The sequence below is a fragment of the Balaenoptera musculus genome, chromosome 2 (genome assembly GCF_009873245.2).
Source record: "Balaenoptera musculus isolate JJ_BM4_2016_0621 chromosome 2, mBalMus1.pri.v3, whole genome shotgun sequence".
Lineage (NCBI taxonomy): Eukaryota > Metazoa > Chordata > Mammalia > Artiodactyla > Balaenopteridae > Balaenoptera > Balaenoptera musculus.
In genome coordinates, this window is record NC_045786.1 from 91,573,805 (window position 1) to 91,860,330 (window position 286,526).

Genomic DNA, 286,526 nt, shown 5'->3' on the forward strand with positions numbered 1-286,526 from the left:
GCTCGCCAGCTCCTTAGTTGTGGCGTGCAAACTCTTAGTTGCGGCATGCACGTGGGATCTATTTCCCTGACCAGGGATCGAACCTGGGCCCCCTGCACTGGGAGCGTGGAGCCTTAACCAATGTGCCACCAGGGAAGTCCCGATAGCTTTTTTTTTTTTTTTAATATTTATTTAGGGCTTCCCTGGTGGTGCAGTGGTTGAGAATCCGCCTGCCAATGCAGGGGACACGGGTTAGATCCCTGGTCGGGGAAGATCCCACATGCCGCAGAGCAACTAAGCCTGTGTGCCACAACTACTGAGCCTGCATGCCGCAACTACTGAAGCCCGCGTGCCTAGAGCCCATGCTCCGCAACAAGAGAAGCCACCACAATGAGAAGCCCACGCACCACAACAGAGTAGCCCCCGCTCACCGCAACTAGAGAAAGCCCACGTGCAGCAATGAAGACCCAACTCAGCCAAAAATAAATAAATAAAATAAATTAATTTAAAAATATATATATTTATTTGGCTGCAGTAGGGTCTTCGTTGCAGTGCGTGGGTTCTTCGTTGTGGTGCACAGGCTTCTAGTTGTGGCTCACGGACTCTCTAGTTGTGGCGAGTGGGTTCTAGAGTGCACAGGCTTAGTTGACCTACAGCATGTGGGATCTTAGTTCCCCGACCAGGTATTGAACCCGCAGTGTCCCCTGCATTGGAAGGTGGATTCTTAACCACTGGACCACTAGGGAAGTCCCTAAAGTATAGTTGATAGTTGATATACAAAGTTGTGTTAATTTCTGCTGTACAGCAAAGTGACTCAGTTATACACATATATATATATTTTTTATATTCTTTTCCATTATGGTTTATCCCAGGATATTGAATATAGTTCCCTGTGCTATACAGTGGGATCTTGTTGTTTATCCATTCTATGTGTAATAGTTTGCATCTACTAACCCCAAACTCCCAGTCCATCCCTCTCCCACCCCCGCTTCCCCTTGGCAACCACAAGTCTGTTATATCTGTAAGTCTGTTTCTGATAAACTTATTTCTTGAATAATAATGATAGTAGTTTTTAAAGTTTTCTAAATAATTATATATCATTTTCTCAACTATGTTAAATATATATGCATAGCCTGGTGGTGCATGGTTAAGAATCCACCTGCCAATGCAGGGGACATGGGTTTGAGCCCTGGTCCGGGAAGATCCCACATGCCACGGAGCAACTAAGCCAGTGAGCCACAACTACTGAAGCCCGCATGCTGCAACTACTGAAGCCCGTGCTCCTAAAGCCTGTGCTCCGCAACAAGAGAAGCCACCGCAATGAGAAGCCTGTGCACCACAATGAATGCCCCTGCTCGCCGCAACTAGAGAAAGCCCCCGTGCAGCAACAAAGACCCAAAGCAGCCAAAAATAAATAAATTTTCAAAAAAAAAAGAGAATAGAAAGAAACTTGCCAGAATGCTAGCAGTGGTGGTTTTGTGTGGCAGGATTATGGGAATTTTTAAATGTTTTAGAAAATTTAGAAATGTTTCTAAAATGAACATGCTTTTCTTTTATTATAAAAATTTTTAAGGACTTACCTGGTGGTCCAGTGGTTAAGACTTCTGCTGCAGGGGGCACAGGTTTGATACCTGGTGGGGGAACTAAGATCTCACATGCTGCGTGACGTGGCTGAAAAATTAAAAAACAAAAATAAAAACAAAAATCCTGTCTAGTTCTGATGGGGTCTGCCTGCTGCTTTATTTATTTATTTATTTATTTATGGCTGTGTTGGGTCTTCGTTTCTGTGCGAGGGCTTTCTCTAGTTACGGCAAGTGGGGGCCACTCTTCATCGCGGTGCGCGGGCCTCTTATTATCGCGGCCTCTCTTGTTGCGGAGCACAAGCTCCAGACGCGCAGGCTCAGCAATTGTGGCTCACGGGCCTAGTCGCTCCGCGGCATGTGGGATCTTCCCAGACCAGGGCTCGAACCCGTGTCCCCTGCATTGGCAGGCAGACTCTCAACCACTGCGCCACCAGGGAAGCCACCTGCTGCTTATTTTATCCCACCACTGGACCCAGGCCAGGCCAGGAGAGCAGGGCAGACACCTTGCCTCTGCCCAGGCCTGCACCCTCTTTATTTCCCCACCCTGATATGACCCTGTGGTCCTGGTGGTTTTCCTCACATCTTATCTTGAAACTTGAGTTCCCTTATCTTGGGCAAACTTACTGATGAATAGTGACACTCGAAGATCAATGCTGAGATGGAAAAATGTAAATAAGGAGGCTTACACTATAAATAATGGGCATAACTCATTTGTGTACCATCAAGCTTCACTGGGGCCATGTTGTGTGCTCATGCAGAATCTCACCAACCCCCAGTTTACAGATGAGGAAATATGCTCAGAGAGGCCCCATGCATGAATCTGTCTGTGTTCCTGTGTAGGCATTCATGAAGTTTGCATATTCCAATCCATCGCCAAGTTCTGTTAAATATTACCCCCTAAATAGCTCTCCAATCTGTCCACTTCTCACTATCACCAACGCTACCTCCCCCAGTCAAGCCCTACAGCAATGGCCTCCCAACCGACCTCCAGGACTTCTGTGCCCTCTGATCCTCTCTGTAGTCAATAGCCAAGGCGATATTTTGGAAATTTAAATCTGAACTCGTCAGTCTACCCAACCACCCTTGCTTAAGATTTTGCAGTTACTCCCAACGCTCTTAGGATAGAGACAAAACTCCTTAACATGGTTGACAGGGCCCTATGTAGATACCTCCACCCTGTCTGCCTCATGGCTCGCTTTTGCCTCCCTCATCTCTTTGTTCCACCTCCATTGACCTTCTCTAGTCCCTTGTACTCACCCTCTTTCTCCTGTCACAGGGCCTTTGCATATGCTGTGCCTTCTGCCAATTCCACTCCTGCTGGCCCCTGTACCTAGTTAACTCCTACTCATCCTTCAGAACTCAGTCCAAATGTTACTGCTTGCTAGGTCACACCCACACTGGACATTCTATATCTCCTCTTACCTTTTCTTCAGATCATTAAATACAGTTGCAGTTTTACATTTATTTGATTAGTTGGTTAATGTTTGTTTATTTTTACACTAGACTGTAAGTTCCATGAAAACAGAGACTGTGTCTTTTTTGGATCACCAATCACTAGTACTGAGTATAATATTTGGCCTACGAGAAGAGCTCATAAAATCTTTGTTAAATGAATGAGTTAATGAATGAACAAAACCCATAGACTCTTCTGATCTGGTTCCTTTTCCTGAAAGGGCTCCCAAACGCTTCAGAAGACAGAAATGGAAGAGGGAGGGAACAACCATAATAATGCCTATCACAGAATATAACAGGTCATCAAGGTAAGAGCTGAGTCTACAGGCTGTATTTTAGAGGCCTCCCTACCCCCTTCTTATTGCCACCTTCTTCCAAAGAGGACCAGGAAGGAAGCCACTGCAGAGAAATTCCAGGGCCAGCCTTTGACGGACAGAGCCTCACGAGGAAGGCAGGGAGGATGAGAAGGCAAAGAAAGGAAGGGAAGGGATGTCTATTGAGAAGGGACTCTGTTTTGGATATCAGGCTGAATGTTTACATACATCATCTCATTTAATCCTCTCCAAAACCCCATTTTGCAGATGAGAAAACAGACTCAGGTTGTGAAATTTGAGGGTTATTAAACCAATACAGGGCAAAGCTGGGTTTGAACTCGGATCTGTCAGCCTTCCTCTGAAGCCTGGGCTTTTCCAGGCTACCATCCTGGCCTCCAGCCCTCAAACATCTCCCTCACCCTGTTAACTTAGGACCTAAAATTTCATCATTAAAGACTCATCCATTGGCCTGTGTCTAAAACTCTTTTAGGAGTCAGTGTATGAAGTTGATACTTTGGAAACAGAAACTCAGCATCATAAAGGCAACCACTACAAGACCTAAAAAGAAATACATAAAAGAAAAACAAAGAAATACATAAACAAAAATTAGAATATGCCAAGGAAAGGGGATGAGGGAGCATGAGTGAGGGAGTTAAATCTCTCATCGTTCATACTGAGGAGAGAAGAGATCCTGTCTAAAATGGACAAATTTATGATATTACACAAAGGGATAATAATGGTGATCTCAGGAGAACTAAAAGCAGAAGCTGTTGGTTGGGTTCCCTCTAGGGAGTGGAACTGGGGAGAAGAGAGACACTTTCATTTTTTATTTGTCCTTCTGAGCTGTTCATTAAAAAAAAAAAATTATAGTAGTATTCTGTTGTGTAACTTTTCTAAAAAGTTTTGAAATTTTTGTTACAAAAGACTAAACAAACAAACAAAAACACCCTTCCTTTATTTATTTATTTTGTAATTTATTTATTTTTGGCTGTGTTGGGTCTGCGTTGCTGTGCGCAGGCTTTCTCTAGTTGCGGTGAGCAGGGGCTACTCTTCGTTGCAGTGTGTGGACTTGTTGCAGTGGCTTCTCTTGTTGCGGAGCACGAACTCTAGGCAAGCGAGCTTCAGTAGTTGTGACACGCGGGCTTAGTTGCTCCGCGGCATGTGGGATCTTCCCGGACCAGGGCTCAAACCCGTCTCCCCTGCCTTGGCAGGCGGATTCTTAACCACTGCGCCACCAGGGAAGTCCAAAAACACCCTTCCTTTAGAACGCAAGTATGCCTAGAAGTAATAGTCCTTGACAGCTGGGTAAATGTTAGGTCTGCAGGGTTCCTCTGTGTCAGGAAGGACGTGAGTCAGGGGAGGGTCATGGGATGATAAACATGGCTTCCTAAGCAGTTGCCTCTGGGAAGTGGGCTTGGGAGAAAAGCTCGCCTTTGCAAACATACAGGGCCAGGGTAGTGCCTCTTCCCTCACATCCCTAAAGGCAGCTCACACTCAGACACAGAGGATACTGACCCCATTAGGGCCAGAGATAACCACCCCTCTAATTATCCCTGAGGCGACTCTGCCATCAGCAGCACCACTCTCTGAGCAGGAGCCCTTGCCAGCCAGGGACCCTACTCCTGCAGGATCCGTGTGACCGCAGCTTCTGGGGGCCCAGGTGGATCTAGGCCAGGAAAGTGAGATGCTGAGGGCTCTCAGGTGAGTATGACTCGGGCCAGAGCCCCGCATCCCTCAGGACCCTCTTCTGAGGGCCTCAGAAGGGCCTCTTCCTCCTCTGGAGGCATGGCATCCTCTTGACCTTTGCTTGGTATATCACTCGGTCCCAGCAGCTGCAGAAAGGGTGGCCGGGGCACAGCTCAGGAGTGCCACTCACTAGCAGCCAGGAGCCAAAAGACTGGCATTCCCAGCACTAGCCAAAGGCCTGTTGATCTTTGACCCCCACCACTCCAGGAGCTTTGGCCCTCCCTCCTGCCCGCCTTCCTTTCTTCCCTGCTGGCCTCGCCCTCTGTTCTGTCTCCTCATTCCCTGGCTCTCTTGCTCTGACTGGCAGTTTTTCCCAGCTCCTTGATCAAACCAATCCTTCCATGCTGTCTTCAAGCCCTGCTTCCTGCACATCTCCCAACCCGGACAAGCAGAATCCAAGTAAGAAGGTCCAGTGGGCTTCTGGGAGGAGGAGGACGTCATCCACAGACTCAAAGTCCCAGTCCGACCCCTCCAAAGCGTCCAGGTCCCGGAAACTCAGCCGGCTGACGGTGAAGTATGACCGGGGGCAGCTCCAGAGCTGGCTGGAGATGGAGCAGTGGGTGGACGCCCAGGTTCAGGATCTCTTCCAGGTGGGTAAGACACCGCGGGCCTGGGGACCGGGAGAGAGCCTGCTCTGAGGCCTCAGGAGGAGCTGGAGGGCAGATGAGGCATGCTCCCATGGAGACGTTTTTCCCCACAGGTGAAGCATGGGTTTGCAGTCCTGAAATCTGCCTCCCTCTGGTCTGGGCTCTGCCTCGCACTCTCTACATAATCTGGGGCAGGTCTTTTAACATCCCTGAGACTTAGTTTCCTAATCTATAAAATGGGGCTATCAATGCCTGTCGTATCCCTTTTGTAGGACTTTTTGAGGCTCAGATGAGATAGTAGAGGAGTTATTTTTCTTTATTTTATGTCTTTATTTACTTTCAACCTCAACACACATACACGTCTAGAGCGACATTGTTCATTCCTGTAGCTGTCAGCCATGTGTAGCTATTTAACTTTAAACTGATGAAAATTAAATTAAAAGGTCAGTTCTTCAGTCACACTAGCCACATTTCAAGTGCCCCATACATCCAGGTGGCTAGTGGCTACCAAGTTGCCAGCACAGATACAGAACATTTCCATCATCTCAGAACAGATAGTGCTGGACTAGAATGTCAAAGTGACCAATAGCGAACGCTAATACCAGCACCTGACCTAGCCTTGGCCCTGGCTCTGACTGGCTCCCCTCAACCCCACCCTGGGAGAGTAGCCCTTTTTTTTTTTTACCTAGATACCTCCTAATCGGGATCCTAGCGTAGTAACAAATGCTGCTCCAACAACAAGAATAACATTTGGAGCACTTAACTCTGTGCTAGGCACAGTGCCCAGCACCTGACTTGTGTTATTTCATTCAGCCCTCCCCACAAGTCCATTAGGTAGGTACGGTTTACCGTGGAGGAAATGGAGGCTTAGAAATGTTGAGTAACTAGCCCAAGGTCACACCACTAGGGAGCCCAGGGACCAGGAGCTGCAGCTGGGGCTCTGCCTGTAGCACCTGAGCGTTTATTCAAGCTGCTAGTGGTTCTCCACACCTGAAGTACTTCAGTAATAATCCGATGCCCCAGCTGCATTTCAACTGAATTTCAATCTACTAGGGTGGGGCCCAGGCACTGGTCTTTTTCATAAGCTCCACTGCTGATCGTAGCGTGTGGCTGGCGAGAGCCATGCACCAAGCCAGAGACCAGAGTCCTCCTTGTCCACATGCCATGGTCCTTGTTTCTCTCCTTCCTTACTCAGGTCCTGTCTTTTCTTCTGGGGGCAGCAAGGGCTTGTGATTCTTCCAGGTAAGGTCTGTGTCAGTGGTCCTGTGGTTGGAGGCGGGGAAGAGTGATGCAGGTGGCCCAGGCTGTCTTGTGAGTCTCATTGTGTCATGTGTTGGTTTGGTCCAGGTGTTGACGGTGTCCCTGGCAGCATCCTGAGCCACTCGCAGAGGGGAGAGAGATGCCCTAGAACTGGGAGCAGGACAGGCAAACTTTCTCGGCCTATGTGTACTCTCACCTTGCAGGACATCTCCACTGCCCTTCATTCCTGCCAGAACCCTCCCTCTCTGGATCAGTTTCAATTTCAGACTGTTGTGCCCTTGTATAAAAAGTCTCATATCTCAGACACCTCAGGGCAAAGATCAAGGCAGGGGAAAAGCTGTAAAATAATGAGCTCATAACACTGGAAAACAGGACATTTGGGAGGACCGCTCCCAGGCAATGATTGTAATAAAATACCTGGTCTACAGTTGTCATGGCAATTGTCCAAAGGTGCCAGGTGGCAGTTCCTCTTCTAATCCCTGCCCTTTTCAGCAGGAAGCAGGCAAGTGGCTGGGGAAGCCCCAGGTGGCTGGTCATCTTGGGCAGAGGTTGAGGTAACCCAGTCTCCAGGCTTACCCTGCCTCAGTTCTTCCTTCTTAGAGCCCCTCTCCACCCACTGGGACTCCCCACCACATGCCCACCTTGGGTAGCACCACTGGGAATGGTTCCAGGAGTGGGTTGTGTCACTATTTGTTTAGTTTAGTGGGACCCAACCTTCCTTTGTTGGAGCACCCACCTCTTCTCACTGGGTGTGCAGCCTACTTTAGGGTCTTGTGAAAAGCCAAGTCTGGGTTCAACAAAACAAACTGACTTGGGGGCCTGGAGCTCCTGTTGTCCAGAAATGGAGTGTGGGTTTGGCTTCTAAGCAGGGACTTAAACACTCATGAGTTTCTCCTATTTTAAGGAGACTCTTGTTTAACAATATGCCCCCTTTTTGTTACCATCCCTATTTCCTGTCTCCTTTACAAGGCTCCTTAAAGGATTTGTACCAACTCAGAGGCTTTACCTACTTTTTCCTTTCCTATCACTATTCAAACCACTGGATTCTGACTTCTGTTCCCACCACTCTATTGAGACCTCTTGGCAAAGTCACCAATCACCACCTTGGGGCTAAATCTAGTGTACACATCAGCAGGGGACACTGTTGACCACCCCAGAGTTTTGAAACATTCCTTTCCTATAGCTTACATGATACCATGCATTTTGATGCAGCCCTTTTGATGTGATGACATTTTAAGAAACAATCTATTAAACTTACAACTTTAAAAATGTATTGTCAGGAATTCCCTGGCGGTCCAGTGGTTAGGACTCGGAGCTTTCACTGCCATGGGCCCAGGGTCGATCCCTGGTCAGGGAACTAAGATCCTGCAAGCAGTGAGACCAAAGGGAAAAAAAAGTGTATATATATATATATATATATATATATATATATATATACTTATATATGTATGGTCAATGAAATGTGAAACAAACATTTGTTAGCTAATCTCTGAACTTTACTCGATTGCTGGTTTCTATGGCAGAGAGATCAGGAGTAAGGGGACAGAGTATGGAGTGGAGCTGAGAAAGGGGTCAAATCAGGCAGCATCTGTCAGGAAACCACCACATGTAATACAGAGTCACAAGATGACCATACTTGTTCACCTCGGTCAGAGTTGTTTGATATATCTGCTCATTTTCTGAGGATTCAAAAAATACTTGGGGGAAAGAATATTTTGGATTATGATTTGAGCACATATTCTCAATACCAGACTGCAGTGACAATCTGACGCTCAGTGATATACATACCCTATGTTCAGTGTACGTATAGTTAATGTCATAAATGATATAAAATGGTTTTGGGAGCAGGACTAATCCTTTTTTAGAGGTGGAGCGCTAATCATTAGAATGTATTTTTATTATTTGGCCCCAGGATCCACCTTCTGGGATTCCAATTACACATATGTTAGACCACTTGATATGGTCTTACAGGTCACCAAAGTTCTATGCTGTTCTTTTCTTTTCTACTAGTTTTTTTCTCTCCATGCTTCATTTTGGCTAGTTTCTTTTGCTATTTCTTCAAGTTTAAATGGTATTTTTTTTCTGTAGTGTCAAATATGCTGTTAATTCCATTCAGTAGAATTTTTCTTTAAAATATTTTATTTTTTCATCTCTAGATGCTTCACTTGGTTCTTTCTCATGTCTTCCATTTCTCTCATTACTATGTTCATGTTTTCCTCATTTGCTAATTCCATCATCTCTGTCATATCTGATCTGCTTCTATTAATTGATTTTTTCTCCTGCTTATAGGTCACATGTCCTGCTTCTTGGCATGATTAGTGATTTTTTTTATAGATTTATTTTTATTTAATTAATTAATTTATTTATTTTTGGCTGCATTGGGTCTTCCATTGTTGTGTGTGGGCTTTCTCTAGTTGCAGCGAGTGGGGCCTACTCTTCGTTGTAGTGCGAGGGCTTCTCATTGTGGTGGCTTCTCTTGTTGCGGAGCACAGGCTCTAGGTGCGCAGGCTTCAGTAGTTGTGGCACACAGGCTTCAGTAGTTGTGGCTCACGGGCTCTAGAGCACAGGCTCAGTAGTTGTGACGCACGGGCTTAGTTGCTCCATGGCATGTGGAATCTTCCCGGACCAGGGATCAAACCCGTGTCCCCTGCATTGGCAGGTGGATTCTTAACCACTGCGCCACCAGAGAAGCCCTGTGACTAGTGATTTTTGATTGGATGCTGGACATTGTGAATTTTACGTTGTTGGATTTTTTTTCTTCCTTTAGAGTGTTGGACTTTGTTCTAGGATGCAGTTTAGCTACTTGTGGTTCAGTTTGATCCTTCTGAAGCTTGTTAAGTTCTGTTGGGGTGAGTATAGAGTAGGCTTTAATCTAGGAAATAATTTACCCCCCAAGTAAACAGGGCCCTCCTGAGGTCTCTCCTGAATTCCTGTATGATTGGTGATGACTGTCCACTCTGAGTGGAAATTGATTTGTTTCAGTCCTCTGTGGGGTCTGGGAAGTGTTCATCTCTGTGCCCACAGTGCCTCATAGTACCTGGCTTTGTGAAATTTTACCCTGTGAATGTGTATCTTGTGTTCAGCAAAGACTCAGGAGAACCCTTATGCAGATTTCTGGAGATCTCTTTCTTCATCACTCCCTCCTCTGCAGAACTCTGGCAACTTCCAGCCACCTCAGCCCCGAATTCTGGTATCTGTCATATCAATTTAGTATGACCACTGTGCTCTGCTTGGGATCTCCCTCTCTGCTCTGTGGTCTGGAAATTGCCTCCAGGAAGAAATCCAGGACAATTATAGAATTTACCTCTTTCATTTCCTTTCTTTCCCAGGTAGTGCTGAGCTATGTGTGTGTAAAGTCTGAAAACACTTTTCATATATTTTTGTCCAGTTCTCTAGGTACTTATGTTGAGAGAATAAATCCAGTCCTTGTTACTCCATCATCAGAAGTATAAACATCTTGTTAACTCCTATTCAGCCTTCAGGTCTCAGATTAGAGGTCACCTCTTCCTGGAAGCCTTCCTAAACCCCAGGCTTGGTTAGGTTCCCCTTCCATGTGCTCCCATAGTGTCTCATCAGAGGGCTTATTGCCCTGTATTATAACTGCCATTTGACTTGTCTGTATCCCTCAGGAGACTATAAGCTTTTCAAGGGCAAGATCATGTCTGTCTGTCTTTGCTGTTATGGCCCCATCACAATGCTTGGTGCATAGCATGCTCTCAATAAATATGCATTTAATGAATGAATGCTAAATCAGATGAGCTAGAAACCAAGGAAGCAAAGGGGAAAGTCTAGAGTTTAGGGTGAAAGAACTAACTTAGAACCCTAGCACTGTTTATTTTTAAAATGGTATAGAAAGACCAAAACTGTTAACAGTGGTTACCCATTGGCAGTGGAAGGAATGAGAGGGTGAGGCATCTTTTCTCTTTCTTTCCTTTCTTTTTTTTTTTTTAAATATTTTTAAATTAATTAATTAATTAATTTATGGCTGCGTTGGGTCTTTGTTGCTGTGTGCAGACTTTCACTGTGGCGGCTTCTTTCTTCGCAGAGCACGGGCTCCAGGTGCGCAGGCCTCAGTAGTTGTGGCTCGCGGGCTCTAGAGCGCAGGCTCAGTAGTTGTGGCGCATGGGCTTAGCCACTCCACGGAATGTGGGATCTTCCCCAACCAGGGCTTGAACCTGTGTCCTCTGCATTGGCAGGCGGATTCTTAACCACTGCGCCACCAGGGAAGCCCTTTCTTTCTTTTCTAAATCAACTTTACTGAAGTCTAATGGCAGACAACAAAATTTGCCTGTTTTTGAAGTGTACATTTGAATGCACTTCGCCATATATAACCCCTACCCCATCAAGATATGGAACATTTCCACCATCCAAAAAGTTCTTCAAATAGCACTTACTTGTTTTTGTTTTTTTTTTAAACAGAGAGGGAATTTTTTTTAAAACAAGTTTATTTTATTATTTGTTATTTTTTTTATAAATTTATTTATTTATTTATTTTATTTATTTATTATTTTTAGCTGTGTTGGGTCTTCGTTTCTGTGCGAGGGCTTTCTCTAGTTGCGGCAAGCGGGGACCACTCCTCATCGCTGTGCGCGGGCCTCTCACCATTGCGGCCTCTCTTGTTGCGGAGCACAGGCTCCAGACGCGCAGGCTCAGTAATTGTGGCCCACGGGCCCAGTCGCTCCACGGCACGTGGGATCTTCCCAGACCAGGGCTCGAACCCATGTCCCCTGCATTGGCAGGCAGATTCTCAACCACTGCGCCACCAGGGAAGCCCCTATTATTTGTTATTTTTTATTATTTATTTATTTGGCCATACCGTGTGGCATGTGGGATGTTAGTTTACCCACCATGGATCAAACCCGTGCGCCCTGCAATGGAAGCATGGTGTCTTAACCACTGGACTGCCAGGGAAGTCCCAGCACTTACTTTTTTAAAAAAATTAATTAATTATTTTGGCTGCGTTGGGTCTTCGTTGCTGCACATGGGCTTTCTCTAGTTGTGGTGAACGGGGGCTACTCTTTGTTGCAGTGCACGGGCTTCTCACTGTGGTGGCTTATCTTGTTGCGGAGCACAGGCTCTAGGCACGCAGGCTTCAGTAGTTGTGATGCACGGGCTCAGTAGTTGTGGATCATGGGCTCTAGAGCACAGGCTTAGTAGTTGTGGCTCACGGGCTTAGTTGCTCCGTGGCATGTGGGATCTTCCCAGACCAGGGCTTGAACCCGTGTCCCCTGCATTGGCAGGCGGATTCTTAACCACTGCGCCACCAGGGAAGTCCCCAGCACTTACTTTTTTTTTTTTTTAAAGATTTATTGATTGATTGATTGATTGCTATGTTGGGTCTTCGTTTCTGTGCTAGGGCTTTCTCTAGTTGCGGCAAGCGGGGGCCACTCTTCATCGCGGTGCGCGGGCCTCTCACTATCGTGGCCTCTCTTGTTGTGGAGCACAGGCTCCAGATGTGCAGGCTCAGTAGTTGTGGCTCACAGGCCTAGTTGCTCTGCGGCATGTGGGATCCTCCCAGACCAGGGCTCGAACCCGTGTTCCCCGCATTAGCAGGCAGATTCTCAACCACTGCGCCACCAGGGAAGTCCCCAGCACTTACTTTTAAACACATTATACAACTAAATTACTTAGTGCATCTGTTTTTATTATGTCTCCTCAACTGCCCCTAACATGTAGGGTCTTTGAGGGCAGGATCTTTGTTTTGCTGACTGAAGTTCCCAAGTTCATAGTGCCAGGTTAACAGTAGCCACTGGACACATATTTGTTGAATAAATAGATTCCAAAGGATTAGATAATCAGAAAAGGTGAAATTATCAAATCTCTAAAAAAATGTAAAGGTGAATATCAAATATTTATCCAAGTTAGTATGGGAAGAACTTGATAAGCATTTGAAAAAAAAAAAGGAAGCAAAAGTCAAACTGGAAAAGACCGTTACATTCAACTATATAATACACCTATTTCCCCAGTAACTCCCCGAAACGATATTTCCATGACACATGAAATGTTAGAGCTAATCTGAATTAAAAACAAAACAAAACAAAACAAAAACTTCTTAAATCAGTTAAAAAACCTCAACAACCCAATAGAAAAATGGAGAAGGCAGCAGTTCTTGAAGTGTGTTCTGGTGATCCCGGGCGTTCCCAAGACCCTTTCAGGGGGTCCATGATTATTTTCATAAATAATGCAAGATGTTTTTTGCCTTTTAAACTATATTGATATTTGCACTGATGATGGAAAAGCAATGGTGGACCTTCCCATGAGTCAAGAAAATTGCACCAACCTGTACTAGAAGTCATGTTCTTCCCCACCAGGCCACTTTCACTTAAGAAAGTCCCTGATGAAGCAGTACAGAATTATTAAGTTTATTAAATCTTTGTCCTTGAGTTTACATCTTAAATTTTTAAAAAGCATTTTTATTAAAGTGTAATTGACATTTTTTTCAGGTATACAACATAATAATTTGATATTTGTGTATATTGCAAAATGATCACCATAATAAGCCTAGTTAACATTTGTCATCATACACAGTTCCAAAAATATTTTGTTTTCTTGTGAAGAGGACTTTTAGGATTTACTCTTTTAGCAACTTTCAAATATGTAGTACAATATTATTAATTCTAGTCACCATGCTGTACATTAGATCCCCAGGACTTATTTATTTTATATCTGGACGTTTGTACCTTTTGATCGGCTTTACCCATTTTGCCTACCCCCACCCCCGCCTCTGGCAACCACCAATCTGTCCTCTGTATCTATGAGTTCATTTTTTGTTTTGTTTTTTTAATTCCACATATAAGTGAGATCATACAGTATTTGTTTTTCTTTGATTTATTTCACTCAATGAAACGCCCTCAAGGTCCATCCATGTTGCTGCACAGGGCAGGATTTCTTTTTCTTTTTTTTTTTTATTGATGGCTGAATAGTATTCCAGTATATATATATACACCACATATTCTTTATCCAGTCACCCATCCATGGACACTTGGGTGGTTTCCATATCTTGGCTATTGCAAATAATGCTGCAGTGAAAATGGGGGTGTATATCTCTCTCTCTCTTTTTTTAAATTAATTAATTAATTTTTGGCTGCGTTGGGTCTTCGTTGCTGCACTCGGGCTTTCTCTTGTTGTGGCGAGAGGGGGCTACTCTTTGTTGTGGTGCACAGGCTTCTCATTGCGGTGACTTCTCTTGTTACAGAGCACAGGCTCTAGGCGCGTGGGCTTCAGTAGTTGCAGCACACGGGCTCAGTAGTTGTGGCTCGCATGCTTCAGAGCGCAGGCTCAGTAGCTGTGGCGCGCAGGCTCGGTAGCTGTGGCACACAGGTTTAGTTGCTGCATGGCATGTGGGATCTTCCCGGACCAGGGCTCAAACCCATGTCCCCTGCATTGGCAGGTGGATTCTTAACCACTGTGCTACCAGGGAAGTCTGGGGGTGTATATATCTTTTTGAATTAGTGTTTTCATTTTCTTTGGATAAATATCGAGAAGTGGAATTGCTGGGTTATATGGTAGTTCTATTTTTAATTTTTTAATTATTATTTTTTAATTAATTAATTAATTTTTGGCTGCATTGGGTCTTTGCTGCTGCGTGCGGGCTTTCTCTAGTTGCAGCGAGTGGGGACTACTCTTCGTTGCGGTGCACAGGCTTCTCATTGCGGTGGCTTCTCTTGTTGTGGAGCATGGGCTCTACATGTGTGGGCTTCAGTAGTTGTGGCGCGTGGGCTTAGTTGCTCCGCAGCATGTGGGATCTTCCCGGACCAGGGCTCAAACCCGTGTCCCCTGCGTTGGCAGGCGGATTCTTAACCACTGCGCCACCAGGGATGATCCTTATTTTGGAACATTTTATAATCTATAACAGAAACCCTGTACCCGCTAGTGGTCACACCCCATTCCCTACCACCACCACTCTCAGCATTAGGCAACCACTAATCCACTTTGTGTCTCTATAGATTTACCTATTCTGGACATTTCATACAAATTGAATCATATAATATGAAGCCTTTTGTAACTGGCTTCTTTCACTAACATGTTTTCAAGGTTAATCCATGTTGTGGCATGAATCACTACTTTGTTCCTTCTTATTGCTGAAAAATATTGTATGGCTACATCATATTTTATTTATCCATTCACCAGTTGATGGACATTTGAATATGAATAATGCTGCTGTGAACATTCATATGGACATATGTGGATGTATGTTTTCACTTCTCTTGGGAATAGACCTATGAGTGGAATTGTTGGGTCAGATGATAACTCTATATTTAACATTTTAAGGAACTGCCAAATTATTTTCCAAAGCATCTGCACCATTTTGCATCCCTACTAACAATGTTTATAACTATTGAAATTAAACAGATACTCTTTTTAAAGAACCCTAGACTGTTTCAGGTAGAACATAGTAGTTATTCAGTAACTGTTGAATAAAAGGATGAATGGGGTGGTTTGAGTAAGGTGAGGAGAGGAAATGAACATGGGAAATAGAGTGGGAGACCGGTGAACCTCTGACAGTTAACTGTCACCCCAGCACCAGCTAGCCAGGCTCCTCTGAGCCCCGTGTGATTCCTAAACAGGATCAACCAACTCCTTCTGAGCCTGAGATCGACCTGGAGGCTCTCATGGAACTATCCACAGAGGAGCAGAAGACTCAGTTGGAGGTAGAATGGGGGGCCAGGCCCCAGGCCCAGGGGTTGGGGGATGGAAGCTGGGCTTGGACCAAGGGGAGCCCAAGAACCCAGGTTCTGCCTCCCCATCTGTGTGGGGAGAACCAATTCAGAGGGGAGAATTCCTGGGAGACTGACTGGGGAATCGTGACAAAGTGCTGTGGCTTGGGGACCCACTCTCTGCTTTCTTCCACCAGGCTATTCTCCAAAACTGCCCCCGCCCCACAGAGGTAAGGGATGCTCTGTTAGTCTGGGGGTAAGAGGAGGCCCAGTGGGACGGCAGCTAGTGAAGAGGAAAGCTTGGTCCTGGGTCCTTCTCCCCTTCCCTGACTCTGATGCGATGGGGTCAGGTGGAGACTAGGGAGAGCAGTGTGGTGGGTGGGTGTGACCCCATGCCTTGATCTCACCCCTGTTTCTTTCTCAGCCTTTTATCTCTGAGCTGCTCAGTCAACTCAAGAAACTTCGGAGACTCAGTCGGCCTCAGAAACAAGCCTTGTGAGGCTACCTTCACCAGCTTCAGCACTGCCAGGTCTGCCCTGAACCCCTGGATCCTGGGCTGAGAGGGAAACAGCTCCTTGGGACACAGACAAGGAACGTGGAGAGTGAGGAGGGACATCTGGACACCCCTGTCTATGTGCAGTCACAGCTAATTCCTGTCAGCTGGGCTTTCTGGGAGCCAGTCATGGCTATGGCCCAGTGTTTTCCTTGGCAGCTGAGTAAATAAAACCTTCAGGAGCCCCAGGTGAATGGAGTGTGGAGCATATCTGTGCTGAGGGATGGAGGAGGGAGGGACTGAAGTGTTATACCATAAGGCCAGCATCCTGAGTCACTAGGCTGTATCCACATACCTCACCCATCTGTCCATCCATCCATCCATCCACCCAGGGCTTGAGAATTCAAAGATAAAGGTCACAGTTCTGCGTCAGAGAAATCACCATCAAGCAAGGCCCGGAGGCCAAGCAGAAGGCACCTGGCTAAGAGACACCGCATCCTGACATCACCAATAGGAACCCAAGTGGCAAAGACCCATAGGAGAGGTAACAGGAAAAAAACTAGCTGGGTTTGGGGGCCTCAGGGAAAGCTACACCCTCTTCCCTCACTAAATGATTCAGGAGACCTCAGGCTGAGGACTCTTTCTTGAACCAGCTCCAAGCCAGAGGCAGAAAGAGAAAAAGCAGGGGCTAAGCAGAGGGGTGTAAAGGGTATAGGCTCAAAGGCCAGGAATCAGGTCAGAAGGAAGTTGGTGGGAACAGACACTGGGTCTGAATGGCACGTGGGTTGGGACAGGAGCCCTGGAGGTGGCATCCTTTGGGAGTAAGGCAGGAAGCAGGGTATGCATTCACTGCTTGTGCATGCAGTGTTTGAGTACGGTGGGGCCTGGGGGCTAAGCTGGGCTGCCCAGAGCAGGATGCAGTTCAGTTCAGTTCAGTAGTATGAATATTCATGCCTACTGCATATGAGGCCACCAGGATGGGTGGGACTGTTCCTGCCTGCAGAAGCTTGCAGGATGGCTCAAGCTTTTTCCTCACTCTACAGGACTGGACTTACAGCCTACTCTGCTCTTGCCACCTCTCCAAGGCCCAGGCTCAGGGCCCACAGGGTTCTATAGATAAAAGATGCTGGGTCCAATGAATCAACATACTTTATTAAATGCTCTAAGTGCCAGTGGAGGGCCCTGGACCCTTGAGCAAGTTTCAAGGCTCCTCCTTGGATTCAGGCTGGTCTTTCCCCATCATGCCTCTCACTCCTAGTCCAGACTTCAATGCTGGAGGCTCCAGACTTCTGCCTTCCCTCTGGCTCCTCCAGTCATCGTCTCCAATGGAGAAATCCTTCCTCCTTCCAGGGACGGAGGCTCAGGAAAGGGCGCATTCATAAGCAGTCTAGCCTGACATGTTCTCCCATCAGATGCCCTGGAGGGCGCTCCAGCTTGTGTGATTGCCTGTAGGATGGCCTTCCCGGGAGGACCAGGGTTCCCTCAGTGCTCTCGGCTTTTATGCTGGGGGTGGTAGGCAGATGTCTGGTGCTCTTTAAGTTCAAAGGCATCATGGCCTTCCCTGTGGAGCATCGATAGAGGTCAGGGATCACAGGCGGCCCCGCAACTCTCCCACCCCCAAAGAACATTCCACCTGCACCCACCGGAAGCAGCGGACACAGTAGAGGTCTCCGTCACAGCTAGCACAGCGCAGGGTGGCATCCTCATTGCAGATGCAGCACCAGGGGAGCTCCTCTTCCTCAGCCTCAGGCCCGGCAGCCATGGCCTGGACCTTTGGAGACCAGGGAGGAATGGGGGACATAAGGTACCCGATGGGGTCTGGGAGGGCGGCTGGACGAACAGTCGGCCAGGCAAGGAGGGAGGCTGTGGTGGTGGCCCGGGGTCTGTGTCTGGGGTTTTCCTCACCTCAGGCTCTGCCCTGCAGGATTGGGCTTGGGGTTGGAGAGTTGGCTCTGCAGGGATGTTAAAGCCACTTGCCTCATCCAGGGCAGCTTCTTCAGTGAGCTGTGGACAGGGCGAAGAGGTACAGCTCCCCGCTCCAGGCAGCCCCGCCAACACACAGTATTTCTGTGCTCTGTGGCCTTAGCTCTCAACCCATCTTCCTTTATGCTGTCTGTGGCTGCCGACACCCCATCTCAAGGGCCCAGGGGCAGGTCTGTGTCACGGGGCAGGGCGGCCCAGCTGGCACAGGAGCTGCACAGTGACTAGCCATCGAGCCCCAGCGCGGAGGCAGAGTGAACGGGGTCAGGTGGGCGGTGGGGCAGTGGGGCAGGGACAGGACAAGGGGTGGTCGGGTGGGTAAGGCGGGGCCGACCTGCTGAAGGACTCTCTGGATGGCTGTCTCCTCATCCTCTTCGTCATCACTGTCTGGAAGGCGGTAGTCCTGGAGGGTCACTTGAAGAGGGAGAGACGGGAGCAGGGGAAGAGGAGTGAGGTTGAGAGCTCACCTGAGTGGCTGTACTTCTGCCCCCAGGAGAGGTTTGGTTTCCAGTGGCACGTGTTCCAGAACTGAGCAGCCTCTGCAGCCACTCTGATCAGACCCTGCCCCACCATGCCGGGCTGGAGGGCACGAACAGAAAGCTCCGTACCTGAAGGGACCCAGGGTTCCCCTGCCCCCTGATGGCTGCCACTTGTTCCTCATCCAGTGCTTTGCCCCAGCACCTTCCTCGTGGTTCTGGGTGGAGCTCGATAGACCCCTGGGCACAGGGACCCCCAGCCCCTGACTCAGCCTGGCAGGGAGTACAGCCACTGTGCAGTCTGGCCTGAGGGTGAGAGTGGGGAGGACGGCCCAGTGGACATGAATGAGTGGCTGCCCCCCAGCCTCTACCTCTATCGGGATCCCGTCCCTGCAGCACGGCCAGGCGCTTGGCGAGGGCCAGGATCCGCTCCTGCCTTGTGTTCTCCTCCTGAAGCGCGACTGCTGCCTCAGCCAGCAGCCTCCTCTTCTCCTCCTCCAGGGACCAGGTGGCCTGTCCCTTGCAGCTGGTGCTCTGGGGCCCTGGGCCCCCCTGGTTGAGGTCGTTCTGGATAGAGGTGGCTGGAAAGAGTGATGCATTCAGGGGGGCAGACATTTCAGGATCTCTCATCAGAAACCACTGAGCCCGTTTCTCAAGGTTTTAAAAAAACCCACAGATTATCAGCTTTTTGTTCAACAATAGCTCCTGTGGTTTATATTACAAATAAAATTAGTATTTCCTCCATCATCCCAAATGTAAAAAACTAGTAATCTTAGACATTTCTTTTTCAATTATATCCATCCCCACCCACCTGATATTTTAACATGCTGCCCTTAGGGTGGGTGCCCCATGGTATGAGAATCACTGCCCAAAAGGAGCAGGATATGGGGAGGTCAAGGTCCAGCCAGGCTCTCTGCCTTACAGGCTGGAATCAGCATTTCCAGGGAGCAGCGCAGAGAGGACATGAGGGAAGCTGAGGTCTTGAACGTCACTAGGCAGGAAGAATTTTACCAGAGTGGGTGTGGCTCTGACATGGTCCCCTTTAGCTCAGAGTTTCAGAGTAAGATGTTTGAAGTCAGATAGCTTTGGGTTCAAGTCCCAGCTTTACTAATTAATAGCTGTGTGACCTTGGTCAAGTTCCTTAAGCTCACCAGGTCTCAGTTTCCTCATTTATCAAATACGGATAATAACAGTTATTATAGGATTACTGAGGATATTCAGTGAGATTGTATCTCTAAAGCAGGGTTTCTTAATCTTGGTTCTATTGACATTTTGGACAGGATACAGGCATACCTTGTTTTATTGAGCTTCAGTTTATTGCGCTTCGCAGATACTGCCTTTTTTTTTACAAACTGAAGGTTTGTGGCAACCCTATGTTGTCAGATGATGGTTAGCAATTTTTAGCAATAAAATATTTTTAAATTAAGGTATGTACATTGTTTTTCTAAACATGCTATTGTACACTTAATAGACTACAGTATCGTGTACATAATTTTTACATGCACCAGGAAACCAAAAAATTTGTGACTCACTTTATTGCAGTGGTATTCAACTGAACCCACAATATCTCTGAGGCATGCCTGTAATTCTTTGTTGTGGGGTTGTCCCGTGTATGTACAATGTTTAGTAGCATCCTTAGCCTCTGCTCACTAGATGCCAGTGGTACCCTCTGACTTGTGACACCCAAAAAGTCTGCAGACATTGCCAAATGGGCCCTGGAGGGAAAATCATCCATGGTTGAGAACCACTGCTTTGAAGCTTTTGAACAGCAGTGTCCAAAAGAATTTTTTAAGATGATGGGATCATTCCATATCATGGTCTGTATTTGTGCTGTCCAAGATTGTAGCCATGAGCCACTTGTGGCTACTGAGCACTTGAAATGTGGCTGGTACCACTGAGGAACTGAATCTTACATTTTATTTAATTTCAACTAAATGTAAATAGCCTCTTCCTCCTCCTTATCATCATCATCATCATTGTAGAGAACATTCACTAAGCATTTACTATGAGCCAGGCAGGGTCCTAAGCACTACTGGATTAGCTCATTTCCTCCTCATGACTTCCCTGTGAGGTCGGTTTTACCACACATTCCTCCATTTTACAGATGAGGAAAGTGAGACTTAGGTCAAGTAATGTGCCGAGGGTCACACAGCTAGTAAGTGGTAGAAAAGGGAATCACTGTCTGAGCCTAAAGCCCACACGCTTATCCACTAGGCTTACACTGGCTCCCACTGGAGTAAACACTCAATAAATGGTAGCCTTTGTAATGTTGACTATTCTCTGATTGATATTCACCTCCCAGAGCGTGGGCAGCAGAGCCTCTCCCACCTGGGGAAAGAGTCGGGGGGGCAGGTCCCTGGGGGAGCCAGGTGGAGAAGATACCTGGGCCTCCTCGTTCCCAGCTCTCATCAATAGCCACCTCCGCTGCTAGCTCTGTCAGCAGATCCTGTGCCTGCTGGGCCTGGGTCCTGGTGTCTGGTGGCTGATGTGCCTGCTCAGAGGAGGGAACCTCAGTGGGGAGCAGCGTAGGCAGGAAGCCGCACCATAAGGCTCAGAACAGTTTAGGTCAGGGGTGGATGCTGAGGAGTTCCCAAAGCTCAGGGAAAGGGGACAATTCCAGAGCCCACGTAATCAAGTAGGTCTGGCAGTCCCCAGCGGGACTAAGGGGCCACTCTTTCCTGCCCCATCCAATCCTGCTGCCTGTCTCTGGTTCCTTGGTCTGGCAGCAGGCCTCAGGAGCAGGAGGTACTCCTGCAAAGTATCTAAGCATATACGTATCTGGGCTTCTGCTGGGTCCTCGTCCCAGGACCTCCATCCCTCCGAAGCCACAGCACTCACCAGCTGGGGGGTCTGAGAAGGTGGAACTCTGCCCTGCAGTGCAGCAAGCCGTGCCTCCATCTCCTGGGTGGAAGGGATGGAACCCTGGGGTGCATCCCTCAGTGCAAGAAGCCTGGCTTCTATCTCCGCCTGCGAGGGCACTGACTCTGCAATTGGCATAGAGAAGCCTTGTAAGATCCAGAGGAATCCTAGTCCCATGAGCCCTGAATAGCGTCTTTTCCACCCTGTCTGCCCCCACTCACTGGGCTTGTTCTCCTGGCGGAGCCGTGCTAGGCGCTCAGCAATGACTTGGTCTTGCTGGGTCAGTCCATGGCTCTGGGGAGTGTTGGGCTTCTGCTTGGCTTCCAAGGCTGCCACACGCCTGGCAGGATATGAGACAGAGGCTCTTAAAGAATGCAGAAGGGAGGGGTGAAGGCACTCACTGTTTCCCATTCAAATCATTTCTAGGCAGCTAGGGAGGCCTCCAACAGACAATCTTCTGTGGCGCTTGCTCATGTCACCCTGCAGCCCAACCCAGCTGACCGACGGGAGAGTCCAGATGAGAGGGCGAGGTCTACCAAGAATCTTTTCTGGGGAAAGGACTGGTGAGCTGCTTTCTGAGCCCAAGAGGGCAGTCAGGAACCTGAGAGGTAGATATTTTCCTGATCCTGTGCTCATCTGATCTGTAGGCTGGGAAGAGACTCCTACCCTATGGCTCCCTTGTCCTTTCCCCATCCCCATTTGTCTCTGTCCCTTCAGCACTTACTTCTTATAGTTCTGAGGTGGTGACCACTTGGAGGCAATGGCAGGAGAAGATCCTCTATAGAGAAGAAATCTGGTGTCAGAAGTCACCTGCCATCTGCCTATCAGTGTCCCCCACCCCAAACACTTCCTGGGCTGACCTCTAGACATACAGCACAAGGCTGTGAGGCCTGGCCATCTGCCTGCTGCCATGCTTGGCTGAACCCTTGACCATATTGGCTTCTCACCTGGTCAGAACCTCATGGCACTGCTTGCAGACTTTCTGTTGGGTGTTTCCAGCCCGGGGAACCGCTGCACTGAAGCTAAGGCAGCCGGAACAGAAGGCCCGGCCACAGTTCTTACAGCCGTACTACAAGAAACATGAAGCAAGGGGTCTACCTCTCACCTGCCCCTGCAGGCTCCTCCCTGGGACTCTCTGAACACACACAGAGAGCAGACACTGGAGTTGTGACCAGCTGCTGGGAGGAGGATGAGGAGTGGGGCCCCTAAGGACTGGGGAGAGACAGGGGTGGAGGGTAAAGCGATTCCTCAGTCTCCAGTCTTCTATTCAAATCTCGTAAAGCTTCATGCAAAATTCCCATGCTTTCTACTCTGTCTTCAATTCCCTGACACTGGAGTGTGAAAGACAAATAGGCAAAGCCCCATGCTTCAGGTCACTGACTCTTCAAAAAGGAGAAACAGTGCAGAGCCCATGCCTTCTCTGCTCTAGCAGAGATGAAAGGAGGCTTGACTCAGGATGGGATGGTAACAGTAGCCTCCATTTATTAAGCATTTACTGTGTGCCAGGCACTAAACTCAGTACTTAACTTTCATCACCTGATTTAATCCTCGCAATTTATACACACTATCTTACTTAATCCTGATGACCACCATTATTATTCCTATTTTAAACGGGGTCAGAGAGGTTACATGACTTGCCCAAACCAAGGTCACCCCATGAATGACAGCAGAGCTCAAATTTGGATCCTGAGCACTTTGACTCCAAAACCCAGGTTTCTGAGTGCTACATGGATCTGCTTCCCTACCTGCTATTCATTCATCCTATCTAGTTCCTATCTCCTGGTCACAACTGAGGCTGAGGAAGCCTGCAGTTTACCAGGGAAACTTGGCAGGTCTGGCCTGAGGACAAGTGAGACTTTGCCATGGTGCCCTGGGGCAGGAGAAAGGGCGGTAATCTAACTCAAGAAACCGGGGAAGGGCATGCTGCTTGCCGGTGACGGTTTCAGAGCAGAGAGAGTAAAGGGCATGGTGTGATGTAGAGTAGGCTGTGGAGGAGCAGGGCGGAGGGAAGGAAACAGCCGGATCCTACACTTGACAGACAGAAAAGCCTAGCTTTCCAAAAATGACAGGAGCCCAATTTACAGTTTATGGGGAACTCTCACCTCCAGCACCTCACTGGACCCTCACACCAACCCCGAAAGCGAGGGAGTGTTAGCCCCACTTTATAGAAACGGAAACTGAGGCTCAGTGACTTCATCAAAACCACACAGCTGGAGAGGGCCCGTAAAAACAAGCCTGCGGACTGCAAATCCTGTGCATTTCCCTCTACTCCGCGTCCTCCCTAGCCCTCTAGCCCTCGGGGAGAGAACACTCGCCTCCTTCTTGAAGAGGGTGAACTTGACAGCGCAGCCGTAGCACCTACTCTCCATCCTGGTTGCCGGCGCGGCGCGGCAAGGTCGGCGGAGCTGAGCTCTTGCGGCTCATATCCAGGACCCCTTGCACCTTCACCCAGCCCCTCCGTTACTCTCCACGCCCACTCGCGCGGGCCAGCCAAGGCCTCCGACAGGAGAATCACTACAGTCACCCCAGCCCGAGAGCATCAGCGGCGGACGCGAGGGCTGCTGGGAGTCGTAGTTCATTCACTAGTGCCCGCTTCCCTCAGAGGCAGTCAAGCCTAGTTCAGATCACGACATTTCCCAGGGGGCTAAGCGCCTTCATCAGGCTTGGGGTCGATAGTCCCCGGGAATCCCCACACGCTTAGGCTCTTGGGAGTTGTAGTACTAATCCACTCAGGGTTGGAACCATGGCGGTGGCCAAGGAGCTCTTACAGATGGACCTGTACGCGTTATTAGGTATCGAGGAGGAGGCGACGGACAAAGAGGTGAGAACTGGGGCAAGGAGGGCCGATCCCGAGCGACCTGGCGGGCTTTCCCGTCTTGGCGCGCCCGAGGCTGGCACCACCAGCTTTCCACGTTCGGCCGGGCCCTGAGTGGGGAACGAGGGGCGGCCCGACGGCCTCAGGTGGGTTCCCAGACCTTTCCTGAATGGTCTGAGGGCCTTACGAGGAAGAAGGGGCACGAGACGAAGGCTTCTAGCGCGGGGAACTGTACTGTGCTCTCCTCGTGGCCCTTGTCTAGAAGAGGCCGCGGTTGAGCCTGTGAGACAACCCTAGCCTACTTCCTGCGCGTGCGCAGTGTCAGCCTCCGATTCCGCTTCTGTCTAAACTGTGGCTGGGGGAGCTTCATTGTCTCTCTCTTGCTGGCTGATTTAACTCTGCTTAGGGCGGAAGAAAGGCCAGGTCTCAAGGCTCCTCCATTCCTTTTTCATACCCTCCGTGGCAGTGTGACCTATGACTCTGCCATCTCTATTTTCTTTTTACATCCCAGCCCTTTGACTCTTTTCAAGTAGCAGATGCTCAGGTGTTGCCCTCTCACCATGTGCTAGTGGGCCAAAAGCAGGAGGATCAGAAGGATAAGGCAGATGACCTAGAGTTTCACAGGAAGGCGTTGATAAATGTGGCAGGGAGTGGGACACTGACCAAGCTGTAATTAAGATTTCTGTTACTTTCCCCTGGATTATGGTGGTAGCTGTAGCAGTGTAGGAAGGGGAGGCAGATAAGTCACCAGATGGAAATTAATGCCTGCAGATGCCCCTGTACCTCCAGGCTGCTCTGCTCATCGGCGGAGCTTGTGAGAAGAGGAAGCTCTGGGGCAGAAAAGCAGGGAGACCCATAGGGCCCTTGAGGAGAGATACTGTCAGCCTGTACAGAACTGTTCCCTGCAGCTGCAGCTGAAATCAGAAGTGGGCCATGGGGATGTATACACAGCACCAAAAGCATCTGTTACACCTATCTCATAAGTCTTAAATTTTCACTATTAATAATGCCTAATACCTATATAATACTTACTATGTGCTGGACACTATTCTAAGTGTTCTACATTTGTAAATTGTTTAATTAGTACTTCGTTAATAGTGAGAAATTACTTTGGACACGTCACACCAGATCTAGCCAGTGTGTTGGAACCTCGAAGTTGAGAACTCCTGAGGAAGGCAATTACGAGCCACTGATGTATATATTAATCAGAGGAGTGACATAATCAGATTTTAAAGAAAATATTCAACATCAGTGTGCAGAAAGGACACAAGTAGGGGGTGGGTAGAGGACCTGCCACTAGGGGGTCAAGTGGGGCTGTTGTCTAGGCAAGAGGCCAAGGTCTAAGCAGTGCAGTGAGGTTGGGATTCAGTTTTCACTCAGGTGAGATAAGGGATAGGTGAGAAGACTTTTTTTTTTAAGAATTTTAAAAATATTTATTTATTTAATTTATTTTTTTTGGCTGTGTTGGGTCTGAGTTGTGGCATGCGGGGTCTTTGTTGAGGCAAGTGGGATCTTTCGTTGAGGCGTGCGGGCTTTCTCTCTAGTTGTGGTGTGTGGGTTTTCTCTCTAGTTGTGGCGCGTGGGCTTTCTCTCTAGTTTTGGTGTGCAGGTTTTCTCTCTCTAGTTGTGGTGCGCGGGGTCCAGAGCGCATGGGCTCTGTAGCTGCAACTCGTTGAGGTGCGCGAGCTCAGTAGTCGTGATGCATGGGCTTTGCTGCCCTGTGGCATATGGGATCTTAGTTCCCTGACCGGGGATCGAACCCGCGTCCCCTGCATTGGAAGGCGGATTTTTTACCACTGGACCACCAGGGAAGTCCCCTGGAGTCATTCTTGATACCTCCCTATCCTCTCACTCTTGCATCTAGTCCATCACCGGGTCCTAATGAATTCACTTCTCAAATAATCTCCAAACCTGTTCATTAATCTCCGTCTCCACCACCACCGCTACAGCCCAAACGCCCATCAACTTCCATCTGAATGATTAGAGTGGCCTGCCAACTCATTTCCCTGCTTCCAGTCTATTCTATTCCGCTCTGTTGCACTCCTCCAATCTGTTCTACTCACGGAAAATGGAATAATCTTGGTGCTCCTTTAAAACCCAATTGCACTTTTAATAAAACATGCAACAGAATTTCTTACCCCTTCTTACATGCTTTTCCCTCTGCCGAGAACGCTCTTCCTCCCCTTCTGTTAACCTGGGTTACTTTTACTTGGCCTTCAGAACTCAGCTTAAATGACATTTCCTCAGAGAGGCCTTGCCTATTGTTCTTTCAAAGCAGCCACTTCTCCTTTCCAGCACTTATATCAGTTTGCAAGTATATATTCATTTGTGTGATTATTTATCTCATGCCTTACTCCCCTCTGTACTCTTAGCTCTGAGGAGCAGGTCTGGTCCATTCACTTCTGTACCAGCCCCTTCCTGGTGACTGGCACAGAGTAGGCTCTCAATAAATATTTGTTGAATGAAGGAAGTAGCAGCTAAGAGCCCACTGGAACAACTTGGCTTGAGAATCAGGAGATCTGGGGCCTCATTCAGAGCCTGACTTTCCTCAAATGTAAAATGAGGGAGTTGGGCAAACTATGACTTCAGGGGTCAAATGGCCCATGACCTGGTTTTTTAATGAGCCATGAGCTGAGAATGGTTTTTCATGTTAAAACGATTGTAAAAAAAACAACCACAACTCAACAACAAAAAACCGAATAACTCAAAAAAAACCCAAAGAAACCGAATAACTCAATTAAAAAATAGGCAAAGGACTTGAATAGACATTTCTCCAAAGAAGATACATAAATGACCAATAAATACATGAAAAGACACTCAATACCACTGGTCATTAGATAAACGCAAATCAAAACCACAGTGAGATACCACTTCATACCCATTAGGATAGCTATTAAAGAAAAACAAAAACAGAAAGTTACTAGCGTTGGTGAGGATGTGGAGAAATTAGAACCCTTGTACATTGCTTGTAGTGCAGCTGCTGTGGAAAACAGTATGACAATTCCTCAAAAAATTAAACATAGAATTACCATATGATCCAGCAATTTCACTTCTGGGTATATACCCAGAAGAAATGAAAGTAGGGACTCAAACAGATACTTGTTTTTTTTATTTACTTTTGGCTGTGTTGGGTCTTCGTTGCTGCACGCAGGTTTTCTCTAGTTGTGGAGAGCGGGGGCTACTGTTCGCTGCGGTGTGTGGGCTTCTCACCATGGTGGCTTCTCCTGTTGCGGAGCACGGGCTCTAGGCACGCAGGCTCAGTAGTTGTGGTTCGCGGGCTCTAGAGCGTAGGCTCAGTAGTTGTGGCACACGGGCTTAGTTGCTCTGCGGCATATGGGATCTTCCCCGACCAGGGATCAAACCTGTGTCCCCTGCATTGGCAGGTGGATTCTTAACCACTGCACCACCAGGGAAGTCCCTCAAACAGATATTTGTACACCCATGTTCATAGTGGCATAATTCACAATAGCCAAAAGGTGGGAGCAGCCAAAGTGGCCATCAACAAATGAATGGTTAAACAAAATGTGGTATATACATACAATGGAATATTATTCATCCTTGAAAAGGAAGGACATTCTGACACACGCTACAATATGGATGAAACTTGAGGGTATGATGTTGAGTGAAATAAGCTAGTCACAAATGGACAAATATTATATGGTTCCTCTTGTACAAGATTCCTAAGAGTAGTCAGATTCACAGAGACAAAGTAGAATGGTAGTTTCCGGGGACAGGAGAGTGAGTGTGGAATGAGGCGTTAGTGTTTAAATGGTACAGAGTTTCAGCTTTACAAGATGAAAAAAGTTCTGGAGACATGGCGGTAATGGTTGCACAATATGAATGTACTTAATGTCATAGAACTATACACTTAAAAACGGTTAAAATGGTAACTTTTATGTTAATATATATTTTATTTTATATATGTTTTACAATAAAAACAACCAACCAAAACAGAATAAAAACAAAGAAGAACATATGTCATGGGAATTTAGAGAGTCAGCAAGTCCCAAAGGTAGACGTTTTTGTTCCCCATCCAGCCCTAAGGGAGACAGGTGGGGCAAGGTATCATTTTCTTGTAGGAAAGCTTTGAGTTGAGGACCCAGGTTTGGTGTGGAAGTGTTCCTGGGGAGAGGATAACGCCCCAGGAATCCAGTCTCCTCCTAGAATCTCAGGCAGTAAGCCCCAGATTCTTATGTGCTAATGCACATGTGCCTGTGTGCGTGTATGTGCGCACACACACAGGACAGGGCCGGGCCCTAGAGCCTGCCAAGATGAAGAGTAGGTCATGGATTAATGCCACTTGCAAACCTTGAAGAGATTCTGAATTAATCTCAGGGATTATTTAGGTGACTGCAATGGCCTTCTAATCCTTTCCCTAGTTCTGTTCTTGCCCCCTTGAGCCTCTTCGCACAGCAGCCAGAGTGAGCCTTTAGATGGTAAATCAGATGGTGTTACCTCTGCTCCCAGCTCCCCAGGGGCTTCTCATCAGTCTTAGAATGAAGGCTGAAGGCCCTCCCTGGCCCTTGGGGCCCTCAATGCCTCTCTTGCATGTTCCCTATCACTCTTCCCTTGCTCACCGGGCTCCAGCCACATCAGTCCTATAATTTTTTTTTTTAATTGTGGTGAAATATACGTAACATAAAATTTTCCATTTAAACCTTTTTTTTTAGTGTACAATTCAGTGGCATTAAGTACATTTACATTGATATGCAGCCATCATCACTATCCATCTCCAGAACTTTTCCATCATCCCAAACTGAAGTTCCATACCTTTAAACGTTAACTCCCTATTCTCTTCTCCCCTCAGCCCCTGGTAACTACTATTTTACTTTCTTTCTCTATGAACTTGACTATTTTATGTACCTCATATAAATGACCATGCAAATATATAATATTTGTTTTTTTATATCTGGCTTATTTCACTTAATGTAATGTTTTCAGGTTTCATCCATTTTGTTGAATGGATCAGAATTTCCTTCCTTTTTAAGGCTGAATAATATTCCACCATATGTATGTACACATTCTGTTTATCCACTCATCTTTTGATGGACATTTGGGTTGTTTCCACCTTTTAGTTGCTATGAATGGTATTATTAGGAACATGAGTGTATGAATATCTGTTCGAGTCCTGCTTTCAGTTCTTTTGGGTATATATCCCACAGTGTAATTGCTGGATCATATGTAATTCTACGTTTAATGTTTTGAGGAACTGCCATACTGCCTTCCACAGCAGCTGTACCATGGCACATTTCTACAAGAAATGCTCAGTCGTTCTAATTTCTCCACATTCTTCCCACCACTTGTTATTTTCGGTGTTTTGGATAATACATCCTAATGGATATGAAAGAGGCCTCCAGTGATATTTTTTCAAACTCACCTAACACATTCCTGCTTCAGGGCCTTTACATTTGCTAGTGCTTCTGTTTAGAACGTCTCTTTCCTGGTAGTTGTATATCTCACTCCCACACCTTATTCAGATTTCCATTCACATATCACCCCCTACCCTCTCAAAGGCTTTCAGAAGTCGTACATCTAATTACTACACATTGTATTACATGCCCATTTGCTTACCATTGGTCTCCCCCATTAGAATGTAAAAGATCCAGGAAGGAAGAGACTTACTCTTTTTTGTTTACTGCTATGTCTCTAGCACCTAGAACAGTGCCTGGCCCTTGATAGGTGTTCAATCAATCCTTGTTGAATGATTGAATATGTATTATTACTTTCTTATGCAGTAATACTTTGCAGCAAAGTGAAATTGCTAGACCAATCAAATATATTTACCAAAAGTAAATGTATTTAAAAGCTTTTTCAAAATTGTCTTTCAGAAAAGTGGTGCCATCTTATACTCCCACTGGGTAGGCAGGAGATCGCCCCATCTCTCAGCTGGCAGCTCCCATCCTGGCTCTCGAAAACAGCATGCTGTGTGCCCAGTGCCTTGCACACACACACACACAGAGCAGGTCCCCCACACTTCATTAAATCAAACTTTACAGTGTTCTCCCTGCCTCTTTTGGTTTTCTTTCCCTTTCTTCATCTGTGTTTTTGAGGAGGGTAGAAACATTTCCCACAAACACCATTCGATTCCACAAACTTTTAAGTGCCTACCTACTGTGTGCCTGTCTCAGAGCCTGCTGCTAGGGATACAGATGTGAAGAGAGCAGTTCCTGGAGGGTCACCCCATCGTGTCTGTTTCCAGCCTTTCTGTCTCTTGCTTTTGTGGTCCATCATTTTGAAATGCAGAGGTCAAAGTTGATAATTCTAGAAGGTGATGCTTTCTAATCAGATGGTGATTTCCTAGAGAGTGTAACTCATATGCAGAAAATGATAGCTTTTATAACTAATCTTAACAAGTAAGGCCAAGAGTTGTTGTTTGTTACATCTACCGTGTGTTGAGAATGGATGGAAATGATAATACAGAGCCTTGAGCAATGTTGGGAATTCTAAATGTGCCTTTATAATCATCTTTGTACTTATCACCAGTGACAGTTAAGAAAGTGGATTTTAGGGGCAGACTGCCTGGATATTGGCTCCATGACTTACCTAGTTTGTGACCCTGAGCAAATATTTAACCTCTGTGTGCCTTGGCTTCCATGTCTGCGAAATGGGAATGGTGGCAGTCCCTCTTCTCTGGCGTTGTTATGAGGCTCAATCCAGGCAAAGCACTTGGCAAGGCACTTGGCACAGACTCACTGCAAGTTCCCTCATGCTGTTATCATTGTTGCTCCACCTTCCTTACACTGTAAGTGCTAATGTCCAATGCACATCTCCCAAACTCATGTCTAAGTTTGCCCTCCACTTCTCACACCTTCTCACTCATTCCAGTCCTGATGGACCAGTGCTGATTCACCTCACACTACACCAGTGATTCTCGACCAAGGCAGTGGTTAGGGTAGAAAGGAGGTGGGGCATCAGGTAGAGCAAAATTGAGGATCAGCAGAGTTCACTATTCAGTTCAAATCTACAAATGAATGGAGTATGTCACCATGGACAAGGGACTGTGTAGGCGTGGTGGGACTTCAGAGCTGAAGAAGACATCACTTCTGCTTTCTGACAGCTCACACAATATAGTAAACAATGAATTTTGAGGTAGAGTGAAAGAGGTGGAATAAAAGTATATAAGGAAAATGCTGTTGGAATAAAGAGGAAGACAAGATTCATATGATTGGCAGGATCATGGAAGACTTCCCCTGAGGAGGTGTTTTTGTGCAAGACCTTGAGAGGAGAAAAGAATATATCACAGCAGGGTTAAAAGGGATCATCATGATCATTTACTCTCTTCATTTTATAGACAGGAGGATGGAGGTCCAAAGAGGCTATGGAACTTGCTGAGATCACCCAGTGAGTGAGTGTTGGGTCAGACTGGAGCCCCAGTTTAATATTCCTTCCACTGCTCTGCAGTTGACACGTGAATTTCTCTCCTGTCTATAGCAGCCTTGCCTTTCATTTGAAGTCCTTTGAAGGGTACATAACTCACTGTATCTTGGCAGGTGTTATTTGGCGAAGCTTGAAAATGCATTTTGATCAACTGTTTGAAGACTAAAGTTTTAAATGTATTTACCAGGAAAACTACCATGGAAACTTAATATTGACCTTTTCAGTTTATATTTTATTATTGCTTTAAGGAAAAGGCTGTTTTACCTGTTTGCTAGCTAATACCTTTATTTATTTATTTATTTATTTTTTAAAGGGAACTTTATTTTTATTTATTTATTTTATTTATTTTTGGCTGCGTTGGGTCTCTGTTGCTGTGCGGGCTTTCTTTAGTTGCGGCGAGCAGGGGCTACTCTTTGTTGCGGTGCGTGGGCTTCTCACTGAGGTGGCTTCTCTTGTGGCGGAGCATGGGCTCTACGCATGTGGGCTTCAGTAGTTGTGGCTCGCGGGCTCTAGAGCGTAAGCTCGGTAGTTGTGGTGCACGGGCTTAATTGCTGCGCGGCCTGTGGGATCTTCCCGGATCAGGGCTCGAACCCGTGTCCCCTGCATTGGCAGGAGGATTCTTAACCACTGTGCCACCAGGGAAACCCTAATACCTTTATTTAAATCACTTATTTCTGTTATACCCTAAAATGTGATACATTGACATTGTTTCTTACAGATTTAAAAGGAATAAGTTTGTTTTTTTTTTTTTTTTGGAATAAGTTTTTGAGGACAGAGAAGGACTTGAAGGAATGGCATGAAGGGGTAGAAGTCAAAGTGCCTGGCATGACAAGGAATGGGACATTGCCTAAGGTCTGTTGAGGGTGTGGCAGGAGTTGAATCTGAAAAATGTGGTGTCTCTGGGCCTCTAGGCCCTAGGGTGGTTGGACTTGATTCTGTGGGCATCTGGGGGCCATTTCTGGATTTGAGGTGAGCCTGACTCAGTCCACTGTCTCCAATGGGAGCCCTTCTCAAAGCCTCTTACCTCCAGACCAGGCACTGAGGCCTCAGGGTTGGGCAGTGAGCCTGGTTTCACTTGACAGCTGTCGTTCATTCACCAAGGGCCTGACCAGCACTGGGTGGGACCAGGAGCCAGGCCTCCAAGTCCTCTCTGTATCTCTCTGATGGTTAACTCATTCCTGGGTTTGTCTGTCTGGCTGAAACTCTGAATTTTTGAAGTTACTTGGCTGCCTGTTAAGTCAAAAGGAATGATTCATTTGTGTTTGTAAGCTGTAAGCTATTCATTAGCATTCAAGATAATACCTCACATTTACATGACACCAAAGTGCTTTCACATAAATTATCTCATTCGATGTGATCTTCAAAACAAGCCTGTGAGGACTTCCCTGGTGGCACAGTGGTTAAGAATCCGCCTACCAATGCAGGGCACATGGGTTCGAGCCCTGGTCCGGGAAGATCCCACATGCCACGGAGCACCTAAGCCTGTGCACCACAACTACTGAGCCTGTGCTCTAGAGCCTGCGAGCCACAACTACTGAGCCCACGTGCTGCAACTACTGAAGCCCACGCGCCTAGAGCCTGTGCTCCGCAACAAGAGAAGCCACCACAATGAGAAGCCCGCGCACCGCAACAAAGAGTAGCCCCAGCTCACCACAGCTAGAGAAAGCCCACGTGCAGCAACAAAAGACCCATCCCAGCCAAATATAAATAAATAAAAAAAAAATTTTTTTTTAAAAAAGAATACATAAGAATCTATAACTTAAAAAAAAAAACAAAAAAACAAGAGTGTGGGGCTTCCCTGGTGGCACAGTGGTTAAGAATCCGCCTGCCAATGCAGGGGACACGGGCACGGGTTCCAGCCCTGGTCCAGGAAGATCCCACATGCTGTGGAGCAGCTAAGCCCGTGCGCCACAACTACTGAGCCTGCGCTCTAGAGCCTGTGAGCCACAACTGCTGACCCCGTGTGCCAAAACTACTGAAGCCCATGCTCCTAGAGCCCGTGCTCCGCAACAAGAGAAGCCACCCCAATGAGAAGCCCGCGCACCGCAACAAAGAGTAGCCCCCGCTCGCCGCAACTAGAGAAAGCCTGCGTGCAGCAACGAAGACCCAACGCAGCCAAAAATAAATAAATAAATTTTTAAAAAAACAAGTGTGAGGTACACAAGGACTATTAGCTCCAATTTATAGATGAGAAGACTGACACTGACAGAGTTTGATTTGCCCAGCATAAGGTGGCTAGTAAATGCAGAGCGCCTGCCCAAACCTGCATTTTCTACTCCTATTTCAGAGCTGTTTTCCATGACCCACACCTCAGGAGCAATTAGGGTAACAAGAGATGGGTCTGCGGGCCCCAGAAAGCCGTGTGTTCCCATCTGTGACACAGATAGAGATTTGACTCTGTGAGTAAAGCTGCACGACCTGGGTGAGCTCGAAGGGTATTAAGCCGACCCGGACAACTTGAGGAAGTATGTTAAAATTTGTGTTAAAACTACCACAGTGGAGTTTTCATTTCAGCTAAGGTAGAATTCAAAATATTCTCCATTTGCATAGCTGCTTTCCCTATTTTTGCTGTTCCTGAATACTGTTAGTTGATTATTATTATTTTTCTTTAAATTGACTCACTTCTTTTTACTAATATAATTTGTTTATAAAGGAAACCAGTGTGTTAAGGGGAAAAAAGAATGAGATGTAGGGAGTACCAGGGCCCAGAGAGAAAGAGTTCTGCACCTGGGCAGAGGAGAGTGGCTTTGGGGGTAGGGACCCAGGTCTCCAGGGGTTAAGAGTGACAGCAGGCTGTGGGGAGAGGTGAGGGGCCGCCAGACCCAGGGTATCTGACAGATCTGAGGGGTGGGAATCTCCAACCTGATAGAAGAATGCAGGTGAGGATTTTGGAGTCTGAGCATGATGTAAGCCTGCTTAGGGTAAGGGTGGGAGGGAGAGGTGGGGCCTGAGAGAAGTGGGCATGGGAGGAGGAGGAGGAGGAGGAGGAGGGCTGTAGACTGTGCTCCCGGTGGATAGCTGGTTTGGGGAAGTGGGCTGAGAAGGAGGGCAGGGAAGGGGTTGAGGCCCAGGAAGGGATACTGGGGGTGCTAAAGGGGGACCCAGAGGTGAGAGCCCGAGGGGTGCGAGGACCAGAAGAGTGACCTCAGGGATGGGCTGGGGATCCAGATCCTTTAGAGTGCATAGGGGCAACATATGGGGAGAAGCAGCCCAGGCCCTGTACATGGTCTCAGTTGGTTCAGGCTGCACAGGTCACTGTCCTGAGTCTGGACTGTGGGCCGTGGTTAGCAGACTACAAGAGATGTTGGTGTGAGGTCTGGGTGTCCCCAGCATCTCGTTACCACCAGCAGGCCCACGTTTTGGGAATGTTGATCTAAGGGTGCTGGTCTGAGGGGTGGCTGGTACCCTGCTTGCTCAGAGCCTTTGGAGCAGTCCGGTTTCCGCAGGAATTTGGGAATTTCTATGTAGTGCTGTTGCAGTGTGGACCACAGGCTGTAAGGAATGAAAGTTGCCAATCTTTTAGGCAGAGGGGACTTCCAGGTAAGTGCCTAGAGCTCTGTGGTTTACTTCCTGCCTATGACATCAGGCAGTCACATAACCTCTGGTGTTGTGGCTAGTACAGGGTTGGGGAACTGTCTGCCTCCCCCAGGTTTAGGGAGGAATTACTGCCCAGGCCTAGATTACTGACTGTTCCCATTCCTGGAACTGGGCCTGTAATGGCTTCGTAGCTGATTCACTGGCATGGTTTGTTCATTCAGTACCTGTTGTCGCATAGAGTGACCTCCCTGTGTGTCCTGTGTATCTGAGTCTGACCTACGAGTCTGGCTTTTGAGAACTGGGCTTAATTACTTGTACTGCTTACCTGGCTCCAAGTTTTATTATAAGAAAAGATAGCAGCCTTTTAAAAAATAATGATCTCTTCTTTGTAGGGCACCTTTCTTTTAAGTTTAATGATGACTATTTTATATTTATTGGACCCCTTAGTGCTTGGCTTTTTTGTGTCAGTCAGGAGTTCATTCCTTATAAGAGGTGAAACTGGAGGCAGGTGGATTGTCAGAGGCCCTGCTGTGTGCCTGGCGCCAAGCCCAGTGGAGATGGCGGGAGACCCAGCTCCGGGGTCCTTTCCTTGCTCTGGGCTCAGGTTGGTGTGAGTGGCCAAACCAGTTATGGAGCCCCGGGAAGGGCTGGGTGGGTGGCTGCTAATTCATGACTCATTATTCCCCTCTGTGATGTGGCCTCTGGGGGGATAACATTTAGTTCCCACTATGGTTCTCTTATCAGTCTGCTACAGTGATTTCTTTCCTTTTCCAGGCTTAGTTTCTCAAAAGGAAGTGTTAGCAGGTAGAAGGGGAAATTATGAAATAGTGTGGGAAGGTCTCCTAGGGTTGGGACAGCACCCCCTTCCTTCTGCTCTTCAGTAGGCCTGAAGTAATTGACATAGTTGAGGCTTCCTAATTGTGTTTGGTTGAGAACAAATGGACGTTTGCCCCTTTCATTCAATAGATATTTACTGTGTGCCTACTGAGTACCAGGTGCTGTCCAGTGCACAGTTCTGGCCCCTGGGGATAGGCAAAACTCCCTGCCCTCTAAAGCACATTCCCTTTATTCACAAGAACCCCCATAATTTCCTGTACCTGTATGCTCTCATTTGAGGCACAATCATAACCAGTTTATCTGTTTTTCCAGACCATACCAGAAAAGAAACAGCAGATTATAAGCACTTCCAGAGACATGCTGGTATCTGGCACAGTGTAGTAGAGGCTGACTGGGGAGGAGATAGAGAAACTATAAAAAGAGTAGAATTTAAGATCATTACCACCTAAGGAAGCATAGGGAAAGCCTGACTCTGCCCTCAGTAACATCTGAACATGTTGTACTGTTCAGTAGTTTCTGTTCTGAATGATGATCCTGAGATATGGAAGACAGATTAAATTCAAGTAGTGTCCTACGATGGGGAAAGGGAGTAATATTTTAGAAAGACATCAGGAGGAAGACCACACTTCTGCAAATTGGAGTTTAAAGTCCTCGTGGAGCTTATGTTCATCTGAGATCTCTGTCATTCTGGGGCTGAGCCTTGGAGACAGCCTGGTCCTCTGAAAAACCATGGCCTGGGCAGGAGGCATTGGGTGAGAAGCCCCTCAACTGTCACCTAGCTCTTTTCTGTGAAGTCTCAGGAAATGCAAATGAATGTTTCCAAGTGCTAGGGAAACCTGGGGATTTAGGAGAAACCTATAGGTAAAGAAGGAAAACTGCAAGTGTTAAGACAATTCAGTAGCTTTTGGCACCTTCCAGTGGCTGCTTCAACCTTGCCTAGGTGTCCCAGCACTTGCAGACTCGGTTTCATAGAGGAGCTGCCAACCCCAATGCCTGGGATTAGATGGTCCTGTCTTTCTCTCACATCATTACATGTAGGGTCCTTCTATTTCTTTGTTCTTCTGAAAGTTCCTCTTCCTTCCCAACTTATCATAGTTAAGAAAAATATTGTTGCATCTTTTTGCCCTGAATCCAGCCTCTTGAGCTGCTAATAAGGTAGAATATTTCGTAATAAACAATATTGACACGGAAGCTTTTCAGAGGCCTGCTGTAGGAGAGTTGTGTTTACATGATGAGAAATTCTTCAGGCACCAGTCACTCCAGGAGGGCTGGGCAAAGCTGGGCGTCCTATTTGTAACACAAAACACCAAACTCCAGGCCAACCGGTTCAAAGTCAGAACTGGCCTTCGAGGCTAAAACCCAGCAGTGGGCCTTGCCCAGGGCAGGCTTAGCAGCTAACCATAGTAATAACTAGTTAATCAGGACAGACACACTTGGCCAGCATTCTTAGGCCAGCTGGGTTTTGGTTCATGGCCACTCTGGAAGATCTCAGGCTACCTACCTGTACCCCCTACACTTTGAATGAGAGTAGTTCAGAGCCCCTGGGGGCTAACCAAGGATAGAATTTTAGAACTTCCCCCAGCAGACCTGAAACCAGCCTTGTACACCTCAAGAATTCATACTGGACTCACCTGGGCCCATTGTGGACCCATGTCCATCCCTGGAGTTCCTGTCAGGGTGGCATTGTCCTGGGCTGGTGTCACAATTTACCTCCCTCCCAGGAGTGGATAAATAAGAGGTTTGGACCTTATATTGAGTGCCTGGTTTTTGTTAGGTACTTCACATGGGTTATTTTCTTTAATCCTCACAGCAGCCCTATGCGTAGGGGATACTTCCCACACTTTGTAGTTGAAGAACCTAAGGCTGAGTGAGATCCAGTAATTTGCCCAAGGTCACGCTAGTAGTATGCGGAAGATTCAAAATTTGAAAACACATGTTAGATTCCAGAGCCTTCTTTCTTTCAGTGAACCATGCTACTTCCTAGCTTAGAATAGTTGAAAGAAGCTCAGCATCCCTGGTTTTTTGCTTTTTGTTTTTAATTTTTAAAAATAAATTTATTTATTATTTATTTTTTGGCTGTGTTGGGTCTTTGTTGCTGCACACGGGCTTTCTCTAGTTGCGGCGAGCGGGGGCTACTCTTCGTTACGGTGTGCGAGCTCCTCATTGCTGTGGCTTCTCTTGTTGCGGAGCATGGGCTCTAGGCGCTGGGGCTTCAGTAGTTGTGGCACGTGGGCTTCAGTAGTTGTGGCTCATGGGCCCTAGAGCACAGGCTCAGTAGTTGTGGCGCACGAGCTTAATTGCTGCACGGCATGTGGCATCTTCCCAGACCAGGGCTCGAACCCATGTCCCCTGCATTGGCATGCGGATTCTTAACCACTGTGCCACCAGGGAAGTCCCCTGTTTTTCTAGATATAATTGACATATAACATATTAGTTTCAGGTATACAACATAATGATTTGATATGTTTGATGTATATATTGTGAAATGATCACCACAATAAGTCTAAGTAAATTACACCCATCACTGTACATAGTTAAAATTTGTTTTTTCTTGTGATAAGAACTTTTAAGATCTACTCTCTTAGTAACTTTCAAATAAACAGTACAGTATTAACTGTAGTTGCCATGCTGTACATTACGTCCCCATGGCTTATTTATTTTATAACTGGGAGTTTGTACATTTTGACATTTTGCTCCCCCCACCCTCCGCAAGCTACCTGCCTCTAGCAACCACCAATCTGTTTTCTGTATCTATGAATTGTTTCTTGTTTGTTTGTTTTTTAGAGTCCACATGTAAATGAGATCATATGATATCTGTCTTTCTCTGTCTGACTCATTTCACTCAGCATAATGCCCTCAATGTCCATCCATATTGTCACTAATGGAAAGATTTCCTTTTTTATGGCTGAATGAGTATATCTATCTATCTGTGTGTATACGTGTGTGTGTATGTATATGTATAATCTCACATCTTCTTTATCCATTCATCCATCAGTAGACACTTAGGTTGTTTCCATGTCTTAGCTACTGTAAATAATGCTGCATTGAACATGGGGGTGCATTATATTTTCAAGTTAGTATTTTCATTTCTTTTGGATAAATACCCAGAAGTGGAATTGCTGGATCATTTGGTAGTTCTATTTTTTATTTTTAAATATTTATTTATTTATTTAGGCCATGCCGTGCAGCTTGTGGGATCTTAGTTCCGTGACCAGGGATCCATCCAGGCCGTTGGCAGTGAAGGTGCAGAGTTCTAACCACGGACTGTCAGGGAATTCCCAGTAGTTCTATTTTTAATTTTTTGAGGAACCTCTATACAGTTTTTCATAGTGGCTGCACTGATAATGTACGTGAGTTCCCTGTTCTCCACATCCTCACCAACACTTATTCTTGTCTTTTTGATAATAGCTATTCTAACAGGTGTAAGGTAGTACCTTGTGGTTTTGATTTGCATTTGCCTGATGGATAGTGATGTTGAGCACCTTTTCATGTACCTGTTGGCCATCTGTATATCTTCTTTGGAAAAATGTCTATTCAGATCCTCTGCCCATTTATTAATCAGATTGGGTTTTTTGTTGTTTGTTTGTTTGTAGGTTGTTTTTTGTTTTGGGTTTTTTTGTTTGTTTGTTTGCTATTGAATTGTATGAGTTCTTTATATATTTTGGATGTTAACCCCTTATCAGATATATGATTTGAAAATATTTTCTCCCATTCCGTAGTTTGCCTTTTCATTTTGTTGATGGTTTCCTTTGCTGTGCAGAAGCTTTTTAGTTTGATGTTGTCCCACTTGTTTATTTTTTGCTTTTGTTGCTTTTGCTTTTGCTCTCAAATCCAAAAAAAAATCATTGCCAGGACCAACGTTAAGGAGCTTACTCCCTATGTTTCCTTTTTGGAATTTTATAATTTCAGGTCTTACATTCAAGTCTTTAATCCATTTTGAGTCAATTTTTGTGTATGGTGTAAGATAGCGATCCAGTTTCATTCTTTTGCATGTGGCAAAATGCAAAATGGGGAATGCAGTTTCCCCAACACCATTTTTTATTTTTTTAAATTTTATTGGGGAAAATTTTTTTATTGGAGTATAGCTGATTTACAATGTTGTGTTAGTTTCAGGTGTACAGCAAAGTGATTCAGTTATACATATACATATATTCATTCTTTTTCAGATTCTTTACCCATATAGGTTATTACAGAATATTGAGTAGAGTTCCCTGTGCTATACAGTAGGTCCTTGTTGGTTATCTATTTTATATACAGCAGTGTGTGTATGTTAATCCCAAGCTCCTAATTTATCCCTCCCCTCCCCGCAACACCATTTATTGAAGAGACTGTTCTTTTCCCATTGCATATTCTTGGCTTCTTTGTCCTTTCCCCATTACATAGTCTTGGCTCCTTTGTTGTAAATTAATTGACCGTATATGTGTGGGTTTATTTCTGGGCTATTCTGTTCCATTGATCAAGGTGTCTGTTTCTATGCCAATACCATACAGTTTTGATTACTGTAACTTTGTAAATAGTTTGAAATCAGGACATGTGATGCCTCTAGCTTTGTTCTTCTTTCTCAAGATTGCTTTGCCTCTTTGGGGTCTTTTGTGGGTCCATACAAATTTTAGGATTTTTTTTTTCCTGTGAAAATGCCATTGGAATTTTGATAGGGATTGCATTGAATCCATAGATTGCTTTGGGTAGTAAAGACATTTAAACAATATTAATTCTTCCACACCATGAGCATGGAATATCTTTCCTCTTATTTGGTCTTCTTCAACTTCTTTAATCATTGTCTTTTTGTTTTCAGTGTACAGATCTTTCACCTCCTTGGCTAAATTTATTTTTAGGTATTTTATTCTTTTTGATGAAATTGTAAATGGGATTGTTTTCTTAATTTCTCTTTCTGATCATCCATTGTTAGTGCCTATAAATGCAAGAGACTTGTGTGTGTTGATTTTGTATCCTGCCACTTTACTGAATTCTTTTGTTCTAACAGGTTTTTTGGTGGACCCTTTAGGGTTTTCTATATATATAATATGTCATCTGCAAATAGTGACAGTTTTACTTCTTCCTTTTTGATTTGGATGCTTTTTATTTCTTTTCCTTGCCTAATTGCTCTGGCTAAGACTTCCAATACTATGGTGAATAAAAGAGGGTAGAGTAGGCATCCTTGTCTTGTTTCTGATTCTTAGAGGAAAAGCTTTCAGCTTTTCACCATGGAGTATGATATTAGCTGTGGACTTGTCATATATGGCCTTTATTAAGTTGAAGTATATTCCCTCTATACCCACTTTGTTGAGAGTTTTTATTGTAAATGGATGTTGAATTTTGTTAAATGCCTTTTCTGCATCTCTTGAGATGATCATAAGATGTTTATCTTTCATTTTGTTAATATAGTGTATCACATTAATTGATTTGTGGATGTTGAACTATCCTTGCATCCCTAGAATAAATCCCACTTGATCATTGTGTATGATCCTTTAATGTACATATTATTGTTTAATTCTGTTTGCTAATATTTTGTTGTCAATTTTTGCATCAGTGTTCATCAGGGGTGTTGGCCTATAATTTTCTTTTCTTGTGGCATCCTTGTCTGGTTTTGGTATCAGGGCAATAATGCTGGCCTTGCAAAGGTAGTTTGGAAATGTGTCCTCCTCTTCTATTCTTTGCAAGAGTGAGAAGGATTAGTATTAATTCTTCTTTATTTTTTTTTTAAACTTTTTAAAATTTATTTAAACAAAATTTTTTTAATTTTAATTTTTTAATTTTTGGCTGTGTTCGGTCTTCGTTGCTGTGCGTGGGCTTTCTTTAGTTTTGGTGAGTGGGGGCTACTCTTCGTTGCAGTGTGCAGGCTTCTCATTGAGGTGGCTTCTCTTGTGGAACACGGGCTCTAGGCACACAGGCTTCAGTAGTTGTGGCATACGGGCTCAGTAGTTGTGGCTCACGGGCTCTAGAGTGCAGGCTCAGTAGTTGTGGCGCACGGGCTTAGCTGCTCTGCGGCATGTGGTATCTTCCTGGACCAGAGATTGAACCCATGTCCCTTGCATTGGCAGGTGGATTCTTAACCACTGCGCCACCAGGGAAGTCCCTAATTCTTCTTTAAATGTTTGGTAGAATTCACCAGTGAAGCTGTCTGGTCCTGAACTTTTGTTTATTGGGAGATTTTTATTTACTGATTCAATCTCCTTACTGGCAATTGGTCTGTTCAGATTTTATGTTTCTTCATTATTCAGTCTTGGTAGGGTGTATGTTTCTGTGAATTTATCCATTTCTTCTAGATTGTCCAATTTTTTGGCATATAATTGTTCAGAGTAGTCTCATGATCCTTTGTACTTCTGTGATGTCAATTATAATGGCTCATCTTTCATTTCTGATTTTATTTATTTGAGTCCCCTCTTTTTTCTTGGGGAGTCTAGCTAAAAATTCGTCTGTCTTGTTATCTTTTCAAAAAAAACAGATCTTGCTTTCATTGATATTTCTTTGAACCATTGGTTGTTTGGTAGCATGTTGTTTAATCTCCACATATTTGAATTTTCCAGTTCCCTTCTTGTAATTATTTCTAGTTTCATGCCATTTTGGTCAGAAAAGATGCTTCATATGATTTCAGTCTTCTTAAATTTATTGACTTGTTTTGTGGCCTAATATATGATCTGTCCTGCAGAATGTTCCATGTGTGCTTGAGAAGAATGTGTATTCTGTTGCTTTTTTTTTTCTTTTAATTTATTTATTTAATTTATTTATTTTTGGCTGCATTGGGTCTTTGTTGCTGCGTGCGGGCTTTCTCTAGTTGCGGCGAGTGGGGGCTACTCTTCGTTGTGGTGCGTGGGCTTCTCATTGCAGTGCCTTCTCTTGTTGCAGAGCACGGGCTCTAGGCACATGGGCTTCAGTAGTTGTAGCATGTGGGCTCAGTAGTTTTGGCTCACAGGCTCTAGAGCTCAGGCTCAGTAGTTGTGGTGCATGGGCTTAGTTGCTCCGCGGCATGTGGGATCTTCCCGGACCAGGGCTCGAACCTGTGTCCCCTGCATTGGCAGGTGGATTCTTAACCACTACGCCACCAGGGAAGCCCCTATTCTGTTGCTTTTGGGTGGAGTGTTATATATATGTCTGTTAAGTCCATCTGAACTAATGTGTCATTTAAGGCCGATGTTTCCTTATTGATATGCTGTCTGGATGATCTATCCATTGATAAAAGAGGGGTATTAAAATCCTCTGCTATCATTGTAGTGCTGTCTATGTCTCCCTTTAGGTCTGTTAATATAAGCTTTATATATTTCGGTGCTACTGTGTTGCGTGCATAAATATTTACAGATGTTATATTCTCTTGATGGGTTGACTCTTTTATCATTATGTAATGACCTTCTTTGTCTCTTATTACAGCCTTTGTCTTAAAGCCTATTTTGTCTGATATAAGTATAGCTGCCCCAGCTTTTTTTGGTTTTCATTTGCTTGAAATATCTTTTTCCATCCCTTCACTTTCAGTCTGTGTGTGTCCTTACATCTGAAGTGAGTCTCTTGTAGGCAGCATATAGATGGGTCTTGGGGTTTGTTTGTTTGTTTTTGGCTGCATCGGGTCTTAGTTGTGGCACACAGGATCTTCACTGAGGCATGTGGGATCTTTCGTTGCAGCGTGCAGCCTTTTTGTTGTGGTGCGTGGGCTTCTCTGTAGTTGTGGTGTGTGGATTTTCTCTTCTCTAGTTGTGGCATGCAGGCTCCAGGGCATGTGGGCTCTGTAGTTGTGGCACGCGGGTTCCAGAGAGCGTGGACTCTGTAGCTTGTGGCACGCAGGCTCTAGTTGAGGCGCGTAAGCTCAGTAGTTGTGGTACTCGGGCTTAGTTGTCCTGCAGCATGTGAGATCTTAGTTCCCTGACCAGGGATTGAACCTGCGTCCCCTGCATTGTAAGGCAGATTCTTTACCACTGGACCACCAGGGAAGTCCCAGCCACTCTGTCTTTTGATTGGAGAATTTAATTTTTTTTTTTTAACAATCTTTTTCTTGATGTGAAAAGTAATACAAGCTCATTGTGAAAAGTAAATGTCAACTATAACCCTCTCTTTCAGGGATATTTTTATATTTTCATTTGGCGAGGGTGAACTCCCTTCTTGGCCTTCTCTGACACCACCCTGGCAAAGGTTTGGGGTGCTTTGTTACAGCTGGTAAGGGTGGAAGTCTAGACTCCCTATTTGGCCTTTGATGGCATGGGTGGGGTGGTAGCCACAGTTTTTTCTATGGTGTATGGTTAGAGTAGAGCAGGTATTGTATGAAATAATGATTGCATGGTTTTTCATTGAATGAATTTTCAGTATCATAATGAACGCCTCATTATGTCACAATTTCCTCCTTTGTAAAATGAGGATGATAATTTCTACCTCATAAGGATGTGTTAAGAGTTAAGTAAGTTACTATAAGTAAAGCACTTCAGACAGCTTGCTATGTGGTAAGTGCTAGCTACCATTTTTGTCGTTTTGGAATGTAGATGATTTCTGACTTTCTCTTTTATAAATAGTGCTATAAATGAACAGCAATGTTTATAAATACTGTATAAATTTCTAAGTATTTCTTTAGAATAGGCTCTTAGAAGAGGCCTTGCGGGATCAAAGGGTCTGCACTTTTCAAAGCTTCCTGATATATAGTGCCCGATTGCTTTCCAGAATCATTGTGTTGGGAATTCCCTGGTAGTCCAATGCTAGGGCTCCATGTTTCCACTGCAGGGGGCACGGGTTCAATCCCTGGTCAGGGAACTAAGATCCTGCAAGCCATGCATTACAGCCAAAAAAAAAAAAAAAAAAACCAGGCTCATGGTGTCAATTTACATATTCACCATAAAGCCACCAACATTAAATACCATCCTTGTTTTCCTTGTTGTCAACTGAGAGGTGAAAAGGGCCTAATTTTTGTGTGTGAGGCTGAAAATTTTTCATGTTTTTTTTAACCATGATTTTATTTTATTTTATTTTTTAAATTTATTTACTTATTATTTATTTATTTATTTAGGCTGCATTGGGTCTTTGTTGCTGCGCACAGGCTTTTTCTAGTTGTGGCGAGCAGGGGCTACTCTTCATTGTGGTGCATGGGCTTCTCATTGAGGTGGCTTCTCTTGTTGCGGAGCACAGACTCTAGGCGTGTGGGCTTCAGTAGTTGTGGCACGCGGGCTCAGTAGTTGTGGCGCATAGGCTTAGTTGCTCTGCAGCATGTGGAATCTTCCTGGACCTGGGATCGAACTTGTGTCCCCTGCATTGGCAGGCAGATTCTTAACCACTGCGCCACCAGGGAAGTCCCTCATGTTTTTCTTTTTAATTAATTTTTATTGGAGTATAGTTGCTTTACAATGTTGTGTTAGTTTCTTGCTGTACAGCAAAGTGAATCAGTCATACATATACATATATCCACTCTTTTATAGATTTCCTTCCCATTTAGGTCACCACAGAGCATTGAGTAGAGTTCCTTGTGCTGTACAATAGGTTCTCGTTAGTTATCTGTTTTATACATAGTAGTGTATATATGTCAGTCTCAATCTCCCAATTCATCCCACCCTTCCTTTCCCCACTTGGTAACATTAAATTTATTCCCTACATCTGTGACTCTATTTCTGCTTTGCAAATAAATTCATCTCTACCATTTTTCTAGATTCCACATACAAGTGATATTAGTTTTTCTCTTTCCGACTTACTTCACTCTATATGACAATCTCTAGGTCCATCCACATCTCTGCAAGTGACACTATTTCATTCCTTTTATGGCTGAGTAATATTCCATTGTATATATGTACCACATCTTCTTTAGCCGTTCCTCTGTCGATGCACATTTAGGTTGCTTCTGTGTCCTGGCTATTGTAAATAGTGCTGCAATGAACATCGGGGTGCATGCATCCTTTCGAATTATGGTTTTCTCTGGATATATGCCTAGGAGTGGGATTGCTGGGTCATATGGTAGCTCTATTTTTAGTTTTTTAAGGAACCTCCGTATTGTTCTCCATAGTGGTTGTACCAATTTACATTCCCACAACGGTGTAGGAGGGTTCCCTTTTCTCCACACTCTCTCCAGCATTTATTGTTTGTAGATTTTTTTATGATGGCCATTTTGACCTATGTGAGGTGATACCTCATTGTAGTTTTGATTTGCATTTCTCTAGTAACTAGTGATGTTGAGCATTTTTTCATGTGTTTGTTGGCTATCTGTATGTCTTCTTTGGAGAAATGTCTATTTAGGTCTTCCGCCTGTTTTTTGATTGGGTCATTTGTTTTTTTGATATTGAGCTGCATGAGCTGTTTGTATATTTTGGAAATTAATCCCTTGTCAGTTGCTTTGTTTGCAAATATTTTCTCCCATTCTGAGGGTTTTCTATTCATTTTGTTTATTGTTTCCTTTGCTGTGCACATTTTTCATGTTATTAACCATTTATATTCTATGAATTGTTTCTTCATGTTCTCTTTGTTTTCTTGTAGTTTGTCTTTTTCTTGCTTGTCTTTTTCTGCATGATTTCTATGCATAGTGAAGACTGTGTTGTGTGTCATATTTCATGCAGATACTTCTCTCTGTTATCATTACCTTCATCTTTTAATTTTGTCTATGATTTTTTTCTTTTGTCTATGATTTTTTACTTAGAGAAATTAAAATTTTTTCATTTGTAAATCCATTCATTTTGTGTAAGTATGCATGTGTGTGTGCATGCATGTGTGATTCCTTCCCTTGTTTTAATGCTTAGGAATTTCTTCCCCATCCTAAAAGCAGATTAAAAGTCCCATCATGGGGCTTCCCGGGTGGCGCAGTGGTTGAGAATCTGCCTGCCAATGCAGGGGACACGGGTTCGAGCCCTGGTCTGGGAGGATCCCACGTGCCACGGAGCAACTAGGCCTGTGAGCCACAACTACTGAGCCTGCGCGTCTGGAACCTGTGCTCCGCAACAAGAGAGGCCGCGATAGTGAGAGGCCCGCGCACCGCGATGAAGAGTGGCCCCTGCTTGCCACAACTACAGAAAGCCCTCGCACAGAAACGAAGACCCAACACAGCCAAAAATAAATAAATAAATAAATAAATAAAATAAAATAAGGTACCGCTTACTTTTTTTTTTAATTTAATTTTATTTATTATTTATTTATCTATTCATGGCTGTGTTGGGTCTTCATTTCTGTGTGAGGGCTTTCTCTAGTGGCGGCAAGCGGGGGCCACTTCATTGTGGTGCGTGGGCCTCTCACTATCGCGGCCTCTCTTGTTACGGAGCACAGGTTCCAGACGCGCAGGCTCAGCAATTGTGGCTCACGGGCCCAGCTGCTCCGCGGCATGTGGGATCTTCCCAGACCAGGGCTCGAACCCGTGTCCCCCGCATCGGCAGGCAGATTCTCAACCACTGCGCCACCCGGGAAGCCCGGTACCGCTTACTTTAAAAAAAAAAAAAAAAGGTCCCATCATTTTCTTTTTTTACCATCATTTTCTTTCTTTAGGTTCTTTTAGTTTCTTTTTTTGTATTTAGTTTTTTTATCTATCTGGAATTATTTTGGTATATGGTTTGAGATGAAGAGCTAAAAACTTTTTTTTTTCACTCAGTGTATTGGATTTTAGTAATACTTTTTACTATACATTGAATTTTTATATTTATTACTATTTGTTTCTTGGCCATGCTTATATGTTCCATTAATCTTGCCTTTGTGCTTTATGATAAACTTTGATTAGCTCACAGAGAACTTTGAGGTTCAAGTTCTTTGGGCTTGGAGACCCCAAATGCCTCCTCAGTCATTCATCCTGGTTCATTACTTTTGAACTCAGAAGGCTCTCCACATCTGGCCCTGCTCATATGCACTGTGGGGCTTTCTCTTCTAATTGTTCTACTCTTTGTTTTATGAATCACACATACCTTATGAATCACGTTAACTTTCTTGTACTTTCAGTATCATACCTGAGTTAACTTTAATCTTTTTCTCCTCTTCTCGGCCCAGTTTGCATTTCTTTGCCTACATGTATGCTCTCATTCCCTAGCATTTCTTCACCCCAAGTTTGTGCGTTAAAACTTGTTTGTATGAATTTATTCTTTTCCTGGTTTTCTTCTATTACTTTTCTTTGGTTGAATTTTTTTTTTTAATTAACCAAAATATTCTTTGACAAAAACATTATTTTTATTCCCATGTTTTATTGCAACCATGTCTCTCCTTTTTCATGTCTTTTTCTGTTCTCAGTACTTATTCCTCAGTAAAGGAAAACATTTCTTCTCTAAGCTTGTCCGGGGCTTGAAGAGAAGTTGGGCTCTTCCACATCCTCTGTCTTGAATGCCTTTTCTGGCTCTGCTTGGAGAACTGTTACTCACCTTTCAGATCCAGCTCAGATATTGCCTCCTCTCTGAGGCCCTCAGGGCTAAAATTAGCCACTCTTTTCTCTTTGTTTCCATTCTTAGGGCCCTCTCTTACAGGCATCTTACAACCTCAGTGTAATTCATTGTTTTCATAGCCATCTTCCTTGCTAAGCAGTGTCCTTTCTCTTCAGTCTCAGGGAAATTCCTGACTTTCCTCTGTATCCCCAGCTCCAGCTCAGCCCCTCCATATCCTAGCTGCTCCATGAGTGGACCTGGGAGGTGGGGTAGATTCGGTGCTGTACTGAAGGGCTCTCGGAGAGCTCCCCTCCTACCCTTAGACATTCCTCTCTAAAAATGAATACCAGCCTGACCTTGACCTTCTGGCCTCACCTCTCCCCCTACTCATGAGACTGGTAAATTTTTCCAATAGGATCTTGAAACACAGAATGTTCAACCTCTTTCACCTTTAAAGGGTGATTTGGAAATGGAGGCCCAGTAAGCCCTTGAGGGAATAGGGGTCCAGGATACATCAAGTTGATTGGGGCAGTTGTGTTTGGTTGTAGATGTTGGGAGTGTGGGAGGCTGGAGGGGTGGGGGTAAGATGGGGGTCCACCCATACAGGGAGTGAGGTGACCTAGGTCCAGTTGTACTATTGCTTCAAATAAAGTCTGATGAGACTGTTAAAGACATATGTCAAAGGAACACATTCTGGAAAGAGAATTGATAAGGAAGCAAATTAATATATGTAGATTATTTCCCATTATTATATACTTAGTTTTTTTGCTTGAACAGTTTTGTTTTCCTGTTTAAGTGAAAAAAACCCCACCAACCTTCTGATATAGAACATCTAAAATGAATTATAAAACACAAAACAATATTTAATATCATTCGTTTAGGATAAAAATCTGTATTCTTTAAAAAAAGAAGAGAAAATGAAGAATGTACTACTACCCAGCACCCCCATGCTTCTTTTATTTTTCTTTCGTACTATTCCTTCTTAGCTCCTCTCTCCCTTTTACTGTCCCTCTTAGATTTACAAAAAAGAACATGTAACTCTTTAAAAAGAGCCCCATGATATAAAAGAAACCATCTTCCACAAAATCCTCCAATATCAGTAGTGCATGGCTGCTAATCCTGGTCCTGAGGAAGCTCATTCCGAGGGCAGTGTTACAAATTGAGGCAATAGACACCCTCTTCTCCCTTCCTCTTCCTCTCAACCAGTTCAGAGAAAGGGCCTGGGATCAGAGAGAGAGAGGTGGGGGTGGAGAGGCAGAAACAAGACCCCAAAGACCCCAAAACAAGACCCCAAATCATTTGTTGGAATGATCAAGGGGGAAGGTTTAGAAGGACACCCACCATCCAGTTAACACAGGAACCTTGGAGAGAGGGCTGGGGAAATGGGGAAAGAATATTAGCTTTTTAGCTCTCTCTTTATATATTTTTTGTATTGTTTTACTTTTTGAAAAAACAAATAAAGGACCCTTAAATGTAAAGAATATATAATAAAGGCTTGGTTTAAAATAAAAAGAAATAAGGCCCTGGGCATAATGGAGAAAGGAAAAGAAAGAGTAAAAGGGAGAAAAGATGAATGATAAGGTGCCTAAAGAGTAAAGATGAATATTCCAAGTGTGAGACTATATATAAAACTATCACCTCCCCTTCCCTTATTATTATTTCTTAATAGTGAAAAAAGCTAGATTTTGTTATTGTTGTCATTTCTTTTTAATGGTGAAGACCTAAGTTGGGGTGGGAGGTGAACGTAGGTGGGCAGTTGGGAAGGTTGGGGAGCAGGGAAGCACATCTACACCCTCTCTGCTCAAAGCCTGTCCTGGGAGTGGTTCCTGCTTCCTCAGGCTCAGCCAGGAGAGCTAGATGGGCTTGGTTGCCCTGGCAGGTGGAGGTGTGGTTCTAGCCGTGGCCCAGCAGGTGGCAGCACACCCCAGAGGTCCTGGGCTAGGTGGCTCCTGGCCCTCCTTAGCTCTGGAGGTGGGAGTGGAGTTAGGCACCTGCCCGCAGGCCCTCCCCTGGGGGTGCTGGCTGCTTGCCTCCGAAGCCCCTTATTTAGCACACTTTGGATAGAAGTGTTTATTGGTTCCCTCTGGGAAGCCTGGGGAGCCAGTCTTCTTAGCTACTGGTAGAGGTTCTGGTCTAGAGGCTCCTCCTCCCAGGAGGTTTGAGCAGTAGGTAAGGTGTGCAGGCAGAACTGAGAGCAAGGCCTCAGGAAGCAGAGGGTAGCTTCTGGGATTTTGTGCTCTGCCTTCCCTTATGTGTGGGGAATATATAAAAGAGAATCTTGGTGGCTATGTTTGCTTATTTTTACTAATATAAGAAATAAAACATGTTCTTTTTAATACAGAGAGGTGCAAAGATAAAATCTAAAAAAGGACCATAGCCTCGCCACCACGATAACCCGTTATCAATAAAAAAGATAATAAAGTAAGACTTATTTAAGGTTTGAAAATTTGAACTACAGAAAAGTATAAAATGAGAAGTAAATGTTTCCTTCCCCTCCACTTTCAGCTTCTTTCCAAAGGAAACCACAAGTTTCATATGATTGCTTTGAGGAAAGAGAAGAAGAGAAAACAAGGGCTGTGCACATGCCCGAGTGTCTCTAACTATTTACATTTCTTTTACTTTCTTGTTTATTTTCAACCCCAGAATGATCATTGTATATACTAAGCCTTGTTTTTTTCATGCACCATACCTTGAAGATATTTCTTTCTTTTTTTTAAGTTGAGGTATAATTGGCACATTTTGTACAACATGATTTGCTATTCGTTACCATACATTGTTATGATTTTTTTTTCTTGTGATGAGGACTTGAAGATCTTTCTAGACAACACATACAGACTTCTGTCTATGGTAATTTTTTTAATGGGTCTCTCCGTTGTTGGAGATTTTGGTTGGCTCCACTTTGGGGTAATATAAACTATGTTTTAGTGGACATCCTTGCATATTTATTTTGGCATGCTTCTACAAGTCCAAATTCCAGAGTAAGTCAAAGGGAAAGTACATTTTAAATTTTGATGGCTAAATTTCCCTCCAGAAAGGTTGCCCTGGTTTACATTACATTACACCATGAGTGTGTGAGAGTGCCTGTTTCCGGGTGGCTATAGGGACATCTGCCCCCTGCCAGGAGCCCTCTGACATCCACAGTGGTAAGACTGGGTGCTCAGCAGGAAGCAGGCCCAGCCCCTCTACTGCAGGGCAGTGGTCAGCTCCCTCCACGGCCTTTGCCTCCACTGCAGGTCTCCTCTGTGGTTGTGAGGTGACTGTTTCAGTGTGGCAGCCTTTCTTTTAGCGATGGAGAGCACTCCCTGGATTTCCCTTATCACTTTAACAATGTTTTGTTTTCTGTCCTGTGGTGAGAGAGTAAATAACCAAATCTTGACTCTTCCAGATGAAGAAGGCATATAGGCAGAAGGCCCTCTCCTGCCACCCAGACAAAAATCCGGATAATCCCAGAGCAGGTGAGCCTCTCCTAGGCATGGGGAGAAGGAGGCCAACCCACCTGGGTGTGGTGTGAGTGCTGTGGGAGGCCAACGCGCACAGCCTGGCTTTGGGCGCTGGGCCCCAAGGCTGCACTTCGCATGTTAGGAGCATCTGGTCAATTGCTGATGCGCTCACCCTTCCTTGCTAGTCCATCATCTGCTGATGTCTGCTTTTCTAGCAGCCTGTGGCTTCTTTGAGGTGCTCTTTTGAGGGAGCACACCATCATCAAGTCTAACTTTACTTTTCTCCTCTCTCTTTTTTGATCCCTATGTTTAGCTGAACTCTTCCATCAGCTTTCTCAGGCCTTGGAGGTACTGACCGATGCTGCCGCCAGGGTAAGCTCATCCTTCTCTATCTAAATTGTACTCCACATTTATAGACCACTGTGTGCTTCATCCTCTATACTTGGCCATGCGTCACAGTCCTTGCTGTCCTAGCCTGAAGACCCTGTCACCAGACTGCCTCCTGATGGCTCTAGGGCTAGCGGCAGGGCTGGGGAGGTGGCTGGGCTCTGTGTGTGTTCCCTGGCTGACTGCTCCTCCGTGTTCCTTTCTTCTGCCAGGCTGCATATGACAAGGTCAGGAAAGCCAGGAAGCAGGCAGCAGAGAGGACCCAGAAACTTGATGAGAGAAGGAAGAAAGTGAAGCTTGGTAGGTGACATCGTGGTGCTGGTAGCCTGCAGTTTCCCTGGACCGCTTTCCTGCAGCTCCCCCACCTTTCCTCCTGCAGCTTCAGTTCCAGCAACTCAGAGCTTTGCGGCCCCAGCTCAGGGCAGAACCCCGGCTCAGGGCAGAACCCCGTTCTCAGGAGTGGCTCCTAAAGGACAGTCTTAGGAATAATAACAGTGACTAGGTGTGCTATTAGCTAAGCACTGTGACAGATGTTTTACTGCCTCCTTTAATTATTACAACTATCCAAGGAGCTGGGTGTAATGAAACCCACTTTTTATAGACAAAAGAGGCTAAGGCACCAAAAGGATAAGAACTTGCTGGAGCCAGGATTTGAACCCACACAGCATGAGTACAATCAGCGTCCTTGTTGGCCATGCCATCCTGGATCTTCTTCATTCGTCCCTGTGAAATCCTCTCAGAAGGATCCAAAGAGATCCAGGCATTCGTCTGTTAAAAAACAGCTTTATTGACATATATTTCGTATATCATATCATCCACCCATTTCAAGTGAACAGTTCAGTGATTTTTAGTAAATTTACCAAATGGTGCAACTATGACTCTAAATCAATTTTAGAACATTTTCATCACCCCCATAAGATTGGTCCAAGCATTCTTTACTCGATTTTCCTCCCCTTCCTCTTGCCTGCTTCACATCCATATATTTATTATGTACACATACCATCCCAGTACATCCATCAAAAACAAACAAACCTGAAGAGTTTAGGTAAGTAAAGTGAACAGAAAACAAAGCGGCGAGTCCCAGACCTGAAAGAAGCATTTGTCACAGCAGCTGGCCTGGGACAGGGCCACAATCAGGTTTCTCTTGGAAGGTGGGAAGGCTCCAGGCCCTGGGGTGATGTCCTTGCATGGAGGCTGCCATTCCTGTAGGAGCCGTTGTAGCTGGGTCCACAGTGAGGCTTGGTAAATGTGAGTTGAGGGGGGAGGTAGAAGATTCCGTCGGGAGACTTCCCTGGTGGCGCAGTGGTTAAGAATCCGTCTGCCAATGCAGGGGACATGGGTTCAATCCCTAGTCCAGGAAGATCCTACATGCTGCGGAGCAACAAAGCCCGTGCGTCACAACTACTGAGCCTGTGCTCTAGAGCCCACGTGCTGCAACTACTGAAGCCCACATGCCTAGAGCCCGTGCTCCGCAACAAGAGAAGCCACGGCAATGAGAAGCCCGCGCACTGCAACGAAGAGTAACCCCCGCTCGCCACAACTAGAGAAAGCCTGCGCGCAGCAACGAAGACCCAACGCAGCCAAAAAAAAAAAAAAAAAAAAGAAGATTCTGTGGGAACTTGAGCTCAGTGGTGGGAAAAGCATCAAAGCCATGGCAAGGTCGCAGGTCAGGCTGTGGTGCCAAACCACAGGAACAGAGGCCAGGAGCTCCACCCACTGGCAGCCCTGACCCGTGGCCCTGGGCTGCTGACATAAGCACCCACCCACACCTTGTTCACTGTTTGGAGAACCAGCTTGGTCAGCGTGAGCTGCTTTAACTTTTCCAGACCCCGGCCACTCAGCTGGATCCTATTCTCTTCCTTGTTAGGACTTTTCTCGATGGAAATTAATTTGGGAGCACATGGGCATTGAGGGAGGGGCCAGAGTTACTGTATAGGTTCATGCTGTGTGAGACTTTGGGGAAGCAGCCAGAGCCTGGTAGGCTGGGGCCATGTAGAAACTGCTTAGACCAGACATTGGGTCATTCAACCCTTGTTCGTAGACCTGGAGGCCCGGGAGCGGCAGGCCCAGGCCCACGGCAGCGACGAGGAGGAGGAGGAGGAGAGCCGGAGCACCGGGACACTAGAGCAAGAGGTGAGCGTCCAGGCACTGCGGCCATCTGCAGGGGGAGGAGGCTGGTGGAGCAAAGGGGTTGCCGTGACTGGAGAGGACATGCCATTTCCACTTTCTTCTGTGGGATCTGGGTAATCTGTCCCACCTGCAGGTTGCTGAGCCTAGCTTGCAGGTGGAATGTCCCAGGGACCTTTGCAAGGTGAGCCAACCTGGAATTGGATCTGCACAGAACTGTCACCCTCCCCAACTCCCACTCTGCAGATCAGACGCCTGCGAGAAGAGGGTTCCCGGCAGCTGGAGGAGCAGCAGAGGGTGATCCAGGAGCAGATACGCCAGGAACGGGAACAGAGGTTGAGAGGTGAGAGTCCGTCCCCCAAACCTGCCTCCCCCTCTGAGGCAGCTCTTGATGCCCAGAGTAGCCACACTGGCTGCTCAGGGAAGTTGTTCTGGAACCTTCCACCTGCTGGAACCCCCTGGGCACCCCACTTGGACACATGCCACCTGTCTCTTCTTACCAGTTCTCTGAGGCCTATTGGCTTTTCACTCTACCTGAGATCTCCTGGCCCTATTTATCCTAGTCCCAAGCAGAGCTGGCTCTGTTTTGGAGCAGATCACCAGGGCGGGGTGGGGAAGGCTCTGGGGTACTCTGTTTCAGTAGAATTGTGTGGTCTGTACCTCTACCTTCTGCCCCCCCGTAGGTGTTCATAGCCCTTCGTTGGCAGAGTGCTGACCATGGCCTTCAGCAGGCAGCTGGGCAGCTGTCCCAAGGTGACAGCTCCTCAGGGTTGGGGTGGGATTGCCTCTACTTGCCCTACCAGGCTCCACAGCAGGGCGGGGCAAATACTGCCCTTGGTCAGGAGTGATCTTTTCTAGGTCCTTTGGCCTGGCCTGTGTCTCCATTGGAGAGAGAACCTCTGACTCCATCATATTCTACCTTGCTAATTTTCCTAAATTTTCTAGGAATGGCAGAAAATCCTGAAAGCAAAGGAACCCCCAAGCTAAAGGTGAGCCCTGCGGATCTACAGGCCACCTCACACCATCTCCTCTCAGCAGAACAGATGATTCCATGGGCACAGGTGCTTCTGGCGGGGATGCTGGATCTCTGGGAGCCACACCACTACCCACATCCCATCCTTCCATCTTCCCACTGCCTGGGCATCAGGATGGCCTCTCAGAGCTGGCCGTGAAAGGCTGCTCTTAGCCCTGAAGGCTGCAGGGCAGCCCTCCCTGAGGCCCTCGAAGGAGAGCATCTTATAGGGCTGGAAGCGTAGCTGTGGGTGAGCAGGCCACCTGCCTGTCTGTTTTCAAGGGGAATGCATTTTGGGGGGTGCTCCCTAGATTACCAGTGCTTTGAAGGGGGGGGGTGTCTGCTCAGACTGTAAAGCTCAGGTGCAGGGTCTGGTTCTGCTGAGAAGTCAGTGTTTAATGGTGACGCCCACTGCTGTCTTTTCAGCTCAAGTGGAAGAGCAAGAAGGAGGCCAAGTCACAAGGCGGCTATTCCAGAGATGTCCTCCTGCGGCTTTTTCAAAAGGTCTGCCCTGCTGACTTCCCCCTAACCCATCATCTCAGGCCCCACCTCAGCCCAAACCCCAGGAGCTCCAGGCCTAACCTTCCTTCCCATCTCTACCTGCCTTTTTTTCTGTGTCATAGACCTTCTCCCCAGGCCACGGCCCCCCAGTCACTCATGTTGCCGTGTGCCCCCTCCCTTGCTGTCCTCAGAAGCAAAGGGCTTGGCTGCGTGTGTGGGGCGAGAGCAGGCTGTTGTCTGGCACCAAAGCCACATCCTCTTCACCTCTTTCAGTTGCTGAGGCAGCTGTGCGTCTCTGCTGGTCTAAATTCCCACGTCTGCCGAGCTCTCCTTTGCTGTCCTCTGCATTCCCGAGGGGCGAGGGAACCTTTCTTTCCCATCTCTGATCCCCCCTTTCTGGGAACCTAGCAATGAGAGGTTATACCCCAGCTAAAAATGGCCTGGTGGCCTCTGGGTGGCCCAGGCTTGTCTCTGGTGTGAGCTGGGCCATCCTGAAGGCTGAGCCATGCTTACCGGGACCCGCTTATCCTCACAGTACGGAGAGGTGCTCAACCTGGTACTGTCCAGTAAGAAGGCAGGCACCGCCGTGGTGGAGTTTGCAACCATCAAGGCTGCGGTGAGTGCTCTGTGGGGCTTTGGGGGCCGCCGACAGCCCTGCCATTCCAGGGGAGGAATCCAGTTCTGTGGGCCCTCTGAGCTTAGGTGTCCACACTCCCGGGGGATCTCTGGGCCAGCTCAGAGCCAGGATTCCCCAGAGCCCCTCCAGCTCCCAGGAGTAGAGGCACAGCAAGTGAAGGGATGGACAGGAGAATATTCCGGGGACGGCTTCACTTCCTGCTGCCTGGCTCCGCACCCTCCACCTTCCCCTGGAAGCCAGCACGCCTCCAGGTTGGAGCCCTGGCACTGCCTTCTCCCCTTGCCCCACTCCCCAGTCAGAAAGCTCACGTGGCACACAGGGAAGGTCAGAGCTTCAGCATACCATTGTGTGAAGTTTGCTGTGCTTTGCTTGGAGGATGAGAGCGCTGGTTCTCGTTCTTTCTGTGGGGGTAGAGAGAGCCTCTCTGCAGCCGACTGGAGTGATGGGACCAGGACCGGATGCTGTATTTGACAGGAGCTGGCTGTCCAGAATGAAGTGGGCCTAGTCGATAACCCCCTGAAGATTTCCTGGTTGGAGGGACGGCCCCAGAGCACAATGGGCCCTAACCACCCAGGACTGTCCCAGGTAAGGAGCCAGGCCTCACGCAGCCGGGCATGCTCAGGCTTCGGGGCGCCTCTTCCTGTTTGGGCTCTTCTCAGGGCCCTTTCCTCGCAAATCCCAGTCATCAGGAATATGGAGAGATTGGCAGGTCTGCCAATCCAAGCAGGAGGACTGGGATTCCTTGCTGATCCCCCTTCCTCTCTGAGTGCCAGTGGGGCCCACCCTATACAGACCTCTTAGACCTTACTTATCATATTCTGGTCCCCTTTGGGTTCTCTCATCATCACCCAAAGGCGTTGTCCTGGCCTGCGGGTCGCTTGGTTGCAGTGTGAAGCATTTGGCGCTGAGATGACCTGGTGCTTCAGGGAAGGGGCCGGTGACGAGGGTGGCTGCTTCCTTCCCCAGCTTCCTTCCAGGTGCGTCCACGGCTGTCCCAGAGGGGGACCTACTGTCAAGAGGCAATATCTCCTCTTTAGAAATAACACTGGCTACCCTGCCGACACTGAGGTGCTGCCTGGTGCCCGATTTGTGGTAAAGCAGGCACTTGAGCTGACACAAGCCCAACACCGGCTCTTAGTCCTCGCGGCTCCATGAAGGCTTATGTTCCGCTCCCCGCCCCACACGTATACACACACACAGCCCTGGTCACACTTGTCCCCACTTCGGTGGGACAAGAGCTCTCTCTCCCTTCTCTGAAGTGCCCAGGGGTCTGTGTGAGAGCCTCAGGCTGATGTGTTCCAGCCCCTCGGTGGGGAAGAATGCCCCTCCGTGGGTCAGCAAGGGCTCCGCTCCCATTGCCTCAGGCACCCCGCCACCACGCCCCTCACCTGGCCGTGAGGATGGGGAGCTCTCTGGAGTGTGTCCCAGACCCTGGGCAGGGGAGGCAAAGGACCTGGTCTGAGCCTGACTTGGGACCCTTCTTTAGAGACCGTTTCCCCACGGTTAAGGCCCAGCATTTCACAGCCCCAGATGACACTCCATAGGCTGTGTTACAAAGAGCTCTCTTTATCACCATCCCACGGGGGCTTTCAGTTCAGCACAGCCACACAAGAGGAGGGAAGGGGGAGGCCACAGGTTTGGGTTGTGGAGGCGCTGTGTGTCCAGGCTTCCCTTCCCCCTCTGCCACACCTGGAAAGGCCTGGGGTGTCAGAACCACATGCGGCCAACTGGGCTCTGGCTCCAAGTCTTCTGGCCAGGCCTCAGGGTGGGGCCGTAGCCCCGTCGTCAGAGGTTTTGAGCAAAGCAGAGTTCCTCAGTCCTGGTGAGGATTCTGGAGACCAGCTTGCCTCTTCATTGTAACAGCTCTGAGCTTCATGTCTGTCCCTGATCCAGTCCTCCCGCCCATATTCTCATGGGCGCAGGAAGGAGGGAAACCTGCCACTGTTTTTTGTTGCATTTCCCAAGGGCTCCCGTCACTAGTAATTCTGGGAATTCCGCACAGCCCCCTTTCGCAAGCTGTCTGTGCCTGGCATTCCCTAGAGCCTCCTTCCTTGGGCACCAGGGAGTGCTTGTGCTACGGGCAGCTGTACTGGCACTTTGAGTCTCTCATGCCCCCTTTTCTGCTAGTGATTTGTTTGATTTGTTTTCCAGAGTTACACTGTGTATCTCTACCTGCCTCATTCTTCCTACTCTGTCAGCCCCTCCCTTCCCTTGCAGGCCCCATATGCTTCCTCCTTCCCCCCACCAGGCCCCAGGCCATGGTCTAGGCCTGTGCTGCCCAGTAGAACTTTCTCCAGTGATGTTAATGTTCACTCTGCGCTGTCCAGTGTGGTAGCCGTTAGTCGTATGTGGCTGTTGAGCACCTGAAACCTGGCTAGTGTGACTGAGGGCTGAATTTTTAATTGTATTTAATTTCAATTAAACAGCCACGTGCAGCTAGTGGCTACCATACTGTACAAGGTCACGCCTGTTTCATCCCTCTCCCCTTAGGTCTCCCACTTTCCTCTCCAGCCTGGATTGGACCACTTTTGCCCAGACCTGTCCTGTAACCTCGTTCTGTTGACAGTGGCTTCAGAGGGAGCTGGCCCAGGGCACCCATCTGTCATGCCCAGTCTGCGCGTCCTCCACTCCCGGACTCACCCCTTATGCCGCCCTCCCTCTCTGCTGGCCTCTGCCTGGTCCCTGTGGTTGCAGGCGTGGCCTCCCTTTCCCAACCTAGCTAGCTGCCTTCAGGGCTCCTGCCAGCAGGTGCCCCCCTCACATTTCCATCTTGCCTCTGTACCTCTGTCCCTCCACTCTGGGGTGACTCAGAGAACTGTTCAGGACCCAGAGGGAAGGCAGGGACCTGGATTCCTATCCCTACCTTAATCCACGACTGTCCCCTCTTTCTCTGGGTCCCCAGGCTTCTGGCTCTTTCACCCACCTCTGCCCACCCTCCCCCCATTCAGAAGCTGGGCTCACTGGGAAATTGCTCCCTCAGCATCTGTAGAACTTCCTCAAGAAGTGAAACCCCCAGGTCCACTTTGAAGGAGAAGAAGGGATCACTGAGGTCCGGAGCAGGTGTCCTCTGGAAGGGGGGCATATCCAAAGGGTCCTCATCGGAGTATTGGTGGAGGGCGTCCGCCAGGGAGAGCGCGGAGGGCAGGGTGGCAGAGTAGGTTGCGGCGTAGGTGGATGGGGGCTCCAGGATGTTGGGGCAGCTGGAGCTTTCTCGGTAGAGGCGCGGGGGTTTGGGCGGGGCCAGCAGGGTGGCCCGGGGCTGCTCGTCCCCCCACAGTGGCAGGCGCCGGCCATCTGGCCTCCCTCGCAGCTCCCGGACGACCTCTCGGTTGCTGTACTCCTCGTGGTCCCCTCCAGCCGTGCTGGCCTGGCTGAGCACGCTGCCCTGTCGCCGGAGTCTCCGCGGCCGCCGCATGCTCAGCCCCTTGAAGAAGGAGGTGCTGCAGAAGGAGCCTTTCTGCCAGGTCTCCATGGGGCCCCGGGGAGCCAGCAGACAAGCCTGGTACCTCAGAAGCCCGGTTCAAGGGCAGCTGGGGGCCATCTGGTCCCGCTGGAGCAGTGAACGGCGAGAATCAGGGAGGCAGCCTTCGCTGGCAGAAGCAGAGGCCTCCGGGTTTCTGCTCAGCAGGGACCTTCGGCCGCGTGTCCAGGAGAGCCGAAAAAGCTGAGAGTTCCTGGCGACGGGAGTCTCCCAGAGGGACAGGAGTGGCCTGGTTACTTGATAGGGCAGTGGAAAAACCCCAGGAGGAAGAAACAGCACTCCACTCCGTGGAGCCGGAGCGAGGGCAGCTGTGGCGCGATCTGAGGTGGCTCCTCTTGCCCAGTGCCGGGCTCCTCGCCCTCTCCCTGGCCCTGCGGGGGGCCGGCCTCTCCGCCGCTGGCTCCCAGACTGATTAGTGGCTTGGCTGTTTGTGCCAGTGTGTGGCGGAGGAGATGTGTTGTTGTCTTCGGCTGACTCAGTCAGGTGGAAGGCTGGTCTCATGCTCTGAGGTAATTGCAGCATCCGCAGGCAGGGATTGGGGCAGCGGCAACGCCCCAGGGCACCGGGGAGCGTAACATTCCTCTGGGGACCATCTGGGGCAGCCCTGCTTTGTGTGTCACCACGCTGCCGCCTCTTCCTCCACAGCCCAACGCCCTGCGTCCTCGCGGGCAGCCCCCGTGGGTGTGGGGTGAGGAGCTCCGGGAGGTGGGAGCTAATTGAAAGGCAGGCGTGTGGAACAACTGCTGGGGAAGGAAGAGGCCTGTTGCTGGTGTGGGTGACTCAGCCCTGGGGCCCCGTGACAGGCCCTCATTAGCAGAGCCTGCAGGGATGGGGGGAAGGAAGGAGGCAGAGGGTGTGTTAACGCGGAGCAGCCCTGTGCCTATAAAGGGCTGGCTCCTCCCAGGGCCAGGCTCGGGGCATGCCGAGGGTGACTTCAGGTTTTCTCAGCAGAGCAGCATTACCTTGCGGAGGGGACAATTGCCCTCCCCTTGGCCTGACAGCAAGCCTGGCTGTTCCATTTCCTCAGCCTTTCCTCGATTTTCCCAGATAGCCTCAGGGCAGGAAAGGACATCTGAGAGCCAGGGTCCTGCGTTCCTGTGGGGCTGCCTGGGCCTCACTTGGGGTCCCGCCTCTGGGGAAGGCGCTGGGCCAAGCCTAGGAGGTGAGCCTGGCTGGGAGGGCAATTCTCCTAGGAGCTGCGGAGGCCTAGGAGAGAGGAGGAGGCGTGGGGCTGTCGGGAAGGGCAGGGGGATCTGGGCTGAGTAACACTTCCTGGTTCTGTACACCCCTGACTCCAAACCAGTTGGCCAGGGCCTGGCATCTTAACCCCAGCCACTCCCTTCTAATCCCCCGGGTCACTGACCACCGTACTTTTTTCCTGGCCTGTTCCACGAAGGTGCATCAGCTTGGGGTACTGCGAAACAGGCCTCAGCAGCTCTCTACTGTGCAGCCCCCCTGGCCTGGCTCCCTTCTGTGCCAACTCTGGTGGGCTTCATACTTCTTCACGCAGCTTCAGCTGCACGGAGGGAGGAAGTGATTTAAGTGCCACTGCAGACCTTATCAGGGCATGGCGTTGGTGGCTCAGGGCTCTCCTGTAGAGCTGCCTCTCCACCCCACAGCCTTGGCCCACTGAGGTGGTCGTTTATTATTCTTTTGATTATGAAAATATTGCACTGTTCAATCCCCCACACTGTGCGGGCAAGATCATAAAAGAAAAAGCCACGGGCCCTGACCTCCAGGAGCCCTGGTGTGTATTTTTAGGAGGCAAGCTGGCCTCATGCTTGTTTCTCTCTCCTTCTAGGGTGGGGCTGAGTGAGGCTGTGTCTAGGGTAGGGCTCCCTGTGCATCCTCAGCAGGAGCCAGACCACAGGGAGGGTGGGCAGCTGGGAGGGGTCAGTGCTCTCACCTCCACCTGGCAGAGTGGAGTGTATTTCTGCGCCTCTGACAACCCCCCTTCACTGGTAACTTGTGAGAAGCAGAAGCCATGGGGTGGAGGAAATGAAGGGAGATGAAGGCCTGGCTAGAGCATGAGGAAGTGATTCACCTGAGCTGACTGTAGATGTAAAGGGCCTGGGAAAGGGGAGGCGCGGTGGGGTGATAGCTGCTTGAGATGGGCTGAAGGGGAGCCAGCTGAGAAGCTGGCCTGGGGCCAAAGGCCTGCTTGCTCTAAAGGAACATGGGTGAGTTGGGATTGCAGGATGTTCCAGGGTCCTTCCCTTCCTGGGCATCCTCCCTCCTTGACTCTTGGCGGCGGCTCTGCCTAGGCCCTGTCCTCCGAGTCTGGAATCCGCGGGGCTCTGCCCCGCCACCCTGACGCCCCCGTGTCCTCCCTCTGCACCCCCAGGGTTCGGTGCGGTCTGAGAGGGACTATGAGAGCCTCGTCATGATGCGCATGCGCCAGGCAGCTGAGAGGCAGCAGCTGATCGCCCAGATGCAGCAGGAGGACCAGGCTGGGCAGCCCACGTAGCCTCCTGCCTCCAGCCCTCCCATCCCACAGCCCTTTTCTTAAACATCACCAATAAACTTTTTTTTTTTTTTTTTAAAGAGTCTACCTCTATTGCATACATAGGTGTAGGGTGTGGGCCTGCCCAAGCGTGGCCCTGGTTTCTGGGTTCTGCCTCGGAGGGCTCCACCCAGGCCTGGCTCTCCCTCCCAGGCAGTGGGCAGACCCCAGGGAGGCGCTCCGCACGGTGAGAGTCAGTGGCCAGCGGAGCAGAGGAGCGACCACTCATCACAGCCCTTTACTGGCGTGGACTAGCTACGCAGGACCCACGCGCGCAGTCCTGGAGCCACGCTCCGCGGGGGCACCCAGCTCCCTGCCAGGGGCAGCCTGGCTCTTGCCAGCTCCTCAGCCTGCCACAGAACACGGCCTCCTCCAGGGCCCGCGCCAGGCCTGAAGCCGGAGGGGCAGCTGGGGGCACCAGGGCCGGGGGCCCTGCCCCCCCACTGGCTGAGGCAGGTTTCAGAGAAGGCCATTCATTGCCCAGTGGTGCTGGGCCGAGGAAAATGACGACTTGGGAAGAACGGGCAGGGCGGTGAGTGAGGCAGGGTCCTGGGGTCGGGGCCCATGGCAACCACTCCAGAGAAGGGGTGACTGCGGCTCCTCAGCGTGGGAGGGTCACTCCTTGTGCAGGCACCACACCAATGTCTGGCCCACCCCTGTCATGCTCAGCACACGGAAGCCCCTGCGCTCCAGCTTGTCAAGGACTATTCGAGGAGGGTCATTGACGTAGTACTCACAGCTGCGAAGAGAAGGAGGGTGGCGTGAGGGGGTACAACGGCACAGCCCCGCGTACCAAGCTAGTATCTGCTGCAGACTAGGCCTGGTCAGGAGTACTAACAGGGACTGACGTTTGCTGGGTGCCTTCTGGGTGCCAGGCTGAGTACACATTCTCTGCCCCTCATCTACTAAGCTCTTTGCATCATCTCATTTGTTCCAACAACCTAAGGAAGGTACTGTTATTGTTCCCATTTTATAAGTGAGAAAAGAGAGGAGTAAAGCAGCTTTCCCGATGTCATCCAGAGAGTAGAACCGGCATGAGTCTGACAACAGCTCCATGTGCCCTGGGCCACTGCCCGTTCAGCAGGAGCGGCCTGCTCTCCCTGGGACCCTCCCCCAGGCCTCTGCCCTCTTGCTGCCTGGCTGTCCTGCAGTCGTGGAGCAATAAGTTTGGCCCCCAGGAGCTCCTGGCTCTGAGTGCCACTCCCTAGGATGGAGAATGCTTGGTTTCCCTTCTTTCAGGGTTAATTGATTCTGAAGGGCCATCAGGTAGATAAAGGGCTGAGGCCCCAGGCTGGGCATCTCAGAGACAAAAGCCTTATGGCAAAGGGATGGGGTTGGCTTCTGCCCTCCAACCCTGACCAGGGGGCTACGGCCAGCTCGCCTCCTCTTTCCCTTCTTTTAACTGGGGTGCACTCTGGTGACCCTTCTCAGGAGTTTGAGCCTGTGTAGCCAGAGTTCTCCCTGCCTATGGCAGGAAGGGGTGAGGGGCAGAAAAGGAATCATCAATCACTGTTTAGACTTGGGGCTGGTGTGAAGGATGCCAAGGGAAGTGGCTAAGTCCCCGGGCAGCAGCTGAACTGGAAGCAGGACCCAGGCTCCCTTCTCCCTGTTTCTAGGGCTGAGCTTTGTTCCTTAGCCATCTCTTCAAGACAGAAGCCTTTCTCTGTGCTTGTCTTTGCCTTGATGGGATCCAGTTTAGAGATGAGAGGGCAGGGCAAGGAGCAGTCCACTTGCAGAGTCCTATACTCAGGGAACCGGACTCTGTCCTGGGACTTTGTCCAGGGGCTCCCTTGTGAAGGGAGGGCCAGTGGGAAAGCTCTCAGAGAAAGCCTACAGAGGACAGATCCCCAGGATGCAGGCAGAGGGGTCCTGAGGCTAGGCAGTGGCATTGTCCTGTTGTGTAAAAGGAACAGAGACAGGTCTAGGGGCTGGCAAGGAGAAGATCCTTAGGAATGCTACTACTTACAAGTTGTTTCCCAGGACGCTTCTTTTTGAGGCCCCCAGATGCCGCATCAGTTCTGGGTCGGAGTGCTCATCGCCCACCATGGTGGGGCCCACCTCCTGCAAGGTAAGTCACAGCGGCTGCTTGGCTGGCTGCCAGGTAGAGGTGAGCGGTCTCGCCTCTCCTTCCTCCCCCGCCTGCCGGCTCTGAGCCCGCTTCAGTTAAAGACTGGAGGGAGAGGAAAGGAATCTTGGGGGCTAAACACAAGCTGGGAAGGGGTGGAGTCCATCAGTGATCAGGCTGAGCCATGCGGGGCCTCCCTGCACCCTCTAGGCCGGGCTGGGCAATGCCCAACTACTGGCACCTTCACGCCAGGCACCACCGCCTATATCTGTGTATCAGAATCACCTGGAGAACAGAGAAATGAGAACATATGTCCACACAAAAACTTGCACACGAATGTTAACAGTAGCATTATTCATAATAACCAGAAAGTGGAAACAACCTAAATGTTTGTCAACTGATCAGTGGATAAATAAAATGTGCTATAGCCATTCAGTGGAATTTTATTTGACAATAAAAAGGAACGAGTATTGATGTGTGCTACAGTATGGATGGACCTTGAAAACATCATGTAAGTGAAAGAGGCCAAAGACCACATATTACAACGAAAAGTAGACAGGTGGTTACCTGGGGCTGAGGGGCCCGGAGGAAATGAGGAGTGACTGCTAAGGACAGGGTATGGGTACAGGGTTTCTTTTTAAGGTGATAGAAATGTTCTAAAATTGCCTATGGTGATGGATGCACAACTCTGAGCAAGCTAAAAAAAAAAAAAAAACCCCATCACCATTGAATTGTACACTTTGGTGAATTCTGTGGTGATATGTATTATAATATATCAATGAAACTGTTATTTTTTTAAATTGCTTTAGGAGCACTGAATTCCCAAGCCCCAGGCTTCCAGAGTGCTTACGGAGGTCTGGGAAGGGGTCCAGGAGTCTACATTTTAACAACTGCACAGCTGACTGGTTCCTAAACCACTGCCCTGTGGCACTGCCGAGACCTCTCCCGCCCAGTGGTGATCCCATCTGTTATTTCCTGCATCCCAAGGGAGCTGTGTACCCTCTGATGGATCACCCAAGCACTGGGGAGCCAAATGGGGACTCATGGAGCAACCAGCACCTTCTTTTTGCAGAGGAAACTGCGCCCAGGGGAAGGGGCGTGGTTTCTGACTGTTGAATGGTGTTCTCCCATCTCTAACCCCATGGGCAGTCTCGGGTTCTTTCTTCTCTTCCTTTTCTAAGGTCTCAGGAGAGCTCTTCCTGGAAGTGCGTAAGGGTGCAGCTAGTGGGCCACTCGGCACAGGGGTCTTGGCGTCTTAGCACATCCTTTTCTTTAACAAACCTCTCTCCCTCAGGTTAGTCCACTCCCACTCCCCACTCCCTGGCGGAGTGGCTCTGTGTGGGGCAGTGGGTGCTGCACATGTGAGACCAGGACTTCCTGGGTCCCTCCCGAAGGCTCCGACCTCCCGCAGGCAGGTAGGACCGGAGCCACAGGCGCCCGGAGCTCGCTGGGTGGTGGGGACGCACTAACCTGGTCCCCTTCGCGGCGCTGCAGTCGCCGGGCCGCCAGAGCTCTCTGAGTCCCTGGATCCAGGCTGAGTCCAAGACCCAGCCTCCCTCCCGGCCGCCCAGGGGGGCGTGTTCCGGGCGGCTTCCGGGTCCGGCCACCCGCGGGCGTCGCCCGGGAGGGAGGCGCCGAGATGCGGTCTGCAGCGCCCCCCCACCCCTGACCCGGGCCGAACGCCAACTCCCAGGGATGGCCAGCGGGTACTCACCATGCGGATCTGGGTGCTGATGAGCAGGTAGGGCATGGTGCGCGCGTCCCGGTCAGGCTCTCTCCCTAGACTCTGGGCCCGGCGCAGACGCCAGCCCCTCGGGCTCCGGGACTGCGACCGGCCGCCTGGAGTCCAGTTACTCCTGCTCTGGCCTCGGGCTGCGCCAATCCAGCAGCTCCTGGCCCGTTACCGCCCCGGCCGGCCAATCAGGAGCTGGCGCCCGTGACACGCCCCGGAGCTCGGCGATTCGAGACCCGCCCCCAGCGCTAGGGCAGCGCCCTGGGACCCTTGGTGCCCGCCGCTGCTTCCGCGGGTCGTCCCGCGGCGAGGCGGGATCTGTGTTGGGCGCGGGGGGGGAGGGGGGGCGAGGTGTCGCTCCCCCAGCCCCGGACCGGAGACCCGGGTGGCCCGCCGGGCTCTGCAGGCTGCGGTGGGCCGTGGCGCCCTGCGCTCGTGTTGACTTTGCGCCCTGTTACTGCAACACCTTCAATAACAGGTTACAAAGTCCTCCTGGTCCCCGCCCCCTCCCCTGTGAAGCAGAGCAGGGTGCAGACGGCTACCCCACTGAGGCCTCCCAAGCTCCTGCCCACCGCACCCGGGGACGCCTCTAAAATGTTTAGCGGATCCCCACTTCCCGGCCCCAAGACACTTTCTCCAGAGATTCCTTCAGCGCGCGGGAGACAGGCAGGAGACCCCTCGGGTGCACTGCGCTTTCCCGCCTTCCCGACTGCAATTCCTAGTACAGCGGCGGAACCGTGCATTTCTGTGGCCTTGTAGGTAAATCTGTAAAGGAACTGAGCGCTTGGCTGAGTGCCGGGCCTGGAGAGACTTAAACCAACGGAATCTGGCTGTCGGTTCAGAAAGCTTCCGGCGAAGCTGGAGAGACTCAGCGCACGTGTAAGAGCTCACACGTCAACACCTGGGGGCAAAAGAAACTTGCCCTCACCAGCCACCAAAGAGAGTGCAGCGAGTTCACCTCCACGCGTCCACGCCCTCATCTGAATGTATCAAAATCTGACAACTCAACATTCTTTTTCTGCCTTGTTGTGATTGGTTCTTTAAAAAGAAAGCAAGACAGTGGGATGAATTGGGAGACTGGGATTGACATACATACATTAATATGTATAAAATAGATAACTAACAAGAACCTGCTGTATAGCACAGGGAACTCCACTTCAATGTACAGTAGAAACTAACACAACATTGTAAAACAGCTATACCCCAATAAAAAAATAAAAAAATAAAATACTTGGAGCAAAAAAAAAAAAAAAAAAAGAAAAAGAAAAAGAAAGCAAAACAAAGCCAGCTTGTAACCTTCCCTCCCAGGCTCTTGAAAAATCTTCACTTCACTGAAGGGCACGTTTGACCCATGTGGAGAAAGGTATAAGGGAAATAGGAAGTTGTAATCCTAAAGGATCCTTACTGTTCTAATTTATTTTTCTGTACTCTCTATCCCTATCCTCAACCTCCAGGACTAACAGTTTAGCTAGAGAGATAAGACATGTTCAAGATTAACAAAGGATTTGTTAAACTGACAAACGATTAATGCCCAGGACATACAAAGAACTCTTACAAATTAGGGAGAAAAAGATAAATCAATAGAAGAAACATGGGCAAATGACTCAAATAGGCACTTTTCTAAAGAGAGAGTGGAAATGGCCAATAAACTTATAATATGATGTTCAATATCATTAGAAATCCCAGAAATGCATATTAAACCAGTGAGCTACTGCTTTACAGATTTGCAAAAAATAAAAATGTGTAAGCATCATGTATTAGTGAAGATGTCTAACAATTGAAACATTACTGTTGGGACTGCAAATTGTTATGACTGATACAATCAACTTGGAAAACAAGGAAAACAATTCGGCATCATCTAGTAAAGCTTAAGACATGCATCACTGTGACCCACCAAACCTCTCCTAGATAAACCTAGGAGAACTCACCGACTGCATCAGGATACACATACAAGAATATTAAAAAAAAAAAAAAAAATTCATAATAGCACTGTTTGTAACTAGCAAAAAACTGGAAACAGTCTTTATGGCCATCAAAAGTGGAGTTTTTGGTTGATTCATACAATGGAAACTATAGCAACGAAAATGCTGAATGAAAAAGCAAATCTTGGAAAAATACAGAATAATTCTATTGACCTAAAGCTCACAAACATGCAAAATTAAACAATATATGGTTCGGAGATAAAGACATGCGTGGGCAGATTAAAAAGAAAAGGAAATGATAAATGTAATATTAAGGGTAGTGGTTACCTCTGAGAAAAGGAAAAGGGATGGAGTGGAGACAGACATGCCGGGTTTTGTTTTTTTTTTTTGATTGGAGTATAATTGCTTTACAATGTTGTGTTAGTTTCTGCTGCACAGTGAAGTGAATCAGCCATATGCATATACACATCCCCTCCCTCTTGGACCTCCCTCCCCCCGCATCCCACCCAACTAGGCCATCACAGAGCACCGAGCTGAGCTGCCTGTGCTATACAGCAGGTTCCCACTAGCTAGCTATTTTACACATGGTAGTGTATTTATGTCAAACCTAATCTTCCAGTTCATCCCACCCTCCCCTTCCCCACCTCCCGTGTCGACACGTCCGTTCTCTACGTCTGCCTTTCTATTCCTGCTCTATAAATAGGTTCATCTGTACCATTTTTCTAGATTCCACATATATGCGTTAATATGTGATATTTGTTTTTCTCTTTCTGACTTACTTCACTCTGTATGACAGACTCTAGGTCCATCCACATCTCTACAAATGACTCAATTTCATTTCTTTCTATGGCTGAGTAACATTCCGTTATATATATGTACCACATCTTCTTTATCCATTCATCTGTCGATGGACACTTACGTTGCTTCCATGTCCTGGCTATTGTAAATAGAGCTCCAATGAACATTGGGGTGCATGTGTCTTTTTGAATTATGGTTTTCTCAGGGTATATGCCCAGTAGTGGGATTGCTGGGTCATATGGTAGTTCTATTTTTAGTTTTTTAAGGAACCTCCATACTGTTCTCCACAGTGGCTGTAACAACTTACATTCCTACCAACAGTGTAAGAGGGTTCCCTTTTCTCCACACCCTCTCCAGCATTTATTGTTTGTAGGTTTCTTTTTTTCATAAATGAGTGTTTTTATTCAAACAATATGATTGCTCATACAGAAAACTCAAGATAAACTCAATGTACAAGAACACAGGTACAAAAATTACAGAATTATTTATAATAGCAAAAAAATTTAGAAACAACTTATATAATACTCAAAAGGTATTTGCTAACTACAATCATAATAAACTCACTCATTAGACAATTATACATTATTGAAAATTAAATATGGATGCTTTTCCTAATCTTGAGCAAAAAATAAATAAGTTGCTGAAGGATCCAGATAGTGTGCTCTCCCATGTATATAAAATGGAAAAATATGAAAATTGACATATTTTTTGTTGATATGTACATGTGTAATAAACTTACGAAGTCATGAATGGGGACATAAAAAACTAAATTCAGAGCAGTGGTTACATCTAGGAGGGGGTATAGAGAGTAAGGATGGTGAGATCATGGAAGGTTACCCAGGGACCTTAAATAGTACTGGTACTGTTTTATTTCATAATCTGGGTAGTGGGTACACAGGTTTTTATCATATTTTTATGGACACCATTTTATGTTTGAAATAGTTCATAAGAGAGCCTTCCCTACAATTCCGGCCTTTTTGGTGAGATTTACAAGGGCTGCAAATATTCTCACGCTCTGGGTGTCTTCTTAGTTGATCTTACCCACATCTCTTCCCCAAATCTCTTTGGCAAGTGTCCTCAAATCTTGTTCATCTCAAGTCTCTGATCATTTGAGCAGAAGAGACATTAGGTACGGTCTGTGATTTGGTGTCAGTTAATACAATGGACCATGCCTCCTTCCTTTCTCACGCCACCCCATCATTCCAGGACCCTTGTATTCTGGTAAGGGAGAAACAAAATATAAATTTGTTTTGGATTCAGAGCTTAAACATTATTCTGTAGGACAGCACTCCAAACTCTAAAAGTCATTTCCCTGCTGTTTCCTAAATTGGTCCTCATTGTCCAGTTTATCATTCATTTTATAAGAGCAGCTGCTTTCTGTGTTGTAGGCCAGTGAATTCCATAGGCAACCGTCCATGTTTCACTTTTTTAGGAAGAGATTTAGCCATGTTTTGGAGTGCATCATTTTTTTAAAAATAAATTTATTATTTATGGCGGTGTCTGGGTCTTCGTTTCTGTGCGAGGCTTTCTCCAGTTGCGGCGAGCGGGGGCCACTCTTCATCGCGGTGCGCGGGCCTCTCACTATCGCGGCCTCTCTTGTTGCGGAGCACAAGCTCCAGACGCGCAGGCTCAGTAGTTGTGGCTCACGGGTCCAGTTGCTCCGCGGCATGTGGGATCTTCCCAGACCAGGGCTCGAACCCATGTCCCCTGCATTGGCAGGCAGATTCTCAACCACTGCACCACCAGGGAAGCCCTGGAGTGCATCATTGGGCATTAAAGTAATTTGTAAATTTGCAGACAGGCAGGGCTATCATATGCAAATTCAGAATAAAGTTCATGCCTGTGTAGGTATCGCAGCCTCACAATGATGGAAGGAAGCCACAAATAGTCATCTTTCTCCACATAGCTGGCTGGTTTGCAGTACCAGGGAAGATACACAGTATTGGGCTCTGCTGTTGGCAGTTTGGGCCCTCAGGAGTTGTATTAACCAGATCATGTTGGCTGGGGGAAGTCCATGTGATTCAGCCCATGAATGACCTTCGTCTTAGACATTAGATTCTCTTTGTTCATGAACCCATTGCACAAGCAGCAGATGGTTAGGGATGTTCTCAACATCTGTAGAATGGGCCATTCTGTCCATTTGATTATTAAGATTCCTCTGCTCTGAATAACCTTTGGTGAGACTTTGCATGGGATAGATTTCATCTTCCACCCCTGTGCCCATTCTGAGAGGTCTATTTGCATAGCTCTTCTGCAGAAATCCTTGTCATCAATCATCTAATCTTATTCTTTTGAAATTCCTGAGCATCAAGCAATGCTCATGAATCTTGTTTGTAGATTTTTTGATGATGGCCATTCGGACTGGTGTGAGGTGATACCTCACTGTAGTTTTGATTTGTCTTTCTCTAATAATTAGTGTTGTTGAGCATCTTTTCATGTGCCTCTCGGCCATCTGTATATCTTCTTTGCTGAACTGTCTATTGAGGTCTTCTGCCCATTTTTGGATTGGGTTGTTCGTTTTTTTGATACTAAGCTGCATGAGCTGTTTATATATTTTGGAAATTAATCCTTTCTCTTGCTTCATTTGCAAATATTTTCTCCCGTTCTGTGGGTTGTCTTTTTGTCTTGTTTATGCTTTCCTTTGCTGTGCAAAAGCCTTTAAGTTTCATTAGGTCCCATTTGTTTATTTTTGTTTTTATTTTCTTTACTCTAGGAGGTGGGTCATAAAAGATTTTGCTGTGATTTACGTCAAAGAGTGTTTTTCCTGTGTTTTCCTCTAAGAGTTTTATGGTGTCTGGTCTTACATTTGGTCTTTTTTAAAATTTTATTTATTTATTTATTTTTGGCTGCGTTGGATCTTTGTTGCTGCATGCGGGCTTTCTCTAGTTGCAGCGAGTAGGGGCTACTCTTTGTTGCGGTGCACGGGCTTCTCACTGCAGTGGCTTCTCTTGCTGCGGAGCACGGGCTCTAGGCGCGTGGGCTTCAGTAGTTGTGGCTCGGCAGCTCCAGAGTGCAGGCTCAGCGGTTGTGGTGCATGGGCCCAGTTGCTCTGCAACATGTGGGATCTTCCTGGACCAGGGATTGAACCTGTGTCCCCTGCATTGGCAGGCGGATTCTCAACCACTGCACCACCAGGGAAGTCCCTACATTTACGTCTTTAATCCATTTTGAGTTTATTTTTGTGTATGGTGTTAGGTAGTGTTCTAATTTCATTATTTTACATGTAGTTGCCCAGTTTTCCCAGCACCATTTATTGAAGAGACTGTCTTGTCTCCATTGTATATTCTTGCCTCCTTTGTCATAGATTAGGTGACCATAGGTACGTGGGTTTATCTCTGGGCTTTCTATCCTGTACCATTGATTTATATTTCTGTTTTTGTGCCAGTACCATATTGTCTTGATTACTGTAGCTTTGTAGTATAGTCTGAAGTCAGGGAGCCTGATTCCTCCAGCTCCGTTTTTCTTTCTCAAGATTGCTTTGGCTATTCAGGGTCTTTTGTGTTTCCATAAAAATTGTATAATTTTTTGTTCTAATTCTGTGAAAAATGCCATTGGTAATTTGATAGGGATTGCATTGAACTTGTAGATTGCTTTGGGTAGTATAGTCATTTCACAATATTGGTTCTTCCAATCCAGGAGCATGGTATCTCTCCATCTGTTTGTGTCATCTTTGATTTCTTTCATCAGTGTTTTATAGTTTTCTGAGTACAGGTCTTTTGCCTCCTTAGGTAGGTTTATTCCTAGGTATTTCATTCTTTTTGTTGTGATGGTAAATGGGATTGTTTCCTTAATTTCTCTTTCTGATCTTTGGTTGTTAATGTATAGGAATGCAAGAGATTTCTGTGCATTAATTTTGTATCCTGCAACCTTACCCAATTCATTGATTAGTCCTAGTAGTTTTCTGGTGGCATCTTTAGGATTTTCTATGTATGGTATCATGTCATCTGCAAACAGTGAGTTTTACATTTTCTATCCCAATATGTATTCCTTTTATTTCTTTTTCTTCTCTGATTGCCATGGCTAGGACTTCCAATACTATGTTGAATAATAGTGGCAAGAGTGGACATTCTTGTCTCGTTCCTGATCTTAAAGGAAATGCTTTCAGTTTTTCACCATTGAGAATGATGTTTGCTGTGGGTTTGTTGTATGTGGCCTTTATTATGTTGAGGTAGGTTCCCTCTATGCCCACTTTCTGGAGAGTTTTTATTATAAATTGGTGTTGAATTTTGTCAAAAGCTTTTTCTGCATCTATTGAGATGATCATATGGTTTTTATTCTTTTTAAAATTATTTATTTATTTATTTTTGGCTGCATTGAGTTATTGTTGCTGCACGTGGGCTTTCTCTAGTTGTGGCGAGCAGGGGCTCCTCTTCGTTGTGGTGCGTGGGCTTCTCTCACTGAGGTGGTTTCTCTTGTTGTGGAGCACGGGCTCTAGGCGTGTGGGCCTCAGTAGTTGTGGTGCGCGGTCTCAGAAGTTGCAACTCGCGGGCTCTAGAGCATAGGCTCAGTAGTTGTAGCACACGGGCTTAGTTGCTCCGCAGCAACTAATGTGGGATCTTCCCAGACCAGGGCTTGAACCCGTGTCCCCTGCATTGGCAGGCGGACTCCAAACCACTGCGCCACCAGGGAAGCCCCTGGTTTTTATTCTTTAATTTGTGAATATGGTAAACAGACCAATCACATGTAATGAAATTGAAACTGTAATTAAAAATCTTCCAACAAACAAAAGTCCAGGACCAGATGGCTTCACAGGCAAATTCTATCGAAATTTAGAGAAGAGTTAACAGCTATCCTTCTCAAACTCTTCCAAAAAATTGCAGAGGGAGGAACACTCCCAAACTCGTTCTGCAAGGCCACCATCACCCTGATACCAAAACCAGACAAAGCTACCACAAAAAAAGAAAATTACAGACCAATATCACTGATGAACATAGTCACAAAAATCCTCAACAAAATACTAGCAAACAGAATCCAACAACACATTAAAAAGAGGCCATGATCAAGTGGGATTTATCCCAGGGATGCAAGGATTCTTCAGTATACGCAAAACAACGAACGCAGGGTTCTTAAAAGACAAAAATGATGTTCTCTTTCTTATGCTAGGACGTGGGTACAAAGGGTTATAAATGTACTCAATTTTTATACATGTATTATAAGTGTTATTTTGTAGCCATTAAATATTTTATAAGAACAATTTTTTTTTTAAGTGTCAAGCGTATTAGAGGTTAGACACAAGAGGTAAGGCCACCATCCCAAGGCATATGTCGCCTCTCTTGAAAGAACTAGGTACATAAGGCTCTCGTATTCTGGGCAGAGAGCAGGACAGGGGTTTGGGGTCTGCTCTACTCTCTTCTCTCAGGCTGGGCGGTTGAGGGGTGGGGAGGAGACAGGAGGGCAGTGCCTATCTCAGACTGCCAGGGATTTATTACATTTGCAAAAGTGGTCTGCAGATGCAGCATAAGATAGAGCACTCCATCCAGAATCACCCAGCCCACGGCTGATTCCCCTGGCAGACGCATGCACACCAGATAACATCTCTAATATCCAGGAGGAAATGAATTCCCCTACTTGGTTTTCCCATCTGGCCTCGCCCCTTGCCACAATCAGTTTATCTGGCAGATCTCCCTTCCCTGTAAAAAGAGGAGAAATTGTTCTTCTACAACTCAGCTTTCATTATGAAAATGAAACTGTGCCCACAGTGTTAACAGAGGTTTGTGACTAGCAGAAATTCTTCAGCCTGTTTTACAGAACAACAGGTAAGGAACAGCTTGTTAAAAACCCCTCTGCTTGTAAACTACCTTCACTGATTAAGCTAGCTTTAATTTGTTTTTTTCCTCTCTTTAATTTCATACCCTCCAGGCATCGCATAGCCTGGGTAATATATCACAAGACTCCTTAACCACCCCTACAGATAACACTTCTGAAGTATGGGTCGCTATAGTAACAGGGGCTTAAGTTGTTTTTTCAGAACCTTGAATCAGCTCTTGTTCAGTTCAAGCTGGCTAAGACTGGTTGGGACCACTGACCCTAAAGCTGGGCCCTCACCGGTGTCCAAAGAACAACCTTTTGACATAAGAGGGCCAAAAGTCCACTCTCAGATCACACTAAGCCCCTCCATTTTTGAACATGCATCCCATGAAGAAGCATATAATCCAGATACGCCTGTGCAAAACACTATTTACCTCACCTTTCCCTACCTCTAATCACCTTTTCCCATGCCTAAGTCTACATTACTTCTTTTTTTTTTTTTTTTTAAATTATTTATTTATTTATTCATTTATTTATTTTTGGCTGTGTTGGGTCTTCGTTTCTGTGCGAGGGCTTTCTCTAGTTGTGGCGAGCGGGGGCCACTCTTCATCACGGTGCGCGGGCCTCATTATCGCGGCCTCTCCTGTTGCGGAGCACAGGCTCCAGACGCGCAGGCTCAGCAGTTGTGGCTCACGGGCCCAGTTGCTCCGCGGCATGTGGGATCCTCCCAGACCAGGGCTCGAACCCGTGTCCCCTGCACTGGCAGGCGGATTCTCAACCACTGTGCCACCAGGGAAGCCCTACATTACTTCTTTATCCCATAAATAGCTCAAGCCTTCAGAGAGGCGGATCTGAGATTTGTTCTCCCACCTCCTGGCTTGGCTGCCTTGTGAATAAATTGTTTTTCTGCCGCAAACCTCTGTGTCTCAGCATTTGGCTTGCCACACATTGCGCAAACAAACCTGGTTTGGTAACAAAAGCATTGTCAGTGTGGCAGGGGCTGGATATTGGTCATTCCTTATTTTCTTCTTTTCTCCATTCAACTTTTATGGATGGCTTTTGCATTAGAGCTCTGCTAGGCATAGGGGATGAATCAGGCATGAACTCTATCCTGGAAGAGTGAGCAGCCCAGTGGGGTAGACAGACTAGAAAGCAAATAATCATGGAACCAAGTGTAATAGAGGTAAACAAGCCTCAAGAGCAAAGAAAGATAAAAAGATTAATTCCACTAAGATGGTGGTCTGGGAAAGTTTCCCAGAGGAAACGGGTTTTTATTCCCTCTAAAGTAAAGTTAATATTTTTTCTTATTAGAAAAGAAATATATGGTTATTTCAGAAAAATGAGGAAAAATATGGAAAAGATATTAAAAACATTCCTTTCTCACCACCAGGACAACATAGTTAATCTCTTAGTGTATCACAAGAGGTACTAATCAAACCGAGTCCTTAAAAATGAGTAGGAAATTAAAAAAAAAAAAAATGAGTAGGAGGTATTGGTGAAGTTCTGTTCCTTAGGCGGTGGGATGGGTACCTCATTGCTTTTCACTGATTCATTGCAATGTACCTATACATCAAATGTACTTTTTTATTATTAATTAATTAATTAAATTTTGGCTGTGTTGGGTCTTCATTGCTCCGTGTGAGCTTTCTCTAGTTGCAGCGAGTGAGGGCTACTCTTCGTTGCAGTGCGCGGGCTTCTCATTGCGGTGGCTTCTCTTGTTGTAGAGCAGGGGCTCTAGGCACGTGGGCTTCAGTAGTTGTGGCACACGGGCTTAGTTGCTCTGTGGCATGTGGGATCTTAGTTCTCTGACCAGGGCTTGAACCCATGTCCCCTGCATTGGTAGGCGGATTCTTAGCCATTGCGCCACCAGGGAAGTCCTCAAATGTCTCTTAAATGTGTAAAGTATCTCACAATTAAAAAGTGAATAAATAATATCTAGTCAAGGATTTGGGAAGGACTGGTCTAGATACTTCAGCTCCCACTAAACTAAAATTTAACTTTTAAGGAATGCTGATGATAAAATTGGAACCATAGTGCACAAAATCATGTCTTTTTAGTTTCTAAAATTACAGTTGCATAAAATCACAGGAGTAAAATAGAATTATAGAAGGAACTATGGGCCACAGGTAGGTAGAAAAAAATGATTAACACAGATTAAAAACAAAAAACAAACAAAAAAACCCGAAATGATATCTGAACCAATTTAAGCAATCAGAGATAAACCCAAGTTTCCGCCTCAGCCAAATGTTAAAAAATGTTATTATTAGAGGAATGAATTTCATTTACATTCTGGAAATTAAAAAAGTTTTTATAACCCTGTCCTTGATTAATGTTATAACGACAATGTAAGGTTTAAGTTATTTTTAATGATGGGGTGTGCATCTACAATATAAGTTTTTAGGTGTCAACTGGCAGAAGCTGGCCCTGGGGACTCAGGGACCTCTTGTGGATAACCAACAATTTATCTGTTCTAATCTGAAATGCCAGTCACTATTGTCTAGTGCTTAGTAAATGGTTTGAGTAAAAATGCATAAACAAATTAAGCTGAAATCAAACAAAGTCTGAGTTATGACCGAGTGTCAAGGAAAGGTGGGAGGGGGGTCGCGTTTTCCAGGTAGAGAAAGGGTCATTCTAGGCAGAAAGCAGCAGTCGAAAAGATAGAAAGGGTGAATACGCGGAGCATATTCCGGGAACACTAAGTAATCTGGCGTGAATGGAGGGAAATGGAACCTCAGCTGGCCAGACCGTGGGGGTTACTGCTCTAGCATCCGGCCCAAGGGGTCTCCCAGCTTTCCCCCTCTTCCCGGCTTCTAACCCATTCTAGGTTCCCCTTTCCTACTCTGCTGGCTGCTCCCCCCTGGTAGAGCCCGTGGCCCCGCCCCCTGAAAAAAACCCAGCACCGGAGGCGGAGCCTCGATGATCTTCTCACCCCCGCCTTCCTATAGGCGCGCGGGGCTGATGGTCGGCACCGTTTGATGACGTCACGGTCATTGACAGCGCGAAGCGGCGGCCGCTGCCACAGTAGTGAGCAGCGGGGTAGGAGTGTGAGTTGAGTTCCTGACAGGCCAGGGGGCCTTCAAATGGCGCGGCGGGGAGGCCAGGGGTTTGCAGCCAGGGCGGCGGGTTTGTGGTCTGCAGTGTCGTGAGGCTGGGGGAGGAGTTTGGAGGCCCAGCAACCTGACTCCGGAATCAGGGTTAGGGGGCGTGTTGGAGGGGACGCTGCGTCCGGGCCGGCTGAGCCGCGCGGTAGCCAGGTCCGGGGCTAGCAGAAACCTTAGGGTCGGGACTAGGGTGAGGGTGGTGGGTGCCCAGGGTCTGGGCAAGGAGATTATCTCCAGGGGTTCGACCTTGGAGATGGGTGGACCACGCTCACGAATCTCTCTCCTCCTCCCTCGCCCGCTTGCTCTCGGTGGCTCACGCGGGCTGCAGGTGCAGCATGTCTAGTCTGGGGGCCTTGGGTGGCACCCGCGCCGGGCTAGGACTGTTGCTGGGCACCGCCGCGGGCCTTGGATTCCTATGTGCCCTTTACAGCCAGCGGTGGAAACGGAGCCAGAGCCAGAGCCAGCCCAGCTCCCTGGACTACATGCAGACTTCACAGCCGGGACGCCAGGGTAGGAGACGGTCCCTTGAGGCCTCAGTGACTGCTGAGGGGTGGGCCTGGGGTCGGGGCTGCCTTTAGCAGAACCTGTGGGACAGGACAACGGAGGAAGGAATAGGAGGGTGGGTGCGAGGTCCGAGAGTTTCACGTTTGGGGAAAGTTTATTGAAAAGGAAAAGCAGTCTTCCTCTTCTGTCGTCTTTCTCCTGTAATTGCAGGAAAGTATATTGCGAAAAGGCTTAGCTTTCACGTTTAGTTCTGGCCACAGGAGTGCTATAAATATATTAAAGGCACTTGCTTAGTGTGGGTGAGCTGTTTAATAAGTAGAGGAAAAGTCCAAAAGAAGGCAAAAGGAAAAACTAGTCTTGTAGGAATTAAAATTTTTTGAGGCTTATGTATTAAATTAGGTGTTAAGTTTTGAAGGCACCTTGGAGACTATCTAGTCCAAGTTTTTAAAATCCTTCTTATAAGTCGATATTGAAAAAGATTGTGTAACTTTCCCGAGGCTGTCACAGAGCAAGTAAGTGGTAGCTGCACTGCTTGCTCTCCTGAGTGGCCTGGTCACCTGGTCCTGTGGACTTTCCACAGCATGGGGCTGGGAGTGCACTTACTGCAATTGAAGCTGAATATGGCTGGGAGCCAGCCACGGCTGAAATGGGTAGTGCTTTCAGTTTTGCAAAACTTTCATGTTAACTCATTGGAGCAAAGCATCTAGGGCTGGTTCAAACCACTCCCAGGTGTGTGTGATAGAGGAGCATTCAAATCATCTCACCCTGTGTTAATTGGGAACAAGTGTTTCCTCTGATTACCAAATGCCAGATGGTTTGGAAAAGTTAGTTTTTGAAGTCTTCAAAGAGTTGTCACCTTAGATTGCAATCATTTGTTAGCGTTTTATAGCACTAGGTAGTAACCTAGTGTTGCAAGTGTGCTTGTCCTTCCTTTCTTTTCCTTGTATTTTGTTTGTTTGTAATTTCTTAGCTCTAGTGTTTCTTCTGCTGAGGTTGGGAGAAAGTGGCCGCATTCCCAGGGATCTTTCTTGCTCTACGTACTGGAACACTGTTGGATGTGTATTGTAATCTGGCCTAGATTGTTACTAGATTTCCTTTAACAGCTTTATACTTGCTTGGACTGTGGGTCCTGCCTTACTGGTTTCTTCTCTGTTTTTACATTTTCCAGTCCACTTGCCTTAGGTAGCTGTCAGTTTTCTAGCATTTACTGTTAGCATTTACCTAGAGCTCAATTCAGGGCTCGGCAATGGTGTTTTTCCAGTGGGGTTTGGGTGAGCTTTTCCCAGTGTACCTTTTCTCTCAGTAACTGCCCCTTTTCTCCTTGCCCCTCTCTGATGATACTAAATGAAGCTCTTGAGAGGAGCTCAGAGTTTTCTTTGCCATTCTTTGTAAAGTGAAAGATCAGAATTTGAGTGAGCTCAATTTTAATTTTGCTGTGTGGTTAGTATTGACTGCCTGGGATTTGGGCATGAAATATAGTCAGATAAAGGGTTTTCTTTTACTCTAGCAGGACAGCTGTCCTTCCTTCTGGATACCACACTCTTGCGAGCATTTTACATGATCTGCCATGGTATGCAGTACTGCTGAAGGGCCCTGGTGGGGAAGATTTTTGGAACAGAGGGCTCTTGTTTGGAGGTTGGGACCTTGATTTTTTTCTGGATCATTACCTGGGACTTGTGAACATATGCTCTCTGAGCCTCAAAGATCTTTGTAAATTGAACTCCAGTGAGAAACAAGTGTTCCTGAATTCTGAGTGCGAGATCTTTTCCTCACTCTCTCCCATGGGCATCAGTGTCTCCTGTCCTCCTTCCTGCAGTGAGGCCGTTGCGGGCAGCTCCAGGTGAGGCTGGTGATGCTGCGGTGCTGCTGAGCCTTCCACGAGAAGGGCAGGAGGAGGTGCTGGGCCGTCTGGAGTTCGTGCTGACCAGCCTGCTGGCGCTGCGCGGGGAGGTGGAGGAGCTGAGGCGCAGCCTGCAGGGGCTTGCTGGGCAGATTGTGGGTGAGGTCCGGTGAGTAATGCAGCCTCCTTTTCTGCCTTGTCCCCCGCTCCCCAACTTTTCCCTGTCCCTACAGCTTTTCAGCCTTTGCTGTCCGTCTCTAAGGACGAAGCCAGTTTTATAGCTTCTCACCTAATTGGCAGGGAAGCCGTGTGCTTGATTCCTTGCCTTGCACAAGTTCTTGCTGCTTTTGGGCCCTCATGGTCTGTTGTAGCAGCTGAAATGCTTTGTTTTGACTAACCTGGTCTGCGTGCAGGCTGGGTCCAGCGAGCTGCCCTGCTTGCTTTCCTGAGGGTAGAGACCCAGGATTTTCTCTGCTTTTAGCTCTTCAATGAGCAGCAGTAGTAAGAGGCTCCCTCATGGTGAGGGGAAAGGCAGGCTGGATGGGGCCCAATGGCACCTTCTAGAAATGAGCCTGCTTTTCAGATCCCACCTGGAAGAGAACCAGAAAGTGGCCCGGCGGCGAAGGTTCCCATTTGCCCGGGAGAGGAGTGACTCCACCGGCTCCAGCTCTGTCTACTTCACGGCCACCTCGGGAACCACGTTCACAGATGCTGAGAGCGAAGGCGGGTGAGTCCTCTCCTGGAGACAGTTGTGGCTTCAGCCAGGTTATGTTTTGTAAAAGTAATGTTTATAATGGAAAATTCACACCAAACTGCTGTAAATAATTTTTGGAACAAGGTAAGGGTATAAATAAATGAAATACAGAACAGTTGAAATAAGTAAAGCCATCCACCAAAAACAAAAACACCACTTCTTACCTAAAAAAGAAAAAAGAAAAACCATCCACCTTATGTCATCCAGACAAATTGAAATGTTAACAGTGGTTAGTGCTTGCATCTGTTATTTTCCTCCGAGTAGGTTTGTTTTTTTTGTAGTTATTATATCTTTTATTTTTGTTTTCCTGTAACATTGGTTGGGCGTTTTCCTGTGTTATCACAAGGACTTTGTAAGCTTTGTTTTATGACTGTTTCCTTCACTGAGTGGCTGGGCCAGGTCTACAGAGCTCTCTAAGCGCTAAGCATTCTCCCTCCCTCGGGAAGTTCTCTTCCCACGGGAGAGGGCTGCTTATGCGTCTTTGTCATCTTCACAGGTGGGCGGTGACTCACCTGAGTAATTGGTGGCCCAGCAGGTCTGACCATAGGCCTGTGTGTGAGACAGGGCCGCAGGCAGGAGTCTGGTGGACAACCCCCAAACTTGGGCAGGCAAAGGGCTTTTTGATTTTAAACCACTAATGCCATTTTGAAACTTTGGTCCCAAGGATGGAGTCTGAATGAACATCTTTGTTGGGGTGCCCGCTGCTGCAGGTGGCAGCATCTGCCCTTCTCTGCTGTGAGGTCCAGTCATCCAGGTGGCCTGTGTGAGGTCTAGAGGCTGGTCTCTCCTTAGTGGCCTCTGATGACCTTTCTTCCTCCTCAAGGAAGAGACTGGCGAAGTGAACAGTCAAGCCTTCTGTCAGGTCAGAATGACTGGTTTAGCTAAAAACATGCACATGGAAACTAAAAGCTAAAACCAGCCATTCAGGATGATCTTCGCAGCATGTCCCTCTTCAGCTGAAAACTATTTATTTATTTTCAACATCTTTATTGGAGTATAATTGCTTTACAATGGTGTGTTAGTTTCTGCTTATAACAAAGTGAATCAGTTATACATATACATATGTTCCCATATCTCTTCCCTCTTGCATCTCCCTCCCTCCCACCCTCCCTATCCCACCCCTCTAGGTGGTCACAAAGCACCGAGCTGATCTCCCTGTGCTATGCGGCTGCTTCCCACTAGCTATCTGTTTTTCGTTTGGTAGTGTATATATGTCCATGCCACTCTCTCACTTTTTCACAGCTTATCCTTCCCCCTCCCCATATCCTCAAGTCCATTCTCTAGTAGGCCTGTGTCTTTATTCCCATCTTGCCCCTAGGTTCTTCATGACCTTTTTTTTTTTTTCCTTAGATTCCATATATATGTGTTAGCATACTGTATTTTTCTCTTTCTGACTTACTTCACTCTGTATGACAGACTTTAACTCCATCCACCTCACTACAAATAACTCAATTTCGTTTCTTTTTATGGCTGAGTAATATTCCATTGTATATATTTGCCACATCTTCTTTATCCATTCATCCGATGATGGACACTTAGGTTGCTTCCATGTCCTGGCTATTGTAAATAGAGCTGCAATGAACATTTTGGTACATGACTCTTTTTGAATTATGGTTTTCTCAGGGTATATGTCCAGTAGTGGGATTGCTGGGTTGTATGGTAGTTCTATTTTTAGTTTGTTTTTTTTTTTTTAATTTTTTTATTTATTTATGGCTGTGTTGGGTCTTCGTTTCTGTGCGAGGGCTTTCTCCAGTTGCGGCAAGCGGGGGCCACTCTTCATCGCGGTGCGCGGGCCTCTCACTATCGTGGCCCCTCCTGTTGCGGGGCACAGGCTCCAGACGCGCAGGCTCAGTAATTGTGGCTCACGGGCCCAGTTGCTCCGCGGCATGTGGGATCTTCCCAGACCAGGGCTCGAACCCGTGTCCCCTGCATTGGCAGGCAGATTCTCAACCACTGCGCCACCAGGGAAGCCCCTATTTTTAGTTTTTTAAGGAACCTCCATACTGTTCTCCATAGTGGCTGTATCAATTTACATTCCCACCAACAGTGCAAGAGTGTTCCCTTTTCTCCACACCCTCTCCAGCATTTATTGTTTCTAGATTTTTTGATGATGGCCATTCTGACCGGTGTGAGATGATACCTCATTGTAGTTTTGATTTGCATTTCTCTAATGATTAATGATGTTGAGCATTCCTTCATGTGTCTGTTGGCAATCTGTATATCTTCTTTGGAGAAATGTGTATTTAGGTCTTCTGCCCATTTTTGGATTGGGTTGTTTGTTTTTTTGTTATTGAGCTGCATGAGCTGCTTGTAAATTTTGGAGATTAATCCTTTGTCAGTTGCTTCATTTGCAAATATTTTCTCCCATTCTGAGGATTGTCTTTTGGTCTTGTTTATGGTTTCCTTTGCTGTGCAAAAGCTTTTAAGTTTCATTAGGTTCCATTTGTTTATTTTTGTTTTTATTTCCATTTCTCTAGGAGCTGGGTCAAAAAGGATCTTGCTGTGATTTATGTCATAGAGTGTTCTGCTTGTGTTTTCCTCTAAGAGTTTGATAGTGTCTGGCCTTACATTTAGGTCTTTAATCCATTTTGAGTTTATTTTTGTGTATGGTGTTAGGGAGTGTTCTAATTTCATACTTTTACATGTACCTGTCCAGTTTTCCCAGCACCACTTATTGAAGAGGCTGTCTGCTTTATAGTATTAACTTCCATTTATTCTTCCTCTGTGACAGAGACTGTGCAATGCACTTCAGAGGTATTTCCTCATTTAATCCTCACAGGGTTCCTATGAAGTAGGTGATGTTCTTTGCCCTGTTTCTCAGACAGAGACTTGAGGCTTAGCGAGGTTTGATGCATGCTTTCCCAGGGTTATACAGCTCCTAAGCACAGGCTCAGCCAGGCTCATCTGCCTTCTGAGGCATGGCTTGGTCATCAGGGCACAGAAGGGCCTTCACAGGAAGACATGTTGCCTGCAGCCCCGGGCAGTTCTTCCCATTGATTAAGAGCTGCCTCGGGGGCTTCCCTGGTGGCGCAGTGGTTAAGAATCCGCCTGCCAATGCAGGGGACACAGGTTCGATGCCTGGTCCGGGAAGATCCCACATGCCACGGAGCAACTAAGCCCGTGCGCCACAACTACTGAGCCTGTGCTCTAGAGCCTGTGAGCCATAACTACTGAAGCCCGCGCGCCGAGAGCCCATGCTCCACAACGAGAGAAGCCACCGCAATGAGAAGCCTGCACACCGCAACAAAGAGTAGCCCCCGCTCACCGCAACTAGAGAAAGCCCGTGTGCAGAAGCGAAGACCCAACACAGCCAAAAATAAATAAATTAAATAAATAAATTTATTAAAAAAAAAAAAAAGAGAGAGAGAGCTGCCACAGCTCACTGCCCAGGGAAGACCTGTCCAGAGCAGTACGGTCTGTTCAGTACATCTTCTTCAGAAGTTTCAGCCTTGTTTTCTTGTTTGATCCATTATATTCTCCTGCCTCTCCTCATCTGGTTTTCTAAGAAAATTAAGAGTAGTATTTCTCTCTTTTTCCATGTCACTGCCATTGGGCATCTGTGCTGAATTTAACTAGTGCTCAGGTGCCTCTTGAAATAAGTGAGGTCTTGGTAAAAAGCTTTGGTCCTCCATTCATGACTACTGTTGACTGGGTTGTCTGATCCCTATTATCTGTATTCTCAAGGGCTCAAAGAAGTAGCCCTTTTCTATTCAATTTACCTAGTACCTCTGGGCTGAAACATGCTTCCAGAGGGCTGTGTTAGAGGGGGCAAAAATGAAATTAAAATTTGACACATCTGGGGACTTCCCTGGTGGCGCAGTGGTTAAGAATCTGCCTGCCAACGCAGGGGATACGGGTTCGAGCGATCTTACGGTACGTAAGATCCCACATGCCGTGGAGCAACTAAGCCTGTGTGCCACAGCTACTGAGCCTGCACTCTAGAGCCCGCGAGCCACAACTGCTGAGCCCGCGTGCCACAACTACTGAAGCCCGCGTGCCTAGAGCCCATGCTCTGTCATAAGAGAAGCCACCACACTGAAAAGCCGCGCATCGCAACGAAGAGTAGCCCCCGCTCGCCGCAACTAGAAAAAGCCCCCGTGCATCAACTAAGACCCAACACAGCCATAAATAAATAAATAAATTTTAAAAAATAAAAATTGACACATCTGGATTGAAAAGGACAAAATAGTTGATAATGGGCCCTGAGACTTAAGGAGCATCTCTATGCAACCCAAGGAAGCCAATCACTTGACATTTGAACTTTATAACAGCGTAGAACAGAAGGAGAGGTCACAGCTCTGCCCAAGACCAGGATACTAGAACTCAAACCCCTTATTGATGATCTTTAGTAATTGTACAAACTTCTGGGGGCAGTGAGAGCCAGAGTGATTAACCAGGGAAGCTTGAAGGTGCTTCACAGCTTGGGATGCTCACTGGGGCTCCCAAGGCCATAAGGGGCAGGACTGGGCTGCCAGCCACCTGTAATGGTGTGAGAGGAAGGGTGTCTTTCTTAATTACAGCTCTAGCAGGCTCAGCCCCATGATCGATCCTAAGGCATGTGGAAGCCGATGGTCGTGCGTGGTTCAAGACTCTGGTTTAGCTGGCTGCTATCTGGAGCAGTGGCCACGGTGAATCATTCATTTTGCCATGGTCATGGTCCAGGGAGAATTCTGGAAGGAGACCAGAATTCTGGAATGTCTGGTCTGGAATAACTTTAAACATGTGGGCCCTGGGGAAGGAGAGCTTTTTTGAGGGATGAAAGAATAAGACGATTTGATGGGCTACTCTACTCCACTGAAAGCTGTGTTCCCTCTTTCTTCCAAATAAAATAGCAACTTTGAGCTCCCAGGGGATCAACTGAATGTGGTAGAGTCAGAATCACTGGGTGGGTCTGTGAGCTTGTTCTCAGAGCATGTTCCAAACACAGCTTTAGTTCCCTCCCTGTCAAAACCTAACTTGCCCTACAGCTCCTCTGGCAAGCCTTCCCAGGCATCCCAGCCAAGAGCAACTGCCTGCAACCTCATTGCCACTCCTTCTTGGGCGTTTATCACCTCGTTCTGCTTGGTCTTATCTTCCCCCACCACTGAGAGTCTCTCTGGGTCAGGGCCCAGGCCTGGTTGTCTTTGAATGCCTCAGCTCAGCACCTCTAATGGGGCTTAGGAGTTGAAAGAAAGAAAAGTAATTGCCAGGAGGGGGTGCATCTGTAACCGAGTTCTTGATCACTGACTTGGGGGCTCTCCTCAAGGAGTAGAGGTGGCCTCCTTGCTTCAAGGGAGCCTTGGGTCCTCGCCCCACTGTGGGAACAGTGTGTCCTCCTGAGTGCACAGGTCCAAAGGGCCTTTTCAAAGGTCTCTGCAGTCTCTGACTCATCTCAAAAGCTGCCGGTCATGTTAAACAAAAGGGCCACCCCTTTTTCTCTGGTGGATTTCTCCAGAGGCTGGGTTGGTGGTCCAAGAAATGTGAGAGAATGCTGTGAATGTCGAGACAGCAGCTCTTGAGCTCTGGCACGTGAAAAATCTCTTTTGGAAGAGATGGGGCTGGAAGCCCATGGAAGTCCAGGGGGCCGATGTCTGTATTCACTCAACAAGCGTTTGCCTGCCCGCTGCATGTAAGGCAGCGGGGTTGCAGATTAGTGAGGCAGAGCTCCTTGAAGTGGGGCTGAGGTGCAGTAAAAGGTCTCCTCACCACGCCAGCCTCGCTAGAGCCTCCCTGCCTCACAGGGCTCTACCAGCTCTCACTCTGGGTGGCAGCAAGGCCCCTCCTGGCCTCTCCTTTTCCTTGTCCAACTGAGCTCCCTGGCCGTTAGGACCCAGCAGGATCACAGCATTGCAGGACCTTCCTCTTGGCCTAGCTCCCTGGAGAGACTGTGCTGATGCCTGTGCTCCAGCAGGGATGAGAGCAGGGGTCCCTCCCTGGGAGATTCCTGATCTGCCAAGGTAGCCTTCAGCTGAACAAGGAATGGGGTCTCCTCTTCTTTTTGCAGTGGGAGATGATGAGACTCAAGCTCGCACCCCCCAAAAATCCATTTACTCATTTTACCTTTGGGCCTGGCTGGGCTGAGTAGGGGCACTGGGAGATGCTGCTTTGGCTGATTTGACTTTCTCGTTTGGGGCAGGTTATTGTCTAAGCCTAGGAATTGGTAGCGAGTTTCTCTAGGCTGTCTCTGTGTGGTCTTGCTCATCACCACCCAGGTTGGTTGTGAAATCTGGTACCACTTTTCCTTGTCCCTTTAATTTCTAAAGTTTTTACTGCAAATTGCTAGAGGGGAGAGATACTTGGATAACCTTTTAAAAAGCAAGTTTAGGAAGGTTACAGGTTACCTACAAGTACCTCAAAAGTTCCTGTAATAGATGTAACTGGAGCCCCTTTGTTAAATGAGTCTGAAAGCTCCTCTATAAAGAAACAGCATGGATGGATTGGGCATCAGGTCTGGTTTCTCACCTGCTGCCTTCTGGAGCCTGCCCCCTCGTCATCTCTGGCTTTCTGGATGAGGAAGACAGCACTTCGCCCTACAGCATTCAGCCCCTGACCTTAGACTGTCTTGTATTGACTTTATTCGTACGTCTCTCTCCTTCAGGTCTGATTGCTCCAGTCATAGGGGTCCTACCCCTTTCATTCCAGGACAGAGAAAGGCTTATCCTTAAGTGACTCAAAGATCTTCCCTGTGTCTTGGAACCTTCTGGCTTTGATGGAATTTGCTTCTCCTTCACTCAGTCTGGAGGGCTCTTTGGTGTCTGGTTGTGACCCCTGGAAGCCTTATCTTCTGCTCTACTCAGTTTTTGTCTGATTCAGTTGGCAATTAGGGAACACACCATAATTAGCTGCTGGTGGAGGCCAAGATCCAAGAGAAACTTGGCTTCCTCTTCAGTGGCTGCATCAGGGTTGGGCTCCCTAGGAGACACCTGGCTCATAGTGGCCCCACAGACACCTTCCCAAGGGATTGTTTGCATCTTTCTCCTTTCCTGCTTCCAGCTGCAAAAGGGCCCCTCCCAGCCCTGGCAAGTTCCCAGGGTTTTCAAGGGCTACTCCTGTTGTGGTTTAGGTTTGGTTGCTGACTTGGGACAGAGGTATACATTGAATTGAGAAAGAAAATGTGGGTATCTGTGGCCGCCCATGGCCGCAGAGACTGGCACCCACCCATGCTGGTTCTGACAGGTGCATTTGGCTGATAAAGCAAAAATGATTGACAGACCCTTAGCCTGGTGAGCCATCTAGCTCAGGAGATCAGCTCCACCTACATCTTAAGGTTTTTTATCTTAAACTTTTATTTCTTTATTTATAAGAAGAATACATGCTCAGTAAAGCAATCATATCTAATACTAAAGTATAGGGGGAAAAATTAATTCCTTGACCCTGAGAGATCTACTGCCATTTTAGTACATACCTTTCTAGGCTTTCTCTTTTTGTCTATTTTCTGGCAGACTTGGTGGTAGCTAAGCAGGGGATTCTCATATTGGCCTCCGACTGTCACCGGGCCCCAGCTGGTCACTCTTCCCCTTCCAGATCATTTTCCCAGCCCATACTTCCCATAGGAAGCTTTCTCTCAAGGACTAATTCCTGCCCCTAAGTGGGGGGGGGAATGGTTCTTAGTTGGTGCTTTGGACAACAGTGCCATGGAGAGTGCCTCTTTGTGGGTGGAGGCAAGACCCCAGGGATCTGAGGCTAAGGAATCCCTCCCTTGACCTTGTCACTTACATTTCTCTGCCACAGTTACACAACAGCCAACGCTGAGTCTGACTATGAGCGGGACTCTGAAAGGGAGAGTGACGATGACGGGGAAGATGAAGTGAGCTGTGAGACCGTGAAGATGGGGAGAAAGGATTCTCTGGACCTGGAGGTGGAGGTGGAGGTGGCTTCAGGCCCGGCGCCTGAAGCCCTGGAGGCTGGAGGCTCCCCTGGCCCAGAAGATGTGCTGCCCCTCCTGCAGCAGGCAGACGAGCTGCACCAGGGCAGTGAGCAGGGCAAGCGGGAGGGCTTCCAGCTGCTGCTCAACAACAAGCTGGCGGTGAGGCTCCAACTGCCTGTCTGTCCTCCGTCCCCCTGCTAACCCCCCGCGAGTGTGTCACTGACCCTGCAAGGTGACATGGGAAGGGAAATGAGGGTGAGGTGGCTAGTTCTGCATCTACACCCCAGGGTTGTACATCCTCTTCCTAGGAGGCTGAGCGCCGCCCCTGTGTGCTGCCTGCCCCAGAGCTGTTTTCTCTGCCAGCCCCAGGGCAGTCGGCTGCCTCCTGTAGAGCTACTGCAGAAGAGCTCCTCCTCTCACCTTAAGGAGAAATGTGGAAAGAACTGGAATGTTTTTCCCTATTTCCCTTGAGGCAGAGCCACAGCTGCCTACCCCATTTAAAGTTTTCATCACAAGTGACAAGTGTTAGGTTACTAGGTCACTCAACCACAATTCCCTTCTCAGGTTCACTGCCAGAATTTATGCTCACCTGGCTATAAATGCCCCCAAAGTTAGAATTTCCCTTTTCTTGGGCATTTTCACAATTTTTCATTGTTAGCAAGACTTCTCTGTTGTGCCTCATTACATGTTGGAATTGACCTTTTTTCCTCACAGTGTTAGAAGGCCAGAATGCCCTCACTCTGTGGGTTGTGCAATCTATTGACTAGAGATAATGTCATCAGCTAACTGCAGGTGAGAGGTCACGTGAGGTGGCCTGATGTCAGTGTTTATAACACACTCAAAGGTAGGGTGTGGGGAGAAGGTCGAGCCCCAGTTCTCTGCAGCTGAGAGAAGGGGGCCTCATCCCTCTGTTTGGTTTGCAGCATGGAAGCCAGCAGGACTTTCTCTGGCGCCTGGCCCGCGCCTACAGTGACATGTGTGAGCTTGCTGAGGAGGCAAGTGAGAAGAGGTCCTATGCCCTAAGTGGTAAGTGCTGACAGGTTCCTGGTGGGAAGGCCACTGACTGACTCTGAGGGTGGAGCCAGCCCATCAGCTTGGGGCCAGGGGAACCACCAAGTTGCAGGCTGTCGGTACAGCTGGGGCTCAACTACTCACTAGGGACAGACTGGCTCCCAGAGACCCCTGCTTCCTCCTGGAGACAGAGAGCAACCTCTGCTTCTCTGCATGGCATGGTGCTTGAGTCACATGGGTATACACGACTTTAGGAGTACAGTTGAACCTTGAACAACAGCGGTTTGAACAGCACACGTCCACTTACATGTGGATTTTTTTCAATCCACAGTCCACGGTTGGTTGGACCCAACTATAAATTACATGTGGATTTCTGACTGGGCAGAAGGCTGGTGCCCCGAACCCCCACGTTGTTCAAGGTCAATTGTAGTTCTATCATATTAGCACAGTTCTCTGTTCTCATTCCTCAACTACAAAAGACACAACCTTTCTTAATCTGAGGAGGTTTTTTTGCTGTTGCTTAGGAATCTGGTTTCAGTTATGGAGCCTGTGGGGCAGGTGTTTAAGAATATAATGAGTGGAGTATGTTTGGTGAGTGCCCAGAAGGAGCAGTTTGGGAGAATACTGCTAGGTTAGAAGTCCCTGGGGTCTACTTAAGAATTCTGTTGTCAAAATCTGTACCTGGGGGTGTAGGGTGCATCTGACTTGTGCCAGGTTCAAGGCTTGTCCTTCTCTGTCATGAGGTCATTGAGAAACCTGGGACTTTAAAAAGATACTGGTTTTACGGGGAAGGTGATGTGTCCTGCCTACCTACGCACCCTTTGAGTCAGGCACCGTCAGTGGACTTCCAGATCTTGTGGTTCAGTTATCCAAAGTTAACTGCTTTCCTACTTTTATAAGTACAGTCCTGCAAACATTAAATCTTTGATAATGTAGAGTGACAGTACCTCAAGATCATTATTCTAAACAGTTATAGAATTCTGCCAATATAGAAAGGTCAGTTGAGTTGAATGTTTGATATAGATCTTCAAAAAAATCCCTGGAAGTTGTAACAAAAGGTGCTTGCTTAATTACTGTTTGCTTCTTTCTTTTCAAAACAGTTTCTGCTTCCCCTCTTAAATTTCAGGTGAGGATTCTGATCAGCCTTTGGGGCTGATTTTTGCACTCTTGGTAGCAACAACCACCTTTCCTTTCCCTTTTGATCATCTCTGAGCACTAACAGCCAACATGAACCCTACAGATGGAGGTGGGGCAGTGATTAGAGGAGCTGCGAAGCCCGCACTGGTCTGGTCTGGCTTCCCGAGCACAGCACCTTGGACAAATCTGTTCCTCCTGGAGGTCAGAGGACTATGCAGCATCTTTGAAGGCTCTGCTCTGGGATTCTAGCTTTTTAGGACCAACCTTGCTGGACCTAAAGTTCTTCATTTTGTTCTTTCTCTAGAAGCTGGACCACCAGGAGGCAGTGGGAACTGGTTGCCTCATTCTTCACTGTTATTTTCCTAGTGAGATAGTGCTTTGAAGGGGGTGGAGAGAAGTCCCCTAAGAGAAAATGTCCCTTAGTGGTGGAGCCGTATGGTTCTTCTGCTTGGATAGGGGAATGTAGGGTTCTCATCTGCTCTCTTTAAATGTATTTGTTGCATATACAAAATTATACCATGATTACTATCACTTAAACATGAGGAAACATTTCAGAATAGCCAGCCTATCACCTCAACCCATTACTTTTGTTCTGTCTTCCCTTCCAAGCCCTCACCATTTAAAAAAATTTTTTTAATTATTATTTTTAAATTTTATTAAAGTATAGTTAGTTGACTTACAATGTTTCAGATGTACAGCAAAGTGATTCAGTTATACATATATATACTTTTTCAGATTCTTTTCCATTATAGTTTATTATAAGATATTGAATATAGTTCCCTGTGCTATACAGTAGGTCCTTGTTTATTTAATATGTAGTAGTCTGTATCTGTTAGTCTCAAATTCCGAATTTATCCCTCCCCTCTTCTTTCCCCTTTGGTAACCAGTTTGTTTTCTATATGAGTCTGTTTCTGTTTTGTAAATAAGTTTATTTGTATCATTTTTTTACATTCCACATATAAGTGATATATGATATTTGTCTTTCTCTTACTTCACTTAGTATGATAATCTCTAGGTCTGTTCATGTTGCTACAGGTGGCATTATTTCATTCTTTTTTATGGAAGCCCTCTGTTCTAATCAGATTTCCCATTTTGCAGTGTTCTCTTTTCTCCAGTGTGTAGGCGTGATGGTCCTCATCTGAAGGGCTCCAGCTCCTTGACATTCTAGGGGACCCTTGTCAAGAGCCTACATGTGTTTAGGCCTTGCTTTCTGTTAGTTTTGGTGCCTGGAAAACCTGGGGAAGAACTACATGAAACTCATCTTTGGTCAGATCCCAGTCCATTTGGCTCTGGTGAGGAGTTCTGGCCTAGAACATGATTAATGTTCCTAGATCATGGATCCTCTTGAGAATTTGGTTTGTTTGTTTTTTTAATGTTTATTTGTTTGGCTGCACTGGGTCTTCACTGCTGCACGCAGGCTTTCTCTAGTTGTGGCGAGTGGGGGCTACTCTTTGTTGTGGTGCACGGGCTGTAGGTGCGCAGGCTTCAGTAGTTGTGGCGCACGGGCTTAGTTGCTCCGAGGCATGTGGGATCTTAGTTCCCCGACCAGGGCTCGAACCCGTGTCCCCTGCATTGGCAAGCGGATTCTTAACAACTGCACCACCAGGGAAGTCCCCCTCTAGAGAATTTGATCAAAGCTGTGGACCCTCTCCTCAATAAAACGCACATATACCTAAAATTATATACAACTTCAGTGGGATTCATGGACACCCTGAAGCCTATCCAGACCCCAAATCAAAAACTCTCCAGGGTAACGGTCTACTGGGGACAGTTTCTGATTGCTTTTGAGTCCTTTTATATTTGAAATGCTTCAAGCATCTCAGGTGGGTATTATAAAAATAAGGGAGCTGGGGCAGCTGATGACGGATAGGGAGAGCAAGGTGAAGAAGTCATCCCTGAAAAGCTATTTGCAGCTCTTCATTCTGCTCAAGTGCATAAGTATTTACAAGTCCCGTTTGGGTGGGGGTTGGTGAGCTAGAGCAGTCATTCTTCCCACAGCCTTTCCCGTGGAAGGGTGCATGGGAGCCCTTGTCAACTCTGGATCACCTCTGTCTTACAGGAAAAGAAGCAGCGGAGGCCGCTCTGGAGAAGGGGAATGAGAATGCTGAGTGTCACCAGTGGTAATAACACCCCGCAGGGCCCCAGGAAGAGCCAGCATGGGTTAGAGTGGAGGAGAGCCCTTCCGTTTCTCTGCCCTGTGGCCAAAGAGGCATTTGCCAGAGGCACCAGGAGAGGGAGCTCTGGCCTTTATTTTCATATGTCCCATCCTTCCCCAAGCTAGGGACCCAGGGGAGTTTACTTTGGGAAGTGCCTTGGGGATGAGGCAAGGGGGAATAGTACAATTTTCTTTCTGTTGAAGCTTGGAGAAATGAGTAGCTTTGTTAGTCACCCCTGGCTACAAAACTTATGGGTTCTTGGCTCCTCAGAGAGGCTGGGACATTGGCAGTTCCCCTCTCCCATACAAGCTCTTCATTCCTCTAGCTGCGATCCCTGGCTGGTGGTGGACTTTGGCTTCTTCGCTTGGCTCGCGTGAGGAAAAGTAGATGTGAGCTCACCCCCAGGAAGTTCAGCAGTCATTAATATTACAAAACCATCAGCCCTGTTTGTGGTCTGATGTGAGGCGAAGTTCTGCCAACCCGTGTGGGTCAGGGCCAACCTGTGTCCTGGGGGCGTGGTTCCAGCACCTCAGTTTTAGTGAAAATGTTCCTTTTCCACCTCCTTGCTTCCCATAACTCTGCCCTCAGATTATGAGCTGGGAGAGGCTGTTTCTCCATCTGTTGCTGAAACTTTGTCTCTGCAGTGCCTCTTCTCAGACGCCAGGTCACTGTTTCGTGGGTGTCACAGGTGCTGTTTCCCTGTGGGCTCTCTTGGGGCTCCTGGGGTCCCAAGGATGGAAATGGACCTCATACTTTCTTAGCTTTTCCTGGGGAACAGCTGTTTGGACTAAACTGGAAATGAGCCTCTGGAAGTATCCGATACAAATACCCCCAGAAATTTAGTGAGTACACAAAAAAGCAACTTGGGCCTTTAGACACTCATTTGTCAACTGTGCTTCTAGAAAGAATGCAGAGGGGATGGGGGTAATAAGACCTTTGTTTCTGAAGGCAGAAGATAGGAAGCTGGCTGCCTTTGTTCTCCTGGGAGGGAGGATGTAGAGGACAGGGCTGAAATCGGAGGCCTTTTCTTCCTCTGCTTCTGTTGGTTCCCAAGCTAACATTAGAAATTCCTAGAGAATCCCATTCCCAAACAGCTTCCCAATGATATACCTGTATACTTCCAAGGCTAATGAGACCTTCTTCTTTAATGTCTGCTCAGGAGACAAAAAGCAGTGTACTCAGGTCTCTTATACTTTGATGCTGATTTTTAGATACCTGCTTAAGTGTTTATGATAGCTATGGCTATACTCATTATGAGGGGAAATTTGGACTGAGACCTTGCCTAAATATTAAGAGAGCTTTATTGTGGAAGACCCACCTTTTTTGTACCTAGGGTACTTTGGAGAATTGTGAGCCTACCACTGTATCTGCTAAAGAATATGAATTGGGACCACAAGTCTGTGAAAAGAGGAATTATGTACAGATGGAAATGATATTTTCATCTCTGGATAAGGATGCAGGGGCCGTGCAATTGCCCATGGGTGGGAATCCCAATACTGGCAGGGACGGTACTCAGTCCTTGTCCCTGAGCTTGCTGCTGCTTCCCCCTAGGTATGCAGTGCTTTGTGGTCAGCTGGCTGAGCATGAGGGCATCCAGAGGCGCATCCAGAGTGGCTTTAGCTTCAAGGTGAGGAAAGCTTCTCCTCCTTCCCTGGTGCTGGTCTGGTCCAGATTCCCTGCTCCGTCCTAGCTCCTTGCAAAGGTGTTCCTACAGCCTCTGTGACTTGCCTCTGTTCCCTTAGTAACTCTGCTATCTGATGTTAGCTTATATTTATATTTTCCCCTCAGGAGCATGTGGACAAAGCCATTGCTCTCAAGCCAGAAAACCCCATGGCACACTTTCTCCTTGGCAGGTGGTGCTACCAGGTGAGCTAAATTTCAGGGCTTGACATAAGGGCCCTAACTAACTGTCCTGAGACACTGATCACCTTGCAAGGAAGAGCAGGGTCCTCAGCCTGGTCTGGCTTATGTGTTATTTCCTCTAAGCGGTCATGTTAGTGGTGATTAGACCCAGTCCTATTTGGCCCTGTTTGCTTTCAGTACAGAACATTCAATGTTCCTAAAGATACTTACGTTTTTAGTCACACCTTGATCTTTTGGTGGCAGGTCTCTCACCTAAGCTGGCTAGAAAAAAAAACTGCGACAGCCTTGTGTGAAAGCCCTCTCGGTGCCACTGTGCAGGACGCCCTCCAGAGCTTCCTAAAGGTATTGGGGAAGGAAGGGAAGGGTGGACAGCAGCCAGAAAGGCCAGGGTGACCTTATTTTTCCTAAGGACATTATTGGAAGGGGTTTCTAGTAGAGGGCAGTTTTATGTGTGCCTGTTCTATGGGAAAATCAGAACCATCAGAAAAGCTTATAAAAAATATAGATTCACTGAATCTCCAGGTTGGGGACTGGAACTCTCTTAATAAACTTTAGCCTGACTTGGACTTTGGAACACCTTACTGATATATGTTCTCCCTTCTCCAGGCTGAAGAACTACAGCCAGGATTTTCCAAAGCAGGAAGGATATATATTTCCAAGGTAAACTCACCTGCCTATTTCAACATAGATGAAAGTATGTGTGTTGATATTTCTAGGAACTCCTGAGGGCATACATATTCATCCCCTTCTAGTCTCCTGGTGGCATTTCTCCCAGGTTTTCACTGTTGTCTCTTCTCAGTGCTACAGAGAACTAGGGCAAAACCCTGAAGCTAAACAGTGGATGAAGTTGGCCCTGGAGCTGCCAAATGTCACTAAAGAGGTAATACTTAAGACCTTTACTAACACAGGGATCCTTCTCTGAGTCATTATGTGACCTTTTCAGGAAAGAATATCTTCCCTTGAGGTCTTATTTCCTCCTTTTGCATGTGGGCTGTTTCATATACATCTCACCTAGGGGAGGAGACAGATTTCGTAGGTTCCAGGCTCTTCTGGGAAAGTAGGAAAAAGACTATGATAACAGCTTAGCAAGGAAGCAAAGGGCCCATTCTCAGGTACCAATGGTTTTGGAAATGTTGGCTTAGATTTTGAGTCCTAGTCTTATTCTCTTGTCTCCCTAGGATTCAGCTTTCCAGAAGGACCTGGAAGAATTGGAAGTAATTTTAGGAGAATAATCACATTTCAATGGCCTTCATGACTTGAGGGGGAAAAAAATCAAGTCTTTTTTCTCTCTCTTAGATTCTGCTTAGATCAGGAAACTGAGCAAGACTGGTTAAGGGAGTGTCCTGACTCCTAGGTCTGACTGCTACCTGCCACCATTCCCCAATTTCTTCTTGTCTACTGGTTAACTTTTATTCTAATCCATTACCTAATCTGAAATTGGGGAAGTACTTGAGGCCCGGGTTTCTGTTACTCTCTCCGTAAAGTGAATTCTTGAAAAATCAAGACTAGTATAACACCTGCCCTAGGGTACAGTGTGGGTAGAGCACTGAAGGCTGTCTTCCAACTGCTGGTGAGGTGGATGAAACTCCAAAGAGCTATAGGAACAAAACATAGAACTTCTACTCTCTAATCTTTTTCACTGATTTAATATTCAACACCACAGTATATAGTCCTAAAATCACACCCTAACCTACCAGGATAAAAGGTCGGGGACTCCATGGGTATTGCCTCTTCTCAACCTATCGTGTGGATTGTAACTGTATTCCTGGGCCGAGGGGCTGGACCACTTGACTTCCAGAGTCCTGGAAGCTTTTGGAACGACAGCAGTGCATAAGGCTTATGAGACTGTGAAAATGATGATCTGAGGAGTTGCCTGGAATATATTTTGGTACAAACCTGAAATAAACCAAATTTAACTAGACGTGATTATAATCCCCTTTCTATGTTTATTTGTTATCAGCTCCTTATTCTTGCTTGACACTTCCATAACTGTTTTCTACTATGAGGCTGTTGCAGACAAGTAGAAAAACAGTACCACATAGTTTAGAATAAGCTCTCTGGTTAATAATACTTCCAGAGAAAATTTTAGTTAAATGTAAAACACAAGAAGAGCTTACTTTTAGCCTAACAAGGCCTAGTCCAACTAAGCAGGTGTTCCCTGACCCTCTCAGGGCCAATAGCACAAAGCCTAATCCCATCTGAAAAGAAAATCCTCCCTACAAGAAAAATTGAGACAAGTTTTTAGGTCAAGGTCACTTAAATACTTTATAGGACTAAAAGATAGATGGAGGTGCTTTTATTATTTAAGAACCAAGCTTCCATTCCAGAATCTGTTACTGTGGCTTTATTATTTCATCCCAGGTTTGTTCTGTAATATAGAAATGAAAGAAGGCCTAGGAGGTACTCTGTTCTATAAAGTCAGGGAACAGAACTTTTTAAAACAAAGTTGCATTAAATTGTGTCTTCCTATCTCCCTATATATAGTAGGATCAACACAGGCAACAGCAGAGAGTTGCACTGCCTCTCCTCCTAATACTAGCCGAGAGGCCCTTTGAAATTGGAAGAGTTGGTTAGAACCCATCCTGAGTAGAAGTCTGAAGAGGAAGGATTATCTCAAACCCCTGAAGTAGAATAATCTGGGCAAGAACCAGCCCTATACAATACAAAACTTCTTAAAGAATAAAAACAAAGGCCACAGGAAAGCCATGGTGTAGCCATCTTGTGAGATCTTCTATTAGGTTAAAGGAGTATAAAATGAATCATCTGAATGTGGGGCTTCCCTTTTAAATTCTCAATTTTAAAGCAATAGAAACTGATCACCCTACCCAGAGCCAAAACTATATTATGAAGGCCCTATCCTGAAATATTCAGCTTGTACCAGAATAACTCCTATAAACAGCACATTCACTACAAATAACTACTTTATTAGCAGTCCCACATTGAATCTACTTACTTGAAGACCTTCTGAAATGTTTAAGATTCCAGAACTATCTTGAATTGCTCTTAGCATTAAAAAAGAGTAGATGGTGAAGGGCTGGTAGCCCAGCAGGCCTACTCAATACCCCTTATCTAAAAAAACATTCTTATATAAGCTAATTCAGACACAAACTTTACCTGCTTCTGATTTAAGAGTTTTACTGACTGACAGAGAAAAAAAAAAAACCTGTGAGGAGACCCACTCCCTTTGCCACATAGCTCAGGCATTTTTTCCCCAACATTATTCAGACAGCGAGAGAAGTCAGGTCTCTCCAGTTTTAGTTAGTTCTTAGAGACATAAGATTGGCCAATAGCAGTTAGTCCTGAGTCAACCCCAAGGCACTATGATGTCAAAGGTACTTCATACCTACACCCCCAAACCAAAGAATTCACATAGAGATTAATATACTCTAGAAGGAATAAACATTTCAGATCAGCTTGTGACTACTGACCTGTCTCGTGTTTACACCATAAGAAAAGCCGATATAATAGCTGTTTTCCTGGAAGCCTTTTCCTGGCAGTCACAACAGGAAGAGGCCTGTGAAGAACCTCAGGGAGCAGTCCTCTCCATTAGGCTGCAGCACTTAAGGTTTATCACAGGAAGAAAAACGATTCAGTCCTTGGCATCTCCTACTCCATCCGCATTGATGGCAAACATAGCTTCAGCTTCAGGAAGACAAGGAGAGTCATAGATTTTGCAGATTCTGGTTTCCCCTCTTCCTTTTCTCAGGTACAGTCTAGGACAAAGACACAGACCAAAGCACCAAAGTTATTATAATTAAAAAATTCGATTCCTGACTATTTATGGTAGGTCTAAAAATTTTTTAGACATATATACTTCCTAGAAGGACTTTGGGGATCTTTTTGTATTCCTTAGGGCAGGGGTCCCCAACCCCCGGGCCGTGGACCAGTACCGGTCTGCAGCCTGTTAGGAACTGGGCCGCACAGCAGGAGGTGAGCAGAGGGCGAGTGAGCGAAGCTTCATCTGCTGCTCCCCATCGCTTGCATTACCGCCTGAACCATCCATCCTGGCCACCCCCCCACTACCCCCACCCTTGTCTGTGGAAAAATCGTCTTCCACAAAATTGGTCCCTGGTGCCAAAAAGGTTGGGGACCACTGCCTTAGGGCACTTCCAATCCAGAGGAATGCATTTCTGCTCACCCCCTGCCCCGCAGTGGATTTCCCATATTGAAACCTTTATAAAAATAATGAGAGACATCAGTTGCTCATATTTATTCTTCCACATATGAGAGCTTTTAATTCCTTTATGAACTAAAAGCAAACACCTGTTCTAACCAGAGCATGACAGTCAGGTTAAGCAAGGGCTCCTGTGTCTAATTACACAAGAGCAGCAGTTAACAAGGTTCGAATGGACATGTTACCGTCGTGTCTACTGCACAGTTAACAGGACGCTCCACGACGAAGCCGTCTCTCCCATCACTTTACCTTGTTGTGGAGGCATGAGCGATGATATTTCCTCCAATAGGTTTTTTCGGATCTGCAGCAAACATGGCTGCTCCATCCACTTGGGCCACCACCTGGTTGGTGATGACCACGGCTACACCAAACTGACAGGGAAAGGATAAATGTCATTTTTTCGTGGTCAGACATTCCAAGAGGCTTACTGCTGCCACCCCTATCCCCCACAAAGCAATGAATGATTAAAGTCTCTATATCTAACTGATATCTTGATGATACCAGGCCCTGGTATCCTGGCCTCCCAGCAAGGCTACTAGAATTCATGGCCCCTGAAAGTAGGCATTCTCTGTCCCTACCCCACAACTTACCTCATCAGCAAGTCGCAGAAGCATCCGCAGAAACCTGGCCAAGTGCATCTGCCTGGCTGAAAGCTCACCTCGACCCGAATAGTCTGTTCTGTAGAGGGCGGTGGCACTGTCTACAATTAGCAGTGCATACCTACAGGGAACACGGATTCTCTGAAGCCTGTTTCTAGCCCATGTCAGATTCTGCTCTTTCCCACTACCCTGAAATTTTATATTTATAGTTATATATTATTTATTTATACAGCATCCATTTCTGAATAACCCTATAACAAAGTAAAAAATTCCAACAAGTTCAGGTGGATTATAGCTTCATATTTTAAAAGTGACTTGACCTAAACGACAAAGCAAGAGTGGCAAAATAGGAACTAAAACTTAAATCTCCCCATATCTAATTCAAGCTACTATCAAATTGGCTATAGCCTGTACAAGATTCAGGGTAAGGGCTCTGGGAACATATTCAGTATCTTCTATTGCCCACATACCTGGACTCTACCATCATGGCTGATGCTTGATAAAGGAGCTGGGTCTGGTGGTCTGTGTTGAACCCTCGAGCATATGCTACATTATCCAGGACATCACTGCCAGAGAGGCCATATCTAGGAGAAAGAACATTTTGAGGCTGCACACAGAACTAAGGCAGATGAGAAATTCATCTCTAACAATGAAATTACCTGGATGGGTAGGTAAGAAATGATAGTAAGAAGGCTAAAGAATATAATTCCCTTTCTATTAGGAAGCCCAGGGAAACTATAAAGAGATGACAGCAACTGCTTTAGAGTAGATCTACCTGGCAGGACTTCAGAATAAATCAAATCTATTCTTTGAGGACTCTTGAACTAGAATGAGAAATTTCCAAATATAAGGAAACAATGGTCTCCTGGAAAAACAAAGGGCAGCATGACAGAATTAGGACTGAAACAAAAACAATGATCACTCAAAGATCAATTAAAAAAATATATAAACTGTTGTTGTATAGGAATAAAACCTTCTAAGCTCAAAAACCTTCTAAGGACTCAATACTGTAAGAGGTTTAAGAGAAATAAGTATATTTCATCTATTCTCCCCTTTTTTCTTGCTAGTAACTAGTTACAGTTATAGAATATGTGACATGTATCTAGTATGGTTAAATAAGTGATACCTTAATTCATCTTATACCTCAATAATGATTTTTCTTCCCTTTGCATTTAAAAATACTTCCTATTTTCTTAGAAAAATCTATATTTTCTCACCTTTGTAACTGCTACCTAAGACATGAATACTCAAGGTGGTCCAAGTAAGACAACTTCTCATTAAATGTAGGCTAATGGGACCCCATTTCTTCAAAGGTAGTTTGATTTATCCATCTATCAAGACAACTAAATACCTGCACTTTTATAAAAGCTTCCCTGTACCTCTCAAATAGACGTGATTCTCCCTCTTCTGCACTTCCAGAAAACTTGATTTAGGCTTTTCTATGGCACTTGTGAGGAGCTGCCTGCCATTCTTTGACTAGACAACAAATTCCTTGAGGGAAAAGACTAGGCCTTTCCAACTAGCACATTTTTTTTTATACCTAGTACATTCTGAATAAATGTTGCTGAATACAGCTTTTATCTATAACCCAAACCAAAAGAGAATTATATATCATCACTTTAACTCAAGTAATATTTTCATATTAATGTTACCTAAAATCATTATAGTCCAAAAGTATAATACTGACTCCCTTATGTAACAGTTCAAAAGATAATCTGTTTAAACAAAATCAGTGTGCTATAATTCCTTGAGAACCAAAAACTTCTATGCTTAAGATTTTATCAGTCTTTTAAAAGTAGTCTATTCTATGTAGATTCTGATCATTACAAAAGCATACACTGTGTCAAACCTATTTTTCTGAGACTTAGCTTTAGTAAATAGTTTTCCTCTCATTTTTCCTACCCAAAAGAATAGAAAAACAAAAGAATGTTCTAGCACTTGAAATAACACTGCAATAAGCTGAACCTCGATATCAGGAGATCCCACTCTATCCAACTGAATTTTCCACATCTTATGATGAATTGATTCATCATATTAGGCACATGCAGTCTTTGCACTTTCCTGGACATTTCACCAGCTATTCTTCACCATTATCAACAGAAATGGAAGTTTAGCTCTTGTATTAAGTGGATTGATGATGATGAATTTGTTGAGTCTGGGCATGGAGATAAGAAAATGAAGTGAAGATAGTGTTTTACCTTGGGATCCTGACCAAATGGGAATAAGGAGATAAAATTTTCTTTATTTAAATCATGACTATAAGACAGAAAAAAAGACTGAAGAGGCCTAAGTACTGTACTGCACAAGTCTTCTAGTCTTGCCTCAAGAAACATTGATATAATCTACTATCAGGAACGGAGATTATCTTTTGCTGTCAGAATATGGAAGATTTACTAGAAAAACAAAGAGTCATCCTGGCTTTTCTCTCAACAGAGTTCACAAAGACGACTATTGGGATCTCTGTGCTTACATTCCTGAAGCAGCACATAGAACTTTCAATTCCCACAACTTGGAAAAAGTTGGTTGGAAATAAGCAACTTCTCTTAGTGTTTCCAGAACTTCCTCAGGATAAGAATACTCTGTTAAAAAAATTAAATTCCTAGGTCTAAACCAGACGTAATGAATCACAATGTTGAGGGAAGAGTTGTGATAATTTGCATATTTAACAAACACCTGGCACATGAAAAGATGCTCAATATCACTAATCACAAGGGAAATGCAAATTAAAACCACAATGAGCTATATTACCTCACACCTGTCAGAATGGCTATTCTCAAAAAGAAAACAAATAGGACTTCCCAGGTGGCCCAGTGGTTTAGAGTCTGCCTGCCAATGTAAGGGACACCGGTTCGAGTCCTTGGTCCGGGAAAACCCCACATGCCACGGAGCAACTAAGCCCGTGTGCCGCAACTACTGAGCCCACGAGCCACAACTGCTGAAGCCCGCGTGCCTAGAGCCCGTGCTCGGCAACAAGAGAAGCCACTGCAGAGAAGAGTAGCCCCCCACGCGCCGCAACTAGAGAAAGCCCGTGTGCAGCAACGAAGACCGAACGCAGCCAAAAATTAAAAAAATAAATTAAAAAAAAAATCACTTGAGGTGTTTTTTTTTTTTTTTTGGCTGCGTTGGGTCTTCCTTGCCGCGTGCGAGCTTTCTCTAGTTGCGGCGCGTGGGGAGCTACTCTTCTCTGCAGTGTGCAGGCTTCTCATTGCAGTGGCTTCTCTTGTTGCCGAGCACGGGCTCCAGCAGTGTGGCTCGTGGGCTCTAGAGCGCAGGCTCAGTAGTTGTGGCGCACGGGCTTGGTTGCTACGGGGCATGTGGGATCTTCCTGGACCAGGGCTCAAACCGGTGTCCCCTGAATTGGCAGGCGGATTCTTAACCACTGTGCCACCAGGGAAGCCCCCTCAGGTGATTCTTAACATACAAGTTTGAAAAACAGCTGTATTGCCTCAAGGGGGTTCTGGCATTCTCTCTTTCATAGTACTTAAAAGAACATTCAAAAAAGGTAGGGACACTGTAGCTAGCAATTGTGGCCATGGTTCTCAAACTTTAGCAAGCATCCCAATCACATGGAGAGCTTGTTAAAACAGATTGCTGGGGACTTCCCTGGTGGTCCAGTGGTTAAGACTCTGCACTTCCACTGCAGGGGGCATGGGTTCAATCCGTGGTTGGGGAACTAAGATCGGCATGCCGTGCATCATGGCCAGAAAAAAAACAAAACAAAAAACCAAAACCAGATTGCTGGACCCTATCCTCAGAGTCTCTTGATTGTTTCTAATTCAATAGATCTGGAGTGGAATCAGAGGATTTGCATTTCGAACAATTTCTCAGGTGATGCTAATGCAGCTATACTGAGGACTAGTCTTAGACCCCCTGAGCTAGTCACCTGAATGTGGGTTAATATTCTTCAATAGGCATGGCAAAACTTAATCAGTGAGGGTTGTTCTCTTGTGAAAGGAAATTAGGTATTAATTATCTTGAGGAGGCCCTGTCCTGTAACTTTCTCAGAAATATAAATTTAAATGCAATGTACATAAACAGAAATTCAGTTATAAAAATTTTTCCTGATAGGTAAAAGTGATTGAAATGATTAATGAAATTTCTATTTAAACATTTTTCTTTCAGTTGACAAAAACAGCCATAAACATGGCTCCAATTAATAAGTATCAATTCACTAACAAATACTGAATGCTCTGTTCGAGGGCTAGGGGATACAGCAAGTGATCAAAACAAAGTCCCAGTCCTCATAGCCAACATTCTACCGTCTCATATATCCTATCTGAACACCCATTTATATTACTGGACAAAACCTTAATGACTTTATCCCAAAGAACTCTTCAACTAATAAAACAGCATACTTAAAAATTAAAAGTGTGATCTCTGTAGAACACCAAAAACAACTTGGGGAGGGAAGATACATTTTAGTATACTCATCTTCAGAAAACTAAGATCAGGTCGCAAGAAAGGAATTCTTTCTTCTTGACAGGGATTTTGTAAGCAGAAGCAAAGAGCTACAATTACTGTTCCGACCTAATTTTATGCCTCAGTGGTGTACATTCGATGACTTGGATTCCTCAAATTGTAAACTGGGAAAGAGAATTTGGTTATAATTATAAACGAATTCGAAAAGAAAATTCTCCTCAACTTAGCCAGGCAGGTTCCAATGTGAATCTGACATCTCAACATGCAATTAAATTCCATTTAATCACTAGGTTTCAGTAAAATGTGTGGTAGGGGTCAAATGATCACATTTGACCCTAGACAAGGGAAAATTAAGTAAAACAATTTTGAGAGTTTATTTGAAAGCTATATTAGGGGATGTAGAAAAATGAACAAATTCTTTACCAGCTTTTCTGAGGAATAATTTATATACCATAAAATTGACCTGTTTTAAGTGTAAAATTCAATGACTTTCATAATTCAGTTTTAGAACATTTCCATTGCTCAGAAAGATTTCTCAAGTCTATATGCAGTTACTTTCTGTTTCTACTCCCTGTCCCAGGCAACCACAAATCTACTGTCTCTAGATTTTTTTTCTATTTTTGGGCCTTGCCTCGTGGCATGCAGGATCTTAGTTCCCCGACCAGGGATCGAACTCATGCCCCCTACAGTGGAAGCACGAAGTCCTAACCACTGGACTGCCAGGGAATTCCCGCTACAGATTTTCTTTCTGGAAATTTCATATAAATGGAATCATATGTGGTCTTTTATGTCTAGCTTCTATCATTTAGCATGTTTTTTGAGGGTCATCCATGCTGTAACAAGTATCAGTACTTCATTCCTTTTAATTGTTGAATAGTGGTCTATTGTATGGATCAACCAGATTTTATTCGTTCAGTGGATGGACAATTGGGTTGTTTCCAGGTTTTGGCTACTATAACAATACTATAAACATCCACAAACAAGTCTCTGTGTGGACATGTTTTCATATCTCTTGGGTACATAACCAGAGTGAAATTGCTGGGCTATACGACAAATATATGTTTAACTGCCACACTGTTTTCTTCCAAAGTGACTGCACAATTTTACATTCTCACCAGCAATGTATTAGGGTTCCAGTTTCTTCACATCCTCCCTGACACTTGTTACTATCTTTTTCATTACAGCCATCCTAGTGGTGGTATCTCACTGTGGTTTTAATTTGCATTTCCTCTTGACTAATAATGTTGAGCATCTCTTCATGTGCTTATTGGCCATTTTACATCTGCTTTGGAGAAATGTCTATACAAGTCCTTTGCCCATTTCTTAATTGGGGTGTCTTACTGCTGGGTTGTGAGAGTTCTTTATATATTCTTGATACTAGAACCTTATCAGATATATGATTTGCAAATATTTTCTCACATTCTTTGGGTTGTCTTTTTATTTTCTTGATAGTGCTCTTTGAAGCACAGAAGTTTCAAATTTTGATTAAATGAAAACTGACTCTGTATTATCGTTTTTTTCTTTCATAGACTATGCTTTCTGGTGTTGTATCTAAAACTTTGCCTACTTCAAGGTCACAAAGATTTTCTGTTTTTTTCCTAAAAGTTTTATAATTTTAGCTAAATATAGGACTATCATTCTTTAAATATATATATATATACAGTAAATATACATAACATAAAATTTACCATTTTAATCTTTTTAAAGTGTACAGTCCAATGGCAGTAAGTACATTCCCGTTGTTGTGCAACCATCACTACCATCCATGTCCAGAATTTTTTCACCATCCCAAACTGAAACTCTGTACCCATTAAACAATAACCCCCCATTCTCCTCACCCCTGCCCCTAGCAACCACCATTCCACTTTCTGTCTTTATGAATTTGACTCTAAGTACCTCATATAGGAGGAATCATACATTTGTCCTTTTGCAACTGGCTTATTTCACTTAGCATAATGTTTTCAAGGTTCATCCATGTTGTAGCATACTGTGAGCATTTCCTTCCATTTTGAGAATAATTTTCCATTGTATGTATATAGGACATTTAGTTTATCCATTCAACTGTTGATGGATACTTGGGTTGTTTCTACCTTTTGACTATTGTGAACAGGGCTGCCATGAATACTGGTGTGTAACTATCTGAGTCCCTGCTTTCAATTCTTTTGAGTATATACCCAGAGGTGGAATTCCTGAATCATATTGTAATTCTACGTTTAATTTTCTGAGGAATCACCAGAATGGTATCCATTTTTAGTTAACTTTCATGTATAGTGTAAGGTAAGGGTCTAAATTTATCTTTTTTGCATGTGGATATCCAACTACATTAGCACCATTTATTAAAAAGACTATTATTTCCTCCACTAAATTGTCTTTCACCTTTGTCAAAAATCAAGTGACTATAAGTGAAACAGTTTCTTTTTTTCTTACAAATGTATTTATTTATTTGGCTGTGTTGGGTCTTCATTGCTTAACACGGGCTTTCTCTAGTTGCAGTGAGCGGGGGCTACTCTTCGTTGTGGTGCGCTGGCTTCTCATTGCGGTGGCTTCTCTTGTTGCGGAGCACACGCTCTAGGTGCGTGGGCTTCAGTAGTTGTGGCTCACGGGCTCTAGAGCGCAGGCTCAGTGGTTGTGGTGCATGGGCTTAGTTGCTCCGTGGCATGTGGGATCTTCCCGGACCAGGGATCGAACCCGTGTCCCCTGCACTGGCAGTCAGATTCTCAACCACTGTGCCACCAGGGAAGTCCCGAAACAGTTTATTTCTGAACTCTCAATTCTGTTCCATTGATCCATATGTCTATCCTTATGGCAGCACCACACTGTCTTGATTACTGTTGTTTATAGTAAGTTTTAAAATTGGGAAGACTGAGACCTCCAATTTTGTTCTTTTTTTCCTCCCAAGAATGTTTTGGCTATTCTGGGTCCTTGACATTTCCATATTAATTTATAATCACCTTGTCAATTTCAGCAAAAAGTCTTGGTGAATTTCAATAGGCATTGTGTTGAACTTATAGATCAATTTGAGGGTAGTTTTTTTTTTTTTTTTGCCGCACCTCGGCTTGCAGGATCTCAGTTCCCCGACCAGGGACTGAACCTGGGCCACAGCAGTGAAAGCCCAGAATCCTAACCACTAGGCAACCAGGGAACTCCCTTACCATTTTAATAACATTGCATCTTCCAATCCATGAATGTGGCGTGTTTCTCTATGCAGATCTTCAATTTCTCTCAGCAATGTTAGTTTTCAGTGTACTAGTCCTTTTTTTTTTTTTTTTAAATATTTATTTTGGCTATTCCAGGTCTTAGTTGCGGCATGCAAGATCTAGTTCCCCAACCAGGGATCGAACCCAGGCCCCCTGCACTGGGAGCACGGGGTCTTACCCACTGGACCACCAGGGAAGTCCCTAGTGTACAAGTCTTGAACTTCTGTTAAGTTTATTACTAAATATTTTATTCTTTTTGACACTACTGTGAATGGAATTATTTTCTTAATTCTTGAATTGTTCATTTATAGTATACAGAAGTACAATAGATTTTTCATATTGAGATTGCATCCTGCGACAAACTAATTTAGTTCTAGCAGTTTTGTGTGTGTAGTTTCCTAAGGATTCTCTACATACAGTATCATATCATTGGTGAATAAAGATAGTTTACATCTTCCATTCCAATCTGGATGCCTTTTATTTCATTTTCTTGCCTGACTGCACTGGCTAGGATCTACAGTACAATGTGGAACATAAGTAGTGAGAGTGGAGATCCTTGCCTTATTTCCAATCTTACGGAGAAAATATTCAGATTTTTACCATTAAAATGATGCTAGCTGTAGGTTTTTTGTAGATGCTTTTTATCAGGGCATCTGATAAATGTTCTATCCATTATTGAAAGTGAGGCATTAGTCCCCAGTGATTATGCTTGAATTGTCTATTTCACCCTTCAATTATATCAATTTGTGTTTCACATATCTTGGGGCTCTATTAGGTCTGTATATGTTTACATTTGTTATATCTTCCTGATGAACTGACCTTTTAGTTCTAAAACGTTCCTCTTTGCCTCTGATTTCTTTTTTTGTCTTAAAGTCTATTTTGTCTGATATTAGTACAGCCACTCCAGCCCTCTTATGGTTACTGTTTGCATGCAATATCTTTTTTCCATCCTTTTAGTTTCAACCTATTTGTGTCTTTGAATCTAAGTGGTTCTCTGGAAGGCAGCATATAGTTGGATCTTGTTTTTTATCCAGTCTGACAGCAACTCATAGATTTTTGACTAAAGAAGCATGTTTTTCTCTAAGGAAGGTTATTCTTTTGAAACACACATATGACTTTGGGATACAGAGCAGTAAGAGAGAAGAAGAGACACCCTTCAGCCAGACTAACCCTGGCAATCACTACAGTGACATATGGAGCCATATTTCTCTCATCTGATCCAGTAACCTACCTCTCAGCCACTGCTAGCAGCCGTTCTGGCCTAAAGGTACCCTCGGTGTCAATGTACATGGCCTTTCCTTCACCTCCACCTCGGTCAATGGGAAGCTGGAGAGAAAAAGAACAGTGGAAATGACACTGTACTTCTAATATAACTGACCAACTTCCTCATGATGGGTCTATAATTCCTCCCACCCCCAATAAAGCAAAAGGAAAAAACACTTTAAAGTGACAATCAGAGGTAGGGAGGAGGCATTCACTTCTGATACTTCTGATAGAAATAGCAGATATGAAGCTCACTGTGTCCCATAACATGTGAGGCTAGAGTCTAGCCAGAGTTGGAGTGCTTGGAAATATAGACCAAAGTAGGTGACAAAATTCTTTTTTTTTAAAATAAAAACTTCTAATTTTTTTTTAAATTCTATGACTGTATACCAACACAGGACCGATCAATTATCTCAAGACAACAAACATTTGGAAGATCATTTACTTAGCTTTAATAAGTAAGAGACCCTGATCCAATACCCAATTAATTTTAGCATATGCAGACCACACTTACACTTCACTTTATTGAGCAGAGTTCATTCCTTAGGGTTGCTAAAGGAGACTGGAAATACCCCAGGGGCATCCCTAGCACGTCTACAGTATGAGCAAGAAAGAATAAAAAGGTGTTTGCTCCAATTGTACACACAGATGTTAAAAATGAACAAAAGCAGAAAAGGAAGAATACAAAGAGTTTTAAAAAAGGAAAGAAAATGGAGGAATGCCATGAAAACTGTCTTATGAGCTCCTCAGGGAAATCTGTTTCAGGCTACCTATCCCACGCCAGACACCCTGAGTTCTACAGATTTTAAGCGAATGCTGCTAAAGTGTAGTTTCCACCCTTGAAATCTACTTGGGAGCCTAATACACCTTTAAATTCTGAGGAAAATCCCTCAGGACAGTTTACATTAAGTGCCTGGTAGCGCCAAAATTTTCTTTTCCTATTTCTGAGAAAATGTAGTTTTTCAAAATTACAAAAGTACTACATGCTTGTATTAAAAATTCAAACAATATAGAAAAAAGTAAAAAATTGAAAGTTCTTCTTGATCACTCCCATCTCCCACAGGGGTCCTCTTCCAGATCATTTTCTATACATTTTCATACAAACACTTTTTATATGTGATTCTGCCACTTGCTATGTGAACCTGAGAATATTAATTCTCAGTTTCTACATTTTCTGTAAAATGTAGATAAAATCTCCCTATGGCACTGTTTTGAAGATTAGATAATTCATGTAAACTGTTTAGCACAGTGCCTGACATACAGAATGTACTTGGAAGACTTATGATATCCTCCACCTCTTAGGGCACTGATTTTAGCATATACTCAATTACAGAAGGCTTTGTTAATTTGGAAAGGGGGAAATGATTACATTATCATTATGCAGGTTGGCAGATAAAAATCTTTCATATCTTAGGAATCCATGAAAGGAGCAAAGGATATGTATATAGCAAAAGAGGGTCTTGATAGAGGAAATGTTTAAAACCACTGGCCAAGAGGACAGACAGCAGAAGCTGCCTCAGTTTGGGGGGAGGAGAAAATCTTCACATTCAGGGGGCTAAGTCCCCAGGAATTAAGATGAATGAAGTTCTCCCTTCTCTCACTTTCTTGTATCTTTAGTGCTAGCATGAGAGGGAGTTCTTTTCCAGCTTAATAGACCTCCTTGGGCAGAAGGGAGGCCATGAGTGGCTGGGCACGGCATTGGTAGGCCGACTGACAGCAGAGAAGTGGACATGGTCCCAGGGTATTGCTGGGCCAGTCACAAGGGGATGGACTATATGCTCTGCACCCCAGTGCATTTCGTCTCCTCCACCTCACCCTCCTAGTGCCACTTCAGCCATCTTGTGTTATTGGGCTGGGACACCACCAAAGTAGCTATTTTTAATACCTGTTTAGTACCATAATTTAACTCTTCTTCCTATTTTGTAGTGATGCAAGTTTTGAACTTTCACCATTTGATAATGCTATGGTGTAAATTCTTTACACATTTATTCTTGACTATATGTGAAAAGTTCTGTAAGACACATTTTCTGTCAAGGGCATGTGCATTTAAAATTGGTACTTATGTTAAACTGTCTTCTCAGAATTTTAAAATTATTCTAGAACTTTGAACAAGCATGGGCTATTCATTTTTGTAACCTATGTATGGCTCCCAACTTTATATAACTTCACTATTAGACAGAGATCTAATACATAGTGGGGTATCGCTTCATTAAGTTGAGAAAACCTGAAAAAATGTGAGGTGATAATGTTTAGATTTAAATAGTAATCTAACATCCTCTCTATACCTCTGGTTCCAGCTCTTAGGCTGGTGACATGTAATCCCTTCTATTATTAATGAATTAGAATTGTTTTTCTCTGAAAAAAATATCAAAGATCCATAGTTATTCAGCCAACTGTGAATGTTCAGTTATTTTTATAGAGAGGATATGTTTATTTTAGAATTTTGCTTCAGTTTATTAATAGGCATTATCTGACAACTTAATAAACATTTCCAATATAGGAGTCTGTTTGTACAACTTAAGAGCATCAGCATGATAGGCTGAGTTGCCATGGCAACTATATTGTGTAAGGTACTTTAAATATTTATTCCACATGAATCCCTGTCAAAACAACATGGGGTGGCGGGTGGCTTCCCTGGTGGTGCAGTGGTTAAGAATCCGGCTGCCAACGCAGGGGACACAGGTTCAAGCCCTGGTCTGGGAAGATCCCACATGCCACGGAGCAACTAAGCCCATGGGCCACAACTACTGAGCCTGCGCTCTAGAGCCCGCGAGCCACAACTACTGAAGCCCGCGCCTAGAGCCCGTGCTCCACAACAAGAGAAGCCACCGCAATGAGAAGCCTGCGCACTGCAACGAAGAATAGCCCCCGCTCAACACAACTAGAGAAAGCCTGCGCGCAGCAACGAAGACCCAATGCAGCCAAAAATAAAATAAATATGACAAATAAATTAAAAAAAATAAGATTAAAAAAACACAAAACAACATGGGGAAATCATTTCTATTTAAAAAGGTCACATATCATGTCAAATGACCCATGTCTGGGTGTTATTTTAAACACTCCTATTTCCCTTTAGCTCACAATTTTCTAATGGTGCTTTGGGCAATAAGCTATAGCTTCTACAGCTTACTATACCACTCTTCCTCTTCTCATTGCTTCCCCTCTTATCCTAAAAGTTCTCCTATCCCCCTAACTCTTTTTCTACTAGGAGTTATGTATGAGATGGAGCCAACATGGCTTAGGTCTACTTGATACTGGAATCCTAACGTGACTGTCATATGGTGACATTTTGGTTGCAATGAAAAGATCAGTAGAGCAACTGAGGAGAGAAACACAATTAAAATGACAAGTGAGAAAGGAAAATGATGAGAAAAACAGGAGACCATCAAGTTGGGCCTCTAGCTATTAGATAAACTTTTATTCATGAAGAACCAAAATATTTTCCTATCTCAAGAAATGGCGGGACTTCCCTAGTGGTCCAGTGGGTAAGACTCCGTGCTCCCAATGGAAGGAGCCCAGCTGCAATCCCTGGTCAGGGAACTAGATCCTGCATGCATGCTGCAACTAAGAGTTCACATGCCGCAACTAAGACCTGGTACAGCCTAAATAAATAAATAAATAAATAAATATTGCAAGAAAGAAAGAAAGAAATGGCATTCACCACTTCAAGACAGAAGTATTGACTGATGGGCATATCTGTAACATGAAAAAATGAGGAGACAGATTTTCTTGGGTAACTTCAGAAAATCAGTCTCATAATATTAGCCTCTGCAGATATATGTGTTTCACTAAAATGTGAACCCTACCCAAGACACAGGATCCTAACAAAATCCGTATTTTTTTATGGCACATACCACCTTTAACTATAGCACTGCATTACAATGATGTAATAAACATTTTTTATAAAGTGCTTTTTAAATACAGAATGAATTATGAAGGACAGTTCATAACTTGTTTTATAAGGGAAAAATACACAAAAGAGAACAATTTATATTTGATGTTTAAATTTATAAATGAGTTCCAACAATGACTGGTTATTTTGTTGAGATGATAAGAACTCACACTGAATGGAAAGATACGAGGAAGCCCCCTCTGTCATAATGATAAAAGGAGGCAGATTTCCTTTCAGTTATTCTCCAACTCCATCAGTAAGTTTGCCCATGGGAGAAGTGAGTATAATCTATCTAGATTCAAATACAGATAGTCCCTAACTTAACTATGGCTCGACTTACAATCTTTCAACTTTACCATGGTGCGACAGTGATACAAATTCAATAGAAACCATACTTCAAAATTTGAATTTCCATCTTTTCCCAGGCTAGCGATATGCTGTACAATACTTTCACGATGCTGGGCAGCAGCAGTGTGCTGTGCTCAGTCAGCTGCCTGAGCCGAAGGGTAAACAGCTGGTACACTTACAACCATTCTGTTTTTCACTTTCAGTACAGTATTCAATAAACTACATATGAGATATTCAATACTTTATTATAAAATAGGCTTTGTATTAGATGATTTTGCCCAACTGTAGGCTAATGTAAGTGCTCTGAGCATGTTTAAGGTAGGCTGGGCTAAGTTACAATGTTCAGTAGGTTAGGTGTATTAAATGCATTTGTGACCTATGACTTTCAACTTACGATGGGTTTATCAGGATGTTACCCCATCGTACGTCAAGGAAGATCTGTAATGCCATTTTGTTCAAAACACCTCAAACCACCATCTCTAATTTTGAACTCATCTTTCCATAAAACTGTCTCTCTCTCTGAAATCCTTTTTAGAGTTTACCAAAGTAATACATTGTTGGGCTGAGGGGTATTTTTTATTGTCATCTGCAGCAACATGGATGGACCTGGAGATTATCACACTAAATGAAATAAGTCAGAAAGAGAAAGACATACCATATGATATCACTTACATGTGGAACCTAAAATATGACACAAATGAACCTATCTACGAAACAGAAATAGACTCACAGTCATAGAGAAGCAACTTCTGGTTGCTGGAGGTGGGGGGCAATGGAGGGATGGCGGGGGGAGATGGATTGGGAGTTTAGGATTAGCAGATGCAAACTGTTGTATATAGAATGGATAAACAACAAGGTCCTATTGTATAGCACAGGGAACTACATTCAGTACCCTGTGATAGGGACTTCCCTGGTGGTCCAGTGGTAAAGAATCCACCTTCCAATGAAGGGGACATGGGTTCGATCCTTGGTCAGGGAACTAAGATCCCACATGCTGCGGGGCAACTAAGCCCGCCTGCCACAACTACTGAGCTAGCGTGCCTCAATGAGAGAGCCCATGTGCCGCAAACTACAGAACCCATGTGCGCCCTGGAGCCCACGCACCACAACTAGAGAGAAGCCCGCGCACCGCAACAAAAGATCCCGCATGCCTCAATGAAGAGATCCCATGTACCGCAACTAAGACCCGACACAGCCAAAAAGAAAAAGAAAATAAAAATGAATAATAAATAAATAAATAAATATTAAAAAAAGAATATCCTGTGATAAACCATAATGGAAAAGAATATGAAAAAGAATGTATATATTAGTATAATTGAATCACTTTGCTATACAGCAGAAATTAACAAAACATTGTAAATCAACTATACTTCATAAAATCAATTTTTTAAAAAAGGTAGGTGGGTTTTATAGTTTTGATGTGAAGAACAGGTTAGGTCATTTGGCTAAGAGTGAGGGCTGAAGAGAAGCATGAAGGTTTGAGAAGAAAGAACAAAGTATGAGATAACTGTCCTACTGAGTGGGAAAAAGTTTGCCTGAATTCAACCTTTTTCAGAGGAGAAACTCAGTAGGTCTGCCAAGCAGTATTGAATGTTAACTTAAAGTCTGTCATCTTGAATTTAAAGTGACGCCAATCACCTTTATGTTAGGATTTTTCTCCAGTATGATCAGCTACTTGGGAACAGGCACTGAAAAGACAGATAGGGTTTATCTAGGAATGGCATCTCTTCAGATGGGGGATGTAAATCTGAGGGTATCTGTAAAGGAATGACTTTAATGAAGAATCATTTAATGATGAATCATACAATATAAACTAGTGAAGAGGGCAGGTGAAGCCAGGGGAGGCCTAGTGGTTGGTAAGAAAGTGTATGAAATTAATAATCTGAAAGTTTCTACGCTATGGAAGTTTTGCAGTAGCAGTCTATCTTCTAACTAGCTATAGTATTCTTTTTTTTTTCTTTTTTGGCCAAGCCATGTGGCATGCAGGATCTTAGTTCCCCAACCAGGAATCGAACCTTGCAGTGGAAGCGCAGAGTCTTAACCACTGGATGGCCCGGGAAGTTCCCCTAGCTATAGCATTCTTGAAAACAGAGAAAGTGCATTTTTTGTCCATGCTAACAGATGCTTGCTAATAACAGGAATCAACACATTCTTGCTGATCTGATTAGTTAGAGCCCCAACATCTCACCTGGCATGTTACAGCCAACGTATGACAGATCTGGGTCTTCCCAGTTCGGAATTCTCCAAACATCTCTGTGATGGATCCAGTCTCAATTCCTCCTAATAGAAGAGCAATAAGAAACACCTCTTAGCACAATACAAATATTTAGAAACAATAATCATAGAAATGTCCTAGGGGGACTTCCCTGGTGGCGCAGTGGTCAAGAATCCACCTGCCAGTGCAGGGGACATGGGTTTGATCCCTGGTCCGGGAAGATCCCATATGCTGCAGAGCAACTAAGCCCATGCGCCACAACTACTAAACCTGCACTCTAGAGCCCACAAGCCACAACTACTGAGCCTGCGTGCCACAACTACTGAAGCCCATGTGCCTAGAGCAGATGCTCCGCAACAACAGAAGCCACCGCAATGAGAAGTCCATGTACCGCAATGAAGAGTAGCCCCCGCTCACCGCAACTAGAGAAAGTCCACAGGCAGCAATGAAGACCCAACGCAGCCAAAAATAAATAAATAAATAAACTTATATTTATTAAAAAAAGAAATGTCCTAGGAGCTCATTAGAAAGATGTTTACATAATTTAGAAACCCAATTTTAAACAAGCAGTAATTTTAAAAATACTTATTTTGAAATAATTCTAGATTCATAGAAAATTTCAAAGAAATGTAGAGAGGGCCCGTGAACTCTTCATCCAGTCTCCCCCAATGTTAACGTTTTACATAACTATAATACAGTATCAATATCAGAAAACTGACATGGATACAATCCACAGCGCTTATTCAGATTTCTCCAGGTATATATGCACTCATTTGTGTGTGTGTAGTTCTATGCAATTTTATCACATCTGTAGCTTCATTTCACTATCACCACAATCAATATACAGAACTATGCCATCACAAGTCAATAAGCAGTCATTTAAAAAAATAAATTATAAATAATATCTAATGTTTACCAAATGTCTCTTGTGTATCTGGCATTGTGCTATGTATTTATATATATATCAATTCTTTTAATTCCAATAACTTATAAGGTAGGAAGTCTTTTTTTTTAATAAATTTATTTATTTATGGCTGTATTGGGTCTTCGTTGCTGTGCGCGGGCTTTCTCTAGTTGTGGCGAGCGGGGGCTACTCTTCGTTGTGGTGCTTCTCATTGCAGTGGCTTCTCTTGTTGTGGAGCACGGGATCTAGGCGCGCGGGCTCAGTAGTTGTGCCTCGTGGGCTCTAGAGCACAGGCTCAGTAGTTGTGGCCCACGGGCTTAGTTGCTCCGCGGCATGTGGGATCTTCCTGGACCAGGGTTTGAACCCATGTCCTCTACATTGGCAGGCGGATTCTTAACCACTGCGCCACCAGGGAAGTCCCGGTAGGGAGTCTTTTTGTCCTCATTATGAAGATAAAAAAACCGAGGCGTAGAACACAATAAGTAGTTTGTACCATGTAATACAGCCGGTAAATGCTGAGAGGGGGAACAGAAGAGAAAGCAAACGCTCAAATTTGAGTGTGATTCCTGAACCCATGCTATTTTGTGCCCTAAAAAAAAAGGAAACTTGAATGATCGAATATTTGGGGAAGCAACAAGGACCAAATCTAACTTTGCAAAAATTTAGGACAGCAGTGCTTTCAAAAGTTCAAAAACTTTACAGCTTTCCATAAAGTCCTGAAGATTACTGTGCACTACAATGTATTGATACTACAATGTAGTATTCAAGCATGGAGTGTTTTAACCAGTCATCAGATTTTCTACCTTGTGGTAGATAAAAGGTTATAATTATTTCTTTAGGCAGAGGGAGCTTACTCTCAGAATGCAATATTAAATGGAGATTAAATTATTTAATTGGCAGATAATTTTAGTATTTTTTAAGTCAAGTACCACCCTCCAGTGGTCTTCCTTCTTCAATGTGAATACTTCTCTTTCATAATTCTATCTAACACATAAACCCGACCCCAATATTTTATTTAGTTATGTTCTATAACCTGGATGCTTTGCTAACCGCAGTTCACAACATAGGATAAGGGATTACTATACCTTGAAGTAGTTTGTCAAGCTCTTTGGAGCCGGTAGTAATCTGTATGATCTCAGACCGCCTTTGGTGGAACTCAGTTGCAGTGGTGAAACCCATTGGAACTAATTTAGCTGCCTCAGTCTGGGGAAAAATAAGAAATGCCGAATCGATGAAACACGCTTAGTAAAACCAGGCATACAGTGGGAAGAGATAACATCTAACAAAATTTCCAGAACGATCTCTCTTTAAAAAGTTATCAGGTTGGGCTTCCCTGGTGGCGCAGTGGTTGAGAATCTGCCTGCCAGTGCAGGGGACACAGGTTCGAGCCCTGGTCTGGGAAGATCCCACATGCCACGGAGCAACTGGGCCCGTGAGCCACAATTACTGAGCCTGCGCGTCTGGAGCCTGTGCTCCGCAACAAGAGAGGCCGCGATGGTGAGAGGCCCGCGCGCCGCGATGAAGAGTGGTCCCCACTTGCCGCAACTAGAGAAAGCCCTCGCACAGAAACGAAGACTCAACACAGTCATAAATCAATCAATCAATCAATAAATAAAAGAATGTGAATTTCTTTAAAAAAAAAAAAAAGCAAACTGGGCTATTCATTAAAAAAAAAAAAAAAGTTATCAGGCTTCTCTGGTGGTGCAGTGGTTAAGGATCTGCCTGCCAATGCAGGGGACAAGGGTTAAAGTCCTGGTCTGGGAAGATCCCACATGCTGTGGAGCAACTAAGCCCATGCGCCACAACTACTGAGCCTGCGCTCTAGAGCCCGCGAGCCACAACTACTGAGCCCACATGCCACAACTACTGAAGCCCGCACACCTAGAGCCTGTGCTCCGCAACAAGAGAAGGCAACGCAATGAGAAGCCTGCGCACCGCAGTGAAGAGTAGCCCCCCGCTCGCTGCAACTAGAGAAAGCCCGCGCACAGCAACGAAGACCCAACGCAGCCAAAAATAAATAAATAAAATAAATAAAAAAAATTTTTTTTAAAGTTATCAAAATACTAGTAGTTCTAGTTCTAGGATTATTTTATCTCTCTGGCAAATAAGGGATAAATTAATTTAGAGACTCCAAGAAGATTAATTTTTAAATTGCCAATTAAGTAATACATTCATGTAGTTAAAAATAAAAAACTATGATAGACCAACACATATGTACTTTGCCTGACAATACAGTACAAAGTCCTACATATTTAAACCTTCATTTCCTGTTCTATCAACCACAGAATGTATCTCTTAACTTTCTACTTTGTTAAATGAGGACATTTGTCCTTGATTTTTGCTCCCTCCACACCTACTTTTCCATCTCTGTCAGCTGTACATTTTCTTTTACCCTGTCAAGGTTGAGAACGTTTAATCCTACTTTGTAGTCAATGATAAATCATTAATGATCAGTCTATAGGCTGATACTAAAATTTTAAAATAGGGGGACTTCCCTGGTGGCGCAGTGGTTGAGAATCTGCCTGCCGATGCAGGGGACACGGGTTTGAGCTCTGGTCTGGAAAGATCCCACATGCCGCGGAGCAACTAAGCCCGTGCGCCACAACTACTGAGCCTGCGCTCTAGAGCCCACGAGCCACAACTACTGAAGCCCGGGCGACTAAAGCCCATGCTCCACAACAAAAGGAGCCACTGCAATGAGAAGCCCACGCACTGCAATGAAGAGTAGCCCCCGCTCGCCGCAACTAGAGAAAGCCTGCGCACAGCAACGAAGACCCAATGCAACCAAAAATAAATAAATAAATAAATTTATAAAAAATAATAAATAAAAATAAATGCATTCACAAATACATGGAATTAAACATTTCATTCCTAAATAACCAATGAATCAAAGAAATCACAAGGGAATTTAGTAAATTCATTGAGATGAATGAAAATGAAAACAAAACATACCAAAACTTATGGGATACAGGAAAAGCAGTGCTTAAAGGGAGATTTATAGCTGTAAATGCCTATATTAGAGAGATCTTAAATCAATAGCCTAACCTTCCCACCTTAAGTTACTGAAGAAAGAGCAAACTAAACATAAAGCAAGAAGGAAGAAGATAAAATTTGAGTAGAAACTAGTGAAATAGAGAATAGAAATACAATAGAGAAAAATCATTGAAACCAGAAGTCGGTTCCTTGAAAAAATAAGCAAAATTGATTAAAAAAGACTCAAATCACTAAAATCAGAAATGAAAGAGGGGACATTACTACCAACATTACAAAAATAAATATATGCCAACAGATTAGATAACTTATAAGAAATACAGAAATCCCTAGAAAGACACAAACTATCAAAACTCACTGAAGTAGAAAAAGAATCCAAGTCCAGGCCCCAAATGATTAGCTGAGCTTGAATCTAAATTCAGTAAAATAAATTGTCTGAGTCGGAAGGAAGGAAGAGAGGGAGGGAGGGAGGGAGGAGAAAATCTGGATAGATCTATAGCAAGTAGAGAATAAACTTGTACTTTAAAAACTTTCCACAAAGGGAAAAAACCAATAAATAGCTGAATCGTGGGTTTGCATTATTCTCTAAACTTCTCTATATGCTTAATACTTCACTTGAAAACTCCTTACAATGTTTATATTATAGTTATTGCAGAACCAAATGGTGTGCTAGAAATACAATTCTTTCACTAAGGTTCCAATGTTAACAACCGATGTCTCTCAAAGGTTTCTGTCAAGTTCAAATGAATTCTTTTTTATATGCCTCTAGTTTCAAAATCATGCTCCATTTTACCTTGATTTTATATCTGAGGCATGTCTTTCTCTAGTATTCTCTGACTTTATCATTTCTCAAATTTTCCAACCTCTCAATCTTACTATGTATTCTGCTAATCCTTTTTCCCCCTGAAGATATCCTTTTCTTCTGCAAATGGGGCTATCTGCTCCCCAGGCTATCTACTGTCCTGGGCTTTCCTTTCCTGACTATTTGAGTTGGAGTCTCTCCAACCTAGATCCTATGTTTTCTGCCCTCATTTTAGTAAAGTATATCCTCAAGTAACTTCCTAAGAAAGAATAGGATGAGAGAAAAATGTTCTGAATTCTTGTATTTCTGAAAATGTTGTATTCTGCCCTAACACTGGGTGAATAATATTGCTACAAATAGAATTCTAGGTTTAAAATTATTTACCCTCAGAATTTTGAAGGCACTGCTCTACTAGCTTCTACCATCCAGATTTCTAATAAGAAATGTGCTATCTTTTTGATTTTTGTTCCTTTAGAGGTCACTTACATTTTTCTCTCTGAAATCTTTCAGAATCTTCTCCTTATAATTGGTATACTGAAAATTTCACACTGAAGAGTCTAGGTGTGCGTCTTTGACACTCTGTGGGGCCTTAGACTTCTGCTTCCCTTTAGCTCTGGGAAATCTTGTATTATTTCTTTGAGAATTTTCTTTCCTTTTTTCCTATAACTTTTACTAATCTTCAGGATTAATAAAAATTAGAAAATAAAAATACTAAAGAGAGGGGAGAAGAACTATAAACCAATATTTAACTCTAGTTAATATATGCTAAAATATTTAGGGGGAAATGTACTGACATCTACAACTGTCTTCGAAAAGCATAAAAAAAATCCCAGATGGACTGATGGCTGGATGGAGAGATAAACAGATGATAAAGCAAGTATATTATTAAAATGTTAATAGCAGTGTCTAGGTGGTGGATAAGTAAGTGTTCATTGTAAAATTCTTTCAACTTTGCAGTAAGTTCAAAAATTTTAATCAAAAATGTGAAGGAAAAAACCAAACTCATAGGAGATGTTTTCCCTTGTCATTTTAACCCCGACATTTTCTAGTCTATGAGCTCTTAAAGGAACAGATTATAACCAAAGTGAAATCTGAAGTAAAAACCATGCCAACTGCCTAATCTGGCAGAACTTGACTTCTATTCTTTTGTTTATATAATAAGCTTGCTTTCATCTGTCTTAAATCTGTAGGAGTTTTTTATGTCTGACAAGGCATAAGCAAAGGTCAGGATTTGTTCAGTCACAAAAACTGATGCCCCGTAATCAACAATATATAGACTTTAGGGACACCTACTGGCTTAATATCACAATCTTTCAAAGAGGTATTAAGTATTCAGAATTCTTACTTATTCAATTAAGTCACCACTTCAACAAATTTATTTATTTGAGCAATCCAATAAATGACAACTTCATACTTCATGGATGGCAACATCTTTAAGGGTTTAAATTAAGAATTACTTATAATTTTTGAGCCCACTGAATTAATACTATAAAATAACAGTGCTTAAAAATTCAAAGCTCTTAGTATAATACACAATAAAACAGAATTTACTGGGTTGTATATATATTATTGTATGAGATATTAAATAAATCTCAGATATTGTCCATCTGACTAGGTTATGTGGCAGAACTACATGCACTGAAACTGTAGGATGCATTTTTTGAAGATTCTTTAGCATCTAAAGATAATTTTTCATAGAAAATTTCTGTATAACAGTAGTCAACACAAACTATAAATATATAATTTTATAAATTAAATACTTGCTTTACACTACAGAAAACTCCAAGAGTAAAGATAATCAAACTCTGTAACAACATACAAGCGTACTTCATTTTATTGCCCTTCATTTTATTGTGCTTCACAGATACTGCGTTTTACAAATTGAAGGTTTGTGGCAACCCTGTGTTGAGCAAGTCTATATGCACCATTTTTCCAAAAGCATTTGCTCTCTTCATGTCTGTGTCACATTTTGGTAATTCTCACAGTAGTTCAAACTTTTTCATTATTATTACATTTGTAATGGTGATCTGTGGTCAGTGGTCTTTGATGTTACTAAAATTGTTTTGGGGTGCCAAAAACCACGCCTATATAAGACTGTGAATTTAATTGATAAATGTTTTGTGTGTTCTGACTGCTCCACCCACTGGCAATTCCCCCATCTCTCCCTCTCCTCAGGCCTCCCTATTCCTTGAGACACAACAATATTGAAATTAGGCCAATTAATAACCCTACAGTGGCCTCTAAGTGTTCAAGTGAAAGGAGTGAAGTTGCACATCTCTCACTTTAAATAAAAAACTAGAAATGATTAAGCTTGGTGAGGAAGGCATGTCGAAAGCTGAAATAGGCCGAAAGTGAGGCATCTTGTGCCAAACCGTTAGCCAAGTTGTGAATGCAGAGGAAGTTCTTGCAGGAAATTAAAAGTGCTCCTCCAGTGAACACATGAATGGTAAGAAAGAGAAACAGCCTTACTGCTGACATGGAAAAAATTTTAGTAGTTTGGGTAGAAGATCAAAGCAGCCACAACATTCCCTTTAGCCAAAGCCTAATCCAGAGCAAGGCCCTACTCTCTTCAATTCAGTGAAGGCTGAGGGAGGTGAGGAAGCCGCAGAAGAGAAGTATGAAGCTAGCAGAGGTTGGTTCATGAGGTTTAAGGAAAGAAGCCATCTCCATAACATTCAAGAGCAAGGTGAAGCAGCAAGTGCTGATGTAGAAGCTGCAGCAAGTTATACACAAGATCTAGCTAAGATAATGAATGAATCTGGCTACGCTTAAACAACAGACTTTCAATGTAGACGAAATGGTCTTATATTGGAAGAAGCCATTGAGGACTTTCATAGCTACAGAAGAGAAGTCAGTGCCTGGCTTCAAAGTTTCAATGGACCAGTTGACTCTCTTTTTAGGGGCTAATGCCACTGGTGACTTTAAGTTGAAGCCAATGTTCATTTACCATTCTGAAGATCCTAGGGCCCTTAAGAATTATGCTAAATCTATTCTGCTTGTGCTCTATAAATGCAATCACAAAGTCTGGATGATGGCACATCGGTTTACAACATGGTTTACTGAATATCTGAAACCCACTTTGAGACCTACTGCTTAGAAAAAAGATTCCTTTCAAATTTTATTGCTCATTGACAATGTACCTTTCAAATTTTATTGCTCATTGACAAGAGCTCTGATGGAGATGTACAATGAGATTTAATGTTGTTTTCATGCCTGCTAACACAACATCCATTCTGCACCCTGTGGATCAAGGAGTAATTTCACCTTTCAAGTCTTACTATTTAAGAAATACACCTTGTAAGGCTATAATAGCCATAGATAGTGATTCCTCTGATGGATCTGGGCAAAGTCAGTTGAAAACCTTTTGAAAAGGATTCACTATTCTAGATGCCATTAAGAACATTTGTTTAAAAAAAAAGTATATATATAAACAACAACAACATTCGTGGTTCATGGGAAAAGATCAAAATATCATTAAACAGAAGTCTGGAAGAAGTTGATTCTCACCCTCATGGGTGACTCTAACAGGTTCAAGACTTCAACAGAGGAAGTAAATACAGATGTGGTAGAAATAACAAAAGTGAGACAGGCTGGGACCTGGGACCCTTTGCTGCAGTGCTGCAATGCTTGCACCTGGACACACCACTCCTTGAGCAACAAAATACAAAGAAACTGTATGGGACAAAAAATAACTGTCTGCATGCGCAATTAGGGCAAATTCTGGACAAAACATACAAAGAGACCAAAAAACCCAACTGTCACTTTTGAAGAGCCTGGAGCAATAGGAGGGTACTGCCACGCCCCCTACATGAAACACGAACTAAGGGATGGGCAAACCACCTAAGCCACTCCTCCAGCCCGACGCCTGGACACACCCCTACCCTCACCCCACGTAAAGAACAAGCTCACCCCCACTCAGGGAGCGAGCAAGCAAAGGAACCTGTTGTTTGTTCTCACTCCCCCCTGCTGCAGCAGGGGCCCCAATAAAGCCTTGCCTGAATTTCTTGTCTGGCCTCTGATCAATTTCCATTGATTAAGAAGGCCAAGAACCCTGGTTGGTAACAAAAGAATGAGAAGTAGAGCCTGACGGTGTGGCTGAAATGCTGCAATGTCATGATAAAACTTTCATGGATGAGGAGTTTCTTCTTATGGATAAGCAAAGAGAGGTTTCTTAAGATAGAATCTACTCCTGGTAAAGATGCTGTTAAGACCCTGGTGAAATGACAACAAAAGATTTAGAACATGACATAAACTTGGTTGATAAAGCAGTGCCAGGGTCTGAGAGGATTGATACCAATTTTGGAAAAATTTCTACTGTGGGTAAAATGCTATCAAATAGCACTGCATATTACAGAGAAATCATTCATGAAAGGAAGTCAATCTACGTGGCAAACTTCACTGTTGTCTTGTTTTAAGAAATTGCTGCAGTCCCCCCAGCCTTCAGCAACCACCACCCGGATCAGTCAGCAGCCATTGACATGGAGGCAAGACCCTCACCAGCAAAAAGACTACAAATCAGTTAAGGCTCAGATGATGGTTAGCATTTTCTAGTAATGAAGTATTTTTAAATTAAGGTAGGTACATTGTTTTTGTAGACATAATACTATTGTATACTTAACAGACTACAGAACAGTATAAACACAACTTATATGCACTGGGAAACAACAAAATTCGTGGCGCTTTACTTCAATATTTGCTTTATTATGGTGGTCTGGAACCTAACCTGCTATTACCTCCAAGGTATAGCTTGTAAATACCACAGGATAAGTGCATAAAATAAAATGTAATCACAGGGTATTATGAGTGCTAAAGGAATATATGAAGCAAGAAAAATGAATAGTAGCTGTAAGACTTTGGAGGGAAATGAGAAAGGATCACAGTATATCAGGATGAAAATAATTGGATTTAGTCTTAGTTCTGTGATTAACTGCATGACTTTGGATAAATAATTGAATCACTGTGCCTAAGTTTCCTTATCTGTAAGACAGAGATAATACTGGTCCTATCTTTCCCAGTGTCATTATGAAGGCTAAGTGAGAATACTGTATATATGAAAGGGATGGGATTTCAAAGTTAAAGTGCTATAAGGCAACTCTACTCAATATTCTATAATAACCTATATGGAAGAAGAATCTGAAAAAGAGTGGATATATGTATATGTATATGAATCACTTAGCTGTACACCTGAAACTAACACAACATTGTAAATCAACTATACTCCAATATAAAATAAAAATTCAATTAAAAAAAGTTTAAAAAAAGTTAAAGTGTTATATAATATAAAGGGTTATTAAGTTACTACCTCATTTAGGTTAAGCCAGTGAAATCACTTTTATGTCATTTATTTAGGTTAAAAAAAAACAAGCATATGATTCATAATCACATTTTTTTCTTATTATTAAAGAATCTTGCTTATGACTAGTTGACTAACAGATTATACACACTGAGAGCCTAATTAATATGGCTTTAATATTCAAGCAATAAAAACAGCTTTTCTATTTAAAGTAATACATGTTTATCATAGAAACTGTAGAAACTTCAGAAAATTGAGGCAAAAATAAAAATTGCTCACATTCTCACCATCCAGAAACAAAGTTAATATTTTAGTGTGTCTATCCCCAGTGTATGTGCTATACATATATAAAAACACACATTTAAAAAAACAAAAACATATATGAACACAAACATGTTTTGTTAACCTGCTTTCTTATATCAGTAATATTTTCCTATGTCAATGGATATTCTTCGAAACTATTTTTTGTGGCTGCATACTAATGAGTATATTTCTAAGGCATGAAATCATAATATCCAGAACGATAAGGTACATACCACCCACCGCTGGTGGGAGTGCAAACTGGTAGTCAATTTAGCAGTATTTATGTCATAACCCGTGATACTGCAATTCCCTAAGAAAAATCCCAATTTATGCAAGGAGGCACATACAAAGATAATCAACTGGTAATGCAGTCACTTCTGGAAAGGGGAAGAGGGTGACACAGGAGGGGTGGAAGGAGGAAGACCGTAGCCTTTCACTGTACACCCTTTTGTACCACTACTGCCTCCCTCGGTCACATAAACAGTACTTACCAGAATTTTATCAGCTTTGGCTTCACTAATCCCCTTAATATTTATTAGTTCCTTCTTTGGTGCATAGGCAACAGCCTCCACAGTATGGAATCCAGCTTCTTCCAATTTCTTCACATCATTGGCATGTATGCCACATTGCTGCAAGTGAAGAAAACCATGGATAAATTTAAGCTTCAGTTCTCTCATCTGTCTAATGTGGTTATTTGTCCTACCTACTTCACAGAGCTCTTTTTAACTGTGATATTATATGCAAAAGCTTTGAAAAGTATGACCTAAAATGTGAGGCATTTAATAACAAATTATCAACCTATTCATTATCAAAACCAGTGGGTTTTTTTTTGAATTTTTGAATTTTATTTTTTATACAGCAGGTTCTTATTAGTTATCTATTTTATACATATTAGTGTATATATGTCCATCCCAATCTCCCAATTCATCCCACCACCACCACCACCACTTTCCCCCCTTGGTGTCCATGTTTGTTCTCTACACCTGTATGACAGTCTCTAGGATCCATCCATGTCTCTACAAATGACCCAATTTCGTTCCTTTTTATGGCTGAGTAATATTCCACTGTATATATGTACCATATCTTCTTTTTCTTTTTTTTAAATTAAAAAAAATTCTTTTAATTTTATCTTTGACTGCGTTGGGTCTTTGTTGCTGCGAGTGGGCTTTTCTCTGGTTGCAGCGAGCGGGGGCTACTCTTCGTTGTGGTGCGCAGGCTCCTCATTGCGGTGGCTTCTCTTGTTGTGGAGCACGGGCTCTAGGCACGTGGGCTTCAGTAGTTGTGGCACACGGGCTCAGTAGTTGTGGCGCACGGGCTCAGTTGCTCCATGGCATGTGGGATCTTCCCGGACCAGGGCTCGAATCCGTGTCCCCTGCATTGGCAGGCGGATTCCTAACCACTGTGCCACCAGGGAAGTCCCCACATCTTCTTTATCCATTCATCTGTCGATGGGCATTTAGGTTGCTTCCATGACCTGACTATTTTAAATAGTGCTGCAATGAACTTTGGGGTGCATGTGTCTTTTTGAATTATGGTTTTCTCTGGGTTTATGCTCAGTAGTGGGATTGCTGGGTCCTATGGTAATTCTATTCTTACTTTTTTAAGGAACCTCCATACTGTTCTCCATAGTGGCTGTATCAATTTACATTCCCACCAACAGTGCAAGAGGCTTCCCTTTTCTCCACACCCTCTCCAGCATTTGTTGTTTGTAGATTTTCTGATGATGCCTATTCTAACCAGTGCGAGGTGATACCTCATTGTAGTTTTGATTTGCATTTTTCTAATAATTAGTGATGTTGAGCAGCTTTTCATGTGCTTGGCCATCTGTATGTCTTCTTTGGAGAAATGTCTGTTTAGGTCTTCTGCCCATTTTTGGATTGGGTTGTTTGTTTTTTTTTAATATTGAGCTGCATGAGCTGTTTATATATTTTGAAGATTAATCCTTTGTCCGTTGATTCATTTGCAAATATTTTCTCCATTTTGAGGGGTGCCTTTTCGTCTTGTTTGTAGCTTCCTTTGCTTTGCAAAAGCTTTTAAGTTTCATTAGGTCCCAATTGTTTATTTTTGTTTTTATTTCTATTACTCTAGGAGGTGGATCAAAAAAGATCTTGCTGTGATTTATGTCAAAGAGTGTTCTTCCTATGTTTTCCTCTAAGAGTTTTTTAGTGTCCAGTCTTACATTTAGGTCTCTAATCCATTTTGAGTTTATTTTTGTGTATGGTGTTAGGGAGTGTTCTAATTTCATTCTTTTACATGTAGTTGTCCAGTTTTCCCAGCACCACTTATTGAAGAGGCTGTCTTTTCTCCACTGTATATCCTTGCCTCCTTTGTCATAGATTAGTTGACCACAGGTGCGTGGGTTTATCTCTGGGCTTTCTATCCTGTTCCATTGATCTATATTTCTGTTTTTGTGCCAGTACCATATTGTCTTGATTACTGTAGCTTTGTAGTATAGTCTGAAGTCAGGGAGTCTGATTTCTCCAGCTCCGTTTTTTTCCCTCAAGACTGCTTTGGCTATTCGGGGTCTTTTGTGTCTCCATACAAATTTTAAGATTTTTTGTTCTAGTTCTGTAAAAAATGCCACTGGTAATTTGATAGGGGTTGCATTGAATCTGTAGATTACTTTGGGGAAGTAGAGTCATTTTCACAATATTGATTCTTCCAATCAAAGAACATGGTATGTCTCTCCATCTGTTTGTGTCATCTTTGATTTCTTTCATCAGTGTCTTTCTGAGTAGAGGTCTTTTACCTCCTTAGGTAGGTTTATTCCTAGGTATTTTATTCTTTTTGTTGCAGTGGTGAATGGGAGTGTTTCCTTAATTTCTCTTTCTGATCTTTCATTGTTAGTGTATAGGAATGCAAGAGATTTCTGTGCATAACTTTTGTATCCTGCAACTTTACCAAATTCATTGATTAGCTCTAGTAGTTTTCTGGTGGCATCTTTAGGATTCTCTATGTACAGTATCATATCATCTGCAAACAGTGAGTTTTACTTCTTCTTTTCCAATTTGTCTTCCTTTTATTTCTTTTTCTTCTCTGACTGCCGTGGCTAGGACTTCCAAAACTATGTTGAATAATAGTGGCAAGAGTGGACATCCTTGTCTTGTTCCTGATCTTAGAGGAAATGCTTTCAGTTTTTCACCATTGAGAATGATGTTTGCTGTGGGTTTGTCTTATATGGCCTTTATTTGTTGAGGTAGGTTCCCTCTATGCCCACTTTCTGGAGAGCAAAACCAGTAGTTTTAAACTAGCACTATGTATATTAAAATAGACTCTTGTCATGAATTGGATTAAACCTGTAACTCTAAACCTTTTATGACTAGGATTCTAAATGAACTTTGAGACCCTGGGCCCTAAAAGCCCACTTTAAACATTTCCCAAAGTTTTCCACATCAAGCACACATAAAAAAATGTTTTACACTAAGCTGGGGTAAACAGCTAAGACTGCCCCAGAGCAAAGGTGAGCATATCTTAGCATAACCTTTTTGTAGCACAATAACTGGAAAGCTCTGTTTTAACAGCTGATATTAAAGATGGAGAAAACTACTTTTGGTCAGGGATTTATATACCACTGCTCAAAAACAAACCACCCAAAGGTACTTCTTTCTCCCTATATACAAAGTCAGCTTTGATTTTATTAGCCACCAAAACCATGACTTCTAGGACAGCATGAATTAGTAGGGGGATGTGTATGCATTTGGGGGTCAGGGAAGGTTTGGGAGAGTGGAGAGAATAGTACCTGCCCATAGAAACCGGTCTGTTATTAATATTTAAGCAAAAAGCAATACACATGTGTGGGTATAAGGATGCTCACTGAAACCAAAAGTTATGACTCTGAATTTTCCAATGTTTATCACAAACCCGTTTAAGTAACTTCCAGAGAGTGGAAGCTTAGGGGCCAATGGGAGGAATATGCATAAAGAGACAGAAGAATGAAGGCTTTCTCAGCATTTTCTCCTGCTTCTTTCAGCCCAAGTCAACTGCACTCACTCTGGGGCCTCTGTACAATGCACAGAAATAGTGCAAGGCCCCAGCTCTGGTGCTTGATGTTCTTGTGCAGAGTCTTGAACTCTTACAACGTAACCCCAAGCCCTTCTCTCTGCCTATCACAGCTGTCTTCCTAGTAACCTCAGCACAGATCGAGGTCAGTGGAGAGACATTGTTCCTCTCCCCTTCCTGCATAGCTGGCCCAGGCCATTGTAATTCCCTGGACAATAATTTCATACTTAGTACAAACAGCAGAGACTCTACCATGGGATCATAGGGCTTCTTAGTTTCTGACATCCAGCTCTAAGAAAGAAAAATGATAATGTAGTAGAAGAATTATTGACAAAAAAAGAGATCTGGCCAGACATGTTTAGCAACTGTCTTAAGCCTTTCCACAGAATCCTTGACAACCCTCCTGAAAACTCTAATTTGGATTTTGACCTTAGGTAGTAAACCAATGGTTTATGTAAAGGTTGTGATTTCTCCCAATAGGTAGAACAATCTTGTCCAGCATTATAATTCTAAAATCAGCAACCAAGCACATACCTCTAATCGAGAAATAGGTTGTGGGCCAAAGCTCTCTTCTTCCACTGAAGTATCTGCATTTGCTTCAAGCTGCATCTGCATAGCCATTAGTTAGTGTTCAATACTGAAAAGTACAGATGGCCATCAGGAAGAACACTAGAGAAAGTACAGAGCTGCAAACACAGTTTTACAATAAATCTCTTAAAGAATTACTTGCCAGGCTTTTGGCTTAATCACTGACATACCCATGGCAGGAAAAAGAAAAAAAATCTCTCACCAGCCTTCCCTTCCACCTAGATAGCTGTATCAGAAAGACTTTAGGAGGAGCCAGGAATATCTTGCTTCTTAAAGTAGAACAGCTTGGACTCCCCTGGCGGTGCAGTGCTTAAGAAACCGCCTGCCAATGCAGGGGACATGGGTTCCATCCCTGGTCCGGGAACATCCCACATGCCATGAAGCAACTAAGCCTGTCACCACAACTACTGTAGCCCGGGTGCCCTGGAGCCTGCGCGCCGCAACTACTCAAGGCCACACACCTAGAGCCCATGCTCCGCAACAAGAGAAGCCTGCGCTCTGCAACAAGAGAAGCCCGCGTGCAGCAACGAAGACCCAACGCAGCCAAAAAATAAAATTAAAAAAAAAAAAAAAAGATGAACAGCTTAACTAGATCAACTATATCCCTCTGTTCCCCTGCTTCATATTCCTTAAGGATAGGGGCCAAGTCTCATTTATTTGTATACACCTCATGATACATTATAAATCTTAGGTAAATCTTAGGTGTTTGGTAAATATTTAGCAAGTGAATGCAGACTTTCCAGGACTCTACTTAAAAAAAAAAAAAAAAAAATCGATGAAAGGTTAAACTGTTTCAGTTCCATCGTTCCCTTCCAGAAAGCAGGGTTTTGGGGTGGTGGGACAGGAGTGAAATAAAGGTACAGAATAATTGCCATAAGCCTCCATTCCTGATAGAGAAACAATGGACTGAGATGAGAGAAGTATCCCCACCTTAGGCAAGGACGGCTTGTAGTCACACAGTTTGCTTCTAATAGAAGTGTATGAAATTTAAAGATCACCATTTTTTGGGGGGGGGGCTGTGCAGCATGTGGGATCTTAGTTCCCCAACGAGGGATCGAACCCGCACTCCCTGCATTAAAAGTGCAGAGTCTTAACCACTGGACCACGAGGGAAGTCCCATAAAGATCACCATTTTAATCAACTCCAGACCTCACTGAATGCACAAATGAATAAATAACATGGAATTACCTTGCTCAGTTTGAAATATTCCATATAAATATAAGGCCTATACCAAAAGTCAGATTATTTTGATAGAGTTAAGACTGCTCAGGTTGAAAAGAATGAAGAACAAAAAGATTTCTATTATGAGGTATTAGTAAAAGCAAACAAGTCTTGATGGCCACAAGAATAAATATACTTAAATCACACCAAAACAATCTGGACAATTTAACAAGCAAGATAAATTTAACTCAAAAGACAACAGATAAGGGCTTCCCTGGAGGCGCAATGGTTAAGAATCCGCCTGCCAATGCAGGGGACACGGGTTCGAGCCCTGGTCCGGGAAGATCCCACACTCCACAGAGCAGCGAAGCACGTGTGCCACAACTACTGAAGCCTGCGCACTTAGAACCCGTGCTCGGCAACGAGAAGCCACCACAGTGAGAAGCCCACGCACTACAATGAAGAGTAGCCCCCGCTCGCTACAACTAGAGAAAGGCTGGGCGCAGCAACAAAGATCCAACGCAGCCAAAAATAAATAAATAAAATTAAAAAAAGAAAAAAGAAATCTCCATTCTTAGAGACTTGACAGAAGATAACCATTTGTTCTTGATTGGTTCAGGTGTAGCTCTTAGATGGTATGTTTAGCATAATGTGAGTTTATGATAATTCCAAATATCAGAATCACCTGAAGGCAACTTAAATTTAAGTGTCTTCCTTCATAATTTATGAAAAAGATGGCTTGAACTGTATTCACATAGCAATAACCAAAAAGCAAAAGACTGAAAAACTAGACTGTATTTAAATTTAGAACTTCTATTCATCAAAAGACACCACTGTGAGAATGAAGTCAAATGACAGTGAGGGGAGAAAACATTTACCACAAATATAACTGGTAACCAGAATATATAAAGAATTCCTTCAAATCAGCAAGACAGACAGACAACCCAATAGAAAAATAGGCAAGAGATCTTAACAAGCACTGCACAACAGAAGATACCAAATGGCTAATAAACATATCAACAAATGCTCAACTTCATTAATGATCAGGAAAATTAAAATTAAAACAACAGGGCTTCCCTGGTGGCGCAGTGGTTGAGAGTCTGCCTGCTAATGCAGGGGACACGAGTTCGAGCCCTGGTCTGGGAGGATCCCACATGCCGTGGAGCAACTAGGCCCGTGAGCCACAACTACTGAGCCTGCGCGTCTGGAGCCTGTGCTCCGCAACAAGAGAGGCCGCGATAGTGAGAGGCCCGCGCACCGCGATGAAGAGCGGCCCCCACTTGCCGCAACTGGAGAAAGCCCTCGCACAGAAACGAAGACCCAACACAGCCAAATATAAATAAATAAATTAATAAATTAAAAAAAAAAGAAAAAGAAAAAAAAATTAAAACCACAAGGTAACAAAATTTAAAAGATTGACAATACTAAGTATTAGCAAACGTGTGGAACAACTAAACACTCGTTCACTGCTGGTTTGAGTGTAAATTGGACAACTTTAGAAAACTAGTATTAAATATGGAAGGTGAAGATAGGCAAATGCTATGACCCAGGAATTTCACTACTCTGTATTATTAACCCACTGAAAAGCATACACGTGTGCACCAAAATGTATGCAGGAATATTCTCGGCAGCCTTTCTCATACAAGTTAAAACTAGAAACAATCCCGATATCTGCCACAGGTATAATGAATAAGGAATACAACACAGGAACAAGAAAGAACTGCTAAATGCAAAGACATTTACAAACCTGCAGACAAAATGTTGAGCAAAGGCAGACACAAAAATATATAGTCTTCCTTTATACAAAATTCAAAAACGGGCAAAATTAGACAATGGTGTTAGTAGTCAACACTGTGGTTACCTCTGGGGAGAAGGGAGAGTATTAGAGAAGGGGGCACAAGCAGCAGCTGGGCTGCTGACAGCATTCTATTTCTTGACCTGAGTGGTGATTACACAGATATATTCATTTTGTAATGGTTCATGGAGCTGTAAACACTTTTATCTGTGCATTTTTCTATTTGTATATTACACTTCACTTCAGAAGTTTAAGAAAAAACAAATCTCACTAGAAATCATTCCCTAGGCATCGCTTGAACGGTTTTCCGCATTAAAAAACGCAAATACCTTATTGGCAACTGGAGGTGAGTACTTTGTAAGCCAAACTTTGTGTAATGGAAAGGGCACTGATCAGAAATCCGGAAACCCTAGCTCTGGCTTAAGAGCTGCGACTTTTAAGTCACTACACCTCTCTGGATCTTGGGCTTCCTCGCCCACACCCATAAAGTGGATGTTGCAAGTGAAGGCCAGTAAGGTTCCTCCCAGTTCTAGAATGCGCTTCTATTTTCGCCACAATGAGCTCCGAGGGTCGGACGAGCCCGGGCACAACCCTGCTCCGCCCCGCCCCGTCATATCCGAGTTTTTCACTTGGCATGGAGGGGCCCCTAAGCCCGCTGAGGGAGCTGGGGCCCAAGTCTGGGTCTGGGTACGGGTCCGGTTTACGCGGTGGGAAGGGGCCGGGTCTGCGCCTCACACTCACCTCCGCCTGCAGCGTAACTCGCCCGGGCGGGCTGCACGCTCCGACTACAGTCCGCCGGACCCGCGCGCGGCCGACCCCGGACGGACTGCAGACCCCCTCTCCTGCGCCCCACTTCTCTACGCCCTTGCTCCGGCCTTCTGCACGTAACCCAGGCGAGTTTCAGCTCCTAACTGCGCTCCTGGGGGGCGTCTCAACTGTCTTCAGGCCTCGGTCTCAGGCGGCAGCCTCCACTCCGTCTGCCGCTTTCGGAAATCCCGCCAAATCCTATTGGGCAGGGTCACGCCTGCGTCAACGTAACGTCTCCCCGCCCTTCTCGGGTCCGCCTCCCCGCCCCTTCGGCTACTCGTGAGGCCGAGATAGGCCGAAAGAACTTGACTTCGCAGGATGTTTTGGGTTCCCCTCTTGTTTTTCTCCCTTAGAACTAATTCAAAATTTGGAAGTTACGTCCTTTTTCCCTTTACCAGATCGGGGACTACAACTCCCAAGAGGTAGTGGGCCGGCCCGAGACTACATCTCCCAGTATGCACCGCGGGAGGGCGACGCAGCTTTAGTTCCTCACCACCTGTAGGGAATAGCTAGGCTTTTCGGAACTCTTGATTTGTTTCTTAAGCATCTAAAGTGGGGTATTTGGCCCTTCAGGTTGCTTTGAATCTCCAACTCAGTCAAATTCTGGAGCCAGGGGCTTTCTAGGCCCTTGTAGGTAGTGGAGCTGAGGACGCTCGAGTAGATGGATGAAACTGGAACATACAGCTAATGGAGGAGAGGAAGAAAGGACTGAAATATTAGTAAAGCTGTGGTACTTCACTGGAGATTTGCGGGACTCCAGAGGAAGGAGACATTGATTTTGAGAATGTAAATCTTACCGTGGTTAAAAGTTGATTTCGGTTTTAAAGGTTGGGTAGGGTTTCCTGGGCGAAGAAGAGGAGATGGAAAACAATATAAGCGGATAGAGCAGCATGGGTATGGAAATTAACAATGTGGTCAAGGAATACTGTTGTCTGATGAGGCAGGAGAAGTGTCGTAACAGGTGCTGAGACTGTTAAATTTCATTTATTTCAGGCTATGAAGAGGCTTAAGACCATTATAGAGCTTTAGCCTTTATTCTTTTTTTTTTTTTTTTTTTTATTCATTTATGGCTGTGTTGGGTCTTCGTTTCTGTGCGAGGGCTTTCTCTAGTTGTGGCAAGTGGGGGCCACTCTTCATCGCAGCGCGCGGGGCCTCTCATTATCGCGGCCTCTCTTGTTGCGGAGCACAGGCTCCAGACGCGCAGGCTCAGCAATTGTGGCTCACGGGCCTAGTTGCTCCGCGGCATGTGGGATCTTCCCAGACCAGGGCTCGAACCCGTGTCCCCTGCATTGGCAGGCAGATTCTCAACCACTGCGCCACCAGGGAAGCCCTAGCCTTTATTCTTTAGGTAATGGGGAAATCACTGAAAGTTTTTAACCTGATGAGTCATGTGCTTAGACCTGTTTTTTGTTCCCCACCACTTTATATTTGTGGAGTGCTTTAAAATTCGTAAAGTTTTTATTTAATCCTCACACTGTTACCTTGTGGCATTGAAGGATAGATTTCAGGAGAGTGAGAGTAAAGACTACAGAAACTGTTAGGAAGCTCTTGCAATATTTCAGGCAAGAGAGGAAGGCCTGAGCTAGAGCAGTGACAGAGAGAACAGATTCAGGAAGCATTCTGGAGGTAGAATCAACCTAACTTAGTGGTTATAGATGATACCTGGGGATAATAGTGAACTGCCTTCCATACCAGAGATACGCACCTTCACCTCCTATTCTTCACATACTTTCCTCCTGAGAGCACCTGCAAACCCACAGCCCCTCTTGGCTGAGTGAAGATACATGACTTTGACCTTTCATTAAAATGGAATTCCTTTGGCTGTGTGGATGTCAAACCAGAGAAACCCCATCTGCAGAAAGATTAAGAAGTTGAGAGACTAAGAAAGTGGGAGAGAGTCATACAGAAAGAAACAGTTTTGAATTCTGACTGCTTTCCAGATCTTTCCAATTTCTCAGGGGCCCAGCAGCATTTAATGCTCTTGAGGTCCGTGAGATACCCCTATGTTCCAATGATCTTCCATTTTTTTCTGCTTAAACAAATACGTCTTTTCCTCCAAGACAACCCACTAAGAAGTCAGAAATGAGACAAAATAGATTTCTTGATAACAGTTAAATTAGCAATCCATGAGAATATTTATAAATGTGTAATTGAAAAGTTTTGAATATATCCTAAGTTACAATGTAAGTGACCTATCTGAAATCTCAAGGAGGCACCTTCTAATAAGACCAAAACTTAATCAGCAGAAATTTGATAATTCGTCTCAAGAAAAAGTGATCTCATCAGTATAGTCACCCTGGAGTATAGAAAGGGAAATCCAGAAAGGGAAACCCCATGTCACATCCAAGTGATCTATTTGAGTAGTGCAAGGACAATTCAATATTAGGAAGTCAGTTATAATTGGCTATATTAATAGGTCAAGGAGAAAAAACAAATGGTTAATTTCATCATTTTGGAAAAGCATCTGTCAGGGAGGAAGAAATTTTCCTCTACCCTCCTAAGTTCTTCTGCCTGATCTAAGAATTAAATTGACGTAAGACAAAATCAAACAAAATTTTAATAACATGTATACCTGGGAGTGACCCAGGAAACCTGAGTTACTCCTCAAAACAGCAGGAACCCTCACCTTAAATACTGTCTTTAGTAAGGACAAAAGAGGATGTTGGGGGTAGTGGTTTAGGACTTCAGAAGAGAGGAAGGCAATTCACAAGCAGATGGAAAAGCAAACGTTTGGCAAATAAATGTTTGGCCATGCAGAGACAATGGAACACAGGGTGGACTTGTTTTAGGCAATTAGGGGGAAGGTCAAAGTTATTTCCTGACCTTGATTGGGCCTTGATTGTTTTCAACTCGAAATAACCCACAAACCAAAGAGACATTTTGGTGTGCCAAGTTTTGCTCCCCTACATATCCAATAAAATTCAACATAAATTCCTGATTAAGGGGAAAAAACGGTAAAAAGGAATTAGATATTTGCTTAACATCATCAGTAATATATAGATACAGATATCCCAGACAAGCTGCCATCATCTCTTTGCTAATGAAATGTTAGAAACACTTTCATTAAAATCAAGAACAAAATTATCTATTGCCACTATTATTTACTATTGTGCAAAAAGTGCTACTAAGTGCTATAACAAAAGAATGAAATAATAAAAGATAAAAAACAAATAATAAAAGATGCAAATCTTGGAAAAGATTTACAGATATGATTATATACCTGGATAGTTTAAGGGACAATAAGTACATTAGTGTAGCTAATTACAAAATATAAAAAGATCAGAGCTTTATTAAGTGCTAACAATAACTAGATAATGTAATAGAAAAAAGATCCCATTCAAAGTAGCAACAAAACCCATAAATGTCTACGAATAAACTTTAAGAAATATTCAGGACCTGCATGGAGAGATCTCTAAAACTATGTTTGCAGAAGAGCTCAATGTTATAAAGTTGAAAATTCTCCAAAATCAGTGAATTCCTAATAGAAATCCCAATGGGATTTGTGGCAATCGCTGTCGGTTGGCTACCCAACAGACACTGCCCTCCTTTATGGCTAAGAGAAACTAGTATGTGGAAGGATGCTCTCTAGTAAGATTTTTGGATGACTTTGTCTTCATCTGCATTCTTTTGTGTATGGTTTGAACTTTTTGTACAAATTTGTTTTGATTTTATGATGATAGTTTTTTTTTTATTCTTTTTTTTAATGTATTTATTTTATTTTATTTTTGGATGCACTGGGTCCTTGTTGCTGTGCGTGGGCTTTCTCTAGTTGTGGCAAGCGGGGTCTACTCTTCGTTGTGGTGCATGGGCTTCTCACTGAGGTGGCTTCTCTTGTTGCGGAGCACCGGCTCTAGGCACGCGGGCTTCAGGAGTTGTGGCTCACGGGCTCTAGAGCACAGGCTCAGTGGTTGTGGCGCACGGGCTTAGTTGCTCCACGGCATGTGGGATCTTCCCGGACCAGGGCTCGAACCTGTGTCCCCTGCATTGGCAGGCGGATTCTTAACCACTGCGCCACCAGGGAAGCCCTATGATGATAGTTTTAAATTGTAACAAAAATATAAAATGTCTCAGAATAAACTTAATGAGAAAAGTATACATCAAAGGAAACTTTAAGATATTAAAGAAAGGCCTTCCTTGGTGGCTCAGTGGTTAAGAATCTGCCTGCCAATGCAGGGGACACAGTTTCAAGCCCTGGCCGGGGAAGATCCCACATGCCGCGGAGCAACTAAGCTCGTGCGCCACAACTACTGAGCCCGCGTGCCACAACTACTGAAGCCTGCGCACCTAGAGCCCGTGCTCCGCAACAAGAGAAGCCGATGCAAGGCGAAGGCTGCGCACTGCAACGAAGAGTAGCCCCTGCTCGCCTCAACCAGAGAAAGCCTGTGCACAGCAACAAAGACCCAACGCAGCCAAAAATAAATTTAAAAAAAAAGATATTAAAGAACGACACAAAACAGAAAAGCATACTATCTGCTTGTAATGGAAGACTCAACATCTTTTTAAAAAAATTTAATTAATTAATTAATTAATTATTTGGCTGCACTGGGTCTTCGTTGCTGTGCGCAGGCTTTCTCTTGTTGCGGCGAGTGGGGGCTACTCTTGGTTGCGGTGCACGGGCTTCTCATTGCAGTGGCTTCTCGTTGCAGAGCACAGGCTCTAGGCACGCGGGCTTCAGTAGTTGTGGCACGCAGGCTCAGTAGTTGTGGCACACAGGCTTAGTTGTTCCGCTGCATGTGGGATCTTCCCAGAGCAGGGCTCGAACCTGTGTTCCCTGCATTGGCAGGGGGATTCTCAACCACTGAGCCACCAGGGAAGTCCAAGACTCAACATCTTAAAGGTAGCAGTCCTCCATTAGTTGATCTTTAAATTTAATACAACATGATCTCAGTAAAAATACCAACAAGGTTTTTATTTTGGAACTGAACAAGCTAGTTCTCACGTTTATATGGTAAAATAAAAAGCAAGAAGAGCCATGAAAATCCTGAAATAAAAGGGCCTGAACTGACCAGCTATTAAAACAAATTATAAAACTACAATAATTAAAATGTACTTGTGCTAAAAAGATAGGTCAATGGCACAGCCTAGTTATCCCAGTGTCATAGTTTCCTATCACTGCTAGTAACAAATTACCATAAATCTAGTGGCTTAAAACAACAAAGATGTATTATCTTACAATTCTGGAAGTCAGAAATCCTAAATTCTGAGTTTCACTGAGCTAAAATCAAGGTGTTGGCAGAATTGTGTTCCTTCTGGAGGTCCTAGGAGAGAGTCTATTTCCTTGCTTTTTCCAGTTTTTAGAGGCATCTGCATTCTTTGCCTTGAGGCTCCTTCCTCCATCTTCAAAGCCAACAATCACTTTGACCTTGGCTTCCCTCATCACATCTCCTTCTCTGACTCTGACATCCTGACTTCCTCTTATAAGGATCCTTGTGATTACACTGGGCCCACCCAGCTAATCCAGGATACTCTCCCCATGTCAAGATCCTTCAAAACATCTGCAAAGTCCCTACTGCCATGTGAGGTAACATTCACAGGTTTCAGGAATTAGGATGTGGACATCTTGGGACTTCCCTCATGGTCCAGTTGTTACGATTCCGTACTCCCAATGCAGTGGGCCTGGGTTCAATCCCTGGACAGGGAACTAGATCCCACATGCCACAACTAAAAGATCTCACATGCCACAACGAAGATCCTGTGCAGCCAAATAAATAAATAATTTTTTTTTAAAAAGGATGTGGACATCTTTGGGGGGCTGTTGTTCTGCCTACCATGCTCAGTTATAGATACGAATACACAGAGAAATTTAGTATATGATAAAAGAGGAATTTTGAATCAGAGGGAAAAAATATAGAGGGTTTATTAAATGGTGTTGGGATAACCATATAGCCATCTGAAAAAATTAATTTTGATCCTTATCTCATACTTTATGTTAGGATAAATTTCTAAATGAATCAAAGATATAAATATAAAGTGTCAAACCATAAAAGTTCTAAGAGAAACCATGGGCCTTACAAAAGCTATAAAGGAAAATATTGAAACATTTGACTATTGTCGATGGAAAATTAATCAATATTCAGTCTAAGAAAGAAACAGAAAATTTTATTTGAGCTAACCTGAAGATTATAACCCAGGAGACAGTCTTTCAGAAGCTCTGAGGACTGTTCCAAAGAAGTAAAGGGGGAGGCCAGTATGTATGTGATTTTAACAAAGGGGTATGTGCAAACAAGCACACATCTTGGTAGAAGGTTACTGCTATATGAAAGGAATGGATATCTTAGTTAATGGTGTTAGTGCTTTTCTAAGTATGGGAAGATGCAAGAAACTGGGTTCATAAAATTTTCTCCTGAAAATATCTATCTGAGGGCCAGTTCTGCCAGTTTTCCCAGAGCAGGAAATGCCTCATCCTGCTCTTCGCCCTGAATTCCTTTCTCGGGTGTACTGTAGGTCAGTGACTGCACTGCTAACGACTGGAATCTTATAGAACTGGATGGTGGCCAACATTCTTGTTTTCTTTTTTTAAATATTTATTTATTCATTTATTTACTTTTTGGCTGCATCGGTTCTTAGTTGTGGTACACAAGATCTTTCATTGTGGAGCATGGGCCCTTCATTGCAGTACACAGGCTTCTCTCTCGTTGTGGCCTGCGGGCTCCAGAGAGCGTGTGGGCTCTGTAGTTGCAGCACTTGGGCTCTCTAGTTGTGGTGCACGGGCTTAGTTGCCCTGCGGCATATGGGATCTTAGTTCCCCGACCAGGGCTCCAACCGGCATACCCTGCATTGCAAGACAGATTCTTAACCATTGGACCACAAGGGAAGTCCCTGGCCACCATTCTTTATCTTACAAAACCCTCCCTTTGTGTCTTAATTTCGACCAAGGATGGGAGGCATTTCATGACCAATTTGTCCCACAGCGCTAGGAATACTCATTCTCAGGTCAAGCAAGGATTTCATTAATAGGCCACTCATTGTGCTATTACTGGACTCAGCCCTATTAACAGTAGCCCAAAGCCTCTGGACCGCCTGTCTTACTAGTCTGTTATGGTCCAGGAAATGGCTTCTTCCCATATCTAGAGTTAACACTATTACAATCATTGCTCTTATAGACCTATATATTTGGTCAATCATTTCAAGTTCCCTAGTCATTATTATTTTACTGAAGGCTTAGTCACACATTTGGTAGTGCAAAAAACAATAACCTTGTAAAATAGGCAGAATACAAGTAATATAGCTAGTAACATTAATAAAGTAAGTAAATATTTAAGCTAAGAATTTCCATTAGTATCTCCCAGTATCTTCCCAGGTCATCTGACCCAGTCTGTTCTGGACCAATCTCTATTCATTAAGTTCACCAAAGATGTCTACACATACAATGTGGGTAGTGGTTCATCATGATCCCTTACAGGATTGAGAAAGGAATGATTTCTTCTAAGGATTATATGGCTGGTGCCAGAAGAAGAAAAATTGATCTTTATGGTTAAGCAGGTATTTCTGCTGTTGGGGAGGTCTGGTTAATACATAATGCAGATGCACAATGCACACTGGAGGGGAAGGAGGAGGCCCGAAAGGGCAGAGAAATATTTTATGTTTAAATTTTTGTCTTGCCTTAAAATACGAATTTTATTTCATCACTATATATCTTTAAATTTCTAAATGGCAAAACCCATCATAAAGTCAAATAAACCAACAAACTGGGGGGAAATTTGGCAACCTATATCACAAAGAGTTCTTTTATATTTGAAGACATTCTACAAGTCAATGAGAAAGATAACTCAGAAAAGTGGGCAAAGATTATCAACAGTACCCAGAAAAGGACATAAAAATTTCTCTAACGCATATATAAAGAAGCTCAACCTCATACATAATGAGAGAAATATAAATTAAAACCATACTGAGATACCACCAAAAAGTTGGGAATGCACTGTATTAGCAAGTTTGTGGCACTCATTGCTAGTAGGATTGATTTGATTATTTTAAAGGGCAATTTGGTGACATCTATTAAGGTTACAAATGCAACTAGACTTTGACCCAACAGCTCCATTTCTAGGAAAATATCCTGCAGATAAACTTACACATATGCAAAGTTTCAGCATAGGTTGCAGTAGCAAAAGGTGATAAAAAACCTACATGTTTATCAAGAGAGATATCGTACATCCATCCAGTGGGTTATGATTTAATAAAAAGGAAAAATATGGGTTGGAAGCTCTTTATGTATTGATCTGAACCTATCAAGATATGTCATTAAGTGAAAAAGGCAAAGTGAAGGACAGTGTGTATTGCTGTGCTATTTGTGTAAAAAGAAGGAGAGAAGAAATATATATTTACACACTCATTCCTAATTGCATACATGTTTGCTTTTGTATTCAAGATAGCTTTGAAACGATGGACAAGAAACTGATAACATTAGTTGTCTCCAAGAAGGGAAACTGGGTGTCTGGGGGCAGACTAAAAGAGACATGCTTACTTTCCTTTCAGTACTTTTTGAATTTTGGGCCATATGAATGTATTACCCACTCAAAAACTAAAAATAATACAGATTTAAGTCTGATTTAAAAAAATGAACACAATACAATTTTTCATTTTGGAAAAATTTTAAAGGATGGGGATACATCACCAGCAAGAATTTGGCATAGTCTAGGGAGGAAAGAAACAAAATTTGGCATCAGAAACAGTTACAGGAAGATATACTTCCTAATGGAATAAAAGCGATTCATCAAGCTTCCCTAAAGCCTGGATGAAACCTCTCTCAGAACTATACTACCTCTAGTTAGTTGGCCACCAAGCAAACCTCTTTTCATTTGCAATTTTTCATTTTGAAAAAATTAAAGCCTGGGAAGGGACTTCCCTGGTGGTCCAGTGTTTAAGACTCCGAGCTCCCAATGCAGGGGGCATGGGTTCAATCCCTGGTTGGAGAACTAGGATCCTGCATGCAGCACAGTGTAGCCAATAAATAAATAAATAAAGGAATAACACAGTGGCTATGTAAATCAACCATACTTCAAAAAAGAAATAAAAATAAAAATAAATTAAAGCCTGGGAATTCCCTGGCGGTCCAGTGGTTAAGACTCCTGCACTTCCACTGCAGGGGCAGGGTTGGATCCCTGGTTGGGCAATTAAGATCTCGCATGTTGCTTGGCGGCCAAAAAAAAAAAAGCCTACAGAAATGTTGAAAGAACGGTGCATTTGAACACCTATGCACATGTTGCTGTATTTGTTTCTCTGTTTCCTCTCACATGCATATATACACATACCCACATATACATATATTTTTAAAATTTGTGGCCGCACCGCACGGCATGCGGGATCTTATTTCGAAGACCAGGGATGGAACCTGAGACACCTACAGTGGAAGCGGGGAGTATTAACCGCTTGACTGCCAGGGAAGTCCCGCCCACATATATACTTTAAAAAAGCCATTTGAAAGTAATTTGCAGACATGTATTTCCTAATAAGGACATTCTCCTACATAATACTATTATCACAGTCAAGAAATTTAACATTGCATCAAATTTCCAAGTCCCCAAAATATCCTTTATGAATTTTTTTTTTAAATACAGAATTCAATCAGGGATCAGGCATTGCCTTTCCAAAGGCTCTTTAGTCTCCTGTGTTCTAGGAGAATTCCCCTGCCTTTTTGTTTTGTTTTGATTTCATGACATTTTAAAAAATTAATAAACAGAAAACTCAGTTAAGTAGAGTCAGGAGACCAGAAGGGGGAGCTCTCAAACCTTGCACTGATAGCAGAGCCCAGCAAAAAGCAGAAAACTCCTCTTCTTTCCTGGCAAGGACTCAACCAACAAAAAGCCATGAATTCCTTGTTTACTGCATCCCTCCCAGCTTCCTTTTCCTCTCTATAAATGTGTTCTCCTTCCCTTATAGTGTGGGGACTTGCATGTGGCCCACCATGGTTGCAAATCTTGAACTGCAATTCTCTGCTGATCCAGAATAAACCCATTTTTGCTGGAAAAATATCTGGCAGTGTGTTTTAGGTCAACAACATTGACACTTTTAAAGAGTTAAAGCCGGTTGTCCAGAGAATCTGGATTTGGTTATTTACTTCCTCATGATTAGATTCAAGTTCAGCATTTTAAAAAAATCAGAATACTATATAGGTGATGTGTATCAAGCAATCTCATTTGTTCCTTACTAATTCAATTTCCTAGTACTCTGACAAAATGGAAGGAGTCCTTGGGCAGCAGACATGCGTTGTAAATAAAAACACCTTTCTACAAGTATATTTCCCCAAGATTCAGCTGAATACAGTTTTGCTATGATTCCTTAAGATTCAGTCATGTGAATTTCAATCAATGTCACAGCCAGTATACTCATAGGCATCCAGTTTTCCCATGAAAACAGCCCAGCTGAACCTTGGTTAACATACCTATGAATTTAAAATGTATGTATCTGTTTATATGAGGTACTATTGTTACCAAACCAAACTAGGGTCCACTTGCCTGCTGTGCAGCAAAGTCAATTTACTGACTCTGGGGTGTGGTGAAGGAAGGAACAGTGTTTATCGCAAGGCACCAAGCAAGGAGAACAGGTAACTCATGCTCAAAAACCCAAACAGGGAAGTGTGTTTTTTTTTGTTTTTTGTTTTTTTTGGCATGTGGGATCTTAGTTCCCCAACTAGGGATCAAACTCACACCCCCTGCACTGGAAGGGCAGAGTCTTAACCACTGGACCACCAGGGAAGTCCCTCAGGAAAGTGTTTCTAAAGGCAACACTTGGGGTAAGGGTTGCAGCATGCATGATCAGGTCATAGACTTTCTTCTGACTGCTTGGTGGTAAGGTAACAAGGTGGTGTTTCAGAAATCTCAATCATCAACCTGGTACTAATCAGTCTGGGGTCTACACACTTGTGGTCAGCACATAGTCACCATTTTCCACCTGGGCGGGGGGTCTTAGTTTCTGCATAACAACTCAAAGATATTCAACATATTGTTATGCCTTGAGGAGGAACTAGGACTCTGTTTTATCACTGAATTATTGTTTCTTGACTGCTTTTCCTGTGCTTCTGCATTCCCCTAATTAGTAACTGCTTGAGTCTGCTGTTTGGGATTCAGAGAAGGCCTAGTCTTTTTCTACAAATAAGAAATGGGGGACTCAAGGGGATTTTGTACCTAGGAGGGCCTCACAGGGTCCTGCGCAGCCACTCGATACCTCTGAGTAAACTGTCCAGAAGAGGTAGGGGAGAAGTATGTGTGTATATATATATATATATATATATATATATATATATATATATATATATATATGGATTCTTTTTTTCACACACACACACTGTATTTTATTTTTACAAGAGATAAGTAGACTGACACCAAGCATTGTAAATGGATGACCACAACAAAAGCAACAATGATTGCAATTACCAAACACGAAACACACTCATACTATGTCATAACCTGCTCAGTTTTAATCCCCCCATTTCTTTGATACTCCTCAATCCTGAGGGTAACAGGGACACGACAAGAAAGGGAATAGTTTTGGATAGAGAGGTTAATCATAAACTTGGCAGTGGAACTCAGTTTTAGGGGGACTCAGTTTCAATCTCCTCTCCTGTTTTAACTTTCCCAAAATCTTTGAGGGAATGGGGCAATAACCACTCTGGATACTTCCTACTAAAATGGGGTGTAGTCCTGCCTCAGCTGGGGAATGGACACCAAGATGGAAATATTCCCAAGTTCCAGGTCTTGGAACCTAGTCTTGCATGATGAAGATATTAGTTCCTTGGTCCACCATTTTAGTGTAATAGTCCCAATTAGAAGTAGAAGGAGGAGTGACAACCTGAACTTTTATAAACCTTGAAAAGTAGATCTCATTCTCTGAGGAATTCAGGAGAATAAGCCTGAAAACCAGTCTGTACCTGTCACTTCTAGGGAGACTTGTTGTAGCCAGGTAATGAGTTGCCTAATGTTATTTAAGGAGGTTTTAACTTCTGATGTGTTATTAACATACACATAACAGGAGCTATTGGCCACTACACATATGTTTCCTTTTTCTGTTAAAATCTAATCTAAAGCAATTTTATTGCCCAGTACTACTCTGGCTAAAGAATCTAGTGTCTTCTGCTGGGAGGCTATGGCTTGAACTGTCTCATTTGTTACTATTTCCAAAATAAGAAAAAATTTAATAGTTACAAGAGGAGACCACAAGGATGGTCTCCAGCTGGCAACTGCCAGCAGACACTGCCTTGAGAACCAGTGAGTGTCCTTGACACAGTTCAGAAAATACAGCAATACAGGAATGTGTCTAAAAATCACATCCAAAAAACAAAAACAAACAAACAAAAATGAATAAAAATGGGTGACTTCCCTGATGATCCAGTGGTTAAGACTACCACTGCAGGGGGCACAGGTTCAATCCCTGGTTGGGGAACTAAGATCCCACATGCCACGTGGCAAGGCAAAAAAAAAAAAAGAATAAAAATCACATTCACAATGGCCATCCAGCTCCACCTTGGATGCCTGAACTACAGCCACTCCATTTGGATTTTCAAATGATTCCCCTCCTTAGTGGTCAAAGCAGATATACGATACATGTTTGATAGGTCACAAAACAGACGGTTCTGGTCAGCATAAAGTTCAGGTTAATTATGTATTAGCCAGAATGACTTACCCATACTTCAGTGTGAAGACTTCTTCTATCATTTCCCCTTTTGTTTGCAAATCTTTGTCTAGATCAAAATATTTGTGTTTCAGTGCCAGTGAGGTTGCTGCCTCACCCTCGTCCATCATGTCACTCAGTGCTAGGTCTCCTTTTTGTTTATACAGATATTTGCCTAGTTATCCACTTTGGGGGAAAACTAATCAGACCACAGAGAACAAGCTGAGGTATGCTAATGGGAAAACTTTTTTTTTTTTTTGGGAAAACTTTTTATAGGCTATACATTTATCAATTATACCGAATTGTTACACAAACATTGTATATGTGCTTTTAACAGTAGACTTAAAGCAAGCAATGATACATGTCATGAGTAGTTAGGCTCTGTGACAACTTCACTAGAGAATTTTCTTTCCATTCTAAACATTGGGGCCATCAGTATGGTTAGAAATAAAACAATAACTTTCAATATTAATAGGCAGTTACAAACATTTGTTAAAGAGTTCGATTAGGGCTTCCCTGGTGGCGCAGTGGTTGAGAGTCTGCCTGCTAATGCAGGGGACACGGGTTCGAGCCCTGGTCTGGGAAGATCCCATGTGCCGCGGAGCAACTAGGCCCATGAACCACAACTACTGAGCCTGCGTGTCTGGAGCCTGTGCTCCGCAACAAGAGAGGCCGTGATAGTGAGAGGCCCGCGCACCGCGATGAAGAGTGGACCCCGCTTGCCGCAACTGGAGAAAGCCCTCGCACAGAAACGAAGACCCAACACAGCCAAAAATAAAATATATAAATAAATAAATAAAAGATTACTATTAAAAAAAAAGAGTTCAATTAAATTAGTAGGATGGGTCTTACAGGCCTAGTCCAGATTCTTGGGTCAGCTGCCTACCATTGTTGCTGTCTTCTTCTCATCCTGGTGTGGATGTTGTTTGGGGTCAGCAGTTCTTTCTATAGACCAGTCCAGTGCAGAGGCCTTTCTTAAGTGGGAAATATGAACTCAAGAGTCAGTTCCCTTCAGTTTCACTGCACATGAGCTAGTTAAGGGTACCTGGTATGGATCCTTTTATCTAGATGGAAGACAGATGCCTAATCTCCTGGTTGCAGGTCATAGGGCATCTGATCTTCATCTAAAGAGATTGCTGTGATAAGCTTTAGAAACAAACTTAGAGTGTACTTTTAATAATTTAATTGAACTTTACAGTTGGGAACCCTCCTACATTCAGTGAGAATATAAGTTGGTACAGCCACTATGGAAAACAGTATAGCCAAATTAAGACTAATTTGTTTGCTACATAAGTCTAATTTCAATAAACTTGGCCTGATTATTTACGTAAGTCTAACTGATCATATAGGGTCTTTTCAATTAGCTGTGCTGGAACTTTTCATAAGGAATCTCAGATTGACTCTTTAAAAGGCCTCTCAAGGCCAGAAAATCCACGTCAAGAGCTTGCCACAGATTCTGCCTATGATATCTACAGATTTGGATGAATTCCACTCTTCTTGAAGTCACAAAATACCTTGAGATTTCTGCACCTGCTGGGAGGTGACCTTCCTTGTTCACCTGACAGGCTGCTGGGAACCTAAGAGTTTCCAGTTTCTGGAGGGATTAGGTAGAAAGAAAAGTGTTTCAGTTCTGCTTACATAGGTATAATTTACCAAGTTGCTGTCAACCACAATTAGCTTAAGTGGAAATGTTTCCTTATATCTGGAAAACACAGATTAAAAGCCAGTAATATTTCAGACAAAAAACATAAGGGCTTCCCTGGTGGCGCAGTGGTTGGGAGTCTGCCTGCTAGTGCAGGGGACACGGGTTCGAGCCCTGGTCTGGGAGGATCCCACATGCCGCGGAGCAACTGGGCCCGTGAGCCACAACTACTGAGCCTGCGCGTCTGGAGCCTGTGCTCCGCAACAAGAGAGGCCACGATAGTGAGAGGCCCGCGCACAGCGATGAAGAGTGGACCCCGCTTGCCGCAACTGGAGAGAGCCCTCGCACAGAAACGAAGACCCAACATAGCAACCAATCAATCAATCAATAAATCTTTAAAAAAACAAAAAACAACAACAACAAAAAAAAAACCATAAATATTTCAACCATATTCACCAGTTCACTCAGTCCTATGTAACTCATCCTTGATTGCCTCAGGCTTAAGGGGATACTGCTTTCCTCGAGCATATTGATCAGAATTCCTTAAGGTGATCCTAATCAGCTGTATGTTTTTAGCTCTTCGGACTCAACCCTGAGCCCATACAGCTGGGTTCACCTTCTCTAAGATATGGGCAAGTACATTCTCAGACTTTCTTATATCCTCTCCCAGGGCTAGTAAAAGCTATTTTTCCCCACTGAGAGATATGCCTTTCCATTAGGTCAACACTTACAGAGGCTTTTAACTTTGAGAGCAGGTCCCATCCCAAAAGAGGGATGGGACACTCTGGGACATATAGGTAGGAGTCCAGTAGTGTGCAGGGTCCTATTTTGCATGTCAATGGTTCTAAAAATAACCTCCTAGTAAAGTTGCCTAATACCTCTTTAATAGTACACTCCCGTTTGGACAGTCTTTCTCTCAGGGTGGTCCAGACTGAGTAAATGACTCCAGTATCTATTAAAAATTCTTTCTCCCCCTCTAGTTCTAAGACAACCTGGTGCTCCTTTGGGGGAGGTTGGGATTATATATTATCAGGATTATAAGACCCTGTCAGTCCTCCTCTACTTGGGGTATCATGAGCTTTGGGATTTCTGTGGCCCTCCTGCTCTGAGGATGGTCAGGACATTCCCTTTTCAAATGCCCTTCCTTCTTATAGAAAGCACATTGATTGGGCCCCAACTTTACTGGTGGCCCCACTTTGGTCCCTTGGTGGGGGCCGGGGTTACTCACTCACATTGGTCCATCCGATGCCCGTGGCTCACCTGAGGTGAACTGGAGAGCAACAGCCAGGAGGGTGCCTTGCCTTTTCAGCTTCTTGTCCCCCTTTTCTGCCTCAGCCATAGCTCGGTTGTTGAACACCCCAAAAGCAATATCTACCAGCTGGGAGTTTGGGGTGTTTGGGCCCATTGCTACTTTCTGCAGCTTCCTTCATATGTTGGGGGCACTCTGAGATATAATAAGTATTGACCACTGGGTTACTCTCAGGGGCGTCTAGATCAAGAGTTGTATACTGTTGGAGACATTTTCTAGTCCTCTCTAGGAATGCTGATGGGTTTTCAGTCTCTTGCTGAATATTTATGACTTTTCCCCAATTAATGGGTCTCCGGCAAGAAACCGTTATCCCCTTAAGTGGGAGACTTCGGTAATTCTCAAGCCAGGCCCTATTCACTGAAACACAGGATCCCATGTAGGGTCAATGGCAGGGACTGCTTCCGCTGCTGGTCTCCAGATCTGGTGGTTGGCTGAGTTAAGTGCTGCTTATCTGCCTCTTCCCCAGCTTTCGACAGGACACTGGTCTTCCTCAGCTGTAAGGAGGTTGAGAGGGACTGAAGATCTGCCCAATTAGAGTTATGAGTCGTAAATATTCCACTCATTAAATCTATGAATCTCTCTGGATCCTCTCTCAGGCTTCTAGTATGTTCTTTCCAATTATAGAGGTCTGAGGTAGAGAAGGGGACATAGATGGTTGTAAGCCTCCCTCACCATTAGGGACCTGCCTGAGGCGGCAAACAGAAACCTCAGGTTGATAATTAGCCCCACTTCAGGTGGTTCCCCCTGAAACAGAGGGCCCAGGAGGAAGGGGCAGGCAAAAATCTTGAGAGGGAACAGTCAGGTCCTTCTTCACTTCTGCAGGAGGTGGTGCTGACAGAGAAGGCGGAACAGGGTCAGGGGTTGGTACCCGGTAAGAGGTACCCGGTAGGGAATTCCGTGGCAGTCCAGTGGTTAGGACTTGGCGCTTCCACTGCAGGGGGCACGGGTTCGATCCCTGGTCAGGGAACTAGGATCCCACAAGCTGCATGGTGGCGTGGCCAAAAGAAAAAAAATAAGAGGTGCCGGGTAAGGGGGTGGTACAAGAGGTTGGGCCTGTCCCATGGGAAGTCCTGAATCTACAGGGCCCTCTGATATATAGGCCCTCTATGATTGGCAGAATCAGTTTCCCAATGCTTCCTGGCTTTTGGATTGCTGTCACTTTACAAAGGGCCATAAAGCACTGTATATGTGGCATCTTGACCCATTTTTCTAACCTTCTGCAGTAAAGAACTAACTATGGGATGATACTGTGATTTGGAGATCCATTCTCTGGTCATTTGTCTTGGCTTCCTAATGAGCATTGGGGCCAGACAACATTACAGAAGATCACTATCTTTGTTTCTTTGTCATGGTTTGTTACCCAAAAGATTTACAATTACTTGTAATACATCTCAACAGACTACATTCGGGGACAGAAATGTTTCCCATTCTGATGTACCACAGGGAAGCAGCCATTCTCAGGGGCTGACTGATACAATTTACAGACATCAGAGTCTGTTCCTCCCGAGTCTGAAAATAGTTTCCCACCTCTCATCTTCCTGATTGAAAAACCTGGGACTTCCCTGGTGGCGCAGTGGTTAAGAATCCGCCTGCCAAGGCAGGGGACACGGGTTTAATCCCTGGTCCGGGAAGATCCCACATGCCACAGAACAACTAAGCCCGTGCGCCACAACTCCTGAGCCTGCGCTCTAGAGCCTACGAGCCACAACTACTGAGCCCACGCCCCACAACTACTGAAGCCCGCATGCCTTGAGCCCATGCTCCACAACAAGAGAAGCCACCGCAATGAGAAGCCCAGGCACCGCAACGAAGAGTAGCCGCTGTTCACTGCAACTAAAGAAAGCCCGCACGCATCAACTAGAGAAAGACCCAACGCAACCAAAAAAAGAAAGAAAAGAAAAACCTGATGTGGTTGAGTATCTGGCCCAACTGATCTCAGGTGGGAACTCCTAAGTCATGGCAAGTTTTCTGTTGATCCCCAAAAAACTGCGACAACAAGTTGCCCAGTCTCCAGTGTCCCAGAAACTTGATAGGGACCCTATCCAGGTCTGCATTCCCTGAACCCAGAGGTCACTTGTTTCTTATTAAAAAATGAACTTAACCTCTCCAAGTCACAGAAAACATGGCTTCTAAACCCAGAGGTCTCTAGTCTCCCACAAGAGGAATGCAACACCCCAGAGCAGTAGGAACGAAGTTCCCACTCACAGAGCGGGAAGAACACAACCTCCCAGAGTTACAGAAACCCAAGGTTTAATTTGTCCCACCTGAAACCCCAATTGCACGTTCCTGAAATTCTGCTTTAATCAAAAAGTGAAATTATCCCAACACTTGCACTTAATTATAGCACCGGTTCTGAATTCTACTCACCCTCTGAAGTCTGCTGGCACTGAACAAAGTTGTTCAGGTGGGCACTCCACCCACAGAGATCAGCCTGTGAGCAGTCTCTGAGCTGGTAGATACCAAGCAGACCTCTGACCGACCAAGAGACCCCAGGCGGCCTGATCAGTACCGGAGGTGAGTAAGCCCTGGAGGAGTTGCCCCCACCTACTGCTTCACCCCAGTGTGGCCGGCCACCCTAGTCCCTGATCAGGACCCACTAGCGTCGCCAGAAATTGTTACCAGACTCAATGGATCCGTGGCTTGGGGTGCATAGCCAATGAACACGCCAAGTACTTTTGATCAAAGCAGAGGTGTTTTTTACTTGTGACAAGTAAGGAGACAGGGAGATAGCTCTGAAAACACTGTCTCCCAGCACAGCAAGATCAGGGAAGTGTTAAGCTAAGGGTGCATGCATATTCATGAAAGGGTGAGTGTGTTCTTCCACGTAGAGGTGGAGTTCTAGTTGAGCAGCACAACAACATGTTCAAACATACTTGCATGTTAAAAAATGGTAGCAATCCCTGCCCTTGGGGTGGACATTTTAGTCTTAAAATGAGGCAAAGTTTACTCTAGGTTAAAAAAATCGAGGCACCTAGTTGAGTGAAGTCAAGAGGGTCAGCAAAGGTCAGCATAATCAATCCTTAAGCTCTAGTCAGTTTAGTGGTTGAGTGTTCAAGGGGGTTTAGATTCTGCAAAAACAGCCCAAGGATGTGCTTATGGCTGGTCTTTAACTTTGATATGGAAGTGGGAGGTTTTGTGACTGATTTATTTTATCTGCTATGATTACTTCTCTTGCCCAATAATAGTTCCTGCATTCTTTGATTTTTTAAAAATAAATTTATTTATTTTATTTTATTATTTATTTTTGGCTCCATTGGGTCTTTGTTGCTGTGCGCAGGCTTTCTCTAATTGCGGCGAGCTGGGGCTACTCTTTGTTGTGGTGCGCAGGCTTCTCATTGCGGTGGCTTCTCTTGTTGCGGAGCATGGGCTCTAGGCGCACGGGCTTCAGTAGTTGTGGCATGGGGGCTCAGTAGTTGTGGCTCGTAGACTCTGGAGCACAGGCTCACTAGTTGTGGCGCATGGGCTCAGTTGCTCCGTGGCATGTGGGATCTTCCTGGACCAGGGCTCAAACCCGTGTCCCCTGAGCGTTTCTTAACCACTGCACCACCATGGAAGCCCTCTTTGATCTTTTAAAATCATTAATTAGTGAGAGCTGTTCTTTGTTCCACATGAAGACCTAGGAGGCCATAGTTCTCCTTCCTTCCAATCATCAGTAAAGAGAACACAAAGAGGTTTCTGAAATTCACACTCTGGTTCTTAACTTAAGCTTGTCCAGCACATGTTACAATTTCTGTTATTGCCTGGTACAGTATTCTACTTCTGCAAGGTATGGCATACTCTGGTTTAACCCCAGCCCTTCCTTATTACTGTCTTGCTAACAAACCTAGCAGGGTAGAGAAAAAAATTTTCCTCCTCAGCAGTTTACACTGAAGTATATGGATACATAAACTTAACATTTTGTTAATAACTATTAAGATCTTCTGGGATGGTGCATGTTACACTGGATAATAGCTGCTATGAAAAAAATCTCTTGTGAATTTGGTTAGTGCAAGTCTAAATATCTTGCTGAGTTCCAGTAAAGGTAATTCGTGTACTTGCAAATCTGAGCATCAGACTGGATTCTGAGGTTCTTTCCAAGGAAATGCTACCGTGGTGATTAAAATTTTCTACCTCATTACTTTTTTGCCCTTGTTAAATATTTCTAGTGATTTTTTTTTTTTTTTTTTTTTTGTAGCTGCACCACGGCATGTGGGATCTCAGTTCCCTGACCAGGGATCCAACTCGTGCCGCCTGCACTGGAAGTGCAGAGTCTTAATCACTGGACCACCAGGGAATTCCCTCTAGTGAAATATTTTAAAAGGGTTGGAATATATAGATATACATATAGATATATATAGATATATATATAGATATATATATCTATATATATCTATATATATCTATATCTATATCTATATCTATATCTATATCTATATATATATATTTGTGCCACTTGGGATTTATACCATTTTCAGCCTAAACATCTTGACTTTCTTCAGCTGTGAGTGTAATTACTCTCAGCTATATAGGTCCTACCTGGGCTCAGTCTGATATGTTATTCATTGTTCATTTTCATAAACTTTGAAACTGAAGATATGAACATTTTAAGAGCAAAGATATCAGTATTGCAAGTCAATCTCTTGCCCCTCAGGTATTCTTCATTTGTGGAAATACCTACCTTCAAAATTTCATCTGTTTTCCAAGTCCAATCTGTAACCTTGGGACTGAGTTCTGTTATGAAGTACAATAATGATCTCTTTTTCTTATTGACCACAAAAGAAAAAAGACAAATATATGGTATATATTAATATGATATAGAAACATAATATATATTTAAAACATCATGTAGAAAAGCTAAATGATAACAAAATTATTACTTAGAAATAAATATATAGGGACTTCCCTGGCGGTCCAGTGGCTAAGACTCCACGCTCCCAATGCAGGGGGCCTGGATTTGATCCCTGGTCAGGGAACTAGATCCCACATGCCACAACTAAGAGTTCGCATGCCGCAATTAAAAGATCCGGCATGCCACAACAAAGATCCCGCAAGCGGCAACAAAGATCCCGTGTGCCACAACTAAGACCCGGTACAGCCAAACAAACAAACAAACAAATAAATAAATAATAAAAAGAGGAAATATGTAGCCTTAAGTACATAGTAGAAAAGAAGACTAAAAATTGAGCTAGATATCTACCATTGCAAGAAGTTGGAAAAAGAACAGCAAAATAAACCTAAAAATAGTAGGACAGACAAAATAAAGATATAATCAAGGATTAGTAAACTGGAAAACTGCAAAGCCAAAATTTGATCCTTTATTTTAAAATGCTAATAATCTCCTGGCTAAACTGATCAAGGAAAAAAAAGAATAAGTTCAAATAGCCAAAGTCAGGATCAATAAAAGGAACATATCTTCACATTGTAGAAAAAATAATAAGCATATATAATAGTATTATGAACTATTTTATACCAATACATTTTAAAACCTAGATTAAATGGATGAATTCCTAGAATTCACCACACTAATGGATAAAAGTGTAAATCACACGATCATCATGATAAATAAAATAAACTATGTGATAAAACTTTAGTATCCACTCATGTTAAATTTCTTAGAAACTAAGAGTAAAAGGGAACTTTTCTTAACTGCATAAAGGGTATATCAACAGCAACAGTGACATCACAAAACCTTCAGTAAACATCACACTTAATCATGAAACTTTAAAGCTTTACTTTGAGGTGAGAACAAGACAAAGGTGCCTGCCTATCACCATCTCTAATCAACACTGTACTGGAGGTTTAATCTCGTGCATTAAGGCACGAAAAAGAAAGAAAACGAATAATTATTGTAAAGGCAGAAATAAAACTCAGTTTCACAGATGATATGATTATGTATATAAAAAAATTAAAAAGAAATTTCATAAACTATTAGAATTATCAAGAGTTTTAGAAAGGTGGCTTTACAAAAACCAACATACAAAAATTGTATTTTATATAATAGCAAAAATAATGACATTTGAAAAAAATATCTTTTATAATAACATAAAAAAGTAACAAGAAACAAAATATATACACAATCTCTATTGGGAAACTTATAAAACTTTATCAAAAGGCTTTGACTTGAAGACTACATAAATGAAGAGACATTTAGGGATTGGAGACTCAAAATTGTAAATATGCCAATTTCTCTCAAATTGGTCTATTGAGTCAATGTTATCAACAAAAACCCCAACAAGTCTCCCTTTCCCCTGTGCATCTTTACAATCTGATTCTAAATTTTATGTGGACATGCAAAAGGCTAAGACTAGCCAAGGTGATACTGAAGAAAAATAAAATGTCAGGACTTTCCTCTCCAGATATTAAAATTTATCTTAAAGCTATAGTAATTAAGACAGTGTTTTATTGGCTTGGCTATAAACAAATAGGTCAGTGGAACAAAATAAAGAACCCATACATATATGGATTCTTCATTTATGACAGAGGTATCACATGTCATTTCTCAGTAGGGAAAGAATGGTCTTTTCAATAAATGATGCTCAGACAATTGCGTATGCACTTATGGAAAAAAAAAACAAATAAACTTCTACCTCACATCATATGTAAAACCAACTTCAGGTTTATTAAAGATCTGACTGTGAATAGAAAAATTATAAAGTTTTAGAAGATAAAATAAAGGACTATCTTCATGACTGGGTTTGGGAAAGATTGACATACTTGTGAAAACAATTTGGCTTTACCTAGTAAAGCTTAAGATTCACATATCTTTTGACTTAGAAACTTCTCTCTTAAAATGTGCCCTACACTCTAGGGCCTAGAGAAACATTTGCATCAGAAACAACTAGAATGTCTATCACTGAATTGTACATTTATGGTTAAAATGATCAGTATTATGTATTTTTCCACAATAAAAACTATTGCACACCAAAAAAGTTAATTGAAAAAAGTAATTCAATAGAAGGATAGGCTTTTGAAAAAATAATTAATTAATTAATTTTTGGCTGCTTTGGTTCTTCACTGCTGTGCGCAGCTTTCTGTAGTTGTGGCGAGCGGGGTCTACTTTTGTTGCGGTGCACGGGCTTCTCATTGCAGTGGCTTCTCTTGTTGCGGAGCACGGGCTCTAGGGTGCCCGGGCTTCAGTAGTTGTGGCACACGGGCTCTAGAGCGCAGGCTCAGTAGTTGTGGTGCACAGGCTTAGTTGCTCCGTGGCATGTGGGATCTTCCTGGACCAGGGCTCAAACCCGTGTCCCCTGCATTGGCAAGTGTATTCTTAACCACTGCACCACTAGGGAAGCCTGAAAGATAGGCTTTTAAAAAATGTGCTGAAGCAATTCTACGGGCATAGGAAAAAAATGAACCTCAATCTAAACCTTTTACAAAAATTAATTCAAAATGGATAAAAGATTTAAATGTAAAGCATAAAGCTATAAAACTTTTAGAAGTACATGGAGGAGAAAATCTTCAGGAACTAGGACTAAGTGAAGAGTTCTTAGATATGCCACCAAAAACACAATCCATAAAAGAAAAATTGTTAGTTGGATTTCACCAAAATTTTAAGTTTGTTCTGCAAAAGACCCTGTTTAAGAGGATGAAAAGACAAGCTCTAGACTGGGAAAAAAACATTTGCAACCCACATATCTGACAAAGGAGTTGTATCTATAATACATAAAGAACTTTCAAAACTCAGCAGTAAAAAAAAAAAACAAATAAAAAAACAATCCAATTTGTTTAGACTGTCAGAAAAGGGGCGGAAGACATGAACAGACATTTCATCAAAGAAGACACACAGATGTCAAATAAACACACAAAAAGATGTGAGCCATTAGGGAAATGCAAATTTAAACCACAATCGTATTATTATACCTCTGTTGGAATGGCGAATGTAAAAATTGTGCTAATAATACTAAATGCTGATGAGGATGTAGAGAAACTGGATCTCTCATGCATTGTTGGTGGGAATGTAAAATGGTGTACCCACTCTGAAAAATAGTATGGTACTTCCTTATAAAACTAAATATACACTTGTCTTATGACCCAGCAAGCTCTTGGGCATTTATCCCAAGGCAATAAAAACGTATGATCATACAAAATATGTTCATGAATATTCATAGCAGCATCATTTAGTATAGCCAAAAACTGGAAACAGCCCAGTATTTTTCAATGGGGGAATGATTAAACAAACTATGATACATCCTTACAGTGGGAATAACCCTCTACAATAGCAAGGAACAGACTATTTATACACATGGCAACTTGGGTGGATCTCAAGGGCATTATGCTGAGTGAAAAAAAGCCAGTATCAAAAGGTCACATACCTTATAATTCCATTTATATAACATTCTAAAATTGATAAAATTGTAGAGATGGAAAACAGATTAGTGGTTGCCAGAGGATAAGGATGCAGGTGTGGGTGTGACTATAAAGTGGAAACAAAAGGGATCATAACTCTGTGGTGATGAATCAGTTCTGTATCTTGATTGTGGTGGTTGTTACACAAACCTACACATGGGATAAAATTGTATAAAACCATACACACACACACAAATGAGTTGCATATAAAAACTAGTGGAACTGAATAAGGTCTGTATTTACCTAATATAAGTGGAATCATACAATATTTGTCCTTTTGTGTCTAGCTTATTTCACTAAGCATAGTATTTTCAAGGTCCATTCTTATTATATCAAAATTTTATTCTATTTTATGGCTGAATAATATTCCGTTGTATGTATATACCACATTTTGTTTACCCATTCATCTGTCGATATACACTTGAATTGTTTCCAGGTTTTGGCTAATGCGAGTTATGCTGCTATGAACATTAATGTACAAATATCTTTTCAAGCTCCTGCTTTCGGTTCCTTTGGATATATACCTAGGATTGGAATTGCTCAGTCATTTGGTAGTTCTATGTTTAACCTTTTCAGAAACTGATAAATTGTTTTCCATAGTGGCTGCATCATTTTACATTCATAGTGGCTGCATTATTTTACAGCAATCACATTGTTCCAAATTCTCCACACCCTATCCAACACTTATTTTCCATTTTTAAAAACTTATATAACCCATCCTAGTAAGTTTAAGGTGGTATCTCAATGTGGTTTGAATTTTCATTTCCCTAATGACTAATGATGTCAAGCATCTTTTTCATGTACTTTTTGGCCATTTGCAGATCTTTAGAGAAATGTCTATTCAAGTCCTTTGTCCATTTAAAAAATAGAGTTGTCTATTTATCGTTAGGTTATAAGAATTCTTTACATATTCTGGATACTTGATCCTTCTCAGATATATGACTCATAATTATCTTTTCTCATTCTTTAGATTGTCTTTTCACTTTGATATTCTTTAATGCACAAAAGTTTTTTATTTTGATGAAGTCTAATTTGTATATATATATTTGTTGCTTGTGTAATCTCTAAAATCCCATTACTCTAATCACGTATAAATAAAATGTGGTATATTCAAGCAATGAAATATTATTTGGCCATAAAAAGGAATGAATGAAGCTGATACATAACTTGACTGAACCTTCCAACATTATGCTAAATGAAAGAAACCAGTCATAAAATATCACATATTATATGCTCCCATTAATATGAAAGGTCTAGAATAGGCAAAGTCATAGTAATAAAAAGTAGATTATATGGTGCTTTACGATGACCTAGAGGGGTGGGATAGGGAGGATGGAAGGGAGGCTTAAGAGGGAGGGGATATGAAGACATGTGCATGCATAAGGCTGATTCACTTTGTTGTACAACAGAAACTAACACAGTATCGTGAAGCAATTATACTCCAATAAAGAGCTATTAAAAAAAAAAAAAAGATTACTAGTTGCTTTAGGGGTAGGGTGGGTCAGAGTGATGTGAAGATAGGGGGCAATACCTAAAGGCTATGGGTTTTGCTTTTTGTTTGTTTTGCACGCAGGAACCCAGCATTTATACATGTGGGGCTGAAGGGGTTCACTCACTCCAGTGGTGGCCAAAGTGTGGGGCCCTGCACAGGTAGTGCAGGTTCATGGCATCCTCAGCCCTGGCTCTGTGCGACTGGAAGAACACTGCCTCCTTGTGGCCACACTTTTGGCAGCGGTAGTGCTCGGTTCCCGGCAACGTCTGGTCCTGGGACACGTCAGTGATGTTCTGGGTCAGTTGTGTTATTTTGCTGACGTAGATGATGCCTCGTTTTTCTTCTCTGGCTGGTAATCACAATTCTGGCATGCGTAGAGAAGAATGCGGTTCTCTTTGTCCTCCTTGGGTAAAACATGTTACACTCCTGGCAGAATATAATAACCATGAAGCCTGGTTCCTAGGTCCTGTCTGTTTCCATAGCAACACCTATGGATTTCTTTTTTTAATTGTGGTAAAATACACAAAATTTGACATCTTAACCATTTTTAAGTGTACATTTCAGTAGTGTTAAGTACATTCACATTGTTGTGCAATCTCTAGAACTCTTTTTCATCCTACAAAAGTGAAACTCTATACGTATTAAACAGGAATTCCTCATTCCCTGCCCCTTCCACTTTGTGTCTATGAATTTGACCACACTCAGTATCTCAAGTAAGTGGAATCACGCAGTATTCATCTTTTTGTGACTGGCTCATTTCACTTTGCATAATATCCTCAAGATTCATATATGTTGTGGCATGTGTCAGAATTTTTTTTTCCTTAAGGCTGAATAATATTCCATTTTATGTATATAACATATTTTATTTATCCATTCATCAACTGATAGACACTGAAATTGCCTATCAGTAAATATGCTATGAACGTGAGTGTACAAATATGTTAGAGTTCCTGCTTTCACGTCTTTTGGGTATATACCCAGAAGTAGAATTGCTACATCACATGGTAATTCTTTTAATTTTTGAGTAACTACCATGCTGTTTTCCATAGCAGCTGCATAATTTTACATTCCCATCAATTCAACAGTGCACAAGGGTTCCGATTTTTCTGCATCCTTGTCAACACTTGTTATCTTGTCTTTTTCCCTCTTTTTTTGGGGCCGCACTGCGTGGGCGTGCAGGATCTTAGTTCCCTGACCAGGGATCGAACCGGTGCCCCTTTTAGTGGGGACTCAGAGTCTTAACCACTGGACCACCAGGGAAGTCCCCATCTTCTTTTTGATTACAGTCATTGTAGTGGGTGTGAGTGGTATCTCATTTTGGTTTCAATTTGCATTTCCCTAATGCAAATAATGCACATCTTTTCATGTGCTTGTTGGCCATTTGTGTATCATCTTTGGAGAAATGTCTATTCAAGTCCTTTGCCTATTTTTAAATTGGGTGATATTTTTTTTTGGTTTGTTTTTGTTATTGAAGTCCTTTGTGTATTCTGGATATTTAGCCCTTATCAGATATATTATTTGCAAATATTTTCTCCCATTCTATACATTACCTTTCCACTCTGTTGATTATGTCCCTTGATGCACAAGTTTTAAATTTTGATAGTTCTATTTATCTATTTTCACTTTTGTTGCCTGGGCTTTTGGTGTCATATCTAAGAAATCATTACCAAATCCAATGTCATGAAGCTTTTCCCCTGTTTTCTTCTAAGTTTTAGAGTTTTAGCTCTTACATTTATATCTTTGATTCATTTTGAGTTAATTTTTGCATATGGTGTAAGAGTACAACTTCATTCTTTTGTATGTAGATATCCAATTTTCCCAGCACCATTTGTTGAAAAGTGGGGTTTCTTTTTTGAGGTGATTAAAATGTTCTAAAATTGTGATGGTTGCACGTATCTGTGAATATACTAAAAACCATTCATTAGGGCACTTTAAATGATGGGTCAGGGACTTCACCAGTGGCGCAGTGGTTAAGAATCCGCCTGCCAATACAGGGGACATGGGTTCGAGCCCTGGTCCAGGAAGATACCACATGCTGTAGAGCAACTAAGCCTATGCACCACAACTACTGAGCCTGCGCTCTAGAACCTGCGAGCCACAACTACTGAAGCCTGCGTGCCTAGAGCCTGTGCTCCGCAACAAGAGAAGTCACAGCAATGAGAAGCCTGCACACCGCAACGAAGAGTAGGTCCTGCTCGCCGCCACTAGAGAAAGCCCGCACACAGCAATGAAGACTCAACGTAGCCAAAAATAAAAATAAATTAATTAATTTAAAAAAAAATGATGAATCATATGTAAATTATACTTCAATAAAGTTGTTTTGAAAAAAGGAAAGTAAAAAAACCCCAACAACCCAGATTGCTGGTCCCCTCCCTTAGCATTTCTAATTCAGCAGCTTTGGGGTGAGGCTGCTGCTGCTGGTCTAGGGACTATACTTTGAGAACCGCTCCATTAACTCATAAGAAGTGGTAGTTTCCTAAGGAACTTCAAAATAGTTTTCTTTTACTGTCCTTTAGAGACATAAGGATAACTACGGTTTGTACCTGGTTCTTTCATTAAGGTCCTGACATACTTTAATCTTATCTGAGTTTTCAAATAGGTGGGTGTTCCTAAATGGAGCTTTCGTTGGCATATCGTCAAAGATGTATTGGATACATGGTTAAAAAAAAAAAAAACTTCATGAAGAGACACTGTTTTTAAAATATTTCATATAATAAGCTCATTTTAATAGCACAAAAACTAATCTGCTTCCAATCAGTAGAGGAAAAACTTCCAAAGAATTTTATAAAAATAACCAATACTTTGAACAAATACAAAAGCAAATAACTAGGTCAATATTACAATTATGTACTCCAAGCCCAAGAAAGCAGAGACCATCATTACAAGCCAAATCATTCTGGGAACTGGTCATTCCAGGTTACCAAAATGCATAAAACAAAACTTCTATTTTTTAGCTTTACAGAAAAGAAATAACTCCAGTAAGAAAACTAAGTTAAGTTTCATGAGAAATAGACCATATTGGTGACTTTTAAGTTTTTCAAGGAGTTCACAGAAATAGGGAACATCTACATCTTGATTTTTATGGCAAATGAGTTTTATGTTGACTTTTGAAGCTTAAAAGACCAGTTGCTCTTTTGACAAAGTAGCTCCGAAGTAAAAGCCAATCAAGAGGGCAGATAACATTCGTGGGACCCATAGGTCTTTAACCCCATCCTAAAGTATAAAGCAAAATATTAAGACGAACTAGTTTAAAAATGCAAATATATTTTAGTTTAGGCTTCAATATAAGAGAAACAAAAATTATCATGATTAGGATTTGACTAAAGATTGGGTGAAGTTTTTTCATATTTGTCTATCTTACAGATAATACTGATCATTCAATATCAATGACGTGCTTATCTTTGTGTATGAGAAATGTATGGCTTCAGAAACCAATACTTATATTAAGTTCATTACTATTGCCAAAACTTGACAAACCTGTATTTTGGGTGTGATATTGTTTGAAGCTGGTTATTAAATAAAAGGAGACTGAGAATCTTGCTGTAAAGCATCCTTCAGAAAGATAGAAACTGCCCAGGCAGAAGGGTGTCTATACATCTTTTTGTATTTCTATATACATCTCCTTACTACCTCACAAACACAAGAACAATATTAATATATTTACATATATGTATTGGACCAAAAATGAATTAACTTTCCCTACAAAATTATATTTATTAGGAAAATACTAATAGACACTATTTAAAAGGCAAGGTCTTCGAGAAAAGACGGCAACCATTCCAATAGCTGAGTGCTATTGCTTTCTCTTAATAACATCTCTGGAATGGAGCAAAAGGAGGATGAGTGGTTGGTAGACAGACATGACTACCCCAGAAATACCTGGTAGGCAGAAGCCAGCAACTAAAAATCATAGCCCTATATATGGAAGATGGCTAATGTTTTTGTCGGTGGTGACACCTCTTCTTATACTTAAAAGTTACTCCTTAGGGCTTGTACTAAAGCGGAGAGCACAACTTTAGTTAGGAGAAATTTCCCCTAAGTGTTCTACTACTTAAACCTTTGGTAGAAAGGTGAGTAACTTGACAGCAGGCTATTTGAGGCCTTCATTATTCCTGACTCCAGAAATTTAAAAACCATACAAATTAACTATAACATCATCAGAAGAAATTTTAGGCTTCTGTGACCTAAAGATGAAGATTAAACAGCAATGGAGACTCTGACATAACATTGTTATTTAGTGTACTGTGCTTGATTGTTACAACTGTAGTCCATGGGTCTACTGGTAGAAAGGGCAGTCAGTCCTGAAGCAGAACTTGGTAAATTTGCTTGACTACATTCTTTAGGTAGTTGTCTTCCAGTGGTGCTTTAGATAGAATGGCAGCGATTTCATCTTGGCTGGAAAGAACAAAAGGTTACTTAATTTTTCTGGAAACTTGTCTTAATTTCAGTGGAATTCATATTTTTGAGTACAGTTTCTGAGTCTGCTAGGAAGCACAAATAGGTATTTCTGGAAATAACTAGATTGTCCAGTTTAAACTGAGATTCCAAAAATAAGGCCTAAGAACCAATTCTGTATATAATTGTGAGGTATCTTGACTTAGCTGCTTTCTCTGGCTATAAATATCTGTTGGTGTTTGCTGATGGATTTGAGGTGGGCATATTCTAAACTCTGTCACTTTACAATCTGTCAGCAGTGTGTCCAAAAAGTCACAAAATATACAGTAGAAATGAAATATTTTTAGGTCTGTTTCCACAGACTAATTGAGAAAAGCACTACGACTGCCCCATAAAAGTTGTTCAAATATGATCTGGGCTAAGCTTATGCAGGATTTTTATCCTTCTTGATTCCTGTTTAGGTAGGGGTGTTCAAAAAGTGGAGCAAGTATAAAAAAATAGACCAGCTGTCTCCAGCATCCACTGGAGATAGCAATGAAGGTCACTGACTTTAAAAGAACAAATTCTTCAAAATGAAGTCAGATAGAGGTGACATTTGGCTTTCACTATGGTCTATCCATTTTCTGACCACTTTGAGAGATCTTTCAAAAGATATAACAAAGGTAAAAAAGTAGTTGGGGGCCCTTTTCTGCTGGCCTTTTACTCACCCAATGTTTCCAAGGTGATTTTGAATAGAGAAAGGTAATGGGACAGATGGGTAATGGGCTGAGAGAGACAAAGTTATCTCAAACTTTGCAAATGCTGCTGAGCTGCAGAATAAAAGCCTCAATCTGTAAAAGACAAGATCCTCAATTAAAAATACAAAACAAAAATAGAATGAAACACAAATACATTTTCCTTTTATACTGGCATGAGAAACTTTGGTATAAATCATTTCTTGTCCTTATCAAACAAATAGAGAGTAAAACAACTGCAACAAAGTGTTATTATGGTTGTATTTTCATTAGTCATGAAAGTTAATAAAATAAATTATTTTAATAAGTTTTCAACAAATTACTTACTGTTATAGATTGAGTTGTGTCCCCTAAAAATTCATGTGTTGAAGCCCTAATCCCCAGGACATCAGAATATGAACTAATTTGTAAATAGAGTCATTGCAGATTTAATTAATTAAGATGAGGTCCTCCTGGAGTAGGGTGGGGGCCCCTAATCCAGAATGACTGGTGTCCTAATCAAGGGGGAACATTTGGACACAGACATGCACACAGGAAGAATGTCATGTGAAAATGAAAGGAGCTATTGGGATTATATATTTACAACCAAGGAATGCCAAAAGACTGCCAGCAAATCACCAGAAGTTAGGAGGGAGGCATGGAAAAGATTCTCTTTCACAGCCATCAGAAGGAACTGACCCTGCTGACACCTCAATCTTAGACTTTCAGCCTCCAGAGCTGTGAGACAATAAATTTCTGTTGTTTAAGCCACCCAGTTTGTAGTACTTTGTTATGGCAGCCCTAGGGAACTAACACACTTACTCAGTATTATTCACAGCTATGTTCATTAGGTTATAATTTGGTCCCCATCGCTTTAAAAACTCAATCTCCTCTCCAAGAAGTTTGCAATGGCTCACTACCAGTGAGATTTCTTGAAGCATCTGGGAAAAATAGGAAAAAAAAAAAAAATGAGAGTATGAAAACATTTCAGTGTTTAGTGGCTCTTTTATAAAGAACCCCCCAAAGGTAAACACTTTACTGTATTTATCATTTCAGGATACACTATTACATATATAAAATTTCAGTTCTGCTGTTTGGGACAGTTAACATAATTTTCCTTTAAATACTTCAATGGGAATTTACCTTGGGTACCTGATGCTGTGTTGTACATTTCTTCTTCCAGGATTGCTGTTGCTCAATGTACTGGAAAATAAGGTTATGAACTAAAAGGGAGGAAGGAGGAGCTTTATCCTCTGAGGAAGGGGAAAAAAAAAATCAAAAGCAGGGTATTACTTATTATTCATATATTTTATATATATTTATAAACACAAGCTAGAAATATTAACTAGAAATACCTTCAAACTACTAGGTGTCTAAGTATCTTCTCCATTTTATTTTCAAACACATAAATCAACATATATAGTGAACATAAGACATTCTGATATAAACTCAAGCCTTTATCACATATAGACTAGAACTTAGTTAAAAGTATAGGCTTAAATGTAACATAACTGTGAGTTTAAATTCTGGCTTTCCTTACTACCTGAGTGATCCTAAACACAATACTTACTTCTTTTGAGCTGTAGTTCCCTAACTGTAAAATGGGGAGTAGTGTTGATGTAAGTAGTACACATGCCTGATACAGAGTAAGTAGTCATAATGGTAATTTGTAAATTATGGAAATAGCTATTATTAACCATTGTTCAAGATCTAGTAATAACTTTTTTAAAAAATTTCTTTTAAAACCCACCCAATATTTGGAACAATACCCAAGCAGTTTTAGGTCTAATACACATTTCTAAGAACAAATTATTATTATTGTTGGTGTTTATATTTAATTTAGTATGTAAAAGAGTTCTCAAGGAGCAATATACACTTGTAAATTTCCAACAAAGTCTTGTTGGTTTAAATGTTTTGAACTTACCATCTAACAGAGATTGAAAATTCAGGTCAACAATCTTCCTACAAGCCTTGTCCAGGAAACGGAGACCAACTAGGAAAAACCAACACAAGGATAGTATTTCTTTTTATTATCTGATTCAAAGCCACATATAACTCAGTGCTTTAGACTCCTCCTCTTTCTGGGTAGCAAGGTTTTTTTCACAGGCAGCTGAAGGTTTATCCTTGAATCATATTATTCTCTGTGTATGCAAAGTTTCCCATGAGAATGCTGAACTATATTAACTGGCAGGCCTTTAAATGACATTTAAGGTGTGGAACATTTTTGTAATTTATCAGGGCCTCCTCCTTCGATCCCTAACTTCTGTGTGAAGATAATATTATTTTCAGGAACCATGTAAAGAAAATGACTATGACCTCCCCAGACCTACTATCTTTGTAACAATACAGTGAAAATCATGTATGCTTTCAGCATTATAGTAATGAATTTTAGGTAGCCAGGAGAGCTGATTGCTCTTCCAGACAGCAGAGTTATCTCCTGTATCTCAAATTCTGATTCTTTTCACTTTGTTGATTATTTTCTATGTATTAGGCACCGTGGATATGACAGTGAGACAAACAGACACGATCAGTCTATGCTCTAAAGAAGCTTACAACTCAGGGGGACACACAGATAATTGTACTAATAAACATACCAAGAACTACAAACTATAATAAGCTCAATTAAGAAAACTGCAGGAAGCAATGATAACACATACCAGGAGGGCAAGTAGTGGAGGGAATGAGTAAAGGAGAGTCAGGGAAAACTTTCCTGAGAAAGTGATAATTTAGCTGAGCTCTTAAGGACTATTAGTAGACATTTATTTAGTGAAGAGGAGGTGCTATGGTCTGAAATTCATAGGCTGAAATCCTAATGCCCAGTGTGATAGTATTAGGAGCTGGGACCTTTGGGAGTTGCTTAGATCATGAGGGTGGAGCCCTCAGAAATGGGATTAGTGCTCTTACAACAGAGACCCTGGAGAGCTAACTAGGCCTTCAGTCATGTGAGGATACAATGAAAAGTCTGCAACCTGGAAGAGGGCCCTTGCCTGACTCTGCTGGAATCCTTATCTTGGACTTCTGGCCTCCAGAACTGGACTTCCAGCCTCCAGTAGTTGTTTATAAGCTACTCAGTTTATGGTGTTTTAAAAATGGCAGCCCAGAAGGACTAAGACAGGGGAAAGAGCTTCTAGGCATAAGAAACATCAGTATGAATGTCCTGAGGTAGGATGGAATATGACTGAGCATGAAAGACCATGATCTTTTAAGGAAATGAAAGAAATCCATTGTGGCTGACGTGCAGAGAACAGTGTAAAATGAGGCAGGAAAAGGAGGAAAAATTCAATTCATGCAGGGCCTTACAGGCTATATTAGTATTTTGATCGTTAGTCTAAGAGTAGGAGGTGCATGATAAAATTTTAAACAATCACTATTTTTTAAATTTCATTTTATTTTATTTATTTTTATTTTTTGCTGTGTTGTGTCTTTGTTGCTGCACGTGGGCTTTCTCTAGTTGTGGCGAGCAGGGGCTACTCTTTGTTGCGGTACACAGGCATCTCATCGTGGTGACTTCTCTTGTTGCGGAGCACGGGCTCTAGGCACATGGGCTTCAGTAGTTGTGGCTCACGGGCTCTAGAGCGCAGGCTCAGTAGTTGTGGCGCACGGGCTTAGTTGCTCCGCGGCATGTGGGATCTTCCCGGACCAGGGCCCAAACCCGTGTCCCATGCATTGGCAGGCGGATTCCTAACCACTGCGCCACCAGGGAAGCCCAACAATCACTATTGCTACAGGAAGGAGAAAGAATTGGAGAGGAAAAGGAAAAGATCCAGAAAGACCACCTATAGTGTTACTGTAGTCATTTAGATGAGGGATGACTATTGACAGAAGAGACACAAAAAAGTAGATGAATATTAAATTAAAATCATTAAGTCTTATTCTTGATTTAGATATGCCTGGTGAGGAAGAAAGAGGTATAGGGACTTCCCTGGTGGTGCAGTGGTTAAGAATCCGCCTGCCAATGAAGGGGACAAGGGTTTGAGCCCTGGTCTGGGAAGATCCCACATGCCGCGGAGCAACTAAGCCCATGCGCCACAACTACTGAGCCTGCGCTCTAGAGCCCGCAAGCCACAGCTACTGAGCCTGCGTGCCACAACTACTGAAGCCCATGCGCCTAGAGCCCGTGCTCCGCAACAAGAGAAGCCACTGCATGCAATAAGAAGCCCGCACACCACATCGAAGAGTAGCCCCCACTTGCCGCAACTGGAGAAAGCCCGCGCGCAGCAACGAAGACCCAACGCAGCCAAAAATAAAGAAATAAAAATAAAGAAAGAGGTATAGAGTGATTCCTAAGTTTTAATTTTGAACCTGAACAGAAGTTGATGGTATTCACTTAGAAAAATAACTTTTTTGGGGGGGCCACACCATGCGGCTTGTGGGATCTTAGTTCCTCAACCTGGGACTGAACCCGGGGCCATAGTAGTGAAAGCTCCGAGTCCTAACCACTGGACTGCCAGGGAATTCCCAGGAACTTTTAAGGAGAATTGGGCTTGGAGGCTGGGTGATTATAAAGATCCTAAGTTTCAATTTGGCCATGATCACCCAGGGTTGGCCATGCTGAAGCTATCTGTTTCAAGAGAAAAGATCTAAAGATACTGACAGGAGATTTTAACAAAATAGCTAGGACTCTGTTAAGTTACCATATAGTGATGTCTACCTACTTTGATAAACCTACCAATACACACAGAATTTCCAATTAGCTTTTTAGGTTAACTTATATACAAAAATCAACCAGTCAAGAATCATCAGCCATTAGAGTAAATTCTCTATCACAAAAGACAGATGGAAAAAAGGAACTCAGAGTAAACAGATGTGAATAGCATGTTGATCCATTATTTTGGATAGGCAAAATTTCTATCTAATGTAATTTGACAAAGGGCAACTTTCACTAGCTGAATTTTTATTTTATTTTTTATTTAATAAAATAAAATTCTATTATCACTAATTAAAGTGATTGCCTCTTTTAAGATTTTCAGCAGTGCTTTTATTATGTCAATAGTTATTATATTAAAATAGAGATATGAATCTTTAGTAAGTTTAGCCATACATTTATGTGCAGGGGAATTATCTTATTCTTGCTACTCACCTACTGGCTCTCCAAAGGTGATGGTGAGTTCTACTGTGTCATAAAGAAAGGTGAATATAGCTTGATCATCACTCCACTCAATGACATCCCATTCAGACAAGCTGAAGAGAGAATAAACAAGACCAAAAAAAAACTTTTTGAGATAAAAGAAAAGAGTTAACTTCTTATACCAGCTGAATAGTACCATAAGCAGCTGCTGGAGTTTTCTACTGGCTTGGGAGACAATCATTATTTTAATTCCAATATTGTGAATATGCAAACTTACGCTTTTAAAAGAAATAAGAATGGACTTAATCTTGAGTTGTATATCAGAGAAAAACCAAGTCTAGGCAATATAAAATATAGAATATTTTAAAATTATAATTCCATAGCTCTCCCACCTTGTATACTTTCAGCTTAGTGTTGAATATATTAACTCTTTTTTTTGAAAATGGATTGTATTATAGGTTAAAAACAGTGATACACATTACAAACACATGTCAACTGCACTAGTGGATTTAGACAACCATGAAGGTACAGGATAAAACGTAATTAATGCCACCTACTTTTCCTTACCTCAAATGATCCAGTAGCTCTTCAGTTCTATTTGTTTGTTTTTGCACAAAGTCTATTTGAGCAAGGGTCTGCTTTTTCTGTACCTCCAGCTCTAAGAGATTTCTGCAAATCAAACCAGGTATTTAGAGAAAGATAAGGCCACTGTTAGAGAATTCAGACTTCATTAAAAGTTTATGACAAAAAGTCATGTGCTAAATGGCTCCCCAGTGAGGTGTATGACATCCATTTTGCATTCTTAGTTGTTGTTGTTTTTTTTAATAAGCATTAAACTAGAAGTTTGGGTCTAATTGAGAAAGGCCTAAATCAATGGCTCTCAAATTGGGATCCATGAAGATATTCTTAGGGGTTCACATGTTCTTTAAGATTATTATTAAGATTTACATTTTCATTTTGATGTTAAAAATGTAAGCATAATGTAGATCGTAAGAATGCCCACCTTGGGACTTCCCTGGTGGCGCAGCGGTTAAGAATCCACCTGCCAATGCAGGGGACATGGGTTCAAGCCCTGGTCTGGGAAGATCCCACATGCCGCGGAGCAACTAAGCCCGTGCGCCACGACTACTGAGCCTGCACTCTAGAGCCCGCGAGCCACAACGATTGAAGCCCGCGCTCCACAAGAGAAGCCACCACAATGAGAAGCCCGCGCACCACAACAAAGAGTAGCCCCCGCTCACGGCAACTAGACAAAGCCCACACGCAGCAACAAAGACCCAATGCAGCCATAGATAAATAAATGATTTAAAAAAAAAAAAAAAGAATGCCCACCTTAAAACTGAGACATGACATAATTTCGGTGCCTGCGTTTGGTTTTGTTTAGTTTATTAGAGCTAAATAGAACTTATAATTTGTTAGTCATTTTGCTAGCATCAATTTATTTTTAGCCAAATACTGATATTCTCACCTGTCAAATTTACATTTTCAATTGGAATTTTTTTGGTTTTGCCATTATTTGTATTTGATTTCTTTTAGTCTTACACTTAAATAAGATCCAGAGTATAAGAAACACATACCTCATTTTATATTTATTTATATTTAAGTGCCATATAAAAGCAGTTTAATGCTAGATTTTCTTTAATAGGATCCTGATATTTTACAAGCTTGAGAACTACTGTCTTGGATTAATGCTCTGTAAACAATAAATGCTTAGAAAATACTATTGACTAAGATGGCCTCCAAGGTCAAGTTCAAAGTACAGTAGAAGCCCTGACTCAGTCTTAGTCAATACTCATGTCCTCAAGCTTGTCAGTTTCTGGAGGTAGGAAGTCACTTAGCCATGTGAAGTTTAGCATATTTTCTAACACTCAAACAGAAGACTAACCTTTGAAGCTTTTCTTCTTCAGTTTTCAGCTGTTCCAGTTCTTTGAAAAGAAAAACAAAACAAATCTATCAGAATGTACACATTAAAATATTGGTACAAAAATCATCTGTTTTATTGAAAAGTCTATCTCACTAATCTTACCTAAATAAATAAACTCAGAACAGGGGATTTTTTCTCCCCATTTATCTCCTTAATTAATTCACTTACCTTTCTCTGCAGCCTTCATTTCAGAATCCCACTCTTCCACAGGATTGTCTTTCTGTTCATCCTCCAAATTCTTAGTTTCTAAAGTAGACAACATGCATTAGAATAACTTAGTCAAAAATAAACAACCAGAGATGAAAAGAATAGATGGTCCCCAAATGAAGTGTTAAGAATATTTCACATTCATCTTTCCCCACCTTTCCTTGCCAAAAAAGCACTGAGCTATAATAATAATTTCATACGAAGACTTGCTTCTAGTGGCAGACAAGTGAACTTTGAGCCATATGGCAATGATCTCCAATAGCAGCTTCTTAGGGGACACTCTGAGAGGGAAACTGTTTATATATAATTTGTATATATTAAAGTTATTGTTAGGAAACCCCATGGACTAAGCAGGAACAGATACACATATACAGATGCACATACACAAATTTACATTTTTAAATTTAATTTGTTTATGAAACCTTGGAAACATCCTTAAAAGCCTTCTCTCTCCCCACATCCAAACCCAAATTTAGATTTTTACCTCAAAAATATTTTCTGAATCCACTTTTATCCTTTGCCACCACCAGCTTCCCTTAATATAAGCTATTGTCCTTTCTTAACCATACCAGTCCAATAACTACTTAACTTCTTATAATTACTCTTGATCTATTCAAATCCAGTATCTACACTGCAGCCAGTGCTTAACACCCTTCAAATGGCTATTCACTGTTCTTAGAAAAACTCAAAACTCCTTAAGAGGCCCTCCTTGGCCTGGCCCCTAAAACTGACATCTCCAGCTTCATCTCAGACTGTGTTCCCTTTTGCTCTTTCTATTCTAGTCACATTGGCCTTATTTCAGACCCTTGTACTTGGTATATTCTTTCCCATAGAAGGGCTTCTGCCTGTGCTATTCATATTGAATAGTCGGCTCTCCCCTCCCGTCTCACTTTAACTCCTACTTATTCTTCAGATCTTGACTTAAATGCCACTTCCTCAGAGGGAAGCCTCTCCTGACCTGACTAGGTCAGATTTCTGTTTCAGGAACTTATAGCACCATGGAACCACTCTTCCATAGCAGTTACCATAAAACTATTTTAATTCTTATAATCTTTTCTCAGTATTGTAATAGCAACTTGTCAAATCCAAGCATATTTGAATGTGATCTCCCATGATTTGCAACTGAAATAGTATTGTGGTTCTGTATATTATGTTAAAAAATTAAAGCATGGAAACGTTTCTTTGTGTATAAATGTTTGAATTAAAAGAAAGTAATGCGGGACTTCCCCGGTGGTCCAGTGGTTAAGAATCTGCCTTCCAATGCAGAGGACGTGGGTTTGATCCCTGGTCAGGGAACTAAGATCCCACATGCCGCGGGGCAACTAAGCCTGCACGCCACAACTAGAGAGAAGCTCACACGCTGCAACGAAAGACCCTGCATGCTGCAACGAAGATCCTGTGTGCCGCAACTAAGACCCGACACAGCCAAATAAATAAATAAATACTAAAAAAAAAAAAAAGAAAGTAATGGAAGTATTGATAAACAAAAAAAAAAAAAAAAAAGCTCCACGAGGGCATAAAGTTTGTTTTTAATCACCATAGTATTCTTAGCACCGAGCACTATACAAGGCACATAACAGGTACTCAGTAATTTGCTCAAGGAATAATGAAGAAAGAAATAGGGAGCCATTCAGTGGTACCTAGAAAAAGAGTGTGGTTGTTGGTATTTTTAAAGATAAGAGAGAGGTGAACATATCCATTGGAGGAGGCAGAGAGGTTGAATATACAACAGATAAGGGAAAATCAGTGCTATCAGATTCCTGAGAAGACAAGAGGGGCTGCAATTCAAAGTTTAGGTGGAAACATTGATCTTAGGGAAAAGGAAGGATGAAAGAATTGATACAAATATATAAAAGTTTGGTTTGTTTGGTAGCAGAAAGTTTAGAAGTTCTGGCCCTAATGGCTTCTATTTTTTTTCATGAAGTAAAAAAGCAAAATAATGAACAAAGGGGTGGTACAGTTTAAGACTATGAAATTCATATACTTATCAATTCAATGCAGAAAACATGTACTAGGCACTTATTCTGTGCAAAGCATAGTGCTAAGAACTTTGAAGGATATGAAGAAAAATAAAAGCTGATCTTTGCCCCTATGGAGCTTCCAATTTACTTAGGAAAATAAACTATACAAAAGTAACCATAATTACAAGTATGTATGATAGGTAATATAAGAGGTACTAACAAAATAGCCATGGTAGCTCAAGGAAGATAGAGAACATGTCCTTTGGTAAAAATAGAGGGAGAATGCATTAGGCAAAGACAAAGTGGCAGGACTGCACAGAAATGACAAAATTTGGTTGGAATTTAGGATGTATAAGGGAATAATAGTAAAATCATATAAGAAAGGAATATCTGAAAATGATTGTAGAGATTGTTAAATGTAAAGATCAGGAGTTTGGACTTTATGTTGTAATAAATGGAAAGGTTTCAGAGAAAAGAAAAGTTTTCAGAGAAGTAACATAATGAAAACTGTCTTTCATAATCATTAATCTGGCAGCAATGTGCACGTTGGACAGGAAAGAGATAGAATGAAATTAAGAGTGTAGAAAGATTAGTTGGAAGACTTGAAATAGCACATGTCAGAATTAATGACAGCCTTAATGGGAATGGGAAAGAACACAGGGGATACTGAAGAAGCAGATATGACAGGACTTGATAAGACAGACTAAAAGACAATAAAATTTCGAGCCTTTTACGATTTATAAGAATGGTGATGCCGTTAGAGATGAGAAAGAGAACTTGTTTATAGAGAGAACAAGTTTTCAGATTTTATTTTGGAAAGGGAAGACAATAAATTCCATTTTTTCACATAATGTTTGAGGTGCTTAAGGACACTTTTGCCGAGAGGTTCAGCAAGAAGCTGGAAACATTAAGTCTGGAACTCAAGAGAAAGAGGCTAAAGATGCCCTCACCCAAAATGATTATAAGCCACTTAAAGGCAAAAATCTGTGTATATCTTTTTTCTGATGCTAAGCACAGTATCTGGCATGTAGTAGGTGCTCAACAAATGCTTGATGAATTTCACTGAATTTGGGAATTATTCATATAACATAATTGTTAAGGAAGATGAAAGCATTAGGGGAAAGAATATAGAAATGAGTGGATGATAAAATCTAAATGCCTACACAAGAGGTTAGAGAAGGGACAACAGAGGAGCTAAACGGAACAGCTAGGAGAAAATAATAGGGTCAGGGTAGTGCAGTATCATAGAGTTCAGGGAAAAGAAAGTTTCAGGAAGAAAAGAATAATCAGCAGTGTCAAATGATGAAAGACATCTAGATGGCTAAGGACTGAGGGCTACCAAATTTGATGATTATGGGAAATTTTGTGATCTTTGAGAGAGTAGTTTCAAGATAATACTAACAAGTCGGGATCATGAGAGATCAAACTGAAAGGATAGATAATTTTCAAACAGAGGTAAATTCATTTATTAAAACAACAACAACAACACAATATCACAGTCTAGGTTATGAAGAGCTTCCCAAAGAGACTTATTATCTTGGGCATTTCTTGTTGATTGTGTTATGAATGACCACAGTAAAGGAGCTTTTATTTGCTCTAATTTAATGTCTCAAGCTGCTAATACAAGGCTTCAGCATAGTGCTACCAGCAATGTGTACTGTAGGGAAGCGTTTAGATACAACTAAATTTTCTTTTGGAAAAGTATTCAAGATACTTTACCTATTTCCACCTCAGTGAGACAGTTATCAATCTTCTGAAGTATGCTGTCCATCTCATCTATCCTTGTCTGAAGCTTCTCCCTCTTGTTCTAAACACACAATATCATAGACTGTCAAGTTAAAACTCAAACAAAACATTATAACATTATAAATGGTTCAAACTGCTAACATAACTGCTGTGTCTAAGTCACGAACAGGCAAATCTTAAAACAAAGATCAAAACTTCAAGTCTGGTCTTAAAAATTTTTTTTTAAAGCATACATAACAGATCAATATAAGTTCATATTTTGTACTTTATTTTAGCATTTCCATGTAATAAAAGATGTTAATATATATTACTTAAAAAGAGTTCATGAAAAATGTTCTATGGTCAAATAAATTTGGGAAACACTGGTCAAATAGAATTATAGCATTTTTTTCTTTTTAGACTAAAAAAAAAATATATATATATATATTTCTGACCTTAGACTTTAATATGCTAGTTATTATATTCCTCCAAAAGGGGGACACTGCATGTAACATTTCCCAGACTTATTTGTCAATGGAAAGTTTTTTTATGCAAGACCTTTCTTAAAGGATGATCATTTTGGGAAATGCTACTTTAAACACATGCACACACAAACACAGCTAAGTATGGACTATGAGGAAGATAATACTACAGCACAGTCCTTAGCAATGGAAGATCAGAATCCTGTGTTGTTTTATTTCAGTATGTATGATGAATAACAAATTTGAGATGACACATAGGCACATATTAGTAAATATATTCTAGAATTACTCAAGATGCCAGGATTTACTACTTTCAATAAATTGAACCCCACCTCTTATGAACAATTTTAAGTTTTTGCCCAGCTCTCATTCACATGTCTCCTAAGGAACATGTTTCGTATTCCATAACCACTATAAAGTAATTTTAATAGATCTTTCTAAGCTCTTAACTGTCTCAAATTACCTGAGCCGACTGTACCAGCTTGCTGTACAGGGACACTTTTCCTTGGTGAGTGAAGACTTTAGTCATCTTGGTAAAACGCGATTTTATTTTGTTCAGGTAAATTCCAAAGGCCTTCAGCTGTAAGGGAAAGTCAAAGATTACACTGAACTCAAACAAATGAGTTAGAGAAGGCAAATAGTCTGGGAAGGCTGGTTCAGCTGCTACGTGCTAAGCTTTGCCCATCCTAGACTCTGATTCCTAAGGCTTCTCATTTGCAAATTTAATACCATTTAATAGTTTAAGTCCAGAACTAAAGATTTCAATTTTGATTCCTACTTTTAATTCACTTATATTACAAATTAGAAAACGACCAGCTCTTAGTTAATAAAATTCTTTAATTAGGGCAAATATAAAATGAGTTGCTTATTATTTAATTAATTAAAGTAAATCTCTTCCCCATCTTAATCTAAGTTGAAAGCAAACAAGGAGGGAACTCTAAATAAATTTCAAATGAAAAGATTATATATTAATAATCATTCATGTATAATAAAATCTTGTTTACATATTATATCTGAGAAGTAAATTTTAAAGAACTCATCACTAATTACCAAGTAACAGGTACTACTTTCACAATAAACATTTTTCAAAATGTCTATACTGATTCCCATTCAGAAAATGAGACAAAAGTACCTCCTCATCAGAGTAGTGTCTCACTTTTTCCCATAGGTTCCTATTTACATCAGTGAACAGTTTATCTTGGTTCAGTGCAGAAAGCTTTAATCTAAAACACAGAAAAGTTAATTAGCACGAAGTTCAGAAGTCAGCTAGAATGAATCAGCTCAGATCTACAGGAATACTTAATTTTTCCTAGTTCTTTTCTACATAAAGAGCGGAATTCACTCAGGAACAGCGGCCAGCCTGATTATTTCAACACTTGTTGAACAGTTCAAGAATGTTATGATTCCAAAAACTTCTGTCCCAGGGCTTCCCTGGTGGCGCAGCGGTTGAGAATCTGCCTGCCAATGTAGGGGACACGGGTTCGAGCCCTGGTCTGGGAAGATCCCACATGCTGCGGAGCAACTAGGCCCGTGAGCCACAACTACTGAGCCTGCGCGTCTGGAGCCTCTGCTCCGCAGCAAGAGAGGCCGCGATAGTGAGGCCCGCGCATCGCGATGAAGAGTGGCCCCCGCTTGCCGCAACTATAGAAAGCCCTCGCACAGAAACGAAGACCCAACACAGCCAAAAATAAAAAATAAATAAATAAAAAAAAGAAAAGTAAATATCTCACTGACATGTATAAAAAAAAAAAAAACTTCCCTCCCAAATAAATAGATTTCTCATCTCAATGCATCAACTTGTTCCAAAATGAAAATATGTCGCTTATAGAGAATCCTTAAAGCTTGTGAATGCATTATTGTTGTGAAGTTGTAGTTATTATTTTTTGTTATTTAATTATTTATTTATTTATTTATTTATTTATGGCTGTATTGGGTCTTCGTTGCTGTGCGCGGGCTTTCTCTAGTTGCAGTGAGCGTGGGCTACTCTTTGTTGCGGTGCGCAGGCTTCTTATTGTCGTGGCTTCTCTTGTGGCGGAGCATGGGCTCTAGGCGTGCAGGCTTCAGTAGTTGTGGCACGTGGGCTTCCATAGTTGTGCCGCACGGGCTTAGTTGCTCCGCGGCGTGTGGAATCTTCCCGGGCCTGGGCTCGAACCCGTGTCCCTTGCATTGGCAGGCAGATTCTTAACCACTGCGCCACCAGGGAAGCCCCGTAGCTATTATTTTAAGTAAAGGTTTCCAATTCAGTTTGGTCTTATCTCACCTTTATAGAATACCATTAATAAAAGTAGCAAAGTCATATATTAGTTTCTTGTTAATAAGTAGAGGAAATACATTTTTATCAGAGTTAGAAGATAATATATACAGGCACATAGGTGCAAAATCAAACAGTAGAGCACATCTAAACAGACTTTTCATTGTATACAAGATCTGCCTACTTCATTCAAAACAAAACATTCTCAGACAAATCCTGAGACACCCAACTCTTTTAAACAACATGAAGATAAGAAACTTGTCTTGTTCAGTGATGAACCCTAGGACTTAGTACAGTGCCTGGCACATAGTAGGTGCTCGATACATATTTCTTGAATGAACGAGCCAGAAATCAGGCAAATCTGCAGTACTATAATTTAACAGCATCTTAAACTTCTAGTTTTAAAACTACATAATTCCCTTTAATTATTTTTACTTATTGAGGTAACTAGTTTATAACATTATATAAATTTTATGTGTAAATTATATTTTGACATCTATGTACACTACAGTGTGCTCATCACCAAAAGTTTTAAAACTACGCGATTCTTAAAAGATTATTTCATTTCTTTTCTATTTGTTAGATTGGTTCAAATTTAGTTTGACAGTTCTAGATAAGTATGATATAAACATTGTCTTGAGTCGCAAGTCTTGATTTACCTGCGAAAATCTAGATATACCTAACTTGTAAATTAGTCTGCAGCATCTACTTATACCAAACCACTGACTATAGTCTGAGGAAAACCTTGTTCTTTTATAAATGCAAATCAAGGGCAAATGTGATAGAATTATAAACCCAAAGTCAATCTTGATTTTAGGCACTATATATAAATCTCTAAAGGATATTATCTTCTTTTAAAGATGTTCTTTTGCAATTTATGATATCATAATCTAATAATGATTGCTTATTACGGACCTACTCTTTGCTAAGAATGGCATGCAACCTTTTTATGTACACTATTTCTACTGCTCATTTCTACCTACTAAGTAAGTATTATCCTCAATTGATGGATGTGGAAATGAAGGTTAAATGACTTACCTAAGGTTACACAGCTACTGTTGTAGCCAGGATTGAACTTCCATCTGTCTGACTACAAAGCTGAAACTCTTTCCCATATACCATATCACACTGCCAATTAATGCTGTCAACTTTTCCTATGCTGGTGTTATTCCAATCAAAACCTTGCCACACAGATAATTTACCCATCCAACAAAACACACACAAAAAAGAAAACTTTCATACTCTTCAATCTTCTGGCAAAGAGCTTCACAATCTTCTTTATAAATCTGTATCTTGGGTCGGTAAACATATTGACTTAACATCAGGTCTTCTGGAGTAGGTGATGTGTTTATAGTAAACTGGAAAAAAAAAAATCAGTCCCTCAAAACTGGTATTTTGAGAACCAAACCATGTTCAAGAACTGTTTCAAGTCTCAGAGTGCCTATTTTAAAAAGTTCTACAAAGAAAAATTCGAAAACTCTGTTAAATTCATACACCTAGTAAGCTACTAGTTGGAATTTGAAATAAAGTCTCTGATCTCAAAGTCAATTTCTCACAGATGTTTAGAGGAACTGTGGATGTCCCACTAATAGGACTGAAAGTGATTTGAAAATGACTATGCATTATTTGTCAATTATACCTCAATAAAATTGAGGAGAAAGGAAAATGGCTACGCATTGTTTTAAAAACTATCAATACCTGAAAATTCAAACTTACCAAAAACCTCTCCCTTAAAAGAAAGAAAAAAGATGCCAGTTTCCAAGATTATGCTTTTCTATTTTCATTCTCTAGCCCTGTTCCTTACTTGTATCCCAGGTTGAACTCAAATTTTTCTGATATACATAAAATAAAGCAGTAAAAATTTGGTTATTTTAAAATGTCTTAAGTGTCTTTTGGACATTTTTTAACTGTCTTACAGCTCTAATCCAATGACTTTCCGATGTCCTTAATGCAGTATTGGAAAAACCAAGTCGGCTCATTACATATAAAAACCAAACCAAACAAAATGCCACAACTGTACATTATTTATAGGCAGTGTGGCACGGAATAAGTCATTTTACCACTCTAAGCTTTGGTCTCCTCATCTATAAAATGGGCACAATATTGACCAACCTCTTAAGATTAAAGTAAAAGTTTTTTTTTTTAAAGTCTTATTTATTTATTTATTTATTTATTTATTTATTTATTTATTTTTATATTTATTTATGGCTGTGTTGGGTCTTCGTTTCTGTGCGAGGGCTTTCTCTAGTTGTGGCAAGTGGGGGCCACTCTTCATCGCGGTGCGCGGGCCTCTCACTATTGCGGCCTCTCTTGTTGCGCAGCACAGGCTCCAGACGCGCAGGCTCAGTAATTGTGGCTCACGGGCCCAGTTGCTCCACGGCATGTGGGATCTTCCCAGACCAGGGCTCGAACCCATGTCCCCTGCATTAGCAGGCAGATTCTCAACCACTGCGCCACCAGGGAAGCCCGTAAAAGTTTTTTAAAAAGGTACCAAAGCGGGACTTCCCTGGTGGTCCAGTGGTTAAGAATCCACCTTCCAATACAGGGGACGCAGGTTCGAGCCCTGGTCCGCGAAGATCCCACATGCCACGGAGCAACTAAGCCCATGTGCCACAACTACTGAGCCTGTGCTCTAGAGCCCTCGAGGCACAACTACCAAGCTCACATGCCACAACTACTGAAGCCCGTGAGCCTAGAGCCCATGCTCCACAACAAGCCACCGCAATGAGAAGCCCGTGCACCGCAACGAAGAGTAGCCCGCTTGCCACAACTAGAGAAAGCCCGCATGCAGCAACGAAGACCCAACGCGTCCAAAAATAAAAATAAATAAATATTAAAAAAAAAAAAGGAGTACCAAAGCTCAGGGCCTGCTGAAGTAATCTAACAAATGTTAGTTTCCTCTCATTCTCCCCTTTCAGTTGACAAATTAAAAGGAAATAACAAATGAGATTTTAATCTCATTTCTCTATCTGTAACAAACTTTCTAACAGATGTGCTCAGAAAGTGTAAAAATGTGCTAAAAGCAATTATAACTGATGTTGACTCTCTTTCTTAAAAAATATATATATTTTTTTGGTCTCCCCAAGAGAAGACACTTTTTTTTTTTTAAATTTATTTATTTATGGCTGTGTTGGGTCTTCATTTCTGTGCGAGGGCTTTCTCTAGTTGTGGCAAGCGGGGGCCACTCTTCATCGCGGTGCGTGGGCCTCTCACCATCGCGGCCTCTCTTGTTGCGGAGCACAGGCTCCAGACGCGCAGGCTCAGTAATTGTGGCTCACGGGCCCAGTTGCTCCGTGGCATGTGGGATCCTCCCAGACCAGGGCTCGAACCTGTGTCCCCTGCATTGGCAGGCAGATTCTCAACCACTGCGCCACCAGGGAAGCCCTTAAAAAATATTTTTAAGGCTAAATTTATAAAGAAAAATCAAAGCTCTATACTTCTCAAAGAAATCAGGCCTCCTTGGGAAAATGGCTGACTGCCTTTCATATAGGAGCCAAATACTTGATAAAGGAATATTTCTTTTTATAGAAGTATTTAGACAATAAATGAAAAAAAAAAAAGAAGAAAATTAGGATATCACTACTTTACAACTCCTAATGAATTACTAGATCTAGATAATGATCTAGTAATAATGGTTGATCATTAAATAATGGTTGATCATCACATCATCACCAGATACTATCTCCTGATGAAAGTACAACTATAAAGTAAACTTGAAAAAAAAACCCTTCATCTGATAAGGCCTCTGCCAATTTACAGAAAATACAAAGGACAGAGGAACACGTTAAAATGAAAGTTTGGGTATACACAATGGGCAAAATCCATACTTAGCAGAGTATGGAAAAATCTGGCTTCCTCATGAAAAGCGGGGGTTAGGGGAGAGAGGGGGAGAGAGGGAGAGAGAGAGAAGCGGGGGGGAAGGGAGGGTTATGGAAGGGGACCTTATACTTTAAAAGATAATTGAGAGATATCAAGTGTTTATAATGTTTGGACCTCACTTGGGTTGCAACTTAACAAATTGGAAAATAATGCAGACAATCAGAGAAATATAAATACTGACTTAATAATTAATCATTTTAAGATATGATTATGGTATTTGGATATTTAAAAAATAAGAGTCCCCATCTTTTTAGGGATACATACTGAAATACAGATAAATTGATGATGCCTGCGATTTGCTTCAAAATAACAGGGGTGGGGAGGTAGGAAAATGTAGAGAATAAAGAGTTGATAATTTTTGAAGTTTGGTGATGGATACACGGGGAGTTCATTAAACTATTATCTATTTTTGTATATGTTTGAAAATTCCTATAATAGTAAAGTTTTTTTTAAAAAAAGAGTAGGTTTCCTCTTGAACCTTCATAACCACAAAGTGAAACATGGGACCACATTCTCAGAGATTCACCAGGAATGCCAAGTGCCAATGGATATTAGGCTCATGCACTATGGGTACATACTGGATGCAATTGCCCATGCTGTATGCAATACATGGGTAATTTGCTGTACCTTGAGTCCAGGACTATATGCACAGGTCACCCTCCTCACTTGACTTATCTATTTTGATTAAGTGCCCAATTTATGCACAATCAGCTCTTGGGTATCTCAGGCCTGGCAGGGGTACTTGCAGTAGTTCCTCAACCGCACTGAAAGGGTGTAAGTTATAGTGTTTTGGCCTGAGCCACTCCTTGGGCATGCAGGAGGTCTTGGGGCACTACCATAGCACCTTTTTTTTTCTTTCAGTTTTATTGAGATATAATTGACATATAGCACTGAATAAGTTTAAGGTTTACAGCTAATGATCTGACTTACATACATCATGAAATGATTATCACAAGTTTAATAAACATCCATCGTCTCATACAGATACAAAATTAAAGAAATAGAAAAAAATTTTCCTTGTGATGAGAACTCAGGATTTGCTCTCTTAACAACTTTCATAGATAACATACAGCAGTGTTAATTATATTTATCATGTTGTACCTTACATCCCTAGCACTTATTTATCTTATAATTGGAAGTTTGTACCTTTTGACTGCCTTGATCCTATTTCCCCACCTCTCACTGCCCGCCTCTGGTAACCGCAAATCTGATCTCATTTTTAATAAGTTTGTTTGTTTGTTTTTGAAATATAACTGACCTACAACACTATGTTATTAGTTCTTGTTACACAATATAGTGATTTGATATTTCTACTTAGTACCTTTTGCCAGTGCTGCCAGCTGAGCTCCTGCAACTGCACACACACATATGGATGCTGTACATCTGTCTATGAGGGCTGCCACACATCTCCCCACCTGCCTCAAAAATGCTCTCCCCAGGTCTACCCTAAAGGAGACTCATAGTCATCTAAGTCCTGGAACAGATGCCCATAGCTGTGAACCTCATTTTCCACAGCCCATACATACTCCATTTCTTTGGGCTTCCTCTACTTTGGGATTTTTAAATTTCTTTCCTGATATAGCCTGAATTCTCTTACCATCTTTTTTTAAAAATTTATTTTATTGAAGTATAGTTGATTTCTCTTACTATCTTGATGGGTTTGTTCCCAGATATATTTCCCTAACACTGCCCCTCCTGACCTCCGTAAGGTCTGAGAGGAAAGGGGAGCATTCATACCCTCAAAGATTAGCTTCCTACATATCCTCTCCCTCTTCCACCCTGCCAGCATCCTCTCTGTTCCTACCCTTCCCTTCTGCTCTGGTCCCCTGGTACTCTTTCTGCTTTTCCTAAGACTCTGGCTGCATACCTAGGCACCTTTCTACTCCCCATCTTCAGCTGAGGCAAGGAGATTATACTAGGAAGGGGCACTATGGTGATAAGAAGAATGAGGTTGGCAACCCAAAAGATGCATAAGTATCTTCCCAGTTTCCATCTTTGATTTACTTTTCACGTTAGATATACAATCCTCCTATAATTGATTTCTTTCTAAACAGCTTTATTGAGGTTTAATTTACACACTATATAATTCACCCATTTAAGTATACAATTAAATGATTTTAAAAATATATTCACGGGGTTGTACAACATCAAGCACCAGCTAATTTTAGAGCATTTTCATTCCGCTAAAAGAAACCCTGTACCCGTTAGCTGTCATTCCCCGTTCTCCTCCACCCCATCCCAGCTTCAAGTAACTACTAATCAGTTCACTTTTTGGCTATTATGAATAATGCTCACATACAAGTTTTTGTGTAGATGTATGTATTCAATTCTCTTAGGTAAATACCTAGAAGTGGAATTGCTGGATCATATAATAGTTCTATGTTTAACTTTTTTTTTTTTTAATTTATTTTATTTATTTATTTTTGGCTGTGCTGGGTCTTCCTTGCTGCATGCGTGCTTTTTCTAGTTGCGGCAAGTGGGGGCTACTTTTCGTTGCGGTGCGTGGGCTTCTCATTGCGGTGGCTTCTCTTGTTGCAGAGCACGGGCTCTAGGCACGTAAGCTTCCGTAGTTGTGGCATGTGGGCTCTACAGCGCAGGCTCAGTACTTGTGGCGCACGGGCTTCGTTGCTCCGCGGCATGTGGAAACTTCCCAGACCAGGGCTTGAACCCTTGTCCCCTGCATTGGCAGGCGGATTCTTAACACTGCGCCACCAGGGAAGCCCTATGTTTAACTTTTTGAGGAAATACTCAACTCTTTTCCAAAGTGGCTACACCATTTTACATGCCTATCAGCAATGTATGAAAATTCCAATTTCTCCACATCCTTGCCAATACTTATTATTCTGTGTTTTTGACTACAGCCACCCTAGTGGGTGTGAAGTAGTAACTCATTTTAATTTGTATTTCCTTAATCATCATTTTGTTTATTGGCCATTTGCATATCTTCTTTGGAGAAGTGTCTATTCTGATCCTTTGGCTTTTTTTTTTTTTGGGCCACACCGTGGGGCATGTGGGATCTTAGTTCCCCAGCCAGGGATCGGATATACCCCCTGCATTGGAAGTGCGAAGTCCTGACCACTGGACCGCCAGGGAAGTCCCAGACAATTTTTTTAATTGGGTTGTCTTTTTGAATTTCAAGAGTTCTTTATATATTCTGGATACAAGTCTCTTATAAGGTGTGTGATTTGCAAATTTTTCTCCCATTCTGTGGGTTGTCTTTTCCCTTTCTTGATGGTATCATTTGTAGCACACAAGTTTTAAATTTTGATGAGCTCCAATTTTTAATTTTGTCACTTGTGCTTTTGGTGTTGTATAGAACTGAGTTTTATGTATAGGGTGAAGTATGAATCAAGGTTCATTTTTTTCCTATGGATATCCAACTGATGCAACACCATTTATAGAAAAGGCCACTGTTCTGCAGGGGCATCTTTGTCATAAAGCAAATATTCATATATGTGTGGATCTATTCTTTAAAAGTTAGAACTCATCTGGTCCTAGAGACAATTTTAATGGTAAATTGTAAAAAAAAAAATTCAATGGTAGTTAATTAGAGTTTTCCAGTTCCTGGGTTAATTTTGGTAATTTATATTTTTCTGAAAAACCATCTAGGTCTTAAAATTTATCATCACAGTTGGTGGATTAAAAAAAATTATTTTAATCTCTCCTTTAATCTGTGGACATGTCTTCTTTCTCAACCATATATATTTTAGCTTTCTCCTTTTTCTTAATTAGGCTCTTGAAGAGTTTTCTTATTTTATCGTCTTTTCAAAGTACCAGTTTTTAGATCTGTTATCTTTTCTACTAATTTTTGTTTTCTATTTCAATAACTTTACTATTTACCTGGATTAAATATGTCTTCCTGCCTTTTTATGGATGTTATTTTATTGTTCATTTTCCAATTTCTTAAAGTGAGTGTTAAAAAATCCTTTATTTTTAGAGTCTTTTCTATAACAATGATATCTCAGGCTTTTAATTCCCTGGTAAGTATAATTTCTGCTGTATATCCCATATATTTGGCATTAAATGTTCTCCTTACTTTGCTTTCTAAATAGTTTTGATTTCTTCTTTGATATGAGTTATCTAGAAATGTGTTTCTTAATTTCCAAGAAGCTAAGATATTTGTCCTTTTATTAGTTCTAATTTTATTGGATTAAGATCAGATGATGTCCACGAAATCTCCAGTTTTTTTTTTCCCATTTTCTTTGTGGCCAAGGGCATAATTAATTTTTGTAAATGTTTGACAGACTTAAGTGAAAAAAATATTATGTAATTTTGTATGTAAGTGATATGTTTGTCTATTAATCTTTTAAACTCAGTTTGACTGTATTATTTAAGTATTCTATGACCTTATATATTTTTGATTTTGGTAAGTGTTTTAAAAACTTCTGCTGGGGACTTCCCTGGTGGTGCAGTGGTTAAGAATCCACCTGCCAATGCAGGGGACACTGGTTCGATACCTGATCCGGGAAGATCCCACATACCGGAGAGCAACTAAGCCTGTGCACCACAACTACTGAAGCCTGCGCACCTAGAGCCCATGCTCCGCAACAAGAGAAGCCACCACAATGAGAAGCCCACGCACTGCAACGAAGAGTAGCCCCCGCTTGCCGCAACTAGAGAAGGCCCACGCATAGCAATGAAGACCCAAAGCAGACAAAAAACCAAAAAAACCAAAAAAAAAACCCGAAAAAACAAACTTCTGCTGTACTTTTTTTAAAAACCATATGTTCAGGAAAAAGTATAAGAAACAAAATAGACGGCAAGAAATGAAAAAAAATAAAATTTCACGTTTTCAAAATTCATGATTATTTTTTAAAAAATCAATTTTTATGCTAACCCCAAATGTACCTTCTACAGGAAAACCTTATATAGGAAAATTTGCTTCCTTAGATTCTTTTTTTGTTCTTTAATAAATGCTTGCTTTGATGCAGTTTAGTAAACAAGTACAATATATTTTAACTGAGATAACTATTTTGCCAAGAAACTGAACTTACTTTGGTTGGGAGATTGCTCTGTCGAGGTTTTTGTATCAGAATGTGGACCTGAAGAAGTATAAAGAACTCCTTTATTGTTATTCTCCCATCTTTGAGTTTCTGAGGAAAAAAAAAAAGTTTGCATGACCATTCAAAGTGAGTCATTTTGACTATAACCACCTCCTTTGTTTCTAAATGGCTTAAAGTACTTTGCATATATTTGTGGAAACACTATCCAGATATTTGTAGGCTATACATGAGCAGATTTTATCTAATATTATTTCTTAAGTTTATTCAGTAACAGTAAAATTGGGAAAAAACCCAACAAAACGTAGGTCTTCCAATTGTGATTCTACTCCACATAATTAATTGCCATGTTGGATCCTTAACCAAAAAAAAAAAGAAAACTAGTCTCCTGTATATTTGAAATATTTCATAATTAAAAAAAAATTAAACGAGAAAACAAAATAAGGAAATAAGCTGCATTAGAAATGAGAACTACTTTAACATACCTCCTTCAAGCTCTCTTCACAAACGGTATCTCTGAGGAACTGTGATTCTATTTGACTACTGGGGTGTGCTACAAGTAAAGCAAATTCAAGTGATGAAAAAGTCAAAATTAAATTGTAAACTTAATTTTAGTTATTGTTCAGGTTTATGTGTGGTTCATGCTCTTGAAGCTATCCGCTAGGATTCTTCTGGGAAGACAGTCATTTGTAGGGCAAAGTGTATTACAGTTTTAAGGCTCCATATGTTTCTCTACTAATTATAAGCCTCTTAAGAAAATCACTTTTGTAATATACACTTCTCAATTTATTAAAATAACTAAGAATTAAAAATAAACTAAGTATGACTTTACTTATCAACTACCAAAAAGCTTATACAACTTTCAAGTATCTCCTGAACTGAAATACATTTATCATTAGTCAAGTAAGCAGATGACTTCTATATTAGTCAAGTAAGCAGATGACTTCTATTATTTAGCCTTCATGAAGGTCTTACTGCTGAAGTCCAGAGAGGTCCCATCAGCCTTGACTGAATCCAGAGAACTGCTGCAACTAGATGGGGTCCTGCTCAGGCTTTTTATCAACACACTGTTAGCATTTTTATCTATAGCTCCTTCAGCACGGTGATCAAAAATCTGAAATGATCAATAAAGAAACATCATAAGAATAATGTTATGACAGTGTATACTTATAATGACTAAATGTTCAACGTTAAGAGAAATACTTCGAACATAAAATTTATCTATAATCATATAAAATACCTTAGTAAAGAATTAGAATAAGCAACAGGTAACTTTTTAGGCTTTTAGAGTTCAAAGTAATTTTATTTAAAAATATATAGAAATAACTTTGTGCATTATACTATAAAAGCAAATGTTCCCCAGAGGTATCTAGGTTACAGCCATATCCTATGAGCTACCAAATGTTGACCTATCCAATTTTTCAACTACTAGTCACCAAGGTCAGGGCTACCACACTGCAGAAAACCAGAAGAGAATACCGGCTGTACACGATGGCTGGCTCTGTCTAGAGTACAGAGAAGGCATTTATTTCCAGGCTTTAGTACTTCCTTCCCCAGGTGACCAAGACTCCTTTGGATGAAGTCAAATAAGTCATATGGTCCTGCTTTGACCATTTTAACCATTTGACTTTACAGCCTTAAATGCCATTTTCATCTACCTACTTGCTTATGTTTTTTTTAAAAATAAATTTATTTTATTTATTGATTTTTGGCTGAGCTGGGTCTTCATTGCTGCGTGCGGGCTTTCTCTAGTTGCAGTGAGCGGGGGCTACTCTTCGTTGCAGTGCGCAGGCTTCTCACTGCAGTGGCTTCTCTTGTTGCGGAGCATGGGCTCTAGGCGTGCGGACTTCAGTAGTTGCAGCATGCAGGCTCAGTAGTTGTGGCTCACGGGCTCTAGAGCGCAGGCTCAGTAGTTGTAGCACACGGGCTTAGTTGCTCCGCGGCATGTGGGATCTTCCCAGATCAGGGATTGAACCTGCGTCCCCTGCATTGGCAGGTGGATTCTCAACCACTGCACCACCAGGGAAGCCCTGCTTATGTTTTTAAGGGCAATATATTCCTTGTCTAAGTGCTAGGATGTGACGTCTATGAGAACAGATTTTTGTCCGTAAATTCCCACTGAAGCATTCCCAGGACTTAAACAGTACCTAGGACATAGCAGATACCCAATAAATATTTATTGAACAAAATAATACTAACTTTCATAGAATCTATTCAGTTATACATTTTATATTACTGTTACAACTTTCTCAAAGCTTCATAGATGAACAATTTCCTCAGGACCTCACCTTAAAGAACCACTGAAATCATCTTCTAAGCTTATTCACATATTTCTTAACAGAGTTTAAACTTTGTTTCTATGAACCTATGATACTTCCTTTTTTTTTTAAATAAATTTATTTGTTTTTTTATTTTTGGCTGTGTTGGGTCTTCGTTGCTGTGCACGGGCTTTCTCTAGTTGCGGCAAGCTGGGGCTACTCTTCATTGTGGTGCGCGGGCTTCTCATTGTCGTGGCTTCTCTTGTTGCGGAGCACGGGCTCTAGGCACGCGGGCTTCAGTAGTTGTGGCACATGGGTTTAGCTGCTCTGCGGCATGTGGGATCTTCCTGGGCCAGGGCTTGAACCCGTGTCTCCTGCACTGGCAGGCGGATCCTTAACCACTGCACCACCAGGGAAGTCCCCTATGAACCTATGATACTTTCTCCACCTGTAAAACTCAGTTTCAGTGACAAGTTATCCAAATCAGTGTTCCCTCAACTTTTATAATCTATGCCTTTTTTTTAAAGGTTTTTAAAATAACACTTATTTCTTAAAAGTTAACATGTGCAAAATAGGAAACCAAAAAACACAAGAAGAAAAAACAAAATCATCCACAATCACAAGCAGTTTACTGTTTGATGTGTCGTCCTAGGTCTCGTTTGTGTACCTACAAAACTTAGCATCCATTTTTATATAATTAAGATCATACAGTTATGTATCATGCTTTTTCACACATCATGAATATTTACCATTTAAAAGTCCCAAAGCTATGAGTATTTTGATAACCAAGAATACACTAAACCAACTCAATCTGGAAGGAAAAAATGTAATCCTGCCTTTCTTGGCAACAAAAATTTCATAAAAGACAAAAATGGCAACAGGCCTCTAGATAAAGATATTGGCAGTTATGACTAAAATACTACATTCCCTTAATGTTCAATTAAAAATGAGACATAATGCAACAGAGTACGTAAAGTATAATGCTTCTAAGAGGATTCATTATCTAAACTATTAAAGTATTAGCAAGGAGGTATGTTTCCACTGAATTACTTAACAACATATTCCTATAGTACAGCCAAGAGATACACACACATCAGTGGTTATCATCAAAATTTAAATATGAACACATCCACATATAGCCCTCCCTTTATACTTCCTTCTGCCCCTCTGCTGCCAACCTAATGAACAAGTCCTGACATACATTTCTCAGCGATGGTTTAACAATTCCATGTCCAAGATGTTGCTTTTTTATCAATTATAACGAAGATATTTACAAATTGGTTAATTCACTAGCTCTACTTTTTATCATACATTGTTACCTCAGGACATCTAAGAAGCCTAGGTGTTGCAAAATAAAGAAAGAACCTTCTATGACTTTTTAAATAAACACAAAATCTCACTTACTTCACTTTGAGATACTGGGCTTGATCTAGGCATTCTCCCATCCTCGAAAGAAATGGACTTTCAGCTTCTATATATCCTCATTAGCCAAGAAAATTCAGTCCAGCTTTTCTTTAAGCAGTTTGCATAATAAAAAAACTTTTTACCCTCCAAATATTTTCACACTGAAGATGACTTGTCAAACTACATATACCCTGGCTAGAGATTCTCATATGCAAAGCCAAAATGACAAATCACTAGAAGTGACACAATATTTAGAATTAATTACACAATTTTGATATTAATTTTTGTACTACTTGCCATTTCATTTTTTGTGACCATTTGTCACTTCAAATTGTGTTTAAGTCTAACTGCTAGTCAATTAATTTCTTAAGATTCTACATGGGAATATTTAAGAAAGGTTTAAGATGACTAGTATAATGCTAGTCAATTAATTTCTTAAGATTCTACATAGGAATATTTCTCCAGGCCTATAATTGGAAATAATCAATTCCTGCTTACCCGAGACTAAAATTAAAATTCAAGAATACTCATAAAAAATCAAGAACATTTCTTAATTCAAGACAGAGCTCACCTCCTGATCTTGTGCGGTATCACTAAACCTAATTTCACTTTTTCTGATTTTTTTCTCATCCTGAATATCATCTTCTTCTTCTTGTACCCAGGTTCTTTTTTGGCTATTGCAGGTTTCTTCCAGTTTATTTTCAGATGGTGAAATCTCTTTTTGGTATGTGTCAGTCAAAGCCTTTTCCTCAGTATCTATGCTAAGAGAGTCTGAGGAATTAATCTCACCTGGATATATAGGAAGATTTTCCTCATTTATATATTGAGATGGGCTTAAGTTCAGTTTAGCTGCAACAAATCCAGTATCTGAATGTTTATTGGAGACTGGCTGAGTTTCTAAGTTATTTAAATCAGTTGTGTCTGCTGGAGTCGGCTTCAGGTCATCAATACCAGTGACACTACAGTTTCTCTTGTTTGGCAATCTGGGCAAAAATATTCCCAAAGAACATCTCCTCACTTTATCTTTTATAGTCGTCATTAATGGTACAGAGATGGTTTCAGCTCCATTATGAGAAATTTTATTTTCTTCATCCCTATGATCTTTAACACTGCTGGACACTATGTTAACATTATGTATTTCTGTAGCTTGCACTATACTCTTATTACTGTGTGCCTTATTTACTAATTCAAGTAATTGTTCTGGAGAAGGTGGTATATGAACTGGTTGGAAATCTAAAAATTCTTCAGTTTTTTCATTCAAATTATTCAGATGTGGTTTGATACTACTAAAAGTTGCAGCATTAGATGCAATTACAGGATCTGATGCTTCTCTAGGATTGATATGAGTTTGAATAACTTGCTTAGTCAAGTCTGAGTTACTGTGGAAATCTATAGCTGTATTACATTTAGCTGTTTGAATATTTTTCTTTAGTTCTTTTTTACAGGCCATAGTAAACTGTTTCTCATTATTGAGCATTGTGGAATCGTTTTCACATATGGGTTCAGAGGAATTTCCTCTAACAATATTTAAATTCTTATTTCCCGATTTAGACAATATTGTTTCATCTTTACTGACAATACTCTGTCCTTGTTGAGGTAATGGACGTTGCTGGGTTGACAGATGATGCTGAGAAGCAACACAAACATCATCAACAAAGGTCTTCTTTAAACTATGCTCTGCATTATCAACAAAGGCCTCCATTTGATCCTTCGGAAGCTTACAAGATACTTGCTTTGAGTTAAGTTTAGTCATCTCCCCCAAATCTTCACCATATACTAAAGTTTCATTAGCTAATAGATTTGGGGGCTCCTTAATCAGATCTTGATCTTTGAGTACTGTTAGGACACAGTCTAACTGTCCTTGGGTACTGGTTTGAACAACTTTTTCCTTCTCTAACAAAGAACAAGGAGCAGGAAGAGGCAGTCCCTCAGATTTCAAATAATATTCACTAGCTAAATTGTTTGCATAAGGAAGATCATTTTGCACTGGGCAATGACTGGCTCTTACATCATCTTTATCACATAAGGGCATGCCATTCTCCTCCAAATTATCAAAAAAGGAAACAACACTAGGTAAACAGGAATAATTATCACTGGATCCACAAGTAGCAGCTGCAGAACTGCCTGTAAAACCCACATTTCTTCTATCTGTACTATTTAAGTGACAGCTTTCAATTTTGGCTTTTTCCAGTACATGGGCCTGGACTACAACTTTCATGACCTCTTCATCCACAGCAGTGCTATGGAATTTGATTTCTGTCTCACCTTGACCCCCAGACAATGTATCAGTAGGAACAAAGGGTATCACATGATGCTTTTGCTCAGTGTGAAGAACAATTTTGTTTTCTACAGCCAGTGCTTGTTCTTTAGTGATTTCTTGAACAGAGCTACCATCCTTAGGAAAAGAAACACCCAAGGTTTTTCCTTTTGCTATTCCAAATTTAGGGTACTCTTGAAGTATTTTCTCCATGGCTTGACAATCAATGAAAACAGTGTGAGACTTAGTAACTTCCAGATCACTGTGATTATCTACAAACATAACGGTTTTGTTCATAGGCCCAGTGGTTCTTTTATCTGGTGAGAGAGGTTTATATTCTAAGGCAGTTGTATGACTTCTGGTAATCTCCATATCATCCTGCCCACATGTATGTAAAACAGTATTAGAAGTTCCTTCCAAAGGCACCCAATGGGAGTCCTCTCTATCTTCCAGGACACCTTTGTTATTTATTTCCACTGCACAACTCTGGATGACATCCATATCATTTCTGTCATTCTTTGAGAATGCAATGGTCTTGCCATTTTTGAGTTTAAGGCTCTTCCTTCTCTGACTTTTGCCTGATAGGGATTCATTCAGAAATCCAGGCTTTCGTACATCTTTGTCATTTTTCCAAGTGGTTGATTTAGATACTTCCATGTTATCATCAGATATAAATGCTTCAGCTTTCTCTAAAGGATCACTATTAGACCATTCCCCCGGTAATGTCAGCTGGCTGACTTTTGCTACTGAATGATCACTTTCACCATTGTCCGGAAAGAAAACACCCTCCTTAGCAGGATTAGGTGTCACTTTTGATTTTTCTAGGCTTTTTCTTTTGGATAGTTCAAAGTTAGGGCTGTCTGGAAGCACAGTTTTCTCCTTTGCTTGGTAGTCAATGAAAACAGTATGGGACTTTGTCATCTCTAGTTCATCGTGATTATCTATAAACATTACAGTTTTGTCCACAGGCCTAGTAGTTATTTTATCTGGTGAGACAGTTTTACATTCTATAGCAGTTGTGTGACTTCTGGTGACTTCCATGTCATCCTGCCTACATGTATACAAAACAGTTTTAGAAGTTCCTGCCAAAGGCACCAAATGGGAATCATGTTCATCTAGTAAAGGTCTATGATTTATTTCCACTGTATAACTCTTGGTGATATCCATATCATTCTCATCTCCCTCAGAAAATACAACAGTCTTATCAATTTTTAGTCTGCCAAGACTATTCCTTTCACAAATTTTGACATCTTGCTTTTCATTCAGAATTCCAGTTTTGTCCTTCAACACACCCATGATATCATTAGAAATAAATACTCCAGTTTTTTCTATTGGACTTTCATTACATTTTTCAACTTTTACAGCTTTCTGTCTGTTTACTGTTGTTAGCTGGTTGTTAGTGTTTTCTAAATTAGTCTTACCTAGTTCTAGTACTTCAGAAGGACCAAATCCAATGACAACAGTGTGACTCTTGGTTAGGTCCATATTTTGCTCCTTCTCTGAACAAATAATTATCTTGTCATGAAAACAGTCAGGTGTAGGACTGCCTAAACTTTTCCTCAGTGGCTCAGGCAGTTTAGAATTCTGGTCTGGTACAGATTTCACTGTTTGACTGTTAACAGCAGTATTATGATTTCTCATAGCAGACTGTCCTTCTGATGAAAACAATGGCTTTGTAGTAGGAAACAAAGATTGCTCACAAGAAACTGTATTTCTATTATTTCTCAGTGGTACTTGTTTATCAAGATCTCCACCAGAGTATACTATATTATGGCTTGTTGCTATGTTCTGGTTAATATCAGGTGACTGAGGAGAATCTTTATCAAGATAGGGTGAAATATTCAAAACTTGATCTTTTCCTTTGTCCCAGGTGTCAGTTGGGATGTTTTTAGATATTATGTTTGGTTGTCGGCATGGTTCAATATGACCTTTGGTCATTTCTTCCCATTCATCTGAAGGGCTTATGCTGTGAGAGTGAGATTTACTGGTATTCTCAGATGCCAGACTGTAAGATGCAAGAGGAAACTGACTTCCTACATTAGCTATGTGACTTTTAGTCAAATCCATATTTTCATCTGTGAAGATTTCAGTCCTTTTGTCAGTCAATGAAATAAATAAAGGATTTTCCAGGCTCTGCTGTAATCTTTCCTTAGATACATGAGGAACTGAGCTATAATTTATATTCATTTCCCTGTCCTCTGACACGATTATGTGATTTTGGATCATCATTTCTTTTTCAGATACTGGTGCAGCTGCTATCTGTACATTTGTCTGAACTTGTTTAAAAATCTGATTATCTATTGCAACTGTGTGACTCTTGGTAATGTCCATGCTTTCTTCTCCCGAATAAATAGTATTCTCCCTGAGAAGAGAGATGGCATCTGGATTGGGATACATTTTAGAATAACTCCTGTCATGCTTTAGCAAATTCTTCTCCTCTCTCATACTTGAGAAACACTTGGTCAGTTCCATGGCATCATTACAACTAGAATAGAAAAATGTCTTATAATCTTGAATAGCTGGACTGGAATGTTTAGATTCTGAGATCATGGCCAATGTTCTGACATCCTGGTTGGAAGTCTGTGTGACTGTCTGAATTTCTCTCCCTGTAATATGACTGCTGGTAATATGTATGTCACCTTCAGGGTTTAAGGAAGGGTCCTGAAAAGCATCATTCGGTTTATCCTTAAAGACTGTCTTCTGTCCTAGTGCTTTAGCTCCATGACCTGTTGAAACATCCATCATGACATTCTGAGTTTGATTTTCTATTTCAGACAGATTATCTGCTGAAGGTAACTTCTGTATTGTGTGGTTAATTGTCAGGTCCATAAAGTCATTGCCATAAGTTGTAATATCATCACCTCTAAATTCCCTTAAGCTGGGCTCACTGGATGTGGGAATCAAAGTCTGAATATTGGCTGTATGACACTGGGTAAAATTCATCCCATCATCTTGTTCTCTAAAGAGTCTAGTCATATTACTGCTATTTTCATCTACACTAAGAGATACATGCATTTGGTGCATAGAAGAGGCCCTATTTGATTCTTTGAAATGAATAGGCATCTCAGAATTTTCTTTATCAGGTCCTGTAAAAGGAGAAGCATTCGATTTTCCTGTTTTCAATCTTTTTACAAAGTCATTGAAATTTATTTTCTTTTCTGAAGAAGTGCTTTGATCCCTGGAAAAATTTAATTCTTTCTTCATTCTTGCATCCTCAATGTGGAGCTTTAAGTTAGCCAGAAATGATGTGGTATCTATCTTGGCTGATTTTTCACTTTTGGTGCAATCTAAAAGGCCTTTGGTAATCATCACAGTGTGACTTGCTGTCAGGTCCATCTGGTTTTCATCTGAAAAGATGACTGTCTGGTCATTTGCATGTTTCCTTTCATGGTTGTATTCTGTAATTGAAATCTACAAAGAAAGCAAATATAAGAGATCAAATCAAATGCAAACGTCTAAAAAGGTATTTTATAACATGTACTATATAGAAAGAGTATTATATAAACAATCCTAGATGATGGTTTCATGTTACATTGGTTTGTTTGAATCAATGGTGTGGTGTGCAGCACGTAATTTGTTATTTAAATTTTTTTCTGAAGTCTGTGAATACTTTTAGTGTTTCTGAACAAATTAAAAGTTAAGGTTAATTATTCACCCCTAGACTGACTAAAAACTGAAAAGACTGACAATACCAAACGTAACTATAATGTAAATTCTAATTGTTATATTAGATAGGTCATTCTCATTCTAAGTAAAAAAGACTTGGAAGGAATAAGTGCATGATGGCTAATTTATAGTACACTCTATACTGTTGGGTGGTTGAGTTGTCCTTGAATGCAGTGGTTTTACTTGTAAGCACACAGTCTAACTCTTTATTGCTCAAAGTATGGTCTGTGGACCAGTGCATTAGTATCACCTAGGAGACTGTTAGAACTATAGAATTTCAGGACCTACCACAGATCTGCTGGGTAAGAATCTATATTTTAATAAAATCCTGAGATGATTCATATGCCCATTAAAGTTGAGAAGTCCTTATATAATTAACATATTTCCCTGTTATTTACACTGGCAGTGATTTAAGTATACTTAGTTAACTGGAAAGGTACATAGTTTTTCCAGTCTATGTTGGTCCATTTTGGTAAGTAATCCCTAAGTCATGTCACTAACATGAAATTTTTTGTGTTTTAAAAGTTTTAACTGTCAAAGAAGATTAAAATATGAAGGCACTTGCATGAACTCATACCTCTCCCTGGGGCATCTGGGTCTGAATGGGAGCACAAAGCAATGTATTCATCCCTATTAAGTAAAAAGAAAAACTACAGTCAATGACAAAAATATATATCACCAAGAGCCTGACTTTCCTTTTCTTAGGAATTTCATCAGCTACAAGTATTTACTAAAGTTTTTTCAGTTACTAAGTCCTTCCTAAATTTCACTGAGACTTTTAAATTTTCCCATTTTAGAAACAGAGAGATCAGTGATTACTGTATTCTCTGTGTGATTGAAATATTTTTCGAATGTGGTAGAGATTTTTAAAAGGTGGGATTCTAAAAGTGGAAAGTGTGGACTACTTTTTTTTCCTCCTTCACTTCTCCATTTTTATTTCCTGGATAGTAGAAGTTACATAGTAAAGAGTACCAACTGATAAGACCAAAATGTTAATAGTACAGATGAACTTATTTGCAAAGCAGACAGACATAGACAAAGAGAACAAATGTATGGATACCAAGGGGGAAAGGAAGGGTGGGATGGATTGGGAGATGGGGATTGACATATAAACACTACTATGTATAAAACAGATAACTAATGAGAATAGACTGTATAGCACAGGGAACTCTACTCAATGTTCTGTGGGGACCTAAATGGGAAGGAAATCCAAGGAAGAGGGGATATATACATAAGTGTGGCTGATTCACTTTGCTGTACAGCAGAAACTAAGACAACATTGTAAAGCAACTATACTCCAATTAAAAAAAAAAAAAAAAAGACCAAGATGTTAGGGTAAGATTTTGAAGCATCTTTTATTCTATGTTAAGGAATCTAAACTAAATGTTTCCAGGATGAGACATGCATTTTATAAAAATAATTCAAGAGAAGGAGAAGAAAGAAGATTCAAGAGAAGATAAACCAATGAAGAAGCTACTCTAAAAGTTCAGATACAACATGCTGAGAGTTTGTGTTAGGGCAAGAGACAATAAGAATGGAAATAAGGGATTAGACTCAAGAAATTCTAGAACTAGAGACTGGTTCAAGATGGCAGAGTAGAAGAACGTGTGCTCACTCCCTCTTGCGAGAGCACCAGAATCACAACTAACTGCTGAAAAATCATTGACAGGAAGACACTGGAACTCACCAAAAAAGATACCCCACATCCAAAGACAAAGGAGAAGCCACAATGAGACGGTAGGAGGGCTGCAATCACAATAAAATCAAATCCCATAACTTCTGGGTGGGTGACTCACAAACTGGAGAACACTTATACCACAGAAGTTCACCCACTGGAGTGAAGGTTCTGAGCCCCATGTCAGGCTTCCCAACCTGGGGGTCTGGCAAACGGGATGAGGAATTCCTAGAGAATCAGACTTTGAAGGCTAGCGGGATTTGATTGCAGGACTTCAACAGGACTGGGGGAAACAGAGACTCCACTCTTGGAGGGCACACACAAAGTAGTGTAGCATCGGGACCCAGGGGAAGGAGCAGTGACCCCAAAGGAGACTGAACCAGACCTACCTGCTAGTGTTGGAGGGTCTCCTGCAGAGGCAGGGGGTGGCTGTGGCTCACCATGAGGACAAGGACACTGGCAGCAGAAGTTCTGGGAAGTACTCCTTGGCGTGAGCCCTCCCAGAGTCCACCATTAGCCCCACCAAAGAGCCAGGTAGGCTCCAGTGTTGGGTCGCCTCAGGCCGAACAACCAACAGGGAGGGAACCCAGCCCCACCCACCAGCAGACAATCGGATTAAAGTTTTACTGGGCTCTGCCCACCAGAGCAACACCCAGCTCTACCCACCACCAGTCCCTCCCATCAGGAAACTTGCACAAGCCTCTTAGATAGCCTCATCCACCAGAGGGCAGACAGCAGAAGCAAGAAGAACTACAATCCTGCAGCCTGTGGAACAAAAACCACATTCACAGAAAGATAGACAAGATGAAAAGGCACAGGGCTATGTACCAGATGAAGGAACAAGATAAAACCCCAGAAAAACAACTAAATGAAGTGGAGACAGGCAACCTTCCAGAAAAAGAATTCAGAATAATGATAGTGAAGATGATCCAGGACCTCGGGAAAAGAATGGAGGCAAAGATCAAGAAGATGCAAGAAATGTTTAACAAAGATCTAGAAGATAAAGAACAAACAGAGACGAACAATACAATAACTGAAATAAAAACTACACTAGAAGGAATCAATAGCAGAATAACTGAGGCAGAAGAACGGATAAGTGACCTGGAAGACAGAATGGTGGAATTCACTGCTGCGGAACGGACTAAAGAAAAAAGAATGAAAAGAAATGAAGACAGCCTAAGAGACCTCTGGGACAACATTAAACGCAACAACAATCGCATTATAGGGGTCCCAGAAGGAGAAGAGAGAGAGAAAGGACCTGAGAAAATATTTGAAGAGATTATAGTTGAAAACTTCCCTAACATGGGAAAGGAAATAGCCACCCAAGTCCAGGAAGCGCAGAGAGTCCCATACAGGATAAACCCAATGAGAAACATGCCGAGACACATAGTAATCAAATTGGCAAAAATTAAAGACAAAGAAAAATTATTGAAAGCAGCAAGGGAAAAACGACAAATAACATACAAGGGAACTCCCATAAGGTTAACAGCTGATTTCTCAGAAGAAACTCTACAAGCCAGAAGAGAGTGGCATGATATATTTAAAGTGATGAAAGGGAAGAACCTACAACCAAGATTACTCTACCCGGCAAGGATCTCATTCAGATTTGATGGAGAAATCAAAAGCTTTACAGACAAGCAAAAGCTAAGAGAATTCAGCACCACCAAACCAGCACTACAGCAAATGCTAAAGGAACGTCTCTAAGTGGGAAACACAAGAGAAGAAAAGGACCTACAAAAACAAACCCATAACAATTAAGAAAATGGTAATAGGAACATACACATTGATAATTACCTTAAATGTGAATGGATTAAATGCTCCAACCAAAAGACACAGGCTTGCTGAATGGATACAAAAACAACACCCATATATATGCTATCTACAAGAGACCCACTTCAGACCTAGGGACACACACAGACTGCAAGTCAGGGGATGGAAAAAGATATTCCATGCAAATGGAAATCAAAAGAAAGCTGGAGTAGAAACACTCATATCAGATAAAATAGACTTTAAAATAAAAAATGTTACAAGAGACAAGGAAGGACAGTACATAATGATCAAGGGATCAATCCAAGAAGATATAACAATTATAAATATATATGCACCCGGGCTTCCCTGGTGGCGCAGTGGTTGAGAATCTGCCTGCCAATGCAGGGGACATGGGTTCGAGCCCTGGTCTGGGAAGATCCCACATGCCGCGGAGCAACTAAGCCCGTGAGCCACAACTACTGAGCCTGCGCGTCTGGAGCCTGTGCTTCGCAACAAGAGAGGCCGCGATAGTGAGAGGCCCGCGCACCGCGATGAAGAGTGGCCCCCGCTCGCCGCAACTAGAGAAAGCCCTCACACAGAAACGAAGACCCAACACAGCCATAAATAAATAAATAAATAAATAAAAATTTAAAAAATATATATATATATGCACCCAACATAGGAGCACCTCAATACATAAGGCAACTGCTAACAGCTATAAAAGAGGAAATCGACAGTAACACAATAATAGTGGGGGACTTTAACACCTCACTTACACCAATGGACAGAACATCCAAACAGAAAATTAATAAGGAAACAGAAGCTTTAAATGACACAATAGACCAGATAGATTTAATTGATATTTTTAGGACATTCCATCCAAAAACAGCAGATTACACTTTCTTCTCAAGTGCACATGGAACATTCTCCAGGATAGATCACATCTTGGGTCACAAATCAAGCCTCAGGAAATTTAAGAAAACTGAACTCATATCAAGCATCTTTTCCAACCACAACACTGAGATTAGAAATCAATTACAGGGAAAAAAAACGTAAAAAGCATAAACACATGGAGGCTAAACAATATGTTACTAAATAACCAAGAGATCACTGAAGAAATCAAAGAGGAAATCAAAAAATACCTAGAGACAAATGACAATGAAAACATGATGATACAAAACCTATGGGATACAGCAAAAGCAGTTCTAAGAGGGAAGTTTATAGCAATACAAGCCCACCTCAAGAAGATGTGGTACATATCTACAATGGAGTATTACTCAGCCATAAAAAGGAACGAAATTGAGTCATTTGTAGAGACGTGGATGGATCTAGAGACTGTCATACAGAGTGAACTAAGTCAGAAAGAGAAAAACAAATATCGTATATTAATGCATCTATGTGGAACCTATAAAAATGGTACAGATGAACCGGTTTGCAGGGCAGAAATAGAGACACAGATGTAGAGAACAAATGTATGGACACCAAGGGGGGAAAGTGGTGGTGGGCGGGGTGGTGTGATGAATTGGGAGATTGGGGTTGACATATATGCACTAATATGTATAAAATGGATGAATAATAAGAACCTGCTGTATAAAAAAATAAAAAGAGTAGAAGTTGAAAAAAAAAAGAAAAAAAAGACATTCTAGAACTGAAATATAAAGGTTTAGGTAACAAACTGGATGTTGGAAATAAGGAAGGGACTGAAGATGCTATAATAAAACAGGAAATACATTTTAAAATACTTAAGTTTAAAGTTTAATATTTAGAATATTTCAAAGAGTTTACGGCAACCTCGACTGAATATGATGAAGTAATTATGGGCTTTTTATTAAAGTCTTATTTACATATCCAGCTTCCATTCTTGTCATTTACTTAACAAATATTGTTTCAGAACCTATTATGTGCCCCAGAACTCAACCATGTACTAAAGCACAAAGAACAAGACAAAATTTCTGGACTCAAAGAGTTCCTAGTTTAATAAGAGAGCCAAAAGTAAATACCTAAAATACAGCATGATAAATTCTACAATAGGGACTTCCCTGGTGGCACAGTGGTTAAGAATCCGCCTGCCAATGCAGGGGACACGGGTTCGAGCCCTGGTCCGGGAAGATCCCACAGGCCATGGAGCAACTAAGCCCGTGCGCCACAACTACTGAGCCTGCACTCTAGAGCCCGCGAGTCACAACTACTGAGCCCACACGCCCTAGAGCCCGTGCTCCACAACAAGAGAAGCCACCGCAATGAGAAGCCTGTGCACCACAACGAAGAGTAGCCCCCACTCGCGGCAACTAGAGAAAGCCTGTGTGCAGCAACAAAGGCCCAACGCAGCCAAAAATAAAAATAAATAAAAAATTTATATTAAAAAAAATCTACAATAGACTGAGAAATAAAAGGGGTGTTGTAAGAGCACAAAACAGAGTGACTAACTCCTTGGTTTTGTCAGTGAAGGCTCGATTTAAGCCAGTATTACTTAACGTATGTTGCCAGATGGTGAACTGCTTATTATCAATTAATTAATTCATTTTGAGATAAGGAGCTTGCAGCTGATGTGAAATTCCTTTCATCAGTAGAGCTTTGCTAAGAAAAAAATGCCACTAACTAAACAGGAGCTTACTGCCATAGTTGATTTACATTCTATTGCAAGTTCCTTTTCTGTCAAGGACTATAACAGTTTGTGGACTGGCTACTTTGAAAGCACTAAAGTTAAGCTAAGTGAAAAGCTAAGTTAAGTGAAAGATGAGAAGACTGTTAGACAAATTGTATTAGGAATATCACTTTAGGCAGAGGAAATAGCATTTACAAATGGATACAGGCAGGAAAAAGTCCACATGGGAAAATGCAAGTAGTTATTCATGGGATATAGCACAGGATGCCTATAACAGGCTGGAGATAAAGTTGGAGAAAAAAACAAGCCAAATTATAAAAGGTTTTCCAAGTTTATGCTGAAGAGTGTGGGTTTTATCCCGTAAGCAAAATAGTGTCACTGAACAATTTTAAGCTGGGAGGTAATATGATAAGATTTAGAAATATGTAGAATGGACTAGAAGGATAAGAAACTAAATACAATAGCCCAAGATAGAACAGCGAGGACTTGAATTCAAATACGGGCAGAAGGAACAGAGAATAACTAACAGATGGGCCAGATATTTTGGAGACAGAATTGAAAGAGAATAGGGCCTGGGGAATTCCCTGGTGGTCCAGTGGTTAGGACTCCTCGCTACCACAGCAGGGGGCCCAGGTTCGATCCCTGGTCTGGGAACTAGGATCCCGCAAGCCGCACAGCCAGAAAAAAAAAAAAAAATCAAAGAGAATAGGGCCAAATGGATATGGAGAAAGGAGGAAAAGGTAAAACATGACTCAATTCCTGACTTGAGTGAACGACAGTGAGTGGGAGTTCAAGATAGAGAACAAGAGGAACAGCAGGTTTGAGAGAAATATTAGTAAGTTTGTGAAATTTTAAATTAAAGATTTTGTGTAAAGACAAACACTTTCTCTACATTTTTTGTTCATGGTTCTCTTACATATTATTTTTCAAGGAATCTAGATAAAGAGAAAAACGTATGATAAGAAAAGTATTCTGATCATACTCACCAGTTATCTCACAATAGTTATCTTCTGGATTCTTATTCCTAAAAATAATAAAGTAATTTAAAAATCTATACTCTGGACAATTACCAAGAATCACAACAGTTGAAAGAGTAGGGTAGGCAAAAGGTTTTCATAGGGTGACTGGCAGAAAACTCCAAAGACATCTTTAAAAAAAGACTCATCTAATACTGGCAGAAAAAATTACAAGGCAATTAAAGGACCTTACCATTAAATTTTTTCAGATATCTAAATTTCAAGAACACTATAAAAATATGCTTAATACATGAGCTTGCTTTTTCTTTTTTAATTTTTTATTAAAAATAATTATTTATTTATTTATTTATTTATTTATTTATTTTTGGCTGTGTTGGGTCTTCGTTTCCGTGCGAGGGCTTTCTCCAGTTGCGGAGAGCGGGGGCCACTCTTCATCGTGGTGCGCGGGCCCCTCACTGTCGCGGCATCTCCTGTTGCGGAGCACAGGCTCCAGACGCGCAGGCTCAGCAATTGTGGCTCACGGGCCCAGTCGCTCCGCGGCATGTGGGATCCTCCCAGACCAGGGCTCGAACCCGTGTCCCCTGCATTGGCAGGCAGACTCTCAACCACTGCGCCACCAGGGAAGCCCTAAAAATAATTTTTTTTTGGCCGTGCCACGAGGCTTGCGGGATCTTAATTCCCCGACCAGGATGGAACCTGGGTCCCCTGCAGTGGAAGCGCGGAGTCCTAACCACTGGACCACCAGGGAATTCCCTATTTTGTTTTTAAGAATTACCTGTAGGGGCTTCCCTGGTGGCACAGTGGTTAAGAATCCACCTGCCCAATGCAGGGGACACGGGTTTGAGCCCTGGTCCAGGAAGATCCCACATTCCTCACAGCAGCTAAGCCTGTGAGCCACAACTGCTGAGCCTGCGCTCTAGAGCCCGGGAGCCACAACTACTGAGCCCCTGTGCCACAACTACTGAAGCCCACGCGCCTAGAGCCAGTGCTCCGCAACAAGAGAAGCCACTGCAGTGAGAAGCCTGCACTGCAATGAAAAGTAGCCCCGGCTCCCTGCAAATAGAGAAAGCCTGAGCACAGCAACGAAGACCCAATGCGGCCAAAATTAAAATAAATAAATAAAAAAAACAACGAAAAAACGAATGACCTGTAAAGCAACTCATTTTCTAGAAATTTAGCTTTAGAAAAAAAAAGGTAAGTCAAAGGAAACAACCCAGGGAATTCCCTGGCAGTCCAGCGGTTAGGACTCCGCGCTTCCACTGCAGGGGACCTGGGTTCAATCCCTGGCTGGGGAACTAAGATCCCAGGGCGCGGCGCGGCCAAAAAAAAAAAAAAAAAAAAAATGTTAACCCAAATGTCCATCAATGGGGAGCTGACTAAATGCTGGTGCAGACATACAACAGATTATAACAGACTAACGTAGATCTACATGTAACAACATGGAAAGTGCCAAAAGACATTGAGTGATCCCATTTTTGTCTTGTTTAAAAAAAAAATGCTAAAGATAAACCATGCACTTGGATATACATATAAAATTTCTGCAAGGACATCCAAAATTATCAACAGTGGTTATCTGTGAGGAGCCTAAGTAATATAGCCTAGAGATTTTTCTGTGTCAATATATAAAGAGAATCTTTTTTTTTTTCCAGCTCAACACTAGTCAATTACATGGAAAAATTGTAATTTATTTAACCAGTCCCTTACTGATGGACCTTTAGGATCTTTTACATCTTTTACTATTAAAATAAATGTTACAGTGAATAACTTTATATATTCATCATTTCACACATTTACAAGTGTATTGGTAAGATAAATTCCCAGACATGAAATCTCTGAGCCAAAGAGCATGTGCATTTAAAATTTTGAATGATGTTGCCAATTGCCTTCTACAATATATACCCACTAGCAATGAGAGACTTTTTACCTATATTCTTAACTGATTGGATGAAAAATTATGTCTCAATATAGTTTAAGTTTGTATTTCTCTTATGATTAAGATAAGCATGTTTTCATTTGTTCAAGCCTACTGCTATTTAATTTTTGTATTAATGTTATAATAAGAAAAACTAGTTTAAAAAAAATCTGAGGACTTGCTATTTATTGTTTTGTACTAGCTCATGTATTTGAGGATTTATATATGAAAGTAGAATGTTTCATCCCTCTTAATAGGATAAGGTGTACAATGCACATACTTATCAACTACAGCAGTATATTAAATTATGCAAAGAATCTGTTTTCTGAATTAATCCTAAGTATTCCACAAAAGGGAATGGAAATAAAAAACAAAAAGAATTTTAACTTTAAAAACACTTCATTTAATAGGAGTAAACAAGTTTTAAAGTATAATTTACATCACATTTTTTTACTTACTGCATAAATAGAACATTTCCTCCTGCTTCTGTTTCTATAAATAGAGAAAAGATTAAAGTTTTTCAATAATACACTGATTAAGCATTAGAAAAATTGCATAAGGACATTAACAACAATAAAAAAAAATACTAACAATGTACCTTATGTTCTGCCCCCCATTGCTCAAGTTACACTTTTTAAGCAATAAGATGGATATTAAGTTATACCAATTATCTGGTTAGATAACCACAGCATAATTATATAGAAAACAGATTTAGCAGGGATTGCAGTAACAAATTTACCTGAAATTTCTGACTTTTTCACTATTTTCATGTGAGGGTCTGTCTGGAATACTCTAGAAAACAAAATAAAGATTACTGAAAATCTGCAAGATTTTTTTTTTTTTTTTTTAATCGTGTGGCTTGCAGGATCTCAGTTCCCTGACCGGGGATTGAACTCAGGCCATGGCAGTAAAAGCCCAGAATCCTAACCAGTAGGACACCAGGGAACTCCCGAAAATCTGGAAGTTTTAATTAGAACACTATGATGTTAATTTATTGTCTGTTTTGAGAAAGGTAAAATAAAGCTTTCTGATTGATTTTATAGTAAAACCAAGTAAGAATAGCACACAACAAAACCCATAGGCCAATCTCACATATGAATATTAGTGCAGAAATCCCCAAATATAAGCAAACTGCCTCTAGTAATGTTTTTGTTTTTGTTTGGCTGCACTGTGTGCATATGAGGCTCTGTCTGGAATACTCTAGAAAACAAAATAAAGATTACTGAAAATCTGCTAGGTTTTTTTTTTTTTTTTTAAATCGTGTGGCTTGCAGGATCTTAGTTCCCTGGCCAAGGATAGAACCTGTGCCCCCTCCAGTGGAAGCACAGAGTCCTAACCACTGGACTGCCACGGAATTCCCTAGCAATGTTTTATTGGGCAGGCCAAAAAGTGCCTTCGGTTTTTTAAGTAAAAATAAAAGATACATTTTTCATTTTCACCAAGGACTTTATCGATCAATGTATTCACCCTTTTTTGTTCCACTACCTTCTGCCATTTTTCAGGCAACTTCATAATTCCATCTTCCCAAAAGATGGATCTTTTTGAGCAAAGTACTGTTCCAGGTGCCTTTTACAGTCTTCCAGGGGACTGAAATATTTTCCATTAAGAGAATGTCGTAAAGACCAAAATGAATGGAAATCCAAAGGTGCAACGTCTGGTGAATAAGGCGGATGAATCAGAACTTCCCATACAAGTTTTAACAGTTTTTGCCCAGTCATGAAAGAAACATGCGGTCTTGTGTTATCCTGATGGAAGATTATGCGTTTTCTGTTGACTAATTCTGGACTCTTTTCGTCAAGTGCTGCTTTCAGTTGGTCTAATTGGGAGCAGTACTTGTTGGAATGAATTGTTTGGTTTTCTGGAAGAAGCTCATAATAGAGGACTCCCTTCCAATCCCACCATATACAGAACATCAACATCTTTGGTGTGGTTGGTGGTAGTTCATTTCGCTTGCCCAAGATCTCTTCCATTCCACATTATTGTACAGTATCCACTTTTCATTGCCCATCACAATTTGTTTTAAAAATGGAACATTTTCATTATGTTTCAGTAGAGAATCACATGCAGAAATACGGTCAAGAAGGTTTTTTTTGCTTAACTTATGTGGAACCCAAACATCAAAGCTATTCACATAACCAAGCTGGTGCAAATGATTCTCAACGCTTGATTTGGATATTTTGAGTATGTCAGCTATCTCCTGCATGGTATAACGCTGACTGCTCTCAATTATTGTTTCGATTTGATCGCTATCAACTTCAACTGGTCTCACCTGACCATGGAGCATAGTCCAGTGAGAAATCTCCAGCACGAAACTTCGCAAACCACTTTTGACACATTCGATCGATCACAGCACCTTCTCCATACATTGCACAAATCTTTTTTTGCGTTTCACTTGCTTTTCTACCTTTCTTGAAATGATAAAGCATAATATGCCGAAAATGTCGCTTTTTTTCTTCCATCTTCAATATTAAAATGGCTACACAAAAATTCACCGATTTTGATAAGTCTTTTTTAAAATGCACGCTGATATAACAGCTGTCACATACAATCTAACAAAATTGTTTCGAATGAAGTTAAAGATGACTAAGTGCTACTAGAGCCATCTTACGGAAAAAACCAAATGAACCTTTTGGCCCACCCAATAAAAGAATATTTTATGACTAAACTGGATTTATCCCAGGAATGCTGAGATAACTCAACACCCAAAAATTTGTTTTATCATATTAAAGATTAAACTGGGAAAAACTCTAGTTATTTTAATAGATGGTCAAAAGCATTTATAAAATCCAATATCCATTCTTGTTTAAATACAAAACAAAAATCTGCAACAATAAAGTTAAATTTATCCAACAATACAGGGAGAATAGGTGTACTGATTTTAACAAATGTAAATTGGCTGAGCTACCCTATTAAAAAATGGCTATTGACTAAATTTTTTAAAATTTTAAACTCAATCTACAACCTATAAGTTACAAATTAAAAATTTTCACAGCTAAAAATTATCTGTGGACAAACAACAGAAAAGATAATTATGAAGTCATCCAACACATTAAGTTTCATAGCAAAAAAGTATTAGAACTAAACAATGTTGCTATCATACAGTAAGATGAAAATTATCAATGAAAACTAACAATGAATAAACCAAATTACATGTAAAAAAAGAAGTCAGAGGAAAAAAATGAAAGAAATACAAAGAAGAAAATGCAGAAATATATTTAGATGCCTCAAGATACAAATTTTAGAACACCACATATTAGGTAGACAAAGAGTAAGTTGTAAATACATATAATTAATAAAACATTTAGCAAACATATGGAGACACCTAACTGAAAGGGCAAAATAATTCTTTCCTCCATATTTAACTTTATGTATATTTATCTTAATTATGGTTGTTCCTTGCTCTCTCATTTTTTTTTTTCAACCTATATAGTGTCTGTGATACAAGGAAAGCTTTCAAAGGTACAATCTGTTGCAAAAATTACTTATGAACCAAGAAAGACACATGCTTTAATAACACAAAATTTAAAGGGTTTAACCACACAAAAACTTTAAAATATTTTCTTCAATATCGTCTAGGTAGACTAGGAAATAAAAAACGAAACGTTTCAAAATGAGAAGGAAAAAAAAGCATAAATGAACAAAATATAGAAAAATAGTAATGAAAAAAAAAGTACAAATTAAAATAACTAAGATAACAATAAAATCAATCAAATCAGCTAAAATTAAGTGTTAAAATCTAATATTTACAGTGCCTTACGAAAAAAAAGGTACATTACTAGAGGTACTAAAACCAATAACAAAAATGTAATAATGACTATGTAACCATTTCTTCTTTTAAGTCTGGCAATTCTACTTTGGGGACTATAATCCCAAGGTAGTAACTCAAAAGAAAAAAGGTAATTTACACAAAAATATCTAACACAGCACAAGGAACAATCAAATGCTTAACAGAAAATTTAAAATAGTTATTTTTACATTAACATTACTATTCCTAAAGAAAACACGTAAGGAAATTCCCTGGCAGTCCAGTGGTTAGGACTCAGCGCTTTCACCAAGTAGCCTGGGTTCAATCCCTGGTCAGGGAGCTAAGATCCACAAGCCAAGTGGTGTAGCCAAAAAAAACAGAAAAACAGCATGTGAAGGAAAAGTCAGTCTGAAACAAAGGGGAGAAAATGAGTTATTAAATCAAACCTTGGCCACACCTATTCAAGGAGTATACTGGGAGTATACAGACAGAATCATTCAAGGCTTGCAATAGGTGTGTACGTACCTACTGTGGACATGGATTCATTAGCCTGGTGCCATTAAACATTCTGAATCATTCAAATAACTAATAGTTCAGATTCCATGATCAGCAAGCCATATTTACATTATAATTTACTTTCTTAGGTAGAATGCCTATAAGAAATGTATTGATCTACTCAAATAAGGGTTCTGATTCATTTGATTTGGTTCTCATGATATATTTAGTGGTAGCATTCTTATTTATACACAAATCTCTAGTGAATATGTTTAGTAGAAGTCCATCTCTAAGAGACAGAACCATTTTTGGTACAGAAAAAAACAATACGGAGCCTGCAAAGCCAAGGGCAAGATCTAGGAAGACAGTAGCAACGTCACCAAGGAATATACCACCTAGGGAACTCTACTGGCAGGCAATAGCTAGTCTTCCCTGATAATACCAAATCTTACTATGTCTTTCCCACCCCTCACTCCCAGAATTCAATACATATGAAATATTGACAACTCATGTTTATCCAGGAAGACGTTAATTGATTTATGGATAAAAGATGGATAGAAAAAAAGTATAAAACAATTAGAATTACTATCAATCGACAACAATGAATTTATATTTCAGAAGGTACCTACTGTTTGGAACTATTCAGTAACATAAAGACGTCACATAGTCTGCCGCTAAGTGGGAACCCCCTTCTTCACCCCTTACCAACATCTACTTACTACTCCTCTAAGGAAAAGAAGAAAGAAAACATGTTCCCAGTAGTCCCACAACTGAAATCCTGGGCAACTATAAACTTATCCTAATGCAAAATCATGTTTTATATGGCAAATACAGAATTGAATTTCTTTAATCTGTCTGATCCTAAAGGTTTGTTAAGATAAAGAATTCAGAGGAGAGAGAGGAACAAATGAGGAATGGGAAACAATGCAGATCAAAGCCCAGGACTTTCCTAGGAAGATTTCTGGACAAGAAACAATCAAGCCTCATCGTAAAATGTTTAAAGTCAAGGTTAAATTGATCTAGGAGCTCACCTCACAATAGGCCAAGTTAAAGAAGTCTGAATTATACAGAAAATAAAATTTGAAGAAGGTGATATTAAGTAGACAAGCTATCTTTATGATAGCTAAAAGGAGAGCCTGTTTACAAAAAGACAGCTACCCTGGAACACCATTACATCCCCTCTCCCTCCACAGAAATGTCTTGAAAATAGGTGGTTCAGGAAAACCCAACCCATTCAATGATGAGTAAAAAGTATACAATCCATAAGGACACTGTAAGATTAAAAGAAAGCAAAGCATAACATAACTTATTAACATAAGAAAAACACTCAGAAAAATGTTGTCCCAGAGAAAATGAAAATTGTATGCATACAGTTTGCTATGGACTTAAAAAACATAACGAAGCAATAATCTCTATGAAAGACAGAAATGAAAGCAGAAATACAGGAACTCAAGGAAAAGATAGTAAGAAAACAGGAAATGACACACAAACAGATGAAACTCATGAAAGAAGCAGAAGAAAAAATATAATCATCACAGAATGAAGGCAAAACTGGAAGAGACATAAGGGCGAATAACTATCTTGGAAAATATGGTAAAGGACATAGAAAAAGTTTTTAACTGAACAAAGTAAAAGAAAATAAAAGGACTTAAGAGAGAATATAATACAGAAGAAAAGCAAAGAATTTAAACATAATTTGTGTTTCTAAATTATTGAGTCCCTAACGAAATTTAAATGAAATAGAAAAAGATATTTAAAGGTTAATTCAAGATTCAAGACCCAAAACAGTCAAAATAAAGATGTATCCAAGTAAAGTTAATAAACTTCAAAGATAAAGGAAAAAAAAAATCTGTTAGGTAGCCTGTCAAAAAGATCTAGTTGTTTATGAGGGGGAAAAATCATGCTCTCCTCTGACTTGTTCATAGAAACATTCAATACCAGAAGATAACAGAATCACATTAACAAGTTCCTTAAAGAAAATGTGGGGTGGCGGTGGGATGAATTGCGAGACTGGGATTGACATACATACACTAATATGTATAAAATAGATAACTAATAAGAACCTGCTGTATAAAAAACAAACAAAAACCCTCAGTGACTTTGGTGTTTGATAAAAAACAAAAACAAAAACAAAACAAAACATATTCAAAGTGAAAAAAAGAAAATGTGAACTGAAGATTTTATATCCAGCTAAATCTTCAAGTATAAAGGCTATGACTAACAGTTCTGAGCGCCCAAGAACTCAGGGAGTATTGCTTCAATGAGCCCTTCTTGGGAAAACATAAGAGAAAAAGCTTTGGTCAACCAAGAGATAATTAGGGCAACTATAGTAACAGAACTGATGTGAACATTTAAATATATATAATACAACTAAAACACAAATGTGACAGATGACCTAATGTCAAATACCCAGAGACAGAGAGAGAGAGATAAGAGAGTGAGAGAAAGGGAGAAAGAGATATAATACAACTTAAAAAAAAGGTGGGGGTGGGGGGGGGGGAAGAACTTCCCTGGTAGTCCAGTGGTTAAGACTCTGTGCTCCCAATGCAGGGGGACCAGGTTCGATCCCTGGTCAGGGAACTAAAATCCCACACACTGCAACTAAGTCTGTGTGCCCCAACGAGAGCCGCACGTCACAACTACTGAGCCCATGCGCTCTAGAGCCTGCACACTGCAACAAGAGAAGCCCACGCGCTGCAACGAAGACCCAGCGCGGCCAAAATAAATAATAAATAAATAAAATTTTTAAAAAAGATGGGTAGGGAATGAGGGGGAGAAAATAAGAGGAAGAAGTAGGCCAATAACTTCATCCATTATAAATGCCAAAGGATATTATATAATACAATGAAGTTTTAATTGAAGTTTAAGCATATTTTTAATAGTACAAAAGTATATTATTAAGTAAAATTGGGTTGGGAGAGAGGAAATCGACTAACTTTACCATTGCTCATACATGGTCAAACATTACACAAAGGTATACCACAAAAATGAAAACAAAAATATAACAAAGACAGAAATCTTAACATCAGTCTAGGTAGAATTTGGGTCAAAAAGCAATAAACAAAGCAAAGATGAATATTTCATAATGCTAGAAAGTGCAATCCCAAATGAAGATATAGCAATGATGACTATGCACCAATAAACATAGAATAAACATTCATAAAGAAAAACTACTGGATAGAGTGGGATGCACTGTCAGTTAGAGACTAATTTACCTCTCTCATAATTCATGAAGATTAAAGTGACTAAAATTATATAAAATTACAGAAGACGCAAATAACATGTATAAAATGGATATAATTGATATATATCAAATTCTACACCCTAAAATACAAAATGTATCTTCTGTTCAAGTGGATGGATCATTCACAGAAATTGATCATATACAAGACCACACAGAAAATTTCAATAAAAATCAAAATAATACAAATTAGCATTCTCTTACTACAATATAACTGAAAATTAATGACCACAAGATGTCTTTACCACCTAGATATGAATGTGAAAATTCTCAATTAAACAACTCTTTAATGAGAAATACAAATATACTGCTCAGCATTAAGAAAATAATCATAAAAAATTACATATAAGAATTACATTAAATTAATAACTTAGGGAGAAGTGATATCTTTATGATGTTAAATCTTCTTATTCAGGAACTTGTCTTCATTTGCACAATTCTTTTTTTTTTTTTTTTTTTGGCCATGCTGCGGGGCATCTGGGATCTTAGTTCCCCGACCAGGGATCGAACTTGTGTCCCCTGCAGTGGAAGTGCAGAGTCCTAACCACTGGACCACCAGGGAAATCCCTGTACAATTTATATTCTTTTATTATTAAATTTACAGCAACTAAATATAATGGAAAAAAGGACATTTATCTTCTATCTGGTTATTATTTTTATATAGGAAATATATTAATTTCTAAATATTAATTTTGTATCCTGCTACTTACTGTTTATAGAGGTATTTCAATTGATATTCTTGGATTTTCCTAATATTCAATTATTTAATCTGCAAAGGTGACAGATTTATCCCTATCTTTCCAATTTTTATAACTCCATTTTCTTTCTCTAGTTTTTTTTTGTTGGTTAGCACCTCCAATACAATGTTAAATAGCAGCCGTAAGACACAGTTGTTTTGTTCTGGACTGTAGAGGGGGTGCTTTCAATGTTTCTCTTTTAAGCATAACAGCCTTTTAAATAACAATTTTCTAAAGCTTCTCTAATTGAAACACAAATTATCCCAATCAGTTAGTACCAACATATTTGGTGTGACACACAAAAAGTATTACCTGTAACATTTTAATTATTTTTCTTTTCAACTTACTTTATAGTATCTGCAAAGCTGACTCGACGAGAGTTTTTCTTATTTCTCAAAGCATTGGATTCCTAAGGGCAGAGAATATATGGTATGATTTTTAATGAAACCACTGTGAATTAGGTCTCCAAGATTACGATAGACAGAGACCAGTTCTTATTCTGAATTAATGTGATATCATTAATTTTGATAATTAATCTGATTCTCCAAAAAATTCCAATATAGAAGCACTTAACATGAATATGATTTTCAATGTGAAAAATAAGCACAGTGACACAAACAACATATTTAAGGAAGGTGATTACTATCCCTTACCTTTTCTCTCTCCTTTAAATGAATGGTTATTTTGCAATTAAGTAGAAGAAAGACTGGGAACAAAACAAGTGATATGTTGCCTATTATGGTAACCCTACTATACTATTTTTAAGATTAAAAAATTTTTTTTAATTGCGGTAAAATACAATTCACATAAAATTTACCATCTTAACCACTTTTAAGAATTTTAATTTTTGGGGGTGGTGGTGTGATGAATTGGGAGATTAGGATTGACATATATACATTAATATGTATAAAATGGATAACTAATAAGAACTGCTGTATAAAAAAATAAATAAAATAAAATTCAAAAATTAAAAAAAATTTTTTTAAATTTTATTGTGGTAAGAACACTTAATCTAACCTCTTAACAGATTAAGTGTACGATACAATACTGTTAACCATAGTGACAATGTTGTACAGCGGATCTCTAGCATTCATTCATCTTGCATAACTGAAACTTTATACCTGTTGATTAGCAACTCCCCATTTCCCCCTCCTCTCTGTCCCTGGCAACCACTGTTCTATTCTCTGCTTCCATGAGTTTGACCATCTTAGACAGCTCATATAAGTGGAATCATGTAGTATTTGTCCTTCTGCGACTATTTTACTTAGCATAACATACTGAAGCATCTTAACTGTTTTTTTTAAATTAAGTTATTTATTTCGTTGCAGTGCGCAGGCTTCTCATTGCAGTGGCTTCTCCTGTTGCAGAACATGGGCTCTAGGCGGGTGGGCTTCAGTAGTTGCGGCACGCGGGCTCAGTAGTTGTGGCTCACGGGCTTAGCTGCTCTGCGGCATGTGGGATCGTCCTGAACCAGCGCTCGAACTGGCGTCCCCTGCATTGGCAGGTGGATTCCCAACCACTGCGCCACCAGGGAAGTCCTTAACTGTTTTTTTTTTTTAATTTATTATTATTTATTTTTGGCTGTGTTGGGTCTTCATTTCTGTGTGAGGGCTTTCTCTAGTTGTGGCAAGCGGGGGCCACTCTTCATCGCGGTGCGCGGGCCTCTCACTGTCGCGGCCTCTCTTGTTGTGGAGCACAGGCTCCAGACGCGCAGGCTCAGTAGTTGTGGCTCATGGGGCTAGTTGCTCCGCGGCATGTGGGATCTTCCCAGACCAGGGCTCGAACCCGTGTCCCCTGCATTGGCAGGCGGATTCTCAACCACTGCACCACCAGGGAAGCCCCCTTAACTGTTTTTAAGTGTACACTTCAGTAATGTTAAGTACCTCTATATGGTCGTGCAACAAATCTCCAGAAATCTTTTCATCTTGCAAAACTGAAATTGTATATCCATTAAACAACTCCTCCTTTCCCCCGCCAACCTGCCCACAACCACAATTTTACTTTCTGTCTCTATGAATATGACTACTGTAGGTACTTCTTAAGTGTAATTTATAAAGTATTTGTCTTTTTGTGACTGGTTTATTTCACTTAACATAATGTCCTCAAGGTTCATCCATGTTGTAGTATGTATCAGAATTTCCTTCTTTTTTTTTTAACATCTTTATTGGAGTATAATTGCTTTACAATGGTGTGTTAGTTTCTGCTTTATAACAAAGTGAATCAGCTATACATATACATGTATCCCCATGTCTCCTCCCTTTTGCATCTTCCTTCTTTTTTTAAGGCTGAATAATATTCCATAGACACCACATTTTGTTTATCCATTCATCTATCAATGGACTCTGGGTTGCTTCCACCTTTTGGCTACTGTGAATATCACTGCTATGAACAGTGGTATACATATCTTCAAGACCCTGCTTTAATTCTTTTGGGTATACACCCAGAAGTGGAATTGCTGGATCATATGGTAATTCTATTTTAATTTTTGGAGGAACCACTATATTTTACAGCAGCTGCACCATTTACATTCCCACCAACAGTGCACAAGGGTTCCAATTACTCCACATCCTAGCCAACACTTGCTATTTTCTATTTTGTTTTTTTTTTTTTTAATAGTAGCCATCCTAATGGGTATGAGTTGATATCTTACTGTGGTTTTGATTTGTATTTCACTAATGATTAGTAATGCTGAGCATCTTTTCATTACAATTTACTTTTATTTTCCCTCATCTTCCTTAACAACGGCAAACATTTTTACTCACGTAGATACTGAACACAAAAAGCAAAAGACAAAAACAAATGAAATCCATAGAGAATTTTAACTGTGCTAATTCTGGATAACTGAGGACAAGTTTTGTTATAACAAAGAATCATCCTCTCTGTTAAGATCTTTGGCAGACACTACAGGCAGCTTTGAGCTTAATAATGACAATAATATGGACATAGTAAATACTACTATATTTCTTACTAAAAACCCCTGAAATTTGTATGGTATATTGGAAAGAGCACTGAGTTAGAAATTAGGAGATTACAGCTCCAATTTGAAGTTTGCCACTAACTGTGTGGGCTTAGACAAAACATTTAACCTCTCTGGACCTCATATTTCTCATCTATATAATGAAGGAACTAGATTCAAGATTAGTACTGAGGTCCTGTTGGTTTTAAAGCTCTATGAGTCTATGAATCTGTCATTTACTCATTCAAACATTCATTAAATTAAAAAACACCACACATACCAAATCCCATGCTGAGTGATGGAAAAAGACTGGTAAAGGAAACAATACAGTCCTTACTCTAATGGGGATTAATGGTGAAACAGATTAAAACAAAAAATCCACACAAATATAAAATTCAAAGTGTAATGAGTGGTGTGAATAAACACTGTATATAAAAAAATAATTTAGCTTGATAATCATGGAAGTACATTTAAGTTGAGACCTGAAGGATTAGTTAGTAGTCAGATGAAGAGTTGGGCAGAGGGAAAACATTCTAGGCAGAGCATGTGCAAAGGCCCTGAGGCAGGGAAAGGCTTGATGTATTTGAGAAATAGAAAGATAAGAGAGGCAGAAGTAGCATAAGCACTCAGAATTATATGGTCTCCAAAACTATACACATTTCATCCATCAACAAAATGTACTGAAAGTGAACTATATACCAGGCATAATACATAAAAAAACATATAACGAAGTCCCAACCTCAGAGAGTTCTCAATTTAGAATGGACATTAGTAAACAATTACAACAGAAGATGTTAAGGGATGATTTTCTGAGAGAAATGATACCAAAACTGAGTCTTGAAAACAAATAGGAATTACCAGATAAACAGGACTACAGGGCTTCCCTGGTGGCGCAGTGGTTAAGAATCCGCCTGCCAATGCAGAGGACACAGGTTCGAGCGCTGGTCCGGGAAGATCCCACATGCCGTGGAGCAACTAAGCCCGTGAGCCACAACTACTGAAGCCCATGTGCCTAGAGCCCATGCTCCGCAACAAAAGAAGCCACCGCAATGAGAAGTCTGCACACCGCAACGAAAAGTAGCCCCCACTCGCCGCAACTAGAGAAAGCCCGTGTGCAGCAACGAAGACCCAACGCAGCCAAAATTAATAAATAAATTAATTAATTTTTAAAAAAGAGGACTACAAATATATGATAAACCAAGTATGATAAAATATTAATTATAGAATCTAGGTAATGACTATATGAACATTCACCCTAAAATTCTTTCTACTTTTCAGTGTGTTTGAAAAACAAATTTTTAATAAAATATTGGCAGATAAACGAAGAATGAGGGACTAGCCATCTAGACAGAGGTAACATCACATGTAAATACCTGCAGGCTTGACAGTTCATGTCTGTTTGGGGAATGGTAAACAGTTCTGAATGGTGAGATACATGTATGAGAGTGGCAAGAAAGAAGTCTGGAAAAGCAATAAGGGGTTAAAAATCAAGAGTGCCAGCTTGCTCAAGTGTTTGGATTTTAACCTTAAGGCCATGGGATGCTTACTTGTACGTATTCAGCTGAGAATCATTTATGACATTCTCCCTTCATATAGCTAATAAAGTTTCTAACTATTAAAAATATCACTGAAAACAGTCATCTATAAAGCATCTGTACCAGAGACTTACCTGAACAGTTTCATTCCCATTCCCACCTCTGAGGTCCTGAAGAGGACTCCTGGGGGGTTTCAAAATCTAGAACAGAATTATTCAAGAAAATCTGCAATGTCTATTAATAATCACTTCATTTCAAGTTATACCATGAGCAGAAAGGTAGAGATGGTAAAATTCCTGTAAAAACCTCTAAAACTCCTCAAATTCATATTGCTCAGTGGTATACTTTGTGGCTGCTTTAAATATTCGGCATCTATTCCCTTCTCCTTGCCCACATTCCCCAATTATTTTGCTTACTCTCATCCCATGTGGTCTGGGTAAAGCTCTACTCCAACTCTAGAGTTCAACAGGTAGCCCTGGCTGAGAACAATCTGCACATGATATTCTTTTGTCAATAGTGACTGGTTTGGTAATGAGGACTTGACCCATATCAAGATAATCAAGCCAACATGATTCAATCCTGAGTATTCTCTTTTTTTTTTTTTTTTTTTTTTTTTTATCCTGAGGAAATAGACACTATTTTTTATGTAGGACTTGAACCTGGAAGTTGGGAGAGCTAGATGTACTATAGTAATCACAGAGGAAGAGCCGTTCTGATAATGGAGATTACCCAGATAAAGTGATCAGAGTATAAAAAATGAAATCCTAGTACTGGTGATCGTGTCCAGTACTTTCACCATAAGCATATTTGCCACAGACATCTTTGTTGCAAACATTTTTGCTGCATAACTAACTGGCCGTAAGGCAATTTTGCTATAAAAGATAAAAGAGGGACATTAAAGAGGACATAATGAAACATGAAAAATGAATAAGAAAGTTAAAGACTTTATTGCAAGATATGAAATACTTGAATACATTTAAAATGTGTGTAGATTCATGGCAATACTGAGCAAATAACTGATTTTATTTTGTGGGTTGTACCTAAGCATTTGCCTTCTGTCTTTTGCTCATAGTATTTTATACATTTTTTTGTTTATTGATTCGTTCTCTTCATTTGGCATCGTGCTTTTTCTTTTTCTTTAAAATGTCTTCCTTCATTAGACAGGTTATCAGTTTCCAAATACTAGGATACATATTTGTAACTGAGCTTTGTATTGCATTATAAAACCCTTCCACACTGTTGTTTGCTCTTGGCATTATGTCATATGTCTGTTGACAGATGTTCTAAAATTCTATGGGAGAAATGGGTTCAACTCTGCCTTGGAGACCTTGGCGTATCTAAGATTTATGTAATATAAAAATGAGAGTACTGCATCAATGAAGAAGTGAAATCAAACTATCAATTAGTTATTTAACCTTTACAGCTAAATTGCACTGCTGCCAATTAGTTATGTGGCAAAAGTGTTTGTGGCAAAGATGCTTACAGTGAAAGTACCCTACAACCTCTGGTGCTACTGTTGGAACAGCTGATTGGTTAAATTGTGCCTAACATCATCCCTATCTTTGGATTTTTTCAATTTCATAACCCAATAAATTTTGTGCTTAAATCGGTTTGAGTTGGATTATTGTGTGTCTTGCTACAGCTTTGTACACGTTTAAATATATTTTTTAAACAGCTTTATTAAAGTATAATTTACATAGCATAGCATGTATTAAATTACCATGAAACCCATAAAATAGGAATTTTAGTATATTTACAGAATTGTGTAATCAGGTTAAATATTTGAGTCTATCCAGAGAGCAATAGAAGCCAGCGGGGTTGGGATGGTGATGTCATTCAAAATTACTGTGGTATGTAGTCATCATTCAATAAAAGGTAACAATTATTAGCTCAAATAGGTGTTTCTTACTGAGGAATGTCGTCTTCTAACAGGTCTCTCTACATTGTCACTGAAAGAGGAAAAAAAAATTACATACACAGCGGTAAAAGACTGAATTTCTAAAACCCATCATTATAACATCCCTTACATGCTTTTAAATTGGTCATCACTTAACACTTGGTGCACTTTCACTTAATAAAATTTATATTACAAGTCTTAAATTCAGTATTTAGAAAGTCAGTGTTTTAAAATACATATGGTATACCATAAGACTATCTCTTGAAAAACAATCAGTAAAACATAATTTACCATATTGATATAAGCACAATTATAAGATAAATGGACCAAAAGAAACAAAAAAAAAGAAAGAAAGGGAATTCCCTGGCGGTCCAGTGGTTAGGACTCAGTGCTTTCACTGCTATAGCCGTGGTTCAGTCCTTGGTCAGGGAACTAAGATCCTGCAAGCCGCAGTGCAGCCAAAAAGAAAAAAAGATAAATGGACCGTAAATCAAGAGATTCTAGTTCTGGTTTTACTACAGTGTGATTTTTAGACCAGGTTTTGAATATTCAACTGGCTATGGTGGCCAAACAGATAACTTAGCAGATGCAAGAAAAATAGGTGGTATTGAGACTATAAAGGGGAGTTCCTTCCTGCCTGGTTTGATCATCACAGCTATTATGTACTCCGCTCATGTTAGTTGTTGCCAAACAAGAATATGAGCCCAGTGTTGCACCACTTGATTTTTCAGGAAAAGCTGAAAATCTAATTGTTGTATGAAATCTTGAAATTTTGGCAACTAATTCAAAAATTAAAAAACATTGTTTATTGTTTAGACAATTTTTTCTTTGTTATATATATATATGCCTGTAGGCTGTAAACTGCCACTAGTTTGTGACGCCAACTTTGGACAAATCATTTCATTTCCTTGGGCCTCAATTTTCTCATCCTTAAATTGAAGAGATAGGAAGTGGTCTCTAAAGTCCCTCTCAGTTTTGACTCTAGATGAGTTTATATAAAGATATGGCAGGGAGTGCTGTGACTCTGTAACATTTACTTCTTTTCCCTGGAACAGACTGCGAAAACATTTCAGAAGTTATAAACATGTCTTACTAATTGGAAAAGTATCTTTCCCTGATAAAGAGTTGAACATTTTTAGCTGCATTTCCCAAACTCACTTTTCTTCATTAGCCTCTGAAGACATCCCATCCATTTTCGAAGAAAAACCGTTTCTGTAACAAATACACAAAATGAGAAAAGGTGAGAAAAAAGGAAGAGAAGTTGTAATCTGTGAAGAGATTAAGAGCAGAGCAGAGTTGTAACTTCAGGATTACTTTCTGTGGGAGGGCCAAAAAAAAAAAAAGGAAAAACTTCACTATGGGGCTATGAAACATGAGAAATTCTGAGGATTTTGAAATACTCTCTTATAATTCCCAATCCTGGAAAATTCTCATATTCAAGAGGAAATCAGTGACTAACTCTGATTGGAATGATATGGACGTTAATGGTTCAAATAAAAATTTGTCCTAGTTTATATGAGTTTATGGATTATATAATAATTCAATCTCAAAATATAGTCAATCAGCTATCAAAATACTGATATTTGCATAAAGTGGATTTGCATAAATGCATATTTATCTTATGAAAATTTAACTTTAAGTACTCCAGCAAAAAAAAATTTAAGACATAAAAATAACATTTTAGGGGCTTCCCTGATGGTCCAGTGGGTAAGACTCTGGACTCCCAATGCAGGGGGCCCAGGTTCGATCTCTGGTTGGGGAACTAGATCCCTCATCCTCTGCAACTAAGAAGTCTGCATGCTGCAACAAAGACCTGGGCAGCCAAAATAAATAAATAAATAAATAAATAATTGGGGGGGGAAAACATTTTAAACAGTGTAGTTGATTATGTTTACAATCTCACTCAATGAGTATTTGTCTTGGAAAGAGTGTGCAATAAGAAGCATAACCTGAAGTTTCTTTAATTGGTCTTATCTCCTACCTATCCATACCTATATTTTCACTTTATGCATTTTAACCTTAGAACTTTATCCCTGGGTAAGAAAAAATTCCATTGTAGATTTCAAAAAACAGAATAGCTAGAGATTCTGACTCAACAATATTAGCATTTCTACCACAATACTAAATTAATACCACATACATATGGACTTCCCTGGTGGCACAGTGGTTAAGAATCCGCCTGCCAAGGCAGGAGACACGGGTTCGAGCTCTGGTGCGGGAAAATCCCACATGCCACGGAGCAACTAAGCGTGCACCACAACTACTGAGCCTGCGCTCTAGAGCCCGCGAGCCACAACTACTGAGCCCATGTGCCACAACTGCTGGAGCCCATGCGCCACAACTGCTGGAGCCCATGCGCCTAGAGCCCGTGCTCCACAACAAGAGAAGCCACCGCAATGTGAAGCCCACGCACTGCAACAAAGACCCAACACAGCCAAAAATAAATAAATAGACAGATAGATAAAAATGCTAAAATACTTACTTAGAAAAAAAAAAATACCGCATACACAAACTTTCAGAATCAATGTTCTTACACTTCTTAGCAATAAGTAAAAAACCAAAACAACAAAAAAACAGGTACTTAAAAGATATCTTATTTTACATGCTTTCATCATATATAACAAAAGTCAAATTAAAGAACAATACTTCATAATGAACTTGAACCTGAAGTAAAAGTCTGCTTATTTTTCAGTATTGATTTATTTAATTAGCTGTTAATATAGATATAAGGTGATGGGCATCTTCTAGGATTTGATCTCTGACCCTCTCCTTTTGTCCTCCATCACTTTCTCAGTCTGCTTATCCATTCTTCTGGTTTCACTTACCTCTTGTTCACAGATAACACCTATATCTACTTAAAATAATAATTTTAATTTAAAAATTTAAGCTATTACATACTATCCTCTTTCCCAAAAGCAACCACCTTCACCACTTTAATTATTTTGTATCTAAAGAAAGCTCTCTTGGGACTTCCCTGGTGGCGCAGTGGTTAAGAATCCGCCTGCCAATGCAGCAGACATGGGTTCGAGCCCTGGTCCAGGAAGATCCCATATGCCGCGGAGCAACTAAGCCCGTGTGCCACAACTTCTGAGCCTGAGCTCTAGAGCCCTCGAGCCACAACTACTGAGCCTGAGCACCACAACTCCTAAAGCCCGTGCACCCTAGAGCCCGCGTGCTGCAATTACTGAATCCTGTGCACCTAGAGCCCATGCTCCGCAACAAGAGAAGCCACCGCAATGAGAAGTCCACACACTGCAACGAAGAGCAGCTCCCGTTCTCCACAACTAGAGAAAGCCCATGAGCAGCAATGAAGACCCAAAGCAACCAAAAAAAAGCTCTCTTACCCGCAACCACCTCCATCTCATATACACACACAGACACCCCATACCCAGAAAAATACAGTACAATAAAGGAAAGATTACATGCTAATTTCACTACAGTAAATATAAAAATCCTAAAAAGAATAGCAAAAAAAGAGCCAGCAATTTGTGGAAAGGTTGTGAAAAGGACAATATATCACGGTCATGTTGGTTATATTACAGAAATGCAATATTGGTTTAACATTAGAAAATCAATTTTACAATTTACTATACTAACAAATTAAAAGGGAAAAATCCTAAGATCATTTCAACAGATAAAAAAAAGTTTGCTGACTTTTAACATCCTTTCATGTTAAAAAAAAATTTAGCAAACCAGGAATACAAGGTAAATTCCTTAACCTAACAAACAGTATCTATTTAAAAAACTAACAGCAAACATCAACTTAATGGTGAAACTGAAAACCTTTCCTGAGATCAAACAAGTACGACAGCTATTTCCACTTCTATTCAATCTATCATCAAGTCTTAGTGGTTCTGTTTCCAATATATATCACAAATTCATTCACTTCTATCTTCAGTGCCACCACCATAATTCAAGCTGCCATCATCTCTCAAGTAGAATATTGCAATTTCTACCTCACTGGTCTCCCTACTTTCACTCTTATCCCTCTAAAATACTTTATCCACATAGTAGGCAGTTATCTTCTTAAATATAAATCACATTTAAGACATTCCCTTACGTAAAACCCTTTAAAAGCTTCCCACTGTACTGAGAATAAACTCTTTACCAGGACCTACAAAGCTCTACAAGATTTGGGTCCTACTTGACTCTCAGACTTCATCTCATACCACTGTCTTCCTCACTCTCTATGCTAACCACACTGGCATTTTTACTGCTGCACACACAAAGCTTTTTCCCGTCATTAAATTTATATTTGCTATTCTCTCTTGGCAAGAAGCCAAGAAAAGTACTCTTTGTAGACTGTGTATGTCTCCTTTGTGGCATTACCACAACTGTAATTTAAAAGTCCATTATGTAAATTAATTATTCCTTTTATCTTCCCAAACTACCTGATGGAAGAAATTTTCACATACTGAAGTATGGGGAAGCCATTCTGGATTATACATGATTTGGCTTGAACTTTATTCTAATTAAAACAGCCCGTGTTATGGCTTATCAAACATACATTGTACATCTGCTTTAACCATTAAAGAAAAGGGTATACTGTCCAGAAGTAAAGAATGTCTGTTTTGAAGATAGAGATAAATGCCTCCCTTTCTGGGACCTCAGTGCTAGTACTCCTTTGATGATAAGGCTCGCTACCCAAGCTCTCAGGCCATACTAACTTGCTGTGTACTTACTAATCTGTCTTTTCTGGAAACTCTGAAGGAAAGTACCCTTGTCATGTTTGATGTTCTTTATTCTGACAAAATATAAAACTGTGCTGAAAATCATGCTTCTCCAGAACAGTTCCTCAGAGCTATCTGAGAGGTTGTCTCCCAGGATATAGTCCTCAGTTTGGCTAAAATAAAACTCTCTTCTATTCTTATTATAGATTGATTATTGATTATTTGCATCAACATACCCTTGCCCCAACAGTAAACTCCATGAGAATACGGCTGGTGTCTCTTATGTTCAATGTTATATTCTGAGAATCTAGCACAGTGCTTTGTAAATAATACGAGCTATAAATATTTGCTGTATGACTAATTAAGAAACAATTCTTTGGGCTTCCCTGGTGGCACAGTGGTTGAGAATCTGCCTGCCAATGCAGGGAACACGGGTTCGAGCTCTGGTCTGGGAAGATCCCACATGCCTCGGAGCAACTAGGCCCGTGAGCCACAACTACTGAGCCTGTGCGTCTGGAGCTTGTGCTCCGCAACAAGAGAGGCCGCGACAGTGAGAGGTCGAGCACTGCGATGAAGAGTGGCCCCCGCTCGCCGCAACTAGAGAAAGCCCACGCACAGAAACGAAAACCCAACACAGCCAAAAATAAATAAATAAATAAAATTAAAAAAAAAAAAAGAAACAATTCTTTAAAGTTGCCTTCATGATCTATGTCTTGCATTTTTTTCTTCTTTTGGAAATATTTTCAAATTCAGTGATAAATTAAAAATTCACAGATTAAAAATAGTAAATACTATCAAATCAGGATCACCTAAACATCTTCATTGTTTGAAACAGTCATTGTGCATCATTCTTGTCTAACCTGCAGACCAGCTGGCACTTAAGTAATAAGATTCAAAGCTTATTGATGTCCTCTTTTAAAAATATTCTATTCAGTACATATCTGTAAGTTCCACTTCCAACAGAAATAGGAGACTCCAGGTTCTCACATTAAGCTTCATGTGTAAAATGCTATTATGGTTGAACTTTTGATCACTGTCACATTAATTGATTATTGATTGGTTCCAAAACTGTGCACCTGGCACACAGGTAGGGGTGCTACAGCTTACTCACAAAGGTGCTCTGGGATATTTTGAATTTTTGAGAGAAACAACAATTCTCAACATCTATCCATCACTGCTAGCTCAAAATAGTACCCATTCACATTACATTAGTTTTGATAACATATTACTGCAAAGCTGGATTTTTGGCAGTTGCTGTGATATAAAGCAAGTACTTTTTTTTTTTTTTTAAAGCAAGTACTTTTGATCAATGTAGTACTGGAAATGAGGGTGGCAGTATCCAATCTGATTCCAAAATCTAAAAGGTGTGCAATATTCAACAGGCACACATATCCAATTAGTAAATAATTGTAATTATTTATGAATAAAATTAAAATATTATCTTTTACTTCAATTTATGTATATTATTTTTTTCAAATGGCTACTAAACAGCTAGAATCATTTAACAACAACTTCTAAAATTGTTTGGGCCTAAGCACTTAATAAATATTGATAGAACTGTTAGGTATTTCTTTTGTCCTAGGGGCACCATGAGCCAAGAAAATTTGGGAACTACTAGTCTGAATAATCCAGAGGTCCACAAACTACAGCTGCTGGGCCAAATGGGCCTTTAACAGTAGTTTTTTACATTTTAAATCAGTTACAGAGAACAACAAAAAAGCATAGAAAGAAGAAATGTGACAGAGATCATGTAGACCATGGAGCCTGCAAAACCTGAAAATCTACTATCTAGCTATTTGTCCACTCCTTCATTTACTTCACCACTATCTAGAGTTAATATATTTCATAGTGTCCAATGATATAGACTCTAGATCTGTGCTGTCCAATACAGAACAGGTCTAGAGTCTATATCATTTAAATTTTAATTAATTAAAATTTAAATTAATTAAAATGAAATAAAATTTACAATATAGTTCTTGTTACAATAACCACATTGCAGGTCTTCGTCACATGGGACTAATGAGTACCGCGTTAGACAGCGCAGAAATAAAACATTACCATTAACACTGAAAGTTTTATTGGACAGCACTGTCCTTCTAACAATATCTAGAGTATCTTCTACCATCTCTTACTTAGCATCAAACACATCATTAATACTACCACTCCAAATATTTTTACTCAGTTTACATCTATTTGTCATCTTGTAAACATTCCGAGCCATTCACATAGTCAAGAAGAATTATACTGCTTTGAACCCAAACTTTAATTAGCAAACATTAACTCCTCATCTCTATAAATCATTCTTCCCTTCAAGTTCCACCTCAAATACCACTTTCTCCAAGAAGCCTCCTTTAGTCTCCATTGCCAAAAAGCATCAAATAAGCTTTTCTGGGCTCCCATATTCCTTTAGAATGTCCTATAATCCTTTACATTGTCCTGTTTTATAGTTATTTGTGTATATTAATTCTTTCCCGTTCTGGACTGTAAACTCTAGATGCGGGACTGAATCATCCGCTCCCAGCCCTAGCACAAGACAACAAAGAACCCAATACAAATCTGAGGAATTCGACTTATTCAATTCAACCGAAAACTTCAATCTTAATACCTAGAGTAAGCTCTGCTTTGGTCTTCTCTGCCATCTCTCTATAAACCTATCTTCAAAATTCCAATCGGCAATGTATTTTTTTAGAACTTTTTCTTAAACTCTAGTATTGAGATAAACAGCAAGAAAAGACTCCTAACTCTGGCCTAATAATGGACAAAGGAAGATTTTTTTAAAACTTATTTGCGGTGTACTAATATTGGCTTTACTTGTTTACGTTATTACATCCGCCGGAAACCCAAAATCTGCTCAGTGCTGCTAGCACTCGATCAGACATTGTAAATAAACCATAAGCCGGGAGTTTAAAATCACTTATTGCTGTCACTTCACTTATAGCTAAGAAAAGATTAAGAAGTGCAAACAGCCGCGAGTTCCCCAAGGAGAAGAAACTGGGGTGCGAGGAAGAGTCCCGGAATCCTGACAGAAGATGGCGGGGCGGGGCGGGGCGGGGCGCCGCGGGCGGGTACGCCGCGGGCCAGCGAGCCGGGTCCCCCCACCGTGGGTCCCAGGTGTGGATGGAGACTGCTAGGGAGGAGGGAGGTGGCACATGTGCAGGCCGAGGTGAGGAAAGAAAGAGCCCCGCACCCGTGGAGAAGAGTCCGTACCTGAGCCCAGCGAGTTCCGAGGCAGCCTGGCTGTAGGAGTGTCCCCCACCTCCCACCGCGGGGCCTTCAGACCGCTCAGACAAAACCTAAATGCCTCCGCGCGAAGCCCAGGCCGAAAGTTACCCGCCGCAGCCCAACTGCTTGAGAAATTCTCCTCAGATTTGTTTGGGGTCCGCACGCTTCTCAGAGAGGCACCTCACCGCCACCCCTCGACGTCACCTCACAACACCCAGACGGCCTCAGTGAAGCATTCAAATCTAACCGCCTAGCTGGAGCGCATGCGCAAAGCCGCTCAACGCGTCGGCCCCGCCCCTTAGGGTCCAGAGCCTTCCTAAGACTCCCTTAATCAAACTTTCTTTGCAGCCTGTATGCCTATTTTATTTCTTTCAAGGTTATCTCATTTTCTACCGAATTTTCCTTTGTCCCTTCCCATTGCAGATCCCCCACAGTATGGGAGCGGCCATCTTCTTTTGATTTCTTGCTATTAAAAGGATAGGAGCTTTGCTTCCGTACAAAATGGCGGCTTCTATCACATTGCGTCACATCCCCCTAGTTTTACTCCCTATAGCTAGCAGGAAGGAGTAGGTTTCGGGGACGAGGTGGCCGAGTGGTTAAGGCGATGGACTGCTAATCCATTGTGCTCTGCACGCGTGGGTTCGAATCCCATCCTCGTCGAGAATTGCTTTTGCCTCTGATTTGAACAGATGAACGTAAATTTGCTTGCGGAATGGAAACAGTTGAATATTTGTTCCAGGTATGATTTACTAGTCAATTTACTCTAGCACAATCAACCTCCTGTTTGAATCTTTGAAAGACGGGTTCGGGAGCATTGTGACCTCGCAGATAAAGAAAAAGTTGGGAAAGAGACATTTTCTGGGATTCGGAGTTTAATTAAAAAATGGATTTAATGTCTTTTTAATGAAGTAAACAACAGTGCATAGAATTCCACGATTATTACTGTTCCCATATGTTCCAGTTGTGGTCTGGTCAATATTAATTAACCCAGCTCCTGATTGAGGAACTTCAATTACTGTGGATTCTTACCCCAGGGTTTTCACTTCAAAAGCTACCGCGAGACAGTGTTGAGGATTCTCTTCCAGCCCCCAGCAGGTTGCAGGTGTTCAAGAAAAGTATTCGACATTAAAAAGATGTTGACAACACGTGGAAACTTGGTAGTATCTAGAAGCCAGAGACTGAACATCTACCTTCCCAAAGGCGAAGGTCTTAATTCCTCTCTTGGATTTAAGCAAAGAGGGAAAAACAAGGAGTAGAAAAAGAATGGATTCCCCTCTCGAAAGGTCATCGGGCAGATTCATTCAACTCACATTTAACAACCTTCATTTATCCAGTATTTATCTACAGGCAACACAATGAATTACAGCACTTTAATTAACCATAACCCTGTGATCACGAGAGACATTTTTATTACTCCATTTTATAAATGAGGACACTGAAAGATAAACTTGCCCAAGGTTATACAGCTTCTGTAATTGCAGAAAAGGCATTGTAACCCAAGTCTGTCGAACTCTGGTGGCTCTTAACATCATCCTATATGGTGCTGGAAATTAGTAAAAAGTGGTCATCAATCCCTTGCGGTAATGGTTTACACATTCTCTCTGCAGTGTACGGTACCCCAGAACCTGGCACCGGGCAGGTGTCTTCAGCAAAGTTTTCAGACCTGAAGGTGGAATTCAGGCTCCCGTGGCTCCTCCTTCGTCAATCCAAATCCCTTGGGAATGTTGATACCTGCCTGGGCTGAGGACTAAGAGTCACTCCAGCACCTGCCTTCAGCCTTGCTCTGTAATCCATTCACCACTCTGCTGCTAGGAGGTGTTTCTACCCGGATTCTACACACTCCCAAGGGGGCCATGGATAGAATTCAATTGGTTACTTCGTTGGGGAAAAAACTGCAGCTTTATTTTCATTCATCTCTAATTGAAAGCACTTCCTTCAATAAAGATAAGCAGCAAACTACAGTAATATTAACCTTACCCGTGATTTTTGTCACCAATAGAAATAACAGATATTGTTATATCACATTACTGTTATTGCTTTATGCTCATTACTACTACTTCAAGATAATGGTAGTTGTTGGACCTGCCATTAGATCTTGTAAATTTATGCATTCATAAGAAAGTACATGCATTATACTATTAGATCACAGATTTTTTTTAATTTTAAAATTTATTTTATTAAAGTATAGTTGATTTACAATGTTGTGTTAATTTCTGCTGTAAAGTGATTCAGTTATACATATATATACATTCTTTTTCATATTCTTTTTCCATCATGGTTTATCAGAGGATATTGAATATAGTTCCCTGTGCTATACAGTAGGACCTTGTTGTTTATCCATTCTATATATAATAGTTTGCATCTGCTAATCCTAACCTCCCAATCCCTCCCTCCCCACCCCTCTTCCCCCTTAGCAACCACAACTCTATTCTCTATGTCTGTGAGTCTGTTTCTGTTTCGTAGATAAGTTCATTCGTGTCGTAGATTCCACATATATGTTAGATTAGATTCCACATGTAAGTGATATCATATGGTATTTGTCTTTCTGTTTCTGCTTCACTTGGTATTATATCACAGATTTTTGATCTATTTTGATAACTGTGTTCCAGCTTAACTGGTTGACTGTATATTACAACAAACTTAATTTTATGCATTTAAAAACAATATTCTGAGAAGGGACCCATAGGCTTCACCAGACTACCAAAGATCTATGTCACAAAAAAGGTTAAGAGCGCCTGAGAGTTGTTTCTAAAGTGCCATCAAGACATTGATCTTAACCTTCCTCTGAACTAGGCCTTGCTCTCTCTCCCCGAGACCTTTGCAGATGCTTTACCTACTCCTCTCCCTGGATCATGCTCCTGCTGCCCTGTGCCTCCTTCCCATCAACCCCTGCCTGGCTGGCTCCTGTTCCCCCTTCAGATCTCAGCTTAGATGTCACCCCCATCAAGAAGACTCCCCTAGCCCTGCAACCTGCAGGTCCTTATTAGATTTCCCTCACCTAGTCCTGTGCTCTCCTGCTTCTGGGCCTTCGTACCCCTCCTAGATGCTCCTGAAGCTCCCTGTGTTTCCCCCAGCACTTGCCAAATAGTATTTAAATTGTGCATTGGTGCTGCATCCTCTCTAAAGACTGACAAGTCTCCGTCATTTTTCTGAGTTTTGCCTGCTTCTTGCAGTGATGACTTCCTATGGAAAATTGATAAGGTCTATCAATGTGTCCAGTCTCTATAAATAAAAAGTGAGTGGGTTATTTTCTTAAAGGAAAATCTTCAGCTGAAACTATAAAGCACTGGAAGTGTCTAGAGAAAAAAAGAAATTGTGAGTGGAAGCTCACTTTTCTTTTCCTCAGTTCTTTACCTCTTTTCATGCTTAGTTCATTTGTGGTTTCTTTCATATGAAATTGCAGTAAGTCCTGCTATGACAGTCCCAGTTTTTTGCATTTCTATGATCTCCTGATGTATAAGAACTGTGCTTATTTTACCTGTTTCTGAGAGAATCAAAAGGATTCAGGCTAACACAGAAGGGTAAAGTAAGTTTCTTTAAAACCCAGAGAAAAGATTGTAAAACTCCTCTTGGATCCTGTCTGGAGTCACAGCTGGGAAAAAAAAAAAAAAAAAAAGGATTAACAACATGCCAGATTATTTAAAAGCCTGAGGGCAGGGGTGTGGGGACTTGGATTAGTAGTAATGGAGAAAAATTTATCAATGTAATGAAGGAAGGCAGTAAAGCGTTAGAGGCGCCATCTACTGGAGAAGCTGCAACTGAAGACTCGGACAAGATAGTTCTGCCTGAATGGCTCATATGTTTTGAAATATCCCCATTACTCCCCCAAATTTGTCAACAAACCACAGCTCAAGGAAATCATTCTCCATCAACACCAGGATTCTTCAAAAGTCCTATCCTGAACTCTTGCAGGACCTCTCACCTCTGGAAGACCAGGAGAGAAAGAACCATTGCACAGCCCGATGCATTACCAAGATATTCCAGCTTTCCTGTTACTTCAGCGCCAGGGAATGGATCTTCATTCTCTGAGTCCAGCTTAAAGAAGACCCATTCTCTGTGGAGAATGAAGTGCTCTGGGAAGAACTGTCCAGTGTTTAGTTGGTGATGATCTGCTGCCTGGGCAGATCCTTATATGTCAGCAGCCCTCATGGACAAAGCTCTGAAGGAAGAAGTGAAATCCAGGAATTTTTTTTTTTTTTTTTTTTTTGGTGTGCCTCCAGTTTGTTTCTTAACTCTTACAAGAGAAACTCAGACCCAGGGCTGCAAGACTTAACAAAGACTGGTTTTGAGAGGCAGGCAATATCAGAAGTGAATTCATTCTGTTCCTTACCATTAGGAAGTATGGTCCCACTGAGAATCATCTCTGGGAAGACAGTTGTGACAAGACCTGGAGAAGTTCAGGAATGAATCCAGGCATTCTTCTCTGAGTCTGCAACATCAACTCAAAACTTTTTTTTTCCTCAAATTATTCCCTCAGCTGCATGCTATCATATGAAAACATCCACCTTGCCATAACAACTTCTGGGAATGCCTACTAAGCTGAAAAGTAAACAATATTTTCATATTGAAGATCGATAGAGCAAAAATTGAAATCTAGTTTATAGTAAACTTGTTCAGGAAGACAAAGTGAATAAATGGCAATAGACTAGGGGAAAGGGGGAATAACACTTGCTTATATCCTATGCTTTGTATCTTCTGCAAAGATAGCTATGGATAGATAGCAAGCAAGAACCAGTTACACCTTTCCTTCTCATCACAGTGAGGATGAGCAATGCCCCAGATTTCAAATTTCAAATATTCATTTGAAATCTCCAGAATGAAGTAAAACTGGGTCAAACCCAACTTCAATAGGTGAAATTAATGGATGAAGGACCTGAGGACATGACTGATGATTCCATGGAGTTAGAAGCAATAATTCCTTTTCTGATTTTGGTACTATGGAGTGGTAAGTTTTTCATATTTCTCTTTGGGCTAAATAAAAGGTCATTGACTCTAAGCACTTTTTTCCCCTCTGGCTTTCTCAAAGATTCTGACTTTCTTAAGTATTTTTATCTGAATCTTTTGATTTACATTTATCAATTCTAGATCAGATGCCTTCAGTAAATGCTTAGAAATGTTACGATGGACAAATGAAGGCTATATTTGTTCTGAACTATGACAGCATACTGAGTGATAACAACAGACCAGTAACAATTCCAAGTCGTCTCAATGATCAACTTTCTGTTGATAGCTAATACAGCTATAGATTTTAAATTCTGATTTTTAAATACTTGAATAATATAGAAACTTGACACCTAAAATAAAATTTTGCTTTCAGAAAACTGAAATAGCTCCTTGACAGTAGTTTCTATGTGCTCACTAAAAGGATCACTTAAAATCAACTCTCCTTTCAATGACTGTCAGTAATCATTTTTTGGTATAACCCAGCAAGTAACAGAGGCAACCTTTATTTTAGCCCATGGTGGAGGACTTAATTTTTTTTTCTTTTGGCTTAAACAACAGAAATTATCTCATAGCTCTGAGGACTGGAAGTCTGAGATCAAGGTGTCAGTAGGGTTGGTTCCATCCGAGGGCTGTGAGAGTGAATCTGTTCCACATCTCTTTTCTAGCTTCTGGTGATTTTCTGGCAATCTTTAACATTCCTTTGCTTGTAAAATTCTTAATCCTTATAATTTTGCCTCAATTCTGATTCTGGACAATTTAGCATTTAGGTTGAAATAATATAAAGCTATTCTTACTCCATTTCAAATGTTGGAAAGTTTACAAGAAAAAAGAACCAGAAAAATTGTATCATTTATTGTTTACTTGAATTAATGAAGTATTTTCAAGAATTTTGTGTCTAGATGCCACATTAATAAAGTGTTAGGAAATGCAATGCACAGGGCTCTCGTTGTGTCTGAAAGTATGCCAAATCTAGAATACCAAAACTCTAAACTGCTTTTAGATCTCTCAGCTCTGTTATGATAAAGAAGCATTATTTCAATCTGCTAAGGCATATTAAAGTGGTCAGTCACTTTTGCAAATTATTATATATTGCTTATCATTGCTGTCTCCAAAATTCCAGACATATGGTGCTCTTTTTCCATCCCTGGTGAAAGCGACCCATGGCCAAGACACTTGGGAGTGGTGCCCACCAGCTGCATGGAGGTCAAATAGACCTTGGGAGTTGTGCAGTGGGTGACCAGGAGAGTCACTATTTCAGAGATAGCCAAAGGTTAAAAAAAGAGAGAGAGAGATCTTTTAACGCTTAAAAAAAATTTTTTTTTACCTTGAAAGATATTATACATACAATGATATAATACATACATGTAATATATTGTGTATGTATAGTTTAAAAGCATAAAACCAGTACAATGTATATACAACCCAGCTAAAGAAATAGAATATTACTAGGACCTTTGAAGCTTCCTGTGTGCCCCTCCCTGCTCGCATCCTCCCACCAAAGAGAAAACTACTTCACTGAATTTTGTGTTAATCATCCTTTTACTTTTTTTTTTTACCAAATATACATATATACATATACATACATACATATATATTACATTTTAGGAATATATATATATATATTTGTCTTGTCTGTTTTTGAATTTTATATAAATGGAATCATTCATCTGTGACTTCTTTCACTCAAAACTGTTTTATCCATATAATTCATTCATTTTTACTGCTGCTTATTATACAATTGTCTGAATATATAATTATCTATCCATTCTCTTATGGACAGATACTTCAGTTGTCTCCGGTCTTTTGCTATTATAAGAATGCTGCTGTGGATGTTCTTATACATGTCTTCTGGGGTACATATACAAGTGTTTCTCTAGGTATATAGTTACAAGTGGAATCACTGGTCAACTTTAGTAGGCAATTCTTAACTGTTTTGATGTGGTTAATGGCTGATAAAAATGTTGCAGTTTTGAAAACATGGACAAGCTTCAAATGAAAGGAAAAGGAGGGTACACAGAGGGTTTGGAGGGGAAGAAAACAATAGTCATAATCATAGACAATATTGTTTGCCATGTGCAAAGCAGTGTTCTAAGCAGAATGAGTGCCTTGGTGATGGTACCTCTGACTCCAATAAACTTATCCATCCCAAACCTGGTCACATTCATTAAGCTGCTCCGCTTCCATTTTCAATAATTCAATAATTTGTTTTCAATAATTCTGTGTTCTAGAAAATCCTCAGCCCTGAGGACCAGTGATCCAAAGCCTAAAGAGGCTTTGAAATGAGCCCATTTTCTCTAAACTAAGCCTTTGGGAGCAAGACTGACCCAAGCAAACCTAGGTCATCCATTGAGAGATACAGACATTCTGGGAAACCTATGATTACAACCCACAGCTGGAACTAAAGCCAAACTTGAAAATGCAGTTGCCTAACCAGCCGTTTCAGTCACTACATTCAGCTGCCTTTGCCTCTACCTCTCACACTACTTACTGATGGGAATGTAAATTGGTTTAATCTTTTTGGAGGGTAGTATGGTATTATAAGGAGGTTCACTATAGTTTGTAATAATGAAAAACTGCAAATACCTAAAATTTCAACAATAGGGGATGGATTAATGTATGGTGTAGTCACACAATGGAACACAAGGCAGCTATTATTTTTTAAAAGTCCTAGGGAAAAGCAAGTTGCAGAAAAATTTGTAAGGCCTGATCCCATTTTTATTTAAAAATACAGATAGATTTATGTATCTCTGAAGAGAAGACAGTCCATAAAAAGACCATTTAATTATTAATAGTAGTTACCTCCAGAGTAGGGGTAAGGAGAGGGGGCATATAATAAAAATTAAATTTTTAAAAAGGCTATCATGGGATTCCCTGGTGGTGCAGTGGTTAAGAATCCACAAGCCAATGCAGGGGACACGGGTTTGAGCCCTGGTCCGGGAAGATCCCACATGCCACGGAGCAACTAAGCCCATGCGCCACAACTACTGGCCCTGCACTCTAGAGCCCGCAAGCTACAACTACTGAGACCACGTGCTACAACTACTGAAGCCCGCGTGCCTAGAGCCCGTGCTCCGCAACAAGAGAAGCCACTGCCATGAGAAGCCCGCGCACCGCAACGAAGAGTAGCCCCTGCTCGCCACAGCTAGAGAAAGCCCGTGCACAGCAATGAAGACCCAATGCAGCCAAAAACAAATAAATTAAAAATAAATAAATAAAAAGGGTAACATTTTACAAGGGGAAAAAAACACATTCAAGTCCAGCCAACTGTTAACTAGAGGAAAGATAAACTGGATTCAACCTGAGCTCCTTAAGGGCAATAACTTTTTCACAGGTTCTCTACAACTGTTCTAGCACCTAGCACAGTAACTGACTGACACAGAGACCAATTACTTGACTAGCACGTAGAAGGTGGAAGAACACATGCATGGGCACGTACACACACACACACGCACACAAAACCCCTGTTTCTTAAGTGTCTGCAGACTAGTGGAGTCATGGTACTCAGGGATTTTTGTTTTCAATAGAGACTGAAGTAATGCTGCTCAATAGAACTTCGTGTGATGATGGAAGTGCTCTCCACATGTGCTGTGCAATAGACCAAGTGAATTGGACATTGGAAATGTGGCTAGTGCAACTGAATAATTGCATATTAAATTTTATTTAATTTTAATTAATTTAAATTTAAATTGCCACACATGGCTAGTATTAGACAATGCAGATTTGAAGGATTTGTTGAAATATATAGACTCCTCAGAAAAAAATATACATACAGAAAATTTTGCATACAATTTCAAGAGATCCAGGGACCCTATCAAGCCCATCCATGTGTCCTTACTTCAAGAACCTCTGAAGCTGACTAAAAGAATGCGAATAAGACAAACAGGACTAGAGAGGGCAAGAAAATGGGCAAAGGTTAATGTTCCCATTCAGAACCCTGGAAGACAACAGACTAGGTATGGAGGTAGCCTCTGGCCCCTTCCTCCTCCCATCACACAGAACATTGACTTCCCTGCATGTTAACTGTTTACTGGTCTTCCCCACATCATGTTGTACACTGCAGACTGTGTACTCCATAAGAGCAGGGACCACATCTATCTTATTCACCATTACATAACCAGAGTCTGGTATAAACTTAGTACACAGTTGGTACTCAAATGTCTGCTGAATGAATGAGTTTTACCAGACATCTGATTTTTGCCAGTCCTAGGAAACCAGAGCTCCTGAGTTAAGGAGGGTCTCAGTGATAAGAGGAATTGGTTGGCTCATAAGAGATTAAAGAGATAGAGTTTTCACAAAGTTGGGCAGATACTCAGATCCATGTGAATCTTGTCTTATCCAGGCTGTTTCTATGCTTTGTAGTTCAGAGCGCCCTGTTGAAATACAAGCCATGCAAAGACTTCCATAGTCAGTGACAGTGAATCATACACTGAGACCAGAGGGCCAAAAGTCCCAAAAACATTTCTCCTTGGGTGCCGCCTCCATCTTCTCTAGCTCTGGAATACGCCTGCTTTCTCTCACATTTCCCCTCTACCTGGAATCCTTCTCATGTCTCTACTGGGCAAATTCTAACTCATTGTTAAACACCTCTTCCTCTGGGAAATCTGTGCTGGCACTTCCAGACTGAATTATGCCATACGTCCACTGGTTCCCTTTGTATTTTGCACACTTAAACATATGTGCTCTATCAGGGCAGGGCCTAGTCATTCATTTCTGTATCCCAGCACTAAATAATGTCTGGCATATAGTAGGTGGTTAACAACCAGTATGAACCACTAAAAGCATATAAACTAAATGTGTTTCTCCACCCACACTACTGTTCAGTATGTGCCATCCTAATGGGTGTGAGGTGATATCTTTGATAGTTTTGATTTGCATTGCCCTGATGTTGAGCATCTTTTCATATGCTTGTTGGCCATTTGCATGGCCTATTTAAAGAGTATGGGTTTCCTTTTGGGTGATGAAAATGGCTACTATCAAAAAACCAAAGTAACAAGTGTTGGAGAGGATGTAGAGAATTGGAACCCTTGTGCACTGATAGAATTGTACAATGGTGCAACTACTATGGAGGGCCCTCAAAAAATTAAAAGCAGAAATACCATATGATCCAGCTGAAGGAAACCAAAATGTCACCCCAAAATACGCCCCTTCCTCACTCCCACTGCAGGGGACGCGGGTTGGATCCCTGGTCAGGGAAATAAGATCCCGCATGCCACGCCACACGGCCAAAAAAAAGTTTATGTTAATGCAGTGACTTTTGGAAAACCCTTAAGGATGGGAGCTGGTTGCCAGAGGAACCAACCCTGGAACTTCCAGCGCCACCACCAAACTCCAACCTCCGGAAGAGAAGGGCTAGAGATTGACTTAATAACCAATGGCCAATGATATAATCAGTCATGCCTCAGTAATGAAACCTCCCTAAAAATCTCTAATGACTAGGTTCAGAGAGCTTCCGAGTTGGTGAGCAAGAAGGCATCCACATGCTGGAGAGTGGCACACCTGAGCTCTATGGGGTCAGAAGCTCCTGTGCTCACAACCCTTCCAGACCTCGCCCTGTGTATCTCTTCATCTTGCTTGTTTTTCCTGTCCTTTAAAATCCCTTGTAAGAAACCAGTAATCGAGTAAGGAAACTGCTTTCCTGAGTTCTGTGAGCCATTCTAATAAATGGTTGAACCTGAGGAGGCGTTTGTGAGAACCTTTGATTCACAACTGGTCAGAAGCACAGGTAACAATCTGGACTTGCCATTGGCATTTGAAGTTGGGGCAGGTCTTGCAGGACCAAGTCCTTAACTTGTGGCATCTGACCCTATCTCCAGGTAGATGGTGTCAGAGATGAGTTACAGTGTAGGACACCCAGCTTGTGTCAGAGAATTGCTTGATGTGGGGAAACCACCACATATTTGAAGTACAGAGTATTCTGTGAGTAAAGGAAAATGAGTTTTTCTTTCCTGGTATCTAAAATAGTTAAACACATAGAAGCAGAGAGTAGAATGATGATGCCAGGTATTGGGGGCAGGGGGACATGGGGAATTGCTATTCAACAAGTATAAAGTTTCAGTTACGCAAGATACTTAAGTTCCAGAGATGCTGTACCACACCGTGCCTACAGTTAACAATATCGTATTGTACACGTTGAAATTTGTTAAGAGGTAGATCTCACATTAAGTGTTCTTACCATAATAAATAATAAACAAATAAAGTTTTGTGAATCACAGGACACTGCCAATAAAGTGAAAAGACAACCTACAAAATGGGAGAAAATATTTGCAAATCATGTATCTTTTAAGGGTCTTGTATCCAGAATATATAAAAACTCTTATAACTCAAAAACAAGCCAATCTGAATTAAAAATGGGCAAAAGATTTGAATAGACATTTCTGCAAAGAAGATACACAAATGTCCAACAAGCACATGAAAAGATGTTTATCATTATTAGTTACAAGGGAAATGCAAATCTAAACCACAATGAGATAATACTTCAATCCCACTAGGATGACTACAATCAAAACAATGGAAAATAACCAGTGTTGGTGAGAATGGAGAGAAACTGGAACCCTTGTGCATTGCCCGTGGGAATGTAAAATGGTTCAGCTGCTGTGGAAAAGTTTGGTGATTTCCCCCAAAATTAAACACAGAATTACCATATGACCCAGCAATTCCACTCCTTGGTATATACTTGAAAGAACAGAAAACATGTATTCAAACAAAAATTTGTATACAAATGTTCATAGCAGCACTATTCACAATCGCCAAAAGGTGGAAACAACCCAATGTCCATCAACCAATGAATGGATATACAAAATGTGGCATAACCATGCAATGGAATATTATTCAGCCATAGACAGGAATGAAGTACTGATGCATGCTATAAATTGGATTAACTCAGGGAACTTCCCTGGCGGTCCAATGGTTGACTCCGTGCTTCAAATGCCGGGGGCATGGGTTTGATCCCTGGTCAGGCAACTAGGATCCCACATGTCACATGGCGTGGCCAAAAAAACAAAACTGGATGAACCCTAAAAACACTATGCTAAACAAAAGATGACAGACACAAAAGGTCACATACTATATGATTCCATTTGTAAAAAATGTCCAGAATAGGCAAATCCATAGAGACAGAAGGTTGACTAATGGAATCAGGGGCTAGGAGGAAGAGGAAATGGGGATTACCTATTTAAAGAGTATGGGTTTCCTTTTGGGTGATGAAAATGTTTTGGAACTAATTAAGAGGTGATGGCTGCACATCATGGTGAATGTATGAAACACCACTAAACTGTGTATTTTAGAATGGTAATTGTGTTATGTGAACTTTACCTCAATTAAAAAACCAAAATGACAAGTAGTAAGAAAACCAGACACACACGGTATTAGAAAAAGAGATCTATTTACAAACCAAAAAGTCCCCAAACTCTAGCTGGAGGGAGAAGAAGGAAGGAGGCAGCAAGTATGAGCAGGTCCTTTAAGAGCCCAACCTCACCCCTGAGAAAGTCTGAGTACCACCCCATGTGGTCAACTCCTACTTCATGGCCCATCCCTGTTCCAGTTCAAGAAGTAATCCCTCCATTGGCCACAGCCCTCAGTCCTCTTGCCAGTCATCCTGTGCCCAGGCAGGCATTGGTGAAAAGTACTCGAAGCCTGGCCCTTTATAGCACAGGGCATGCAAGAACATCACAAGGTCCTGGGGCAAGGGGTCCTGTCGCACTAGCCGGCACTCTGCACACAGTGGGTCTGTCTCTTGATCCACGACATCGATTTCCGTTGCCTTCCCTGATGCCAAGGGGACTGTGTCCAGATCCTGAGGGCCTGCCTCAACTGCTCCATCCATCTTCTGGGCAGATGCAGCCAACTCTCCTAGGCAGTCTTTGCCCAGCTCTGAGGAAGGGGCTGTAGAGTCTGGGAATCCTGGAGACAGGTCACCCTCACAGAGATCTAGCACATCCAGACTCTGTTTGGCCTGGTGCTCTGCCACAAGGTCCCGCAGTAGTTCCTCATCTGTCTTTGGAATGTGGCCACCTCGGCCTCGGGAGGGGCCCCAGGCGATTGAGTTGTAGATGGGGTCATTGAGGATGGGGTGACCCAGGAACTGGAGGTGGACTCGGATCTGGTGGGTGCGGCCTGTGAGTGGCCGGCATCGTACCACACTGGAGTGGCCATTGTAGCTCAGTCTCTGGAACACTGTCTCACAGGGCTTGCCCCGAGGATCTACACGGCATACCCCTACCTTGTAGGACACCACCAAGATGGGTTCCTTGCAGGTTACTTCCTCGGCAGGGAACTCCCCCTCCACCCGGCACACATACTCCTTCTCCAGCTACACAGGAGGGAAGAGGGAGAAAGTCAGCACAAAGCCTAAACGCATGAAGCCCAAACCCTCTGCAGTGATGACAATGGACCTGTGTCAGACAGAAGAAGATTCAAACCCCAGCTCCACCATTTGCCAGTTGTGCAATCCTAGGCACATTACTTACTTAGCCCCTTTAAATCCCATTAACTTGTCTGGAAAATGTTTGATTAGAAAAGCATTTACCCCAACAGGGCTGTTATACGGATTCAGTCAGCTGGGCTCTAACGTACTTGCTACTGGAGCTTGGTATACAGTAAACAATAAATACATTACAATCAGATCCAGAATTACAAGTCTCAAGACCACAATCACCACCATTTAACTCTTCTACCCAAGCATCTTCCAACGCCATCCAGAATTCTTCCCACCAAGTAGATTCTCCCCACAGTCTTAAAAACCTTGCTCAGCCTGTCAGCACTTTAAATCTTCAAAACTGCAAATTACCGAGAGGCAGTATATTTCATCTCTAAAGATCTTTTGAAACATGAGAGATAATAACCTCTCTCTGGCACTTTAGGTGTTGACCTTCCTGAGGATAGAAGGCATGACCAGATAAACATGAAGGCTCACTTCAGATCTAGAACTCAGTGACACCCTTTCAACACAGAGCATTCATGAGGTCAGAAGGTGGCCTGCAGGAGGCAAAAGCTTGGCTCACCTGCCGGTCCCGAACCTGTTCATGAATTCTCTCCGAGACGGCTGCTGTCTTGGCAAACATAAGGACCCCAGAGGTAAGGCGGTCGAGCCGATGCAATGGGTGTAGCTCCTTGAGTTGGTGCTCCTTGCCCAGGATGAAGATGACCGTGTTGTGTCGGAAGCGGCCACAGGGGTGGACAGGAATGGAAGAAGGCTTGTCTACAACCACCACATCTTCGTTCTCTGCTAGCAGGCGGACGGGATCTGCTGTAACTGGTGGCTCATGCCTGTGCACTGTGTTCCGTAAGAAGTCATTGTCCTGCCAATGACATAGGCAACCAGTCAGCCCAGGGTCCAGCCACCTCTAATCAGTCAGCAGCACACACAGCTTCCTCCCCTCTTCCTTACTGACATGGAAGAATGGTCACAGTACATCCTTAAGCAGAAAAAGCAGTGTGCATAGTGTAGTCTCACTTTGCAAAAACACAGACATACAGGTAGATAGCAGGCACTGAAAAACTCATAGAAGGATATAAACAAAATGTTAATGGTGATATCTCTGGGTGGTAAGAGTATGGATTTTTGTTGTTGTTATTCTGCTTATTCGTATTTTCTCTACCACAAAGTTATATTCAAAAAGTAAATTTTTCTAAAATAAAGGAAAAAAACCTCCATAAATCATCACTTATTGTGACCTTGAACAAACACCAAGCTCTAAGTCCAGAGATTTGGGCTCTACACCTGGATTTGCTACAGGCTTACTGTATGCTCTTAGGAAAGTCATTTAACTTCTCCAGGCCTCAGTTTCTTCATCTGTAAAATGTGAGGGTAAGTCCAGACCTGTGCTTCTCAAAATTGGGATGGGAGAGGGGATTCAAACCACTCACTCTCCAAATGCCTTGCATCCCCTCACAACTATGGTGAGGCAGTGTTAATAACAAGGGTGTCTGGTACCTCAACTGTGATGGAATTTTAAAGAAGAGTCAAAGCACTGGGCCAGACAATTCTAGTCTCAATCTCTGTCATTTCACAATTCTATCTTATCAGGCTCTATGATAAATAATTTAAGCAGAAGTTATAAGGACACAGGCGTTGGAGGTGGCACTGTTGCCTTACCTCTGTGAGGTTTACCTTAGTTTTCTCAGCTTCCTCACAGGTAAAATGAGGTGGCAGTATCTACTCCACAAGTTTGTCATTAGAATTAAATGTTAAAGTACCTAATGCTTAACTCTGTGCCCAGTACACAGTCAGGAGATATAAATGATAGTCTCTGTTATTACTATTTGTACAGAGATCTACAATGCAAGGTAGAAAGTCATAAGCGCCAGTGCCACAAGACAGTGCATAAAAGGAGCTATGAGAATTACAACTTCTGTGCCTTGGAAACACCGAAGACGCCTTGATGGAGGGGATAAGTGGGCTGAGTTCTGAAGCATACAGGCTGTCTACCTGCAGAGATCGGGCGCTAAAAGAGTATTCCAAGTGAAAATGAGAACGCTTCAGAATTACCCCGATTTTACTCCAGTACCTATGCCCTAGTGACTGTGAAATAAAACCCTGCCCCCTTTTGGGCAGGCCCCATGAGGACTCCACCTTGAGCACAACGCTGAGGTCCTGTACTGGCTCCTCGTTGAGGTGCAGGCGCCCCGCCCTGACCGCGGCCTCGTAGTAGGCAAGAGGCTGGGCTCGGAACTCGGTGCTGAAGACGTGCAGCAAGCTGTGGCCCACCCAGCGGCCTTTGCAGTAAGTTCGGAAGTCAAAGTAATAGGGCCGCACTTTGCGCAGGCCGCCCTCAAAGTAGTAGCTGGTCTCGGCAAAGTGTTCATCGCCGAAGCTAACGCCTGCCCGCCGCTTCTTCGGGGGCGGCACGACGCGCTCCCCGGTTGCGCCCCGCCGCTTCTTCCGCTTGCCGGGGCCCGGGGCTGCAGTCGCGGCCTGCTCCCCGCTCCCTGCGGCCTGCTTCGCGTCCCCCGGGGCCGGCTCCACTCCTGGGCCCGCTAGCTCCGGGCGCCCTGGGGGCTGCTCACCCCTCGCGTCGCCACCCGCATCTCCATTTTGCTGAGCCGGAGCCCCCAGCCCACTCGCTGCCTCGACCCCGGTCGAGAGTGTTTCCGCCATGGGGCCCCTACGGCCACCCCAAGTCCTGTCAAAGGTGAGGCGCCGGAGGTTGGAGCACACTTGCCCAAAAACCTGGAGCCACAGGCGGCCGCCCAGCCACATGACCACCCAGCTGCGGCGGCCAGGTCGCGCTCTGATGACGTCACTCGGCACCAACCAATCAGTGAGGCCTAGTGCCGAGGCGGGACTGCGTTAAGAATAGGAGTGAAGGAGTGAGCAGAATGAGTTGAGTTGAGAGGCTGTGAGAATGATTCGTTAAGTGTAGATTCCATGTAGATATGCTCGAAGTCCCTTGAGTCTGGAAAGACTCTTGAAAGTTATTTCAAAACAAAACAAAACAAAACAAAATGAGGATTGCTAAACTCTGAATATCCAAGAAGCACTGTGTTGTATACTTTAAAGGGTATTATATTTTGTGACTTATACCTCAGTAAAGCTGTTATATATGTAATTAAGCACACACATCTCAGAAACAATGTTTTTACACTTGTCCTTCTCCCTAACAGCATGAGAAGGACTAGAGATCTCCCATTTGCCTCCCATATGCTCGTGTCCTGAGATTAAAACTCCAAGTGGATCAGAAGATGACAGAGTTCTTAAATGCAAAATACTGAAACCAACTTCTGTTAACTTCATAAGAGACGGAATTATTGAAAGGATATTAGTGCCTCATAGGATTCACAAGAGAGCTGGAGAACAGGCTCAGAAACATCCAAATCAAGAGAAGCCAAGGCCTCTGAGAACCAGCCACATGACAAAAGGGTGAATTGTATGGAATGTGAATTATATTTCAATAACGTTGTTATTTTTTTTTAAATACTCAAAATGTGGTCTGTGGATTAGCAACATGGGCAACATCTGCTGGAACCGCAGAATCTTTTTCCTCCTTCCCTCCAGATCAGCTGAGTGAGAATCTGCATTTTAACAAGATCCTCAGATGATCTGTCTGCATATTAAAGTTTGAAAAGGACTTTTACAGACCACGCAAAGTAGATTTTTGTCGTACCCTTTGGACATCCAGCATCTTCTCAACACTCTTCTTTGTGTGGGGAATCTCCCACATTAAGTACTGCCTCCAAGAGGTGGAATCCAGAAACTGGCCTTCCCAGCCTCCCTTGCAACTTGGGCATCCATCACCTGGGCTCCTTTGATCAGGCAGAACCTTTGGTTCAGAGGCATATAGCAGAGGAAGCAGGCACAGTGTGGAATACATGTCTGACAAGATAGCATTGGAGGTATCTGATTTGGGGGACTAACAGTGGGGGAAGTTCTTGTGTCCAGTGCCCAGCTGCAGTGTCTATGTTCAGTGGCATTGGGATGCTCCCTGAGAAGTCCCTCAGTGAGGTTTAGACACTGAGGTTTACTCAGTGGGTATAGACCCCAAGTCTGACTTCTTTGGTCCATCTTGAGATTCTGTGAACTATTTAATATCCTTTAATCCTGTGGTGTACAACAGAATAGCCATTAGCCACCTGTGGCTATTTAAATTTAAATTAATTAAAATGAAAAAAAATTTTAATTCAGTTCTTCAGTTACAGAAGCTGCATCTCAGGTGCTCAATAATCACATGAAGCTAGTGGATACCTTATGGGACAGCTCAAATACAGAACATTTCTATCATCACAGAAATTTTATTGTACAGAGCAGCTTTAATTAATTCTTTTACTGCTTAAACTGGCTAGAATGAGCTCTATTGTTTGAACTAAGAACTCCATCTAACTTACTATGATAAGGATTTAAGTCTTTAATTTAAGAGCAATGGGAAACTGTCAAAGAGTTTCTGGGGTGTGTGTGTGTGTGTGTGTGACATGATCTAATCTCCATTTCAAAAAGATTACCCTGGTTGCAACTTGGAGAAGGGACTGAAGAGTGAATCACAAGGTCTAGCTCCAATTTAGTGTGGTCTTTGACCATGAAGGTTCTAATTTAAACATTCAGACACCAAACAAATTTTGAACATTTGCCAAGCATCACTTGGCTCTAGAGATACAGAGGTAAGAAAGACATGGTTCCTGTCCTCAGTGAAGGCCTAGGCTGGTTGAGGAAACAAATATAAAACATATTTCTACTAATCACATTGTGGTTAAAGCAGAGACTAAGATAGAGGGATGCTGACTGCCCTCACGTGGCTTCCCAGTGTGAACAGTCCTTGGGGAGGGGGAGATCACCAGAGCTTATGGTTTCAGCTTTGCAAGTCCAGGATCTGGTTTGGATTTATTCAGTGCACACACTAATTAAACTCAAAGGACACAGATGAATCGCTAAGGGTGACCATTTGTTAATTTACAACTGTAACTTTAAGTTAAAAGGTGTATTCAATTTTATACCAGCCACTGTTTGTGCCTACTGTTAAAGGCATCCTCATCCTGGTATCAAGATACGTAAGAGGCCAAATATGAAATCAAGAGGTTTTTTTGGTGAGCAGGAAATTAGAGAAAACTTCATAAGTGAGTTGAAAGGCCATGGAGCAGCTCAATGACGCACCCATAAATCTATGACAGTGATCCTTTCTATGAACCAGATGCTACCAGATTCGTGTCACCAGGTCGGGTGGCAGTTGGAGGACTCTGGATCCGCCCATCCTCATATATTCCCTGTGAATAAGCACTGCCAAAATCTTGCCTATTATTTGCTCCTTTGTTTTCTAACCTTCTTGCTTTCCACTTCCTTCTGTTTGCATATTCTAAGAATGGTTATAAATGTAACAGAGTACCTTATAGTTCCCTTTCACATGGTGGTAGTTATTACCACCATAGCCACATTGATTGGCTTTGGACACATCTAGAGATTATACCCTCAGCCAAGCTACTTCTACAGATGGTTGGCTGATGTCTTTCTTCACATGTGTCTTTTGGGAGAGAGTAACCTGCCCTGGAAATTGGGGATCAGGTTGGGAGGGTTGCATCTCAGCGAACGGATAACCCCTGAAGGATATCAAAAGTCATCTCCTTTAAAAAAAAAAAAAAAAAAAAGCCTTTCTGACACACATTTCCCATGACCACTCTCTCCTTTATGTACTCTGGCCACACTTCCGTCATATCCTCTATAACTCTTTGCTGTTATTTGTAAACTTGTCTGTCTCCATGGCGCTTCCTCCTAAGCTTTAAGGCTGGGACCCATACCAAGTCTTACCTGTCTTGAATTCCCGCTTAACACAATGCCTCGAACACAGCATGAGCTTGATGTCTATTGACTAAATGAATGTGGGAAAGCTTCATAACTTGGTGAACGGGACCTGGATCTCCTGTGAGAGTAAGGAAAGTAATCGCTTCCATCCCCCATTCGAGGAGCAAAAGTCCTCTAATTTGCGTATCGAAGGGCTGAAATTTTCGGGGACAAACACCAGCCCAGAGAACTGCCGAGGAGATTAACTTGCTCAGGGAACCAAGAAAAGTCAAGGCCTTGGAAACTGGGCTTCCCTATCTGAGCAGGAAACACGTGGAAAGCGCCGTCCGCGCGGCTGTAACGTACTGATTGATATAAGCGGAATCAACCTGGCCCTTGGGAAGACTGAGGCCCGGGGCTTGTTCTCCACCGTTTCCAGGCAACAATAGTCCCGCCCATCGTTTCCTAGCACTCTGCTTCTCGCTTCCTTACCCAGCTGAGCTCCACTCGACCAATTGACGCACAGAACATCGCCAGGTTGGGCGGTGGTTGGAGGACTCCAGGGATCCGTCACCTGGAGACTCCGCCTCCCTATTTCTCCCCGGCTGCCAGCGACTGAATTGAGCTGAGCGTTTGCGGGCTGCTGGGCAGGCGGTTGCGGTAGGTGGAGATGCGCGGGGGTGCCCAGCGTTTTGTATCCCCTGCTCCGGCCACATTCCGAGATACCACAGAGGTGCCTCGGGGCCTGAGTCGTCCCGCCTAGCCAGTCCTTGAGGCCGGAGTGACTGAGGCCCGGGATCTGGACACCAGGGTTTTCCGCGCTGGTCTGGACTTCCTGCGGGGGACCGGGGGACCAGGGGACCAGGGCTCTGATGCTAGCAAAGTTTTGGTGTGGGTGGGTTCAAACGACTTCGGGATAGGAGTGGAGCCTCACTGTGACAGTTCATACAGGGACTCCGTCACATGTCTGGCCCTTTTACTTCCGGGCCATTGCGCTGGCTGGGCTCTCACTCCTGGAATTATTCAGACCTTTTCCCAGGCAGCCTTCCTAATCTCAAAGGTCCCTCCTGTAAGAAGGTGTCAATTCATCCTATTAGACTAGATAGTTACGAAAGCCCCCAGGCTTTGTGGGTAGCCCTTCCCACTTAGCTCTGCTCAGGCTACTTTCAGTATAGAGTCCCAAACAGGCAGAGTGATATTGGGTAAAAACATGGCTTTTGGAGAGGCACAGGTCTGGTTTCCAATCAGGGATTCACTCTGTATCAGTAATGTGCCTTTGACAAGTTACCCTTATGATCCTCAGTTTTTTCATCTGTAAAATGATGACAATGTCTATCTTTCCATTTTTCTACTAAAATAAGAACATGAGCCGTGTAGCCCAGCGTCTCCATGTAATGAGCACATGAGTCTTGCATATGACAGTACTCTCTGACAGTTTTCACCAAGCAGCATTTTAATTATCCTGGTGTACTGTATATGGAACTGTGCAGGGCCTTTAGTCTGTGTCCTATTGAAAACAGAATTTAATTGGCTGAGGACAGAGTGGTTGCATTTTGGAGATCTTTGGAGAAAAGTGCAGAATGGTTGTCCTCACTGGAAATGTCCTAGAAATTCCTGTGTGTGTGTGTGCGTATGTGTGTTAAAACATCCATAACATAAATTTTACCATTTTAACCATTTTTAGATGTACTGTTAAGTGGCATTCACATTATTGTACAACCATCACGACCATCCATTTCTAGAACTTCCCAAACCGAAACTCTGTACCCATTAAACAGTAACTCCCATTACCATCCCCGCCTCCAACCACCATTCTATTTTCTGTCTCTATGAGTTTGACTGCATAGACCTCATATAAGTGGAATCATTCAATATTTGTCCTTTTGTGTCTGGCTTATAGAAATTCCATTTTAAGGGACTTCCCTGGTGGCGCAGAGGTTAAGAATCTGCCTGCCAATGCAGGGGACACAGGTTCGAGCCCTGGTCCGGGAAGATCCCACATGCTGCAGAGCAACTAAGCCTGTGCGCCACAACTACTGAGCCTGCGCTCCAGAGCCCACGAGCCACAACTACTGAGTCCATGTGTCACAACTACTGAGTCCATGTGTCACAACTACTGAAGCCCACGTGCCCAGAGCCCATGCTCCGCAACAAGAGAAGCCACCGCAATGAGAAGCCCGCGCACTGCAACGAAGCGTAGCCCCCGCTTGCCGCAACTAGAGAAACCCCATGTGCAGCAACGAAGACCCAACACAGCCAAAAAATTAATTAATTAATTAATTAATTAATTTAAAAAAGAAATTCCATTTTAAAAGACAAACTTCATTATGAAAACAACCTGAGTGCAGAGCCAGAAGAGGAACCTAATTACCCTTTTGTTATCTTTTTCTCTATAACATAGGAATGTAATAGAAGACATTTTAAATTTTGTTAAGAGAAACTTCATAAAAGGCTATTACCTTCCTTCCTAAGTCAGTCCTTATTCACTTGAGCTTCTGTTTTTTCAGCTCAGATTCCAAATGAAAATGTTTGAGAACACTGACTCTACAACTACAAGATCTGGCCCGGATCTTTGGGCCGAAATCTGTTCCTGTCTGCCACATCCTGACCAAGAGGATAGTGCCAGCAATGCTTTCTCAGACTCCTTTATGGATTCTTACCCTGCAGGCACAGGCCAGAGGGAAGCCCCAGACTTTGCTGTGCAGCCAGCTGTAAAGCCTTGGGCTCCCCTGCAGGATTCAGAAGTGTATTTAGCATCTCTAGGTAAGTTAGATGGCTTTTCTTTTTTTTTTAATCAGAAGCTGGTGGTTTTTAAGGAAGCATGCTGAAGTTCTGTTACATCAAACCTGGTTTTCTATTCTCAGTTTGTTTTTTTGTTTGTTTTTTTGTCCTTACCCCATGTATCTGTCAGATGTAATTCTAGGGGGTGTTTCAGGTTGGTTGTTGGGAAGGAGCCCCCTTTTCCTTGTACATCCCTTAACAGTCTTTGTCATCTCCTGCCTCTGACTGTTTCATCTAAATTCTGCTTTATTTATTGGCATTCTGTAGGACACTCTTGTTCACTCTTGGTGGCCCATGTATTCAGATAACCCCAAAGTGTCATACCTTATGCATCCTGAAAGAAGAAGGTCATGGTCCCAGAGCTACATGTGGATTTATGATGCTACAGTTTGAGAAATTGTTATATTTAATAGATTGATGGTTGGGATGGGAGTATATTGACATAAAATTCATCCTGCCTCTTGTTAGCCATTTTAGTTTTTAAATATTTCCTGAACACATCTTCACTGCCCTGTCCTGTGGCCTTAAGTATTTAGAGAGACTCCTAACACAGGAAAGAGATTCAGATTGTCCCGTGCTAGGGGAAAGACAAATATCAGTCTTCGGCAGTGATCGCCAATCTTCAGAATTGTGTTAACCTTTATTATTAGACATCCATGAGATGCATCAATGTGTCACAAAACCAAACCTGAGAATAATTACTTGAGTAAGGAAAGGCAATTCAGGAAGAAGAAGCATTTGAGGAAGGACAGAAAGAAGAGTCAGAATAGAGTTTACATGATTGCTAAGAAGTTTCTTGGAAAAATAGAAGGAATTTGGTTAATGATGTACTGGAGGAAAAAAATATGAGAAAAACACAGGTGGAATGATGGCTAATGAGAAAGATGAGGGTGTAATATGAAATTTGTTGGGAAGCCACCAGAGATAGTATAGTAATACTTGCAGCAATGGCCGAGGAGGTTACCAGTTCTGTTGTAGTAGTCAGAATATCTGTTTAATGATGATAAGGAGAAGAAGCCACAGTCTGAGGAAGCTGAAGAACCAGATCCTTCGGCTTGTTGGTGCTCTGTGCCCAGGGCATATAAGAAACTTTCATGGATTCAGTGATGTTTTTGATTGGTGAAGACTGGTTCAGAAAGTTAAAACTCCACAGATCTTTTCTAAAATCAGTTAAGATGATGATTAAAATGTCCTCCCCTGAAGAAAATAAGAGGGATTCCTGATGCCTATGGCAGAGTCTGGAAGATAATGGCAAGCGGGTTTGGAGGATGCAAGGCACCTATTTCTGCCTGATCACATCTGATCAGGGACTCAGCACCCTCAGAAAGGGGAAGACCTTTTCCAGCCCAAAAGACTACCTCCCACCTTGACAATCAAGGCCTGACAACATAAAGATTGTTTTTATTGCCAAATAAACTTATATCAGAGAATCCACTAAGAGCAACAATTAAAAACTTTTAACCAGTTCAACCTGAGATATACATAATCCTTTACCCATCCTCCAGGAGAAAAGAACTCCTCAAATATTTAACATTTATCAACTGTAGGTTTTTTTTTTACATGGGTGAGCTTTTGGTGGTAACTTGTAGCAACAAAAGGTGTTTGTTTTGATCAGTGGGTTCCAGCTGATGCGGCTTGTTTAGAAATGAAAGCAAGATTGCAAATCATAAAGTTTCTATTGGTGGGCTTGATGTCCACCCCTCCCCTCCAAAAAGTCATCATTTACCTATTTATTATAGTTGGAGGCAAGACTAAATTAAGGCAGAAGACAAATGGTGATACCCTTACTTGTATTCTTTTAAAGGGGCTATCTGTTCATCAATTATACTTAAAATGCAAAGAAGAGTAACTAAACATGTATCACCAGGAAGCCATAATGGACCACTCTCACAGGGATTACAAGATGTTTGTTTTTGTTAGGCTCCAACATCCAGGCCACAAGCAGAACAACCTTCAAAAAAAATGTTGGGAGATTCCTTTTCTTTAATCAAGAACTTAATCACACATAGAGATCTTACAGGTCTCTTATTATTGAGTTCTCATCAAGTCAATTTTTGTGTCTAATGAACCATCGAATCTCTCTTCATTTTATCTAATTCTTTCTCATGAGGTTTGGAAACCACTTTATGACACTGTAACAAAAAAACCATTTACTCCTCCCAGAGACTATTTTCAGGAGTTGAAAAAAGAAAATAGTATACACATGTCAAGCCAGGGAAAACAAGCATTTCTTAGAGAGATACCTGCTGGGCTTCTGTGATTTCAAAGAAACCATGCCATCAATTTGTTTATGAGAACCTATAAACCCCTTTTCTGGGGTTAAACAATTAAACAGTTATTTGATACAATGCAGAGAGAAGGCATTGGGATGGAAAAAGAAAAATGTACGTTTGTCCTCCTTAAAAAAATGAGCTCTTTTTCAGGGAGTGTGCTTGTACTCATCAGTGAGAGAATTTTTAAGTTGATATTTTGCATTTTGTTTTGTCTTGTTTTGTTTGGCTGCACTGTGTGGCATGCGGAATCCTGGTTCCCCGACCAGGGGTTGAACCCGTGCCCCCTGCAGTGGAAGCACAGAGTCTCAACCACTGGACCTCCAGGGAAGTCTGGCATTTTGCATTTTAGATTAGTTTTGTTTCATACTCACTTTCCTTGTTAAGTTCAACTTCCTCTCTCTTTAGAGAAGAAACTGAGAAGAATCAAAGGTTTACATCAGGAAGTGACTTCCAAGGACATGCTTCGAACCCTGGCCCAAGCAAAGAAGGAATGCTGGGATCGGTTCCTCCAGGAGAAGTTAGCATCGGAATTCTTTGTGGATGGACTTGATTCTGATGAGAGGTAATTGATTCTCAGTCCAGCTCCAGGTGACGGTCTGTTTCACTGAAAGCATTTCTCTTCCTCTAAAGAAGTCAGGGAGAGCGACATCTGAGTCCAGATATAAGTTGATATCAACATCAGTTTTTCTGAGCTAAAATCATCCTTTGTAAGGTTGCTTTATTTGCTTAGTCCAGTGGCAGATTTTTGGGAATGAGTATTTTTGCTAAAAAGCAAATTCCCCACCTGTATCTTTTTTTTTTTTTTTGGCTGCGTTGGGTCTTCGTTGCTGCGTGCGGGCTTTCTCTAGTTGTGGCGAGCAGGGGCTACTCTTCGTTGCCGTGCGCGGACTTCTCATTGCGGTGGCTTCTCTTGTTGCGGAGCACAGGCTCTAGGTGCGTAGGCTTCAGTAGTTGTGGCACGTGGGCTCAGTAGTTGTAGCTCGCATGCTCTAGAGCGCAGGCTCAGTAGTTGTGGCTCATGGGCTTAGTTGCTCCGCGGCATGTGGGATCTTCCCGGACCAGGGCTCGAACCCGTGTCCCCTGCGTTGGCAAGTGGATTCTTAACCACTGTGCCACCAGGGAAGCCCCCCCACCTACATCTTGATCACAGGTTGAACAGAGTTGAGAATAAACTATTGTCTTCATTTTAAGTACACACTGTGCTTGAGAAAATAGTAATCAATCAACAACTGGAACCAAGTCTTCTTACCTATGAATCTCCACTGCCTTACAGAGTTTCTGTCATATTTCTGTCAAATTTGAGTAGACACTCAAATTTGTGTAGACCAGATGAATGAATTTCTTAAGCATCTACTATGAAGGCACTGTGCTTGATGTCATAGGCATGGAGGGGAGGTGTAAGGACATTTTAGAGCCTTTTTTTGGTCCTCAGAACTAGGTGGGGAGAGCTGACAAATATATATGTAGACATACCTAACAAAATGAGGCAGCATAAGAAAAGAGCCAGATGAGCGGAAGTGACTTATCTGCTTTAGGAGTTGAAAGACCATTGAGCTCCCTCTGGGGTCTGGTTTTGTACCAAAGGAGAGCAGTATCTGCAGATGGGCTGGATGCAGAAAGGAGGAGAGGGCATTCTGCCACAAAGAGCAGGATGGTGCTTGATACTGGGGGCAGGAGCTCTGCCACTTACTGGTTGTATGTTTCTGGGTGAGTAACCTGTGTGTGCCTCAGCTTCCTGCTCTGTAAAGCAGGAGTAGTACCTCTTACCTTATAAGGTTGTTATGAGCATTAAATGAGTTACTATGTACAAAGCACTTAGAACAGTGCCTGGCACAGGGTCAGTACTGTGTGTTAGCTATTCTTAATATTATTCTTCCTAACAGAATCTTCAAATTCAGTAAGAAATTATTCAAAATGAAAATCAGTGAGGGAAATAAAAACCTGAATTTTAACACAGGGTCTTAGGGGAATATGACTTAACCTAAGTTTATATCATAGCGTTAACACTGATTTTGAGAGTCGCATGGTATCAGATGAAGATACTGCTGCTGAAATCATGGACAGTATGTGAATAGAACTTCATGATTACATTTTATTTTTTAATTTGCAAAGTATTTTCACTTACATTATCTCAAATATTGCATCAGCGTGCCCCCAGATCCTTCAGAAATCAGTGTGGCATCTAAGGTCAGGTCAACTTCCCTCTGAGGGTTCAGAAAATAATATACATTTTACTCTTTTCTTTTCCCAATTGAGCCTTAAACTGCCCCAAATACAAAAGATGAAGATGCACAGATTTCTGAGCCACTAATAATTTGGTATTATATTCTCTCCTCTTGAATATTTCCTTCCTCTCCAGTTGTGAGAAGAAAAGACAACTTTCTCCTGCATAATTCTCAAATAGGAATTCTTCTTCTCAGAAATCAGATCAGCACCAAGCCTCAAGTTCATGTTTCTGTGTATTTATTACTACCTAAAATAATGTGGTTTTCCCTTCCTTATAGAAATAATTGAAACAATTTTATGAAAAGTATGGTAGATGAAGATTAAATGCCCACATAACACCTTAGTCCCCTGAGCTATGGGCACCTGTTGAGCTGTGGGCACCTGTTGCCCTGAGCCTGCATCTGTGGGAATGCTTCTTTCTATCAGTGTTCAGAACAAGCGCCAGGAAACAGTAGATATGCATTTGGTTTCAAACTTCAAAGTTTATGTTTTAAACACAGGCCATTTTGTAGTGGAATTGTGTGGTTCTTCATGTATGTGAAGGCCAGATGTGTGACCCTCCTCATGGCGTGCTTTTGGCAAGGGAGCAATGGGCTGGGAAATCCTGCTGTCCACAACGTGATTCCCTCATTTTAGGTGTCTAAAATCTGCTGGTTGTGGCCTTATTTCTTGGCTTATGATTTTTTGCTATTGAAGAGCACAGAATGAGGTTTATATTATTCCTAGTCATTTGCAATTTACCGTGAATGTCTAATAGCTTTAGGGTGGAGGATCCTGGATACTCAAGGAAGGTGGGAGGGGGACACTTCCCCCTCCCCACAGATCCAAACAAAAAAGAGCCCCCTGGCGTAGTGGCCATTCCTTTGAGGGAGACATTGCTACTCAGATGTTTCCATCTTGGCATCTTGCTGTAGAAAGAACTAAACAAACAAAAACACAAAAAATTGTGCTTAGTACAACTAAGTGCTATAAGTATAATTGAGCCTCAGACTACCTCAGGTATAAGAGATTTCAAGATGCTCAGGTTTCTGCCTCACTAATAATTTGGTATTTATTTGAATGTTTCCTCCCCTTGACAATTTCTCTTCTCTCCCGTTTTGAGGAAAAAAAGATGGAACTGAGGCATAAGCTCTTCAGCTGTTCTCATCAAGCCTTCAGAGACTCTGCATTTGAAGGGGTCCTGGTGCTGCTTGTCGCCCAAGTGCCCACTAGGGGGTAAATTATGCCACGGAGCTGCCAGGATGCACAGCTGTCAGAGGAGTATCTGTGCTCCCCGTGTTAGCAGTGAAAAACAATTATAGGAAGAAATTGGTGGTGGGCAGGAAGGCAGTCTTTGAGTAACTGAGATAATCATTAAGTAATTAATCAGTGAGGTCTGATGCAGTCACCCTTTTCTCCTGCTCTTTCGTAGCACCTTGGAACATTTCAAGAGGTGGCTCCAGCCAGATAAAGTAGCCATCAGTACGGAGGAGGTCCAGTATCTGATTCCTCCAGAGTCGCAGGTTGAGAAGCCAGCGCCCGGGGACGAGCCAGCAGCAGTGGAACAATAAATTACGCACACACACGCCCAGCAGCTGTCTTGGGTCCGGAGGGAACAGCAGAGAGCTCGGCAGCGGCAGCAGCAAGGAGAAATCTAGGGAGGGAAAAAGCCCAGCCTTCCACTCCACCAAGCAAGCAGCTGCGGGCCCCTGAGGACTTGCTGGGGGCTGGCACGTGTGACTGTCTTGGGTAAAGTGACTGACCCAGTGTGTGCTGGATCAAAATACCGCCTTCCTCTCTGTCTCACAGCTTGTCTGAGCTCTGTTGCTGCAGGTGAGAAGTCTGCTAAGAACCTAGTGAAGGACCAAGTGTGAAAGTATTTGGAGAAACTGATACCCTTGTGTATAATGTATAAGTTAAGTGAGCCATATTTTTTCTCGCCTCTTCTGGATGTTCCCGCCTGTGTTCCAAGCATTCCCTTGGTAAATTGTCAGGGATGCGTGGCACCGAAGAGAGTGAAGTCTGCTTCCTTGAATCCAAGACCCATCTGAGGCTTCTCTAACAAGTCCATAATAAATATAGGGACTTTAGGAAAAAGAGGCTGGGCTTTTCCTTCGTCTGATTTGTTTCTTGTGGGGAAAATGAACGAAAGAAGTGTGAAAATATAGGTGTTTCTGTGTATACATGTATATTTTTAATTTCATGCATGGTTTCTCCCCTGACCTCCTCTGGCACTTAAAAAGAGCCAGGTTCCAAATTAGACCTGTGTTTATGGTATTGGTATTTGAAACCACTCCTGAATAATTCCACACCTGCTCCTTGTGGCAGCTTTCCTGGCTAAGCCTATGCTTCCTACCTTGTTTATGGTGTTCTTGTTCAGTTGGTATTGTCCACATAAAACTTTTCTCATCAGACTAGCTGTGTGTGGTGCTATTAACCTGATTCCTCCCAGAGAGGTACTCCCAGGCAGTGAGGAGGTAAAGACAAATGCATGTCAATGCAGGAGAGCTGGTAACCTTTGCCAGATTCCTGTTTTTAACATGTGCCCTCTGACAAGCCAAACCTCGGTGCCCTGAGGGTAGGATTCTGAGGTCATGGCTCCAGTGGAGCGTCTTTCTGGGTAATAGGTTCCAAATCCCTAATGATGAGCAGGTGGCCATAAAAACCTTCAGAGAACATTTGCTCATTTCTAAATCAAGTAGATTGAGAAATTTTGCCTTGTCCAAAAGGATGGGAACCAACCAGGTGATTCTATATACTTGCTTAATTATATGAATATTTTTGTCGTAATTTCCAGATGGGCTTTCCTTTTTGTTTGCCATTGACTACTGGTGTTAGCTTTATTCTTACTGCTTTTTATTAGTATGGTGCCTTTGACAGAGAGAGTGACCCTTTGAGCAAGCCAGACACTGACAGTCATCCAGCCTGGACTAAGCTTGCAAGGGATTCTGCCTGGGGTTCAGGTGCCAAACCTCACTCTTCCTACAGAGCTATCTGATGGCTTTCAGATGGATGGATAGGTTTAGAAAGGAAAAAAAAACCAAAAGACAAAAACAAAAAAAAAACACCTAACGTTTTCCTTCTCCCTGCATGATAAACAAAATTATTCTTCCTCAGTAACAACAATTTAAGAAAAAAAGCAGTAAGGTCTGAAAATACTCTCCCAAAGAGCAGCTGATCATGGATGGTTAGAGAATGTTTCTGTACCAGAAAACAGCGTTTCTGTCATTCAGGCAGGATTCCAACTTTGCCTTTTCCCTACCTCCCATTTTTGACCTAAGAAACAGAAATCTTAATACGAAAAGGTGGGGAGTGATTCAGAGGAACTGAAAAGGAATTGTAGGATTGAAAGATGTTTAGCCCAGAGTGAAAACCTGGGGTGGGGCGGCGGGGGAAGGCCCCAGATCTCTATTGCCTTCTCACTTCACTCCTCTACAGAGACAGGCTTCCACAGAAGGGAGTCTAATGGCTTGTAACTATGGTTTCTTAATTGGTTTAGAGGTGACAACTTAAGTGATGGCTCTAAAAAAAGGTGAAACTCTATTTACCAAAAACAAATTTGATATTAGTTCCCAAAGCTAACTTTTTAACATAAATTTAACTTAGGCGATTGATGTAGTACTAAATTTGAAACCAAGAGTCTTGGGTGCTATCTTTATCCGTGCTGTGGCTTACTGTGGGATCATAAATAAGTCAAATGACCTCTTTGTATTCCAGTTCCCTTTCAGAAATTGGACTAACCATAGGAAAAACTGTATTGGCCAAAACTGCTGATCTGTTTCCTTTGATCCTGGAAACTCCCAAGGAACTCCAGTTAAGACTTCCTCAAATCAGTAAAATTTATGAGTTGAGAGAGCCTTTCTTATCACCCCTAACTTTCTTCCTTCCTCATGTCCTTGATGAAACAGACAGAAAGCTAGAGCACATGGAGCAATATTTACTGCTAAACCTTAGAGCCAGAGAAGGGCAATTCCCAACAGGGCAAAACAGTAACAACTAGGTATATCCAGAGAAGGCTGGTTGGAGCCAGGGAGATAAGGTAAGTGACTGCCGCTGTTCTCTCCTGGCACAGGGCTTGGCAAGATCAGTGCTGGAATGGCACAGGCTTGCATCCAATACCTGCTCCAGAAATAGGCTCTGGATGTAGGCACAGCAAGTAAACAAACGTCCTACCAGCTGTTGCCGAGGTGTGTCCCTCTCAGGCAGGCCTGCCCACCAGGACTATTGCTGGAAAAGGGAAGATGCCCTGGAGGCACTCCCTGGCCCTGCCTTGGAATGAGTCCCCCAATGCTGGGAACAGCTCCAGCCACATAAAACAGCTGATATTTTCCTGAAAATTCCAAACTATCCCAACCAGCTTTGGCCCTACCTCAGTTATAAGATTCAAGACAGGACACTGTCATCGCAATCTTAGGCTTGTGAGAGGGCTGTCTACTTGAACCCAGTGGGCTATTTAAGGCACAGATTCATTCATCTAACCAATGTTTGTTGAGCCCCTGCCATGCTTCAGGCACTGTGCATGGTGGTGAATAAAACAAAACCGTATCTTCCCACGTGGGTTGATGGAGGGGGAGATACGGCCTAGTTAACTGGTGCTGTAGTCTCTGATTCTGTAGAGCCCTAGCATAGGCACACAGTGCTTTGAGAGCATATGGGAAGGAGATATGAGAGCCCTAGGCCAGTTGGGTGGGAGGTAGGAGAGAGACCAAGTTAGCGAAGCTGAGTCCAGAAAAATGAGTAGCAGTTGGAGAGAATAGAGGGATAAGAGCATGGGGGCAGAGAAAAGTCTCAGAAGAGGAAAATAGCAAGTACAAAGGCCTGAAGGCAAAATAAGGTTTGGATACTGGAAAATGGTTCAGTGTAGCTGGAGCATAAAGGACAAAGGAGGAAGCATCAGAAGGTGAGGTTAGAAATTAATAAACAAGGCCAGGTGTGAAGGGCTTTATAAGCCATGTTAAGGAGCTTGGAATTTATTTGGGGAGCGACAGGAAGCTAAAGGGTCATTTTAAGAGGGGCAGTGACAGGACCAGAATTGCATCTAGAAAGATGGTTATGGCTGCCATGGGTTTGACATGTTTAAATTGATGAGGGGAGCACAAATTCACCCTTGGCAATGATCTGTCTACATGAAATAATGCAATCAGATGGCTCGTGGTTTTCCTTTGTTTTTATTTTCTGGCTTGATTTCTTTGAAGTTATTTTTTCACTATTACAGAACAAATAGAATCATGTATGGCAGATTGTATTTTCCAAAGATGGCCATATCAATATATCACATCCCACACTTTCAACTTACAGTGTGGTGTGGACACTCTTCCACTGAGATGTTGGGTCACTATTCCCTCCCCTGGAACCTGGGTAGACCTACGTAACTGCCTTGCTAATAGAGTACAGCATGAATAACACGACTTCAGAGGCTAGGTCATAAAAACATTCCACCTGGGATCTCTCTCTTTCTCAATATGTTCCTTGGTAGTTCTGAGCCAACATGTAAGAAGTCTGGCTACCTCGAAGCCTCATTACTAGAGAGGCCCCACCGAGAGCTAGAGGGGCTCCCGCAGTTTAGTCCCCAGCTGTTTGAGTCTTTCCCACCCCAGACATCAGACATATAAGTGATTCAAATGATTTCAGGCCCCAGCCTTCAAACCACCCCAGCTGACACCAAGTGGAACAGAGACAAGCTGTCCCTGCAAGCCCTGTAGATTCATAAACAGAAAAAATGTCATGGTTTAAGCCACTATGTTTTGGGTTGGTTTGTCACTCAGCAATAGATAACTGGTACACCATAACCTAGGTTTCAGTTTTTATGTAGCTAGTTTGAAGTATTTTATTTGCGGTCCCTTATAGTTTCTGATGGTTACAGAATTTTTAATACTTATGCTGGTTGCAGTACGGAGAGGAGCAAAATTGGGTGCAGGCACCAGCTGTGAGGTGGTTGCAATTGCCTAAGAAAGAGGTGACAGTGACTTGAGGACTTGTATTTCTACTGAGGATGAACAACGCTGCAAGAAAACGTCACTCCCACCTTAACCATGAGAAATAGCCAGATAATCTACAAAATCATAGCTTTTCTTGAGCCCTCAGAAAGCTGAGGTCACAAGGCAACCAAATAAAGCCTCTTCAAGGAGAGAGAGATACACATGAACAGTTTCAAGTTTAGCAGAGCACGGGAAACGGGGGAGCTGTCATACAAGCAGGTAAGACAAAACCGACAAAAATTTTAACAAACGTTTAAAGGCTACACATGGGCTAGCGTGTCAGCTTAGAGTAGCTGGAGACTACTCATTCCAGACACAAGGGGTTTCTACTCACAGGCAAACTTTCTTCCACAGGTCTCCCCGGAGGTTCATGAGAAAAAGTGGGAGCAGGGCAGGAAATGGGAGAGAGCGTCCCTCCTTGGTGGTACAAGCAAGTAGTTGATTAAGACAGCTGCTGGGGGAAGGCAAAACGCCTCGGCTGCTTCCACAATCCTTTTCTCCAATAAGCAACAGCCTTAAGCCACTGAGGGAGGGGCAACAGAGTCTTGCTTCAGGGGGAGGAATAAAAGCAAAACTCATCTTCTTCTGGGTGAGGGGTAAAAACTTTCTTGTCCTTCTTGAACACTTGAAAACCCATTGCTTCTGGGGGGAGAACAAGCAAAAGCCCTCTACCCCAAGGGGAGAAGCGGGAAACTGTCTTGGGCTGAAAATTCAAGCAAAGGTCTGCTCTGTTGGGGGAGAGGGCAAGAAAATTTGCCCACCCAAAACCAATCACAGGTAGGAGACAGAGTTTGGCTGTCATTGGGAGCAGGAACAGAAATACGAGAAAGCCCCATTCCTGAAACTCACACAGGACCTGCCTAAGACTGAAGCTCAACCAGGATGTCAGAGACCCCGCCGCCAAACTAGCAACAAATAGCGAGGGAAGGCAGTCTCCTCTGGGGGGAGGGGCAGGCCTGCTGGGATGGCTGAAAAGGTGAGCGTGGAGCAGGAACACAGAAAAACTCTCTGACACCCAGTCTCCACGCTAAGCAGCACACAACTAGATGAATTTAAATCTGTGATGCACTGAGATAATGACAGCAACAACAAAATTCAAACCCTGCCTGACTCCTAATTATCAATAGATGGACTCCCGCCCTCCCCCCTCCCCACACGCCAACAGGCTGACAGAAGGTGCCTGCTCATTTCCAGGCATAAACACCATTTACCTCAGTCTCTGCTGTTCTACACATGATAGGCACTCAATAAAAATTTACAAAACATACAGAAAGTCCACAAAGAAAAAAACCCAATCCATTGTCAAAAGGTAAAGAAATCAACAGAACCAGACTCACAGATGACACAGATGTTGGAACCATCGGACAGGGACCTTAAAATAAAAATGACTTAGTATGTTAAAGGGTCTGTTGGAAAGAGGTGGGCAACTTGCATGAACAAATGGGGGATTTTGGCAGAAACATGGAAACTGTATGAAAGCCAAATGGAAATGCTAGAAATAAAAAACACATGATATCAAAGATGAATTCCTTCAAGGGGCTTTTCAATAGGTAGGCACAGCTGAGGAAAGAATCGTGAACTTAAGAAAGATTAATAGGAATTATCCAAACTGAAACACAAGGAGAGAAAAGAGTGGGGTGGGGGAAGAAAAAACAACACCAAGCTTCCAAGAGCTGTGAGACAATATCAAACAGTCTAATATACATATAAGTTGAGTCCCAGAAGAAGAAGAGAGAGAGAAAGTGGCAGAAGAAATATTTGAAGAGATGGCGGTTACATGAACGAGGATGCGGCAATGAGGTGAGAGAGAAGTGGATGTGAGAAGCATTTAGGGGGAAGAACCACGGGAACTTGGTAACCGAGTGGAACGAAGCGTGAGAGAGTGGGAAGAGTGAAGCATGGCACCCGGGTATGGCACAAGGTAGTGGTGGGTGGTTAGCAAGTGATAGTCCCAGGACTGAGAACCGGGCCTAGCTCTCTTCAGAGCCTGTGCTCTCTGCTGCTGCACTGTACTGCCTCGAACAGGCCAGACTGGACCAACAGTGGGCCTCTGCTCCTTGATTTCCCCACCCTCCAGCGCCAGGCTTTACTAAAGTTGTCCCTGTGCTGCCCCCATGAGTCTAAGAGTGGCTAAGAGATACTCATCCGCTTCCCTTCCCCCCACCCCCATTTCCCAAGTGCTACCTGTCACAGATTGTTCTGAAGTAAAAAGGTTGCCTCTTCCCAAACGGACTGACTCTCTTTTCGCTTCATGCTGACCTAATCCACTTAAAAAGAAAAAAATTGGTTCTTTTTCAGACAAGTAAGGCGGGAGGAGGCAGAGGCAGAGGTGGGGGAGGGATTGTGTCTATGTGTGTGCATGTGTGCACATAAGGGAGATGGGTTACTGAGAGTTTCTGAGCATTTTAAAGCCTAGGACCAGTTTTGGTTTTTTAATCTTATGTCCTTTTTGGATGACATCATCAAGTGGTAGCTCGGCAGAATGCCAAGGTGCAGCATGGTCTTTGGCATGGTGCCTGATCAAGTAACGAGATCTCGGAGACAGGATGGACGGTCAGGGCTGGATAAGAGTACAGTTGTGTAGATTCATGGTTGTTTGAACAACCATCTCAAAATTACACTCAGTTGTTTGATAAATTGACATGATGTTGGTTTTTTTTTTTTTATTCTGCCTAGCTCAACATTTCTATCAATGATTTGCATGAGTGCATAGGAGGCATCCTTATCAAAAGTGAGAGGGATAGGTAATTGATTGAATCACAGAATCAGAACTCTAAAATTTTTCTGTAGACTGGAATGATGAGACAAAGTATGAAACCTACCAGGAATAAATGTGATGATCTTTACCTAGGATCAAAAAAATTAACTACACGTTAGAGGACAAAGAACTGCAAATTAGCTACTTTGTTCTAGTGACAGAAGGTAGACTCAACCTAGATCAAGCCATAAAGGGACACTGACTGGGAAGGACAGAAGTGGAGCTGGCCTCAAGGCCGGCTGGATCCAAGGACTCAAACAGTGTCTTCAGTCTCATCTTTCTTCCACTATTAACTCTGATTTGTGTGTTGGTATAGCACAGAGAGTTCTGCACATCACCCCAGTTGAGCACATCCCAAGGTAGAGGTCTCCCTTCCAGCTCCATATAATGAACCCCAGGGAAGGAATCTGACTGGCCTGGCTTGGGTCACATGCTCCTCATTGAAACAATTACTGTGACCGGGGAAAGGATACTCTGTTATTGGCTGAGCCTAGGTCATGGGTCCAAACCTATGCCAAGGGGTACAGGGCTTTGGGGTTGGCAATCCCACCAGACCCATTTGAGAATGGGAAATGGGGGAGAGTTACTGTTACCTGAAAAAAAGCAAAAGGGATGCTGAGAAGCCAAAAGCACAGACATTGATTGTCTTCACAGTTCAGCTGAGTACAGTTCAGGGTTGTGAACCTGCCAAAAAAGTTATAATTCTAGAAATTAATAGTGGAAATGTACTTAGGGCCATCGTAGTGAAAAATACATTCTGCACTGATCATACTACTCTGAGGCATCATCTGGGCACCACGTTGAAAGGGTAACGTTGATAAACCATAGTGCTCCCTGGAGGAGGGGTCCAGGATGAGGAGGTTCAGAAGATTGAGTCATTTGAAGAATGGTCAAGGCAATAAGATTTTTTGACCTAGAGAAGAGAAGATGTAGTAGACACAGTTGGCTTTAGAATATTTGGAGCAGTCTTGGATAGACAGATGAGACATTGAAGTACAAAGGACAAACTAGGTCTAGGGTGGGGAAGTCTCAAGGAGACCAATTACCATTTGGTATAAGGAGAACTTTCTAATAGCTGTCCAAGAACGGACAGGACTGTCTTGTAAAGGGTAGTGAGTTCCCTGTCACTAGAGGTGTTTAAGCAGGTGTCAGAGAGGTTGTAAAGGGGATTCCCAAATTGCATAGAAAGTTGGATCAGGTAACCCCTGTGGTCCTCTCCAGTTATGACAGTCCATGGCTGTCTGTTGGAGACCTATGTAGGCTTGCTGCTAACAAGTCAGCCCTGGCCTCCCCAACACCTGGGAGGTAGAGCTGGTGAGCTCTTTTCCTTCCCTAGATGATAATGACCCCTTCCAACAAACACCTGATCACCTACCAACAAGCAGTCAGGGGCAGAGCCCTCCAACACTGCTTATCTTAGCTCAGCTCTATGGGACACACTCTGGCTCTGAAGGTCACAGAAAGACAGCCCTTGTGCTATTTATGCTCTCTGAATACATATCATGAGACAAGGACTTGGATGTAGGCATTTTGGGGGCTGAACAGGAGCGAGGGAGCAATGAGACGGGGAAGTTGCATTGAGGGGTCCACTGTGGGTACTTATAGCTCAGTCTTCCTGGGATCACTCTGAGGAGCCATAAAGATCGCAGATCAGAATTCCCCACTGAGTGATGAAGTAATTCCACCAGTGCGATCCCTCGTTGGTTAAGGTTTGCGCTTTGGGAGAGCTAAGCTCCTGTGACTTCCAGGCTGCCCGGCAGGGACTGACAAGAGCCTCTGGCAGAGAAGAGGATGCGTCAGGACCGTCCACCACAGCAGCAGCTGGACACAAAAGGGGGCTGAAGGGATGTGGGGCACCAACAACATCGGCCACAGCCCCTTTCCCGCCCAGTCCCGGACCCATCTTCCAGGGCAGTGTGGTGCAGTGTGGTACCTTTGATTTGCACATTCCAGCCACTGTGGTGCAGCGTGCCCTCCAGGTTGGCTAATTCAGCACAGCCCTATCTGAGTCCACACACACCTCTCCCGGACTCAGGTCTCCCTTCTGGGCCCCGCTCCCTCACTGGGCTCTCTGGGCTGAGGGCACCAGGCTGGGCCCTCTAAGCTGGCACCTGTTCTCCATCCACACGTGAGCTGGGAACTTGGTGACATTAGGGACACTGGCTCCATTGTCCCTCCTACACTGTGCTCCAGGTCAGGACAGGTCAAAGCCTGGATAGGCTCCAAGTTTCGTCTCTGCTAATGGTGCTAATGATCTCATTATTTTTTTTATTTTACTTTTTTTGGCTGTGTTGGGTCATCGTTGCTGTGTGAGGACTTTCTCTAGTTGCGGCGAGCGGGGGCTACTCTTCGTTGCGGAGCACAGGCTCTAGGTGCATGGGCTTCAGCACCTGCAGCACGCAAGCTCAGTAGTTGTGGCTCGTAGGCTCTAGAGCGCAAGCTCAGTAGCTGTGGTGCACGGGCTTAGTTGCCCCGCAGCATGTGCGATCTTTCCAGACCAGGTCTCGAACCTGTGTCCCCTGCATTGGCAGGCGGATTCTTAACCGCTGCACCACCAGGGAGGCCTCCTCACTATTTCTTAAAAGGAAAAGGCTAAGAACGACCAAGAACCCAAAGATCCCGAGAGACCTCACTCAAAGCCTCGGAGACACTTCGAAGATGGGAGATCATAGCACTAATGGTGGAGGCAGGGTTCCCGGCCAGACCTGGAGGACCGATCCAAGCTGGCCTACCACTCCTGTAACTTCTCTGGGCTGCCTTGATCGGAGCTCTGAACCTGTCTCTCTCCTCCTCCCCTGGTTCCTCTCACCCTCTTACCCCCACACTCTTGTCTGGTACTCACTCTTTCCAGCCCGTCTCTCCTCTCCTCTTTCATGTTAGTTACCTCCTGGGGCTTCATCATCTCTGATGTTCACATTCATTACTCCCTAATTTTGCCTCATTTCTTATCATCCCTATTCAGTTGTTCTGATACCCATTTTACTACTTGGAATAAGTAAGGCTGAGAGTAGGTATTTGTGATGAATTTGGGGTGAGATGGAACCAAGGGCCTCCCTAGGGTAAGGAGAGGGGTGTGTGTGTGTGTGTGTGTGTGTGTGTGTGTGTGTGTGTGTGTGCTGGGGTGGAGTGGAGTGGAGTTCAAGTTTACCATTATTAGCTTAGGACAAGATCCCTCTTCTAAGGTGGCAAATGTTATCCAGACAGAGGAAAAGCCTGGCTAGCAAATCATCTCAGACCCCACCTGAGACCTCAGAGAGGATGAGACAAAGAGAAATATTGGATCCAAGCCCTGCCCATAACAAGGTAATTTACTGGGATGAGAGCGAGGGGGTGTGAAAGCCGATTTCTCTCACACCTCTGCCCTCTTCCTCTTCCCTCCCTCCCTCGGGCCCTCTCCTTTATACTTTTAGTCTGGGGCTCTCTCTCTTTAGGTCATCATGGTCCTCTGTGCCTCTCTTTGTCTCTTTTTCTTATTTCCATCTCCGACTCTGTTTTGCTTTATTTATCCCTCTGTCCTGTGTTGCCAAGGCTCTGTCACCATCTCTCTTGCACCTTCATAGTCTCTGGGTCCCTAAGTCTGCTTGTTTCTCTTTGTCTCAGTCTGTGTGTGTGCCTCTGACTTGGTCTGTTTTTCTGTGTCTCTGTCTGTCCGTCCACGTTCCCAGAAGCCCTATAACTCTGGAATGCCAGGCAGGAATGGCTTTTCTGAGAATGGAGCCTGGGACAGCCACCCAACATGCTGAGTAGAGGTGGCTAAGGACATTTCCAGACCAGCAGTCGTCATGGTAACAGCCAGGGCGGGCCAGGCCGGGATGTGCTGAACCACGTGGGCCTGACCTTTCTATGGGTGTCAGGTTTGAGCGGGAGCTGGGGAAAAACAGCAACAACTGCTTCCCTCTGGCCCAGCCCTTGGGCTTCCGGGCTGGGCTGAAAGGAGAGAGAGACGGAGAACTGGGACAGCTGACGACAGAGTGAGAGGAAGGACAGAAGGTTAGCCACAGCCATCTAGAGAAACCGCAGGAGAGAGGCACGGGAGCACAGGCACACACATGCTCCCACGGCTGTCACCAAGGCTCCTATTGTGACTTGACCTGTGGAGGGCACCAGACATCATTCCTGGAGGCTCAGTTCACACTTTGCAGCCCGTGCTCTGGGTGGGTGGTTACAAAAGGTCAGTTCCCCACACTCAAAGATCCCCTCAGGACTCCTTCAGATCAAATGTCACTTTTTCCATACCGCAAACGCCTTTATTGCTCCAAGGAAAATATGTTAACATAAAAAATGCCAAATGATCCTTTCAAAAATAGAAAGAGAAAATGCAAAAGTCCAAAGAAAGACACTCAAAATAAAAGGCATGTCTCTGTCTTCACGTCTGCCTTCCCACTGGAGGGCATGGACTGGGTCCTATAAGATGTGTGGATTTCCAGAGGATTGCTCACTGAGTAACTCATAGTGATGTTGGTCCTCACCCAGAGCGGACCCTTGGTCTGGGGTGTGAGCTGAAGAAGGTCCCAGACTTCCCAGAGACAATGGCATACCTGCATGGCAATGAGTAGTGGGTAGTAGGTGTCATGCCTCTCCTTTCCTGCCAGACCTCAGCCCCATCCTGCAGCAGGTCCTGTAGTGCCAGGCTGGTTGCAAGACAGGGTAATCTTCACCTCTGACAGAACTACAGCTTGGCCCATTGGTGGCCCATGGGCTGGAGCAGCAACGCCTGGCTGGCATCTGGGTGCTTTCTGCCAGCCCTGAGCAGCTGTCTCCTATAGCTGTTCCCTCATCCTGTGGCTTTACGGACTCCTCTTGCTGCACTAAATAGAGCCCTGGAGAGCGGGCTCGGAGTGGGAAGAGAGGGTTGGGGGCCTCCTTCCCGTCTTCCTCCCTCTCCCTCCTCCTGGCTGGCTGCAGCTGTGCTGCGTGATGTGGAGCTGAGCACAGACTTAATTACCGCTCAGCCCTGCTCATTAGCGCCTCTGGAAGCCAGAGAAGCCCGGAGTTAGGAAGTCTCCATCACAGTGCCGGCCCGGGCCCCAGATTTCTTGGGTGATCGCTAGACCCACTTCTCGTGGATTGGGTCTGTCTGACTTAGGTTCCCTTTTGGGGCCTCCAGTGGGAGATGCCCCTCCCTGGGATGGGGGAAGGGTTGGAACTGGAAGGAGAGGAGGGAAGGTTAGGCCCCCTCGTGGGCTCTCACTCGTGTGTGCAGAGCATCGGGGGACAGCATATGGTGGAACATGTGATACACCAATGCAATCAGAGAAAGACAACAAATGATTAAATTAACCAAATGCACTCAAATCGAGCACACTGATGACTTACCTGCCTTCGGAGGAACTTAAGCGAGGAGGCTGGTGCATTGTTCAGCCACTTTTTTTTTTTTGCAGTGAAATGAAATAAAGAACTATGGAGTGCCTGAATACTGAACAAAAAAGGGAAGCTGAGGGAAGGAGGAGAGGAGGGGTGGACCCTGGAAGTTATAAACCCATAGACCTGGGTCCAATACATGGGAAAACTTTACAAATATTAACTTGTAAACACCCTAGAAGATCAAATGAGATAATACACATGGAAGCACTTTTTTTAACTGTAACGGGTTTTAGAGGTATAAGGTGTTATTATGAAATATTTCTGCTCAGGGCAGACTGTTAACCAGATTCTATGGGGAGGCTGGAGATTTATGATAATGGTTCATCACCCGCAAGGTACTCACACAATTTAGGCTGTTTCATTTAATTAGTTGTTACCTCTCATAGAGACTACTGCAGAAGACCTCTAAGTGGCTTCCCCGCCTCCACCTTCTTGCTCTTTCCGTTCATCTTATATGCCACTGCTGGGGTAGTTTTTCTGATGCAGAGCTCTGATCAAATACTTGCAATGTTTCCTCTTGCTGACTGCGTAGAGCCTGGAGAGCTTGGCTTAGCAGTCAAGATCCTCCATAATCTGGTTCCACCCAACTTTCCCAGCCTGATTTCCCTCCTTCCACCCTGGTAGATGCAGACTCAAGTCATTTATCCAAGACCACACAGATACCAAGTGGCCCATCCCCAAATCAAGCTCTCAAACCCCAGACACCTGACACCCAAACCAATGCTCTTTCTAGCCCATCACTTTTTCACTTTGACGAATAGAGCTGCAATGAAGATCTTTCTACACTGAGACTTTTCTCTTCCTTGGAAAAATTTCCTCAGGACAAATTCCGAGGAGCAGGATTACCAGGTCAAAAGACATTAATATTTTTATGGCTGCAGGAATTGACATACGTTTTGTAAAAGGACTCAGCTGATTTATATTTTAGCCAGTGATATCAAAGTATACAGATTTCACCAGACCCACCTTTCCACTGGGGGTAACCTTTGAATAAATTGCTTATTGAATACAATATTTCTTTGTTTTAGTTTGAATTTCTTTGACTGTTGAGATGGAATATTTTCCAGGCTTAGGTTTACTATTTGTATTTTATCTTGTGTAAAATATGTGTTCATATCTGTTGTTCATATAATTACTAAAATCTTCATGTTCAGAAGCTGCAGTTAAAAAAAAAAAAAAGGCAATCTTGAAGAGCAAATATGGTGGATTCTGTGAAATCAGAGCAGAGGTCCCTATCTGATGGAGGCATGTAAATAAGCTGTATTTTGAGTAAATCTTTAAAACAAAATTGAGTTCCATTAACTTAAAGTATCAATACTAGTCTACATTTAAAGGGAGAGATAGGGGAAGGTATTTCCTGGACTCAGACAATACTTTCCCTGACCTTGTCAATGTGTCATTAACACCAACATTCGTTATTTAATTTCTGAGTCATTTTGGTGACTATATAATTATCCTAAAACAGCAATGATTTATTTTTTTATGTTGTGTTTAAATCTATTTTATTTTTTGACTAAATAATGCATACACAGGGTTTCCCTGGTGGCGCAGTGGTTGAGAATCTGCCTGCCAATGCAGGGGACACGTGTTCGAGCCCTGGTCTGGGAAGATCCCACATGCCGCGGAGCAACTAGGCAGTGAGCCACAACTACTGAGCCTGCGCGTCTGGAGCCTGTGCTCCGCAGCAAGAGAGGCCGTGACAGTGAGAGACCCGCGCACCGCGATGAAGAGTGGCTGGCCCCCGCTCGCTGCAACTGCAGAAAGCCCTTGCACAGAAACGAAGACCCAACACAGCCAAAAATAAATAAATAAATAAATAAATAAAAAAGAAAGTCAGTTTAAAAAAAAAATAATAATGCATACACATGGTACTAAGGTCAAAATATATAAAAGGATATAAAGTAAAAAGGACCTCTGCCACTTTCCCCTGTCTTCTAATCACCCCGTTTCCCTCCCTGGAGACAGGTGCTATTCCCAATTCCTTGTGTATCCTTCCAGGGATATTCTACTCATACATGAGCCTATATGTGTATATTTTTAATAGAAATGATAGCATAAAATATGTGCCAGTCTGTACTTTACAGTTTTGGGAACATTCCATATCCGTATATAAAAAGTTTAAATACTTTTAAAAAACTGTAATGTCAAATGCATGTGCTCTACTCTAAGAAAACTCAATAAACAAAAATCTACATACATTGGGCTTCCCTGGTGGCGCAGTGGTTGGGAGTCTGCCTGCTAATGCAGGGGACACGGGTTCGAGCCCTGGTCTGGGAGGATCCCACATGCCGCGGAGCAAATAGGCCCGTGAGCCACAACTACTGAGCCTGCGCGTCTGGAGCCTGTGCTCCGCAACAAGAGAGGCCACGATAGTGAGAGGCCCGCGCACAGCGATGAAGAGTGGCCCCCGCTTGCCGCAACTAGAGAAAAAGCCCTAGCACAGAAACGAAGATTGATTGAACATAGCAATCAATCAATCAATCAATCAATCAATCTTAAAAAAAAAAATCTACAAACATAAAGCAAATTTACAGGAAGTACTTACTTCACAAGCTGAGCCTTATTTGTATAGAAATTTTCTAAATATTAAGCCAACTTCATACATTTCAGTTATGATTCATTTCATCAAAATTATGTTTATATATTTATATAGAAACATTCTGTGAAGAGCAAAGGCCATTTAATTTGGAAATTATTTATTAAGCAAATCAATTGTTAAGAATTATACTTCTGTCAAAATGACATATCCTGATCTGGTCAGAAAGTGTGATCTTATGTTTGAAAAAGTTGATCCAATGTAATTCCTGTATTATTTAAAAAGCCACAAATGTAATAATTCTGTCTGTCTAGTTTGCAATTTGTTTAACAAACATCAACGGTGTGAAGTGTAAAAGAAAGGACTTTCAATGTTCATTGACGTAGGATATACAGTTCAGTGCTCAATCTACCAAGATCCTATGTTCTAACATGGCACAAGACTAGACTCTTACCTGGGATCCCAGCAAAGGGTTAGGGCATACCCTGCAAATATCCCCAGCTTCTTTCAATCATTGACCCCAGGGCAATATGGGTTTACTGAAAACTGTCCTGTGCTTTCAGCCTGTACCATCTTTAGGGGGTAAGTCTCAAGTGTTTACTGCCTGCTACAGAAAGCAGCTTTCTCTGCTCCAAAATTATTTTGAAGCAGCAAATTGGCACTATTTGTGGAATGAGTCATTGTCACCCTACTCTGTTGGGTATGATCTTTAAACTTTGATCTTATCTATCCTTGGAATTTATCTTTCCCAACTCAGGGTCTTAGCCCTTCTAATGTCTGCTTTCTAACTGCATAGTTAGAATGTATCATAAAAGCCATTTTATTTGTTCATTTGTTCATTCACGTGGTATACATGAGTCACCCTTATCTCCTCAAGACTTTGCTCAAATGTTACCTCCTCAATGTGGCATACCCTGATTATTCTATTTATTTATTAAAAATATTTTTAAATTAATTAATTTATTTTGGTTGCATCAGGTCTTAGTTGCAGGCACACAGGATCTTCATTGAGGCATGCGGGATCTTTTTGTTGTGGCATGTGGGCTCTTCGATGAGGCACTTGGGCTTCTCTCTAGTTGTGGCGCATGGGTCTCTTCTCTCTAGTTGTGGTGTGCGGGTTTTCTCTACCCTAGTTATGGCCCGTGGGCTCTAGAACGCGTGGGCTCTGTAGTTTGCCGCACGCAGCCTCTCTAGTTGAGGCGCTCAAGCTCAGTAGTGGCAGGTGGGCCTTGTTGCCCTGCTGCCCCGCAGCATGTGGGATCTTAGTTCCCTGACCAGGGATCGAACCTGCGTCCCCTGCCTGGATGGTGGATTCTTTACCACTGGACCACCAGGGAAGTCCCGATTATTCTATTTAAAATTGAACCATCCCTTCCTTCTTTATTCTCCTTACCCTGTTCTATTTTTCTATATTACTTGGCACCTTCTAACATAATATATACTTTTCTTATTTGTTATGTATATTCTTTATTGTACATCTGCCTCTCCCAGAATGTAAGCTCCATTGTGTATTGAATTGCTGATGTGTCCCAAGAATCTAGAACACTGCCTGGGGGCATAGTAGGCCCTCCAGAAATACAGGATTTGTTGAGAAAATAAGTGATGTGAGCTCCTGCTGTGTGTAAGGTGCTGGGCTAAGCCTGCTGAGGTGGGTCTGCTCCAAAGCTGACTCTGCTGTGAGTCAACCCTCAAAGAGCCCATACTCTAGCCTTAGAGCTGAGACATGGAATTAATAACAATACAAGGTATAAATTGCAGAGCAGAAAAAGAGCTGTGAAGTTAGAGGAGGAGGAAAAGAAAGCTTTCAGTCATGAAAAAACAGAAGGACGGCATGAGCAGAGGCACAGGATGGGTTGAGGAGTCAGAGAGACTGCAACTGAATCCTGAATCTGCCGTAGTGGAATGAGGTTGGCTTGTTATAAGCTCCTCATCCACACATTGCGGGTAAAAACTATTTATCTTAGTAGGATCGTGAGGGTCAAATAAGATAATGCATATACACAGGATGTTAAACAACAAGGTCCTACTGTATAGCACAGGGAACTATATTCAATATCCTGTGATAAACCATAATGGGAAAGAATATGAAAAAGAATATATATATGTATAACATATACATGTCACTTTGCTGTACGGCAAATTAACACAACATTGTAAATCAACTATACTTCAATAAAATTTAAAAAAAAAAAAGATAATGCATAGCCTGTCGTGGATAGCACCTGGTACCAAGTTCATGATGAACGAATATCAATCCCCTTCTTCCTCGTGGGTGTCCATCAACAGGAGAGTAGAAATTATGACATATAATGGAATATCATAAGTGGTAGTTACAAGGAATGTGTACCATGTAAAACAGTTTATGACTGACGTTCAGTCAAAAAAGACTATAAAATTTGCCATGATTACAACTGGTAAAAATAATTGAAAATTTACACAAAAATTAAGTCTATTCTTGGGCTAGCTGGGTGGGAATGAGAATTAATTTACCTAAATATACTCCTTTGATTTTTGTAATTCTACTACTTCTTTGTCACCATTTAATTTTTGTTTATTTATTTATGGCTGTGTTGGGTCTTCATTGCTGCATGCGGGCTTTCTCTAGTTGCAGAACGAGGGCTACTCTTTATTGCGGTGCACAGGCTTCTCATTGTGGTGGCTTCTCTTGTTGCAGAGCACGGGCTCTAGGCGCATGGGCTTCAGTAGTTGTGGCACGTGGGCTCAGCAGTTGTGGCTTGCGGGCTCCAGAGCGCAGGCTCAGTAGTTGTGGCTCACGGGCTTAGTTGCTCCATGGCATGCGGGATCCTCCTGGACCAGGGCTCGAACCCATGTCCCCTGCATTGGCAGGCAGACTCCTAACCACTTAGCCACCAGGGAAGCCCTGTGTCACCACTTGATTTTGATACCATTTCAAACTTACAGAAAAGTTGCTCAGTACAAGGAATTTCCAAATACGTTTTACTCAGATTCACCAATTATTTGCATCTTTGCTATCTCCGTGCCACCCCCTCCCCATGTATATATAGAATTTCCTAAGAATAAAGGGCATTCCCTTACATCACCACAGGATGGATGATTTCCTACTATTTTTACAAATAAGAAAGTTGAGAGACTATACCTGAGATCCTGGACCACAGTCCCGCTAGACTCAGGATGCAAGGCTCCTCTCTGCGGTCCTCAGGCCTCTCAGATCTGAAAGCACCAGTAAACTACCAGGTCAGTCACGCCGCCAGTGGGCAGGGCCCCCTTAACACACCTGGCAGAGGGAGAGGTATATTGTGCCTTCCCCTAGGTTGTGGGGGGCAGAGGCTGCGTTGGCACCACCCCTGGGTAGCCTCCTATTTGAGGACTGAAACTCTGCAGGTGCAGGGCCACAGAAGTTTCTGCGATCCTGGAAGCTTGTCCACTGGAGCTGAGCTTCCCTGGGGAATGAATGGAATCTCAAGGGAAAGGCACTCGGCTGCCTGCTAGCGCCCCACCCAGAATCTGCTGAAAATGTTTCTTCAGAGCACTGAGCTCTGAGGACCAATCTACAAGTACTGGAACAAAGTGGTTAAACAAGAGTCTGTCCTTGAAAATCCCAGGCTTAGAGCCCCCGCTATACAAGGATCGCTTAAGGGGCTGCTTTTATTTGGAGGAACGAGGTCTATACAGAGGGCACTGGGCAGTGACTGAGCAGCAGCCGTCTGGGAGGAAGGATGAGGTTTCCCAGTAGCTTGTAGACGAGGCCTGCACACATATAATCAACTTGTAGACACCTCCGCCATCACCAGGGTAACAGTCCTCTCTACTCCTCCCTCGGTCCTTGTGAGTTATGAGACCCAAGGCATTCCTCTCCCCATATTTGCAGCCTCTGCCTCCTGCCCAACCAGGACAAATGCAGGCAGAACAGATCCCACATGCTGTAGCCTGGGAAGGAATTTAGCATCATTCCTGGTCCCCAGCCCCACCCCTCTGGTCTGGCCTTGAGACGTAGGCCTGGTCCCACGCAAGCCCCGGGGTTATTATTGGCCTTGCCCTTGCTATTCTTCCCTTTACCCTCAGACGCCCCTTCCTCCCTGACTCTGTTACGCATTAACTTTGTGATTTGGAGGCATCAGCCTCTCTGGACCTGTTTCTTCATCTATAAATGAGATAATGACATTTACCTTAGAGGGTGATGGGAAGGGAGAAAAGAATCCTCACTTGTGAAAGTGCACAACTAACTCGAGCCAGTGTTAGTCAAATCTGAAGCTCACCCATAGGAGCGGCCAGAGCTTGACCTCTCTTAATTTATAGTCTAGAAGTGCCCTGTGCTGAAGGTCATAAAGTACTCAGTTAATATCCATGGCTGAGGTTGATTCCTACTGAAAAGGTTTTGCCCATTTTCACCTCGCAGATTGACAAAATTACTTACAGACCACAGGGAGCAGGGTCCTCTCATACACTAGTAGTAGGAGATAAATGGGTACAATCTCGACACCTGGGAACAACAATTAGGAATATTCATCATATTCTCTTTAATTAAGCAATTCCCCTCATAGGAGTCTATCAGAAATATTCACAAATGTGCTCAAGATCATATATAGGCAATCATTGCAGCATTGTTTGAAATAGAAAAGTATACAGAGGCAATCTGAATGTCTAAAATTAGAGAAACAGTTAAAGAAACTGTGGTGTTGTGATGCTGCCATGCTGTGTTGTACTATGCAGCTATCTAAAAAAGTGACAGATCCCAAGGCCACCTACAGATTCAATGCAATCCCTATCAAAATTCAAATGGCATTTTTCACGAAAATAGAAAAAACATTCCTAAAATTTGTGTGGCACCACAAAAGACCCAAATAGCCAAAGCAATCTTGAGAAAGAACAAAACTGGGTACGTCCCTGATAGTCCAGTGGTTAAGACACTGTTCTTCCACTGCAGGCCACACGAATTCGATCCCTGGTCAGGGAACAAAGATCCTGCATGCTGTGAGGCAAGGCCAAAAAATAGGGGAAAAAAAAAAAAAAGAACGAAGCTGGAGGCATCACACTTCTTGACTTCATACTTTATTAGAAAGCTATAATAATCAAAACAGTATGGTATTGGCATAAAACAGACATATACATCAATGGAACAGAATAGAGAGCCCAGAGATAAACCCATGCATATATGGTCAGTTAATTTATGACAAAAGAGCCAAGAATATAAAATGGGGAAAAGATAACCTCTTCAATGATGGTGTTGGGAAAACTGAACAACTACAGGCAAATGAATGAAACTGGGCCACTAAGTTATACCATACACAAAATCAACTCAAAGGTGACTAAAACTTGAACATAAGACCTGGAACCATAAAACTCATAGAAGAAAACAGGTGGTAAGCTCCTGACACTGAACATGGGGATGACTTTTTTGGATTCGACACTAAGAGCAAAGGCAACAAAAGCAGAAATAAACAAGTGAGACTACATCAAAAACTTCTGCACAAAGAGAAAAACAAATACCGTGTGCTAACACATATATATGGAATCTAAAAAAAAAAAATGGTTGTGAAGAACCTAGGGGCAGGACAGGAATAAAGACGCAGATGTAGAGAATGGACTTGAGGACACGGGGAGGGGGAAGGGTAAGCTGGGACGAAGTGAGAGAGTGGCATGGACATATATACACTACCAAATGTAAAATAGATAGCTAGTGGGAAGCAGCCACATAGCATAGGGAGATCAGCTCGGTGCTTTGTGACCACCTAGAGGGGTGGGATAGGGAGGGTGGGAGGGAGACGCAAGAGGGAGGGGATATGGGGATATATGTATATGTGTAGCTGATTTACTTTGCTATAAAGCAGAAACTAACACACCATTGTAAAGCAATTATACTCCAATAAAGATGTTAAAAACAAAAAACAAAAACAAAGAAAACTTCTGTACAGCCAAAGAAAACCATCCACAAAATGAAATGGCAACCTGTGGAATGGGAGAAAATATTTGCAAATCATATGTCTAATAAGGAGTTAATATCCAAAATATATAAAGGACTCATACAATTCAATAGCAAAAAAAGAAAAATCTGATTTTAAAAATGGGTAGAGGGTCTGAATAGACATTTTTCCAAAGAAGACATACAGAGGGCCAACAGACACATGAAAAAATGTTTGATAACACTAATCATCAGGGAAATGCAAATCAAAACCACAGTGAGATTAAAAAATAATAATAATTAAAAAAAAACCACATTGAGATATCTCCTCACACCTGTCAGAATGGGTATTATTAAAAAGTCAAGAGGCACTTCCCTGGTGGTCCACTGGTTAAGACTCCGCACTTCCACTGAAGGGGGCATGGGTTCAATCCCTGGTCTGGGAACTAAGATCCCGCAAGCTGCGGTGCGGCCAAAAAAATAAAACAACAACAACAAAATACATTCTCTTTTTTTTTTTTTAATTTGGCTGCACCAGGTCTTAGTTGTGGCATGCAGATCTTCGTTGCTGCGTGTGGGATCTTTAGCTGCGGCATGCAGGATCTAGTTCCCTGACCAGAGATCGAACCCAGGCATTGGGAGCATGGAGTCTTACCCACTGGACTACCAGGGAAGTCCCAAAATACATTCTTAAAAGAAAAAAAAAAAAAAAGACAAGAAATAAGTGTTGGAGAGGGTGTGGAGAAAAGGGAACACTTGTACACTGTTGGTGGGAATGTAAATGGGTGCAGCCACTATGGAAAACAGTCCCTCAAAAAATTAAAAATAGAGCTACCATATGATCCAGTAATTCTACTTCTGGGTGTACATCTGAAGGAAATGAAATCACTATCTCAAAAAGATATCTATACTCCCATGTTCATTGTAGCATTATTTACAATAGCCAAGACATGGAAACAACCTTAGTGTCCATCGATGGATGAATGGACAAAGAAAATATGGTATATATAAAGAAAATATGGTATGTATACACACACACACACACACATATATATACTGGAATATTATTCAGCCACAAAAAAGGAAGGAAATCCTGTCATTTGCAACAACATGGATGGGCCTTGAGGGCATTATGCCAAGTGGAATAAGTCAGACAAAGACAGATACTATATCCTTTCACTTACATGTTGAATCTAAAAAAACCCCAACTCATGGAAACAGAGAACAGATTGGTGGCTGCCAGGGCCAGTGGGTAGAGGATGGGGTTGGGGGAAATGGGTGAAGGTTGTCAAAAGGTACAAATCTCCAGTTATAAGATAAATAAGTTCTGGGGATGTTATGTACAACATGGTGACTATATTATCAGTACTGAATTGCATATTTGGAAGTTGCTGAGAGAGTAGATCTTAATAATTCTCATCACAAGAAGAAAAATTATAACTCTTTGAGGTAGTGGATGTTAACTAAACTTATTGTGGTGATCATTTATATATATGTCAAGTCATTATGTTGTACACCTTAAACTAATACCATGTTATATGTCAATCTCATTAAAACCGGAAAAAAATAATATAAAATTCTAATATTGTCCCTGCTGAAAACTCTGTTATTACTCCCATGGCTCTTTACATGACCTCCAATATCCCAAGTGCTCAGGGCCCATCTTACTTCTCTAGTCCTACCTTGGCCTCCACTTGCCATCCTCCAACCCCAACAAACTCCCTCAGTATCAGCTATCACAATGATGCAGATCATAAGTGGTTGTACTGATCTAACAGACTCACAGTAGAAAGCAAAACTGAAAAACACGCTTTAACTCATTAGGAAGAAAGATCCTATGACTTAAGTCCATAACCCATACTATTGCCCAATTTCTTAATCTTAGGTAATCTGCTCATTGTATCCCACCCAATGCTGGTGATAGAAATAGCTATGCATACCTCTATCAACTCCATATTTATCACAGCATAAAATACATCAAAGTGATAAGTGCACTAATGTTTTACAATAATGAAAAAATAATGACAGATCATTATGTATTGACATGGAAAGATTTTTATACTTTTAAGCAAAAACTGCAAGCTGCAGAATTATTTTCAATGATTCAAAAGTGCCTAGCATATAGAAGGTAATCAACAAATACTTGTTGAATTGAAAGAATGTGATCCCAGTCTGTTTTTTTTTTTTAAAAAATGAACACACACTTATAAACAAGCCCATATATTTTCATGTGCCTAAAAAAAGTTCTGGAAGGATAGTGAGCACTGTCAACTGTGTTTACCCCTGGGGTGTGAGCAGCTTTAGCTTTCCCAGGATCTGGTCTACAGAGCCCACATCGTGGGAGGTGAGGCTGCAGTGGGCAGCCCACGCGCACACCAGGCTGCTCAGAGGAGTCGTTGTTGGAAGGGTCTTTACTCCTGCTCTCTCAGCGGGAAAGAACAGTAAAGCCCAACCACTTCCAACCACTACTCAAAGTAACTTGCAGGGTCAGGGAGAAAAGAACCAAGGACGAGATGTGCAATTATTCAGGACACTGTTTTATTTATACCTAAGGAGAGACACCAGAGTATGAACCCCCAGGGGCCTGGGCACTGGGTGGGGCCAGACGTTGTGGGCGAGTGACCTGGAGGTGACTGTAAGCAAGTCAAGACTCTGGGAGGGGACAGCCAGAGGGACCTCTCAGGCATTTAGGTCAGGGTTGTGGGGACGCTGGAAGCCTGGGGGATTTCTGACTCGTAAGCCAAGACTTGCTTGTAAAGCCCATCAAAGCGGTACTTGCACATGTTATCACATTTGATCCTCGCAACAATACTGAGGGAGGCATTTATTAATTTATTGATCAATAAGTATTTTCACCAAGGAAAACCCATTTCTAACATTCATTCTGATAATTAGCGAAGCACCTGATACAGATAAGATAGAAAGATAGCTGGAGCACTTGTAATAGCCAACTCTGGAGTGTGGACTTACTTTCAATTCAACATATAATAAAGTATACCCATTTTAAGTATATTAATTTTATTTTATCACGAATGTATCCTTTTAAGTATACTAATTCTAACGTACATCAAGTACACTAAAAGCAGCTCGATCGAGTTTTTCCAAAGCTATAAACTCATATAACCACGCCTCCAATGAAGACAGAGCACTTCCATCACCTCAGAAAGTTTCCTTAAGCCTCTTTGCAGTCTTTCCTCCAACCCGCATTGTCACCAGGAAACAACTCATCTGCTGTTACTATAGCTTAGCTTAGTCTGCTCTAGAATTTCACACAAATGAAATCATCGTGTTTGGCTTCTTACATTCAGCATATTTTTAAGATTCATGCAAGTTGTGTGTATCAGTAATTTGTTCTCTTAAATTACTGACTTGTCTTTAATTGTATTGGATATACCACGATTTATTTATCCATTCTCCTGTCAATGGATCTTGGGTTGTTTCTGATTTTTGGTTATTGTGAATAAAACTGCTCTGAATATTCATGTACAAATCTTTCTATAGATGTATATTTTCATTTCTCTTGGGTAAATACCACATACTGTTATGTATGTTAACTTTACAAAAAACAGCCAGTCTTTTCCAAAGTGGTTGTACCATTTAACACTCCCACCAGCAGTGAATGAGAGTCCCAATTGTTCTGTATTCTCACCAGTAAAAGGCTTTGTCAGTCTTTTAAATTTTAGCCATTCTGGTGGGTATGTATCTCAACATGGTCTCAATTTGCATGTTGGCTAATGACACTGAGCATATTTCATTTGTTTATTGGCCATTTGTATATCTTCTTTAATGAAATGTCTGTTCAAATCTTTTTTCTATTGATTTTTTATAATTAAACGTTTTTTTCATTTAGCAATTTTTTACTAAAGTGATTGAGGTAATCATAGTTATTACCTTTCTTACAGGTAAGGAAAGTAAGTCCAGAGAAAACTTACCCAAACTTTCTTACAGTACAAAACCAGCCATTTGTGGCAACAACTCCAAGTTATTCTGAGCAACTGTCTGTACTGCAAAGGGAGGGAGTGTTATCCTCAAGCTGTGCTGAATGACACCCACCTGCTTAGTAGGCTTTATTCAAGGTACCCAGATGTTTGAGAGTGAACCAGAACCTTCTGATATTTTAGCTTCCTGCCTAGTAAAAATAAAATAAAAAATCAGACGTGCACCTAATTAATAGACATCCTATGTTCATGGATCAGAAGACAATATGGTTAAGACGCCAATGCTCTTAAAATTAATCTACAGATTCAACATAATCCACCTCAAAATCCTAGCTGGATTTTTTTGTAGAAATTCACAAGCTCACTCAAGATTCATATGGAAATTGCAGGGACCCAGAGTTGCCAAAACAATCTTGAAAAAGAGCAAAGCTGAAAGACTCACTGTTCCCAATTTCAAAACTTAATACCAATTCACAGTAATCAAGACAGTGTGGTGCTGGTCTAAGGATAGGTATAGAGCAATAGGATATAATCGAGAGTCTAGAAATAAACCTTTAAATTTATAATCAACTGATTTTCAACAAGGGTGCCAAGACAATTCAATGGGGAAACGAACAATCTTTTCAGCAAATGGTGCTGGGACAACTGGATATCCAAAGTTGGCCTCCTACCTCAAACCAAAACACCATATATTTCTTAGAAGAAATATAGGAAGAAAATGTAGGCATAAATCCTTGTGACCTTGGGGTGGGCAAACACAAGTGACAGAAGAAAAAATAGATAAACTGAACTTCATCAAAATTAAAAACTTTTGTGCTTCAGAGAATAAACACCATCAGGAAAGTAAAAAAGACAATCCACAGAATGAGATAAAATATTTGCAAATCAGATAAAGTATTTGCAAAAATATTTGCAAATCTGATGTCTGATAAGGTGCTGGTATCTAACATATATAAAGAACTCTTACAATAATAAAATGACAAGTAATCCAACTAAAAAATGAGCAAAGGATCTGAATAGACATTTCTCCAAAGAAGATATGCAAATGGTCACTAGCCATCAGGGAAATGCAAATCAAAACCACAACGAGAGGGGCTTCCCTGGTGGCGCAGTGGTTAAAAATCCGCCTGCCAATGCAGGAAACACGGGTTCGAGCCCTAGTCCGGGAAGATCCGACATGCCGCGGAGCAACTAAGCCAGTGTGCCACAACTACTGAGTCTGCGCTCTAGAGCCCGCGAGCCACAACTACTGAAGCCCGCATGCCTAGAGCTTGTGCTCCGCAACAACAGAAGCCACCGCAATGAGAAGCCCCCTCACCACAACGTAGAGTGGCCCCTGCTCTCTGCAACTAGAGAAAGCCCGCGCGCAGCAAGAAAAGACCCAACACAGCCAAAAAATAAATAAATAAATAAGATTTATTAAAAAAACAAAACAAAACACATAATGAGATACCACTTCATACCTACCAGGATTACTATGACCAAAAAGACACATAACAACAATCATTGTCTAGGATGTGGAGAAACTGGAACCCACATACATCGCTACTGGAAAACATCCTGCTGGTTCCTCAAAAGTTAAACACAGAGTTACCAAGGTATATACCCAGGAGAAATGAAAATATATATCCATACAAAAACGTGTACATGAATAATGTTCATAACAGCTTTATTCATAATAACCAAAAAGTGGAAACAACCCAAATATCCATCAGCTGATGAAGATAAGTAAAACTCCATATAATGGAATATTATTTAGCAATAAAAAGGACTTAATTACTGATACATGTGACAACATACATGAACTTTGAAAACATTATGCCAAATCAGTCACAAAAGACCATATATTGCATAATTCCATTTGTATGAAATGTCCAGAACAGGTAAATATATAGAGACAGCAGATTAGTGCTTGTTTAGGGAGGGAATTGGGGGGAAATGGGGAATGTCTACTAATGGATACAGAGTTTCTTTTGAGAATGATAAAAATATCCTAAAATTGATTGTGGTGATGGTTGCAGAACTCTGTGAATATACTAAGAAACATTAAATTTTACACTTTAAACAACTGAGTTGTATTTAGAAAACATTGAGCAAATGTCAAATTCTATAAATTATTAAACATTTTCTTAATTGGAAAATGATTTTATAAATATAGTTACATTGTTGTTTTATAGATAAAGTACTTTTATGATAAGCTCACAGAGCATAATGCAAAATGATACCATTACTCAATACATTGGATATTGGTTGTTATCTGCTGAAATTTTTATCAGTACAGTACAATGATCCTGCTTCAGAGGCAGGTATAGGATGGATTTCCAACATGATGAACAATGTGTGGACTGAAGCAGAAGAAAATATGCATGGAATTGGGTACTAAATAAATGTTGTGTTTTTGCCAAGATTCTATCCACGTTGTTCTGAAATAAAAAGCAGGTTCTAAACATTAAAAAACACACACACAAACAAGGAAAATGACACAATCAGTAAAACATGCAGAACATATTCTTAAACACACATTTACACACACACACACACACACACACACGCTCAATCTGGCAGCCGCTGCCACATCTAGAGACAACTAGACAAGCTCTAGTGGGGAAGGCTTACCAGTTTCCCCAAGGAAAGGAACATTTCCTGATTAGCCATCTCCACTCGCCTCCCCCGCACCATTTGCATCCCTAACCTAGGTGCACACGAGATTGTCTTTTTTCTTTCAGGGGTGCCCCTGGGTTTTCAGGGTAAGAGGGGAGCCAAGGGCGAAGGACAGTCTCTGGGGTGCGGCAGGGTGCTCAACCCAAGGAGGGCGGCCTCAGCAAGCAGCACTGCCACCTTGTGGCCGGGGATGGTCCTACCTCTGGATAAGGCCCCAGAGACCCTCAGTGGGTCTCCTTTACACTCCTCAAAGGAACACATTTGGTAACTCAGCAACATTCCTTCAAATTTCATTTTTATTGCTTTCTTAGTATAAAAGTAATTCATGTTTGCCTTATAAATTTTAGAAAGTGGAAATAAGGAAAAAGAAAATAATAAAAATTACCTGTAAACCCAACCCCCAGAGATAAGCAAGGTAAGGCCATTTGGGTGTATATTTTTCCAGTTTTTTGTCTAAGTTTTTTTTTTTAAGCAAAAATGGGATTATATAGTACATACAGGCTTTTTTCATAAACTAAATATATTGTACAAATATCTTTCCACTTACTTGTTCAACATTGTTCTGCAACATTCTTTTTTCTTTTTTTAATTAAGGAAAATTCCAAAAATGTATGAAGGTAGGGAGCCTAGTATAATTGGCTCCTATGTACAAATTACCCAGCCTCAACTATTGTCAACACATGGCTGACCCCACAACATTTTTGATGGCTGCATTATATTCCTTTCTTTGGTTGACTGGGCCATAGTTTATTTAACCAACTCCTTATTGTTGAGCATTTAAATTATACCCAGTTTTACACTGACATGTTGTTATACTGGGGTGAACATCTTTATTGCTGAATCTTTACAGAAATACGTTATTTTCTTGGTTAAATTCCCAAGTCAAAGGTGATATGAAGTTTGTAAGGTGTTTCTTTATTTCTTTTTTTGATTTTAATGTTTATGTTTATTGCCTTTTCTTACTTGGAAACAGCCAGGACCTAATGAGCACTGAATATTCCCAATTAATTTAACAAGCAAGCAAAACAACCCATATATATTTTTGTCTTGATATTATCCACATATATTGTAAGGAGTTTCTTATATCACCCAGATACTTTCCAGAAAGCTGAATTAGGAGCCTTTTTAAATATAAAAAAATTGAGGACCTTCTCCTCATATCACAGTGAGGAAAAATTGGTAGAGAAAACTTACAATGATAAAAAAATACCTACTATAAGTTCAGCAATGTTTAAAGGGGAGTTTTATTTTTATTAATCACAATCACACCTATATAGTTTTCCTTCAAATTTTATTTTCAAAATTGCAAAACCACAGAAAAGTTGAAAAAATAGTACTATGAGCACCCTTACACTCTCTACCAAGCTTTAACAATTTACCATTTTGCTTTCTCTCTATATATGAATACATTTTTGGAAAATAAATTGCAAACATCATGCCACTTCACCCCTAAATTAGCATTATTTAGCATGCATCTCCTAAAATAAGGGCATTTCCTTACATAACTACAAAACCACTATCACATCTAAGTAAACTAACAATAATTCCATAATATCATCTAAGTCTACATGAAAATTTCCCCAATTGTCCCCAATTATATCTTTTTATGTATCTATTTATTTTATATCTTAAAAAAAAATCAGATTCAAAGTTCATGAATTGTTGTATCATTTAATCTAGATTAGTCACTACTTTTTCCATGACCTTGTCCTTTTGAAGACCGCAGGTCAGCTTTCTTACAGAATGTTCCACATTCTGAATTTAGTGACTGTTTCCTCCAACTGTTGTTCAACTTGTTCCTCTGCCCACTGTGTTTTCTGCAAATTGGAAGTTAGGTCCAGAGCCCACAAAAGAGGTGGACTATACTTGATTGCATTATTTATTGGTCCTGATTGTATTCCATCCTTTCCTCTGAGGTGCCTGGCATATTAGTACTCAAGTATTTGTTAGATAAATGAATGACTTGCTTGCATCCTTGTGCAGTGATTTTCAAGAGCCAGTGTATGAATCACTGATGATCTTGAAGATATTTTCACTAGACAAGAGCAAATGAGGAAAATAAGGACTCTGAGTTTTCCAAAAAGCCAATCATATTTCATTTAAAAGACTTGTTAATTCACCTTACAAATTACTTACCAATTCCAAAGGGAAAAATAGTAACATAACAGTAGAGAAACATAGTCGCCCCCATTCTAACCGTGTGATCAAAGTTAACATCTCTCAAAATAGGACAAACCAATGTCATGTGCTTCTTGCTGTGATATACTGAGAAAGGACACATTATTGCTGTGGTATTCTTGGCAGAAATGCATTACCTGAATATACTCATGAGGAAACATCAGACAAATTCCAACTGAGGGACATTCTACATAAAAACTGGCCAGTACTTAAAAAAAAAAAAAAAAAAATCAATGTCATGAAAGACAAAGAAAGGCTGAGGAGCTGTTCCAGTCTGAAGGAGACTGAAGATACATGACAACTAAGTGCAACACGTGATCCTGGGCTGGATCCTGGACCAGAGAAAACAATAGCTCTTAGAAGAAGAAGGAGGAGGATGAGGAGGAGAGGAGGAAGAGAGGGAGGAGAGAGGAAAGGAGGAGAAGGAGAAGGAGGGAGAGGAGGAGGAGGAGGATGGAGGAGGAGACATTATTGGGACAATTGGCAAAATTTGAAGAAGGTATGTAGATTAGATAATAGTATTGTACCAAAGATGTTAAATTTCCTGATTTTGATAATAGTATTGTGGTATTTCAGGGTTAAGAGATGCCATATCTACAATTTACTCTCAAACAGTTTAGATAAGAAATGTATGTATCTAGACTATTTTCTCTCTGCGCATATGCGTGTGTGTGTGTGTGTGGAAAATGACAAACCAAATACAGCAAAATATTTAGTAATTGGCAAATCTGAGTGAAGAGTTTATTGTACTACTCTTGCAACTTTTCTGTCTCTAAGTTTGAGATCATTTCAAAGCAAAAAGGAAAATCTATTAGTAATCCTTCAATGATGTCCTTACCATATTTTTAGAATTAAAAAGAGTTTGTTTATGAATGAAATGATGGTGATGGTAGATGGTAATTATTATCAATGAACTTCCTGGAAAAGTGAAAAGTTAGCCACTTCCTGTTGGCCCCTTCTCCAATGTTTTTCCTAGTACAAAAAAAATTCTAAAATGTGAGAAGCACTATTTTAGTGTGTATCCCTGAAAGAATGGACTCCTGCCTTCATACAGAGGCAGGACACACTGTCTCCTCAGTCATGAGCCAAGAAGAGCTCTGTGGAGGCCTCATGGGGCATGAGAGACCTGCACACACACATCTTCTTGGGCACTCATCCACGGCACACATCCTGAGTGTCTCTGGAAAGGGAAGTCCAGCCTCTCTTGGCATGCCACTGGCTGTCTAGCCTAAGGTGTGATGGGATGCTCCAGGGCTGACCAAAGGGACAGAGTTAACATTATTGGCTCTTTCTCAAGAAAG

General features: G+C 42.2%; 10 protein-coding genes, 2 non-coding genes and 1 pseudogene across 26 annotated transcripts; 6 read left to right on the forward strand and 7 right to left on the reverse strand.

The window, feature by feature from the left end:
- The first annotated feature begins 5,181 nt into the window (after nt 1-5,181).
- PPP1R14D (protein phosphatase 1 regulatory inhibitor subunit 14D) lies at nt 5,182-16,319 on the forward strand. The gene is made up of 4 exons (XM_036845257.1): nt 5,182-5,664; nt 15,489-15,572; nt 15,776-15,808; nt 16,003-16,319. Exons 1-4 carry the CDS (start codon nt 5,416-5,418, stop codon nt 16,075-16,077), a joined length of 441 nt encoding a protein of 146 aa, XP_036701152.1. The 5' UTR covers nt 5,182-5,415; the 3' UTR covers nt 16,078-16,319.
- Nucleotides 16,320-17,202: 883 nt separating this feature from the next.
- Nucleotides 17,203-23,939, reverse strand: ZFYVE19 (zinc finger FYVE-type containing 19). Of its 2 annotated transcripts, XM_036845246.1 has the most exons (11): nt 23,702-23,939; nt 22,334-22,455; nt 22,111-22,164; nt 21,608-21,726; nt 21,366-21,511; nt 20,910-21,018; nt 18,899-19,108; nt 18,386-18,465; nt 17,977-18,075; nt 17,715-17,842; nt 17,203-17,632 (listed from the first exon to the last, which is right to left on the reverse strand). In XM_036845246.1, the coding sequence occupies exons 1-11, from the start codon at nt 23,753-23,755 to the stop codon at nt 17,554-17,556; spliced, it is 1,200 nt and encodes a 399-aa protein (XP_036701141.1). In that variant the 5' UTR covers nt 23,756-23,939; the 3' UTR covers nt 17,203-17,553. The 2 variants fall into 2 exon arrangements, with proteins under 2 accessions (XP_036701141.1, XP_036701142.1); XM_036845247.1 differs by lacking the exons at nt 20,910-21,018; nt 21,608-21,726 and having other exon boundaries at nt 23,702-23,895.
- A 79-nt stretch (nt 23,940-24,018) lies between these two features.
- Nucleotides 24,019-62,360, forward strand: DNAJC17 (DnaJ heat shock protein family (Hsp40) member C17). 7 transcript variants are annotated; one of them, XM_036845249.1, is made up of 12 exons: nt 24,082-24,207; nt 51,622-51,691; nt 51,990-52,048; nt 52,276-52,363; nt 54,105-54,196; nt 54,437-54,533; nt 55,136-55,251; nt 55,629-55,706; nt 56,239-56,319; nt 56,815-56,925; nt 60,869-60,983; nt 62,166-62,326. In XM_036845249.1, the coding sequence occupies exons 1-12, from the start codon at nt 24,130-24,132 to the stop codon at nt 62,180-62,182; spliced, it is 1,002 nt and encodes a 333-aa protein (XP_036701144.1). In that variant the 5' UTR covers nt 24,082-24,129; the 3' UTR covers nt 62,183-62,326. The 7 variants fall into 7 exon arrangements, with proteins under 7 accessions (XP_036701147.1, XP_036701144.1, XP_036701145.1 ...); XM_036845252.1 differs by lacking the exon at nt 60,869-60,983 and having other exon boundaries at nt 24,019-24,207; nt 55,136-55,179; nt 62,166-62,360; XM_036845250.1 differs by lacking the exon at nt 60,869-60,983.
- Nucleotides 59,253-60,843, reverse strand: C2H15orf62 (chromosome 2 C15orf62 homolog). Its single transcript, XM_036845256.1, has one exon. The coding sequence runs from the start codon at nt 59,810-59,812 to the stop codon at nt 59,285-59,287; it is 528 nt and encodes a 175-aa protein (XP_036701151.1). The 5' UTR covers nt 59,813-60,843; the 3' UTR covers nt 59,253-59,284.
- Nucleotides 62,348-66,308, reverse strand: GCHFR (GTP cyclohydrolase I feedback regulator). The gene is made up of 3 exons (XM_036845258.1): nt 66,104-66,308; nt 64,291-64,385; nt 62,348-63,063 (listed from the first exon to the last, which is right to left on the reverse strand). Exons 1-3 carry the CDS (start codon nt 66,137-66,139, stop codon nt 62,940-62,942), a joined length of 255 nt encoding a protein of 84 aa, XP_036701153.1. The 5' UTR covers nt 66,140-66,308; the 3' UTR covers nt 62,348-62,939.
- An 11,217-nt stretch (nt 66,309-77,525) lies between these two features.
- On the forward strand, nt 77,526-96,727 carry RMDN3 (regulator of microtubule dynamics 3). 4 transcript variants are annotated; one of them, XM_036843303.1, is made up of 13 exons: nt 77,527-77,633; nt 78,019-78,200; nt 80,011-80,203; nt 80,618-80,761; nt 88,499-88,793; nt 89,558-89,660; nt 92,842-92,902; nt 94,490-94,565; nt 94,727-94,804; nt 95,045-95,143; nt 95,408-95,461; nt 95,601-95,681; nt 95,980-96,727. In XM_036843303.1, the coding sequence occupies exons 2-13, from the start codon at nt 78,026-78,028 to the stop codon at nt 96,031-96,033; spliced, it is 1,413 nt and encodes a 470-aa protein (XP_036699198.1). In that variant the 5' UTR covers nt 77,527-77,633; nt 78,019-78,025; the 3' UTR covers nt 96,034-96,727. The 4 variants fall into 4 exon arrangements, with proteins under 4 accessions (XP_036699202.1, XP_036699198.1, XP_036699199.1 ...); XM_036843304.1 differs by lacking the exon at nt 77,527-77,633 and adding an exon at nt 77,671-77,783; XM_036843306.1 differs by lacking the exon at nt 77,527-77,633 and adding an exon at nt 77,824-77,843.
- Nucleotides 96,090-133,741, reverse strand: RAD51 (RAD51 recombinase). Of its 3 annotated transcripts, none has more exons than XM_036843310.1 (10): nt 133,486-133,730; nt 129,735-129,809; nt 125,693-125,830; nt 116,898-117,015; nt 114,882-114,973; nt 108,422-108,516; nt 100,045-100,158; nt 99,566-99,695; nt 99,225-99,346; nt 96,090-98,514 (listed from the first exon to the last, which is right to left on the reverse strand). In XM_036843310.1, the coding sequence occupies exons 2-10, from the start codon at nt 129,807-129,809 to the stop codon at nt 98,391-98,393; spliced, it is 1,008 nt and encodes a 335-aa protein (XP_036699205.1). In that variant the 5' UTR covers nt 133,486-133,730; the 3' UTR covers nt 96,090-98,390. The 3 variants fall into 3 exon arrangements, with proteins under 3 accessions (XP_036699205.1, XP_036699204.1, XP_036699203.1); XM_036843309.1 differs by having other exon boundaries at nt 129,735-129,886; XM_036843308.1 differs by having other exon boundaries at nt 98,014-98,514; nt 129,735-129,837; nt 133,486-133,741.
- Nucleotides 133,742-159,038: 25,297 nt separating this feature from the next.
- Nucleotides 159,039-159,402, reverse strand: LOC118891205 (annotated as a pseudogene).
- A 2,257-nt stretch (nt 159,403-161,659) lies between these two features.
- On the reverse strand, nt 161,660-227,742 carry KNL1 (kinetochore scaffold 1). 2 transcript variants are annotated; one of them, XM_036844895.1, is made up of 26 exons: nt 227,637-227,742; nt 220,795-220,848; nt 219,649-219,688; nt 217,874-217,939; nt 213,596-213,657; nt 205,770-205,822; nt 205,489-205,522; nt 203,128-203,165; nt 196,690-196,742; nt 190,761-195,857; nt 187,503-187,641; nt 187,013-187,080; nt 186,522-186,620; nt 178,891-179,006; nt 176,530-176,620; nt 175,861-175,977; nt 174,910-174,997; nt 171,191-171,268; nt 170,984-171,023; nt 169,666-169,767; nt 169,111-169,211; nt 165,955-166,023; nt 165,174-165,283; nt 164,853-164,971; nt 164,025-164,147; nt 161,660-163,317 (listed from the first exon to the last, which is right to left on the reverse strand). In XM_036844895.1, the coding sequence occupies exons 2-26, from the start codon at nt 220,827-220,829 to the stop codon at nt 163,218-163,220; spliced, it is 7,038 nt and encodes a 2,345-aa protein (XP_036700790.1). In that variant the 5' UTR covers nt 220,830-220,848; nt 227,637-227,742; the 3' UTR covers nt 161,660-163,217. The 2 variants fall into 2 exon arrangements, with proteins under 2 accessions (XP_036700790.1, XP_036700789.1); XM_036844894.1 differs by having other exon boundaries at nt 227,514-227,727.
- A 364-nt stretch (nt 227,743-228,106) lies between these two features.
- TRNAS-GCU lies at nt 228,107-228,188 on the forward strand. The gene has a single exon. It is a non-coding gene; the product is annotated as a tRNA-Ser (tRNA).
- Nucleotides 228,189-231,002: 2,814 nt separating this feature from the next.
- LOC118891552 lies at nt 231,003-231,122 on the forward strand. Its single transcript, XR_005019108.1, has one exon. It is a non-coding gene; the product is annotated as a small nucleolar RNA SNORA26 (small nucleolar RNA).
- An 8,714-nt stretch (nt 231,123-239,836) lies between these two features.
- RPUSD2 (RNA pseudouridine synthase domain containing 2) lies at nt 239,837-243,674 on the reverse strand. The gene is made up of 3 exons (XM_036844081.1): nt 243,043-243,674; nt 241,472-241,768; nt 239,837-240,780 (listed from the first exon to the last, which is right to left on the reverse strand). Exons 1-3 carry the CDS (start codon nt 243,667-243,669, stop codon nt 240,046-240,048), a joined length of 1,659 nt encoding a protein of 552 aa, XP_036699976.1. The 5' UTR covers nt 243,670-243,674; the 3' UTR covers nt 239,837-240,045.
- A 3,572-nt stretch (nt 243,675-247,246) lies between these two features.
- CCDC32 (coiled-coil domain containing 32) lies at nt 247,247-256,347 on the forward strand. Of its 2 annotated transcripts, none has more exons than XM_036844082.1 (4): nt 247,247-247,332; nt 249,180-249,435; nt 252,132-252,288; nt 255,364-256,347. In XM_036844082.1, exons 2-4 carry the CDS (start codon nt 249,192-249,194, stop codon nt 255,500-255,502), a joined length of 540 nt encoding a protein of 179 aa, XP_036699977.1. In that variant the 5' UTR covers nt 247,247-247,332; nt 249,180-249,191; the 3' UTR covers nt 255,503-256,347. The 2 variants fall into 2 exon arrangements, with proteins under 2 accessions (XP_036699977.1, XP_036699978.1); XM_036844083.1 differs by having other exon boundaries at nt 247,263-247,332; nt 249,185-249,435; nt 255,364-256,330.
- Nucleotides 256,348-286,526: the final 30,179 nt, after the last annotated feature.

Excerpts from the sequence above, each read along its gene's own strand:
- PPP1R14D (XM_036845257.1), top strand. The coding sequence starts at position 5,416 with ATGCTGTCTTCAAGCCCTGCTTCCTGCACATCTCCCAACCCGGACAAG. Across the intron at positions 15,573-15,775 it reads AGCAGAAGACTCAGTTGGAG|GCTATTCTCCAAAACTGCCC; the intron begins GTAGAATGGGGG and ends TTCTTCCACCAG. Across the intron at positions 15,809-16,002 it reads ACTGCCCCCGCCCCACAGAG|CCTTTTATCTCTGAGCTGCT; the intron begins GTAAGGGATGCT and ends TTTCTTTCTCAG.
- ZFYVE19 (XM_036845246.1), bottom strand. The coding sequence starts at position 23,755 with ATGGAGAGTAGGTGCTACGGCTGCGCTGTCAAGTTCACCCTCTTCAAG. Across the intron at positions 21,019-21,365 it reads CTTCTCAGACCCCCCAGCTG|GCACATCAGCCACCAGACAC; the intron begins GTGAGTGCTGTG and ends TCCTCTGAGCAG. Across the intron at positions 19,109-20,909 it reads CTGGGAACGAGGAGGCCCAG|CCACCTCTATCCAGAACGAC; the intron begins GTATCTTCTCCA and ends CACTCTTTCCAG.
- DNAJC17 (XM_036845248.1), top strand. The coding sequence starts at position 24,130 with ATGGCGGTGGCCAAGGAGCTCTTACAGATGGACCTGTACGCGTTATTA. Across the intron at positions 52,364-54,104 it reads AAGGAAGAAAGTGAAGCTTG|ACCTGGAGGCCCGGGAGCGG; the intron begins GTAGGTGACATC and ends CCTTGTTCGTAG. Across the intron at positions 56,926-57,306 it reads ACCACCCAGGACTGTCCCAG|CTTCCTTCCAGGTGCGTCCA; the intron begins GTAAGGAGCCAG and ends TTCCTTCCCCAG.
- C2H15orf62 (XM_036845256.1), bottom strand. The coding sequence starts at position 59,812 with ATGGAGACCTGGCAGAAAGGCTCCTTCTGCAGCACCTCCTTCTTCAAG.
- GCHFR (XM_036845258.1), bottom strand. The coding sequence starts at position 66,139 with ATGCCCTACCTGCTCATCAGCACCCAGATCCGCATG. Across the intron at positions 64,386-66,103 it reads TCAGCACCCAGATCCGCATG|GAGGTGGGCCCCACCATGGT; the intron begins GTGAGTACCCGC and ends CTTACCTTGCAG. Across the intron at positions 63,064-64,290 it reads AGCGTCCTGGGAAACAACTT|CTGTGAGTACTACGTCAATG; the intron begins GTAAGTAGTAGC and ends TTCTCTTCGCAG.
- RMDN3 (XM_036843303.1), top strand. The coding sequence starts at position 78,026 with ATGTCTAGTCTGGGGGCCTTGGGTGGCACCCGCGCCGGGCTAGGACTG. Across the intron at positions 89,661-92,841 it reads GAGGTCCTATGCCCTAAGTG|GAAAAGAAGCAGCGGAGGCC; the intron begins GTAAGTGCTGAC and ends TCTGTCTTACAG. Across the intron at positions 95,462-95,600 it reads GAAGGATATATATTTCCAAG|TGCTACAGAGAACTAGGGCA; the intron begins GTAAACTCACCT and ends GTCTCTTCTCAG.
- RAD51 (XM_036843309.1), bottom strand. The coding sequence starts at position 129,821 with ATGGCTATGCAGATGCAGCTTGAAGCAAATGCAGATACTTCAGTGGAA. Across the intron at positions 99,696-100,044 it reads GCCATGATGGTAGAGTCCAG|GTATGCACTGCTAATTGTAG; the intron begins GTATGTGGGCAA and ends TGTTCCCTGTAG. Across the intron at positions 99,347-99,565 it reads TTCTGCGACTTGCTGATGAG|TTTGGTGTAGCCGTGGTCAT; the intron begins GTAAGTTGTGGG and ends TTTCCCTGTCAG.
- KNL1 (XM_036844895.1), bottom strand. The coding sequence starts at position 220,829 with ATGGATGGGATGTCTTCAGAGGCTAATGAAGAAAA. Across the intron at positions 217,940-219,648 it reads TTAGAAGACGACATTCCTCA|ATTTTGAAACCCCCCAGGAG; the intron begins GTAAGAAACACC and ends ATTCTGTTCTAG. Across the intron at positions 213,658-217,873 it reads ATGGGAATGAAACTGTTCAG|GAATCCAATGCTTTGAGAAA; the intron begins GTAAGTCTCTGG and ends CTCTGCCCTTAG.
- RPUSD2 (XM_036844081.1), bottom strand. The coding sequence starts at position 243,669 with ATGTGGCTGGGCGGCCGCCTGTGGCTCCAGGTTTTTGGGCAAGTGTGC. Across the intron at positions 241,769-243,042 it reads ACCTCAGCGTTGTGCTCAAG|GACAATGACTTCTTACGGAA; the intron begins GTGGAGTCCTCA and ends TGTCATTGGCAG. Across the intron at positions 240,781-241,471 it reads AACAGGTTCGGGACCGGCAG|CTGGAGAAGGAGTATGTGTG; the intron begins GTGAGCCAAGCT and ends CCTCCTGTGTAG.
- CCDC32 (XM_036844082.1), top strand. The coding sequence starts at position 249,192 with ATGAAAATGTTTGAGAACACTGACTCTACAACTACAAGATCTGGCCCG. Across the intron at positions 249,436-252,131 it reads AGTGTATTTAGCATCTCTAG|AGAAGAAACTGAGAAGAATC; the intron begins GTAAGTTAGATG and ends CTCTCTCTTTAG. Across the intron at positions 252,289-255,363 it reads GGACTTGATTCTGATGAGAG|CACCTTGGAACATTTCAAGA; the intron begins GTAATTGATTCT and ends GCTCTTTCGTAG.